The sequence below is a fragment of the Ornithodoros turicata genome, chromosome 1, assembly GCF_037126465.1.
Source record: "Ornithodoros turicata isolate Travis chromosome 1, ASM3712646v1, whole genome shotgun sequence".
NCBI lineage: Eukaryota > Metazoa > Arthropoda > Arachnida > Ixodida > Argasidae > Ornithodoros > Ornithodoros turicata.
Window position 1 is genome coordinate 198,477,936 of NC_088201.1, and position 288,358 is coordinate 198,766,293.

Here is a 288,358-nt window from a genome sequence, read left to right on the forward strand (position 1 = left end):
ATGCGTCAGCCTAATGTGGCGATATGAGGGATTTCGACATATTGGGTTCTTTTGACGTGCACATGCGACACACGGTACTGGAAGCAGTGTCTACCTTCCCCAATTGCTGCCCTCCTCAACAAGAATTGAACCTGCGATCTTACGCTCAGCAAGCCAACACGTTACCGACTGAGCTACCGGCGGGGACGATACCTCTGGCGGGGACGATATCCCGAAGGAATATCGTCGGTTGGGGGGAGGGGGATATCTGTTGAAGGAGTATCGCCCAAACGAAGTTATGAACGCCGTCAAGTGTTTGCTTTCTTCACTTAGCAGTACATGCAAAAAAAAAAAAAAACCGAGCTTGCGTCGAGTTTACTGAAGACCTTTGCACTTTTTAGTATTGCGAGTGAATGTTCGACAGAAGGGATAAGATGAAATTCACGCAGTACGTAGCGGAAATCGATGCAAAGTCAAATTCCTGCTGACTTCTTTGGGACGATTACCATTGCCGCCCACCAGGCTGTTGGTTCCACGACTGGCGTTATGACTCCTAGCTTCTCCATGCGCTAAAGTTCCTCTTTTGTTTTTTGCTATAGGGGCAGTGGTACTCTCCGTGGAGATGAAAGGGCAAAGGGCCTAGCATCAGCAGCTAGCTTTATGTCGTAATCTCCTTGTAGAACTCCCAGTCCCTGAAAGAACGTAGCATATTCTTCGAATGGGGACGCCTTTGAGAGCATTTGTATTGTCCGAAGCACTTTCAGGCTCTCTATGGCTGGCTGACCAAGCAAACTACGTAGGAAGTTCCTTCGAGACGTCAATGTCTTGTTGGGTTTCTTGTCCTTGAAAAACTGTCTGAAGAGAGGTCATACTGTGGCCTTCAGCATTTTTCCGTCTAGACCTCGGAGGCGACGTTTGGGAGTTTCGAGACGGATTCCCGTGAAGTGCTTAGGGAAAACGCTCACTGGTATACCTGTTTCGTCAGCTCCTGTTTCAACTTGAAACGTTAACGGTATTCCTTGAACAAGGACTGAGACTTGCCATTTCGACGTTCCACCATGAGCTACGACTCCTAGAAATGCAGTAGTTCCGTCGGGGGCAAATTGGGTCTGCTTAGCCGAAAGGCAAACTGATGAGAAGTGCCCCTTCTTCTTGCATTTGAAGCATATCTTGTCTTTTGCTTGGCAGTCCTGTCTTGCGTGCCTGTCACGGCCGCACCACCGGCAGAGCTTTTGGGAACCTGACTTTGAAGAAGGGCGGGTCGTGCCTGCGTGAATCTTCCTGGTTGCCAGTCTCCTTGATTCGTACCCCACTGACACTTTGTGCGTCGTTAGTCGATGTACTGTAGCGTCATTGCCTTTGTGAAGTCAGCTTTGTGAAGTGCTGCAGCCGGACAGTTTCTAGCTGGCGAGCCGCTGTGGTAGCCTTTTGTAGAGTGAGTTCGGAGTGAGCTGTAGTTGTTCCGAAACTTTCTTGTCAGGAATGCTTGCAACCAGTCTGTCCCGGATCAGTTCTTCGCGACGCGCCCCATGGTTTCATAAGTCTGCCATTGAATGCAAGACAGTCACGAATTACTCCACAGATTCGAAATCCTGTTGTACTTTGACGCTCAAAGATGATGTTGCGCTACGGAGCGAAGTAGGCATGGAATGCTTCTAGCACCTTGTCGAACTTCTGTGCGTCTTCGGGACTAAGCTTTAGCGTGGCGTACATGTCCTCCGCTTGTTCACCCATAATGTAGGTCAGTGCATCTACTTGGCTTAACCCAGCCTTGTCGTTAAGGCCAGAGGCAGTGCGGAAACGTAGAAAGCGTTTCCTCCAAGTGGTCCACTGATTCGGCGTCTTGAACGTGAAAGCTTCCGGTGGCGTTACATTGAATGTAGCCAAGGATGCCGTAAACGTCGAACGGTGTTGGTCAAGGGTGACCCGGCCCAGTGTAGCAGGCAGTAAAAGTTGAGCATAGATCACTAACAGAGGTGTAACACAGGGTCTAGCATTTCCTAAGCCAGGCAATGTATGGTCCCGGCCGATTTAAAGCTCGGGCTATTGGATAAGCCAGCGCCGTGCTCTTGTCACTCTTGCATGTTTTCTCAGTGACACATTCGTACACGAAGTATGGCGGCGGCTGAGAACACATCGGCAAATGAGCCGTCGTGAGTTCTATCTAGGGACAAACACAACACATACAGTCCCCAAGAGCCTGAGGGACAAAGTCAACAATTCACTAATTAATGTTGCTGAATGGGTCAGTTAGTACACGATTTAACTGGAGCAAACAAGACAGACACAGAGAAGGGCGACCATACTGGCCCCACTAGTAACTCGTCAATGTGACAAAATATTCCCAGGAGGAAGGTGAAAGAAAGAAGAAGAGGTTAAAAACACGAAATGATGACGTCACAACATGAAAGGCGGTGACAGTCGCACCGATAAACCCACGCTTCCTTCACATTTTAGGTGGGTCCTCTGCATTCTTTAAGTCAAAGCAATTGAGTTTTCGTTGATTCGTTGATTCGTTGATTCGTTGATTTTCCCCGAAGTCCCTTTATGAGAAACCCGGCGAATGTCATCCTCGCTGTTTTTGTTTTGAAATAACCTTTTATCTCCGTTCGTTGAAAAACCGACATACACCCATACTCTTTAACATGACCTCAATGACCGACAAAAACTCTTTCGCACGATAACGGTATCTGGTAAACGATTGTGAATTCACATTTGACACAAGGAGTTTTGTGCCTCTTGTATCATCTTTCTTAATGCGTTAGCACTATAGAAGTGTCAAACTGGAAAAGGCTGTATTTGTGTGTTGTCATCATATGAGATGGTGACACCTCAGCGAGTCAGAAGTATAAGTGGACATGTAAAGGGATATAAGAGGGTGAATCTAAATAGAGGTACATGATTTAGAATTGAAGTAGTCGAAGGTAATTAAGAATTGAAGGTAACTAGAGGTAATGAAAGGCAATTAAAGCAAGAAAGGTGAGTTTAAATGCAATGAATATAAGACATATGTAAGTAAGAGGAAGATTAAATTAAATGAAAGATTACCAAAGGTAACTACAGGTTACTAAAATGGTTAACAACAAAAACAATAAACAGGTTAACTAAATTTAATTCAAGGTAATGAAACGTGAGTTAGAAGGGAATTGAGAGTAACAAATCAAGTAAATGTAATTATAGGCAATTGAATAACATTCAAAATTATCTCAGGTAGGCTGCGCTTACCCTCGATAATCAAAGGATAATTACAAGGTAATTGAAAGTAATTCAGACTAATTAAAGGTTCATTAAAATGACCTACATATAGTAATTGAAAGTGTCGAACAGGAAGTCAAGTTGTAGGTGTATAAGCTTGTCAAGTTGTCGGAGTACTGAAGACAACCGAAAATCGGGTTTAGGTGATCACTGAATAACGGAAGTGTATAGCAGAGTAAATTATGGACGGGAAGTTGACAACCAGAAGTTGGGTTAGACCGGAAGAAGACAACGGAAAGTCGGGCTTAGACCGGAAAACGTGCTTAATGGAAAATCGCCGCTGTTTATTTCTCTCTTTCTTTTTCATTCGTTTTTAGACCCCCTTGATTACCGTAGCAGTAGGGTTCATGTTCAACCCGCTGGCACGCATTGGCTTTTTCGGAATTACCTGTTTACTTTGTCCTTAAAGGGACGGTCTCGTACCCCCTGCCCCTTTCATAAAGTGTACCATCCGATTGCCCTTTGTTGGAAATGGAATACTGCTAATTTACCCGACAAAACACGCCACAGTTATTAAATAACCGAATTAAATTGATAAAGATTGCAGGGCACGCCACGATCTGTGTTGGCAACAATAAGAACGGCCACGTCGCCCCGCGGGTCAGTCCGTGATAGGATACAGAAATCGTCTGCTTTTGCGCGTGCTAGTGCATCGGCGTGAGCAGACGACTATCAGAAGTTACTGGGCACCGCGGCAACTCTGGTACATTTTCTTTCAGTTCTCAGGTGAAAAACGCGCATTCTAAGTAGTGGTGGTTCTAAGTGGCAAGGTGGTTCAGAACAACTATGTTCATCCTCAGAAACAAGTTAAAAGTCGCAGAACAACCCATCCCCAATCACGAATCTGAAGTCGCTGGCCATCGGCGCGCAGGGTCGCATTACAGCTCCGATCAAAAACATATTACGCGCGCTTCCATTACACTCTCCTTTGTACACTGGTCATGCTTCGAAATCAAGCGTCGTTGACTACGTACATGGAGAAGGAGAACGTGTTTATTTAAAAACCGCATTAAATACTCGCGGAAAGAAAACACGTGACTTAGCTTCCACGTATCCGATTGTGTTCCACATTATGGGAGACCCCACAGTCAATGCTCGGACTACATTCTTGGCTCGCGGAGGTATATGCCTGAGTGTCCCCATTTCGAGGACAAAGGGGATTACTCAAACAAAGGTGCTTCTGCAAGTTACAATTACCATGACAACGACGACGCACCCGCAGGTCGACGTCATACGTGACGTTGCATGAGAGAGGCGCAACTTTCGTCGTCTGCTCTTACGGCACGTTTCGACAAATTCCTCGAAAACGACTTGGTCATTCCCAATGAAACTTTGACGGTTGTATGTGTACAGTACTCGTGAAACTAGTTTTGGCTAAGTTTCATAATCGCCCCGGCTGCACGAGACCGTCCCTTCAAGCTCTTGCAGCATGTATGTATTCTGTGAGTCCTTAGAGAGATGTTGAGTCTGCTTGCTTGCCAATGTGTTCATTATTGACGCCGTGCCTAGTGTGTCAGTGAGTGGAAAAGGGTATATGACTTGTCCTGGACCGAATATTTTAGACATACTATTTCATGGAGAAAGCCATGCTATTGTGCTGTAAGTGTAACATGTCTGACGGGCAATCAGGAGGGTCCAAGCTCAACCCCCGCGCTGGGAAACATTGTCTTTTCCGCGAATTACTCGTTGACATTTGAGAACACTTTAAAATGAGTCCTCAGGTGGGCAGAAATAAGCCGGCTAAGCAGCCGGTTAAAAAATCAGTGGCGATTTAGCTGTAACTGTGAGAAAAACGCGTCAGCATCTGGTTTTTTCCAGTCTAAGCCCGAGTTTCGGGTGTTCACTGACGGTCTAAACACGGCATTCGGTTGTCCACGTCCGGTCCAACTTGGCTTCCAGTTCTCAACTTCCAGTTAACGTTACTTCTGAGTGACTGCCTAAACCTGCTTCCGGTTGCCCACTCCCAGTATAACTGGCGTTGAAGCTAGTATAACTTGACTTCAAATATCGACTTCCAGTCCAACTCGACTGCTGGTTGTCTTTTTCCAGTCTAAGCTCTCTTATGGTTGTCAACTTCGCATTATACTTGACTTTCAGTACCTACTGCCAGTCCACTCGACTTCTGGTTGTTCGCTTTCGTCTATACTGACTCCGGTATCCACATCTGATCCATATTGACTTCCGGTTGTACACTTCAAGCTTAATCTGACTTTCGGTTGCCCTCTTAACGTCTGTACTTGGCTTCCGATATGCACTACCTTTCCAAGTCAAGTTCCGGTTCTTCACTTCCTGTCTAATCTGATTTCCTGTTGTCCACTTCCAGTCTATACTTGACTTCCGGTACGACACTTTCAATTACTATATGTAAGTCAATTAATTTAAGCTTCAATTAGCTTCAATTACTTTTAATCACCCAGTGATTATCCTTTAATTACCGTAGGTAAGATTATATCATTTTGAATTTTTTAATTCGTCTTCATTTACATTTACTCGCTTTGATTACCCTCAATCTCTAATTGATGCTAATTACTTTGTATTATAGTTATATAGTTATACTTTGTATTTCTTTGAGATCACATATCTACAAACGTCGTCAACGGCATCGGGTACAACGGTTACAACGGCATACAGTAACAGGGAATAGCTGGGGGTAAGCACTGGAATTGAGCGACACCAACACTTAACGTGAAACTCCACGGATTACCACTGGCAATGTGTGTTCCTTGCACAATTAGGTTTATTATACTACCCATGTTCAACACGTCCAAACATCCACCCGAGTGGAATCATGATGGAAGACACGGAACAAAACGCAAAGTTGTGCCACCCTTTTGCCACTGTAGGCTACAGGGCACCTTTGGAAATGTGCGCAGTAGCGTGACGTCATATGCAAACGTTGTTCATTAAGTCATCCGCTCGGAAAAAACGGAAATATTCAATCCGTGAAACTTTTATAAACAGCTCATGGTTGTTACGCTGGAGCGTCGCAACTGCCCTCCATACCTCGATGTACTCGATCTTTCTTGGTGCACAGTCGACATAATTCACCACTTGTCGCGCGCTACGGATGTCGACACCAGAGGTAGCGATCATTTCCCTCTATATACTCAGCACAATGGGCTGCCCCTCTCAGCAGCTACTGGGGTTGTTTAAACGAAACGCTTGAAAACAAACTGACGGCTGAGAAGACTTACGCGAAGAGTTTCCCTCACAAAAAAGAAAAGAAAATGAAGAAGAAGATAAAACCCTCCGAGTGATTTGCTCGAAACGACGGTGAGGAGATTCTCACGTGAGATAGCTATTGATGGTAAAGTCATCCCACAAATGCGTTTCTTCCGTTGCCATCGTCAACTTAGTCCTGCCTTCTGTTTGAACGCTCTGGACCAACCACTGCCGGTATAGGTGTCGGAGGCGATTCCAGTAGACTCGATAAACGTTTTCACATGCTCAACGGCGTGAGTAGTGTGTGCCTGGCACGCTCTACGATGGCAACTGCTGAAGCAAAAAAAGCCGAAGGCACCGAATTGGATGAAGGAGAAACGCTTGAACTCTCGTAGGACGTCGAGAAAACATATTATTAAAAAAAAAAAAAAAAAAAGAAAAGAAGAAAGGTTTCGAAAGACGTGACAACTCAAACGAAACGAAAAGCGTGGGAAGAGGTAACGCTAGTTTCGAAATAAAGGTTACCCCACCACCATAAATCGCAAAAAAAAAAAAAAATGAACAAGAGAGGTAAGTAGGTACTACGGCGCTTGTTGTGTTCATTATTTGAATTCATTTGTTGTTATGTGGAGCTTGTAGCAGTGTTAAAATTGCGTAACTTGTATTGTTTTTAAATCAACACTGAGTCACAATTCCCCACTTTTGATGTGAGTAAGGTGCATATGCAAAAACGAAAGAAGGAAAAATGCTTTCATGAGGATGCGTTCACGCAAAGTAAGTAGAGGAGTGGAAGAGCTGAGTACAACTAATCTGTTTTTGAGGTGGCTGAGCTGTTTAAAAAGGGACACTGGCGACATACTTTTGTTTGTTTGTTTTTGGTGAAAAGGGCCAGGTTGTAGAGATACCGTCTGTCATGTCCGCTGCCCTTGAGATCATAGGGGCAGGGCGGCAGGCGTTATTGGGATTACTGGAGGGATTGATAGGGCAGAGACTCCAGTGAAACTGCTGTAAGTTTCCAAGCGGCGTTGTGTACAGCAGTATTCATGTTTATTTGGAAGATCAGTCAAGATTAATACAAATCACATATAGCGTGGCATCACCGATCACATGTCTGTAGGACTTCTGTGCCACTGCAGAATGGCCACACAGCGAGGTGAGGGTTCCTCCACTGTTGACTCAGCAACTGGCATTCTCCCAGATGGGTCACAGAACCATTTGTGCCATGCTTTCCCACTGATGTCCACCAATCACCAAGAAGCAGGCTTCCGCAGTCAGCCCCACGTCCAAGCCGCAGTCACAGTGCAGGTGCCCCTAGAAACAAAAGGAAGCCGTCTGCGCGGCTATATGGAGAGGTCCTGAAGTTGGAAAAACAAAAACACCAGCTGGAAATGGAAGCAATGACGGAAACAAAGATGTTTTACGAACAGGGAGTGGTGACAATGCTCCAGACGCAGAATGTTTTCTTTTTTTATACTGTATGTGTATACGATCGAATTTTTCAGAGGACGGTTAGAAAAACAGAAGGAAGAGCAAATATTTCTGTAGCTAGTACATGTTAACATGTCAGTAGACATGCTTGCAAAATGTTTAGTATGTATAGTATCACTGTGACACATTGTTTGTTTCTTTATGGGGAAGTCGATGAGCACGTCAGTCACAGGCTTGCATCAAATATTAATCGAATAAGTTTTCCGCAAATCATTTGTCTCTTGTGCATACCTGATCATCATTGCGTAGTGCTCTACTTGTTGTGAATACTTGAGTAAAATGCTGCACGCATAATGAGAGAAGCAACGCAAAGATGCCGCGTTGCTTCTGTTGCATGCGTTGCTTCTCTCTTATTCTTTGATTCCTTCTCTCACCGATCCCACTCCTTATATAAGCAATGTTTTTGTCTGCTGCTTTCGTCTGAAGAAGGTCAAGCTCTGCCCGAAAGCTCGCGTATTGAACAGTTATTCTGTCTTCGTGCTTCTTTCTTTCGTTGTTGTTATTGTGATTATCTTTCATGTGTATAACACGGCAGGGGGCCGCCTACATGAAGGACGAATTGGTTGTTCCCAACCCCAACCAGGCAGTCCCCCAAAACTAATGGAAAAACTGATGATGGTGCGAATGGTTTCGCATCATCGTCTCTACTGGTGACTTGAAAAGCAAGCTGTTTCCCCTCACCAAATGGCTGGAGCTCTTCCAGAGCACACACGAGTCTCCCTCTCAAGAGCGGCTGTTTTTCTGTGCATATCATAAGAGACACATAATTTCTCGTTCTGTGAATAGGCAGCTCAGAAACACTAGAGTTCCACATGCAGTTACATTCAAACCAACTAGAATTTGGGGAATTAATTGAATTTGTATTGACTTGTCAGAAACGCGCAGGATTCATTGCATAGTAACCTTTGGGAAATGTTTTACTTTGCTACAAGTGTTAGTGAACACGAAGTGTGCGTTTCGAACTGATTGTGACACTACACTCGCTTCATGCATTCTGGTCGAAAATTATTTTAATTGCGATGTTTTATTCCTCTGCAGCTTGTCACCTGTGTACGCTGACGAGGGAGAAGTCAAGTTGCAAGACATCAGCATACCCGAACATTATTCTCATGATGACATCTGGTACAAGATGGACAATCTGAACGCAGGAAAAAAGTGTGGAATATGTGCCATCATAAAAGTTGTGAGTTACGTGTTTGGAACATAAACATTTCCTTACATTATGTGTGTACAGAGCCGTGAAAAATGAGAAAGAGAACGATGTGGAGGCTGTCGTAGTGACATAGTGCAGTGATGTCCTCTTCGGAATTTTGTCTAATCTTGTGTGCTAAGTCCTTTGGACTCCTGTGTGCTAAGTCAGTGGTTCCAAAACTGTGAAACATTCAAAAATAAAAAAAAATGCGACGGATATGTTCGCTATTCTGCGTTACCAGGAAGCCCGTGGCTGCAGATGCGGAGGTTTCTCATAAACGCACTTACATGCAGGGTATGCAACGCTTTGGAGGCGTCACAAGAAACTCGCTTTCAAGCCTGATTTGGCACGCAAGAAGGCGAAAATCGATGTCCTGAGGTTCACTCCCTCCCTCAAAATGCCACGGCGTCTGCGTCTATCGCGGCATACACGGACGCCCTGCCTTCACGATGCACCGCGCAGTCGTGGCGCAGAGTGCAGGATCGTGTGACACTGCTGAAGTCCTCAGTTATATTAAAGGACATATCCCGGCTCTCAAGATTCAGTTTGAGAAGTACTTTCCGCAGATCGAGGACAATAAACACGACTGGACCCATTTCACATGATTTCTCTTCCCGACGGCTTTATTACAGCAGACGAAGAGCAGTTCATGGGCCTGAGTTCAGATTCAAGTTTGAGGTGCCAGTTTCCACAACAATCACTTCCCGAATTTTGTGTAGGTTTGGCCACGGAATGCCCGCTATTGACAAGAAAAGTCATTAAAATATTCCTTCCATTCGTGGCAACGTACTTATGCGTGTTTGGCTTCTCCGCTGTGCACACAAAACAAAGTGGAGGTCACACCTCAATATCATGCACGGACTGAGAGTTGCGGTGCCGAAACGCTGTCCTCGTTTCCAGAAACTATGCCCCAAAAAACAGGCTCACTTTCATGAGCAAGTATGCTTTCATGGCCGCGCAATCCTGCAGTTGCGCAAGACTTTTTTGCTCAGTGAACTCGCTCTAAATATAGCCCAAAGAACACGTCGTAGTAACGTTTTCGGCTGACGTTCATGGGCGGAGATGGGAAAACGTCCGGCATCGTGAAGAGGGAGGGAGGTCACCTCTATTTTAATGGGCTGCGGGATGGCCAAGTTTCGGAATTATTGTGCTAACGATTTCCATATGCATACGTTTTCTTGCTATGCTCATTGGCTCTGTACCTATAATGTCATGATATGTGGAGTTGAGAATTCGTGAAGAGACCTGCACGTTATGCATTACCTACCTACCGTGTCATCACCTATTGCACATATGCATATTTTAATGACATGTGGGATAAGTATTTTGCTCCAGCTATTTGTAGTTCTTTAGAAAACACATTTCTTGGTTTCCCGGCCATGCTGTTAAATCGTCGGCCAACCGAAGTCACTGCTCTAGGTTTTAACTGTCTTAGATGGGCATGTGTAGTATAGTCTACCTAGACTCACAGAGAGCTAGAGCCACAAAGAACATAACCGTTTATTCCTCGTCTCACGTTCGTCTCGTCTCACGTGCTCAGTCCACTACTTTCCTGCCTTCAAGATGGACGTATCGCGACGGAGGTTTGCGGTTTCTTTTAGGGTACCGCGGCGACCTGGGAGGGTCCTGTTCTTGCACTGGCTTCTCTGACGTAGCTGTCGTTGTGTCCGTTTGTGGCCAGGGCAAGGGCTGAATCGACTCAGAGGGTGCTGAGGTTGATCTGAGTTTAAGATGGTCAGCATGTACTCGGCGTTGCCTGGCGTTGGTTCGTCTTCATCAGCTTCATCAGCTTCCTTGTGCTCAGTTCACTACAGCATGGGCTTGGCCTCTTGGCTTCTTTGGTTTCCTTCTATGTGCATTGTGCATTAGCAAACAGCCGTTATGCATTGCTAACACCGGAAACAAGTGACACGTGAACATTTCTTTGGCATGACATCGTTTGGAAGTTGCACTTCCTTGTGCTGACCTTGCCTTTTATGAGCTGCCAGCGATTTGTGATTAGCCGAGCGATGTTGTCGGGGAATGCGACGGGGCTACACTCTCGGCTGTTAGGAAGATTTCATCTGAGCATTCAAGTGTTACCATTAGAAGTTACCAATAGTGCAAATTGTGCGAAGCTTTTGACTCGCAGCGATTGATTGCCGTACGTAGTAAGTTCCACACGCGAAGGCAACGAATTTACTCCAGGGATTTCGTCCATGAATATTATCATAGGCAAAGGCGCGACTCCAGAGGCGATCTGGAGTCCCGGTATGTAATCGTCTGAAGCTAGATGTCGTACACACAAATTTTCAAAGTGCTCCCGAGGACCAAGGCAAAAAAAAAAAAAAAAAAAAGAAAGAGCAATATGGAGGTAAGTCGAGGTTTAAGTTCATGCTTATGAAAAATATAGCTCCTACAGCAGAACAGTCGCGTTAAGACTATTGCGATATGAAAATAGGAGGCCTCATAAATCCATTGTGCAGCTGTCTGTTAGTTACTGCGCTCCGTATCAAGGGTGACAACACAATAGTATTAAGAATCTAACTTGAGAATACCACAGGCGGACGCTGAAGGTTGAATGAAGCTGGGTCTGCCTAGCCATCAGGTGCATGAAGAAATTGCGGACACCTCACATGCAGTCCAGCTGCCATAGTACGCTAAATGCGTACAATCTACAATATTTGTCCTTGCACTTGGTGCAATTACTGTCGCGACTAAAGCCACATTATTTACGTTGTAGAGGGTCTACTGCACAAACTATTTTGGGCGTACTACATATGTTCACTAGGAAAAATACCTAAGTGGTACAGTGTTGTCTTCTATCAGAAGTACATAATCTTGCTGCAAAAAATAGTTTAATTACGTTTAAAAATAGTTATTAAGTAATTATGGCTATCCATTTCCTGTCACTAAACTATCTTTCTTTACTGCAGTAGTGAACAACCATGAGGACATCATGCAACACAGGGGTCATCTCATCTTCTCATGACGAATCAGTTGTTTCATAAATGGTTCATGTATTCAAGTTCATAGAGCTTCAAGAAGTAATTCACGAAAAAGCCAATCCTTCGGTGCCAGCGCCAGAGGTTGACATCGACCCCCTGTTACCGGTCAGGGATGTTACATTTTAGGCACTCATTGACTTGTCGTGAATTACTGCTTGACTTAGTCCCTTAAGCTCTTGGAGGCTGTATGTGTATGTTTGTCCGTAGATGGAGCCCGCCACAGCTCATTTGTCTGTCGATTACTGTTCAGGCTTGTGTCGTGTTTGTCTCTTTGTGCTGTCATGCCCATGAGTTGCGAACACGTCTTCCTAAAGTGTACTTAGCCTAATCGCATGTGGTGCGTAGATGAGGCAACGTTACGTTTGTACACGTGCTATAGGCGAGAGAAGCTATGAAAACTCGAAAGGAAGGAGAAGAGAAGAGAATGGGTCACTTCCTTTAGATTGGTGATATCGGGTACTGCGTGACCAGCTTGATGAGCATTATTCATACTGCTCCATCGCGTTCACATGGCATTTTTCTTTTTAGACGAGTTATTGCTCGTACAAATGGCATTCTAAATGCCGTCATACCTCCGACGTATGAGTCTCCGAAGTATGAGTATAAAGGAGTCATTTTTTTTTATAAATATGGTACGCTGCACTGAAAGAAGACTTGGCGCGTAATGTTTGTAAGGGTCCAAAGATATAAGCCTATTTTTGTTTCCTCGTTAATTAATCGTTATCTGAAATTAATGAATGCTTTAAACTGCAGGACTATAGCAAAACTGCCAATGGCGTAGTTTGTAGAGGGGGTATTCGATTCTCTTTTTCCCCGGTCTCAAAAAAGAATAAAAAAATTGAAAACAAGAAAACGCGCTGAGTTTTGCGAACGACGGCAGCACAAAACGTTAGGGTTGTCAATCGGGATATCCGGATCTGAAAATCCCGGGATCCCGGCCAACTTTTGGACGTCCGAAGCCTCGTGATTTCTTCCGGGAAATCCCGGAATTTCGTGAGCGCAAATATTACAAGCAAATCAGACCCGTGTAAGCCATCAGGTATAGACTCACTTCTTCGTAACGAAATGAAATTTTTTTATGACTGGAGGTGGCAGAGGACCGCTGCATACACGTGCGTACAGGTATTTGGTGAACGGCCCTTCAGTTCCGCACCTTCACGAACCTTCAGTTCCGCACGAACCTTCAGTTCTGCACCCAGTATTTGCACAGTAGTTCGCTCCGAAATGGGGTACTCCACCCTCACCGTTCTGTGCTTTCTCACGTCGTGTTTCAATCATTGTACAACGTGATAAGCAAGCTGCGGCTGTGCTCTAAACCATTTAATGTTTCGTTCCTTTCCATTCGTTTCTTTTTTTCATTTTGTTGTTGCTGTTCTTCATTCAAGTGGAATGTTACACCTGTGTGAGGAATTATAAAGTAATATTTCCTGTTTACCCCAAGCAGAACAATGTACTGAAAGTCCAGTGCAGCAGAGGTGGCTAGTATGTGTCTTATCAATGTTCTTCAGTTTCACAAATCTGTTCAAGGCCTTCCACCTACCCGTCCACCCCTATAGCACTCGACTTTCAGTACATTGTGCTGCTTGGGACTTCAATGTAGCGGGACTCGCCTTCTTTTCACGTGAAGCAGTAGAATTGAGATGACTAAAAAGGAGCGGCATTATTATAGAAAAAAAATAAGCATTTCGCCGTCACTATTTTACCAATGTGGTTACACTGCGAATTCTCGAGCGTTTTCCTTCAGGAAAGGTTGAATTAACAAAACACACATGAACTTCGCAGAATGCGCCGATATAGTCACAGTAGAGTCCTGCACGGCCCGCGGCACCTGCGGGTGGCCCGCACGTTGCTGCCGGTGTAGGTTTTTCGTGTAGCGGGTAGCGGCGGGTCGGGGCGAGGAGTCATTGTTGAGTGCGGAGCAGGGCAGTGGTCCGGTGCCGTCGATGCATTTTACCAAAACGCTATTAGAAAGTCACACTGAGTCCCTCAATTCGTTCGGCCGTCTGTGCTGCAGCACTCGAAACATGAAGGAAAACGTTGCTGACAAGGGCGGATCAAACGCTCACACTGTTAGTGTACAACAGCTCCTGTGTGTCCCTTTTTGTCCATGTCTTGTTCCGTAGCACCATGCCTGAAGCCAGAAACCAACACACATTTGCACCTTTTTCCCTACAAGAAACCATGCACACAGACATATATAATCATCACCAGGGAGTACTTTAAGTTTACTCATCAACGTTCATCGGGTAGCGGGCGGGTGCGGTGAGCTTTTGGAAAAAAATATGCGAGCTGCGTGCGAACCGGGTCTCAGTTTGTAACGGGACGTGGGTTGCGTGTGGGCTGCAGATTTGAACCTGCGGGTAGGGTCGGATGCGGGTCAGATAATGCTCACCCGCGGAGGACTATACTTGGAAGCGCCATCTGAACTCGTCACAATCCGAATCCTGTCCCGGAGTCCCGGAATGAACCTCACCATGAGCGACATCGGCTGTGTTGTACTGCTACACCACTCTCGACTGTGTCCTTCCACAATACCCGAATAATTTAGAACTATGAAGGAATCAACCCAGACCAAGTTGTTTAGGAACGACATTCAGCATGTTAGTTTCTTTGCCCTACACATCGACAGCTGAACAGCCCAGCCACAAAACATGTCGCCATTCACAATCGCATTGTAGTTTATCCTAATATTTTCGGCCAGTCATTGCCTTGTGCAAACGTACACACTGGAAGACTCTGGAAGCACACAATTACTAGTATATGATAGCCACAATGAAACGCAAGGAGCCAAGGACAGAGTTTTGACGCCCTGTGGAAACTTGGCAATGCATTGTAGGAATGTGGCCGGTCCCCAAATTTCCACAGCACGGAGATCACACCTGCGCTTAACCAAGAAGTATGTTAAAAAACTCAAAAAGTTTGTCATCAAAGAGCTCGTTACAGAGGGCGTGAAAGAAAAAGGTTTGGAGCTGCCAGCTGATCTTAAGAAATTAATGGTTTTATTTCGCGCTTCCCACACACCTAAAGTATAACCGGTACGGCACGAGGGTGTCGACGTCTGTGGAACAACAGGAGCTCTACCCTTGCAGAGCAGAGGTCACTGAGAACGGCCGAGCCAACGCCACTTAGATAAAGAAAGCCTGCGCATTGCCTCCTCTCCCCTCCCTCGCTATGTGGACATATAAAGCCAGAATTCGTCTGCTATTACGATTCACCGTTCTGCGAATTCAAGAACTCGCAAATGATTGCACATCACCTGTAACCAGCAGACCTAAATATTTAGACAAAAAGCGCGAGTGCAATCAGTTTTGAGAAAGACTGAGACCGTTTGGCGCTTTATTTCCAAGTTTTACCATTTTGTACGCGGGGACTTTCAATGACAACTCGCAGACGACGGTGGTTCTTCTCCATGGCCACAACCGCTGAAACCACGTGCGTGACTGGCTGCGGCCGTTGAAAACACGATCCTGACTGGCTGACCCTTGATTGTTACGTCACGTCAACGAGCGCACAGGCTTTCTGCATCTAGGTGGTGTTGCCCGAGGGAGCGGACGAGGTGAGAGTGACGGCCCACGTTACGGACTCGCTGGGAGGCTTAGAGACTCTGTCTGGCGCCGATAGGGACGTTCGCCTAGAGTTTGGCAGCGCGACACCCGCGGTGCCTCTCTCTCCTGATGGTACTGGGAGGAAAAGTTTCAGAGTGGACTCGACAGACGAAGAATACATTACATTACATGCGCGAATAGACTATATGCGCTGTGCACGGTATTGCACTTGTTTCGGTGCAATATCTGAGAATGTACGGCCCGGGGAACGATAAAAATAAAAGCCTAAATCACGTCACTGTTATTAAATGCACGAACTGCAAAAAAGACACCGGAGCGCACCTGTATTATACCTGTTTTTATTCTCTTTTTTTTTTACATTCAAACTGAAGCTGATGGATGTGTGATTCTGCAAGCTTATAAACTTGAGCTGTTCTGCCTTTGTATCTTCTTCGTGCCCCACGCTCAGGTTCTTTTTTCATAAATTTCGTCCAGCAGCTCGCCTGTGTCTACGCCATTTTGTCATACACGTAGAGCTATGTCTCGGTTGCCTAGTACTATGTGAAAATCATCAGTAATGGGGATTATGCATTTATTTTTTAAATTATTAATTACATATTGTACAGATATAGGTGGAACAAATTCCTAAATAGCGAGTGCTTGGCAAGCATAGAAGTATAAGATGTCGCGAGTGCATGTGATCCCCAAAATCATCATACCCACGCAGGATCCAGTGGGAGTCATTGCAATTGGTACTTGGATTATGAAAGTTGTGTTGTACTTGAGACATGTCTCTCATTAAGTTAGGTCTCATTCACACTGTGTCAAAAGTGTCTCAAAGTTAATAATCTCAGCCGCAGGGGCATCTAACTTCTTCTTCTGATGACTGTTGTGATCTGACTCCCATATTCCTCTCTTCCCAAACAGTCACGGATATCTGAAAAGTGGTAGCTTTGGTTGGAGTAAGCAAAGGGGGAAAAGAAAGAATGTGACGCCCATAAAAAGAGCCAACTACTGGCTGCTGACAAACATTCGTAGCGCTCGTTCCATTCATTTCAGGTTTCGCTCAGTGCTAGTACAGCTACGGTACCTGGGAGGCACATTTTACCCGTATTTCGAGACTGTCTGATAATATTCTGCCTTGCGCCGAAAACGCGCGCTGTTGACGGTTTCCCTTCTTCCGACTTGATGGGGAAACAGTCCTCGGTCACTTATACCTTATTCAAAAACGTAACACAACTTGGTCATTCTGACACAGCACATACCATGTGCGCGATGAGAGAACACGCTACTTTGGAAAACTTAGCACAGTCGCCACAAGTGGCGCTGACTGCCGTAAACAGGAGCGCCCTCTTGCCCTGCTGAACAGCCCTATGAGCGGACGGGGGCGATGATGCGTGAAGGTGGGTGATCTTGGAAGGCGGGCTTAAGACGGTGAATGGAGGCCGACTGGGTTGTACAAAGAACGTCGATAATGAAGGTCTTGGGACCTCGTCGGATCACTTTATAGGGTCCAGAATAGGGAGGCTCTAGAGAGCGGCCAATGCGACACTTTCGCAAAAAAATGTGTGCCGATGAGTGCAGGCTGGGCTGTACGAATGAGGACCGTGAAGCTGAGGCGCGGGTCGGCGTGAACCGGATGGCCGCAAAAGGTCGGCGAACGCATGTGAGAAAAGAAGAAGCATTCTCGGCAGAGACGGCTGGCGTGAAGTCGAGGAGGAGAGCCGTACACCAACTAAGCCGAAGAGCAGGCGAGGTTGGGCTTCACGGCGGAACGTATGCCGAGGAAGACGACGGGCAGCATATCGGCACATCAGGTGCGCTTGTCGTGAGCCATGATGGCCTGCTCCATGTGCCGATGAAAGCGCTCGACCAATTGCTGTAAGCCGAAGTTCGGATACCCGTGCTACCCACAAAGAGAGTTAAAGCCTTGAAGAGGCGACTTTTGAATTTTGGGCCCTTGTCCTTCACAACCTCTTGAGGGACGCCAGAGCGGGAAATCCGTGTTCCGAGGAATGTGCGCGACGGTATCTGCGGTGGCGTCAGCTATGGGCGCCGCTTCAGGTCATCGCGTAAATCAATCTACGCACGTCAGTAGGTAGCGTGCCCACGATGTTCAGGTGTACCCTTGAGAAACGGTCCGTGCGAGATAGAAGAGTGCCAAGGGGCGTGACAGTGTGGCGATGACATTTCGAGAGCTGACACGGTGTACAGGCGCGCACCCAGAGACGGATGTCCTTTCGCGCACCCGGACATATGGAACGCCGAAGAATCATAATGGTGGAGGCACACACACACACAAGGGTGGGCTAAGAAATGAGCGCTGTCGAAGAAAGGGACGAAGGGCACAGGACAGGACTGGTGTGCGGCTCCGGAGGATCGAGTACCGATATTGCGCAGCCAGGAAAGTGACGTCTCTCAGCTTGCGGCTGGTCTTCTGCGAGACAGCAGGGTGCTGCATCTCGGGATCGTTTGTTTTTCTTGAGCAAGACGAGTAAATGTAAGAACTGCAGGCTGCCGGACCGACCGCTTCAACCCGGCTGATTGTGTCGGCAATGATGTTGGTAGTACCCTTAATGTGTCGAATGTCGGTGGAAACCTCGGTAATGTACGCTAAGTGGCGAGTTTCGTGCGGGCAGTACCTCTAACTAGCTGAGGTGAAAGCGTCGACCAGGGTGCTATGGTCAGTCCAGGTCACAAACCTCAGAACCTTCAAGAAGTGCCTGAAATGCCGGACAGCGGAATATGCGACGAGAGGTTCCCTAGCGGGATTCCGTAACGGAAGGCTTCCGGGATAAGAAGGCGAGTGTGGCTACAACGCCGTCCAACACTTGCTGGAGAGCCGCTCCGATGGAGTTGGAGGTGTCCACGAGAAGCGATGTGGGAAGGGTTCGGGTGAGGGAAACTCTTCCTTTTCCACCAGCGAAAAAGAGAGACGAACAAAAATACGACCCTTATCTCCGGCTGCCTTGTCCACCAACCCTGACTGAGCAATTTCTTTTTCTGTTTGTGGACCACCAATCACGTCGATCTTAAGCTGAGTTACAGTGGATATGTGGTCCAGGTATCCAACGAATTCCATTGCACGTTTAAAAGTGAGACGCCACTAATTAACGAAGTGTCGCGTTTTGCCCCACGAGTGTCGCCCTGTTAAAAACATTCCCTCTTAAAAACGGGAGGAGCGAATCTCTTGAAAGTTTGTGGAAGGTTAGACGGATAACCAACGGTAATAACTAAACGCGTAGCTTAATACAGGCCGCATCAGTGCTTGAACTACACTGTACCGAAAAAAGTACTGTGCCAAAATTCGTGTAGTTTCGACCGCTGTGTTATTTACCAAGGCTCAGTTCACTTTTTTTCGTCTCTGCTTGGGGCACACCAAAATCGTCGTCTTTATGTTAAGTAGCAGGGTACATGTGGACGCCGACGTAACCGGAATATCTAATCTCTATCACCGCACGTTTAAAAACAAGGTGGCACTAAGAGGCAAATTGCCGCGTTTTGCCCCGCTGTCCCCTATATTTTATTTGTAAAGGAGGGTTAAAGGGACTACGAAATTTCCCGAAGCCCCATTTTTTTTTTTTCTGGAAACGGTTCTTCCCGCCGATGAACTAATATGCCTAAAATTTTTCAGGGCGAAATCGCTCCACTGTGTGAGAAGCGTGCGCTTCAAGTTTCTCTCCCGTATTCCCTTCTCCCGCACGTATTCTCCTGTAGATCGAGCAACAGTGCCGTGCTGCTGGCCCCCGTTACGTCACCGGTATTCCGCAATGCCAAGCAACGCTGGTGCTGTGGTTCGGAGTTCTTGATCCCGAAACCCCTTAATTTCAGCATAATTTCACGTCCCGAAATCCCGGGATTTCTCAAGGCCAAATTGCGGGATTTCGGGATTATAAATTTTGGCTTTATTGGCAACAAATATTCGATGGTACGAGTGAAAGAGAAGGAACGGTGTCCAACCGACTTTTTGTTCCAAGCAACACTTCCCCGAAAAATATTATTTGCAATCCGAAACGAACCAACCTAGTCGTCCACGACACTTTACAACGACATTAGCTGCTGACTCATCTGAACTACGGAAGCCATAGCGGAAAACAGCCCTCAAGTAGCATGAAACTCCCACGAAATCAGAAGGAGTCTTCCAATCCTACAACAAGAAATATTGCAGAATCTCTCTCTCTCCGCAGGATCTCTCTTTTTTTTTTGTGCTTTTGACCCTCACGAATACGCATATTTGAAACGTCAAATGTCAAATATAATGAGGGGAAAAAAGTCATTACAGAAACAAGTAAATGACACTAGACGTGTTTGAAATTCAAAATTACAGATTAACATGGCTTCTATGGCTGCACGCAGTGTCCTCTGACGCTGTCGCATCGTTCCTTGAGTATATATATATATATATATATATATATTTATAGATAAAAATAAAGCTATTCAATAAGGGTCAGAAGTGGAGACAGTGCTTCTACAGGACAAAGTATAAAATTTTATACCTTTTATACCTTGTCCTGTAGAAGCACTGTCTCCACATCTGATCCTTATTGAATATCTTTATTTATTTTTGGTCGTCAACCGCATTCCTTTATTTCAACTTCTATATATATATATAAACAGCAAAAGATGAAAAACAGCCGCGACGTGGATTATGAGCGAAAGGAAAGGGGACACAGCGACGGATTTGAGGTGTTAATAGAATACAAACAAAGGTTTTTTTTACATAATTAAAACATTATTTAGGAAAATGGGGAAGTGTCGACGTTTCGGAGGGAAGCTCCTCCTTCTTCGGGACAGAAGAGGCAACAAGACTGTCCAAAGCCTTTATGGGTTCAGCTTGCTGACGTAATCTTGTGTATTCGCGCCACCTGGCGTTCGTCGATGAGTCACGTTCTGGAAGGTTCGTTTGTCGTGTCCGGTGTGGTGTCACTGCCCTGACGTTCCGGGATCTTCTGAAGTCAGAGCTGGGGGTCATCGTCTTTCTCCCAAAGGCGTCGTCCGTGGTGAAATCATTATCTGGGAGTCCGGGGTTTAGGTCATCGTATCTGGGGGCCTTAGGTGGCCTCCTCGGGAAGTCGTTGTTTGGGGCGTTGTTGTTCTCGTGGCCCTGTTGCTTCATCAATAGTCCATGTAAGGCCAAGTCATCTATCGGGTTTTTCCGTAGCATTGTCCGTAGTGCGGGGATGTCCTCCAGCCATATCTGAAAGAGAAGAAGAACAGGGCGACACGGATGATAGCTAATTGTTTAAGTTTCTAACTGTTGACAGTACACCGGGATCTTCATTGATTGCGGATTTAAACTTATAAATCAAATATGACTCGCGTTCTTCCCTGCATCTGTCAGAATTGAAATTTGATTCAAGAATAAAAAGGGAGACGTCATTTATTGAGTGTCCGGGCTGTTTAAAATGGCGGGAAACAGGAAGCTTCGGCTTCTTGCTAACGTCTGATCTGTGGTTATTAAACCTGATCCTGAAGGATGTTTTACTTTGTCCCACATACTGACATTCAAATGCTTTACACTGAATGACGTAGATGATGTTAGGGGAATTACAGTCAAAATCTCCGTTGATTTTGATGGAAAAATTCGAATTTGTACTTTTGACAATCTGGGTACTTTGCATTAACTTGCAGATTTGACATCTGCTGCCGCCACAAGGGCGACAGCCGGTCAGAGAAGCGTCCGGTTTGTTAACTTTTGACCTAACCAGGCAATCCTGTAGGTTCCGAGCGCGTCTGTACGTAATGCGTGGCGGTTCGGGAAATATCTGCCCCATTCGCTCCGACTGGAGAAGGATACTGTGGTGGCGGCGGAGTATACCGTTAATATTTGGAGCATTCCCGCCGAAAGTTACAACGAGGTTGACGCCGTCGTTGTCCGATGGTCTAGTGCGTTTTTCGAATAAGGTTCGGCGATCGATATTGCGGGCTTTGTCTAGGGCATTCGCAACTAGGCTTGTAGGAAATTTGCGGTTGACAAACGCGCGTTTCAGTTGATCAAGATTTCTGTCTAGGTTTTCGTTGTTGGAGCAGATACGTCTATACCGTAGCGCCTGGCTGTAAGGTATAGCGAGTTTAGTGTGGCGCGGGTGGCAGCTGTTAAAGAAAGATACTGTTGGGAGTCAGTAGGTTTGCGGTAGAGGTCAGTGGAGATGACCCCGTCGGTTAATGTAACTTGCACGTCGAGGAAGTTAACTGTTACAGTGGAATATGAATGAGTAAATTTGATGGAAAGGTAGACTTGGTTGATGTCGTTAATAAATTCATTCAGGTCATCCTCTGAATGCGGCCACATCATGAAAATGTTATCAAGGAAGCGCTTGTAGAAGGTTGGCTTTTTCTCACGTTTGGAGAAAAAACCTTCTTCTAGGGACCCCATAAAAATGTTGGCATAACTCGGCGCCATCTTAGTGCCCATGGCCGTTCCGTTAACTTGTAAGTAGTGCTTGCCATCGAATTCAAAGTTATTGTTTTTGAGAATTAGATTGAGAAAAGTGGAAAGAACAATGGGGTGAAATGCATGACATGAGTATATTTGGAATGCCTCCTCTGCTGCGAGGATGCCGTTGTCGTGCGGGATGTTTGTGTAGAGGGAGGACACGTCTAGTGCAACTGATATGCTGGAAGGAGAAGGTTCACACTCCATTAGTAATTCGAGAAAATGGTTTGTGTCCTTAATGTAAGAAGGCAGTTGCGGAGGTATATCCTTCAGTAGGTAGTCAACAAAGCTAGATAGTTTCTAGGTAGCAGTCCCATTGCATGACACTATTGGGCGGCCTGGGTTTCCGGGTTTGTGAATTTTTGGAAGCATGTAGAACGTGCCTGGTCTGGTATCCTTAGGAAGCAAGTAATCGTATACGGTGCCGTCTTTGATTTTCTTAGCTTTAAGATCTTTTAGGTGCTTAACAATATCGGCGGTAATTTGCGCAGTAGGATCAGGCTCGAGGGCTTTGTAAAATGCTGTGCAAGCTAGCTGGCGTAGGCCTTCCTCTATATAGTCTTTCTTGTCCATTACTACAATTGCACCGCCTTTATCCGCACGCTTAATTACTAAGTCGCTTCGGTTCTGGAGGTTAGAAAGACTGCGTTGTTCAGCCGGTGTTAAATTCGCCTTTGTCCTACGGCTAGGTGGGTTGTTGTGCGCATTGCTAATGTCGTTGTGAACTGCTCGTATGTACATATCTAGAGCGTTATCGCGGTTGGCTTCCGGAATAAAGTTAGAGGGTTGTTGAAATGGTTGGACGTCTCCTTGAGGTTTCTCGTGAAAATATTATTTGAGGCGCATACGTCGTGCGAAGTTGTCCAAGTCTAAATGGAGCTGGTATTCATTTGGCTTTCCGTAATTGGGACAGAACGAGAGGCCCCGACTAAGTAATGAAATATCCGAATCAGTAGGGGAGTGAGAGGACAAGTTTAAGACACTGGAGGACTGCGCGGGTTCAGCTTCAGTCGAAGAGGAAGGTATCGTGGAAGCGCGTTCTAGATTAGAGACAACTTGGGGGGTAGGCGCGTCATTAGTTGATTGAATACAGTTTGCAGGTTCCGAGATCTGTTCTGTGGTTCCGAAACTTGGCACAATGTCGGGGTTAACGTTGTCCCTGAGTAGCTTTCTACGTTTGGTGCTGAGGAGTGTTTCTGCCCTATCTTTTGCGAACTTATCCAGATCCGACTGGTGGGCTTCGGTTAGGGAGGTTCTATTACGGATGTCTTCAACCTCTCCAGAGACCTGGCGTAGGGAGTCCTCACAATGATCAATTAAAACGTCCACTAAAGCGCAGGAAGCGTTGTTTAAGATTCCCTCCCACTTACCTTGATGTGCTGATTTAAGGTGGAACGTTGGCCTGACTTTTATAGCAAGTCCTCTGGGGATTTTGTTCTGTTCTTTGTAAGATTTTAACGCGGTATGATGGGAGTAATATCGAGCGGATTTGTCGGCTAATTTTTGAAGTTTCAAGAATCCTTGCGTGCTAGGTGAAGGCCGGCGACTCGAATGGGAATGGGTACTCTCACCGGCGGTTAGTCATTCTCGTCGAGATGCCCTTGCCGTCCGTTCTCGTCGTCGTTGTCCCATGATGTCGGCTTCCTCTATGGTGGGCCACGTACGATCCGGGATAGCAGGTGTGTCAGGCCGGCGCTGTGGCAGTCGTCGTAGTAGCCGGGGCACCAGGTCCTGCAGGTTGCGGCTCATCATCCATACCCCGCTGAAGTTCGGGTGAAGGCCGTCAGCTGCAAGCACCCGGGCTGGTCGTCGCTTGTGGAATAGGTGGTCCAGGTAGCACAGGTCGTGCGAGTTCCGGCAGAGCTTCACTAGTAGGCGGTTGAAGACTGTGACTCGCGGGTTACACTGGTACTCCCTCCTCCTGTTAACATAGGGCAAACGTCTGTTATGTGATCTTGGGAGTATCAGTGTGCACACAGCGGTTTCTATTCCGCCTCTGGCCCTGATTCTTTCCAGGAGTCGTTGATAGTCCGAGAAGGCCTGCTGCGGGTCCGGGTACGGCATATCGTTGGTCCCGCAGTGCAAGACCACGAACGCTTGGCGGTAGGTCGTCCACCTCCTCGAGAAAGTCCAGAATCCGCCCTCCACTTCGAGAGACGAACATGGTGGGCATCCGTCGGCATCCGGAGTTGAAGTGCTGAAAAAGATACTTGGTTTGTGAGTCCCCAAGAATAGCCGATCTGGTATAGACGTATCTGTTCCAACAACGAAAACTTAGACAGAAATCTTGATCAACTGAAACGCGCGTTTGTCAACCGCAAATTTCCTACAAGCCTAGTTGAGAATGCCCTAGACAAAGCCCGCAATATCGATCGCCGAACCCTATTCGAAAAACGCACTAGTCCATCGGACAACGACGGCGTCAACCTCGTTGTAACTTTCGGCGGGAATGCTCCAAATATTAACGGTATACTCCTCCGCCACCACAGTATCCTTCTCCAGTCGGAGCGGATGAGGCAGATATTTCCCGAACCGCCACGCGCTACGTACAGACGCGCTCGGAACCTACAGGATTGCCTGGTTAGGTCAAAAGTTAACAAACCGGACGCTCTCTGACCGGCTGTCGCCCTTGTGGCGGCAGCAGATATCAAATCTGCAAGCTAATGCAAAGTACCCAGATTGTCAAAAGTACAAATTCGAATTTTTCCATCAAAATCAACGGAGATTTTGACTGTAATTCCCCTAACGTCATCTACGTCATTCAGTGTAAAGCATGTGAATGTCAGTATGTGGGACAAAGTAAAACATCCTTCAGGATCAGGTTTAATAACCACAGATCAGACGTTAGCAACAAGCCGAAGCATACTCAATAAATGACGTCTCCCTTTTTACTCTTGAATCAAATTTCAATTCTGACAGATGCAGGGAACAACGCGAGTCGCTTCACGTATAGCATATGTTTGTAACTCAAACGTCGCCATGCCAGTACTGGACAGGCCGAAACAGCTGTCCAAACCAAGAACAAAGAACAGAAAAAGAAGAAAAAAGGAAAAGAGGGAGAAATAGGGATGCGTGGCTGGAGCGAAGCCACTGAGTGGAGCTGTAAAAATAACACCGACGCATGTTTCCCGCGTTGTTGTTTTCTTTCGTTTCTTTTCTTTTTTTCAGAACCAAACGAAACGAAATATTCCATCTTTTGTAGATTCTTTGCACAACATTTTATTGTGGTGTACGCCAACCTGTGTGAAGCTCATAGAAGCAGAAAGTATCGCAACAACTCCTGTTTGCTATTTTATCTATCCATTATAGCCCCTAATAGATATACACGTGAGAATCTACCGTTTACCCTATATTACCCTCATCGTGGTTTAAGACAACTGGTCATGTAAAAATGTGTAGTGTATTTTTCACACGAGTAATGTGATTTCTGTTTGCATATCACCAAAACCCTCGAGACTAGGGAGCTACGCAAACAGACGCACGCGGACACTGTCCGGCTGTTTTCGTAGTTCCCTAGCCTCAGGTTTTAGAAATATGAATTATAATCTCCAGCTCGCTTACTCTTTAGCAATTCTTTCATTGTGATTTTTGTGTAACGTTCGTTGTTGGCTCTTTGTTCTAGCAGAGCTTTAATTTATAACCGAATATATCTGACTTTATGCCTTCCTGATGGTTTATGTGGATGACACTTACAAAATTTCACGTTTTGGCGTTACGGTTTGGTGTATGCTTAATTCACGTTGCCAATTTAATGAAGGTAACATATTTAAATTACAAGTCATCAAACTAAATTCTACTCCAAAACACCCTGCGAACCTCTCCAACAAAAGGCCCCCTGAGAAATTCACACAGAAATTTCCAAGGCTCTAAGGCGTGCCAAGGTGTGAGCCCCGATGTTGAATATCGATTCGCCGAGGTAACCGCAGGAGAGCTACGGCCTGGTCTGAGATCTTGCCGTGGAACCTTAAAATAACATGTCGCTACAATGCAGCACTGAGACGGGACGAAGGGCGGTTAAAACAAGGAGACAAACGTATCTGCCGATTCCTCCCTTTGATCACCTTAAAAGAACCACAGCAAGGTCTGCGGTTCTGAGGTAGAACCTCAGAATTTCTTGAGGTTACCTCAAAAGAGCGAAAGCGATGTCTGAGGCCCTGAGGCAGAACCTCAGAATTTGTCGAGGTAACCTTAGAAGAACCACAGCCGGGTCTGAGGTCCTGAGGTAAAGCCTCAGAATTTCTTGAGGTAACCTCAGAACAACCACAGGCAGTTCTGAGGTAACCTCAGACAACCTCAAGATATCCTGAGTTAACCTCAGGATTTCTGGGGTAACGTCAATACGTTTTTTCAATAGGGAAAGGACTTATTATTTGCCTAGGAATATGTTTCACGCGAGAATTTGTGTTCTATGAGGTATTCAGTGTGAGCACGTCGTAAATGTGAGAGTTAGCATTAACAGAAACCATGCCTACGGAAACTAAACTGCAGTGTATTCTGTAGGAGTATTCTGAACATCATATTTATTTATGATAACTTTTGTTTAACACATTTATTGCTCAACCAGGTTTCCAATACTATGTAATACATCCATAGTTAACCTTGATGTTAAGGTACGATAAACTAACGACATCAGCTCGACTGCTTCATTGCCACCTTACACGATGGTGTTACATCAGCTTGAAGTGACCTGTTGAGGTACCTGGAAAGAGGCAAAAGCCCAGTAGTCACGTTACATGACCAATATATTGGACTTGGAAAAAAAAGAAAGAGTAGTAATTGGTACAAGTTCATATAAACTGCTTTTTGGTCTTCTGCAAGAAACCTGCCTTCTTCGTAAATCAACTTATCCAACTCGCAACCTGGACTGAGACGACTCCCTGTACAGGTTGCAAGTTGCACCGAGGATCTGCGCCCATTTGTATATGTGTCAAGGACGAAGGCACCAAGCTCAAACAGCTGAAATGTCACCATTTAGCTAAAATGGTATGTTTACTAGTATACACAAGAGCTGATAACTGAAACATCTACACATACACATTATATAACATGCGTAATTTTTATGCATATGAGAGCACATGATGTATTCTATTTTGCACTGTCACACAGCTCATCTAACAACTCTTTTGGCGCCAAAGTTATCAGCAAGTAGGGGATGGAATAGCTGCACAATCTTCACAGGAAGCCAGTGCAAGCTGAACTGGTTGAACACCGCACTGCATCACTGATATAGTAACGGTTGGTAAGGTTATTTTTGATAATGTAAAATAAAGAACCGAGTTTTATCAGGAACAAAATCTCCTGACGACATGGTGCATCAAAGTAGGTTTCTTTATTTTAGAGGATAACTGCAGAGCACTTGCTGGAGTTGTTCTGCCATATTACCCCCGTGAAAGAATTTAGCTGCCGTACACTTGGGCCGCACTTGACTGAGAGAAGAATAACACAGTATGCAACTCCAGCTCAGGTGAATGAAAATGGATGTAATCCACCTGAGTAATGATTATAATGTAAGGTACAAATGTCAGCACGTCTTAAAAGCGACCTAGTTTATTCAGATGTAAACAAGAAAATGTCCCACTCAATATCGTATATGTGCACATGATAAGGTAAACTGAAATGAAATAAAAAAAAAAACTGTGAATAATATGCAGAGCCCGAATGATAGCCAAAAACAATGCCGCAAACAGGAATCTGCAAGGATGCTGTACAGCATTTGTCTGTTCTGAATAGTAGGCTGCAGTGATCACACTGTCTCACCTCAGGGGCTTCAGGCTCCGCCCAGGAAATTACCCGAAAATACGAAAGCAGATGATTGAGGACAAAAGAACGGATACATATGTTCAATATATTACATCAGTACATTACATAAATTTTCTATTATAGTAAGCCAACGGACAACCGACATTCTTCCCCCCTCTAGGTTGAGCAGAGTTGACCCAACGCTCGCTTTCCGCATGCCACGAAACACCTCTCGTCAAGGTGCTGCATTAATCCACCGAATGCGCCTCGATGTGGCCTTTACAGATCAGTGGCGTTACCGCTTGAGACAAGTTGACTCTCCCACCTGCTGCCACTGTGGTGCTCTTGAGGATCTGGAGCATATTCTTCTTCATTGCCCTCACTACCAACCTTCCCGAACCACACTCTCCGAGTCTCTTCGTCAGCTGGACTCTCGCCCTTTCTCCCTATCGAAATTGCTTGGTCCCTGGCCCAATCCAGCCCAGCAACGCTCTGCGCTCAAAGCTCTTCTGACATTTCTCGACACCATCGGACTTCGATCGTTATTGTGAAGGGGCTCGTTATTTTATTCCCCCATTCCAACCTGCAATGGGGTAGAGTATCGCCTGTGGCGATGAAACTCGCCACTCTCCAAGGTCGAAAACAAAAAAGTTGGTGTTGTTGCTATTGTAGTATGCTTGGTATGATCACGCTATGCGAAGTCTATTTTTATCAACAGTGCATCACCTGAGTTTAGCGACTAGGTTGGGTAACTCTCTGTCTTTTACTCTCTCGCTCTCCCTCTTATGTTCCGTAACCGGCCGTAAGGTTCCAAGTCGTGCAGATGAGAATTAACCCATTTGCGGAATCATGAAATATATGATAGCATTTGGACCAAACGGACTGAAAGATCCTTGTTAGCCGCAATAACGAAAAGTACTCATACTTTTGCGCCGTTTAGGTGGATGTTCTTTCTTTAGTGTAGACAGGTATTGTGATAGCACTCCACCTTGTTCTAAACACTAAGCTCGGTATCCAGTACGTTCAAGAGATTACGCGTCCCCTTCATAATCGCAATCATAGAAATGCATCATTCACATGCATAAGTGCAATCATCAATGCATACATCATAGATGGCACCGCACCGTCTTTCAATTCCGGAGGTCCGATTGCTTCGTGCCATCAAAAGATGTCCGTCTCGTCACTGGGAAGCATATGACAATGCATGCCCAGCGAATATTACTGTGAATCAGGGCAAGCAACCGTCCAACATCGTCTCGGCATTTCGGCAAAAACCACAGTATCCGGCTGCGATAAACTGCGACCATCGCGCGGTAGCAGGCGTCATGGAGATTTTAACTCCTGATCCTCCTGATGAAAGTATATGCGGGATCCCACGGCGCATGGTCATGGCGGGAGCATGACACGTCACTATGACGTATTTCGGACCCGGCCGTGGTTCCGTCAAGTTGCTCGCTGCTCAAGTTGCTCGCTGTGTCTTCCCGCGGCAGCTTGCCACTCCCTTACTCACTCGGTTTAAATTCTCTCCCGAAAAAATTCCTCGCATAACGATTGTAAAATTTTGGTTCTAGACGCAGAAAATTGGAGATCTGAAGATCTCGAGAACTCAGACCTGGAAATATGGTTTTATTCGAAATTGTTCATTAATTCATTTTTTAGCGAGCAGCTTTCTTCTGGTCGTCGTGGGCCATCGGGTCACAGAATAAATGATTGCGGGCACATGCGCACCACTTGCCTTTTGTGTAAGATCCTTTGCCTAGAGATACAAATGCTGCTGCAACAACAACTGTAGCAACAGAGTAACTCCAAACGTCTAAGACTACAGAGTTACAAGAATCGCAATCACTGGGCACCATATAGCCTTCCAGTAACTCCAGTGACGACAGCGTTTCGCTTGTTGGATTGCCGTAGGTGACTGCTCAGGGTGATTCTGATGAGATCGACGGCACTGGGTACAACAGCAGAATTCCAACCAGTACCACATTATTAACTCGGTAGTAAATGAACCTGAGCATGGGGCGACGGCTGAAGACAACACGACTTGCTTGCGAAGAAGCAAAAGGACGATCAGGCTCATGCAGAGTTTTTCCATAGCTTGAACTTCTGACTCTGATTAGAACTTGGGATGGGATGAGTATCATGACCTGTGTTTCAGTGTAACAGTAGTCTTGTAGCAAAGCGGAATTGCGTAATGGCCGTTAATTCCTCTTGGAATAAAGGCAGAAATGGCGTATTTCTTCATCATTCTTCTCTCTCTAACGAAGGCAGCGGCCATGTCCACATAGAACTATCGAACCGCATGCTCAGCAGTGCATGCAACACTGCTGCCATAGTGCTGTTATTCGTGCTACTCACCGTATTTGTGCAGTGATGTCCAATATATACAATTTTTCAAAACTATCAATGTATTTCCTTTGAGCACAGGTTGTTCTCCGTCATGCACTCCTTTGTTCTTTGTTTCTCACATCACGTATCGATCCGCATGTGCATGAATTCCTCTTATCTGTGACATGTAAAAAAAAGAATTACAGTAATGCACCTTGCGCTGTACGCCACCGATAATTTCAACTTGTGTTTCAAAGCTTTGTTCATGGCAATTTTTTTGTGTGGCGTGATCCCTTCTTGACATCAGCAGCAACTTAGAGAACGTATTAGAAGGGGCGCCATATTCGCCCTCTGCTTACGCCGTTTTTATTGTGTGTATGAAAACAGCTGCTAGCTGAATAAACGAGGATCGCCAATTGTTTAGATGAATACATGCGGTACCTACCCAGCAGGTAACGACTACAAGTACCAGGGTCAGACCGTGTCCATTAAATATATATATATATATCGCATTAACGGGGCAGTGCAAATATTTCTCTTCGCTGCATGACAGAAGCCATAAAAACACCAACGGAAAAGAAACGAGATTGATCATTTGCGTCGTTTGTGAGTTTTGTGAGAAAGAAAGCGCAATTCATGCTTCCGAGGGGATATTTTTGCACTTGAGTTCCGCTTGAATGAAACGTTGACGGCGTTTGAGGTAAGAGATGTGCAATGCCCATACTGTCAGTAGCTTGCTAATACGGCGGTAACAACTAACGTATTTGCGGGTAGGTCTTCTAAGAATGAGACGTAGCTGATTCGCCTTATCCCAGTACATCACTTGTGGCAGCACTCGTCCACAACATCTCAGGCTGCCGCTTATTTGCAGAAGAGTCCTGACACGCAAGAACAATCGGGAGCTGAAGCAGACGCCAAGACCATAGAAAGTGTATTTGGTGGCGTCATTGGCTTTGACGTTAAAGTTTACCACGCTTCCGCACCAGCGGATATCCGCGAAAAGCTCAAAACGTGTAAGAAATGTTTTTTACTTCCTGCATCCCAAACTAACGTTTCCCTTTTAGGAACCCCAAAGAATAATTTCAGTTTCTTTCTTTCTGAACAGGTAAAGACTATATTGAGAAGGATTCATCGAGAGCATCAGATTGCTTCGCCTGCTTTGTGTTGGGTCACGGCAAGGAAGATATCACGTTCCCTTTCGGCGGCGAACTGATTGACCTGGAATACATCTACGACCAGTTCAGTAACAAAGTCTGCACGAAGCTTCTTGGGAAACCCAAATTGTTCTTCTTACACGTAAGCTTTTCTATCGTAGCCTCAGGTAATGCGACAAGCATGCCGAGCAAATGTGTATTTATACCATAGAATACAAGGCGGTTATATTTATTAGAACAAGAAAAAAAAAGGAGGAAAGGTAAGCCAAACGCGACGTCGTCTTGCCATTCCGAAGTAAATAAATAAAAGAAAACTAAAATAAAAAGAAAAGAATTAGGAAACAAAAGCTAAGCTAACAAACGATGAAGGGGGAGTGATGTAAATTAAAGAAAATGTTGGCCTTTAAAAAGATGGCTATCAAACGATGAAAGAAGGGTGAGATTGAATAAAGAAAAGATGACTTAAAAAAGCTGAAGTTCTTGCGTTGAGGGTGAGGGTGGGACACTGAAGAATGAGACCTGTGCAGCTCAGGAACATCAAAACTGTTGTCACAGAGCGCTGTGTGGGGTGTCGTACTGGGCCGAGCAGAGTGGCCAGAAAAATGCCTGTGCATCGCAGTTCGAGTAGGCGTCGTCTGAGCGTGACTCGAGGAGTGTCTAATCTCATTGTCGACGGGACATGGAATATCAGCTTAAACCGTGCTAGTGGAGCATTTTTGCGAGTGACTCGTTTTATAGAAAAGCAGAGGTGTCCTGGAGACGAAGTCGTAGTCGTTGTTGAATGGACGCTAACGCGAGCAGTGGTGTGTAGCAACGAAACCCATCGACGGGTCGATGGACCGGAGATGATCGTTCAATCGGACAGCGTTTTCTTGAAGCTGCCGGGTGCCGCTATGGCGGATTCGGCGTATCTGTAATCGACAGGCAGAGGCTGAAAGTGGTAGTGAACAGTTACGGAAGTTGACATCCCCATGTGCCCGACGTGCTAAGGTGTCTATGCGAGCATATCCGTGCAGGCAAGTGTGACTGGGTACCACTGGGAACACAGGTCATGACCCTAGAATAGAAGTCGGTTGTTGATGACTATCATTGTATCCAGGCAGCCGATTGTTCTGGCACAATAATTTGCCCGAATTTCTAGGGCTGCCTTACTGTCCCCGTTCAGATTTCACGCGCTGGGCGATGATCCCACTATGCGGTTCAACGCGGTCAGTTTGGCGGAGAGCTTGGACTCGTTTCATAGGGGAGTTTCTTTGCCTCTTCAAGGTCTTCATGTGCGATATAAAAGGCTGCTGTTTATCCGCCTTGAGGCACTGATCCATCGATGTACACAGGGAGTCGTTGAGAGTAAGCTGAGCTGACGTGTTCCAGGATAAGTTGATGAGCAACAACGGGAGGAACAGAGTTTTTCTTCAGAAGACCAGGAATGTGGGCACATACAGGGGACCTACGAAGAGCCAACATTGTTGGGGCATAGGAACGTTCTGATTGTGGGAGGCACATTTTCAGGCTGTCAACAGCAGATGGGTCAAAGTCGCCATATTCCCATGCATTTCAGCTTATTCCCCGCGTCAAACGTCGGAGGCTGCCCTTTTGTGGAACTCAGTTGCCAGCATGAAGAAATCGGCCCCGCGAAGCAAGAGCAATCTGGGTACATAGTTCGCAAAACGGGCTATTTTCCGAAAATAGCCAATGTTATCCAAGCCAAGCACGTTTGAAGTGATGGCTGTGATGGCTGTATTGAAAGCAAATGTGTTGTGTGCTTCTCTGTCTAGTCTCTGGACTTCACGGAATTACGAATGGCTGTAGTGCTCGGACGTCCCACCGGTTCCACCTTGCCAGCTCGAAAGAGTGATCCTTTTCTCAGTAGCAACGTAGCGAGGTCGCGAAGACACGGTGATGTGCTACTGTTCTCACAAGTCGTTCTGTTCTGCACGATCAGAGACAGACCGTGCATTTAACTTTAGCCCGAAAATTGCTGCAGGAACTGCACAGTGCTCTTCGTGGCAGTGCTGATTACGTGCACGTCCATGCGTTACGTGCCCCGTATCGCGCTGTGGGCCAAAGTGTGCTGAACCCCTTCGTTCACCAGCAACATTTTGTGCCACCAGTCCGCCATGGATGAAATGTAATCCTAAAAATACGATCTGTTTCTTGAGTTCTAGAGAAAAAAAGATTGCGGCAACTAACGTATGACCCCATAAAGCTCTCTCTGCACTCGGTTGCAACAGTTGCAACGAATGCCGGCTAAGTTATACTGTTCTGTTTTGAGACTCTCTTCCCCCTGAACGTGAGACATGTGTGAGTATCAGCCTGCAATGACATGATTACAATAATGACTGGCACAGGCACACTGAGGAAGTCAGAATGGTTCCAATTCATTCCCTGATTATCTTGTACGATCTGGAACTTGTAGAATTTTGTTACATGTAAGAAACTGGCCAGAAGGCGGGCTCTTCAGCAGGTACGGAGCAATTGGAACCAGAATTAGCAACTACACTCTAAACCAGGTAACGCATATGTAACGGTTAAGTACCGCTTGGCCAAGAGGTACATTTTTTTAAAAATGTACCTCTTAAATTTAAGGGGTACACGCGCCCTCACATGCGGTACATGTAACGGATAGCGCGCAGCGATTTAGGCCTACCCGTCGGGGTGGTTCCCCTCCTCTACGATATATTAACAGCCCCAGGAAGCTACGCTGTACGATAAATACCACAAACAAATAGCTTTATTTGAAAATTACATCCATTTCAGGGGTGATGCTTGTCCATCGCGAGCGTACATTGTCATGATCCACAAACGCAGAACACACTGGGCACAACGTTTATCGATGCACGCTGACCACTGCATCTCTCCCTCACCGTCGCAGCTGCTCTGTGGTCACGCTTCTTTATCTCTTCCACACCTCTGGATTGCTGCTCTTCCCCAACTTCCATATCTTCCGCAGAACGTAACACCAACCACAGAAGATGATTGACTCACCCATTTACGACATCGCCAGGACGTAACCTAGGAGAACATACAGTGTAAAAAAATCCAACAACAGAAATAGCTTGCCTGAAAAACGTGCCTACTTGCTTGTGTAATCCAGGTATAAAGTGCAATGTAGGCTTCTCTAATACACGCATCAACGTTCGTGCATGAAGCGCAAAGTTCGTTATCTTCGTCCCTCAGTCGTTGTGTCCAGCCTGCCGGTGATCAGGACCACTGGGAATCAGAGCGAAGATGAACGAAAATGCGTCGTGCGGACGAATAATTACTTCATAGATATAATACGCACCTTAAGTGACTCCAATCTTGAAAGCGTCGAACGAGTTTTTCAAAGACCGAGCAGACTCGTCCTCGCTCCCCGACGTTTCAAAACAAACTGATTTGCCAGCGGTTGCAAGAAACTCATTCTTCCCAAACGTGCGATCCTTCACGGTCACAGGTTCTAGTTATTGCACTTGTTTGATAGAATGATAGTGCTGATCCATTACGGCACTGCTGCATAAGGGAATTTATAAACTGGCATTCGAAATCACGCGAAATATTTTTGCAGCGCATGGAGATCGTGAGAAGGCGTTCGTACTCATGCGCCGGAAACACGCGGTACACATGAGGTACAGCTGCTACAGATCGTGCTTAAAAGGTACCTAGCCGGTACGGATGAGTCTCAGAGCCCTTGTACCGATTGAATTTCGCAGTGGTAGCGAACTGTACCTGTTGGTTGAGGACTGTACCTCATGTGTACCGCTTGGCCCAGGTGCGAGTCCTCTTCCATGCGGTACATATAGGGTGCCGGATTTAGAGTGTACCCCAACCTAGTGAAGTCCCCACCTTCTAGCCTGCAGTTGCCACGACACAGGGGTACACTCCTTGAGACCACTGTCTGAACAGTCTAGGTTTCTTAATAGGTAAACTTTTTCATAACAGCACTTACAATGCAAGGAGTATTTGGCATGTGTATCATAACAACGCATTGTGCTGTTTGTGCATGAGAAATTACACATTGGCCGCACAATTGCCACAAAATTCGGTTCCCAAATAGACAAACATGGTATTTAATAATCGAATAATATAGCTCACCTGACGGTAGATGAAAGGATATGTACAGAGGATAATATATACAGTGGACACAGTGGATACCATATAGGCTCCTAATTTCCAAAGAACATCTGAGCATTATAATTCTGTCACTGACTAGTATGATGCCTCCATTGGTATGTGCTACACGTCACCTGCATCACAAGGTTATCAAAAAGGGTACAGTGAGCAGTACCTGACAAGATATGGGTTTCGACAGAATAGACATGCACCGACCGATACAAAAAAGCTGAGGGCCGACTAATGCAGTGTCGCTCATGGTCAGTTGTTTTGCAACATAACGCCACCAGTCAGAAAACTATCAAGCTCAGAACTGGCAGAAATGTTCTTTTATGTTGCTCTGCTTATGTGTTTTCTGTTCACGATCATGATCGATAAAGCTATGGATTTCATAAGCTAGTTTTCCCTCTGTTTACGCTATCTTTGAGTGAGCACATGCACTACTATAGTTAATGCTTACTACGGGCCTCGGTGGCTCAGTCGGTAGCGTGTTCGCCTTCCCCGGCCGAACCCAGCCGAGGACGCCAGCAACTTGATGGCAGGGTACAAGTTGCTTAGACACGCCGTCTTCCGCGAGGGACGTTAAATACGGGGTGTCGTGTGATGAGCTTTCATCGCACGTTAAAGAACCCCCAGATGGGCAAAAGCAATCCACAGACCGACCGCTGTGCCGTTGCTCATGATCTCAGTTGTCTCGCAACGTAAAACCCCCCATTATTAACCAATTATAATATAAGTTAATGCTTACGCAACACGTGTTAGGTAGATAGGCAACTTCATATGGAACATATGGGTGATACACAATTACTGCATAAGTGCAGTTCGCCTAGGCCGCAATGCAGCGCAGTTGGTGCTACTTGTGACACTGTGGTCAGTGGTTTCTGGTTCATGGTCTGAAGATGATGTGCGAACTCTGGAATTCTTGGCCAACAAAAAGTACCAAGAAATGGGTGCATCGGACTTTGTTACACCTATTTACTACTGCTTTTCGGGAGCAGCACTTACTGGAACTTTTGGACCAGCGTTAGTCCATGGATTGGAGATCACTAAAGAGTGGATAAATATATACTAAGTATTCTGAGTATATGCACAATTTCTGTAGGATCTCCCACATGAAAACACTACCAAAGTCGTGTCCTGCAAGTTTCAAGCATATTGAAAGGGATATCAACACAGAAAGTAACAATTCCTCGCTTCTCAGGCACTCAGGAATTAAGAGGCAAGCCTATGTAACAAGTACAATAGCTGCATTACGTATATAGTTTGTTAGAAAGGAGCAGGAATCAGGCTTTAGGTACGTTTAATGGCAGATGACTAAGACCGACTGTGCGGATGACGACGGGAACAACTGCGGGTGAAGCGCGCACAGGCCACGAGCGTCAAGGGACGAAACATCAGCTTCCTTTTTCTTACATAGTTATTATGTCAGGCATAGAAATGGCTCCGGGCACTGAGAACCTGCACACTCAGCTAAAATAAACAAGTCATTGAAAAGTATTCTCCAGCATTTTTGGGTGTCAAAACTGCACCGCCTTTTTTGTGATCATTATGATGCACTGGTCTATACTCCTTGCACAACGCGGACAAGAGCATTTCACATGAAAAATCTATCATAAATTCCAACGTTTTGGGACCTCTCGCTTGTGCCGTCCTGTGTGACCGACTGTAAATATGCCAGAATATGCACTAGTGTTCAGTATAGAGGGTATCTCGCGTAAAGTGTCAATAAATTTTATTTGAAGAGAGCAATAAAAGAAAAACGACCGCTACTTTTCTGCTCCTTGAGTTGCAAACAGGTGCTACATTAAAAGTATCACCTGTTTGTAACTCAACTAGCGTAAAAGTAACCGGTCGTTTTTTTCTTCTTTTATTTCTCTCTTTCAATAAAATTTATTGACACGTTACATGAGACACCCTGTATGCGTATGCAATATAAAATCATCGTAACCTGCCTGTAACAAAGACCAAAATGCGTTTCTCATTGCCCAGATGCAGGACCATATCGAGGAAAAGAAAACACTTGCATGAAAATCTGCGTTCTAGAAATCACAGACAAGTGCATCAGAAGCAGTATGTGTCCCACGAGAATGGTGGAACCACTGACTGACAGATAAAGAAAAGAGAAGCTGTCGTCCTATTGTTTTGCACGTTCCTGCCACTGTGAGCTGGCGCTGTTGTTCACTAACACATGCAGGCTGTGTTGCAGTCATCACTGGTTCCGAAACAACATTTGTTTTGTTAAAACATGCCGTGCGCAGGATCCTTGCCCTTGTTCTGAAATTGTTCGAGATTGTTGCCCAAGCCTGATGTATTGTCATCAAACCTGAGCGTGACATACTCCTCAGAAGGACCTTCGTCAAAATACGAGGGGCGTTCAAGTCAAACCGGTACTTTTCATTTTTCGCAAAAGTGAAATGAACTTACAGGCGAGAAATTAGTTTTATTTTTCAACATCATCTCCAGCTGCACTAATGAACTTGTCCCAGCGTTTCACGAGGGCTAGGATGCCAGCAGCGTAGAAATCCTTACCGGCGCGTAGCAGCCATGATTGGACCGCATTCTTGACCTCGTCGTCGCAGCTGAAGTGGCGGCCCTCAAGGAACGCCTTCAGTGACTCGAACAGATGGAAATCGCTGGGGGCGAGGTCTGGACTGTAAGGCAGATGTGGCCGCAACTCCGAGCCAAGTTCCTGTAATGTGCGTGTCGTGAGATGCGCGGTATGCGGGCGTGTGTTGTCCTGTAGGAGGAGGACTCCTTTGGTGATGAGGCCCTTTTGCTTCAGCGCCTTATGAACCCGTGAGAACCTGGCAGTAATATGCACTATAGATGGTGGTACCACTGGGCAGAAAATCAACATGAACAACGGCAGCCTTGTCCCAGAAACCCGTGGAAAAACGTTGGATGTTCTCAGGAACTCTGACCCTGGGCTCTGAGCCACCCCGGCCGGGATCGTGCTGAACTGATGTACGGCCGTCTCGGAACCATTTGCATTACTGAAACGCTTTGCTGCGGCTAAGTGTATCGTGGCCATACTGAGCCTGAAGTCTTCTGTGAAGTTCAGATGACTCTACGCCTTCATTCACGAGAAACTTCATGACAATTCGCTGTTCGATGTGCGCGCTCACCTCGTTGTCGTCCATCTTGTCCAGCAGGTTTCTTCTGTTTTGCACAAACTGTGGACCACTACGTGGTGAACGCGGAGGCCTGTCGCGTGTGAAAATGACGAAAAAGAAGTAGCGTGAGCCATTTGTACACTCAGGACACAGAAAGTCCCGGTTTGACTTGAACATCCCTCGTAATAACATCCTCTGGGGTTTCGTGAAAGCGCTTCTTCGATGCACTTACTTGACGGTGTCTTTCTGCAAACATTTTAAATGCTGACATAATAAGTACCTGCACATCAGCCCTTTTCCTTTGCCTCATGTTACATTCCCCACAGCGAATAACATTATGTACAAACATAGACGGGCAGACCGTGCTTTCATTTTCTCTCAGAAAGAGAAGAATGCTGCTTCCACTAGAGTCGACCATAATGTCAATGCAACCGGAGCAAGTGATCCGACTTCTCACAGAGGCAACAAGGTGTCCACCAATTTACTTTAGGATCTCATCACTGAGTCAGTCATCCCCTCAACATTTGAATAATCATGGTCAAGGAAGTACGCAGCTGTGTCAAGGGCACTAGACTGTGAGACATCGTCATCGGGGTCTTCAGTTCGCTTATGTTCATTCTGCCTCTGCGTGCCTTAATGTCCCAGCATGAGAATGCCTTCTAAGCTGGGAGCGACATTCCCTGCTTTTGGCCCTGCTCTTCAACATAGCGGAACTGAAGTGAGGACCTGTTACAAGTGGTGAAGCATATATCAAAAAAACAAGTCACATGGTAGAAGAGAAAAAGGTAAGGGTGAAGAGAACTACAAACGCAATACAAATATAAACAAAAATAAAAATAAAAACAAAGCAAAACGCAATCAATAGGAGGTGGCTGGACAAGGTCAGACAGACATACAGACGAGTCGGAGTTATACGTGGAGGAAACCAATGAACATCACATGAATAGGCACAGCAGCCAGTTGGTACAAAGAGCTTCGGAATGCGTACGGGGAACTAGGCCTTTTTTATCCTTCGCTCTTGAGCCCTAATTCCCCGTACGCATTCTGAAGCTCTTTGTACCAACTGGCTGCTGTGCCTATTCATGTGATGTTCATTGGTTGTGATGTTCATTGGTTCATTGGCAGCCCCTACAGAATGACGGCAAAGTAGCTGTACATGCAAAGAGTACTATCTACTCACATCAGGGTAGGAGCAGCCGATAAAGATGTGCAAAGCAGCCGAACCTGGAGCCAGAAACAAATAGCCACTGCCAGCCCAAAAGACTTCCATTTATAGCTCGATGGCACGTCTCTTACGCCTCAAGCTCAATCCTTATCTCCCTGATAAAGTGAAGAAGGCAAAACAGACGTGATAGGGGACAGGTGTATCAAACAGCAACGAAGCAGTTAAGAATCATTATTGGGAAAATCGTGAACAATGAACGGGAAACGAAAGTAGTGCGATGTACACCAATTATTATACATTAAATGTCCATTAAATATCAAATGCCCACGTTGGCGGTCATTCCTGTTTTCCGTTCGCATTATCTTATAATAATATGTTCCCAGGGAGCACATGGTGGGCTACTAGACGTCTAATTGATGTCTAAAAAAGAGATAAGAAATGTCTATAGAATGTCTAGGCACTAGACCAAATGTCAAGTATCCGTCCTCGAGACGTCAAATAACACGGCTAACGTTACGCCACCTAGCCATCTAGCCCTAGACATCCGATGTCTATGTACCTCGCCGAGATTTACACATTCTTTTGACCTGGATGCCTGGAACAGGGTCCGACACTTAACCGTGTATTAGTCGTGAAGTCTACAGCTAGACCAATTTTATCCCTCCATTCAGGCGACAGGTCTAGGATTATACATTTCCTGTACCTTACTTTAGCCACCCTTAGACGTACTTTAGACCATGAGTAGTCCTGCTACCGTCCTGGCATGTATTCATGGCGAAATGTGATATAATTGATAGCGACATGGGTCTCAGCGTAAACATTTATTCACAGTAAACCACACACGAAGTCTATGGTACAAAACTCAGTCTAAAACGGGATTGACTTTGCTGCCAAGCAGGCGTCTGTGTTTTGACTGACGAGTGTTGAACTGGCAGCGGGGTGTTGATGGCCACCTTCTTACTTGCTTCCAATGAGTGATAGTTGGTGCTGCAGCACTGCCTCCAATGACTCACTGTGGCTAGAAAATAGAACGAAACATGTCAGAAAGCATTATGTAGCCTGCTAGTTATATCTAGTTCGTTTAGTGGCTGTGCACACTCTTTCGCGGGATGCTTGTCTGGCTACATAACAGCAAAAACTGTATCAACACTGATCTGAGAGATACATAAAGAAAATAAGCTGCACGTACAAAAATCACAGGACTGTTACAGCTACACAACACGAATTGCAGCAACAGCTTAAAATCTGTTTGTGCGTGACTACGTGATGTGGACGCTGCCAGGATCTCAGGGAAACGAGGATGTAACAGCTGTCGCTGTGAAAGACACCTGCTGAAAGTACATCAATGTGACAACCGTTTGCTCGTGATGCACGACCTTACCTGGTCGAGCAGGCGACTGCGAAGCACTCCATGCTTGGCGCAGCACTTCCATCACTGCATTACGCTAAAACAATAACCGTGCTGCTCTCATAACTTTGGTGCAAAAATTATGTACAGGATAAAAATAAACACTGTGTATATTATAAAAGACAATACAAAGCAAGAGCTGTATCACCACGTCAAATATTATAAGGTTTATTCACATGATGTCATCCGCAGGAGACCGCCACTGTCGCTAGCAGGCAGATGTGCTGCCATCGGCCACCTTATTGTAGGTCCCATCCAAGCCGTTGCCCATATTGTACTCAGCGTACATCGGGTGTGTGAAACTTGTTGCTCTGTGATTTGTAGAATATCCAAGCAATTTCCATGTTTTCGGTGTTAATAGTGACCTAAAAAGCATAATGCAGTGAACAAACGCAAGGACGTAACATTGAGGAACCTATAGTATGCCGCTGAGGTGACTTCAGTGAATAAACCATTTAGGAACTCGAATCTTGCACAGAATGACATTGTCACGCTGTTCTCCATACAATACCAAGGATGTTTCGAAACGACTAAGCACAGAGATACTAGTTTTGTACCGTATGATGAATATTTTGTCTGCTGCCCATACATGTTGTTCGGTTCTTTAGCAACCTTCTGGCAGTCCTTTCTTCTACATCGCACTTCCCTACTGACTTTCACAGCATCTGAAAAAAAGTTCGATTTCGTTAACCACACAACAACCATGTACGTAAATGGAAAGCTGTTAGAGCCTTCCACCAACTGTATTCGCAATACTTTGTTTACAAAAATTTAAAGAGGCTCCCTCTAGAGTAAGATTGGGGGCACATCGAACATCAGGAACTTTGGAGGACAACAGTCGCACGTCAGAGACAACTGCTTCTCCTTACCTCACAGGGAATTGTTAAGCTTGTGTGCAAATATATGTTTTGTAGGGTAGGTTACCACTGTTTTGATATCCACCGATGCAAGGTAGTACAAGCACCTATCAAAAAAATGCAGTTGCTATGAAACCATGATATGTAAACAAATGTGCAAACAAAGGTACTTGCGCAAAATTTCAGAGTGTGGTCTCACTACCAGTGAAAAATGAAACAACCGAAGTCGGGCTGACATGACAATGAACTGACCAGCATTTATGTTCCAGCGTGTCCGCCCTGCAAACCGTAACTGTCGACTTTCGTTTACTCAAGACTTCAACAGTCATCGAAAACTCGTGAATCTCGATGGTTAATTAGTGATACCGTATTTGTTTTAGCACCAAGACGAACCAAGGCACTTACTGAAACATTGTACTGCCGAACATAGAACGTTAATCACTACTTTGAATGCAAGTGCAGTCAGGTCAACCCACACTTCCAATGTGCTTCAATCGGTGATACGAAGCCGAAATAGATAAAGAAAACGATATTCCGATATTATGCCAGGCATCTCTACTGCATGCGATTTGTACACAGAAACAGGCACACACTTTTAATGAAGAGTGAACTCACCCCTAAACTTGAAAGTCAGAGAACAAAGAAACGCTGTCCCCCACAGTGTACTCTGGGAGCTCTGCTGCGTTCAACAGTTTCGATCACTGGACAGCACGGCGTACGTTCTCGCTATGCTCAAAAATTGCAAGTCAAAACGTGCAGGAGATTCGAACTTAGAAAGATTTTCGTATAACAACCACTGGAGTGCAGCCGCCACGACCCAACTGCTACCCGTTGCGCGTCCGGAAAGTTTGAAGTTTCAACGGTTGAAACTGAACAGGTTCGAACTGGTTGGATGGATGGATGATGGATGGTGATTGGGTAGACGGGCAGACGTCATTGACTTTGCTTTAGCTCGTGCTATTTGAGTACTTATTTTTTTGTAATATTCTTTAATTTCCGTGGCCGTTCATTATAATTGGGTGGCGGATGTTAAATGTTAAATAACACATATGCCAATCCAGCGGAAGTGACACCAACATCATCATCATTATGCCATCGCCATCGTCGTTGCAGCGACGAGTGTAGTATTTTGGTGCTGTGTGGGTTTAAAATCGCTGTTCCTTTTGCAAACAATTTATCAGTGCCTTTGCTACTGAGCTGCAGGTGTGCCTAATATGTACCGTATTGACTGTTCAGCGGTTTCAAAGAGATACCATGGGCAGTTTCAAGATTTTTTGAAGGGTCCTGAAATCTCTGAGTCACGTCAGATTCCATTTTACTGCTGCAGCTGTGTAGCTTGGGGGAAAATGTTATGTGCAGTAAACAAACATCTGCCATCTGCTGCCCACAGTACGTGCGAAGTGCTTCTGTGTTCATAGAGCAATGTTTTATAGTGCTGCGCTGAACGATCCGTCGGAGTCGTCGACTTTTTTATTGACATTTAACTGGTTCCATAATTTAGTTGCTGATTTCTTTAGCTCTCGTGTAGCGTAGTATTCTGCAGGGGAGTTACTGACGTACAACATTTACATTTACCAGCCACAGTAACGCCATCAGGAACGCTAGTTCAAGAAACATTGCCCCGAACAAATGCGGGCTTTCGTTAAAGGGACTCTGACCAGAAGTTCGACAAATGTTTCGTTTGCATTTATTACGAAGGTATAATATGCCTCCAAGCCACACGCGAAATATTTTGGCTGTGCGTGGCGGCAAAGTTTGCCAAACGGCGAGCTGAAAACCGGCTTCGCTTTTCCTCCTCAACCCGCGCAATCGGGGCCGAAATCTAGCCTCTTTGTAGTGGACATCCTCCAATTTCCATGTGCGTGACGAAAGCACGAGGTCCACGTTTCATTGGGCGCCCGGACCGGAAGTTCTGTTGTTAGTGAGTTTGTGAGAGCGCCGGCATCCGTCCAGAAAGCGATCTTCAATATGAACGTCGAAGGAAGAAGTGCGGAGACTTCGAGCCCCGAACTTCTTTCTGACATTTCTGCGATCGAGAAGAAAATTCTGCGTGCTGAACACCTCGGTAGGCTTTCGAAACGTCGCATATGCCGCGAATGCGAGACGATGTTAGAGCTCTACGAACATCGGTCACAGATGGAGCAAACAGAATGAGTCGCCTGTTTTTAGCGATACTGAGTGTTCTTGATTGTCGATTCAGTGAAAAGTAAAACAATGTTGGTTTCGAAAAGAACACAGCATGTGTAGTAATGCACAGGGTGTGGGCAGGTAAACTGCAGTTGCTCTCAGGTTCATGTAGAAATGACACTGCACACACACTGTACTGTAACCGGTTACCTATTTGCCTAAACTGTATTTTATGTACATCTGTGTAGACGATGCAGATACACTGCGTATCGCCAGTTTGCAAGGTGAGTATGGCACAAGCTTGGGAAAAACAAGAGCATGGTCATCCCAGCCTGTGCAGTGAAGAGGGTCTGGCAAGCCTTTCCCACAGAAAATGCCACAGGCTTCAAGTACCCAAGATCCTAACTGGACGTACCTCTTCGCACAGCTCGTCTATCGCGTTTAAAATAATTCAACATCTGCATTTGGGATGATTTATAGCTCTCAGGATGATGCATGGTTCATGAGTTCAATATGTTGTGTTGAAACACAACACTAGTTCTTTTTAATGAGTCTTGCGGAACGATAGATGAGCACTCCTTTCGTGACATTGTGTACCTCTGCTACAGTGAACAATTTCTTGAGCAAGACTGATGAACGAACGAAAAACAGAGTCTGTCTTCCAAATATGTATGTTCCTTGTAACTTCCCCATGCGAAAATTTGAGCTCGGAAGTCAACTGGTACCAGCTCGTTCCCAGTTCGCACCAATTGGTGGTCAACTGGAACCAACTGGTACCAAACTGGTGCCAGCTGGAAAGTAAACTGGTACCAGTTCAAGCTGGGCTGGTGCCAACTGGGCACTTTGTGGCACCAGTTCAAACTGGACTCGCAGCAACTGGGAAGTGAACAGGTACCAGTTCAACCTAGGCTGGCGGCAACTGGAAAGTGAACTGGTACCAGTTTAAGCTGGGCTGCTGGCAAGTGGGCACTGTGTGCAACCAGTCCAAGCTGGGATGGCGGCAACTGGAAAGTGAACTGGTGCCAGTTCAAGCTGGACTGGTAGCAACTGGAAGTGAGGTGGTGCCAGTTCGAACTGGACCAGTTGGGGGAGTTTGGGGGAAGTTTCGGTTTCAGTGCCAGGACAGGTTAATATGAAGATTGCAAGATGAAGTTATAAAAACGATGAGAAAGTAACTTTATTAGTAGAAATAATCATACTTAATTTTTTGGTAAAGTTCGTTAGTGTTAACGAAAGTTATTTTGGAACTCTTATAGTTGTATTTTGTGCGTTCCTGCTCCCGCGATGAATCATGCGTTTACTGTGCAACGGTCGCTTGCTTAGCAGCATGCTTGTACAGCGATTTTTGCCCGTTATGTTCTTAGCGTGATGTGTGACATAGGCGTTGGTTTTATAATCTAAAGGATTTTTCTGCAAGTTACGAGTGCGACAGTACAATGAGCGCCAGCGGCCGGGCGGGTGGGTGTTACAGGATTACAGCTCGACTACAACTGTGGAGACCACTTTATATCGTGAGTACTATATACTTAAGTGCTTTTCCCTTGTGCACCATTTAGAAATATTACTTCCACTACAACCGCTTCTCTTTGTTCTGCGTCACATTCGTGGCACCTGCAAGTGTTTGCCGTTTTACGAGTAACATCCGGTTTATGTTAACGTTACCAGCAACTTTTTTCATTCATGTTTTTGTTTTTGCTTTTTTTTTTCGTTCATTCTCGTGTTTTAGATCCTTCGCACCACGGACGTTGTCGAACTAGCGTAGTGCGCAGAGTAGTACTCATTGCCCCCGAAAGCCGGCGAATCTCTTAGTTGAAAGGTCCAACTACTGCACAACGGAAATGTTGAGAGATTCGCGTACTTTCCGGTGCCACGACTGCTCAAATTGAGTGACTGTCCAGGCACACACCACAGTTACATGTTGCAATTGAATGCATATTCACTTGTGCCTTTTCAACTTTCCAGAAACCTTAGCTGCTGGGGCTCAAAGGAAAATATCGATCCATCGTGTGCTATTAAGAACATCTCAAATACTTTGTTGAATGATTCAAGATGTCCACAAGGCAGTCAAGCAATGGACCAAACAACCATGAAGTATTATCTATTTCATGTAACTCTGTAGCTCATCTACTGCTATAATTTAATTATGTTATAGTTACGCTACATGTACATTAGAATATGTGTAATGTTTGACTACAAATAAAATGCAATTTTGCATTGCAGTTGTTTGGATCGGCTGTTGCTGGGAACAACGATTCTGCAAAGGGGCACCGGTTACATACAAGCTAACCTCTGTCCGAACAGGCCGCTCTAAGTGAAGCCACTTCAACCGGTCCCAGCTCAACAATGAGGTTTGCAACCAGTTCCAGTCGAGACTGCGACCGGTTAGAAACCAGTTGGGCCAACTGGTACAAGTTGAGACTGGGACCGGCCAGAAACCAGTTGGGCCAACTGGTACCAGTTGATCGAACTGGTTTCTGGCCGGTCCCAGTCTCAACTGGTACCAGTTGGCCCAACTGGTTTCTAACCGGTCCCAGTCTCAACTGGGACTGGGTGAACTGTGTTATCGAACAGGGACCAGTTGTCCCAACTGGTACCAGTTGATCTGGGGCCGGTTGAGCTGGTCCCTGTTCGATAACACAGTTCAACTTGTACCAGTTCAAAAAATTTTCACCTGGGTCCATATTTGTTAAGTGACCCATGCTGATGTCCCCCCGCATGTAATACCTGTGAGGGCCTTTGGGATATATTCATAAATAAATAAATATCAAAACCGGAAAAAGGTGTAACGCATATCCTCTCTTTGTGTGAATGATACATAAACATTCTCGGAAGATCCATGACTTGAAAACCCGAGACGAGGTAGGGACGATAACAGACAAACACAAACACTGTGTTTGTGTTTGTCTGTTATCGTCCCTACCTCGTCTCGGGTTTTCAAGTCATGGATCGTCACCACCAGCTCACTTGCTACCTAACTTTCCTTTCGTTATCATTCTCAGAAGATTTGTACATAGTCACACTTTGCCTCATTTTGCCTAAAGCCTAGTTCCACATCTTCAATCCCCAAAGCAGTACAAGGCTAAAGTAATCAGCTACTACATAAAAAGAAGGAGGGGGAGGAAAACAACAGCTGGCACATCTAAAATTCGAAGAAACCCTGGTGCTTTCACGGGGCTACTCACGGCTAAGTCCTGGATCAGATCCCGATGGAAAACAGCTTTTCTGAGCCTCAGTGATAGATTCCCTTGATTGCAGTCACTGTGAGGCACAACTCATTGGCTTGGTGGCAAGTGGGCTTGCGTCTGATAGTACAGTTTGGAATAAAGGGAGCAAGGAACATCTCTCTACGGTCTTCAGAAGGATATCAACATTACCTGTCAAGGTACAGCATCATGTTGCTTTCAGTAAGTACGACACTCCTCATAGCAGTTACCATTTGTGTTGGGAAAGCATGCTGAAGTTAGCTCAGGCAGTGCATCCAGAACTGTGAATCAGGTTCATAGAGAGCACCTGGTGAGAGGGACCGCAACAGTGTCCAGTAAAGACTCTCCAGGAATTTTGTGCAGGTTTGGGGGTCACACCTTTTAATAGTGCTGATGGAAAGCAGGGTGTGTGAAACACTGACCTCTGGTAGATGAATTCTTGGTATTGATAACCAGGTACCCATGTTCTAGTAATCTAGAAAAAGCCTTGGCTCTCTTGGAGGAAATTGCTAATGAATCTGAGTGTCTTTTGTGGAAACAGGTTGTAACTGCCTTTCTATCTACCCTTCTTAGTTTCCCTAGCAAAAGCAAATATGTAATACTGTACACCATATGTGATGCTGGCACACTAATTGCGTTGAGTGTTCTCAGGCTTCTGAAATGGATCTACCTCGTACATACGCTGTGCCATGTCGGCAAGAACATAAATCAGACTGCCTTTACTTTTTAAATTGACCCTTCAGTGCTTCATGTGACTGCAAGAATGGCACCCCCAAAATGATAGGCAATGAGAGTGATTTCTGCAATGTGTTGAGCTTTGTAAAACAACAACTTTATTTGAAAATATATTCCAAAAGGCGGGTGACGATCTCATAATGTAGCGTCCTTTACTGCAAACACCGCTCAACACAACGATTAAAAACAGAGCGTAAACGTTTTGTCGCCTATCCGGGTGGCATCATCAGTACAACAAAGGCCAAAGACGAGCACATCAGCCTATCTAAGAGGGCATCATACACATCCGATAGGGGGCCACGGTTTGTATTACAGGCTGAAGCATCACGCCTGATAAAGCAGGATTCTAAGAGCTTTCTAGGGCCCCATCGCTAGTCTTGTGCAAAGGTTACTGCACCATCAAAATATATGTCCCTTAGGACAGCAATGGTAGATTAATTCGGTCTTGGTTAGTTAAGCTAAGCACTAGTAGCCCTGGCAACGTCCCTTGTGTGCTCTTTTAGTCTTGTCCCGCGTCTTTTGTCTATCTCGCCAATGTAGGTTGCATCACATTCTATGCACTCAACTTGATATGCACAGTCAAAATGCCTGATAGGCACAGTGCCCTCCAAATAGCGTATGAAATACGTTGGATGAAAGGAATGCACACCACCGATTTGACTCCTTTGATGTTGTTTTTTATTGTCCTCTGTTGTAGGGATGATGCCACCTGGATAGGCAATGAAACGTTTACTCTATTCTGTATTGTTGTGTTAAGCCGGTGTTGTCAGTAAAGGATTTTATATTATGAACTTTGTTTGAATGATGATTAGTGGCGAGCTTCATACCCTGGGCCACTACTCTAACAATTGCTTGTGGTAGTGTGGCGAAATGTAATAACAAGCCTTGTAAACAATGTACTTGGAAATATATTTATTTATCTCTCATAGGTTGAAGAACCCAGTGTGGTGTTACATAACGGATGGACATGTAGTCATACAAGACCGATCACCAAAAGGCCTTGCTTTTGACTAGATTAAAATGTGAAGCGATTGTAACATAACAAATGCTGCATGGTGGCGATATGATAGGTTCTCCTCACGAGTTGTCGCAACGGTTACGGTTAGTTGAGAAACTGTATATCCAGTTAGCAGGATCAAATTTTAATTAGGTTACTTTGGCCAACACGCGAGCATACAGCACAGTGTCAAAAGCCCTTACAAAAAAAAAAAAAATACTACATCTACGTGTACCCAGAAATCAAGGCAGTTCAAAATGCTGTGAACGAATTCCACTACGTTAGTTTTGCCCGAATACCCTTTTGCCGAAAGCCATGCTGGAATTTAAAAAAAAGAAATAGACAGACTCAACTACTAATGTACGCTGATATGCTGTAGAATATAAAGTACAATCATACACACGCTCAATATGTGGTGGATATGTGAAACCAATATACACATACTTACATTTCAAACTTTCTTGAAAAAGGCAGTCCATGTTTGTCGGATTTGCCAGACTCTATACAAAGCCAGTAAGCACAGTGTGGAAAGACTGTTTCATCTTTCGAAAGCGGAGGTGCAGCTACCACGACGCTTCCCCATCTCAATGCTTATCGGAGCGGCATAGCTTAGTAAGAAGCCATCAGAAGGATCTCATAAAGATAACTTGGTTGAAAAAGTGGAGGGTTCTGTGGGATACGTAAGAAAGCATACGCGTTACACAACAGCTACGAGAATGATCGACTGCACTTGCATGGTTTTCAGTACGTAGACTTGGAACTGAAAAATAAATCTGCTAACCTTGTTGAAAACACTTTTCCGTCAGGACCACACGAGAGCACACTTGGTTTCTTTAGTTGAAGGTATCATCATGTCCCCATGCTCCTTTGAGATGCAGCAGACAGAATTTCGCTGAGGCGAGTGACTGCCGTTGCGGTTCGTCGCTTCACAGCAGATCAAGAACAGTACACCGCAACGATAGGTGAAACGTTCAGAATATGGCGACCAGCTCCAACACCAACCCAATGACCCGAACAAAGAAACAACAACAACTTTATTTTCGACCTTGGAGAATCCCGAACAAAGAGGATGAACCGGGAGTCACACAAGTTCGCAGTTCGCAAGCTCGGCATACGACATCCATTACAGCTGACCGGATACGCAAGCATATATGGAACGCGTGTACAGATTGAAAAGAAAATCGTAGAAACTGTTGCAGGTGATAAATGCAGGGTATATTTTTCTTTTTGAGGCCCTGTAATAAAAACATATTAACATAGAAATGCCATTTCATGAAGGAAATTGACAGGTATTGCGTGACCACGTGACGCGTTTGAGCCAATTGTGGGTGTTGCGAGTGGCCCCCGTGTTGACGTCATCTTGATGGTGGGCAGGGGTGGATATTCTATATAAACGTATGTTTTCTCGGTTTGACGCTAGGCGTGCTGCACTCGGATGAAGTCGAATGTTTAAAATTCGAGTTTAGAGAAACCGCGGGGTTTTAATGCATCAATTTTCGCATGGAGAGTCCTTGTTGGGTGCTTTATCGACTGCAAGTACGAAAGAGCTCCCACAGTTTCTAGTCAGAGTCCCGTTAAGAAAAAAGATATATATTAAGTAAAATAAAATTTTACTTCACAGCGCTTATATTCGGGTAATGTCTTCTAGTTGTGGATGCTATATATATGTATGCCAGTGACCCCAAAAAACTCGGATCATCATATGTATGGACATTATTTAAATTATCTACGTACCTCAGTCACACTGCACACACTGTCACACAATATATGGGCATACAACTCACATAGCATGAAAGGCTACATGCTATCCATTTTGTCATAATATAATTGGACAAAGTTAACGTGGTCCATTCGTGCATAGTTTCTGAAAGTTGTTACAGAGTCCAGTTTTATTACCTCAGTATGATCATTTGCAAACAGATTGTACTTGCTGCTTCACACATGTGTGATGGAAAGTAACAGAATAAGGAATTTCCTTCATGGATGAGTATCATCCAACAAAAGTTCCTCTGCGGTGAACAAAATAATAACTCTATAGCATAACATTGAAAAAAATTATGTACAGGTTAGATCTCAACGTTACTGCTAATATAGTCACTTTATTTAGCTGAATATTTGATTCAAGTATACAATACTGTATTTTCTGTGCCATGCTATGACCTGTTTACAAAGTGAGGCATTTCACCTGATCAATTTGTGTTTCATGATCACTTGCAAATTGGTGACTGCCGAGGGGCGCTTTGAGAGGAAGATGAAACAGCAAATTGGGGAAATTTTCATTGAAGTAGGAATCATCACCTTGAGCATGAGGAGAACGATGTATATAGGAAGCTCACGAAAAAGGAAACTCACGTTTGTGTGTCTCCTGTATACTTCATTCTCCTCATGCTCAAGGTGATGCTTCCTACTTCAATGTTGTACCAGCTCGCTTGTGTACTTTTTCTCTCTTTGGCAAATTTCCAGATGCATTTCTGGAACAAATCCCGAGCCTTTCAAGACGAGTGCAGACAGTGTTGACGTGGTACGCTACAGCCTTCCAAGTCCTGTGCGTTTTTGTTTCATTGTAGTTTGAAGCTTACCCAGGATCTCGCAGTACATCTGAAAGAAGAAATTCAAGAAATTCATCTTGACCGTCTTGATACCATTGAAGGAAAATGCAAGCTGCATTCATTCGTTGCTCTTTGCGAACGTTACGAAGCTGAAGGAAATCTGTTCCCATTAGTATCAGGGTGCAGTACCAGTGACCCGCCAGTCTCCGTTAACAATTCTCTGAATTTCAGAAAAGAAACGTTCTTTCGTGGTGTTATAGCTGATCTCCCACTGTACTGTTCTGTGCAGATTTTCACGACCCTGTATAGAGGACACACCATTTCAATGCCTGTAAAGTGTATTGCATAAACATGTGTTAACTGTCAGTGGATATTCTTGAAAGCACTCTTTTTCCTTTAACGAAAAGTAGGATAAATCTTACTTACTAGGATAGTCAGACGTACTCGGAAATATTACATCCATGCTTGAATGCCTGACACATAGGTGAACGGCATTCCATTAACCAACGCCTGCAGTGCCGGGATGTCACACCCAACTACTACACCATTCAGTTTGTCCTAGTGGTGTTTCCTTTGAATAACAAATATCGGGAAACTTATTTTTGGATGGCCCTCCTAACTCCAGTTCTCTTTTTGCATGTGGCTACATTTTTTAGATTTCTTGTGGTGACTCTTGTGGACAGATACCAGCACGGAAGACTTAATAATAATTGGGGTTTACATTGCGAGACAACTGAGATCATGAGCGACGCCACAGCAGTCGGTCAGTGGATAGCCCACCTGAGTGTCCTTAAATGTGCAATGAAAGCTCACCACACAACACACCGTATTTAATGTCCCTTGCGGAAGATGGCAATATCTAAGCAAGTCGTATCCTGGCACTAAGATGCTGGTGTTTTTGGCCGGGTTCGAAACGGCGATCTCGGGATCAGAAGGTGAACACACTACAGACTCAGCCACCAAGGCCGGTTCACGACAACTTGAACAACACAGTTATGTTAACTCTGCCATCAAGTAATTCAGTTTCCTGCATATGTTTTGTAACAATTGAACTTCAGTTTTGTAAGCCTGAAGGCTAAGCTTAGAACCACCTCTTATAATTTAGTGACTCTATTTGATGTGTGAATGTGTTCACACCTCTTAAAAAGCTAATAAGGCAAAATCTTTATGATCTCTAATATGTGGTATATACAAGGCCAGCTACAAGACGTCTACAATTAGACGTCAATTACTAAATGTCTACCAGATGTCTAGTAAATCACTAATTTTAGACGTCTAAAAAATGGTAAGACTTTTAGATGTCTAGTCAACGTCTAGTTTGGGAACTATCCCTAAAGTCTAGGGTTAGAACAGGTCTGGACGTCTAGTAGACTACCATGTGTTCCTGGGTTGTTGCAGCACAGTCGCGAACTCGCTGTTGTTCGTGTTGTCTCTGCTGGCAGTGTAGGTCCGGGTAACAACCAAAATGTCCACAAATATCAAGCGTTTGTGCAAGGAAATGCAGTGCAATTAAGCAACAATATCAAACATTAGTGTCACTTACTTGTAGAAAGATACTCCGGAGCCTTTGTCCTCGTACTGTTGGCATCGTTTGACGGTGCATTGGTTGGGTATGTCGCCCCGTCGTTCAGTCGAATGTAAAACCACTGTCCCCTCATATTTTTCCCAAAATAGCCTTGCTTGTCAAGGGGGCCTTGAACGTACTAATTAGAATTACCTTGACGCTCGACACCGGTGGTCTGAGGAACCGAAACTAACAAGACGCGCGTTCGTGTGCGCGGAGGTCACGCCGGCAGCACCGGCCCAACGCATATCGTATGTACGCTCACTAGCAGTGCCAGCAACGCACAAAACTGTTCATAACAGTCAGGTGAGGAATTAAGTACAAGCCAGGCACTGTATCTCATCCGTTTATTAGAAAATACTTTGAGAAACAGTCTTTATGCTGAATTCACTGCGCCGACAGCGGGCAACGTGTTTCTTGTCTGACAACCAAGTTCCACAACAGGGAGGCGGCCGCTGTTTGACGGCAGTAGTAAAGGGGCGGTCAGAAACTACAGGGTGGCGAAACTACAGGACCCCTGCCCTGAGGCCTGCGCGTATTTTTCCCCGCGCGGTGCGTGTGCGGAGGGTTGTCCACGTGCTTATCGGCGGGGAGGGCTGCGTGCGCGCTTATCGTAGCGTATTTTTCAGCCTGGGCAGACTTCTTTCGTCATTCTTCAATCTGTGCCGACTTCAATCATATTTTGTTCCAGCTACAACAGGTGTGCAGTAGGCTGTTTACATGCAAAGGATAGCCATACACAAAAGTACAAGTGAAAATATATTTATTAAAGTCATTAGTGTCAGAAATTATGTTATGGCTCTGCGTGAATGGGAAAAACTTAGCCAAAAATCTGAAGCAGAAGAAACACAATACACATAACAATACTTATTACAGGTACGATACAATAGCATTGAATAGGTATCATACATCATACACAATATTTTTTATTAACTGTAATAACACAAGTTTTTAATGAATCAGAAGGTATAGCACATTTAATCAAAGAAGATGTTCTTAATCATTACGATTACAATCAAAATTACGAGTTTTATTATAAAAAGCCTGAGATGTGACAACCTGATAGATGTAAGTAATTTCAAGCACAATAGCTAAGTTTAATATTCCAACATGACACAAATTTAATTTCTTATGAAGTGAATAGCGCAGACATAAGGCGATAATTCGAATGAACACATAACATTAATATAGAACCAATCATCCAACATGTAGGGAAATAATAGCTACACCATATCAAAACGAGAAACGATCACCACATTTAATCAAAGAAGATATTCTTAATCAATATGATTATAAACAAAATTATAACTTGTGTTATAAAAAGTCTAATATTCCTATACGTGAGAACCATCACTGCAATAGCGGGAAGTTCTGATAGTTCAATGTAATTAACTGTGAACAGCGGAGACCCTGGAAGATTATGGGACACGAACACAAGAGGAAATAAAATCTATAGCACTACAAAGAAGTTAGTCTTAATAAAAAAAACATAGTAATCTATCATTCAGAAAATCAGAAGAAAAAATCAAACTCATCAGAAAAAAGACATGTTAAAAATGAACTTCACCACATAGCACGCTCCTAGCCAACAACCAGATCTAATGCTATCTGCCCTGATTTGTTGAAGACGGGTGCCGATAGATGTATGGAGGACCGCGGAACACGAACGACAAGAACACAAGAAGAAATAAAATCTATACCACTACAAAGAAGATATTCTTAATCAATATGATGACAATCAAATTAGAAGTTGCATTATAAAAAGTCTAATATTCCTATACGTGAGAACTATCATGGCAATAGCGTGAATATCTGTCATAACATTTCGAGCGCAATAGGGAATCTCAATTTCATATTCCAACATTACTCAACTTTTAATTTCTTATTAAGTGAACAGCATAGACGTAAGGAAATAACGAGAAACAACACAATCAACAGCTACAATTAATAGAGAGCCAAACCTGCGTACCATCCAACACATAGAGAAATAATAGCTAATCGATCTATCAAAATGCGAAATATTACAATATAGCACAGACATAACGCTGAACAACAGAGCAACACGAGGCGACACGTAAACAATAACAGAGGAAAGTAATCATCATAATGAACCATCATAAAATCGACCAATATACAATTTTCATTCTAACAAACACTACGAACCTTGATGGAGGTATCCAAGACCAAGACGTAGAAAATATGCACTGTTTTCACTCTTTTCCACAAAGCCGGGAGACTTTATGTCTCTATCTATGTGACCATAGCACCGCGCATGCTTTATCACTCAAAGGGTTAGGGGCTATATTACTTTGTCCAGCAAACGGGGCGCTCTAGAGGTCAGATAAGAGAGTTCAAAGGCGATATATTTTATTGTGCAGCGCAAATAGATGTCGGTATCACTCGCGGGGATCACAATCTTTTCGCATCCTTTCCCTGAGACGGAAATCTTTCGTCAAAGTGGTTGTCAAGTCGACCAAGTTTGTAGAGATGCGATATTGTTATTGAACATGTTGAGAAAGTCCAAATTATTAATTGTTAGCAACGATACTCAATCAAAAACGAGAAACAAATTTAATTACAGCAATTTTTGTAATATCTTGCAACAGAAATTTCTAATGAACCACACAGAAATATCAAATGTGAAATGCGACTCAGAGTTATGAAGCATTCCCAACTCAGAGATTATTTTTACTGATGTCAATCGAGTGAAGAATGGAAACAAGTACAAGACAATAAATATTTCAGGCACTAAGTTCACAACTCATAGAATATCAATCGAGTCAATACTCGAAACAATAATTCTCACGACAGGTAGAGATTATAGCATTCTAAACCAGATAATAATATTTTAATCAATAAAATAAACATAGATATGCTTTTAATTAAGTGTAGACGTGCACTTGAGAACAGAAGAGACAATTGCTCTACATTGAAAAGATGCACAGATTTTGTACTCGATACCATAAGTCACGGGAAGATGTGATAAAAAACTGCTTCGAAAATGAGGAGCCGCGAAACTATTTCATTATCGCTGCATTTCAATACGTCCTAGACATGGTCGTATTCGGAGATATGGTACAAACTACAGAACTGAAGGTGCAAGAATTTATATGCCGAATCTACAATACTTATAAAAATATCTGCATATCAACGTCGGAAGGGCCACTGGCATTGATGGCGGAGTTTTTGAGGTTTGCTAACGAAGAATTGAAATACACTAGACCAGATGTAATTGTAATCATCGCAATGGGCATTGCATTCATCAAGAAAGCAGTCGGATCAAATTATCATATAAATGCCGTCTATATCGCACGATTCATTACAGATTTGTTGAAGTTACACATATCTGAGATGGAAAGTATATAAAATCATAACGTGATATAACGTGATAACGTGATAAACGTGATATAGTGATATATTCCACCCTAGAGTCTCTACACATTTATTTTATTCTACCGGTCAGCGATGTCGAATGAGCAGAAGTTCAATATTTTCGTGCAAGGTCTGATGTATTATCACCTGTTGAAACTCAACAAACATATCAATTGTGGTGGACCACCGGACGGTTTTCATCTAATACTCTCTTGTACGCCATTCAAGAGTCTCCATACAAAGAAAGGAAACATCAATAAAAGATTGTGCAAGTTCGTCGCGACAAAGTACAAGTTGTTGAAGCAATACAAACACGACGACAACATAGCGCCTGCGTTAATGAACACTAGATTCAAGCGCCCAATAATCAGAATAAACTATTTAATGCCTTCTGAATTCATCAATGAAGACAACAAACGAAAACTTCAGAGTTTGAAATAGAACTGTAATTTATGGAAATAAACAAGTGTATAACTGAAACAATAAATGTAATCTTTGTCATCATTATAATTAATTCTACGCATCACAATGAAAACAGCTTATGATTAGATTGAAGATTGCTAAGGAGACGAATATTTCATACTGTGTGGAAAAATTTTAATATGGAATCACAGCTAGCCATCAAATAGGTTTTATCCCCGACTACACTCTGTACAACTTCATCAGCCAAAGAATAGAATTGACGGAGAAGGATCGGTCATTGAAATTTAGAGGCACGATACATCAGCCTATGATTACAAAAACGATCACTAATCTCTTGTGAAAACTTATCATATTTATTGAATTAAATTCCACAGTGCATGTATATTTCTCAATCAGTTGCAATAGCCCAGACGTAGTAAAAGAAAAAGAAAAGGCGTTTTTGACAAGCAACCCGATTGGAGTGCAGAAGAATTAAATAAATATTTTTGTCAACACAGTTGTCCCTTTGTATGACGGGATAGGAAGAATGGGCCGTCCAAGATAGGGCAAAACGGGAAATAAGGCAAGATAACTGATTGCGGTGGGTTAAGTCAAAGCGTTCGTGACACAGTGTCATCGACTTTTACAACTGCATTCGGATTCAGTGCCTGCGAGATAATACGAAGTCTTCGCGAAAAGCGAATCTATTATCAGATGCCGCAATGCAAATGGAGGATTTTACAAGCATGATGTGCAGGCAAAGTCTACATTTCTAATCTCGTAATCTTCCTAATACACGGCACACAAACCTATATGAAATAATTTCCAAGTGGCAATCAGATTTTGGGACAAACGGATCACACAACCGCCATCAGAAATGATTAACCAGTATACAATGAAGACGAGCGTTATGCATAAACACACTGGAAGATATATTATATTAATTATAATAAGCACATCAGCGCAGGTCACACATAAACGTAGATCCAATTCACAAAATATACTCGAGATTTCCCCTAGCCATACTGAAAAACTATCACATTATTTTAGTGCCATGGCATCCGCGCACTACAAATGGAAAGGCCATACTTTAATTTTATAAGTCTTTAGCTCATAACGTTGTCAAACGCAAATTCCACACTAAAGATCATTTTCTTCTTTAAATTTTCAAAGTCAAAACTGTACGCTGTTTCTTGCATTTTTTCAAAAATATAGATTAAAAAGTTGTGCATATACTCACACGTACTATACAAGATATTTGATTGTGGCTTAAATGCTAAAATTTATCGATTCACATTCAGGAGAAGTGGTGACCACCACACATCAGTAAGAGTTTAATTACAATTTGAACAGGTGTTGCGATTTATGATCAGTGTTTCTTCGAGCTTTAAGTAAATTGTCGTTCGAAAAATACTCGTAACTTTTAATATCCACGACATAAAGAATTCGCATTATGTTATAGTGTATACAAAAAAATATCCGTCCATTCGAATAACTTCTCTGACATCGTGAAAGAGTGCTCGTCAAAGTGAGCGACCTAAAGCTTGCGTATTGTGAAATTACACATTCTACAACACTGATCATAAATCGCAATACCTGTTCAAATTGTAATTAAACTCTTACTGATGTGTGGTAGTCACCACTTCTCCTAAATGTGAATCGATAAATTTTAGCATTTAAGCCACAATCAAATATCTTGTATAGTGTGTGCGAGTATATGCACAACTTTTGAATCTATATCTTTGAAAAAATGCAAGAAATAGCGTGCAGTTTTGACTTTGAAAATTTAAAGAGGAAAATGACCTTTAGTGTGGAATTTGCGTTTTACAACGTTATGAGCTAAAGACTTAAAGACTTAAAATTAAAGTATGGCCTTTCCATTTGTAGTGCCCGGATGCTATGGCACTAAAATAATGTGATAGTTTTTCTGTATGGCCACGGGAAATCTCGAGTATATTTTGTGAATTGGATCTACATTTATGTGTGACCTCCGCTAATCTGCTTATTATAATTAATATAACATATCTTCCAGTGTGTTTATGCATAACGCTCATCTTCATTGTATATTGGTTAATCATTTCTGATGGCGGTTGTGTGATCCACTTCTCCCAAAATCTGATTGCCACTTGGAAATTATTTCATATACGTTTGTGTGCCGTGTGTTAGGAAGATTACGTGATTAGAAATGTAGACTTTGCCTGCACATCATGCTTGTAAAATCCTCCATTTGCATTACGGCATCTGATAATAGATTAGCTTTTCGCGAAGACTTCGTATTATCTCGCAGGCACTGAATCCGAATGCAGTTGTAAAAGTCGATGACACTGTGTCGCGAACGCTTTGACTTATACCACCACAATCAGTTATCTTGCCTTATTTCCCCTTTTGCCCTATCTTGGACGGCTCATTCTTCCTATCCAGTCATACAAAGGGACAACTGTGTTGACGAAAATATTTATTTAATTCTTCTGCACTCCAATCGGGTTGCTTGTCAAAAACGCCTTTTCTTCTTCTTTTACTACGTCTGGGCTATTGCAACTGATTGAGAAATATACATGCACTGTGGAATTTAATTCATGAAATATGATAAGTTTTCACAAGAGATTAGTGATCGTTTTTGTAATCATAGGCTGATGTATCATGACTCTAAATTTCAATGACCGATCCTTCTCCGTCAATTCTATTCTTTGGGTGATGAAGTTGTACAGAGTGTAGTCGGCGATAAAACCTATTTGATGGCTAGCTGTGATTCCATATTAGAATTTTTGCACACAGTATGAAATATTCGTCTCCTTAGCAATCTTCAATCTAATCATAAGCTGTTTTCATTGTGATGCGTAGAATTCATTATAATGATGACAAAGATAACATTTATTGTTTCAGTTATACACTTGTTTATTTCCATAAATTACAGTTCTATTTCAAACTCTGAAGTTTTCGTTTGTTGTCTTCATTGATGAATTCCGAAGACATTAAATAGTTTATTCTGATTATTGGGCGCTTGAATCTAGTGTTGATTAACGCAGGCGCTATGTTGTCGCCGTGTTTGTATTGCTTCAACAACTTGCACTTTGTCGCGATGAACTTGCACAATCTCTTATTGATGTTTCCTTTCTTTGTATGAAGACTCTTGAATGGCGTACAAGAGAGTATTAGATGAAAATCGTCCGGTGGTCCACCACAATTGATATGTTTGTTGAGTTTCAACAGGTGATAATACATCAGACCTTGCACGACAATATTGAACTTCTGCTCATTCGACATCGCTGACTGGTAGAATAAAATAAATGTGTAGAGACTCTAGGGTGGAATATATCACGTGATAGGGTTTTATATACTTTCCATCTCAGATATGTGTAACTTCAACAAATCCGTAATGAATCGTGCGATATAGACGGCTTGTATATGATAATTTGATCCGACTGCTTTCTTGATGAATGCAATGCCCATTGCAATGATTACAATTACATCTGGTCTAGTGTATTTCAATTCTTCATTAGCAAACTCCGCCATCAATCCCAGTGGCCCTTCCAACGTTGATGTGCAGATATTTTTATAAGTATTGTAGATTCGGCATATAAATTCTTGCACCTTCAGTTCTGTAGTTTGTACCATATCTCGGAATACGACCATGTCTAGGACGTATTGAAATGCAGCGATAATGAAATAGTTTCGCAGCTCCTCATTTTCGAAGCAGTTTTTTATAACATCTTCCCATGACTTATGGTATCGAGTACAAAATCTGTGCATCTTTTCAATGTAGAGCAATTGTCCCTTCTGTTCTCAAGTGCACGTCTACACTTAATTAAAAACATATCTATGTTTATTTTATTGATTAAAATATTATTATCTGGTTTAGAATGCTATAATCTCCACGTGTCGTGAGAATTATTGTTTCGATTTTGTTTCAAGTATTGACTCGATTGATATTCTATGAGTTGTGAACTTAGTGCCTGAAATATTTATTGTCTTGTACTTGTTTCCATTGTTCACTCGATTGACATCAGTAAAAATAATCTCTGAGCTGGGAATGCTTCATAACTCTGAGTCGCATTTCACATTTGATATTTCTGTGTGGTTCATTAGAAATTTCTGTTGCAAGATATTACAAAAATTGGTGTAATTAAATTTGTTTCTCGTTTATGATTGAGTATCGTTGCTAACAATTAATAATTTGGACTTTCTCTACATGTTCAATAACAATATCGCATCTCTACAAACTTGGTCGACTTGACAACCACTTTGACGAAAGATTTCCGTCTCAGGGAAAGGATGCGAAAAGATTGTGATCCCCGCGAGTGATACCGACATCTATTTGCGCTGCACAATAAAATATATCGCCTTTGAACTCTCTTATCTGACCTCTAGAGCGCCCCGTTTGCTGGACAAAGTAATATAGCCCCTAACCGTTTGAGTGATAAAGCATGCGCGGTGCTATGGTCACATAGATAGAGACATAAAGTCTCCCGGCTTTGTGGAAAAGAGTGAAAACAGTGCATATTTTCTACGTCTTGGTCTTGGATACCTCCATCAAGGTTCGTAGTGTTTGATAAGAATGAAAATTGTATATTGGTCGATTTTATGATGGTTCATTATGATGATTATTTTCCTCTGTTATTGTTTACGCGTCGCCGCGTGTTCCTCTGTTCTTCAGCGTTATGTCTGTGCTATATTGTAATATTTCGCATTTTGATAGATCGATTAGCTATTATTTCTCTATGTGTTGGATGGTGCGCAGGTTTGGCTCTATATTAGTTGTAGCTGTTGATTGTGTTGTTTCTCGTTATTTCCTTACGTCTATGCTGTTCACTTAATAAGAAATTAAAAGTTGAGTAATGTTGGAATATGAAATTGAGATTCCCTATTGCGCTCGAAATGTTATGACACATATTCACGCTATTGCAATGATAGTTCTCACGTATAGGAATATTAGACTTTTTATAATGCAACTTCTAATTTGATTGTCATCATATTGATTAAGAATATCTTCTTTGTAGTGGTATAGATTTTATTTCTTCTTGTGTTCTTGTCGTTCGTGTTCCGCGGTCTTCCATACATCTATCGGCACCCGTCTTCAACAAATCAGGGCAGATATCATTTGATCTGGTTGTTGGCTAGGAGCGTGCTATGTGGTGAAGTTCATTTTTAACATGTCTATTTTCTGATGAGTTTGATTTTTTCTTCTGATTTTCTGAATGATAGATTACTATGTTGTTTTGATTAGGAATATCTTCTTTGTAGTGGTATAGGTTTTATTTCCTCTTGTGTTCGTGTCGTTCGTGTTCCGTAGTCTTCCATACATCTATTGGCACCTGTCTTCAACAAATCAGGACAGATATCATTAGTTCTGTTTGTTGGCTAGGAGCGTGCTATGTGGTGAAGTTCATTTTTAACATGTCTATTATCTGATGAGTTTTATTTTTTCTTCTGATTTTCTGAATGATAGATTACTATGTTGTTTTGATTAAGAATAACTTCTTTGTAGTGGTATAGATTTTATTTCGTCTTGTGTTTGTGTCCCATAGTCTTCCAGGGTCTCTGCTGTTCACAGTTAATTACATACAACTATCAGAACTTCCCGCTATTGCACTGATGGTTCTCACGTATAGGACTATTAGACTTTTTATAACACAACTTATAATTTTGTTTGTAATCATATTGATTAAGAATATCTTCTTTGATTAAATGTGTGATCGTTTCTCGTTCTGGTATGGTGTAGCTATTATTTCCCTACATGTTGGATGATTGGTTCTATATTAATGCTATGTGTTGATTCAAATTTTTTCCTTATGTCTGCGCTATTCACTTCAATAGAAATTGATTAATTAAATTTATGTCATATTGGAATATTAAACTCAGCTATCGTGCTCCAAATTGCTTACATCTATCAGGTTCTCACATGTCAGACTTTTTATAATAAAACTTGTAATTTTGATTGTAATCGTAATGATTAAGACAGTTAATAAAAATATTGTGTATGATGTAAGATACCTATTCAATGCTATTGTATCGTACCTGTAATAAGTATTGTTACGTGTATTGTGTTTCTTCTGCTTCAGATTTTTGGCTAAGTTTTTCCCATTCACGCAAAGCCATAACATAATTTCTGACACTAATGACTTTAATAAATATATTTTCACTTGTACTTTTGTGTATGGCTATCCTTTGCATGTAAACAGCCTACTGCACACCTGTTGTAGCTGAAAAAAAATGATTGAAGTCGGCTTGAAAGATGACGAGATTGAAGATTGAAAAATGACGAAAGAAATCTGCCCAGGCTGAAAAATACGCTACGATAAGCGCGCATGCAGCCCTCCCCCGCCGATAAGCACGTGGACAACCCTCCGCACACGCACCGCGCGGAGAAAAATACGCGCAGGGCTCAGGGCAGGGGTCCTGTAGTTTCTGACCGCCCCTTTACTACTGGCGGCGATTTCAGTGCAGTTAAACCCATCTGCTAACGTCCGATGACGTGAAACGCATAAAGCCCCTCACTTTATTCCGCAAAGGAACTTACGAGTTCCAGGGTACAGGTTCCAGCCGGCTCTACCGACGCGCTGTCGGCTGTTTGAGCGCTTCACGCCCAAATTTGAGAACGGCCAATCATTGCTCATCAACCGAATTTATTCCATGGGAGCCAATCAGTAAGAACTAGCCACCGGATGTTATCCTGACGTTCATTTTATGATGTTTTCTGACCTCTGGTGAAGTCAAACGCATGAAGCGCCTCACTTTATCCCGCAAAGGAACTCGCGAATTTGGTCTCGAAAGCTTCAATAGACGACGCCTATCATTGCCATGGTACAGATTTCTTAAGCAAGCTGTTCAGCGGAGCACAAACGTCTGCCAAGAAGGGTATGTATTTCCCGTAGAGCTGGACCGAAGAAGCATGTTCAGTATCGCGGATACCCTTTTCGAAGATGGTCGAAATCTCTCCTCGGTAACGACATAACCAAGGTACCTAACCTGTTGCTGCATGAACGCACACTTCTCTCTCTCTCTCTTTTTTTTTTTTTTTAGTGTGAAGCCAAATTCACTTAGTCGCAATAAAACGTGCTTGAAGTTTTCCAAGAGTTAATGGTCGTTCCTGCCAGTCATATAATATCGTCCAGGTAACAAGCCACTGAGGGTATCCCAGCGATCACCTGTTCCATGATACGTTGAAACACCGTTGTGGCAGACGCGATTCCAAAGGCATTCGGTTGAACTCATAGAGACCTTTATGAGTGTCGATGGACAAGGTTCTCTTTGCTTCTTCGTCCAGCTCCATGTGGAGGTACGCCTCGGACAAATCTAGTTTGGAAAATTTCTCGCCCCCGTTTAGCGTTGCCGAGAGTTCCCCTGGTCGTGATAGGGGATACTGCGTAATTTCGATCTGAGGATTCACCGTAACACTGGAATCTCCGCAGACTCTTACAGCCCCATTAGGCTTCGGAACGACTACAATAGGAGTGGCCCATTCTGAGACTTTGACAGGTTTCAAAAATCCGTTCTTGACTTGACGTTCCCGATCCCCTTCAACTGCCTCACAAGTCGCAAAAGAAATCAGGCGGGGCTTAAAAATCCTTTTTGAGATGAAGGTGAACTAAGTTATTAGTACATCTTCCCAGCTGACTGCCAAAAAATTCAGAGTGCATTGTTAATGTTTTCTCTAACGTCGAACTCAAAGTGATCTTGTCCACTCCCACTCCTCCAGATATCCTGCCAACGAATAGCTCGTTGAGGTTCACGCCACGCTTACGAATCCACTCTCGCCCAAGAAGGTTCGTATGGTCCATCCTGGTGAAGAGAGCGTGTAGTATCTCTTCTTTTCCACGAATAGCAACCTTAAGATCTGCCGCTCCACGAAGAGGAATTTTGTCCTTGTTAAAGGCACGTGAGCGGTATAGAGATGAACGTGACCGTGGCTCACCCAGTTTCTTGTAAGTGCGGTCGTCCAGCAGTGTTGCCCGAGATCCAGCATCTACCTGCAACACAACCACGCGGCAAGTCAGGAACTTCCCACCTTCTTCGTTGGCGAGAAACACATCAGTCACAAGCTTTGCCTTCCTGACCCTTTGACCCTTCTTCCGTTTCACCTGTGGTCCAGAAGAGCGACACATTTTCGCAATATGGCCGGTCTCACCACAGGCATGACACTCTTCCGTGCGGAATCTACATAATTCTTGGAGGTGATTGGGATTGCCGCATGTGTAGCAAGCCACGCTGCTCCCGTTCGTAGTTGCCACCTTGTGCACGTCCGTCTCTATATGTAGTCGCTTGGATTCAGCCACCGCGGCTAAGCAGCTTTCAGTCAGCCTAAACGCCGATTCTAACGACAAATTGTTTTCCAACACAAGCCGGGCACGAATACGAGTGTCAGTAGGGCAAACAATGAACGCAGTGAGGAATAAGCATGATCGGACATCCTTGTCGTATTCGCAACGAGAAATGACTCCCGATAATCGCTGAACAAGGTCTCCGACTGATTCGCCATCTTGCTGATGCGTGGAGAAACGTTTGTACCATTCAAACTCCTTGAAGCTTTTGGGCGTAAAGTGCTCAGACAACTTGGTCGTAATCTCTGAGAACGGTACCTCTGTGATGTTTCGAGGCTGCAACAAGTTGTAGAGCCGTTTGAAGACGTCCGGAGTGAACGCCGAAATTAGAAGCCCAGACTTGTCTGCGTCGTTAGTAACCCTTGCTACTTGTAGCGATGTCACTACCATGCCATGTTACCTAGTTGTACACCAATCTCCACAACGACAACCGCATTCATGCTGCCATCGCGGCATGTGAAAAATGATCCGAAAATCCTTACGACTCTGCTGTCGTAGAACCACCAATTTGCCTAATACTCACATGTGATCATTTTGAATTCAACAACAGACATTACATTCAAATTAGCGGCACAGGTATGAGCACAAAGATGCACCCAAAATTACGCAAATATTCTACAATACTACGAAACTCAGCATGGCCCGAACGCCCCAAACGGGTTAATCTTGCAGTCAACTTCAATGGCGCGATCCTTAACCTTCAAAACATACTGAAACGTCATCACTCATTCTTAACACGGTGGGAGCGCCTTGGAAAAATATTCACAGAACCGCCTCCCGTAGCATATCGTCGTGCAAGAAATCTACAAGACCACTTAGTCAGAGCAAAAGTCAATAAGCCACCACCTATAAACGAATGCTGCCACCCATGCAACGGTCGAAGATGACAAATTTGTACTCTAATGCAGATTGCAGACACGGTACAAACCACGAACAGCAACTTCCAAGTAAAAATTAAAAGTGCTTCCTTCTGCAACTCATCCCTCGTAGTATATATGTATTGGATTACAGTTCATGTAAAGCAAAATATGTTGGCCAAACTACAACGTCATTCCAAATTTGTTTTAATAATTACACATCCGACATTAGAAACCAACCAAATATTCCTGTGTCGCGTCATTTCAATCAAGCCAGCCACTCATTCAACAATAGCGTGTGCATATGCCTCTACGCAAGCCATATGGCCTTTTTGCACTGATTTCCGATCCTCGAATGTGAAATCCGTCCGTCCGTCCTGTTTTCCCTGAGACAACAGCGGACATCAGCGTGAATCATTCCTAATCCAAAATTCCAGTCCACAATAAACAAAGACCCCAGCATATGGTGTACAGTTCGCAGCCCTACCTCATAGACCGAATCTCCTGATTCTCTTCTATTCTTTCTGCCGTCTCTGTTTATCGTTTCACGTTTATCGGACGACGAGAGAGACCCCTCCTGGAAGGGGAGGTACCCAAAATCCACCATTAAAAATAAACTGCTTAAAAATAAAACATTTTAGAGTAAACCGCTTAAAAAATACACGCTTAAAAATAAATCGGGAAGAATAAACCGGTTAAAATATCCGCTTAAATATCATCGGTTAAGATTCCACCAATAAAAATAAACTGTTTCAAAATCCCCCATAATCTAGCACAGCGGCAGATTGATACGGGACTGTATCTCTACGCAGGGGATAGGTATGATATCTACCTCGTCTCGGCCCAGGATACCATTATTGTGTTTAGCTGGTTTAGTGTGCCGTCGGTTTGCGTGTGTCCGTTGGTTTGCGTCGCTTGTTTTTGTTCCTCCATCTGCGCTAGTTTCTTCATAGCTTCGCTTGGAGGAGGAAAAGAGTGATGTGGAAGTGTTGTATTGAAACCTGAAGTGATCAACGGTATAAGCGGAGCTCTTATTCGTGCTACTCAGTGAAATCTGCGTGCTTCGCTAGGTCACTTGCTTCGATCACCGAAATATAAATGTCGCTAGTCATGTCTTCGGGTGTATCCCATTGGAAACCATTAAAAATAATCTTTCAAAAATAAACGCGTAAGTACCCACTGTAAAAATATATCTCCCAGGATATACGCTTAAAAATAAACGCACAAAAATAATCGGCGAAATATCCCCGTTTAAATATAAACGCTAAGGAATCCACGGTTAAGAATATATCGTTAAAAATAAATGGTTTCAGAATCTCCCCAAATCCACCCTACAGTTGCTAGAGTCATGTGGCATGGCCCAAATCAAGGTGAACAGCAAGCAAGGGGCTTAACCTAACCTCACAGGACCAAACTAGCCTAAACTATCCCAAACTAACCGAAACCAAACTAAACTAACCTAACATAACATGATATAACCCGGCGTAAATTGCAATCGGACCTCCTCCGTTCTAGATGGTGAGGAGATTTTGAAACAGTTTATTTTTAATTGTGGATTATTAAACAGTGATTTCTAAGCGGGGGTAGTAAGCGGTTTATTTTAGGAGATTTATTTTAACCGTGTATTTTTTAAGCGGATTATTCTTGAATATTTTGTTCTCAAACATTTATTCTTAATGGTGGATTTCGGGGACCCCCCATGTCTTCTTGCAAAGTACGGGAACAAAATCGTTTTGTTTACTGTTTGTTTTAACGGTTCCGAAGCGACAACCACATATAGCTTACTATGTGAGTGCTTGTGCTTCTATGTCATTAACGATTTCCACTGTCGGAAGTCTGCCGCTGTCCTTTGCAATAACTGCCTCATTTCAACAATAAACGCTTTATCCGTTGCGCTGTGACTGTGCATATGGCTTGACTGACAAGTTCGTATATTCTTTTGCACTAAATGTCGCTGCTTCATTGCATTGTCCGGCACATGTCTATATAAATCGACAACGCAGCGGCCTGTTATTTAATTTCATGATACGAAGTCGCTCTATGCACGTACGTTGAGGTCTGCGTGTGTGTATGCCATACCTAAGCTCAGTGATTTCCCAGACACCCCAACATTCCACAAACCTATGTGAGATTGCGCTATATTTTGTCGAAAAACATGTAAATACACCTCCTTGCAGAGCCCCGCCCTGCCTCCCAAGGACGAAATTTTCGGTAAACTGCCTGTGTTTTCGTATCATGTACAGTTTATGTGTTGTGGTGTGACTGTGTACCTTTCTTTTGTGAGATCACTGAATATATATTAACTTGAAAACAAGGAACAATGTGATAAAAGCTTTATAGGAGCACTTCACAGTATTTTCCTCATTTTTACTTTTATTACTTGTGTATCGTCAATGGCCCACTTTTATGTACTGGCTCCTGGAAGTTACGTGTACTAAGACAGGGGTAGGCCACAGAAGTGATAGCGTTACATTGCATGTGCACGCTTTTCACGCCGAGGCTGGGAGATGACATGGGTTTACCACCGGCTGTGCTGTCTCAGGTTTTCCCTCGGTTTTCCGAAGACCTTCCTGACAGATGTTGGCACAGTTCCCCCGAAGTCGGCCCAGGACACATACTAACCCCCATGTCCCCCCACTCCTTCCTGCAGTCATCTCTCCATCTGTCCACATCTGTACGCTACTCATAGCCACAGTTGCTTCGCAGCGCTAACACGGAATAAAAAAAAAACTGCTTAAGCACACAATCTTGTTGCATGACTAGCCCACTGGTTGTGGAATGCGTATGGGTGGCTCTATCTAGTCTTTTCGGGTGCTTCTGATCACAAGACGTCATTCTCGCTCCTCCACTGACACCAAAAGCTTGTTAAATAAGACGTATCAATTCACACGGACTGTTTATTTTGCAACAGGGGTCACCGTTGGATATTACTATCGCAAGGTTGATGAAGTTATTCCCACGCACGGGGGGAGAAACAGATTTGGGTAGTTTCATTTTAAATCGAACAACGTGTGAAAGTCGTATTTTTTAATTCGTCTAGAAAAAATATATGTTACATGACAGCTCAAACGACGCAAATCGCGCCACGTGCGAAGCTCGTGCGTTGAGTAGTTTCCGCGTGGGAGAGAAGGAAAGTCCGAGGCTGCTTGAGCGCGCTTTCTTCTGGACCGACTTTGACGGGATCTAGCACCGCTGATTTTTTGCGTATCAGTGCGAAGTTTTTTGTGATTATAGGCTGCACTATCGACAGCCACCCACAGAATTCTGAGGGCCACAGATTTTCTGTAAAAAAATACCAAACTTGGCGTAAACGTTCAAAAAGGCCAAATTTTGTTACCAATTTGCTTCATGACGGAACGTCTGAGGACATCGGGCTTAGTGCCATTCGATAGGACGTTGAAAGAACTTTCGTGCTGTATAAAGTTCATTTTTCTCAGTCCAATGCTTTCTGTGTTATTAGCTTGAGAATCGCACATGGTAGGCGAAAATTGCCAATGTTGCATCTCAGTTTTCTCAAAAATGCCATCTTCGATTTCCTTGATTATTTTTGAAAAGGTGGCGTCATGTCTCTACTTTAGACCCCAAGTGAGACAATCTTTTATTTTTACCTGAGAGATGCGCAGCGATTTTTTTGGTCAGGCATGGTCCACGAGACTGCAGCCTTGCGTGCGCCTTCCACGAGCACGCGGCCTTCAACCTCTTCTTTGCTACAGGTCTCCCGCTGACGGAGTAATCAATGACCGCACTGCGTGAGCTTGTTGTAGTATCCCCAGAGCATTACTTTGCGTTTACCCAATGGTCTCCCAGTTCTGTCAGGCGCATTCAAACCGTGGGAGAGTACAAGAGTTGCCTGTGCGCCCTTGACGAGAAGCCCCAGTCCGTGAACATACCGACAAAGTAGTGACAAGAAACGAAGCGCTTCGTAAAGATCTTTGTCCAGTGGTAACATCGTAGCTTTTGTTTCAAGTTGCCGCCAGTCCCCCAGGCAGTGTGAAAGTCACATCCTTGTCATTGGTAAAAGACCGTTGTTGAAGTTTCGAAAAACGTAAAATGTGCCCATTGCAAGACCCCTGCAGATGATGGCTGGCACCATTGGATTAGTATCATCCGAAAGCTTTACAGGACCTTTCACATCATATAACGTGACTGGGTTCAAGCGCATTTTTTGTCCGCCTATTATCGCAAAACCACGAGTGGTACGCGAAAATTTTGCATGTTCGATCTTGATTATTTCTAAAACGCCAGAACATTTTTCACGATTTATTCCACAGGGGCAGAATTATGCCTGTACTTTGCGCTGCTGGTAAGGTAGGTACCTTTTCTCTTTTTGATTGAGACGCTGGACTAACTTTCCGTGGAGCGATTTTTCCACACAAAGGCGCCCCTCGTATGTTTACGAGAGCGCTTTGCTACGTTGTCTTTGCTTTGTAATTTATTGCCCAGATGTTGCATTCTGTACCTATTTTGCACTTATGGTACGTACGTTTATTTTTTTCCTTTAGAGACGCAGGGCAATACTTTCGTGGGCGCCTTGAACTTACGCAATTTCATGGGAGTCGCACGCACGACGTGTGCGTATGCACGTGCGCATATTCACTATTCTCCCGCACATGTGCTTGAGGCAATGCACATACGAACGCTATGAGGCTGTCGTGCGAGTTAATATTAGGAAGGCAGAACTACGGACACAGGGGACAGAAAGTTACAACACGCGAGAATACAAATTTGTGGCCGCCTAGTTGCAGCCGTCTCTTAGCTTGGGCGCAATAAGTGATAGTTCCGAAGCTGCGTATGCTACCTTTAATTAGTTTTATGCCCCATAGCGTTATTTCGGAACCACGACGAGTACTATATACAAAGCCCGTAAGACCGCTGTGATGACAGTATGTTGCTGCTCTCAAGTATAACATGTTAACCCTCCACGAGCTGTGTCAGTGCCACCGTGGGAATCAAAATTTCCGACAGAACAACGCACAACTAAAATCCCTCGTTCCCGTTAGCCGTACGTACCTTAAACCCTCGGTGTGGTCGTCAGTAATCCTTTTGGAATCCATGCGCTTGAACCCAGTCACTATATATCATGTGAAAGGTCATATCTAAACCTATCGGATGATGCTAATCCAATGGTTGCATCCATTAACTGCAGCGGTCTCGCAATGGGCACATTTTACGTTTTTCGAAACTTCCACAACGTTGTTTTACCAATGAAAATGGTATGACTTTCACACTGCCTGGGGGACTGGTGGCAACCTGAAACAAAAGCTACGATGTTACCACTGGATAAAGATCTTTACGAAGCGCTTCGTTTCTCCTCACTACTTTGTCGGTGTGTTCGAGGACTGGGGCTTCTCGTCAAGGGCGCACAGGCAACTCATGTACTCTCCCACGGTTTGAATGAGCCTGACGGAACTGGGAGATCATTGGGTAAACGTAAAGTGATGCTCTGGGGACACTACAACAAGCTCACGCAGTGCGGTCATTGATTACTCCGTCAGCGGGAGACCTGTAGCAAAGAAGAGGTTGAAGGCCGCGTGCTCGTGGATGGCGCACGCAAGGCTGCAGTCTCGTGGACCATGCCTGACCAAAAAAATCGCTGCGCGTCTCTCGGGTAAAAATAACAGATTGTCTCACTTGGCGTCTAAAGTAGAGGCATGACGCCACCTTTTCAAAAATAATCAAGGAAATCGACGATGGCATTTTTGAGAAAATTGAGATGCAACATTGGCAATTTTCGGCTACCATGTGCGATTCTCAAGCTAATAACACAGAAAGCACTGGACTGAGAAAAATGAACTTTATACAGCACGAAATTTATTCCAGCGTCCTATCGAATGGCACTAAGCTCGATGTCCTCAGACGTTCCGTCATGAAGCAAATTGGTAACAAAGTTTGGCCTTTTTGAACGTTTACGCAAAGTTTGGCATTTTTTAGCAGAAAATCTGTGACCCTCAGAGTTCTGTGGGTGGCTGTCGACAGTGTCTATGGTGCAGCCTATAATCAGAAAAAAACTCCACTTCCTAGACATAAAATCAGCGGTGCTAGATCCCGTCAAAGTCGGTCCAGAAGAAAGCGCGCTCAAGCAGCCTCGGACTTTCCTTCTCTCCCACGCGGAAACTACTCAACGCACGAGCGTCGCACGTGGCGCGATTTGCGTCGTTTGAGCTGTCATCTAACATATATTTTTTCTAGCCGAATTAAAAAATACGACTTTCACACGTTGTTCGATTTAAAATGAAACTACCCAGTAAAGAATCAGGGATAGTCCCAGGATTTTCGTCTCGGGGCGGTGGCACTCATATTTGAAGCTTTTCTGACTTTTTTGGCTTTTCTGGCAGACAAGGTGTTGCAAGATTTTTGGGGGTGCTGGGAAAATCCCTGCTAAAGACACTCCTCGGAGTCTGACCCGGACGTACGCGTGGAACGCAAACGCAATACGAAACGAAAACAAACGAACAATGTTGCCAACGCCTTTCGGAACACCGTCGTATATTGCAACCAGTGGCAAACGGAATGACAGATGCTATCATGGGCGGATTTGGGGGAGGGAGAGGTCCTAATGTCCAGACTCCTCTCCTTCAATTTCTGTCGTTACATAGACGGCAGGACCCCCCGCCCTTCAGAAAAATATTGGATCCGCCTCTGGATGTTATGATAGTTCCAAGAAAGCTTCCTCTTGTGCTTATACACATGCACACGCAAAAGAACTATTGCGCAATCATGTTGTGTAACATGCTATCGCATCCGGAAACAACTGATACGGATAATGTTCGTCACCGCTCCACAGTCTGCTAGGTGAAGTTTGTCTTCTGAGAAACAGCTCATGTATGACATCATGACATTACATAAACTATATATGGTACTGCTTGTGACACGGTTGTCTGAAATCAGCACCCCGTGGTTTATCCCATCTCAAATCTCGAGATGTTACAACATCATTTACTTCGAGTAAGAAACACGTGCAGCACATGGTCCACCTTTAAATACAATATTGGAACAACATATTTGAGGGCAATTAAGGAAATATGTGCTCCAGAACTACTGACAGGCGATTTCAAACAACCGTGTCGCGAGCAGTACACATGAACTCATAACTGCAGATGTGAGGATGATTTTCATTTTCTTCTCGCTTCAGTGCAGTCTGTGATTGCATACATTGTCAAAAATATCAACCGAATGCATTGAGTTCTTTACAACTTATTTCTGAAAGCTAGTAGTCCCAGTCTCATATCACTCCACACTTAGGAGTTTGGAATTACAAATTCACAGATATTTAGGTAATTTTTTAGAAGCAAAAACTTTGTTCACTTTGCACAAATAAAGTGCGGGTCTTAACTGTGTGGGCATATCTCATCTTCATTCCGATATAATTCCACCTACATAACACATGTGAGGGTGTACGTTATGTGCCAGAAATCTTCCCATTCAAGACGTGGAAAATAGATGCACTGCGACCTATCTGTGTTGCGGCTAATACGCGTGCATGGTGAGAAAGGCAAAGTAAAGGTAAAAAGCTTTGGATCATATACATTTGGTAAGGTTAGCTAACTTTAGTTAGGTTAGGTCAGGCTGGGTTAGACAGAGTTGGGGTTCTGGCACCTCCAGGTACGCAATCGGTGGTGCCGGCCCGGAACTCTGCCGAGTTCCCTCCCGAGCAAACATGGCGACTGCTAGTTTTGAGCGTCTTCCCGTCCATGGACACCGCGGTGCGGCTGGGGTCGTGGTAATGATACTGGAATGTTACCGTAGTGAACCTTTTTTTTTAAGAACACACCAGGCTAGACTGCGGAAGTCGCGGTTCAGATTGGGAATTGTCTGGGAAGTTTTCAAGGTTGTGAATGCTTTGTTGTTACTATCGTCTCTGATCGTCGTCGTCGTCGTCGTCTTTGTGATGTATGCGTAGTCATTATTGTTTACACCGCATTTCCCGGCCGCCTGGAACTTCTTCACATGGCCTCATACATGTAATAGTACACGGAATCAATTACGACTTTCCTTCATTCCCTTCCAGCAGCAACGAGGTAGGGTATCGCCCCTGACGATTAAACTCTCCCATAACCATCAACATCAAATAAAGAGGTTGAAAGCGCAATGGAAAGAACTTGCTTTTGAACCGGTATAGCGTTGATGACGGGATACGTGAAATGCTTATTCCACTTTTTTAATTCTTTTCAACACATTTTCGAGTGGTCTTTTGTTCTCAATAGATGTTTCATGGTGCCTTCAATATGTTGTACGTTGAGGTACGTTGTTGTACGAAGAAAAAGTCCTCGGGGAGCAAACACAAATAAAGAAGCCGCAGTTCCATATGCCCTATTAATTGCCGAAAAGAATGATCGAAATTAAAATATCGTATTAGGGCCCCAAGTAGATCATGTAAGTGAAAATGTATGTGAAGTCAGACAGGTCAGTGAATCAGTGCTTGAAGTGCTGTTAATACTATGATAAATTATTCGACGATGGCTTTGTGCGCATTGATCACAATGTGAAAGAAAAACCTGTAGTTTGCAGCTGCAGTTGGAGTATTTAAATGTGCATAAAGTACTATTCCAATATTTCATATTTCTCGTCAGTTCTTCCGATTTTGATTTTTATTCTTCTCTTTTCATTTTGCAATTCCGCCGCAATAACTGGTTATTAATGTGGAAAATGATTAAACCAGGAGACAAAGATACAGAGACGATCACAAATACATTCTCGGGAATGTGTCTGTGACCATCTCTGTATTCCTTATTCTCTCGGTGTTTAATCAGTTTATCAGTTTCATCTATGATGCGAACCTGACCTAACCTAACCTATCGTTACCTGTGCTGCACTCCCAAGACGAGCGACTTTATCAGGCAAGAGTTGAGAATGTTGGTGTTCTCGCACTCGCTCCAGTATTCCCAAACTACCGAACCACCCAAACCCAGCGAGAGCATGAAATTATAATTTCGCTCATATCTCTCCTGCCAATATGGCAGACGACAAAACGAAACCGGTGCGAAACCGTATACGCGCATACAGGCACGTGGAAATGTAATACAGCTAGTAATTGTGGTAATTGTGACAGTTTTGACGGCACTATATCAAGCACAAAAAATAAGTCTATATTGCATGCGCCGGGCTATTTCAAGCATACAATTGTTTGTAAATAAATTCATTCCGGAATCCTCTGGGGGACCCAATGTCACAGCAAATAATCACAGAACTGGCCGATGTTTGGTGAGTGTAAAGCCGGTGATTTAAGTTAGAAAATTACCATGGGCTAAACCTATAAAAGAAATAAGTAGTTCTGTGGCTGTAGTGAAGACGCGGGTCGTGCTGGGGTTGCAAGGGCCAGCGCGGCCAGCGCAAAAGACTATTCAAAGCAGTCATTGCAGCTTGTGCGCTTGGTAAATTTACTGCCCAAATAAAATTCTTCTAACATGCTTCCTACTTCCAAATTCCTAACCAGCTCCGCCGCTGCAGCCAACTCGTATGTTGGACGACTGTATTGTGAAGTTGTGGATCTTCAAACCACTCCAACCAAGTTATTGACGTGGTATGATTTTCCACGTCTTTTAACTCCTGCAGATGCATCCAGTTGGAAACGATATGCTTCAATTGTATCTACTTTTCGCCGTTTCTTTTTTTTTCTTTTTCTGCCGTAGAACTTCTTGTGTGTTAGTGAGAGGGTATATGGGAGGGCAGCTAGTTCCAAGGAGAGAGTTGGACAGGCTGCAGCCTCAGTTTTTGGCCAGCTCATTGCAGTGTATAACATACTGTACGAAACGCAGCGCACAAGTTTCAAGAGAGAAAACCATTGCAAATGCTGAGTGACAGCGTGCGAACAAGAACACCTTGATGAACAAGAACGAACACCTTGATGATAATATGATACAGTCCATAGAGCATCCGTCACACATGGCAAGCAACAGTTATATGATTCTTCAGAATTGCAAAGAAAATCTGCTCTACGAGACCTTCGTAACAATAATATTGTTTAGTTGCTTTCACGATTTCTTTGTTTGGTTTACCAAATCTTTCATTACATGTGCCAGTGATTTTAGTCATATCCAATTTGTGCGTTTCTTAGTCTGAGACGGCAAAACATAGCTCTGTTTATCCTTCAGATTTCTGTGTATCTAGATATATGAGCAGGAGACATGAGCTCAACAAACCTGAGTCAGTGTGTGCACAACATTGGTCATCGAGAGTAATGTTGTGATGACAAAGCAAGGTACAGTTTGTAAATTCGAGCTACAGGTCATCAATAAAGCAGTAAGTCAGACATTTTGACGTGTTAGTAGATTCCGACGAAAAGGACTAGTGTGGTAGGCTGAAACACATTTCTCATTGGTGGGCATTTCCCAGATATCCCACTGACTAAAGGAATCCCGGCAGTGTCTGTCCAAAAATAAGCACTGGGAATCCGCAACAAAGATGGAGCACATCAAAAAATTAAGAGGTTTCGTGGAGGGCCTGTACTCCGTCTGGTATACAGATAGGTACACATGTAGAGAACGACTATGTAGCGGAAAAGTAAAAGACGAAAACGATAGGGAATTAGAAGCGAAGGAAATGTTCCGTACTGTGTACCTATTTGTGTACCTGATGAAGTGCAGATCCTGTACAAAGGAGTGCAAACTATATTAACCATACTTTTTAGAAACCAAATTACTCCACAGTAATCAGATCATGCCTATTCATAAACCTAAAAATGTGAATATTAATAACCCCTTTGCAGCATTTTTGAAAAGCTGAGAGGCATTGAACATTGATATTGTAATTATTTAAGTCCTTTTTGTGTCAATCGTATAAAAGACAACGATTTTTACAGTTTGCATCACTTTAGGAAATATACCCATACGTAATGGCGAATTACTGATTATTGATCACAACCATATGGAATTGGTGGGACCAATGCTTTCCAAGCTATTAAGATTCACTAGTGAGATGGGTACCTTTGCAAAACTGCTAGGGGGAAGGAAAATGTAGTCTAGATTAAACGTAGGGTCATCCGCAAAAATTCGTCCCAAGAATGGAAACTATGATAATTTAAAAAAGCGTGTAATGCAATCTAGCTAACTTATTTCGGAATAAAACATACATTTAAGTTTGACAGGGTCTGATGAGCTTGCACAGCTTAACTCTGGCGGACAGGAAACTGTTCTGAAAGCTTCTGTTCAATCAATATGAAATCATAACACTTGCAATCATAGGCTTGCAATAACTTGTTCAGTTGTTGCACTAATGCACTGGTAACCCGACTGTGAGCACAACTTCGTCAAAGCATTTTTGATCAAGGCCTCTTCAGTAACTTATGGTGACATGCTTTGAATGCTTTGTCTGAGAAGTTCTCTGACATGTTTTCTATTTGGTTTCCCATACCCCCAGCATAACCCAATCATCAAGGTGATATGCCGAAACCTTAGCTTCACATCAAGAGGGAACTCTTTCTTGACCACAAACACTACAGCAGAAACACACATGAAACATTGCAAATCTAACTAACAGGCTGGACTTAACACGCTACAGCTCCTACTCTTCCTTTTGTGTAGTAACGGATAGCGCCAGCTTTCATCTAACCCACAATCAATATCTTTGGCCAGAGGGCTATTTGTCCCGTGTATTTTGTGACAGAATTCCTTCACTGGGGGCTACTGCAAGTGCTACTACTTTATCTGTACATTCGGCATGACTAACATGTTTTCTGTATATTATCAGAACGCTAGAGGTCTCCGCACAATGCAAAGAGTATTCTCAACTAGCCTGTGGCTTCCAGTTGCGATAATATATGAATTACCGAAACTTGGTTGCATTCTCATTTCCTTAGTTCCGATTATTTTGTAACGAATATCAGGTCTTCCGACATGACAGAGATTATGGCTCATTGGGTCTACAAATTTGTGGTAATGTCCTTATCGCTGTTCATGCATCTGTTCCTGCCTTTCGACGGTACGACCTCGAAAGTAATCACTAGAGCCCAGATTCCTAAGCGATTGCCTTTTTTTTTTTTGCGGTTGTAATAGTGCCTTATCAATACAGGAGCGCGAACTGGGTACTGAGAAACCTCCTGTATGGATCTGATACTGCCTATAAATGCCTATTCCAGCATTAGTGCCTACTGTGGCAAAGATGCCTAAAACTCCGATTACACATCGAAAAATGCCTTTAACAGCTCTAAGGCGGTGGCGAAACTTCATTGGCCAGGTGAAATTGACATTGGTCACGTCGCACATCCTTTTGAAGCCATCGATCGCTTGAAAGGCGCGAGTATCTCAAAGGTGCTGAAATGTAAAGCTGATAATTGAGAATCTGTTACTCCGTACAGTTGCTCGTTCTTTCTCTACCTTCTAGCATTGTGTAGTTTTGCACGTCGTAATTGTAAAATATGGGCATGTTTTGTAACGGTGTTGTCGGGTGTGGGGTAAATGAGGGGTGTGAGGAACGAAGAGAGGCACAGCACAGGCTCGGTACGATCCCTACAGTTTTGCAACGTGAGGAAGCTGAACTCCTTGCGGGCAGTCAGGGCCAGAGTGGAGTTTCTAGTCCACCATAGCCATAGGTACACGAGCGAAAGTGACAGCATGTCTAGTGTAAGCAGACATGATCCCCCACATTTGCCTGCTAGTGCGAGTCTAGTGGTAATGCTGAAAACGAAATGTAGAAGGTGAAGCTTCATAGATTCTAGGACTAAGAAATTTGCGCGTTAGACTAAAACCTTCGATTCTCCAAGCCCACTTCGCATAGCGCCAGTACGCTGCCCGTGACAAGCCCTTCTGAGAAGTGTCGTTAAACGGGTGGCAATGACTAGAAGCCTTGTGACCACAGTAGGATGGATAAGCTTTACGTTTCGTGCAGCAAAAATGTTAGAGAAATAGTCACAACTTTCACGAAACAAGGAAGTCACTGTGCTTATCATAGTGTTCTTGCAGATGCGACTTATTTATTCACTTTGTTTTTGCACTTTCAGAGCTACAGATGAAAAAAATAAATAAGTTTATGGTATCTAGAATGCCATTTTTGGTGCCTAAATGTTTTTTTTTGCGCCATTTATAGGTGCCAAAAAACAAGTTTTTTTCGTGCTTAAAAATCCGGCTATAGTAATCACAAGTCTGTTTGAGTCGAAATACCAAGGCTCAACTGGCGAACTAAGGCTCAAGGTCTCTTATCTCCTTGAGTCTCTCGATTAGCATAGCCTTGTCCTGTCAAATATATTTAAGAACTGCTCCTCCAACATACTGGATTTGATAATTAGCAACTTTCATCTGAAAGACATAATAACCACTTCAAGGACGGAAGAAGGAAGTCACTGAAAAGCTAGCCAGTTGTAGTGGTTGGTTTGTCCCTTCAGATGACGCACCTTTCGAAGTCGCTGGGGACGTATGTTAGCTTAGCTTAATTGATAATAGCCCTGGACCGGTAATCCAGAAGCTGTGGGCTTGAGTCCTACAGCTAGCTACCATTTTCAGTGACTTCCTTCTTTCATCATGAATTTCTTAGGCACTTGAGGCTTTGTATGTATTTGTTCTTTTCGATCTGTTCCAGCCTCAGAAAATCAATTCCCATCATAACTACTTCATCCGCATTAGTTGAGCCTGACAAATATCATCCACCCTTGATCACTATTCTTCCCCTTACCGCTAATCGACGATATCCAGAGGTCAGAAACGGCTATGAGTACAGTAGGGGCGACTACTTACAGCTGTGCAGATTTTATGCCAACGCTGACTGGTTTCCAGTAACAAATGCTGATGAGATTAATATTGCCACAGCTAATCTTACCAGCTTAGTTCTTGATGGCATCGACAGATTTATTTCAAAATGTAGTCAAATTTCAAAGTCAAATTGAGAAGATACCCTTTCTGGTTTTCTCGGAAACTAAGATGCCTCATGCGCAGAAAGCTTCAGTTTCACCACAGATATGTCACTATGGGCAGTTCCTACTGGCACAATAAATTTTCAGTTGGTCGTCGTCAAACAAAAAGCTTATATAGACGGGATGATTTCTGTAGAGGGTTCGCTTAATAGAAATCCTAAAATGTTCCGGAGATATGTTTAAATCAAAATATCGCTTGATACCTGTTGTATGTGTGTTAGAAGGCAACACCCCTGTGACTCACTCCATTGAAGTTGCCAATGCATTTGCTAAGCAGTTTGCTTAAATGTGGTTTGAACAAAGCAAAACTCCCCTTGCAATTGTGCAAAGTGTGCACCCAGCATTCCTACAACTTCTTTTACACTGTCACACATTTACACAACTGAGTCAGATGTTTATTTTGCTATGAAAGACCTGAAAGGTAACAGAAGTTGTGGCTTCAGCAAGATACCCAACTTCATTGTGAAAGGTCGTGCTTCAGTGTTTCCTCCCATACTAGCAACTATATTTGATAGGTCTCTTAGACAATGTGTGTTCTCATCGTTATGGAAAAAATCTATTATTCCGGTACATGAATCTGGGTCGCACCAATTCTTCGGCACACTATCGGCTGATATCGCTATTTTCGTTTCTCGAAGTTCTTCGAAAACATTCATCCACCTTTCGTCGTTTTTAAATCTTTGCTGTCAGCTACCCAGCATGGCTTTACTTCTGGTAGAGCAGCAGAAACAAACTTGGTCATTTTCCTTAATTATATGGGACAAAGAGTAGCATCGGGCTTACAAGTTGATACTATTTCTTTTGATTTTTTGGCGGGCTTCAATTCGGTTTGTCACCCATTGTTATTATGTACATTATCACACTATGGCATTAGTAATCCACTTTGCTCATAGTTTGCCTCTTCTTTCTCTGACAGATTGAATGTTGTTCGTGTCAACGGTTATTCATGCTCTTATAATGTATCCGCAGGTGTACCACAGGGGCCTTACCTAGCTCCCCTACCTTTTAACATCTTTGTGAATTATCTTCCAACTTTTGTGAAAAATTAAAATGTTCTTCAATAAGGAGATGACCTGAAGCTGTTGAGAGAAATTAGATGCTAATTAAAGATTGTATATTGCTCCGGGATGATATTACTTCTCTTATTGAGGGGTGCTATAATGACTTACTCATGCTTAATGATGGTATGACACTCAGGATTTCATTCACAAGGACAACAACAACAACTTTATTTTGGCTTTGGAGAGTGGGGAGGTTCGTCGCCACAGGCGATAGTCTACCCCCTTGCTGGTGGGAATGTCACCTGGAAAATTAATTGGATTACCCACAAGTACTATCTTTCGACTTTAACATTTGTGCATGTCGGTGTTACTTGTGATCTCAGCGTTTATCTTGAACACGTTTTATCTTTTGTTCACCGTGCCAACAAAGTAACATCTGCAGCATGAGAAACTTTGGTCTTATTGCTCGCATTTCTAAATTATTCTCGAGTCCTTCTTGCTTCTTACGTCTGTACATCACTTTGGTTGTGCCACATCTAGAATTTGCTTGTACCGCATGTAATTCTTTAGACTTGACAAGACAACAAGTGATCGAAAAAGTGCAGTAGCTTTTCATCAGATTGTTCTATGATAGACAAAATGGCGTTTCTATTTATTACCACTGCCATCACCTGCTACGAAAATTAGGTTCGCCAACATTATTATCTCGTTGAGCTATTCATGACCTTTTGTTCCTGCACAGAGTACATAGTTCATTCCCTCCTTGATTGTACCTATCGGCTATCGTCTCTTCCTTTTAATGTGCCGTCAAAGGTGTTATGTCATTCCCCAATTTTTTACACCGCTACACACAGTGACTATAGTCCATTAACCTGCCTAATGACTAATTTCAATCACTTTTATCATGAGCACGGTGTCAGCATTTTTATGCCCTGTAGCTTATTTTATATAGTGCTGTAAAACCTATTGTTTAGCCGTTTGTTATATGATGTTTCTAATGTTCATTATTTTGTTTTAGATCATTGTGCACCATTAGATAGACCCTTATAGGTTGTTAATGGGCACTTTATAAAAATAAACTTGAAACTTAGAATGAGACACAAGAACTGGTTCACCAATTAAACTCGCAACAGGCATGGCGCGTGCTAGGTTCATGTCTTTTGGAAGTGAAGGTCCAATAACTTAGTAAGCATATAATACCTTCTCTTCATCTGGAAAATGAGCAGCATACAAGCTGTGTATGTGTGTCCTCTTTTCTGCATTCCTTCCAGTTTCTGATAAACACCAAGGAGGGGATCCCGACACAGGGATGAAGAGACGACACAACAAATTCTCAAACACAGCAAAAAACTTCAATGCAACTGTGCCCTATATATCCAGAAACCTCCGTTTTTTGCTGTGTTTGAGAATTTGTTGTGTCGTCTCTTCCATCCCTGCCTCTGGTTCTCCTCCCTGATCATGCAGCACCTTGTCAGCGCTTTGTCTCTTCTATCGATCATCCGACAAACACCCAGTGTGAAACCCTGTTGTTCGTGCTGTCTTTCCCAGCCATGATCAGTTCAGGAGTTCTGGCTGACAACTTCATGAAATTTGGTGTGAAGAAGTATGAGTTTACATACATGATGATATTATAATTTGGTGTGATGTGAGAACACAAGATGGACAGTCATCATTTTGGCTAATGTGCACATGGTGCGCATGAATCCAAGGAAAGTATAACTAATGGTTGTAGTATACATAGATATATTTTTAGATAATGTTAATTATAAGTGCAGGTAAGCTGGTGGATAAATTCCATACTCAGAGAAGCCTGAGACTGGGCACTAGTAAGAGCGATACACACAAACTGGGAGCTCAAGAGCCCCGTGTGAGTGTCTACTGTTCTTCCTAGTGCCCAAGCTCAGGCTTCTTCAAGTTTAGATATTATGTACACTTTTGATGACTAGCAAATAGTTGCACATGTTACAGAAACAATAAGACGGAAACAACGGTCTAGTGGGAGAAGGGATGCCCCAACCGTGTGCTTGTCTAGTGTCTGTCATGGTGACCACTGGGGTGATTGGCAAAATGTAGGACAGTGTTGGAGGCAGGTCTTCTGCCTCAAAACCAGCCTCGTGTATGTTTCTTGTCTCTTGTCTTTCTTCTCTTTGCATTGACAAATCTCACAAAACCGTGGTTCAGGTTTCAGAGGAAAGCAGTTGGAAACGCAGAATACTTGGAGATCTTCCTGGATAATAGAGAGTGACCCAACTTCAAATGGCATACATTGCCAACTTACACCAGCTTTTAGCCCACAAGCCCTCTCATATATTGAAACCGGAACTTTACACTAAAATGTGCCTTTCCCCCTTAAAACATAACTCGTTAAAGTATGACGTCTACTATAAAATGAGGCTACTATAAAGCAACCTGGAAGCACCATCAGTTTACACGGGACAATTTTTTCCTCCCATGCCATCTGGGACATTGTCTTTGGTGCCATTCTTTTCGGGAGCCTTTTTCCTGGAGCAAGTTTTTCTCTAACCCAGGACTTCCACGTCTCTCTTGAGAAGGTTAGTTTGTGAGCTTGTTTGAGTAAAGCATTAAGACCCCGAAAAGGCAGGACATAAGGCCCGTGCCGAATGAGGAGTGAGAGAGGGCACGTAAAATGTTAATAGGGAGTTTTAGTACTTCGGCACATTGCTAAGCTTGGATTTGATAGCTTCTGTTATCATATCATTTTCATTCAAAAATTCCTTAACAACCATTTATGAGGACGGGTGGATTTACGGAGGGGGGAATGTCCTGACCCCACCCTCAATTTCTGTTGTTACATAGAGTTTCAATTGACCTTGGTTGTGCAATAGCATGCTGTGCAAGGCAGGACCCCCCCCCCCCCGAAAAATCCTGGGTCCGCCTCTGTACGAGGACACTAAGCATCAATGAATAGCAAAGCGACGGTGAAGTCAGTCATTTCTGTAGAGCATTCGTTTGCATGTGTAGAGCACCTATTCAATATTGGGGGTAGTGCTTCAAAATGAAAGAAAGAAAACTGGGAAGGCTATCTGATAGTAACAAATGTAAATGCAGCCGGTGACACACATGAAAGGAAGAACTGTGGGCGCATCCCTTCTATAGAGTTGAAGAAGGAAGACCTCTTGTTCGTATGTGTTCAGCAAGAATAAACGTTTTTGTCCTCGCAAATTCCTGTCTGTGAGTTACTGATGACACCTTAACAAAGCTGGTATATTAGAGTGTATGTTCCTTCTTCATTTCATGTGGATGTGTCACTTGATGTGTTTCCATTTGTTATTGTAACATACCAACTACCCTGCTTCAACACTTCAAGCTATTTAATTTCAAAAATTAATTCCAAAAAGCAAGTAATTTCAAAAAGCAGTTCTCCTTGTGAACTAATAAGGACTTCTGATGCCATTCGCAAATTCAAACACCTCAGGGAAAAGAGGTGGTGACGCCAGGAATCGAACCTGGTTCTTCTGATCTGTTCAATTCTTGGTCTCGGCACCTCTTTTCCCTGAGTTGTTTGAATTTCAGAATGGCATAAGAAAGCTTTATTAGTTCACAAGATGAACCGCTTTTTGAAATTACTATCCAATAGCTTGAAGTGCTGAAGCAGGGCAGTTCGTATGTCATAGTAACAAACATAAATGCAGCAGGTGTCACATTCAGATTTGATTTGATTTGATTTGGATTTTAGTGGTGCACTAGTTACTAAGGCCATAATGTGCCAAATACTACTGGAAGTTTTACCTAGGCAAAATTAGTTTCAATGAAAACATGGCTAGGAAGCAAGCAAGCTGGTGAAGATGATGCATGATGTAAATCCCCGAGACTCTATAGGGAACACGAAGGGACAGACACAACACGAACAACACGACTTCGTGTTGTGTTTCGTGCTTCATGTTGTCTTCCCTAGTCTAGGTGTTTTCCATTATGCAAAATTAGTATGTTCACAAAAATTAAGATAAATGCTGGATTAGTAATTAAAATCACAGAAAGGAATTAAATTTCTGGGCGTGTGAGGCTTACGTGTCTGTGTCGTCTCTAATTATGGTCTGCTGCGGCCAATTCTCGTGTGAGAGGTTTGGTTTTACGGACACTACAGGATTCGATTCAAGTGGGACTGTTGTTTCTGAACACTGTTACATGTTCTTCCTTTCTTTATCTCTTCCTTTATTAGCAATACAAAACAAAAGAAAACATGCAAGAAATGGGATTGTAGGGTAAACATGCAACACAGTCCTAGACACAAAAATAATATAAATAATAATAATAATAATAAAATAGTATCACTGTCTTGTGAGGATACTGCAGAGCAGCAACAAACACACTTTGAAACTACAAACATAAATCTGATGCCAAAAATTAACAACACACAAAAAGTAACAACAAGCACACTTACAAACAGGAAACAGAATTTGACAATGTCATAAATTATTTATTGTCGTTATCAGTAGAAAAGAACACATAAACTTCCTGTTTAAATTTACGAATGGACGAAGTCTGATGTGCAACCAAATGCAAAATGTTCCAGACCTTGACACCAAAAAATGCAACAGTAAACTGCCCAAAATTGCTTCTGGAAATTGGAAGCTTCAGAAACAGATGGAAATTGGAAGCTTCAGAGTAAGGTTATCACTGTGCAGTGAGTATGGTGATGAATAAAGTTGTAAGGAGATCATTGATGAATGGCAGATCCTGCTTATGAATTTATAAACAAGGCTGGCAAGTTTTACCTTTAGTAGGTCAAATACACTACTTACATACAAAAAGGAAAGGTGAGACTAACAGAAGCGTGAGGATGTAACGATAGCACAATCCTAAGTGCACTTTTTTGCGTAATATATCATCTGTTCAAATGGGATGCGTATGTGAGTCAGTAAATGCATAATTTATGTGGCTCTGGATCAATGCCTAATATATCAGAAGAAGGACTCTGGTAGGTAAAATAAATTCGACTTTTGCAAGTGCAAGAAGTCCGGGAACAATCATGGTCTAAACATCCAGAATATGTGGCTTCCATCAAGGTGCTCAAGCTGTAAAACACCCAGAAACTTTGCAGACGAGAATCTATTTATCTCATCGTCCCCAAGATGCAGTTTATAGTGAGTATTTGCGATTGCTTCCTGTTAAGGATGAAATATGATGTAGCTAGATATACTAGGCATTTTCAATATTTCTGTTTGGAGATAACCATGTGAATACCTCAGAAGAACTGCGTTAGCTTTGGAAAACAATGAGCGTGTATCATTAGCCTCGACTAGGATGTCTGTGCCATCCGCATATAATATACATGTAACTCGTAAATAGTCCAGTACGTCGTTTACATATACTAGGCAGAGAAAATGGGACGAACACTGACCCCTGTGGAATGCCACTGTTTATTGGCAACATGCGTGACTATGCTTCACAGATCTGTACATACTGATATCTGCTGTTAAGTTAGCTCTGGGGGACGCCACATACACCATACCTGGGGAGCTTCCTTCTGTAGTATGCTGTGATCAAACAGATGAAATGCTTTTTTAAGTCAATGAATATTCCCATAGTCAGCAGCTTCTGATCAATGTTTTGTGTTATGTCTTCTGTTGCATTCACAAAGGCCAATTCTATTGACTTTACGTCACAGAAAAAAAAAAAAAACTGAAAAGCTGTCAATAACTTGTGACAATCAAAGAAATGCTACAAGCGCTTTAAGATTAGCATTTCCACAATCTTGCTTAGGACCAGAAGAATAGCTATAGGTCTGTAGTTTTGAGCTCCTTGTTTAGCACCTTTATGTATATAGGTATGACTCTTGCTATTTTTAACTCTTAGGGCTACACCCTAGCCTCAAACATTGTGTTGACAAGGTGGCCATGGGTTGTGAGAGGAGGCTAAAGGAACCGCCTGACAAATTCAGTTGAGATACGATCGTAGTGGACCGAACGTGTTTTTTGAGTCCGTTAACTAGCTGCTCAATTTCGTGGGGATCGGTAGGAGCAAGAAAAAAGTGTTAGGTATGTTCCAGTTTGATCATAAGGATTCGGCTCCGAAAGGCAACTATAGTGGTTCAAACCTGTTATTTCTAACCAGTGCGGTCCATGAACGAGCTCAATAACATGAACTTGCCTCCGTTGGAATGATCCACATTTACTGCACTACATTGGTTCGTTATATTTATTTTTTTTTTATGGTGGACTGAGGCAGGGGATTGCAATGCTCATGACAGGTTTTTGGGATAGCTTATGGTGGGCACTCTAGTGCGGAGAATGGGCAATGTGCACAAGTAAATCAGGCGTTCTCCTCCTACCACGTATGGTATCATTACTTCCTTCCTGAGAAGTTGAGAACAGGCACTGTACCATTATCTGACACCTTGCATATATTTTAACAGTAAGTGAAAAACGTGCACCCTGCTTTCATAGCAAATAGCAAGCATAACTTCAGTCCTTTAAACTTGCGCTAGCATTACTATAACATGTAACTTTCATCTTGCAAAGTAATTGCTCCTGAGCGTATTAAATGATGATGCCCTGCTCATGAAACATCGAGTGGCAACCACTGCCACTACCTGCTCAAAATCAGCAAAGCCATCACCTGTGAATGAAGAGAATGTAGAAGGCGGCGTAGACTACATATGTCAGTCTGACTAAGTAATCGCTTACAATGACATTGGCAAGTACCACTTTGTTTGAAACCTGATTATGTATATGCCCTTTTGTAACACTATGAATGTTTCTGAGTAGCCACAAAGATTGTGCTCTTCAGATTGCAGTTGTCGGTCTCACTGGAGCATATGTTACCGGCAAAGTATTCGGTTGAATACCAAGATCTTTTTCGCAAAGTATGAAGTCTGCTTCCTGGCAAACGTCTTTCGCACTCTGCCTAGGCATTCTGTACATTTTGAAAGCCGCTTCGGGCAAAGTATGAAAAATGTTTCTTCTCGACGGTGAACACTTGTTGACGAATGAAATCTCTAAATGAAATCTCTGATTTTTGTTATTTTTGGTGTGTATTGTTTGCAAAAACATGCGACCAGAGTAGACTGTTCATTCGTCGTGACTTGGTCAGTTTTGAGTATCCTTTTGCATCAACACAGGGTCAGAGTGGGTACAAGTACACTGTTCATCTGTCGTTACTGACTTAGGTAGTTTTGTTTATATTTTGCATGATGAAAACAAAACATTTTCACACTTTGCCTGCCACAGCGTACACGTTCTGTACATATTCTATAGAATGCCTAGACACTGCATGAAATGAATTTCATTTCACACTTTGCTGGATGATTTCGAATAGTTTATAAAATGGCTGGGGTGGGGCATTCTATAGAATGCCAGATTTAACACTTTGAAGGTAATATACGTATTATCATGAAGAAGTGTCTGCTTCGTGCAACAATTAATCAGTTCAACACATTGATTCTATTACCTTGCATCCCACATAGGTGCACTTTAAATTTCTTGAGTATTTTGTAGTAAACGTGTCTCTCCCTTCACTGCTCCTGCCTGCTATTTCTACTGCTATGCTATTAAACTTTATACATGTTTTGCCTGTGTGTATGGTTAAACCTTTGCATTTTTCCATGTTCATTTTTTATATTTTTGCTGTCCTTCTACTGTGCACATGCATGTGGCAGTGTAATTCTCAATTTCTCGCTTCTTCAGCAAATTTTACTACATGCCATACTGTTGAGCACAAAACAAGTGAGATGTTTCATAGAACAAATCGATCGTGTCACCTGATGTAATGCAGACATAGTGCAGAAACACTTGCGATTAAAACTGCACCAGAGTGCTCAGTCCCTTGCATTGCATCTGCTTTTTCCCAACAACAAATGGACCACCTACGTTTAATGTTTTAACATAGCAACTTGTTGCAAGCGCTCACGTTTTGGCACTCGACTACCATGCGTTTTGAAAGCTTGTGTAAAGTGTAAAATGCCTTAGGCTTGGGAGTGCTCAAAAAGAAAACAAACAGATGTTGGGGACCACCTGCACTCTGAGCAGGGAATGGCTTATTATCATTAATTCCATGCCATTGTGTTTGCGTGTCAGAATGTCTACAGTTTGTGTAACTAAGCAGACCAAACTGTTAGCGAAGTAAGAATCTATCGCCAGGCATCGCTGCTTCTCTAAATACAGGTATCATATGACAACGGAAGCTCACCAGCCGACGCCCGAGAGAGAGAGAGAGAACCACGAGACACGAACGAAAGCGGACGCGTGGCCGCACGGAGAGTTTAATTTCATCCTATATCTAGTATGTAACCTACCAAATAAAACTCAGTTATCCCGTTACGAATTCACTGTGACTACGGTGCTCACAACTGACACCACACTGCATCAAACTCTGCACAAATCCGATCATGCGACTAAACAAGTGAACGGCATGTGTCTCTTGCTTCTTGAAAATAATGATTCAAAATAAAGATCGCGGCGAGGTAATCCAATTCTCTCCTCAACCGTCACCAGCGCAGGGAGCATAACATGAAACTCCACGTAACATCGGCATTTTCCGAGGCGCTGTTACACACTTCGGGTTTACGCAGCAGCACAGGTACACAATATCACACGCTATCCGAATCCGATCGGGCACAGCGATGCCTTCCTTGCTCCTTCCTTCAATGATGATTTATGCAGCTAAAGTGGCACCTCTGATCAGTCTCCACAAAACTCACAAGACATTTGGGACTATTTTCTGCCGCGGGTGTGGCGCTGTCACAAGGATCATCCGGGTTCGGCCAAGCCACGACGAAAGGAAGTTGAGAACTATTTTTCAGAGCGGACAACGACACTGCTATACCACTTGACTGCAGCGACCAATCAAATCGGGTGGATTCTGAACAGTTCATTTTTAACGATATATTGTTAACCGTAGATTTTTGAGAATGTATTGTTAAAAGTGGATAGTTACGCGGTTTATTTTTAATGGTGGATTCTTAAGCGTATATTCTGGGCGTTTTATTTTTAACGGTGGATACTTACACGATTATTCTTGAGCGTTTATATTTAACGGTTTCAAATAGGTTACACCCCTGAAAGACCGCCGACGCCCCTGCAAGTGTTCCATGGACGACCAGAAACGATGCTCCTGGAACATCACCAAAGCCACTATACATCTACTGTTCACGTCTATCCTCCCCCTTCCCCTTGTATATAAACACTTTTCACCTATTTTCAAGTTTAGTCTTGCTGAGGGCATCGCTGATTGCCGTCACGTCGACCCATAACTGTACTGTACATCTATTTCTAGTACCTCCCAGATAATTTTAAGGTAATAAAAGTAGTAATTCTTTTTCATCTATATAGCGCTTCCAAAGTCTCTTCGCTGCTTGCACTTGTATAGTCTATATCTTTTTCGGCGCCTATCTGCACTAAGTTTAAAATGCAAAGACACACACACACCAGATAAAAGTTCAGAAGGCCACGAAGTAAATACAGTTATAAAGGAATGAAGGGGAAACAACCAAGGTAGGGGAAGCAAAAAGGGCTGGTGTATTACAATTTAATCTATTAGAAATGTATCTAGAGGTCAGGTCAACGTTGCGGCGGAAGCCCGGCTTCGATCGTGCAGTTATGAAACATTTGCATACATTGCATGGTGGGTCCTGCATGGTAAAGGAACCACCGGCGCGTGTCCTGCGAGACAGAGATACACTCTGTACCTACACGCGATTTCTCACCCGACGCCAATAACATTACCTCCAGTCTTTCGAGTCGAACTGCCCCTCGTCTGCGTTCGGAGCGGCAGTCTCCCGTCTAAAAAGCTGCGTACCATCGTCCACTGCACACTTCTCATATGCACCACCTATGTGGACCCTTTGTACCCCAACAGTCCACACGGACATCCCTGGCCTAGGAAAGAAGAGTAACGTGCCTCCTATCATCGCGCGCCAACTTGCGCTGGAACATTTAGACACTGCACACCACCAACGTAGGGAAGTGTACACTGACGGATCTGTGGTACCAGGCAGTTCAACGGCCGCACTCTACGTGCCAAGTTGTAAGATCCAGCAAGGACTTAAGCTTCCTCATTAAACATCCTCCACAGAGGCAGAGCTCTACGCCATCTACGCAGCATTGTCATACGTATCGCGTTCATCAGCGGACAATTTGACGATTCTCACTGACAGCAGGTCAGCATTACAGATGATAGTCTCATACTCTGATAATAAGATTAACAACATCTGCACAAGGATCGTCAAAGCGCTAGAACGAATTACTCGCCTCAGGCCACAGTGTCTGGTTCCAGTGGGTGCCAGGCCATATTGGCATGTACGGGAACACATATGCTGATGACGCTGCCCACCACGCTCATGAGGAAGGTGAGCTAATTGCGTCAGTACCGATGTCGTCGTCCGCCAGCAGAATTCGGGTGAGGCGGCTCTGCGCCCGCAATACACTATACTTCGTAGAAAATGCTGTGCCTGAAAACACGTTCCTGCACTACATCGACCCGAAGATGGAATACACGACCACTCTGCGGCTCACCCGAAGGGAAGAAACTCTCGTACACCGTTTACGGTTAAACGTAGCCCGAACACCGTCACTGCTATACAAGATGGGCCAACTGAACTCCTCAGCATGCGCAACGTGCAGGGTGGAAGCAGACACAGCGCATCTACTACTGCACTGCAGACGTTACCACACTGCACGCGACACCCTCAAAGGACGCCTGACTGCTCTAGGACACACACAGATAGAGCTTCCTGTATGACTTGGCCTTGTGCGACACTCCAGTCAGTGGTGCGTCACTCGAGCTTTCCTCGACTTTCTCCACACGACAGACCTCATGAACAAATTATGAGTTGACCTTTCATGCCATCTACACATCACGCCGTCCTCATCATCTCATATTCGTTTTTACTTCATCTCTGTGATATATTTTGATTGAGGAATGGCAAGCCGACCTTCGGTCAGGCTGACCTTTCCGAAATAAACGTGTATCCCCCCCCCTCCCTGCATGGTAAGCAAATGAAACAGGTTTCGAGCCATGTCACCTCACTGCTCTATTAAGACGAAGAAGTTATGCGTGCATATCGATACACCGAGAAAATAACAACAACAGCAACTTTAGCTCGAGAGAGCTCTACTATTCTGTACTACTCTCGAGGAGGTCGAGAAAACAACGGCTACAAACTAACATGCTCCTTACAATACCACAAGGTATTTCAGCCCGTACACATTCAGCGTAAGGGATTAAATAACACAACCTCAGTGGATTTAGTTTTGCTCGCATCGCGTTGACTGTATGGTAAAATAAGCCGTTGCCGAAATGGGAGGTGATGGAAAAATCAGATCTATTGGAATGCAATTCATCCAAAGCAAAATATGACAACCGATAAATTTATTGCCTCTGCTGTTGGTTGAGTCCTGTGTACCATGTCAATCGCCATACTAGAGGCTCATTTGTACATTCGGCCCAACTAGGTGCCCTTTTATTTATTTATAGACACGCGACTTACCACTACACCCAAATGTTTCTGAGTGTGCGATTGTAGACAACGCTGTTCATATCCATATAAAAATGAAAGAGAAGAATTATGACAGCGCTAATGTCTCATTGGTTGGATTTCATTTACTAAGTATTACCTTACTTTCCAGACGTTACGTGGCTGGAAACAGGGAGGCGAACATCACTTTGCTGACGGTCCGAGCAAGACTACAAGTGTGCCTTCACGTGCTGATTTCTTTACATTCGAGAGTACCTCGGCAGGTATTTCTTATCTTCTAAAGTGCTGATGGAAAGTGAATAGAAGGGCGAGCGAAAGGAGTAGAGAAAACTTCCTTAAAATAAGCACTTTACACAGCGAGCATTTCCGTTTCCGCACATTCTAGCTACCCTGTAGCCGTACTACGTGTTTCGAGCCTCCTGTGGAAAACTTTAACGCTCACGCTAGTTTCACCTTCAAATACTGAGAGACATATCCATAGGTCTTATCTTATTCTAAAATATGCAACCACACATCTTATGACATAATCAAGACCTTAAAAGGCTATCTTAGAAGCACCTCACTTGCACAGTTTTCCTTCACCCCCTCCCATCGTTGTTTCTATGTCACATTGACACAGCCGGTCTCTCACATATCCCTCCAGCTCCATACTGCCGAATAATGTCACTAATAACTTTCAGCACTTTTTGTCTTTGTGTAATATCCGTCTTTCAAGTTTTGTTGCATGGCCGCATTTTGTCATATCCTAATATCCTCTCTTTTTCTTTTACTTGCACTTCTGACGTTCCAAGAAACTATCTAGAAAACACCTTGCAAAGTCGTCCAAATCCCATAATTCCGAAGGAGGGCGTCCTAGTTACTTCCTACAGTAATGTGCGCGATCAAATTTTTTTACTTTTCTTGATTCGTGAATAGTGATGATCAACAGCTGGTGATTGTGAACGCCCCAGTATATCAACGCGTCACAAAAACGTTGCTGTGCAATTATAACAATATGTGTATTATTCCTTGCAGGTTATCTTTCGTCTTCGGGTTCAGTTCGTGGTTCTTTATTCGTCCAGGCGCTCTGTCAAGTCATCAAAAGAGACTATCTTACCAAGAATTTCCAAGAAATGATGACACTGGTCAAGTATTATGTAGCACGGGAAAAGAAACCGGATGAGACACTGTACAGACACTCCACGCTCACGAAGAATATTCGGTTTGCAGCTGAAGTAAGTTAAGTCTCACTCATTCTTCGCATTTCGTGTGACTTTCGAGTGCACTTCGTTATTGCTCCTACAGACCCTTTAGCAAAAAATTGAGGAAACAGGGAAGAGTATCTTTGCGTCTTTATAAAACGGCTCCAGTTCTCATGCCTTGCTACAAGGGCACCAGGAATCCTTCGTGAAGATATGTGTCAAGTGTATTTCGCGATTCTGTTTCTCTTGTGCAGGAAATCGATGAGAGACGCAGCTCATAACAAGTACACACTGATTTAATGAACGGAGGCAGCAAGCAAACACCAGGGGGCAGGGGAGACGATGCCTAAGGGCTGACTAAATACAGCATGGACGTAACATAGTAAAACAGTTTCCACCAGAATGCGAGTTGAATCGCGTGATAACGATGTACTGGCATCGGTATAGCGGGGCGCACAGTCGACGCAACTAAGCACATGGTTTCATATTTCAGAGGTTATCGACACATTAGTTATGTAATTGAAGTGCTCACGCAAACCCTTATTTATGCACTGTTGAGTTTGCCGAATGTATGGCGCATCTCAAAATAAAATGACGCAGCAGGCGTAATGCAAAACGGAATGAACATCCGCGTGTTGCGAACCCTACAGACAGGTCTTTGGTGCACACTAAACTTTTACACCATTTTGTGTGTAAGGCGGGTGTCGCATATCTCACTCCCCTTTACGTGTAAAAGTTTTCAGCTGTAATGAAATACATTTACCTCTCAGCGTGTATTTCACAACACCTTCAAACCTCTACACTTAAAGGAGCTCAGAAAGCACTTCGATCACTACCACTTTTTTAAACCAGGCGGTTATCCTGCCTATTAAAATGCACCACGCGCAATAATTCAATCAACAGACGCACAAATATCGCAAAATTCGATTTTAAAAATCGCGACCGTGCGCAACGGTGGCAATGACCGGAACGAGCAGACTAGCCGGTTACGTCATTTTGACGTAAGAAAGGTGCAGCCGCTGGTTGGGTTAGAGAAACGTCGTCTGCTATTTTTTCTCTGAACCACGCCGTAAGAAGCAGCGTCTGCAGAAGTGTTTCTTTTCGCTTTTTCTTTGATTTATCAGGTACAGTAAACGAACAAGGGTGCTGTTGTTCTGTTGTGTAGCGACAATTAGTACAAAACTGCGCAACACTTCAGCGTACGCTTCAAGAGGAACGCCGCATCGCCATAATCACTAGCTCGCCCGCCTCGATTAGCAACGTTGTTATAGTTACTCAGTCATTCATCTGGTGGTATATTCGTAGAGGCACGTTGTCTGGCACGATCCACAGCAATCCTGCAACTTACGAATTGTTATCTGTTCACGGCAATCAGTCGCGATGCCGCAGGCGTGCGGTGTTCGCGGGTGCGTAAACAGTGTATGTAATCGCTCGAAATATCGTCGGCACACGGTACCGCGGAAAGAACCTGCACGAAGTACATGGCTACGACTGATACAACGTGATGACGTCCCATCGAACGCTGCAATCGTCGTCTGTTTTCTACACTTTCGACCGGACGACTACGAACTCAACGTGTCACTTGTTGAAGGCTCCGGAGTTGGAAAATTCAAACATAGACTGAGACCCGAAGTGACGCCGTCGTTGAACCGCCGCGCAAGAGAACGTGGTACGTATGTCGCCTGTGACGTGCCTGCAACGGTACATACTAGAAATATATGTGTCGTGCACCTGCTTAGCACATTTTATAAATTTCAATCACTTTCCTCAAATACAGGCAGAACAATGTGTACCAGAAGGTGACAGCCTAAACGGTGACAGTGCATGTGCCAGCTTAGTCAGTCACGTAAGGATTCTCACTTTTTTTGCCGTGCAATGTAACAATAACCACTATATTTTTATGATGATGACTGGGGAGTTTTAGCACCAGGGTGCAATACAGAGGCAATGTAAACATATATATGCTCTGTATGTAAATGCTGCTGTCTTGTAATGTTGCCCCACAGGCTTCTTCCTTTGGAAATGAAGAGAGCGGTTATTCATCTCACACCCAACCTGCTTCCCCTGTGCTTACATCTCAGTCTCCCAGTGTAAGTATCTCAGCAAACATAGGTCCAACTTAATTGATTATGACTAGTACATCATTCAACCACTACACAGCATACATGCAGCTATGTGATTTGTAAAATATGTGTCAAATATAAAATGAGTATCACAGAGAGACACATATATTATCATAATCATACTTGTATGTCATTGTGTCTATACCTTTCTTTCATGAAGCCCGACATGACACCTACAACCGTCCTACAGTGCATGAACTGTGGGTGCAGGCAGCCCAACAGCGTACCTTTGACTGAAGAAAAAGGGACCCAGTACAGTTTGCCAAGAGAGTCGAAGTGGACCCAAACAACAGTTGTCCAAACTAGGAGAGTCGGTATGTAAAAACATGGGACTATGATGGCAACATGTAGCTGATACATTTCTCATCTTATAGGCACACAAGCAAATCATAATGCCAAATCTCTGCAAACATCGTCAACTCAAACAAGTGAAGACTTCTGTGAACCTGGGCCACAGCACTCAGGCATTCAATGGGAACCAAAACGGTGCTCTACACCAGTTATGAATGATGTGACAGAGACCACTATCGGTGACACTGACAATCCAGCAGACACCACCTATGTACCACAACACGACAGCCTTCTTGGGTAAGTGCTTGACTTCTTCAAAGTGCCACATTTTTCTATGTTACATTCAAAGTTCTTGCAGTGATAGCCCTCAAGCCAGCAGTGTCAGTCCCCAGGAGGAGAGAAAATATATAATATTCGAAAGCAAGCTGAAAGAACTGTTTCGTTCCTGCACCACATGCTTGAACCCATGTACTACAAGCTTCAGCTGTGTTGGTTCCCTCCTCCGAGTTGAGTCCTGCTGCGTAGATGGTCATACGTTTGTTTGGGAGAGCCAGCCATACATATCAAATAAGCCTGCTGGAAACGTCCTGCTGTCTGCAGCAATTCTGTTTAGCGGAGCAAGTCCCACTCCAACACTGCGGATGCTCAAACTGATAAATGTCAAGGTATAATTTGCATTCGGTCCCCAGAAATTATTCGCATGTAAAATGAGCAGAAGAGCTTACAATGTGTCCGCATTGCTTTTAGATCTTCTGTGATCACACGTTTTTCAACTACCAGCGAGGATACCTTCTACCAGCAATAACTGAGGTACGTTTTCTGGTAATGACATAACTTGGGAAAAAAATGTAGCCAGTTATGTATCTTGCTACCACAACTAGTAACTCGACTGCAAGTTAACCATTCTGATTTTTATATTTTTTTCATATTTATTACTAGTTATTACTGAACTTTGCTTTTGTTGAAGGTATGGACACAGCACCAAGCGGCACTCCTGGTTGAGTTGCAGGGCAAGGAAACCGACTTGGCTGCTGATGGAAGATGCGATTCTCCGGGCCACAACGCAAAGTACCTATCGTACAGTTTCTATGATGGGAAGCTGAACAAGGTTGTCCATACAGTACAGGTTCAGGTATATAGTACCTTCGTATACTTCATACATTTTGTGTGAAATATTAACAATAACCAGATGTCCACAATAAAACTTATTCACTTTATCTATCAACAGTCAAATGAAGTGGCATCAAGCTACCACATGGAGCTGGAAGCACTGCAGCGTGGCCTTGAAGAACTGCATGATTTCAACGTCGGTGTACGGTCTTTGACAACAGATCGGCATCCCAGTGTACGGAAATACATGCGTACATCACACCCAGAGGTTAACCACCAGTTTGATGTCTGGCACGTTTCCAAAGGTATGTACTGTAGCAGGCAGGTATACTGAAATTAGTTACAAATATCAACCTGCTATGAGATCCTTACTTTTCCTTTTCACATTCTTCTGTATAGGCATTCGAAAGAAGCTGATGAGTGCCAGCAAAGGAAAAGGTTGCGAAGCACTTGAGCTATGGTCAAAGCCTGTGGTGAATCATCTGTACTACTGTGTCACCCACAGCGAAGGAGATGCAGAGCGTGTGTTATCGATGTGGAAGAGCCTTAACAATCATGTGTGCAACATTCATGAGGGCCATGAAGGCCCATATCCACGCTGTCTGCACCCTGTCCTGGACGAGAACGACCGACCATGGCTCATTCCTGGTAAATGAACTTGCAACAGAGCTATTCAACATGCAATAGTTTTTCTCATTTGTATTAAATGTAATTATATATTATATTCCTCTGAAGGGTCACAGCCTCAGAAGAAGCTAGCAGAGATAACCCTGGCAAAATATCTGTTGAAGGATATTCCAAAGCTTTCTCCTGATGTTCAGACATCAAACTTGGAAGCATTCCACAGCCTTCTCATCCGGTTTGCTTCCAAGTCTGTTGGGTATGGCCCCAAAACTATGAAATGCAGGTTTGTAGGTCTCATCAGTAAGCTGCATTCTGCTAGAAATTATTTGTGTGCATGCCAATGTATCACAAATTTATGAAGTACACTTACATATAATGCACCAGGATAATTACTTTCTCCATTGAACATGTAGGACGCAGCTAGCCATCCTGCATTTCAATGAAAACTCCAACAGGGCCCATGCTTTCACAGAAGATGGAGAACTGCGCTACCTAATGAAGCGATCGAAGGTGTACTCTGGAGAGTATGTTGCGCTGCCCATCAAGGAGGAGCCTACCTTCAGTAAGTGAACCACGAACAAGACACAAGTACTGAGCCGGTGCCATGTCAGCCTATCCATATTAAATTCAAAAACATGAGCACATTTTGTTGCTGTTTTCAGATTATGCTCGCAAGCTTCTGGACAAGGTGGTAGAGCTCTGCCATAAATGGCCTACATTTGATGACGCATGGGCTGCAAACCCTCCCGATGAACTGCCTAGTCTAACGAAGAACGAGCCCCCTGTAGACAAGAGGGCACTTGTAGAGGCCAGGCAACACCGTCTAGAGATGTGTCGCTGCTGCCTGTGCAAGGAAGATTCGCAAAGTACGTGAACCATCCAGATGCTGTATTGTCAAAAGTGCATAGCACATAACATACTATCCATGAAGACTTCTTCACACAGACACAGAAGACGACACACGTAGGTTCTTTTGTTTCTTCTGTGTCCGTGTCTCTCTGTCTTCTTCATGAATCTATACCAGCTAGCCTGCACCCTTTTCCTTGTTTCTTTTATAACATACTACAGTGCTAAATGTCAACTATCGACATGTCGACAACGACAAGACTTGGCACTGGAGAAAACTAACAAACAGCAATTTTGTTTCACTGCTCCTTTGTATAAAATGAGTTGACAATGTAACATAGATCCACAAAAGTATGTATTGAAAATAGTTACGGTACATCAATTTTATCTCTACAGTGTAGGTCTAAATCCAGTGTAGTACGTTGAAGGGGACTTTTCCCGAATTGCCCACACAACACATGATGGCAGCACATGACGGTTCCCTTCGCCAAGGTGCCCCCAGAGCCAGGATGCACACTGCCGGTAGGCAACATAGCGGTACCTCCTGTAACAAACGGAACAACATCATTATGACGAGAACTGTATTTTTGTCCTACAAGGTCTGCTGCTTCATGGCCGTGGGCCAGCATGTCATTTATTGAACTTGACACTGGAAATGACACATTTTGTTTGACAACTTCAATTTGAGCTTTCAGAAAGCAGCTTGCAGGTGAGTGACTACGAAAGAGTGAAACTGAACCGCAAGACCGATAGAATCATCTGTGTGGAAGGCTAGCTTATCATACTACGCACTGGGGACAAGGCATTTACTTCATGGCAGTTTCCATCTGTAGCTTTCAGAGAAACAGTGACTACCTATATTACTCTGACACTCATGCAATCACCTCTGGAAGAGAACATTACGGATGGTCTGGAGGAATGCATGTGGAGACATCTGAAGACTCTAAACAAATTTTATGAAATGGTAATGCAGCTGCGTTTGTGTTTCACTGGTACGTTGGAGTCTTACAATTTCCCTTTGACTTTTGTTGCGCATGAGAGCATCGTCATGGATGGCCTGGAAGAATGCATGTGGAGACATCTGAAGACTCTAAACAAATTTTATGAAATGGTAATGCAGCTGCGTTTGTGTTTCACTGGTACGTTGGAGCCTTACAATTTCCCTTTGACTTTTGTTGCGCATGAGAGCATCGTCATGGATGGCCTGGAAGAACGCATGTGGAGACATCTGAAGACTCTAAACAAATTTTATGAAATGGTAATGCAGCTGCGTTTGTGTTTCACTGGTACGTTGGAGTCTTACAATTTCCACTTTCAAATGTATTGTTGAAAGCCCTACAGTATTTATTCCCCCATGAGTTTCAGACATGGTTTCCATACACCCACCATATGTTGTCTCCCTTGATACTAGTTCAAAAGACTATCTGGTATATGCATCTGGATAACTAACGACACTGGTGTCTGCTGATCTGAACATTGGCCTGCAGTTTTATATGATCTGGAAGATGTTGGTAATATAAGAAATAACTATGTACTTATATATTTCAGATTACTGAGAACACTTTTTCACTGATACTTGGTACAGAGGTACATGCTACTGTTCCTTTGTGTTGGGCAATGATCTTCTAAGGAACTGCGACAGACAAATCGAGGGAGAAGCTTTTCACAGTAACAACAACTTGGAGAGTGTGTGTGACGGGAATATATTTCTGTATCCCTGGGCCTGATTGTGATGATACACATCAAAGGTCTGTTGCTACAAACAACAGGCTGCTCCTGAGGCATTTCTGTGCATAAAAGACAGAATTTTCTCTGAAGTGTAAACATGCTCTTGCTATCCAAGACCTCGTGTACCAGTGAACACGCCTACTTGTGAATGCTGAATTTTGCTTTGAGGGCATGTTTCTCGCTCAACAGGCATATCAGAACATCATATGAACTGCCAGTCCTTGATAAACTACAACCTGTTCTAAAGAATTCATAAAAGCAAGGCATGAATGCAAAAAACTTGTTCTTGTCTCTTGGTAGTGAGTAATGTGCATAGTTGTTTGTTATTGTGTCTAAACAGAGTGACTTGTAGCAATATCTGACTTCTCCATTACAAAGTGCACATGAACGTATCTATGAATGATAATAAAATAATTCGAGGCTTTATATCGTGAAACAACTGTGATCCTATCTGTGAATGACTTATTGCTTGCAGAATAATAATTACCACTGTGAGTACAACTAATAAAAAGTTCATTACGACGTTTCTGGCGTGATTCTGGGTAACAGTGGCCCCGCACGCATACTCAGTTTTTCTTTTTTCTTTTTTTTTTTGTGTGTGTTCTATCATATGTTCCCAATTATATCTTTATGATGAACCATCAAAAATGACACTAACTTTGCAGCGAAACTGAACGCTGTCATTGTACCGATTCGCGCATTTCACAATGCTGCACCATTTACTCAATATTAGTCAAGGTTGTGAACTTACTCGTGAAGCGGCGTGTTCATGAACACACCCTGATTTTCAAGTGATTGGAGGGCTAGCCGTATAACGACGTCGGTCAAGCACGACGCTTGGAACTCCGACGCCGTCGTGCCACAGCCCTCCGGCTTCTTTTCGACAGCTGCTGGCACGTTGCGGCAGCAGACGTCCTCGCGCCGTGTTTGCATTGATCGGCACACTCCACATGTGCACCTGTTGCAGAGATCGACACAGTTAAGCAATGTCATAAAGTACCGCAACTATGGTCAACTTACCAATCATCCGAGCTGTCCCGTCGCTTTCTCTTGGCTGCCACATGGTTACCGACGACGCCAGCTAAGTTTGCGCCTGGCGTCATGTAAGGCGTATCGCCATACGGCGTACAGTTCATTATTTTGCACCTCTGCAGAGTTCGAATTTCCCATTCAGATAGTGGCATCAAGTGCCGATATTCCGCAGGCACTTCGAAATCCTCCATCGTTCACGACAGGGAGAAAGCAAGGAAAACGAAAAGAAAGAAAACCGGGTAGAACTGACCCAGATAGAAGCGCGGAAGAGCGGTCGCCGCTTTCGACTTTTATTACGTCACGAATGACGTTTTTTTCCTTCTCATCCTCGTTTGACCCGGAGGAGCGAGTCGAGTGGGAACGCGCGCGGCGATGTTCAAGTGTCTTTTTTTCTACGAAAAACATCGCGCACAGAGAAAATTTTCGTGTTAGTCATCAAGTTAAGTTACCTACTTCCACAACGCGTTCGGACCGGAAAATTTTTGAGATGGCTTTCAGAGCTCCTTTAAAGGGGTGTGAGTTACGGCACACCCACATAACCTCAGGAAAGGTGTAACACCTAGTGTAGCGTGTGTGCGGTTTCTTAGCCTGACTCTTAAAATCCATACACCTTCTAGGGTGTAATTGGATAATTGGATGATACCCTAACTGATTCAACTTAGCTTTTCTTGTGAATCGACACCCTTAAGCAACCACGTAACGTGTGCACCATTGTTTACACAGTGAGTGAGTGTATCATACGTATCAGCCAAAGTATATGCGTAACATGAGCATGTAATGTATTGGGTTCTTCCCACATAGGAATTCCGAAGTGGTGGCCATGTTGGACCAATATACGTTCTGACATATTTAGAGATGAATTTGAAACATGACATAATTGGGAAGACGAACCAAAGCTCGCAAAGAACGGCACTTCCTTTCTAAGAGAAAACAAATACTATATACATTGCTTGTCTTACGAGACATCTCGAAATTCAATAGCCCTACTCGAATTCCAGTCAAAATGAAGAGCGGAGTGTCTAAGTTTAACTTTAGTATATACACCAAAAACACTGAAGTGAGGAATCGCTTGGTGTATCAAGTCGCCATCAGGATGACATGAGAGAACTGATGTTCTGAGGCTGGAACAACATAGAAGGGACAATCACATACAAGGCCTCAAGTTGCGTGTTAGCTTAACTCAAGTGGTAGAGCCCTGGTCCGATAATCCAGAAGATGTGGGTTCGAGTCCTACAGCTGGCTAATCTTTTCAGTGACTTTCATCTTTCATCACGATGACGTTTGTGTTTATTGTTTGTTTTGGTATGAGGAAAAATTAAGACTCAGTGTACACGTAATTCTTTTCCACGAAAACAATGAGGTAAAACACCCTTAAACCATCCCACCCTGATTACACCCTTCGTACACCATTAACACACTAATGTAGATGTGCACCCTATTCACGCCCATTGATGAGAGGACCAACCTCGAAGGGGTAGAATATGAGTGTGAACTGGGTGTATATCGCAAAATACACCCCTCTTACACTAGTATAGGTATAAAAATACTATGGACTAGAAGGTGTGTGTAGGCAATCCAATGGAGCAAAACATCGAAGCAAATTTCCCTAAGTGATTCCGCCATGGTAGAAAGGAATTATCAACCCACATCTAATCACATTCGCGGTTCAGGAACCGGATTTGAAGTGCGCTTTTTAGCTGATTGGCCTCCAGGAAACATCAGACATTGTTAGGAAATGGAAGGGACGACCTACTGATAGCAATATTTTTTTAGCTGTCTTTAATGTTGATTTTGCTTATATTTGATGCCATTTATGTTGATTTGTGTTGAGAAGGGACTGAGGATCACTTCTCCCGTACCTTCAACAGTGGCCTAGGTACATACAGAAGGTGGTATCTAGAACTCTCATTTCCTTGCCTGCGGGGTTCATGTGTGAAACCTAGTTCAGGGAAGAAGCGATAGCAAAATTTAAGGCTTGCATAGCTGTGTTTGAATTGCCTGCCACACCGATAATGTCATCTACATACATTAGTACTTTCCCAAACTTCCATGGCCCTGTCCCGAACATATAAACAAATTTCACACAAAAGAGGGGCTACGGAGCCCATATTATTGGTTGCAAGTTTGATCGGCAAGACATGTTACCGTGGTATTTAAGTACGATATTGTGAGTTCCAAAATGGAAGAATCACGAAGCCCTGCGTTATATTGGAAGAAAACAGGGTCGTTTTCTATAGCGTCCCTTTCAAGCATAACAGAGGTCTGGATTTCTCGAGTCAGAAACACATATATTTGTTGACGTGAAACGTCATTCTATTCGGTAAGTTGGGATGCTAATGAAAGATGCGTGAAAGAGACAAATAACGTGGTTGTTGGGAAAAAGGTCGAGGAGGACCTTTCAATGTTTCTCTTCGTTCTTCCGTACTTTGTGTCTACTGGAACTGTGCACGTTTTCTGTATTTTAAGGCCTCTGATCAGTTCACCTGCTATGTGTTCCAAATCGACACGGGTGGCTTACTTGAATGCAGATGGTCTCAACTGTAGGTTACATCTACTGTAGTCGGTTAGGGATTTTACTACATCATCTTTTTGTGCCGAAACCCGGGAACACATCTACAGCGTCTACCGTCACTGTGTCTGGAACGACAAACCGACGTACTATCTACCGACTGAAGGTGGAGCGTGCTACCATACGGACCCAGCTAACAAAAATCCTGAAGTCATAATGAACTTCAAACTCCGAACGCGGCGATAGATCCCATTGTGCCTGATGACGACTATGAGTACAACACGGTAATTGAGTATGAGGACAGAGTCACGGAAGTCATGGCAAACATGAACGCGAAGTTATCTCAGTGACAACTGACTGATCAAAGAACCGCAAAGTTCCGGTTCAGTGCTATTACAACGGCACACTGGAGTAAAAGCGCCGAAATTTCAGCTTCCCCAATTCAGCGGAAATTTATGGGAATGGAAGAGCTTTCCGGAGGAATTTAATGTGTGGGTACATAAAAACGGAGATCTGGCCACGATATAAATGTTTCAGCATAGGCGTAGCAGGCCAGGTTTACCGGGGGGAGGGGGGGCGCTGGCACACGAGAGGGGACGGGAGGAGTCCAGCGGTGCCCGAGCCGGAAACCAAGTACGACCATGTGCAACGTGTAATATTTATTATTTGGTTGCCAAATTCTCGGCTGGTACATGATGGCAGGTGCGTACCGGCACATTGGATGGTACGGGCAAAGCCGTGAAAAAATAGCATTCTTCTAGCCAACAAATTGCAACGTGTTTTCCTTAGTAGTTGTTCGTTTGACGAACTCGTTTGCTACAGCGTTCAGCTAGATATCACGAGCTAACCCTTTGTGGCAATGGAGCATGGTAATGTGGTTTAACCGGGCTTGTCCAATTGTGGAACGCAAGTAAGTTTTCATAGTCATGGTCATAGTAAGTTTTCATAGTCATAAGTCAGTTTTCGTAGGCACGAAAAGGACTTTTCTGATGTGCAGGACGTCACAGGTATGGTCAATACAATTCGAAGAAGTTGAACAACTTCTGGAAGTATCGTACACGCTTCACAACTTCTGGAAGTATCGTCCACACACAGTCCACACTTTCCTTTCCTGAGAGCAGCTCTTTTACATCCTGAAACGAAGCAAGGCTTACGGAATGTTGCTTTGCAATATCCAGCAGCGTATCTCGATGAAGCCGAAGGCGACGTGCATCAAGATCTCCTTTATAGAATTCGCACAGATAACCGCTGTCAGTTTTTCCCATCAAGAACTCTTCGACTTTGGTCACGTGGTCCCACATTCCGGCAGGAAACCGAGTGCACAGAGACGCATGAACCGTGTCAATTACCATGTAGAACCTCTGCCGATAATAGGAAGGGAGTTGCCTCAGGACAGAAGCCGCCGATATTTCGAACAGAGACTGTTCTTCTTCTGGGCACCGTCCTCATCATTGGCATGGCATTTAAAGGGTTAGGTGTGACGTGTTTAAAGGTTCGTGCGGATTGTGGGTCAACAGCCCGGAGGGAAGAAAAGGTCCGTACGGGCTTCTACGGCTGGAGTGAATGGCTGCTTTGTTAGAGTGTGGAGGGGATTATGTGAACGTAGTGATCTAGGCTGCTGTTGACCCACAATTCGCATGAACCTTTAAACACGTCACACCTAACCCTTTCAATACCATGCCAATGATGAGGACGGTGCCCAGAAGAAGAACAGTCTCTGTTCGAAATATCGGCGGCTTCTGTCCTGAGGCAACTCCCTTCCTACATCTCTACCGGTTCGCTGGATTTCTACCCATCTACCTCTGCCGATAATAGGCTTCCGTGGATTTAAACTCGTGTGCTTGAGATCCTTCGTCGTAACGACGTGGGGCTTGTAGCTGCCTTATCGGTAGGCTGGGGCTCCCAGTTTTGAGCTCCTCAGCCGTGACTTTCACCATGCTCCAAAAGCATGGGAATTTGTCGCGGAGTTCAGCAACACATTCTTTAGCGGTCTTCACTATTTGCTGTGTATGCCCAAACTGCAAGCTCTTCTTCTGGAGAGCAGAATTTGCGCTCTCCAATCTCTCAAATACAGGGATCATCAGCCCGAGCATGAAATATTAATCGAATTTTCCGAGCGCTTTTGCATAGCCACTGGCTTTTGCTCCTGTGTGATTCTTTTCATCCGATGACAGAGCGAGAGGTGAATTGCACCGACTCAGAGTAGTTACTTGACACTGACCGCAGTGAGGATGCCTTCAGCGTCCACCGGGCTTTACAGAATTGTCTGAGGTCCGGTGTTCCGTCCTTCTGGAACTGTTCGAAGCAGCTGAAGCGCCTTGGAGATGTTTTCACAAAATTTACCAAGTCGGCGAACAAGGTGACAAAGTCGTGACACACATCAATTTGCTTACACAAGTCTTGCAACACTAGGTTGATAGTGTGCGCAAGGCAGTGTACATACATCGCTCTTAGTTCAATATCCTGAACTAGGGCTTGAAGTCCACCGCTTTTGCCGGACACATTTGCAGCCCCGTCGTAGCATTGTCATCGACAGTTCTCAATTTGAACATTCATACGACACAACACGTGTTTCAGCATTGAGAAGAGCTTGCGTGCTCTCGTATCAGCCGTCACGTAAAATCCAATAAGGACTTCTTCCATTTCAAGACCATTTTTGACGTACGTGAATCAAAAGGATATCTGCTCCTGCGTGCTAATATCAGAGGTCTCGTCAGCAATCACCGCGCAAAACAACGCGTCCTGCACTTCTCTGATTACGGAACGGAGCATGCTGTGGGTAATGAGTTCAAGCATCTCATTTTGCAAGTCCGGCGAATTCCACTTACACCTACTTTTGTTGAGTCACGCCCCGAGACCTGGCACATCGGCTTCCCGCAACGTAAGAGGCTGCCTCAAGTTACCTTCGTCCTCATTGTGACCGCGAAGTGACACTACGAAGTGGGCCTTGACATGCCAGAAAGCGAACAGACGACAGTACTGTTCGCTTGGAGCGAACTGTACAGCGAACAAAGCTTGACGACTTTGATTCATTTGGCTGAGCTTCGGTTCAGAGAGCACAGTCGCTACGTTGGCTCCTGTGCTTGCACTTCTGAGCGTCGTGGATGCTTCACGATAAAGCGTTTACTTCTCATGACTTCTAAATCGTTGAAGAGCTTCTTTCCAGTTCTGGAGACCTCGTTCAACGAATTCAGCGTAGGAGTCTTTGTCTCGCGATGTGCATGCAACTGGAATTTTTTTGTCACTGACAGTGACGCAAATGGCACAGTACACCTTACCAATTTCAGAGTTTAACTGCAGGTTAAGTGCAACTGCGTGCCCTGTAGCATGGTGTTCGGTCATGTCCGTTGCACTTAGCTGCAACTTTAGTAAGCAAAAACTGTCCATCATAAGAAAAGTGTCCACATTATCAAATACAAAAAAAAAAAAGAACTGAAGAGAGCAAAACCAATGACATTTTACAGTCTATGATCGTTTGAACTCTTATTTAATTTGCTGGACACATCCATCAGGTGGGCCCTGTTTGTTTTTCGTTTGTTTATTTTGCATGGTTTTTCGTCTTTGTCTCTTCGTCATCTTGAGGTTGGTTTTTCTACTGTTTTCTATTCACGAGTTCTGCAGTAGCTGACCGGAACACCTCCATATCTTTTAAAATCTCAATCAATCAAACAACGTTTTACAACACTGTGACAGCATATTTATTGCGGGCAAGTACATTCCTCTAAAGTGAATAATTTTACTGTCATGTTTCCTTATATGTAGATTTTATAACTACGGTAATACGCCTATGTTTTGTCGTTGTAAGTTTTTTTTTTCATGCAATGACCGTTTTTCAGCTTAAGTAACAAAAGCGAGAATCGCTGACATGATACATTACACATATACATTTAATGAGGCTTTGCAAGGACAATGCACTGTTATAAAGCTAAAACACAAACTATGCCAGCTTTCTCTGTTATGCAAAAAAAGAAAATTATTTGTTGTGGCGATGATTGAAAATAAGTCTGCATCGTATTAAACTTTTCTTTGAAGGAGCAAACATTTCCCAACAGCGAGTTTGAGGAACACACAATATGAACTCTGTGTTCCTCAAACTGAAGGAAATGTTAGTTCTTTCCATAGTACACCATCTCGCTTGCGCCATTTTAATTTGCTTATCGAAGCATTTCATGTTGCATTCTGTTAACTCTTTACTGCAGCTTTTTTCTACTCTAAAAGTACTCTTTACAGCAGTACTTTTCTTTGAAACATTCATTCCTTTTTTCCGCTTTTGTAGCTCTCATTTCCACAGCTTTTTTAGAGCTGTAGGACCTGCATCATCGCAGTCTGGTTTTTGCGCTAATTTCTCTGTGAGGTATGCAGGTTCCAAACTTGTCTGTTGTTGCTCAGTTGTTTGTTCTTCAGGCTAGGATGCTGCAGCAATGGTTTCCATCTGGCTGTTCGTGTACAATTGGAAACTTGAAGATACACAAGAATGTGTGAAGCATGCAGTGAGACGACACATTACTGAGGAAGATGCCTCGATGTTTCCTGTGCAGTTGCTTGCAACTCTTTTGTTTGTTTTGTCCTTCTTTCGAAGTTTATCAGGACTACTTCTAACATAGTACGCTTATAGTGCATCACATGCACATACACAAGGGATAAACATCATGCATAACAAATTACATACAATACGTACAAGCTACTGTTATTGTGTTTTCTTGTTGCGCATGAATCTCCTGACTATGCATCCCAACCCACTAGTTGCCTTGCTATGCTTAGTAGTAATAGGCGTATGACTACACGCAGGTTTGCCAGCACTGGCCCTCATTTCCAGCTTAGTAAATGCTTATCCATATTTATTAATCCATTATTATTATTATTATTATCCATTAATGCTTATCATTTATTGACTTCACAATTGTTGCTCTTTTATTCTTTACCGCCTAATGATGCTTGTACGAACTATTACATGTTTTAAGCACATGATTGGTTCACATGAGTCCAGAACAAAATGTGATATACTAGCTGCAACACATATTCCAGCGAAGAAGACTTACAACACCCCATTTCCATATCCCCTCATCATCCTGAAGCAGATCAGTCAGATGCAGAGTTCCACACATCATATCAGCACACAGATTCAGATTACAACTGTGGTTATGCTCACCAATCATGACATCACTGTTTCTGAAGTAGTCGTTTTGTAGCAGTGCGAAACCGTGCAGTGTGGCTGTAGTTTTCATAGGTGTAGTTTTATAGGTGAAGCTGGATATTGAAGTATGACATGTCATGAGTTGTACCAAATGGTATGAAACATCGAAAAGGACACTAAACAGCATGTACATCATACGCGCTCGCAAGAATGCCACGAAAACGCCACTGATCGCACGGAATCATCTACCAGCATGTTGTGGTAGCTGGATAAAATAGGCGTAAGTAGCTATGACATACACAACAAGCAAGCAGAAACAAGAACTGAACTACTACAAACTGCGTTTCCTATATTCCGTCGTCATGTTTTCTTATCTTAACTCGCACTTGCTTCCCGACGAAAACCACAGTAGCTGTCTCGACGCGGTTGTAATCGGCAGCGTTTCTTTTCTGTCCTCTTTGGTCCCCGATACGGCTACACTGTCTTCACAGGGGTTTATGAAGTGCATCGTCATGGCATCTGGCCAAACGAAGTGTTTTTTGCTGCACGGCAGCTCACTTATTGCTTTCGACGACACTACAGTAGCTGAAGTGGAGTCCGCCATCTTACTTTTCAGTGGACCCGACCGTGGTTGAGGAGCTCAGTCGAAGCTCAACCGTGGTCGTGCAGTGAACCACGTTCGGCGCTGCAGTGTAACACCCTCAAACACGGTTGAGCTCGACCGCGGTCGACTCAAACGTGGTTGAGAGCGCTAGTGTAACTAGGGTATTACTCTGCGATGTTGTCAGAGGCCGTGTTGTGGTCACTTCCGTCTGACATCGTCGTAGACTTCCATTGCCAAACTAGCCAGTCTCGTGTCAGAAGCGTCACGACCACAATCGAAGACGGAATTGTCACGGATGTTAAGCCAACCTCAGCGTCTGTATCCCATTCGATAATAGCAGTTTTCTACCAACAGCGCGTACTGAAATTCCGTAAAGGGGCAGCCTATCACTATGGCCCTTAAACGACCGTCATCCTGCGGATTTCTTTAGAGGGAAGCACGGCAATCATCGAGTTGGCATGGCTAACCCTCTTCCTGTTTTGTAGGTTTTGTGTTTCGTGCCACTGTTATCGGCTTACCAATGCAACAGTCCTCTAGGCACACTCATTCAAAGCCATTGAGGGGCAAAATTGAGGGGCACTGTATTTTCTGTATCTGAGGATTTCTGCGATAGAACAAGAGATATCCGGAAAAAAAATATGGGAGTCTGCAAAGGATGAACGGAAGCAAGGCAGCTCTGTACGTTAGGTATATAACAAGATGGTTGTTAACGGAGTGACATTTGAGTGGGACAGTTTAAATGCATGTAGGCGACCAGTTACAACTCATACTTCATTTTGTTCTGGTGTCACACAAAGCTGTAATGCGGATACAGGCAAAACGACCTCGACTAAGGTGGTGGGCCTCGGTTTGCCACTGGCAACAATCGAACGAATAACGGACCACCCTCAATAGAGTTTCCTCAGAATGTCACTGGAAAGACATGTGATTTGTCGATTTTGTGTCTGAATGCCAGAAGCGTAAAAAATAAAGTTCATGATTTCTGCAAGCTTTTATCTACGCTTAATCCTGATATAATTATGGGATGTGTCTCCTGGCTTGATGGTTACGTGAGAGATTCCGAAGTGTTCCCTCCTAACTGTACGGCATTTCGAAAGCATAGAAACAGTCATGGCGGTGGTATATTTATTTGTGTACGCAGTTCTGTGCACGCTGAGGAAATTCAGAGTAATTTTGACAACTGTGAGTCTGTACGGTGTCGTCTCTTGTCGAAAGGGTAATCCATTCCACTGTGTTCTTTTTAGCGTCCGCAGGCGAGGAATGTTTGAGAAATTTGTGTGACCAAGTATCTTTTATCTCCGATCATATTGTGTTAACGTTCGGTGATTTTAACTTGCCAGATTTCAAGTGGTGTACTATCGGATATGAGAGATTACCGAGTTTTTGATGAGATGCTATATATGCATTCTTTGCACCAATTTGTTCATCTTCGGACACGCGGCTCCAACGTTTTATATTTACTACTGTGTAACTGTGAGGAAATTATTAGTGATGTTTCTGTCTTCCCGGGCCTCTCGGATCACGAATGTGTGACTGCTAGTGTTAAGACTCACTCTAAGGTAGTACCAAATCAGCATCAGAGAAAATTTTTCTTGTATAGCAGGGCTGATTTTAAGGCTATTTCTAGGAACCTGGAAGCTAATTACCCTGATTTAGAAACATTAAGCAAATCCCAATGTGTTGACTTTCTGTGGAAGCATTTTTGAGATATGCTGACCAGCCTTGTTCAAAAATATGTACCGACACGGAAAATTAAGCACAAACGCAAATGCGATAAACCCTATTCTACGAGGAATATGAAGACGTTGACAGGCGGAAATCGGCAGCCTTCTCCGCGTTCAAAAAGAACGGCAGTGCTTCGAACTATGAGAAGATAAAAGCGTTATCTAAATGTATTCGTAACGCGATTCGTATAGAGAAGACGACATATTTTGAAAGAGTTACGTCAAATTTGGGGGCAAGTCAAAGCTATTGCGGAAGTACATAATACAGGTCTTACAGGTCTTATCGATAGCGATCGATTTTTAATTTTTATAAACGATCTTGTCGGAGTTGTTTGTTCTTCCATCACGTTATTTGCAGATGACTGTGTAATTTATCGGTCCATAGACAGGGTTTATGATGCTAATATTTTTCAACGGGATTTAAGTAAAGTAGAATTATAGTACAAAGACTGGGGTATGAAACTGAATGCGGGCAAATCTAAGGCTATGTCGTTTTCTAGTAGCATCAAAGTTTTAAACTGTACATTGTGTAATTCTATTCTCGAAACGGTTGACGAATATAAATATCTAGGTGTCAAAATTCACAGAAGTCTTAAATGGGAAAAAACACATTGACATGATCATTTAAAAAGCTAGCAGCACACTTGGCTTTTTAGAAGAAATTTTAAAGGGGCTCCCAGGGACATTAAGGAGATAGTCTATAAATCGTATGTTCGACCTATTTTGGAATACTCTAGCACGGTTTGGGATCCGCACGAGAAACTCAAGTCAAACAGCAAGGTTTGTGACAAATTCATATTCATCTTACTTTCGATCTGTGCATTTAAAATCCATGCTGGGATGGGTCTATGGAGTCTCGGAGAACGCAAGCTCGGTTGAAATTTCTCCGTGGTGTTTATTTCGATCTTTCTGGTATTCCTTCTGGTAACTACTTGTTTCCTCCTAGTTTTATTTCTAAACACCTAGATCACGAACACAAGATTGAGATTTACGGTTTTAGATCAACAATTTTTCAGAACAATTTTTTTGTTAAAACTATCCCCGAGAGAAACAGCCTCCCTCGTGACTTAATTCATTCGGCCTCCAATGACATCTTCTTGAAAAGAGTGCAAGAATTTATGTTGCGTTAAATGCTGTTGTAATCTTATACCTTGAAAAGATGTTCATTTGTATGTACTGCTATGTTCTCCTCTCCCCTACGTAGTGCCACTCATGTGGAATTGTAGGGTACATGAAATAAATAAATAAAAAAAGTTCCTCCAAGTCCAAGTGGAGAACCGCGAGAATAGTCGACTCACCGACCGGAGTGCTACAAGACACGGCAAGCACCGTGGAAAACAGAGAAAGGTGAGCAGCTTGGATCGTCTTCCTATTCCAACCGTCTATTGCATTTGTGGCAGCATTTCTCACTCGACTGCAAACTGGGTAGGGCACATAATTTCTCCGTCAATAACCGTCTCGGGGCAATAATTTCACGCGTAATTTCACGCGTATTAGCCGCTGCTTATGCGTGATTTTTTTCCCACGGGCGCTCCGCGGCTTATCCACCGGTGCGGCTTATCTGATTACTATTTTTATCCTGTTATTTTCCCCATACGCCAGTTTTAACGAAAGGGGCTGACAGTGTTTCTGGAACAGTACTGACCTGCCGGTGCACGAGCAGTGTGTAACAGGGGCGGGTCAACATTCGAGTAGATTGATCTTCCTGGTGCATTCCCCCAAGCAGCTTTAACGAAAGTGGTGACAGTGATTCACGTCTTATGGAAGACCACTGACCCATCAATCCATGAAAAACACCCAAGAAGGGCACAATCCGCAACTGCTAGAACTCTATAGACCTGACCTCCTTTGTTGCACAATATGCTGACCCCGGTGTATGGACCACAGGGTTTATGGCCTCCTCTATGGTCTCCTTTGTCACGCAAATCAGTCGTCGCGTATTGCCAGCGGCTTATCTGCGAGTGCGGTCAGAAAATTTTCAAAATGTTCCTAAGAACCCGTCCTGCGGCTTATCTGCGGTGCGGCTTATACGCGTGAAATTACGGTATTAGATGACAGAAAAAAGAAGGTAGTCGGTGGTAAGCCATGTTGTCGTTGTGCACAAAAAGGCCACAACGCCAGGGGCCCAAGAGGAAAATTACAGTGTTCCCGTTGTAGAGGTTGGCACGCATCGGCAGTCCGTGACCCATCGTGGAGGCCCGAGAGCAAGCGCATGGTCAGCACGGAAACAAGCAAGGCCACAAGCGTGTTGGTCCCGGACGGACTAAACAGGAACAGTTCTCAGGTACCCCTACTTGCTTTTAGGTGCTGGGTAACAGCCAACAGCAAGCGCATCTACGTTTGTGAAATAATCGACGAAGGTAGCCAAGAGACTTTCACAACGAAACACTTGACCGAACAGTGAAGTCTTCAAGAGAGCGACAACGTAGTCCTCACTCTCAACACTTTTGGATGCATGTCGAGTTTGAATCCCAAGCGATGTGACGTAGTGAAATGCCACATACAAAGCCAGTTTACACCGTCAGAATAGCCCTTTGAAGCAGATGTTGTTCCTAATATATGCAGGAATGTACTCTGGGCGCCCACTGACATTGACATCGCGCAGAGTATCAAAACTGGACGGCGCCGTTGACTTATTGTTCCCCAACGTTCAGGACATGCAAGGAATTAATCAGCTTCAGGAGGCAGATCAGCTGTAGAAATAGTAACGGAAAAAAAATTTGCGTTGCAGTCATAACGAATGCCTTATCGCAGTTAAAACAAAATGGGATAGACATTTCAAAGTCCCACCTCAACCTCTGGTACTGAATGTGCAAACCTTGAATGCTGTGACCTGCGTACTCAGAGCCGAGTGCACCTCTAACGACGACATGGTCAACTCACTGCGGAAGTTGTGGAAATTGGATGACATCGGCGTTGTGAATAATTCGTCAGGGAAGAACGAAAATGACGGAATCAAAAAAAGAAAAAAATAGAAAAGAAATTCAAACATGGTCAAGAAAGCGAACTGAGCTACTCGGTTGCCCTGCCTCTGGAAGGTTTTAGGAGAGAGCTTATCTAATAACCGATAAATGGCGAAATGTTGTTTGAAGAGCTTACTTACCGTACATAATGAGACGAAAATGCATGCATTACATATGATTTGTACTTGTATCCTACTGGACTGTCCATTGTCCGAAAAGCGAGTTTCCACATTACTGTGACGAAAATGCATTGAAAAAGTTTGATCCTCAGAAAAATCGTCCATAATTTCAGTTCTCCATATTAACGAGGCACGACTGTAGTTGATATAAGTAAAACATTTTCGAAAATTCCCGGCTTCTTCGGCTATGGTGAATATGGGTCAGAAACAGAGGGAAGATGTCGAAAGGAAAATAAGGAAGGCCGAGGGAAGGCCGGTGTCCCGGAAACTGGAAGAACTCGCATCATTGAGGCATGCGCAGGAGCTGCAGGAGTACACGAGTGCTGCGGGACCCAGCGGGTTAACACGGCCCTGAACTCAGCCTTCCGAGTCGCGTGTAGCCTCAATAATTGTACGCGAGCTCTCCAGCCCATCAATGGCCATCCTGATGGTGCTTGCTCTCACAGTATTATTATATTGTCTCTAGTGTAGCTAGTTTAGCGTTAACATTTCTGGACACTGTAAGAAAGGAGGGCGAGGTAGGGAGATAACCTTCAGGAGAGGTCCTTCTCTCTGTCTCGTTCCCATTGCAAGTAGTTCATCATGCAATGTCGAATTGACGTCATTGAATATAGGAAACCAGATCGGGAGGACGGTGTCGCCTCCAATTAAAGTGAGCAAGATGTACAGCTTGGCACAAAAGTTTACGGAACACTGGGGTGTCGCTTTTGTCCCTTGGGGTGATACCCTAGCAGCAATCAAGAGTGGACACACATACTGAGAGATTGATAGCACAGCCGGTCATCCGTTCCTTATTTGACCTCTTCCCGATATCTAGCACGGCACCTCTCCGTGCCGTGTTCCGTAAACTTTTGTCCCAAGCCGTACGGACGACCGTGAAGAACTCTCATAAGGGTCAGCTGTCACACCAGCTACGTAAAGCTACGTAGCTATTTTAAAGCGACACAAGTAAACACTAGCTGAATAAACTTTTATTGTCTTGGAAAGCATGGCAAGGTGCACACAGCAACGTAAAATAGCCCGTTCTTGCAATTTTCAAATGTAACACGACGTATTCTAAAGCTCTGAAGAATGCACGTGTTCGTAGTGTGTATTCAACGCTGGGAAATCTTCCCACGGATTTTCAGCGGAACGCGTTGCACAGTTAAGACCAACGCTGAGCTAAAGTCACTGTGGTTATCATAGGGATCAGTTGTTCCATGTGAGGTGTGGAAATAGCCACGTCCCTCAACTGGTGCAGCGACTGACAGCGCAATCTATATGGGCAAGATGGTGTTTCAGTAGCTTTTTAACAACATGTTAGAGATGGTGTAATAACGTAGAGCTACTTTTTACATTTAACATGGCGGTCAACCAGCCAGTAAAGGCTAGCTGGTACGTATCCTACACAGATAGGACAGATGTGAAAATATAAAATGTAAAGCTTAAGATAATAGGTTCTTCACTGCTCTGTTTCTTTGTTTTGTATACGCACTTCCAGTGGTATTCCATTCGGTACCCCTCCACAATAACGATCACGAGAAAATGCAGTTGAGACAAGATGCCCCTGCCAGTATGGTACCCTGCCCTGTCACTGGGGCGCAATGCCACACTTGATGACCTCCGAGCAGTTTGTGTGCAGCAGTGTTTTTATAAACTGCTTTTTAAATACGGCTCTATTTTAATATGTGCGTGATGTAGCCAAAATATCGTAGTAAAATCAAGCGTTGGACTCATCAGCCTGACGAAAGTACTTTCCTCACAGCAAAATACTCGTAAATATTGTGACGACTCTCCACCCGACCTCCCCTAATAGGTGCAGACTGCTGACACGTCGTCGTCGTCAAAGTACATCCCTCTCTCTCCAATATTCCATGTCCGCATGTACTGCGCCATAGCAGACGGCCCGGCCGTTCTCATGATAACGTGAAGCTTCGAAAGTATTCTTGACAATTTCTACATATAACATGTCTTTGCAAGCACGGCAAATTGGTTTGGACGGCTCCCGTGTGCGTTTGCCGCGCGGCGGCGATGCGTCTTGAGTGAGGCAGCTTTGCGGGGCAATGCCTGATGACTGCAGGAGTGGTGAAGCGTTTCTTACGTTTTTTTATTTTTTCCCGGCAAAAACACAAATATGATGCTTCAAATAATCTCTGTGAAACAAATGTTCAAGGGGCATACTATCAAACACAATCGGTCTTTTTTTTTATCAAAACCACTTCCGTGTGCGATTGGTGACTGAACATCTGGTAAAAAGGAATATTTCCTTAAGTCATGATTTTTTTCTGCGCGCCAAGTCTGTGCGCCTCAAAATATTTTAACACGTTCTGTGCCTCCTACACAAATTAATTAAGTAAATACGAAAAAAAATCGAAAGTCCTGAAAAATATACAGAAAGTTTATAGTTTTCTCGGGGCATAAATACTTCATAAAACGTGGGGATCAGCCTTCACAGCGTATTGGAACGAAAGTATTATGCTTTGCCTTCACTCAGAAGAGATTTTGTTGAAATTTGCGTAAAAGCGCATGGGAACAATGAGCCACAGGTTTTTTCAAAGACATCTGGGAAGGTTGGGCGCAATGACTAGTGCGTTCGGCATGGAATCACCTATACATATGTCGATCTGAGCCACCCGCAGCAACGTCTGCGAGCAGCACACCGCAATCAAAATGCGTGCCACCTCGCGCGAGAGGTGGGCCCTACAGCAAACTTTCGACCAAGGTAGATGGGTAGAAATCCAGCGAACCGGTAGAGATGTAGGAAGGGAGTTGCCTCAGGACAGAAGCCACCGATATTTCGAACACAGACTGTTCTTCTTCTGGGCTCAGAAGAAGAACAGTCTCTGTTCGAAGTTCTGTCCTGACTGTCTGCTTCTGTCGTGAGGCAACTCCCTCCCTTTCGACCAAGGTGTACGACCAAGAGGATAGAAGGACAATGGCTTAGGATTAGCCTCGTTTTGTGCTGAGGGCTATCTGGTGCAATGCCCTTCACAAATGTCGCGGTACAGACACCGTCAAGTAAGAATCGCATTTTTATTTCAGGAGATCGACGTGGACGACGAATCCACATCCTCGCACCCAAGTACTGTTGTGAACAGACAACTGATAGATGTGAGTATGATCTATATGACGTACATTTACACACGTGTATTTTGCTCGTGAAATAGAAGACGACGTAATTAGCGCCCATTACAAGAAAATATATAAATAGCGATTCTAGGAACACCAAGAAGAGCGCGGAAGTAAAACTCACAGGCAGAGCTGAGAATTTTAAGTTACAGGCGGAAAATTGCAGTAGACTGGAAGATTCCATGATAGGCAAGCCTGAGCGATGGGCAAGACACGTAAACAAACACAAACACGATTTACCACAATTGTTTACGACGCAACGAGTTCCGCAATGTTACATTGTCTCTGGGAGATTAGTATCCTTGCAACATCACCATTTACTGACGTTAATCCTCAGACTACCGCTGATGATGTTCCGTATTCATCAATTGCTCGTATCCATCATTTCAATCGTATTCATCATTCCGCTCCACTTGTGCGTCTTGCGTGAGGGACTTGCATTTTACAGAAATACACATATATCTTGTGAGGGGGAAACCAGCCGGTCTTCTCAAGGTAGCTCGTAATCGTCATCATCAGGCTGAACTCTTTGATTTGCTTGGTGTGCGGATTCTTTGGCTGTGCTGTACGATGCCGAATAAATATGGTTTCTTCCCGTCAGAATCCTTTGTTAACAGTTTGGTAGAAGTTCGCTACGCATTTCGAGTCCTGAGTTTCTACTAGCTGCTCCTTCGTCCATATCTCCGTCTCCCGTTCTCGCATTTCTTCATGACGCACCTCCGTTCTCGCAGGCTCGTACTCAGGATGCCGGAGCCAGCGTGATCCTCAGGTTTTCTTGGGGACTGGAAACCAATATATTGAAGAGTGGCTCGCGTCCTATGACCGCGTGAGCTCACGCAACCGATGGGACGATCCTGCTAAACTGAATCACATCGTACTCTACCTCACCGACCTCGCGAGCATTTGGTTAGAAAATCATGAATCGAAGTTCGAGACCTGGGCTATCTTTTACAGTAGTGTTCGCGAATTGTTTGGCACCGCGGCGGCTAGGAAGATGGACGCTGCTCCGGGCCTCTCGGTAGGTTACCAACAGCACGATGAATGTTACACAGCATACGTATATCGAGGACGCCCTGGCTGTTTGTACTCGGGCGGATCTTGCCATGCATAAGCTCGAGATCATCAACCATATAACCAAAAGCATCGCTGAAAAGGCCTTCCAGTACATTGTTCTGAAGGAATCTTCCACCGCCGCCTGTGTGATCGAGGCGTGCAGATCGCTTCAAGAGGAACGGAGCTCGCGCGGCCTGCGTAGCGCGTCATTTCGCGCTGCCCAACCTTCCGTGTCTGGTACCTCGAGCCTTCCGGATGTGGGAGCACTCCGGATGCTTCTTCGTCAACTGATTCGCGAGGAGTTGTCTTACGTAGTGCAGCGAGCAACTCACCTTGAAGCCTGTCCACCACCTGCGCAACCTGAGTCTTACTGCCTGCAGCCTTTCATACGAGACGACGTGGCGGATGCTCTGAGGCCGGACGCGGTACGACACTTCGTCCGTCCTATGCTCATGAACTGCGCTCGTCATCCGGCTGGACTCCGTCGCAGCCGGTCTCACCGCAGCATATAGAGCCTATACTTATCTCTTTACTTCCATACCGTCACTACCACCTGTCTGTTACCGGCCGCAATGGCGGCGCCCTGAAACACGCATACACGCATACACGTACACATAAGCGGTCATACTGCCCGATTTTGTCAGAGACGCAGGCGGGGCATCAAAACCCGAGGTACATTCTTTGCTTACGACTCTCGTGCACGTGCAACAGCGGATGACATGCTGTTGGAGCACAATGACTACGTCGGCTCCAGAGCGAACTTTTCCCGCGACCCGCCATGTTATCCGCCCCCTCAGCGACACCGTCAAGTCTCACCCCTGCACGTTCCGCACTTCGTCAGGGGACGCCATCAGCGCCGGAAAACCGCTAGTTGCGGTCCGGGGATGAGGGCGGACTCCACTGTTCCAAGAGTCACAAACTCCTCCGTGTTCTCCCCACAATGTCGTGGATGTTGTTCTCGGTGGGATATCTGTACAGGCTCAGATAGACACGGGTCCTGCTTCATCCGTGATCACGTTGGACATGGCTCGGCGCCTGCGCAAAGTGATGGCCCCCGTTTTCTGGACAGTTAATGACATGTGCTACTGGAGATCCAATTTTGCTCATCGCTCGTTGTACAACTCACGTACAGCTCGAAGGCGATTGCTACCCCGTCGATTTTTTGGTCTTTGCTTCCTGCCGTGGTGACATGATTATTGGCTGGGACTTTTTGAGTGCGATCTCAGCCGTCATAATTTGCGCGCAGCAAAACATTTCATTGACACATTTCTCAAGGTATGATGTTGACGACTTGCCCCCTCCGGGTCATCAAGTTTCTCTTCGTGAAGACGTTGTCCTACCCAGGCGGACAACTTGCATCATTCACGTACTGTTGATCCCGTCGTCATGGCTCGCTGAAGTCATCATCACGCACGAAAGTCCTTGTCTTGCCAATGAATTTGGGGTTGCGCCTTATAGCCTTTGTCGTGTGGAGGACGGCTGTATACCTCTCTCGCTGACAAAGGAAACCGCCTTGCTATGCGCTGGCTTCGTTTTGGTGGCTTGTGAAGCGGTGACGCTGTCCGCGTTGCTCTTGCTAGTGTGGAGGTAGATACACGCATCTTCGAGAACGAGCCCATCTCAGCAGCTGATATCGCCACACTTGAAGCATGACCGTTGTTTCCTTGCCTCAGGAGCATGGAATGAAGCTACTGAACATTCTCTTCCGTTACGCTTCCTTTTTTTTATTTGGGCGACTCTCCTCTTGAATCAGCCACGCACGTGAAGCACCGCACAGACACTGGAACGAGCCCACCTACTGAGACAATGACCGTTCCGTGTTCTGACAACTGAACGGGATGTTATTGACAAAGAGGTACAGAACATTCGGTCTCGAAAGATTATCCGACCCTTCAACAGTCCCTGGGCGTCTCCTGTTGTTTTGGTCCGAAGAAAGATGTCAGTGTAAGCTTTGACTACCGAAGACAAGATAACAAGGCGGGGCGTGTACCCTATGCCCGCATCGATGACACCATGAACTGCTTTCACGAGACAATCTACTACTCTTCACTCGACCTGCGGTCCGGGTATTGGCAAATCCGCATGTCTGAAGACGATATTAAGGAAACCGCGTTTGCCAAGCCGGACGGCGTCTATGAGTTTCTTGTGATGCCCTTCGGCTTTTGCAACGCTCCCGCCTAGTTTGAACGAATCATAGACACTGTTTTGCGTGGACTACGCTGGCACATATGCCTGTGTTACTGTGACAATATTACCATATGTGCTTCTACCCTCCAAGACCGCATCTCACGCATTTCTTCAGTGCACGACTACGTTGCAACCGCCGGTCTCCAGATGAATCGAAAAGAAAAAAAAATGTTATTTTGCTTCCGGAACATAAAAGTCCTTGGCCAACAAGTTTCACGGCAAGGCATATCTGCAGACCCAGACGAAGACCGCGCGGTTTTGGACTTCCTAGTTCCAAAGAACATCAAAGAACTGCGATGGTTCTTGGGGCTTTGTTCTTGCTTTCGCCGTTTCATTCGAAAGTTCTGCGACCTTGATGCACCACTTACCAAGTTTCTACGCGGTGACACTCCCTTTGTCTGGACTCCTCAGTGTGAAACGGCTTTCGACAGCATGAAGATTGCTTTGCCTTCGGCGGCCGTCCTTTCGCACTTCGATCCCCAGTTGGTTGCCGAGATTCATACTAACGCTAGTTGATATAGTATCAGTACAGTTCTCGCAGAGCGTTGTCCCTCGGCGACTCATACCTCTATGGCAGACCCTTCACAATAATCACGGATAACCATGCGTTCTGCTGGCTCTGGATCCTGAAAGACCCCTGTGGCCGTCTAGGTGGTTGGGCTCTCCGCTTGCAAAAATACGACTTCGTCGTCAAATACAAATGTGGGAGGAAACATACTAATACTGATGCACTTTCTCGGTGCCCTCTACCTCCAGATCCTACTCCCTCGTGCAGCGCCTCCCTACTTACGATACGTCCCCTGAGTTCCGTCGACCCGGCTTCGCTCCGCTTAGCTCAAATCCGGGATCCGTATTACTCGACGTTTGTACGTCAGCTGTATGGCACAGAGCCTTTCACTAACAAGAAATTCCAACACAAAGTCCAGCAGTGCGCCTTATTCGATGGCCTCCTGTAGAAGCGTAATTATTCCTCTACGGGTCAACGTTTCCTCCTCACTGTGCCTGATCCCTACCGGTTCCACGTTGTTCATGCCCTGCACGACGATCCAACGTCAGGACATCTTGGATTCTTCAAGACACGTGAACGGGTTCGGCATAAATATTTGTGGCCGCGGTTATACTGATCGGTCTTGAAGTACGTCACCGCGTGCCGACCCTCTCAGCAACGGATCCCTTCCCCTCCCCCACATACGGGTCTGCTCCACCCCTTGCTGCTCCGGAAGCTCCCTTTCAGCGAGTCGGCATTGATCTATTCGGCCCTCTACCGCAGCCGTTGGGTCATCGTGGCCATAGACCATTTAACTCGTTACGTCGAGATGGCCCCGCTTCCCACTCTGAGGGAATAGCTGATTTCTCCACCAACAATATTTCACTCTGTCATGGCGTCCCTCGTTACCTGGTGAACGACCGCGGCCGCCCATTTCTCGTGAAGCTACCCAAGACATCATCTCTGCCTGTTCAGTGATACACGCGCCATCCTCGGGCTACCTTCCGCAGACAAACAGCCTCAATGAGCGCTTCCACCACACGCTGGCCGATTTGCTGTCGTTCTACGTCTCGGCTGACCACACCAACGGGGACTGCCTATTGCCATTCGTGGCGTTTGCCTACAACGCCGCTGTACAATCGACTACGAACTTAACTCCTTTTCATCTGGTGTTTGCCCGTGACCTGTTCTCTATGATCGGCATCATCTTCCCCTACGTCCCCGACACGGGGGTCAACCTCACATTGGCTGAAGCGGTATCGCGCGCCGAAGAGTATCGGCGCGCGATAGGAAACGCAAGAGGTAATAATTGGCTTCCTTTCTAACTTTTTCCTGCAAAGCCACAAGAGTGCAAAGAGAGTCACAAGAGCGCCAGTGCTTCGTCTGTGTTTTGTTTGTCTTTGTCCGCTGCACTGGGGTTTAATCGCTTTTAGAATGTAGCACCAAACAGCCCGGTTTTTATCGCTTTTTAAGTCTAAAGGCCATAGCATTTGAAAAAAAAAAAAAGAATAAAACATCAAGCGAATGACTATCGGTGTGCAAAGTTTGAAGCACCACGGGTGTGATCTCGCATTTTTGCGATTCGATCGAAATGTGTAGCGATTGCTAAATTCACACTGTAGTTGACCATGCCCTGCGGATACCATTGATGTTACACACTCGTATTTATGCCCGTGGTCTCACTATGCTCCTTTGGCCTGGTGCTTAAAAATCAGTCACCAAGGGGCGACACCACCCCATCTAAATGTTGCCCAGCAGCAGCACAGCTATCTCTAAAGAGGTTCCCTGCAAAATTCGTACTCCCAAAATAGCCATTCGGACTTGTGTTTCACCACAAGCCTATTATCGATTCACAAAGGTGAAGGTGAAATGTTTTCAGGAGGGATGAATCGTTTCCGTTCTTTCGAGATCCATGCAATACGAAGTACCTGAGTACTATACTGTGAGTCAGTATCAGGTGATGCACCACGAATAATTTTAGAAAATTTACGTCATCGTCAACGTTAACGTTAGTTTCTTCTCTCTTGTTTTGATTTTCTTCTTTTTGCAAGAAGCAAAAAAGGAAGAGAAAATGTTGTGTTGATATGGCGTATTTAGAGCTTCAACTCATGATAACAAATTTACTCGCCGTGCTTTTTCTGGTGATTCTTTCTTGTTTTTGACATTGTTATTCTAACGCTCTGTATGCGTGGCGCACTCTAGCCTCACACGAATCTGGTACGGGGATTCGAACCGGCGTTACCTCCCATTCTCGACGTCGACCTGTTTTTTTAGAAGCTGTCGGACGATGCATTAGTTTGTAGAAGGTTTGCAAAGTAAGATCAGTATTTGTAGAATACAGGGCTTATGATCAGTCACAATTAGGGTTGGCAATCGGGATATCCGAAGTCCCGGATCCCGGCGACTTTTTGCGTCTCGAAGTCCCGCGATTCCTATAGGAAAATCCCGGGATATCGTGAGAGGAAATATGACAGGAAAATAAAATACTTCTAGGCCATCAGTCACAGACTGGCTCCTGTGTAGGGAAACAACACTTTTTATGACTGGAGGTGGCAGAGGACCGCTGCCTATATGTGCGTACGGATATTTGCTGAGTGTCGTTTCTTCTTGCACAGAAGCTGAACGAGCCTTCAGTTTGGTAGCCTGTATTTACACAAAAGTTCGTTCCGAACAGCGGGACACCACCCTCGACGCTCTATAATTTCTCATGTCGTGTGTTAATCACTGTAGAATGTGATAAGCACGCAGTGACGGTGTTGTAAACTGCTTGGTGTTTTGTTTCTTTCCATTCGTCTTTTTTTGTTGCTGTTCGTCATTAAAGTGAAATGTTCCACCGTATGAAGAAGTTATAAAGTAATATTTCCTGTTACTTGAAGTGTAGCGGGACTCGCCTTCTTTCCACGTGCAACAGTGAAATGTGCATGAATAGAAAAAGAGTGGCATTTTCACAGCGGGAAAAAAAATAACATCTAAGAATTTCGCCTTCACTATTTTGCAGATGTGGCTACACTGCGAATCTTTGAATGCTTTCCTTCAGGAAAATGCTTAATTGACAAAGAGCGCCTGAGCTGCGCACAGCGCGCCGATACAGTCACTTGAGGTTGACAGACTTGAAGTAGACGATGAAAGATGAAAGGCACTGAAAAGGTTGGCTAGCTGTAGGACTCGAACCCACATCTTCTGGATTGCCGGTCCAGGGATCTACCAATTGAGCTAAGCTAACACGCCTTCTCAGCGACTTCCAGGGTGCGTCATCTGAAGGGACAAACCAGCCACTCTGTCCCAGTCGCTGAGAAGGCGTGTTAGCTTAGCTCAATTGGTAGAGCCCTGGACCGGCAATCCAGAAGATGCGGGTTCGAGTCCAACAGCTAGCTAACCTTTTCAGTGACTTTCATCGTTAATTTCTTAGGCAAATTTGAGGCGTTGTATGTATTTGTCCCTTCTATGTTGTTCCAGCCTCAGAACATCAGTTCTCTCATTGGAAGTAGAGTCCTGCACGGCTCGCGGGACCTGCAGGCACCCGCTGGTGACCCGCACGTTGTTACGGGTAGCCAGTCTAGGTTTTCAGTGTCGTGCGGGCGTGTTAACGGTGGAGTGGGCAGCGGGTCAGGTGGGGTGAACACGTTTTACCTAAACACTATGAGAAAGCACACCGAGCTGCGCAATTTCTTATGCATATGTACTGCAGTCGCTCGAAATATGATGTAAAACGTCTCTGACAAGCGCGGTGCAAACGCTCACACCGTTAGGGTGCAACAGCTCTCGTGTGGCCCTTTTTGTCCATGTCGCGTTTCGTATCATCATGCCTGAAGTCACAGCAGCATTTGCCCATCCCCCCCCCCCCCCACGTGCCCTGAAGTCGTGCAAGAAACCATGCACGCAGACATATCTAATCATCAGGCGCAGACCAGGGAGTACGCTCAGTTTACTCTTCAACGTACATCGCGTTGCGGGTAGCGGGTCGGGTGATCTTTTTTACAAAAAAGAAGGCGGGGGGGGGGGGCTATGGGGGGACTGGTCTCAATTGGTAACGGGACGCGGGTTGCGTGTCGGGTGGGGATCTAACCGTGCGGGTACAGGTCGGATGCGGGTGCAATAATTCTGACCCGCCCCGGACTGTACTTGAAAGCACCGTCTGAACTCGTCACAATACAGAAATCCCGTCGCGGGATCCTGTATTGACCACAAAGAACCCCGAAATCCCGGGAGTGCAAAAATGGCCCGGGATGACAACCCTCATTCCAATGTAACCTTCATATATTTTTCATATATTATTTCATATATTATTTAATTTTCATATATTTTTGAAGTCACCATGGTCACTTTGACTATAATTCATCCAACGTCATTTATGTCATTCAGTGCAACGCGTGTCAAGCACAATACGTAGGTCAAACCAAAACATATTTTCGGATCAGGTTCAACAACCCCCGGTCGGACGTTAATAAAAAGCTAAATCTTCCTGTTTCTCGTCATTTCAAACAGCCTGGTCATTCAATAAATCACGTCGCCCTTGTTATTCTTCATTCTACCTTTAGCTCCGATAGAGGCAGGGATCAACGCGAGTCTTACCTCATTCGCAAATTTCAATCAATCATTAACGAAGATCCCAGTGTACTTTCAACAGTAATGAATCTGATCGTCTAAATCAGATATACTTTCCTTTTTTCTTTTATTTTTCCTCTTTGTTTTTCTTGTCAGCTACGGCCTCAGTACAGCTCACTCTGAGCTGGCTCCCCAAGACAAATGACATCACCACCCGGACTTGACCTTGCGGAATGTTCCAGAATATGACTCACGGACAACTGCCACGTGGCATACTTGCACCGATTGTGACGTCACTTACCCGACCTATTTAAGCAATGTGCAACCCCTGTACAGTTCTGGACAAAAGTTTACGGAAGGCGCAACCGGCGTATTTTCTCTGGGCAGAGACACCCTAGCGGCGAGCCGAAGCAGGCGAGTTCACTCGTTCAGAGGGATGGTGCTTGTGGCGACCCACCGTGGTAGTAGTGGTAACTTCGCTTTTGAAATGGTTTTGTTTTCGCTCTACTGCACCAAGCGCGAGTTGCTATCGCGGGAAGGGAGTCTCTCCGCTATCGTAGTGATAACGGGGCACCAAGATGAAGGCAGACGACAACAAGCTGCAGTAATCTTGATTTCTTTTCTTCACCTCTTTTTATACGACAAAATATAAGAAAAGAGCGCGTGTCCTTGAGCTCAAACAAAAAGGAAAAGAGGGGTGCGATGCTCTTTTAATATTTTGTCGGCCCCCCTTTCGCAGCAGTGGCGGAGGCCGTGCGCACAGGCATGGATTCATATAGCCGACGGATAAGGTCCACGTCTCCACGTAGTACGGGCCACTCTGCTTCTATAAATTCCCAGAGTGCATCTTGCTCCTCGTAGGCGTCCGTGTCTTCGTTATTCTATCCTTCAGGATTCCCAAGACGTTTTCGCTAACGTTTAACTCCGTGCTCTGCGCAGGCCATGTCCGCTGTTTAACGCCGAGGTCGTCGAGAGGGCGTTGGACAGTCTTGCCTCGATGGACGGAGCTGCCGTCGTGCTGGAAATGGTAGCACCCATCCGGGAACGGCCAGTCCAGAGCATAGGGGAGCAGTGCCCTCTCGACAACCTCTGCCTAATGCAGCTGACATGGCCTGCGCAGAGCCCGGACTTAAACATTATCGAAAACGTCTGGGACATCCTGAAGAATAGAATGAGCAATAGACGGACGCTTATAAGGAGCAAAGGTGCATTCTGGGAATTTATAGAAGCAGACTGGTCCTTAGTACGGGAAGACGTGAACCTTCTCCCTCGGCTATACGAATCTGTGCGCATGGCGTCTGTTATTGCTGCGAAAGGAGGGCCCACAAAGTATTAAAAGGGTATCGTATGCCCATTTCTCTTTTTGTTTGTTCTCAAGGGTACACGCTCTTTACTTCTGCTTTTGCTGAATAAAAATTAGATAAAAAGAGCTAGGCCACTGCAGCCCGTTGTCGTCTTATTTCGTCTTAGCACCTTGTTATCTCTACGATAGCGGAGAGACTCCCTTCCCGCGATTACAGTGTTCTAGAAGGGTAACATAGTGGGAAGAGGGCCGGCCCACTACCCAACGGCAGCTGAGCCAAAAAAAAAAAAAGCGGGCGGCCGCGTGTGGCGCTGCTGTGGACAACCCGAGCAGCAGTGGGAAATACCGTGGGCGCCTGATCGGTGTGATACTTCTCTGCTTCCGTTCGGTTGCCTACGTTTTTCAACCGCCTTCCTTCAACATGTGCACTTGTGAAAGAAACGACTGGTGAGCTCTGAGGGAGAAGAAAAAGAAGACGGACACGCATTGCGTCGCATTGGGCTGCAAGACTGGGTACCCCGGCAAACGCTTGGAGGATGGCAGGAAACTTTCCCTTTTCCCCGCACCAAAGGACGCCGAACGGAGACGATTATGGGCATAGGCGTCTGAAGGTGGGGAAAGGGGGGTCAGCCGCCCCCCTGACCAAACACTGGGGGGGGGGGGGGCGACGCCTTCCCACCACTGAATTGCCGCAAGTGCCGCGTGCCTGTTACGGTACTGAGCGGCAATCCGGAAATGAGCCGCGAGCTTACATAATTCAGAGCTGTGGTTTACGCATTACATACAGCTTAAAAAGCGATAAAACCTGTGCTGTTTGGTGGTACATATTAAAAGCGATAAAACGCCAGTGCGGGGTGACACGAGAAGCACTGAAACACAGCGCTTCGTGTGTGTACCATCGTTTGGTGTCCTTTGCACTGGGTTTTATCGCCTACGACTTCTCTGGGTTGCGTTTTTAGAAGTGCAGAAGAGAAGCAGAATCTTTGTTATATTGTGCCTCTGCTGCAGTGGTGCTGCTTTTTCACAATTTTTATCGGAGTTACCACTACCGACTGGTATAGAGAGTACTGAGACATATATAGAGATGGGGCTGCAAAAGTCGTCTGAGCAAGTTCCTGAAACCAAATACACGTGTGTGATTTGGATCGTGCATACCTGAGGGACCAGGTACGACAAACAGAATAAGACTAATCGAGGTCCGTATAGGAGCATGTTGCTTTCTTGAAAAACATCTGCCCTTTTTGTGGAAACGTCTCTTGTGATAAATGTTGATGCCGTTCCATTCATCATATCACTACCATGTGTATTTCAAAAGCTAAGCTACCACTACCACGATGGGTCGCCACAAGCGCGCTCTTCCATCACTCTGAACGAGTGAACCCCCCCCCCCCCCCGCTTCCGCTCGCCGCTGGGGTGCCTCTGCCTAGAGAAAATACGCCGCTCGCGCGTCCCGTAAACTTTTGTCCAGCACTGTACTTCTTTTGTCCTGACGAAGACAGTGCCACTGTCGAAACGTCGACCGTTCTTTTAAGCGTTTCATGGCATATTATAATCTATGTGTTAAATTACTCATTAAATAAATTGTTTATAAGCCAAAAGTCGCCATGCCAGTACTGGACAGCTGTTTCGGCCTTCTTGGGCCTCATCAGCAGTACGCAGGCAGGCAACGTTTGAGCGAATGGCGTCAGCAGGTCACGAAACACATGATTCCTCCTGTCAGTGTGAGCAAAGTCACCACTAAAAGCCCAATGCAAAGCCAGTGAAGTATACTAGGAAAAAAAAAACAGCCGGAGCTCTTTGGCTGCACGTATAGCACATGTTTGTAAGTATATGTTTGTACAAACATATGCTATACGTGCAGCCCAAGAGCAAAAATACTCCAAAAGCCGGGAGACAACATAACTCGACAAAAAAGTAGAGAACTACAGGTAGTTTGTCCGACTTAACATAACAAAATAACAAAGTTTACTCAGACGTTTGGTCCGTCATGCGACGGACGTCATCAGTGCCAAACTGAAAGTCATGAAGTGATGTCATTTGTCTTGGGGAGCCAGCTCAGGGTGACCTGTACTGAGCCCATAGCTGAAAAGAAAAAAAAAACGAGGAAAAAGAAACTAATAAAAAAACGAAAGTATATCCCATCTAGGCGACCGGATTCCTTACTGTTGAAAGTACACCGGGATCATCGTTAATGATTGATTGGAATTTGTAAATGAGGTAAGACTCCGGTTGTTTCCTGCTTCCATCGGAGCTAAAGGTAGATTGAACAATAAAAAGGGCGACGTCATTTTTATTCAACTTCGTAGCCGTCTGATATTGACCTCTTTGACCTATATATATATATTTGTAAATCGAACGTCACCACGCCAGTACCGGACAGCTGTTTCGGCCTTGTTGGACCTCCTGGAGGAGGCCCAACAAGGCCGAAAGTTAATTATTGAAAGTTAATTAAGACATTGCGTTAGGAGTCTGTTAATGCCCCTCTAGGGAGTGCCCTTCAGCATATGCTATATTGCAATTGATTTCATCTCGGAAAAAGTGATTGATATATTTTTAAAAAATCTGTTCACACTTAGCGTGGACACCCTGTATATATTTATACGCTACAAAATAAAGGTTCGAACGACCAGGATGTTGTATATAGATAAGAAAAGAAAAAAAAAACACCAGAGACTGAAGTAGGGAGAGGGGCAATGTTAGTTATTAAAGGGACTATAAAATTTCCCGAACCCCCATACTTTTTTTCGCTGCAAACTGTTCTTCCCGCCGAGAAACTAATATGCCACAGATTTTTCCGGACGAAATCGCTCCACTCTGAGAGGAGCGCGCTCTCGAAATGTCTCTTCCGCGTTCCTCCTCTCCCGCGCACTTTCTCCCGTCGATGGTGTAACTGTACGGACCGCAATTCTGTTCCCTGTTACGTCACCGGTGTTGCGCAATGGCAAGTAATGCTGCGAGCCCGCTGTAGCTGGCGCCGTCCAGTCGCACATAGAAGGTCACAAGGTCTCTGGTCGCGTTTGAGGGTTGAAGTTGAAGCATTACGTTTCCTTTGTTGGAGGCGTTCGGATAGCACGCTATAATGAACAGCTTTTTGCGTGTGAATCCTTTGCTACAGTTGAGATGGCAAGTATGACATGTGTGCTGTACTTTTTCATCGGATGTATTCGTCCTCTGCTCTGCGACCGTTCACAACAAGGAACTCAAGTACCTCCGTGGCTTTGAGAGTTTTGCTGACGAGTTACGTGGGCCTCTAGCGATTCACCGCAACGTCTATTGGTTGTATCGCCGTCACCAATGGAACGTGTCTGGTGGTTACTTGGCGTTGCAGTTATATTTACGTCAGTTGCAGTTATGTTTACGTGTTGGCAATCTGACAACAAAGGAAGTGCGTTGTGAAGTCCGACTGTGGTATTTGGAAGATGCCCCCATTGGTTGCTCGATTTGTTTGCACAAATTATCGTAAAAGTCTGGGTGGTCTAATGTTCTGCTTTACTTTGTTTGAACTCGTGTTCTTCGTCATCATTACTGTTATTATTCAAAGCAGCTTCGCGCCTTCAGGCGATTTTGATTTACTCTGCATTTATTGTTCTACAGATGGCTGTATTTCCTTCCGTCGAAGGACTTCTTGTTTGCCTAAGATTATGTTTCATGCGAGAATTTATTTATGAGCACGACACGTATTCTGTATTCAATGTTGAGCACGTCGTAAATCTGAACATTTAGCATTGCCAACCACCATGCCTACAAAACGCAGCTGTAGCGTATGGTGTAAGAGTATTCTGCACATCGTCACTGCACATCTGATAAGTGTTCCTCGTTTAACAAATTTATTGTTCAACAAGGTTTCCAATACTGTGTAATACATCCCTAAGACTGGGGGACACAATCTCACGACACCAGTTCGCCTACTTCATGCCCTCTTATTGTGTTACGTAAGCTTGAAGTCACCGGTTGAGGTAACTGGAAATAAGCAAAAAAAAAAAACCATTACTGATGTAGCATGCCCAATATTTTGCAATTAGAAAAACGACAAGTAATTGGTACTATTTCAAGTAAACTGCTTGTTGGTCTTCCTGCGGAAATCTGCTTTGTTTGTGAATGAACTGTTCCATTTGCCACAGGGACAGAGTCCTCGCTATGCAGGCTCCTCCGAGGGTGTGGGCACACTTGTATGTGCGTCAAGGACGAGGGCATCAGGCTCAAACAGCTGAAATGTCGACATTTACCTCAAATAGTACAATAACTAAGACCTAACATCTACATGTACACATTATATGCTATACATGCATAATTTTTATTTTTAATAGAACACAGGATATGTTCTATTTTACATTGTCACACCTCATCCAACAACTGTATTGGCACCAGTGTTACCAGCAAATAAGGGCTGAAGTAGCTGCACGGCCTTGCAGGATGCCCAGAGCAAGTTGAACTGGTTGAACACAGCAGTACACCGGTATGATAATGGTTGGTAGGGTTATTTTTTTGGTAATGTGAAACAAAGCGCAGAGTTGTAGTAGGAACAATATCTCATGAGGACATAGTGCATCAAAGATAGGTTCCTTTAATTTAGAGGTGACCTGCACAGCACTTGCTGGAGTTCTCCTGGCATGTTACCCTGGTGAAAGACTTCAGCTGCCATACACATGGGCTGCCCTGATTTGAGACAAGAAAATAACACAGTATAAAACTCCAGTTCCGGTGAATGCAAATGATGTAATCTAACTGAGCAATGATTATAAGATAAGAAGTGTAAACAAGAAAATGTCCTCCTCAGTATCGTATTTGTGCACATGATAAAGCAAACTGTAAATCAAATGACAAAAAAGGTAAAAATGAACTTGTGAACAATATACAGAGCCCGAATGGTAGGCAAGACACTGCATTAAAGAGGAATCTGGAAAGAGGGTGCACAGCATTTGTCTGCGCTGAATTGTGGGTTACAATGATCATGCTGTCTCACCTAAGGGGTTTCACGCTCCGCTGAGGAAGTCACCTGTGAATATGAAAGCAGCTGAGTGAAGAGAAAAGAACCGGATACGTATGTTCAACATATTACATACATCTTCTGTTGAAGTATGGTTTCTAAGATCATGGTAAACGAAGTGTACTTTTATCAACAGTGCACCACCTGAGTTTAGGGACTAGATTCGGTACCTTCTATTTTCTTTTTTTACTCTCTTGGTGCCGTAAGTGGCGTCAAGGTTCAGAGTCACGCAGATGAGAATTAACCCATTCACGCAATCCTGAAATATATGATAGCATTTGAACCACACGGACTGAGAGACCTTTGTTAGCCCCAATAACGAAAAATGCTCGCACCTTTGCGCCGTTTAGGTGGATGTTCCTTGTCCGGTGTGGACAGGTTGCTACACCTTGATTCAGACGACACTGAGCTCGTTATCCAGTACGCTGAAGCGATTCAGCGCACCCTTCGAAAATTCGATCATGCAAATGTCCGCTAAAAACACGAGCAGTCGATGGCACCACATCGTCTTTCCACTCCGGCGGTCCGATTGCTTCGTGGCATTAAAAGCTGTCCGCCTCGTCACTGGGAAGCATGAGACATTGGATACCAGGCGAGTATTGAGTTAAATTAGGACAACCAACTATCCAACATCGTATCGGCATGTCGACGAAAACCACAGGATGCGACTGCGATAAACTGCGACCATCGCGCGGAAGCTCCCGTCATGGAGATTTCCACTCCCGATGAACGCATACGCGGGATCCTACGGCGCATGCTCCTGGCGCGATCCTTCGGCTCGGCCACACGTCACGATGACGTGTTGCCGAGCCGGCTGTGGTCCCGTCAAGTTGCCAGCTCTGTCTCCGCTCGGCAGCTCGCCACGGCGCGGCGCCAGCTGTCCTCCCTTCGCCGCTCCGCTTAAATTCGCTCCCGAGAATACTCCTCGCGTGATGAAGGTAAAATTTTGGTTCTAGACGCGGGAAAAGGCTTACCTTCTGATGAAATCGTGAAAAAAGATGTCATAGTCCCTTTAAATTGGCATTTAATCTAAAAGTTTGGGGAAGTCGACGTTTCGGCGGAGGCTCCGCCTTCCTCGGGACTAAGACGAAAATCTATGTGCAAGGTCTTTTAAAAGGTTACAAAAGTGACACAGTCTGTACAATTCCACTGCGAGGCAGTCGTCAGTGAGTCATGTTCTGGAAGGTTCTGGAACGTTCTGAAAGGTTGCTGGGTCATTGGCCGGAGAGATTACGTGTCCAAGCCTTGGAGTTCCAGAAAGGTCTGGGGTCGCGCTCGTTGAAAGCCTCTTGTCGTGGGTGTTGTTGTAAGTCGACATGCCAGTACTGGACAGCTGTTTCGGCCTTCTTGGGCCTCATTAGCAGAACCCGGGCAGGCAACGTTTGAGCGGATGGCGTCAGAAGGTCACGTAACACGTGATTCCTCCCGTCAGGGTAAGCTAACTAACCACTGAAAGCCCAGTGCAAGACCAATGGAGTATACATGGGAAAAAGGGCTCCGGCTATTTTTCCATAGTATACTTCGCTGGAGCACAACAGCACAATAGCAATTCAACACGGACAACACGAGGAAAATGTTACAAAAAACAACTACCATTAGCTTAAATATCGAAATAATTCTAAATGTGTAATAGAACAACCAGAATTCTAACGCAAATAATAAAAAGTGACAAAGAAGTCAAACTCTCGTGCGAACCGAGTATCCGGACAGGACCCGGTCTCTTTGTCATCCGTTTCTAAGTTTCTTCTTATTACTTCGTTGCTATCGATAGCTGTGGCGAGAGTGGAAAGACGAAGGGAGGAACAAATTCATCCATAGTGAGAACGGAACCTAGCAAAAAAAAAAAAAAAGAAAATCGACATTACTGTCTATAGTCTACTACCGTTCATTATCGACACTATCGATAGATTTATGCTACCGAGTAACAATGGATAGTTTTATGCAGTATCGACATATCGATAGCCATTTTACCGATAGTAGTACCATAGTAGTTACCATAGTTTCGCCACTCTACCATGAGTGCATCACGTTCAGGTGAGAGTAGCCATCGCAACACTTATGTTCGGAGACATAAAATGCGCTAACTCACTGCGGGTTTTAGCGCTCCTCCTGTTCTTGCCCGTCCCAAAAATTGCCCCCGCACTCCCGTGCGAAGAAGTATCACCATGTGATATCACGAAAGAAGGAAGTCTTGAACTGACTCAGTGCAAAATGTATACTAATTGTAGGACTGATCTGAAAATTGACATTTTGCTTGAGCGTGTTTAAACTAACACTTAATGTGACATAAAATAAATCACCGTAGTTGAGCTGGGCTGCCGTACGTAATGTTGCAGTAGGCTGCACGTTATTGCGTTATTTACGAATCGAACGGCATTTTAACCATACAAAGCTCTAAAGCTTTTATTAGCACCATCTTTCTTCATTCAGCAACATGGGAACAGTAACGGGGATGGCGATGTTGTCAACAAAGAAAGGAACAACAAGAAATGTATATGCGTCTATAACACATCACGGTGTTCACAGTATATACTTTCTTCTTTCCTCAGGGGGCCCAGAAAGCCCCTTGATTCATCGTAATCAATTTCGGGGACATTGAGGTCTGATGGTGACCATACGGCAAGCTTGCCGAACCGTCGCTTAGTGATATTCAGCTACGTCTCTATCTGATAAAAATATTTATGAGACCAGGGTAGTTGCAGGCTCGAAATCTGGGTACTTCAGCTGGGAAGCTTCATTTTCCTGGTCTAGTTCATCTTGCACGTGAGGACTGTTTCTGAAGCTTTTCGGATACCTGTATATCGTTCACAACGCGACTGTACTTGAAATGTGCGACCGACAAATACTGTGCACAGATGTTGAAGGGATCCCAATCCTTTCTTTTTGTGCCATAGTTTCGTTTCGCTTTGCTCTGCAGTAGCCTCTTCAAGGTGCTCAGATCCCTGTCCAGGTATGCTTATACCACACAAACTCATTTGCTTTTGCAATGTCTATCGTTCTGTCCAGATGTAGCTTCTAGGACCCTGCGCCGTAGCCTTTGTCTCCCGCGATGCTTCGGAAATTGGGGTCTTTGCAGTAGATTTGCCGAACTTGAGTGCCCTCCTACATAGACGCCGTCTTCCCTTCTCTTTGCGTCGAATGGGCTTCTTGATCGCAAATTCTGGCTCCTTCCCACCGTTCTATTCTGAAAAACGAAGTGCCACTTGCAGCCGCGCATGTTATACCCTGGGGCTATTAATTCGCATTGATGTTCATATCCTATCCTTTAGCAAAGTTTATTCGGTTCCCTCCAACTGCTCATGTACGTTTCTGCAGCTTTAGTTGATGCATTCAGGAGAAGCATGTCTGATCTGTCGGTAAACGTGTCAACAGCCCTCTCTATTTCGACTATTAATTTTGTGCGGAGCAACAGTCTCCCCTTTCCTGCTCGTTGCGGTAGTTCGAAAATGTCCTCCCGTTTCACGTGACAGCACTCGCTAGGAAAGCAATCATGCATGGCAAAGACATCGTATGGGCCATGTTCTATTTGATTGCAGAGAGAGCTCGTAGCGTTAGGGAAAAAACGGAAAAGAAAAGAAAGCACTACTGCGACTGGTAGCTCCACGACATCCGATTTTATCACGCCTTTCGAATGCCTTATTATTATTATTACCTATATCGGCTATTTTGAGCGTACAGTCTTGGTTGAGTGCCTAAGTTGGATGTCATGGCTCGTACAGGACCGCTACTTCATTCGAAGCTGCCATGTGGACAGCGTGGCCCACAAACAAAAAAGAAAAAAATCGTCCCGGACCTCATGAACAGACGTGCCATGGTACTGGGCATCGTCTGGGCTATGTATTCGTGCAGTTTATCTTGCATTGGTTAGTCATGGAAAGTTGTTGCCATACCTGCAACAGCCGATGATTCTCTAAGAGACGAATGGGACCGGTTGGTACATAGAAGCAGCGAAAACGACGAAAGCAACACAGAGACAGACAGAGAACGTCGCACGTTCAACTTCATGGTGATCACCTTTAATCGTATGATTATAAGTTGAAAGTTGGATGGTCCCTGTCTGGGTCTGTATATTACTTTGGTCGTTTTCGCTGTTGACTCTAGGAACCTGCTCCAGCTTGGATATGGAGGATGATGAATCACGGTCTCACGTGATGAGCCATCCCACGTTCACAGTGCATCTTTCATTCCATGTTTGCAGCCATTAAACGTTCATTGTCTATGCTCTGCCCTGCTCAGTCTTCAAAAGATGGTGCCGTGACCAGGATACAATTCATACGCAAGGACCGATACAGCAAGAAGACATCAGCACAGCATGGACAAGTCTCACTCAAGTCTCATTCAAGAAGCGAAGGGTTCTTCGTCTTCAGGTAACCACTTTAGTGAAAAACCTTGAAGGATTCCTTACCGAGACAAATCAAAATGTGCATCCCACTGAGGAAAGAATGAAACGACTTAACCAGCTTAACGTTACGCTTCTTGAAATTCACAGACAAATCGAGCCGCAATTGACGGAATATGAGTTTGAGGCTGAATAGACATGTCAGCTTGAATATCAAAATCGACTGGCAACTATTACGTTCAAGACTAAAAAAACTCGTCGCAATGATGCAAAGTTCACCGGCTACAACACCACAGTCTACACCTTCAACTAATAACGAGTCGTCCACGCACCCATAACCTCCTTCGAGCTTAGCGCGTCCGTCAAATAGCAATCGTGGATCAATTTGACTTCCAAAGCTTGAATTATTGCAATTTGATGGCCGGAGACAGCAATGGCAGTTCTTTTGGAGCCACTTTCAGTTCACGATTCATGATAACGACAACCTATCGGCAACTGACAAAATGAATGATCTCATGAGTGCACTGAAGGGTGAAGCCGCATCGGCAGTCATGGGTCTACAGCTATCGGCCGGTACTTATGACACGGCAATCGCCATTCTACGTGATCGCTACGGCAATGACAATCTACTGATTCAAAAATACCTTCAGGGACTTGCTGACCTCGAGCCATTCTACGTGATCGCTACGGCAATGACAATCTATTGATTCAAAAATACCTTGAGGGACTTGCTGACCTCGAGCCCATACTCGTATCTCGTCTACGTAAATTATACGATTAAGCGCAAGCGCACATACGAGGATTGGATTGCTTAGGCACAACCATGGATTCTTATTGCTCCATGTTATACCCACTTTTGTTACGGGCAATGCCACCTGATATATTACAGTTTAACCGTATATTGGGTGCACAAGAGCGAATACCTGCGTCGAACGCAGCAAATGATGCAACATACCATAGGAAGGCGCTCGAGTCGTTGATACAGTTTCTTGCAAGAGAAGTGAAATACCGTGAAGAGCTCGCTCTACGAATGACGGAACATGTCCACCTACCGGACCAGACAAAGAAAAGCCAATGTTCGAAGCTACACAACGTTCCGCCAATAGCAATCCTGAAAAGCACCTCATAGTCATGGGAACGCCAGCCATGTCTCGTCTGCGGCGTCACAGGAGATATAACTTCCGATTGTGCGGTCTCAAAAGTCCTCGACCAAGAACAGAAATTTCTGACCGAACATTGTTTGTGCTTCCGCTGCACGGAGCCAAATCATTCCACCTAACAATGCCGTAGCCATCCAAAGTGTAAGGCTTGCTCTCGCCGGCACGCCACCACCATTTGCGACCCTAGTAACAAGCCCTCGTCGACGGTACGTAACCCCGAGACTTCACAACCAACGTAACTGTCAAAGCACTTGCAATCAACGGTGGCCCTCTTCCTTATGTCTTGCTGCAAACCTCAACAACATGGGCACAGAGGCAAAAGGCACATCTACACACTCGACTCATTTTTGATGGCGGAAGTCAACGCACATTCATTGCCAGAACGTTGTCTGAAACCGTCGGCTGCGGGCAGATACGTACAGAATAAATGTCAATTGGTGCCTTCGGTAACTGTCCTCGACGTCCACAAACCTTCGACGCTGTCGAACTAAACATAAGTTCCAATTATCCGGCAGACAGCTATGGCGCTATCGTCGCACTCGTAGTCTACAGGATGTGTACACAAACGCTGGCTGTGCCCCCAACGGAAATCGTGGAGCACATGCAAGAAAATGGACTCCTACTTGGTGACACTTCTACAGCGGTTGATCCCCCAACGAATCGAAATCCCTATCGGATAGGACCACTACGGGGATTTCGCAGCGGGGAAAGCCCAAAACATATGCCAAGGACTCTGAGCTTTGGAGACGATTCTTGGGTGAACTTTTCAAGGCCCTTGCTCACCTACGAATGGCATAATGGTGGTGAACTGCAACACTCTTACTGTTTTGCACGTAAAGGACAGGGTGCAAAACGAGGTCAACCACTTGATGAACAACATCTGGAGCCTGGACAGTATTGGCATTCGTGCTGACGAAAGCGATGAACAGGACTCCAACAGCACATGGTACGTACGAGTTCCAACAAACCATAGCCTTCAGGGACAATCGTTACTGCGTGGCCCTCCCATGGAAGTCACAGGTACCGCTCGGTACCAGCGAACGCATCGCTAAACAGCGATTCGCGTAGGTAACAAATAATCTAATGAAACCGCAAGACCTGAAGCAGAAGTATGATTGCGTCATCATATTTCAAGACCATAAAGGTTGGAGACGTCGTACCAATTCAAGAAACAAACCGAACTCAATTGCAATGGCGAATTGGGATAGTACGATAGTACAGGAAGTCTTCTCCGGTTCCGGTGGAAGAATCTCATCACATCTCCTCATGACCTCTGGTCGCACTATACTGAGACGACCAGTACAACATGTGTACAGGATGGAGTCATCAGAACCCTAAGATGACCTCGCATCATCAGAACCACAAGATGACCCCGCACTTTCGCGGGTGGCCTCTTGATGTTACCTCTCATAACAACGATGAAGGATGACGAACCAGTTTCTCAGGTGATGAGAAAGTAGTAATAACAATAATAATAATAATAACAATAATAATGGAATGGAATGGAATGGAATTTTTATTCAAAACACACACATCAAGGAAAGTCATGAAGGCCCGCCTAAGCCCGAGGGCTTGTGTCGCAGGGCCTGACGTCAGGGTCAGCAGCGAAATCGCACACTATTCACACATGGAAAATAAAGTATTGTTCACCTATAGTACAGGTTCCGGAGGTATCCTTTCAACTCAGTTTTAGTCTTAATGTCAAAAATACCAGGGGAGAGATTGTTAAAGATCACAGGAATATAATAGTTTCTACAAAAGGAGCCATAACGAGTGAACGGAAAGGGAACACTGAACAGGCCACGACAGTGCCTAAGATCCCGCCTAGCTGTAAACGGCGTTCTGTGGGCGTCACTCCAAAAGTGCCTCGATACGACCGTGTAATCAAACAAATTCTGGAAGCGAGGAAGGTGAAAGCAATTGAATATGATCAGACAACTGAACTGTATCAGATAACATTTCACGGCCGTATGCAAGGCTCTTTAGGCAGCTTCTCAGGATAGAGTTCACCTGATGCTTCCAGCTCTCACTGCAGCGGCCAAACACGGTGATCCCGTACCGTAACACGCTGTAGCCGAAACTTTCGAGTATCGTTTTCCGAATTCTGAAGGGTGTATAGCTCCGTATATTATATAAAACGCAAGATATTTTTCTCAGTTTTGCACATACGTATGACAAGTGTTCGTCCCATGACATGGTGCTATGAAAAGTGACTCCAACGTATTTGACAATATCACTGTATGCTATATGTTGACACGAGCAATTGCTGCACAGCGAAGAGTGTACTACAAATGGAATGGGAAAAGGTATACGCTTGTGCGAGCTGCGGAATACGATCAACTGAGTTTTCGAAGCATTAATTTTTATTTGATTAAGGTTAAACCAATCCCAAACTGTAGATGCGTCCTTTTGCAGGTTGTTAATAGAATCCTCATAATTAACGTGTACTGACGCTAGCACCGTGTCATCGGCGTTCTGAAACACATGGGATTGCGAAACTGCACGACACAAGTCATTGACATATAGATTGAACAGTAAGGGGGCTAAAACCGACCCCTGTGGCACACCAGATGTGATATCTACAGCCTGACTACGTTCACCACAAACGGATACAAGCTGCGTTCTGGCAAATACAAAATTATTAAGCCATTCGTAAATGAGGCCTCGAAATCCGTAAGCATATAGTTTTCTCAACAAAATTGGGTGGCAGACTGTGTCGAACGCATGAGTTAGGTCGAGCAATAAGCAAGAAACAAACTTGTTCCTGTCGAATGAATTGTAAATTAGATCGGTGAATTCCTCGAGGAGATCTTGCGTACCCCTGCCCTCAGTAAAACCAAACTGGTTATCGCAAATGATATTAATTTTCTGAGCAAAATCAACCATAACTGAGTAGACGTACTTCTCAATAATTACGGCCAACACAGGTAACAAAGAAATAGGACGATAGTTCTCCACTATATCTCGACGCCCTTTTTTGTGTATTGGCCTCACAATAGCCCTTTTTAATCCAACTGGAATGACACCAGACGAAAAGCACCCACTGAAAATCATCAGCATACAGTCACTTAAAGTGCTGTAGTTTCGCTGAAGATCAGAGATTCTGATACCGTCCCACCCACACGATCCAGATGAAATGCTGAATACTATTGCGCGCAACTGGGGTTCCAGCATCGTAGGAAAGGCACAAGACTTTGAAATGGTGGGGAACCCAAGATCAGGCAAATACGCAGGTTGTCTGGTCTCGAAAGCTTTAGCAAAACATGCGCTAAATTTATCTGCGATACCGGCCGAATTGCCGAAATTGTCTTTGATAGCTTTATCTAGATTGTGTTCATTTGGTTGACCTCTAAGTTCGTTAATCAGGTTCCACGTTGCACGGGAATTCTTTCTACTTGCATTCAATTTATCGTAGTAGTAATTTCTCTTCGATAAGCGTATCGCGGCGGTGACCTTGTTCCGAAACGCCCGAAATTCCGGTTTGAGAGCGGCGTTATCAGGGTGTCGGCGGCACCTTCTCCACAGTATTTCTTTTTGTTTAATCATGCATATGATTTCATCATTAATCCATGGGTCAAGGCGCCTCCGCTTGATTGGCCTTATCATTTTAGCGAGCCTGGTAACTCTCAGAGAAGTATTCTATAAACAATTTAAAAGCCTGCACATGATCTGCGCAGTCCAAAATAGCTGACCAGTCATATTGGGCTAAGTGTTGATCAAATAATTCGATATTGATGTATTCTACAGATACAGTGATTGGTGCACGGGCTCTCGGTGAATTGTTAGCCATGAAAAGAAAAGTAGGGTAGTGATCAGAGATCTTATAAGTTATAACCCCCGCACACAGGGGCGTATCACGGGATCTTACGTTAATATGATCAATACAGGATGAAACCAGTCTGCCAGTCATATATTCTTCCCTAGTGGGGGTGAGTATCAGGGCCTCAAGCCCGGAGTCGGCCAAAACATTAAGGTATTCAGATACGTTTGATTTACTGGCCTGTAACATATCAATGTTAACATCACCTAACATGAACAAGTCATTGGAACTAAGTACATTGCGGAACAGAGTCCGCAGCTCAGTGAGAAACAACGGAACACTCAAGTTGGGTGGTCTATATATTGCCAAAACAGATTACACTTTAGAGCAGTTGGAGATGTTAAGCAATATACATTCCATTTCAGCTACAGAGATCGGAACACGTTCCATATGCCATAATGAACTGACCAATACTGCAATACATCCACCTTTCCGTCCACTTCTGGTAAAAAAGAAACTATTGTAATTTGGTACACACAGAGTGTATTCCTCATCACTGGTAATGTTAATTTCAGTCAACACAATAACATCTAATCTCGACAAGTTATTTCCTAGGCGACACTTCAGCTCACTGCAATGTTTTTTGGCACTACGTATGTTCATATGCAAAAAAGCAGTGACATTGTTCGAGCCCGCGTGGTTCAAATCCGTGATAACCGTCGAGAAGTCCGAGTAGATTGAACACGAGTCTGGCATGATTTACTGAATTTTGTTCACATCATCTACATTGAGAAGGCAGAGTACGGGGCCTTCTTCATTTTTCTTGACATCTTGAATATTTTTCAATTTTTTTGTCCACACAAATCTATATCCGTGGTCCCTAGCCCTGGTCTTAGCTCTCCAAAGCAGTTGTTTATTAAAGCGTGTCAAATTATCGTTGAAGTACACATCCTTCGGGATCAATCCATTATCTGAGGCCGCACGCCGCTTTGTGGGCTTTCATCCATTTCTCTTTAACAGTAACTGAGCGAAATTGTATCAAAACTTGTGGGCTTCGGTCAGGTTTAGTTGGAAGCCGGTGCGCAACCAACACATCACCGTCACAGAGCTCGATGTTGAGTTTTCCTGCTACGTCCTGTAATAGCCCGGAAAGATCCTCTCTAGGTGTGAAAGGCAGGCCGTGTATCTCAAGGTTCGTTCGTCTGCTATACTGTTCACTAGTATTTAACATGGTTTGTAGTTCTTTAATCTCTGTGGCTTGCCGGGAAACCTTCGATTCCAATTCATTCGTCCTCGACTGCATTTCGTTGATGCCCTGCTCTCTTTCCTGTGCAAATCTTCTAAGACTGAATCATATTTATCCGACAGAAAAGAGACAGCATCTTTGATTTCATCTACTGTTTGTTTTACCGGCAGCAGTGACTCAACAGTGGCTTTTATTCTTGTGAGTTCTTCGACTTTGGATGGAAGCACAAGTAAGCAAGTGATGCTCTCTTTCAGTGCGGCGAGCTCGTTGAGAACTCTAGTAAGGGAGGATGCCTCTATTGTTTGTTCCGATGATTTAGAACGCGAATCACCAGCGCGGCATGTTTTGCATGGAATAATAATAATAATAATTATTATTATTATTATTATTATTATTATTATTATGGTATTATTATTACTATTATTATTATTATTATTATTATTATTATTATTATTGTCCGTGGCTTTACGTCGCAGACAACTGTTTCAACATACATCTGCCAGCAGGTGTTTTCTGTGATGAACCAGAATACGTCGAAGTTACGCTCCTAACTCACGAACGAACACATCAACGCAGTTCCTTGGTTTGCAACAGCTTTGCAATTACTTTCGCACGATGTTGACGTAATAGTTAAAACCAAGAGGTACAGCTTGGGACAAAAGTTTACGGAACACGGCATTGGCGTATTTCTTCATTGGAGCGACCCCCTGCTAGCTATGAGGAAGATATCGAATAAGAAACTGGTGACCGGCTATTTTATTCATCTCCCAGTATGAGCGCCCGGTACAGTTCGCTGACAGGGTCTCGCTCGAATGGAGAAATGCAACACCCCGGTGTTCCGTAAGCTTTTGTCCCAAGCTGTACCAAGTTTCGTTACGCTGCTGGAAAAATTAGACCCGATCGCATTCAGCAACCGCATCAATTTCAATGAGTTTCAATGAGAATTTATGCATCCAATTCATTTAATGTGAATATTGCAGGTATTTCTCATTGAAGTAATGAGAAGTGTTGCGGGAAAGCAGACTTTATGTTTGAGCGCTCCAACAGATGTTGTGGTGAAGGAGTCTTCCAGGGATCCGGGAGCTAATATGTTCAATGAGAACCGATGACTTTCAATGAGAACTGAGACACCCAATTCATTTAATGTGAATAACGCAGGTATTTCTCATTGAAGCAATGAGAAGTGTTGAGGGAAAGATAGCTTCATGTTTTAGCACTCTAACCGGTGTTGTAGTGAACAAGATTCATAGGGAATCAAGAACCAAATCAAGTAATTAGTTCACTGGGTGCCAATGAGAAACAATGATTTCCAATTGGAGCAGTCTGAACCGACGTGTTGCGCAATGAAGATCCCCTTCACAGAAGAAGAACGAATTGGGCAATTGGTTTATCATCAAACCATCATGATCACTGTGTCAATTGAATTAATGTTAGCAAACATGTTGTGCGGATAGGACTGCTCCATGCATAGATGAAAGGATGAAGATCATGAAAGACACATTCGAGGGATATAGCAAGTTGGTGAGCACTGAATACAGAAGTCGATCATTCTAATTCAAAATATCTTCTATTCGAAATGTGTTTGAATTCCTAGACACTTCAATTGGCACAGACTACGCAACTGACCAGTTTTAAATTGCTTACATTTAAATTCATATATTTTTTGCACTGCACGAGAGTGAAAGGGAATATTGTTTTCCCCAGGAGCATGCATATAGAAATACGCAGGAGTGCCTCAAGTGAAGTATGCTCTCTACCAATGCATAGTTTTGCACATTGTGTTTGCAAGTGGTGAACATACTTGTGTAAACAATATGTAGCAAAACATATACAAACAAGTATACTCCAAACAAGAAAATCTCAAAAACACGGTACATGACATCGTGTAAGAAAGATTGATGGTTTAGCTTACGTTATCTCAGAAAAAAGAAACTGCTAGAAAAGATATCAATGGTTATTTCAAGATTGTCGCACTACTAATACAATTAAAAACTTGAATAATACATGCAATGAAAGAAATTTTACATAGAAAGGAAAAACAGTTTTTCACAACGGTATTCATCACTTATATTCAATCTTGTTTGGCACCTTGGTCACCACAAACTGCTCATTTAGTGCCATGCGCATACGTCTACATGCTAACACTACAGGTGATGGTATTCTTACTCACTGCGAAACGTAGCATATTGTTACGTGTGTTCCGAACACCGTTGTATTCCAAAAGTGTCAGTGAACTTACCGTTTCCTGACCCTCTTGGCGAAATCTAATGCGAATAATCTAGGCATATGACCCGCCGTCCAGACAAACTATCTTGTTGTTTGTCCTCTGACATTTAATATGATCTGTAGTGGCATTGTACACGACCCCTTTGGCGATCATTCGCTCGTAAGCGGTGGATGATGAAGGCAATATTGCCGTTGCATTTTTTAATATGTTAACGGTCTCGACCTACACCTTTCCCAAGTGCAGGTGCAGACGAAAAACTTTCAAATTATGTTGCAGCAAATGGTTCTGAAACAGTTGCGCAGCATAATCAAAGCGGCCACTGAAATAGGGCAGCGATATGTCCAAAACTGAAAACACTTTTTGCAATGTGAGCCAAACAATGAAAACTGAAGGACACTGACGACTTGCAATAGAGAAGCTCTATTTCGCAGGCAAACATAAGAATGAGCATAGAGAGAGAAAAAAAAGACTGCCGAGGCAGTTTCTATGCTGGGTCAGTGCAGGTTGAATTTTCATTCTGAAACGATCCGACTTCCATTCGAAAACCAGAATAGTTCCATGCTGCATTGGAGCTGGAAATGGGCGTTAAGCGAGTACGCCAGATAGTGTTAGATTTCTGGGGTGAAGATAATAATAATAAAAAAAAAAAACTTCCACGGCAGTTTCCGTGCTGAGTGAGTGCAGGTTGAATTTCCATTCTGAAACCATCCAACTTCCATTCGAAAACCACAAGAGTTCAATGCGGGATTCGAGCTGGAAATGGGATGTTCCAGCGAGTACGCCAGATAGTGTTAGATTCCTGGATGTGAAGATAAGCTTGGGTTATATAAAGCGGAAAAAAAGAAAGAAAATAAGTGTCGAAAGTAATTGTACAACGTGTACATATTAAATTATGTTCAAATACAATAAAACATATTGATGAAATAATAAAATAAGCAAAATAAGAATAATAATTCTAATAATAAATAAGTAAATAAGATAATAAAATAAATAAAGACCGAAACGTGTGCAAAGTTATACACACAACTCCGTGTTCCTGAGTAGGTTGCAAAAGACGGATTGTGCACTGCGACAGCTTTACCCTGCGACACTTCAGCTTTCTCAGTCTGTCAAAACGAAACTACAGCCATAATGCTCTCGTCGTCGTATGCGACCGAGCGCCATCGGCATCAATTCAGATTGTGGCTGCGTTCCAATACCTCGCGCCCGCGAAGCCGCATGACTAGGCAGCTGAGTAGACCCCTTTGCTTGTCACTATTGGAACAGGCTTGCCTATCCGAGGCGCCTGTGGCGCCATCTCGTTGCTCACGCAAGAAATGCGTACCGCGCTAGCGCAGCAGGTGCTAGCGTTTCCCGCTCTCAGCCATCCCGGCTGTCAGATGGTCAGGCGCATAATTAGACTGCATCGATGCGCACTAGGCGGTAGCCGACTGAATAGCGGACTTGGCGAGATTTGGAACGAGACTTAACATGGCGACACTTCCGGTTAGACCGCTAGGCAGTCGACAAACCGGGGTATTGCAACGCAGCCTATGTTTTGAACTTGGAAACGTCTGTTGCCGTGTAGGATCTAAGATGCAGTCTGGTAAATTAGATGATGCTTCCTGCCCTTCAGCTCCACCGACCGCATAAAAATCTGAACGTCTTTGCATTTGTGTAGTGAGGTGCTCCGTCACGCATTTAGTTACTGAACCCGTGCACGAGCTCTGTTACCACAAAGGTAAGCGGCGTGTTTCGGACGCTTGATCATCAACTGCCAAATGCAAACCAAGAGGTGTACGAGTGACCCCATATTTATCCATAGTTCTCTGAACTGCCTTCATAATGTGCCATCATCCCGCTTGCACTAGACGGGCTTACTTTGTCGGACAATTAAATGAGAAGGTGCCACTGAAGCATGTATCAGATTTTGCCTGCTTCAAATTGTGTCACACATTATCTCCTATAGTGTTGTCACTGTTGCTGTATGTACACTGGATATTTGTAGTATATCTGTTTTCATACCTGTTAGTGTGGATCAACTTTGGATCAGAAATTAATGAAGCAGAGGGGCGTTTTTCGTTGTTTTAGCTTCCTTTTTCATCCACCTTTCTTTATTTTAAACGAGTTCGCATAGATAGTGTCTTAATTTGCAGCCAAACTGTTTCACATTATTACAGTACAATATTTTGATTAAAAACTAGTAAAGCAAAATAGATGCCATTTTTCTGTTGAGTTATTCGCGACTCCAGCGAACTATAGGTGGCGTACGCCGAACCTGGACTCGAGGGTTGCCACTTCCATCGCTAGGTGGCTACGGCTTCGCTGGAGTCGCGGATCGCGACTCCAGCAAACTATAGGTGGCGCACGCTGAACCTGGACCCGAGGGTTGCCACTTCCACCACTAGGTGGCTACGACTTCGCTGGAGTCGCGAATATGGCCAGGTGAATATTCGCTCGAAGAAAATCATGCAACTATATGATTACGAATTACCTAAAGTTCATTAGCTTTTTAATTAGGGGACTTCGCGCAAAGGCGAAATAACAGAACGGGATCTATTCGGCGTCGAAAGTAATTTTATGTTGAAAAAAATACATAAACGTGCACGTGCGTTGAAACATCTGTCGCGGAATTTCGCTATGCAAATGAGGCGGAACATGAACTAAGCACGCTTCTGGCGCAGAAAGAGCGACATGCAACCGAAGTGGGAGGGCCACGTAATTTGGAGCGATGAAACTGATTGATGTAGGAGGTAATGGTCAGATAGACCGCTCTTCCACCCGGATAAGGCGAACCTCGCATCGTTTCTTCGTTTGCAAACTGCGTATTTCTCGTTTCGGCTCATTTGCATAGCGAAATTTAGCGATTAACATTTCAACACAGGTGCGCTTTTAACACTTATTTCCACATGGAATGTCTTTCAACGAGGAATATATTCCTTTACGTCTTCTCGCTTTTATGCGAAATCCCATAATTAAAGAGTTAATTATTCATTATTAGTTAATTATTGATCTTGTAGTTACATACCTTCTTCTGGAGAATGTGCACCTGTCCATATTACTCAACTGCAAAAGCGGAGTCTATTTTGCTCTGCTAGTTTCTAAATACAGTTTAGGTGACGAATAAAAGTAAACACCCTGCAGAATGCTTCTTTGGCTTCACACAGCCATGTGCCTGTGACAGTCCGTACATGTCGATTCTCCGTACATGTCCGTACATTGTCCGTACATGTCGCTGTCGATTCTCTTGGGGTGTTAGTGGTGATAGGGTCCATGGCTGGAGGCATAGTGTTCTCCTTCATGGTAGCACCAACTACATCCACAGTACCCGTGAAACCAAACATTGTTTTGCATGGGGGGGGGGGGGGGGGGCAGAGATACGGAGTCGACACAGCAGCATGGTCCAATAAATCTGCTTTTAACAATGCTTCCTGACTTCCATGACTTTCATGACTTCAATGTCACATCACTGAAAAGATCATTTGCATCGTCTGCAGAGACGAGGAAGGTGTTCATGTCCAGCATTCCTTTACCACAATCTGCCTCACAGTGTGCGGCAGCTGATTTATCATCACGTGAATTGACCAAGCTGATTTTTGCTGATTTAACTTGTGCTACTTGTGCCACATCGATATTAAATGTATAAGAGATGTTGTCAATTGATGACAAAACCTGACAGGGCTGGGATAATGCTTCCTACTTTGCTCCGTTCAAGATACCTTCAAATTTGTTTCTCTTACTTCTGTACAGTGACTGCCGGCAACATCTTCTCTAGTGTTCAGTTTACACTGCATGTACTGTGGCGCTTGATGAGCTGCTCCCCGGAAAAGAAGCAGGAGTGAAGGAGGTTGCGCCGTCAGCTACTGCTAAATGTTAATTACATCTTTTAGATTTTCTATTTCTCACTATCTGATGCACGACAGTATTACCAGCCTAACATTGCGCATTTGTGAAGGCACAGTGCGACTGAGAATATTACACCAGTAGAGGATGATACGATGATAGGAAATGGTATGACGAAGTTACCCGTTATGCGACGATCCGAAATGGTCGATGTCCAGACAGGTCGGGTTCGTAGCAGCTCCGGGCGGGTTCGACTTAGACGTGGTCAAGCGAAGAGTCACGAAGTTCGGTAAAGACAACAATTTATTTACATGTCGATCCAAGACAGGATTCAGTTCCGAAGTTCAGAATTAGAATATCCAAAAACCCCAGCAACCTTCTTAAAAAGGGTTTCAAACCTGGGTGCCAATGGTCATACCGTTCCCCGCCCACACTATCACGTGATCACAATAAATCAATCATAGTTAGATAAAGCGGTCAAACTCACTTTCCCAGACTTATAAACCAATTAAAAGTCATAATTAATGCTGGACGACTGGACCAATGGCCGTTCTCGTCCCTCTTTCCACGTTACACATCTGGACATCCAGATTTCAAATAATGATTCTGAGAAAAGTGTGTGGGTGGCAAGATCATCCACTTTCTAACAGTACACAGGAGAGCTCCACGCTTGTAGCTAAGTCAGTGGCACACGCATTGTTTTGTCAAGTAAGGGTCCCGGACCCCCTGCTACGTTATTTATGGGTGCCACCGCCACCCTCACAAAGACGTGAAAACGCGGACCAGATGTCCCGTTCTGGCTGTGGTCAAAGCTTAGTTCATTTGGAGACGCTTCCGTTGTTTCCCTTGTACACTTCTCTTCTTTTACATATAGGGCAGTGGTTCCCTGTCTTTTCCCTCGAAGCGGGCATGTGTGTGTTTGGATTCCTGTACACTGCCAGCTGACCGCTCCTGCCCTCCCGACTTACTCGAGATACCAAGAAACACCATCACACCCTGCACAAACATACAAGTGGCTTCGGGAAATTCAGCCGAACACGTGTCGCACAGCTTATTCGTTGAACTGCATTTGCCATTCCCAGGAAACAACACAATTAACGAAAAATAATACATCACAACGTGACAACACCCAAGCTGAAATATGTGCTGTGATGGAATACAATATGTAGTTCATTGATCCAGTAAATTATCCAAATCACATTGAGTCTAATTCATTTTTGCGGGAATTCATTTATACTCATTGGAAAGCTCTACACATCTAATGTGACTATACCACAACAAACCTACTGGCGAATCGAAATGGAGAATCATTCCAATGAGAAATATCCTGCTGGGGCTCATTGGTTCAATGAGACAATGGGGACATTCAATGAGTTTGAAGCCACCACTTCTCATTACATCTCATTAACACTTGCTGTGATTTCTCATTACATCTCATTAACACGTTCTGTGAGTTCTCATTACATCTCATTAACACTTACTGTGATTTCTCATTAAGGCTCATTGAATATGGCACCATTTTCAATGTAATATTTGTCCCAAATCATCTATTGGGGATGAGAATTTTCGCAGTCAGTGAATGAGATTTGTGTACATGATATCCAATTGGTTCAATGAGATTTTCATAGGATTTTGAATGAGACAGTTTCCAGCAGAGTAGCACACAGCAAGTAAAAATGACTGCTTACCGTTTAGCTGTGATTCAGCAACGCAGATAGAGGCTACCGCAAACCTGTGCTATGTGGCCTGCGTAGTTTCTTTACGGCTCAATGCGGCAGCGGACACGAATGACATCGGCACACCTGATATAGAACAAGCTTTGTACATGTGTGCGTGTGTGAGGGGGGAGTTAACAACAAGGGCAGAACAACTTTGCTATCACGACCTCTTGCGCGAGCTTATGAAGCAGCCGTGGAGCATGCGATCTTTCCATATAAGATAATGATCGCTATGTGAAAGTTCAAGATCGAGGCCCTGATCTGGTACCTAAAGCACATACTGAGGTCGCACATGTGTGACACATGTACGATATTGGTGCCTATTATCATTCGAAGCAAGCACGCGTGAGATGAAAACTTTTTTGTTGGCCCTGATGAAAACTGAAGGTGACCTAGAGTGTAGAAATAAGTAAGTGTGTGTATTTTCTAAAGCGGGACACCAACCGCACCAAGAAAGTTGAGTAGCTCAGGATATCAAGTGGCCGAGACTAAGGGAATGGGACGCATCCCTTCCTAAGCCCGCATCTCTGCCGAATCACATGCTTTGCTGCTGTTGCTTATGTTGCGTGCCTACCGTGCCCCACTCCTCATACTTCATGATCCGAAAACAGTCATGCTGAGGTAACATTAATTCTTGGAAAATGGCATACATAGGTATTAGATGCACCAGGAGCATCATTATAGCAACCTGAGGGAATACGCAACAGCTGCAAATGAACGCAAATATGACCTTATAAATACCGCACCTTTATTTATTTATTTTTTCTTGCTCAAGTGCCTCATCAGGTGTTGGTGTTTCTCATTCAACAGTAACACTCCCCGCCATCCGAAATAATGACAGTTCCATCTCAAATCGAAGAAGCTGTGAATCTCCCGAATTCAGGCGAAAACGCATACGTTGAAGCTTTGACGAATATGCATATATGCACTTTGTTATTCATTTTCGTTTATTCATCAAAACTGCTCCTTTAGTAGCACATTCGCACAAAAGCATCCTATAGTAAAGCGCAGTTGAACGGCATGCGCGGCAGATCCACGTCGTTTCAGCCTGCTTTTTGCTAAAGGTATAAGGCAACATTTTCGCAAAAGGAACGTTATATATTCGACGTCCGTCCTTCTGTGACTTTGCATTACAGTTATCAACGCTGTTTTCACGTGTGACAATCTACCGTTAATTGGTATGCGTTATACTCACGTAAAATATTTTACATGCTGAATTGACTACGTACAATTACTGCCGGACAAATGTTCGCATTTTGCGTTCTACATTGTTCAGCAATATTCAACGTTAATTCTGCATTCTACCAACAATTTGTGTTGACTGGGCCGTAGCATTGGCAGCGTAATATTAACAATTTCGTTTTCTTTAATATTCTGAAGAAAATAAAGTGCAAGCTATACGGTATATGAGCGTGCAAGTAAGAATACGCATGAGTTTCTTTACCATCACTATTAACGCTTTTTAGCTTCGCGCTCTCGAATTTCTGCTGCAAGGTTTCACCATCTGAAAATGTAAAGTTCGCGCGTGAGTCGATTATCCCCTGACCATTACTGGCTCCAAACGCTGCATTGTTATTTTGATAGATAATTGAGTTTTTCAAGAATTACTCACGTAAATGATTATCCAGCGGTTTACAACTTCGAAGGTCGCGAACACATACGCTTTTGGCGTAATGAAACCAGCAGGCTAGGGCGTCACATATCTAGTGTCGCAGTTAAATATATTTATTCCTGGGAGCATACAAAATAAAGATTATGAACGTCAGTACTCCTGAGAACTCATACCCGTAACTCACCAGACATATGTACAACAACCGAAACACGCGCACTTGGAGAGGTGTTTGCGAAGCTCCATTAGAGGGAATTTCGCGCACATAATTACTTGAGGCTCATAGCTATGCATTATATAATCATCATTGTCGAATCTAGACATCATTGTAAGTCGAATATCCTTTCCAAAACCGACCTATTCAGACAGCTTCTAATGCAATGCTTGCTTAAATACAGTTTAGTTACGTGCAGCCAACAAATAACTACTTTGCGTTTGATCAATGAACGAAAATATCGCGAAATTCTCGGCATACTTTCGAGCTTCGAACTACTAGCACAAGAGGCACATAAACAATATCAACAAACATGGCTGCCTTTGACACCGCTGCATTAAAATGTGTCCTTCGTAGGCTCGTGAAATACCGAGAGAGCTTGCGGAAAAATTAAATGACGTAGTCTTAAGGGTACAATATCCAGAACTGCAATGAAAAATAAGTTTTATGCGCCACTATTTTCATGAGAACGCTGTCATCAAGCCCATTCCACCTGATGATGGGCTTTCCCCATAGTCATTGCGTCACGAGAGAACATAAAAAGGTTGTGTGTGAAATCCATCCCTCTCAACAGATGACTCAGTCTGTCATTCAATCTCTTCCTAGAGCTGACGACATTATGGATGACATTGGTAGCTGGTCAGTCTTTGTTGTTCTTGATCTGAAGTTTGCCGATTTGCAGATTCGTAGGCTTTTGTAACCAGCCCAAAATGTTAATTGTCACTTGTTCTGGCACATTTCAATAAACAAGAATGCCTTTCGGGCTTAAGAATGCACCGCACAGAACCATTCACAATCAACCATTTCAGAGGGCTATTAATGAAATTTTCTTACAACCTCGACATCCAAAGTACAGTGTGCGATATATCTATGAAATCATACTTTTTGACACAAGGTTTTCTGAATTCATTGAACTTTTGGACGAAGTTCACGGTCTACCACATGCCGGTGGCTTGAAGGTTTCCTTAGAAACGTGCCCATTCGGTATGGAATCGATCAAGTTCCTAGGGTTTGTTTTGTCTGATGCGAGGAAACAACGACTAAGCCCACTCGACAAAGGAACTTGGGACTTCTCTACATGCTGCAAACTTTTATCGACGATTCATCCCACATTTCTCGAAGATTGCTGTCCCCCACAAGGCCTAGGTCGAACTGGAATCTTCACATGGAGCCCCGAATGTGAATCTTCATTCCAGACCGTCCGTGCAGGACCACTGTTTGGACGCTTCCAGCAACCGGCCCTTGCTACTATGGCAAGTGATGCTTCCGCTGTAGCTATCGGGACAGTCCTGCCTCAAACTCAGAACAACAGAGATGTGGGTATTGAGTATGCTGTCGTGCATTAACGGCGGGGGAGAATAAACAACAGAGTAATGTATGGAAGGCCATTAGCGTTCACTGGTGTCCAATATACAGATCCCAAAAGATAGGCAAGACACTGCTGTAAAGAGGAATTTGAAAGGAAGCTGCATACCATTTGACTACTCTGAATAGTGTGTCGCAGTAATCATGCTGTCCCACCTCAGAGGTGCTAGGCTCAGCTGAGGAAGTTACCTGCAACCATAAAAGCAGATGAGTGAAGAGAAAGGAGAGCATACACATATTCAATGTTACATAAATATTCTGTTCAAGTATGGTTTAAAGATTATGCTAAGCGAATCTATCTGTATCAGCAGAGCTGTACCACCTGAGTTAAGTGACTAGGTTAGGTAACTCCTATTTTGTCTCTTTGTTCTGTCGCTCTCTGTCTTGTGTGCGGTAAGCGGTCGTAAGGTTCCAGGTTGCACAGATGAGGATTAACCCATTTATGCAATCATGAAATCTGTTATGGCATTTGGACCACACGAACTGCTTGTTAGCCCCAATAACGAAAAGTACACACACTTTTGCGCCGTTTAGGTGGATGTTCTTTCCCCGGAGAGTACAAGTATTGTGGACGCTTTGTTTCAAACGACACTGAGGTTCAGTACGTTGAAGAGATTCAGCGTCCCTTTCGTAATCGCAATCATGGAAATATTCGCTAATTAGGGCAACCAGCCACCCAACATCGTATCGGTATGTCGGCCATCAGGATGCCACTGCATGCGACTGTGACACGCTGCGACCATCGTGCGGAAGCTGGCGTCATGAATATTTCCACTCCCGATGAGCGCGTATGCGGTATCCTACGGCGCATGCTCCTGGCGGGACCACGACACGTCACTCGACCGTTGTTGCGTGAAGTTGCCCGCTGTGTTTACGCGTGGCAGCTCGCCACGGCGCGGCGCCAGCTGTACTCCCTTTGCCGCCCCGTTTAAATTGCTCGCGCATGACGAAGGTAAAATTTTGGTTCTAGAGTCTGAAAAATGTTTTGGTTCTGATGAAAACATAGTCACATAGTTTCATAGTCACATTAAAGGGTCTCTGACCAGAACCTAGTCAATGTCTTTGTTTGTATGGATAGCGAACCTACATGGTGCCTCCAAGTTACAACTGAAACGTTTCCTCTCTGCGGAGCCGCGAACTATTCCAAACAAGGAGCCGAAAAGCGGTTTCGATTTCTGCCCTCAACTCGTGCGATCAGCGCAAAACTCTAGCTATTATGCAGTGGTTTTCCCATGAGTATGACGTCAAACGCTCGCGACGTTTATTGGTGGAAAGTCCAGACCGGAAGTTCGGGTGGTTTCCGCAACTTCCGTATTGCTGGGCGCTTTTTCAATATGGACGTGGAAGCACAGCGGAGTCGACAAGTCAGCTTTTCAGCTGCCTTTCAGCAGCTGAGAGGGACCTGCTACGTGCAGCAGAGTTTGGAGGCCTTGCTTTTCAAATGTTGAGCCGCGAATCGACTTCACCATGAAGAAGAAGTTCCAACGACAGACTGTTAGATGAGCTTTCAGCATCCATCATGATGAAGCCAATGAACAGTTTGAGTAAATTTCGTGTTTGACGACGCCGTGTAAAGGGGCCGGAGTGGTTCATGCATACTAATGCCGAAAGAAGTCGAGTGCTTATGTTTCAAGGAGCTGCTCTTAGAGTAGCATATTTAGAACTTCGAGGGCAGCACGAACCTAGCGCTCATATTCACAAGTAAGAAGCGTGCCTCATGCACAATCATGCTGGTTGGTTTCAATACAAAATAGTTATTCTGAACTTTTCGTTATTGTTCGTCAATTAATTAGAAGCTGAATTAATAGTCGGCGTACTACTAGCTTTAGCTTTTTTCAAAGCTTGCGTGTCTCATACAGGAAATAGATACACTACATACCAACGGTTCGTGAGATGGGTGTTGCACAAACTTGAAAAAAAAACAAGAGAATCGTTATACCAGTCTGCGCGGTGAACAGGATGCGCAAAGTACTTCCCATACTAACTACTACATGCTTTAAATACCCAAGATACTAGGTGGAAGTACCCCCCACAGGGGGTGCCCTTGCAATTTCAGCTGCAGACACATGTCGGTAATGATGTAACTATAATAATGACCCCCTCCCCCAACTTTTTTCAACTCCCCCTTCATGCTTGGGATTCTGGATAAACCATTGTGCTGATCCCTGGCACAAAGCACCATCTCATAAGCCTGCTCCGCCTGGTAAGAATTACATTGGGCTCTCAATTCCACCAGACACAAATCCAATCCTGTTCTGACGCATCCTTTTGTCCGCCCATTCAGTCAGTATGTCGTAAGTGTTGTTCGAACTCTTACTGTCTGATAGCACCCAAATAGTATTGTTTAAGCACCTCAGGTATTTTAATGATAGTTATGTGGAAGTAAATCAGACTGTTGTGCAGGTTACCCTTTGTGTGACATCCGGTTCCTACTCTCAGTCCTCCAGAAGTGCTCACTACATAAGTTAGCAATCGAAAACCTCAATCTTCCTTTTGTGTGCAATGTGCGCACCCAGTTTGAGTAGGATGTAGACCTCGAGGACCCATGCTTTGTATCTTGGGCTGCTCAAATAGGCATGTTGTAGTCAAAGATGACGTAGAATGAAATGTGGTTCATATAGTTTATTGTGGCACTCAGATAATATCTTCATAATATGTCTGCAGAGACTGTTCCAAAATAGCATATGTGATGCAGCGTCATACATTATTAGGCTTCTGGGAAAAATCATGATTCACCTGATGCAGATGGCAGCCTTTGTAACGGTGTCTGACACATTTTTTTGCAGCCACTGTTTCAAAATATGCATTAAAAATGCTCCAACTATGAAAGTATCACGACGTTCTTCATTTCATTTGTTTACTTTAAAGACCCTTGTGAAGTGATTTAAATAAAGGAGGAGGTTTGTATAAAAAAAAAACAAATACCAAAATGGTGAACACAAAAATACACAAAATTCGTTCACTCACCACAAAGAAATTCATTTGATATGAAAATGATCATAGCACTTGAAATTAAATAACAATATATTTTGTTCTGGTGCTATGTGGACAGGAAGGTCATTCCAGTTTGACGCCATCAGCTGGTGCGGAGAGTAGAGGAATTTTTTTGTTTGTGCAGGTGGAGCAAGTACTTTGTGCCGGTCATCAAGTCTTGGAAGTAACTTGTGAGGGGATTGACAGTAAGTGGGATGGGGAGGAGGGTGACCATAATACAACTTACAAAAGAATGCCAGGCCTGATACCTTATCTGGTAATCAAAGGAGTAAGAAAGGGTTGGGCTTTAATGGCTAAGACGCTGGAAAAAGGATGATAATCACAAGCAACAAACCGTGCAGTTCTGTACAAATTCTACTTTGTTGGTTAAGAGATGTTGGGATGGGTTCCAAATTGCAGAGGCATATCCCAGTTCTTTTGAATATGGCAGTTGATGTTCTGAGACTGAAACACATAGAAAGGACAAATACATACAAAGCATCAAGTGTGTAAGAAATGAATGATGAAAGAAGGCAGTCAATGGAAAGGTTAGCCAGTAGTAGGACTTGAACCCAAATATTCTGAATTTCTGATCCAGGGCTCTTACCAACTGAGCTAAGCTAACAAGCCTCTCCAGTTACTTCCAAGGGTGCGGATGTACCCTAGGAATCGGTTTATAGGCAGAAGAACATTACTCACTGTTATTATACAGGCATAGCTCTCTGTCCAGTATGATCACCGCAGAGCACATTTGCAGGAACTCACAGGCACAAAACTTTCATAATAAATATGTAATAGCCTCAAACAGCTATTATATATAATAACTAGGACATGGAACTCCAATAGCAGATGGTCTGGCAGTACAACACAGGCAATCTTGCCATCACTATATATTTCTCAAAATGCTGAAAATAAATCGATAGAATTACTGCAATAAACTGCTCAGTTTTTCACCTCAGATATATTTTTAACACTCTGTCTTTCATGTTTCAAATTATTTCATCGAACATTCAAAATATTTCAATAAATTCATCGAACTTGCAGAAGCTTGTGTGTGTAAGTAGAGTCACACATCTCATGTACAACAGGCAGGTCTAAGTTGTATTGAGATATGTCAAGTCCTTACGCATGCTCACCACCTGTAGATTCCTTTAAAGGGAACAAAAAACTTTTTGTTAGTAACAACTTCACGCTATATAACACATTTATAAAAGAAATTGGTCCCGTACCTGGCGGACAACTGTCATGACCATTGCAGATGTCTTCCTCTCCTGTTCGTTCCACTTCCATGAAGTCATCACCCTAACGTTGTTAAAAAAAGCCATATAAATTTATGAGGATCTCATTTCATAGAAAATTAAATGAGGCTAACAGGCACGAAAGGCATCAGCCTGATGAGGTACCTAGCACCAATACAGTGTGCGATAACTGAGATATTACCACTACGAGCATACAGCAGATCACAACCACAAACATAAAATACACAATTGCACCGAGCTGTGCACATTTTCACACACATGCACACACACAAAAAAAACATAACAGAGTGTCCTGTCCCTATTAAGACTTAAACAAGTTTGTGTAACTCTGTTTTGAAACTGGACACAGGAAGGCCATTTCCAATCAGCTGAAAAAAATTGTACGGAAAAGGAACGGTTTCTGCTGATTTCCGTAGTTGGTCCGTAGTGATGTCTACAGTGATGGATTTCATACCGTAATGGCAAGTGTTTGAGATGGAGCTAAAAGGTCCTAAATTTGCAAGGCAATTTTGTATAAATGTCTGATTTGCAAGTGAACACTTCGTCTACTGTATTTTGCATGTCTTGAAGGAGCTGAGTGGCTGGATTGATGGATGGATGGATTGTAGTTGCACCCCTGGTGGGCCTCTTTGCAACGAGGGTCCAGCACATTGCACCTGTAGACATGGTTGTTGTACACCAGGTTTTCTTTCTTTTCTTTTTGTGTACACTGCAATTTTATCGTAGCTCCCCTCTGTGGTGTTTCCCCATATTAGACAACAAGAGTACAGCTTGGGGTAAACTGAGGGTTTCAACTGCGTTGGTTTAGAATCCAGAGCCCTTCTTTACTATGTTCAGTATGCTGTATATTATAGGGAAAACAAATAGGAGAAAACATGTACCTGATCCCTGCCTTGTATTTCCAACATTTGGTTCCACATCTTGTCCAAGGAAGTCATGAACTACATTGGTGCACACTGCTGTGACAATTAAAATGTTACACCAAGATGCGGAATACACATCTTCATTTTACGTACTGTAGATGTTGCTTACTGCAATGGCATGGCTGCATTCTGAACAACACTCGGAATTGTACAGTATATATCTTTTGATTTAGTGCGTAAACTTCAGTTTTCTTTCATCCTTATTTTTCTTTGTTGCATAAATGGCCTCCTAACATCTGCATGCCACAACGTAATTCTCACAAGGAGAACAATCACTATCACTAATCTGTATAAATTATACAGAAGACACTATCCTCGTCACGTCCAGATGCAACAGTCTTGGAAGATAGATTCGAGGAAAGCACTGCGGACTGCTGTAAGCAGGCGGAGGTTCTTTGTACTCAAACTGAGGGGTCCGTCTCATAGTCTGCATTCTACATTATAAAACAGGTCTAGTCTGCATTATAAAACAGGTCGCAGATTTCGAAGTATATACATACTTTTTATTTCCAGACATTGTGACAACAGTATATCGGTGTAAAAATGTTGGTTCTTCCTGAAAGTTGCTGTTGTAGTGCTCGATCACGTGACGGCATTCTGCGCGCTGATTGCATGGGCGATTGACGTCATCCCAGTGGGATGACCGGATGAGTTTTCTATATATGCGTACGTTTTCTTGGTTTGACGCAGGGCGTGCCAGCGTCGGCGTGAACTGCGATGTTCAAAATTCGAGTTTACGAAAACTACGAGGTGTTGAAACATGCATTTTCGTATGTGAAGTTGCTTTTGTGTATTCTATCGGTAGCTACTGCGGAAAAGTCTCTCCAGCTTCTGGTCAGAGACCCTTTAAGAGAATTTTAACTGTAAAAACCTCCGGAGGCCTAGAGTTCAAGAAGGAAGCTTTCCAGGTTTGAAGGGGGTAGCAAAGCCGCCTGCACTGGGCTCTTCATTGAGAGAACTCGATTTATTATATCACTGAAGTGATCATGGAACAAGTTAGCTACATCATCAGGATCGGTCATGAGTTTGTCATTATCCATAACAGATAAACTAGTACACAACTTCTCTACTATTCTTCTACTTTTGATAAGTAAGTCGTAGTAGTGGCTCACAAGTCTTCGGGTAGCCCTACAAATATCCTAGTAGTCTCTGATAATAATATTTGGGGCTACTGGTCTGGACAGCTTTCACTGTCCAGACTACACAGCAGGACTTGAATCTCGCCAGTCTCAACACTTCTTACACCTGCATGACGCGCAATCGCACCACTCTGTTGCGTACCGTGCTTCCAGCAATGGCTTAATTAAGTGCAATAACAGCACACTTGTAACACCACTACGGAAAGTATGCCAAACTCAACTGGATCAGTGGCCAAATAAACTCACTGAAGTTTCATTGCCTATAAAGTCATCATGCAACGTTTGCTCCAAGAGCTCCTTTTGATCTTCTATTTGCCTACGTTCTCAAGCTTCCCAGGCAAAAACATCAACTGGAGAACGAAACAAGGTTACATGACTGTACCCTTCGCATGGTTTAAAATAGGGTAGGTGCAGCCCACAACATCGAAAGCGCTCATGCAACAAGCAAGCGACGCTATGACACAACACATCATAACCACAATTTTGAGGTTTGTCAAGTGGTCTCGGCATGCCGTCAAGAACAAGTTCTTCAGGAAGCAGAGAAGTTAGAACTCAAATTTTGAGGTTTGTCAACTGGTCTGGTTACGGGGCCAAGAAGAAGTTCTTCGTGAAGCAGAGAAGTAGAACCCAGCTTCAAGAGCCTGTATCAGGTCACAAAACAAAAGACTCCTCTGACCTTTGTCGAACAGAAGATAGCAGGAACGAGTCAGCCTTCACAGGGTGGTCAACGAATAGTTCACATCTCACAATTGAAGCCTTTCGTGTTCCCATTCGTGGCACCATACTTGGTCGACGGTGCTAACACAATGAGTACCCCGGTATCAACAGGAACACCTTGTACCAGCGCAGCCAATGATGCAGTATCTCGATACCCCTCTGCAACAATAGCCGGAACTAGTGAAGTGCAACAGGAAGTATCAACCAACGACTCTACTTTAGCCGTGACTGCATTACAATGTCTTCAACGAGAACGCCGGCCTGCTCGAGGTCTAATGGACTATGTCGTTATGGACGACAATTAAGTGCTGTATCCTTTCGCCACAGGGACGTTTCCCACAGCAAGGGTGGGATGTGAGGTATGTGGGATACCTGGTATCTTACAGCGCCCCCACGCTCACTAGCTAGGTGACCGATAGTCCGGATAGTCCAGACAGACCGATAGTGACCGGTCTCTAAATTTAAATGCGCGAAAAAATCGCGGGTTATGTCGGCCTAGGGGTCAGGGGACCATGTCTGACTTTCTCATTGCCCGTCCTTCGGCATGACCTATCACTACTGACACGTACGCAACCTAATGCTCTAGTCAAGTTACACTATGTTAAATACCTTTGGGTGCGACTCAGTATCCTACAATTGAACCTCTGTATACAATAAGGGGATAAGTCGAATTATCCCCATTTTAGTATCCCTTTTTTTTTGCATTGACATCTACATACCAGTATATACCTGCGAAAGAAAATTTAGAATCGTATTGCAATCTATTGACTCGCTATAGGAGGGTAAGAAACGGGAAATGGATGTGTGATAATGGGGTGAACAGTCAGATCAGGCCCCTTTTCTACACATGCATACAAATTGTCTAGCTTAAGTTTTGCTACGATGCAGAAATCAACTTCGACTTCCGCTCGAAAAACACCTTCTTCCTACCTCACGTGACCGTGTCAGCAGTGGTATTGAGCGCTGTAATCGGAAAAACTTGTGCACTATGCTAATAAGTCATATTTTACTGGCCATAGAGGACATTGTTTTGAGGATTGTGGTCGTTGAGCATCATGATAATCACGATCTAGGCTGCTCCACTGCATCAAGGTAACTTCGGCTATCCTGCCGTCACCGTGACTCGACTCGTCACTCGACTCGTGAAAACTGTTTTTTTCCTCCACTTAAACCCTATGCATGTTGTGTTATATATAAAAAGGTAATATGTGATGGTCCTGTGTTTTGTTCAATTTCTGCTAAAATACACACACAGAAACGATGCTAACGGGACATGTACGTAGGGTAGACACATGCGTATATGCATAATGTAAAAACCCCGAGACTAGGGAACACGAAGGGACAGACACAACACGAAGTCTCAAGTGTTCCCTAGTCTCGGGGTTTTTACATTATGCATCATCTTCACCAGCTCGCTTGCTTCCTAGCCATTTTTTCATTGGCATGCGTATATGTTACACATTTCGCATTTGCGTTATTCGGTGAAACTTATCTGCAATTACCTTACCAAATCTTCACTTGCAATTTTCTCGGTTTGCGATTTTTCGACTTATCCCCTTATTGCATACAGAGGCTCAATTGCATTTAAAATTCAAACTGCCATACGTTTAGGAGGAATAAAAGGAGGGACAATGTAACTGGTACGTGATCATTATAAGAAGGAAAAACAGGGAGATACGGGACACTAAAAGAAACACAAAGAATTACTCCCTCAAGTACTTCATTCTATTTGTCTACGTGTCCCGTGTCTCTCGGTTTTTTGTTTTATTAGGATATACTTTTTTTTTAGAGAAGAATGGCTTATGCGGCGCAGCCTCCAGAAGCGAGCAGCGCGTCAGCTTTAGTGAATGCACAAGACGATACGTTGACCTGAAATGCACGTTGGCATTAACCTTACAGTCCTGGGTAGCTCAGTCAGTAACGTGCTGGCTTGCTGAGTTGAAGAACGCACGTTGGATCACGGCCGAGGGTGGTAGCACTGTGGGGGAGGTAAACATTGCTTCCAGCACTGTGTGTCGGAGATGTCCAGAGAGGTGGTGTTGTGTTTGCATGCAGGAACTATATCTGCTGAGGAGACGGAATTGCTTAATTCCAGTACGAGACTATAAGAAAAATACAACATGGAGGCTCACGCAGCAAACGCCTCCTGAATACTGACAGGGGTCGCTTAAATAGATCCGCTTGCGAACAGATATCAAGATGTCAGCAGCCAAGCAAAATCGACACGTGTTGGGAGGGGGGGGGGCGTTTTTGATCGCGATAACAGGCAGCTATCAACCACACCCAAGCAGAAGAATGTGCTGAAAGTCGAGTGCGATACGGCTGGACGATATGTGTCTTATCAGTGTTCTTTAGTTTCACAATTCTGTTCAAGGCCTTCCACCTACCCGTCCACCCCTATTGCCCTCGACTTTCAGTACATTGTGCTGCTTGTGCAGGTGGTCCAAATTATCCGCAGTCCTACACTGCGGCATGTGCAACATGCCGCCACACTTGGCAGGCAACCCTTACGTGTAACATCACGACACCATTATGGCATTTTCCTTGGCTATGCTCGGGGTATGTGGAAGCCGGGAAAGATAACAAGTGCTTCATCGAGCCATATCGAGCGAGTATTGATAAAAATGTTAATGATTCAGAGGGATATATGATCGAAACAGTAGCTGTATCTTAAGGAGACTTGCTCGCTTATTTTCATATAGTGTGCCCTTTCTTCGTCCCCGAGCATATTAGCGGGTATCCCCAACGAACGCCATTATTGGGCAAGATATCCGCAGACGAGAGTGAGGAGAGGTGCATGCAGGTATGCTAAATTGCAGAAAAACAAGACTACATGTAAAATCGACCGATTTTATCTTCACTTTGCAAATATTCGTTGAACTGTGATTTTAATAAATTTTAACATGTGTACCTTCAATGTAACCAGTTATTTTGAAGAGTATTTAATATTGTACTTTTTTGAAGTCTGAGTAATAGGGCCTGAAGTAGGGCCTTTTTTGAATAGGGCCTGAATAGGGCCTTTTTTGAAGTCTGAGTCAATCATTTTTCAATTTTTTGTCTGGTACTCACAGGTTAAATTACATACCCTGTTTTAGTTTAGAAGTACTCAAACTTTGCCATACCAGCACTGGACAGCTGTTTGGCCCCTCATTCGGCTATCGTTAGCACTGCGCAGGTAGGTTCGAGTCAGTGACGTCGGAAGGTCACGTGGAACGTGACCTCCTCCTGTGAGGGTGGGATCCTCATTACTGAAATCTCTCTGCAATGCCACTGAAGTATGGAGAAAAACGAAGCCGAAGCCCTTTGGCTGCACTAGTCTTTATAAGCAGTCAAAGTCGTCACTCCAGCACTCCGAGGGCTTCGACTTCGTTTATGTTGAAGAGCACCGGGTTCTTTTTTTCGTCATTTTTTTTTCACCATAGTATTTTGAGTATCTCGTACCAGCCCTTAGAATAGGTGCTAGAACTATGTGTAAATAACCCTTTAGGCTTAACAGAAGTTACTACACGCGAATTTGGTACAATAGTAACTTCTCTTGAGTACTGTGTAAAATGTGCAGTGTTTCGTAAAAATTGGTGTGGTGCAATGAAAGAGAAGCTTCAAAGTAGGTCAATGCGGCAGCAAAATGCATTTCAGTGACAAAACAAAGTTAGTAAACCGTAACCTAACTGTCTATATGTGTTGACCAAGCGTGAGGAGATTGATAGCAGTGATGGGCATGGTAAAAAAGCAACAATGTCCACACACGCCTGTACTTTCACTAATACTGTTTGCCTGAAACATCGGGACAACGATATACTGTGTCAGAGCTACAAGAGCTACTGACGGGGGAGCCTGTATAAGAAGAAGCAGCGGACACCTTCAACTTGAACTATCACAAGCATGCGGATGTAAATCAGTGCTTGCCACGTCCTGGCGTCTTGTTTACGCAGCTGGAAAACGACGCAGATGTTCCAGCAGTCGTGAACCGAAACCGATGTATTCTTCAACAACCCCAAGTTTCTTCAGCGTGAGATGGTACGACTGATACTGGGGCCCGAAACTAAGCTGAAGATGATTTTCGCTCTCATTATTATTATTTTTTCTTATGTTGGCGCAGCTCAACCGTCACGTGACGGCACATGAGAATCGTTTCCGTAGGCAGGGATTTCAAATAAACTTGACGAGTCGCCATAGCGCGGGAGCGTGTGACGAATCATTGGGAAGCTATATATTTACCGCGCGATATGGAATAACGAAAAGTTGAATATCAAGCACTGGAGGAGATCCTTATTGAACGGGACAGGGAAAACGCCTTGGTTGTTCCAATACATTCAGGTTCGAGAACTGCAGCATCGAGCTTTTCTGAAGCTCAGACGTGAGCATGACTCCTCTGACTACCTGGTTGAAAACCTCCTGAATCTTCTTAATTATCTCTTTGTTAAACGCTCCCTCGCCATGACTCAATCGTTGAGACATAAACATGATAAAACAGTTTTCGGCATTGCCACGTTCAACTTTTGCGAGTGTGCTTCGCCTGCATTACACCTATAGACGCAATGCATTAGATGCAATGCAAACTTATAATTTTATCTTGGCGGAAACCGTGGACACTTTCCACTGGTTGCACACTGGATCTTCTGAGACCTATCGACAAAAAGTTATACCGAAAAAGAAGTATCGGTATATCTGTAAAGGCTTTTGTTCCCATGGCGTTTGAAATCTTACACATTGTACTCAATAGGACGGTAGTAGAATTCGCGCTCCATCGAGATTTTGCAGTCTTATACATCAAAAGCTATCCGCTTTAGGTAATTTTCCACTGCTGTTTCACAATTAGGAGTACCATGTTTAGAACCTAAAGTGAATATCTTGGTTATGTAGCGAGCCAATTTTGTTCCCAAGGGCATGTAAGTGTGACAAAAATGTGAGACAGCGGACTTAAGAGGGCTTAACCTAACGACACTTCCGTATGTATAGCAAAGCCGACTGTGCGTTTGATCATGTGTAAATGGGAGGAGGAATGGAACTCGAAGGGGAGGGGAATTAGCAGAGTTCAACGCACATTCCCTTGTGATCACCAAAACCCCAACAAGGGTTTGATATAAACATATGCAGACTAAAGGTGTGCTTTTACGACCGAAGAAACTGAAGAACATTTCTGGTGCTGCAGACACTGACAGCGCTGCGGATACTGCCTTCCCCTGACGTTCGTGTTTTGAGAAATCGAACACTCTCTTCGTCTTAGTGTCAATTAAAAAAAAAAACTCTTTGTGACATTGTACTTATGACGTAAAAATAAATTCTGATGGCTATTGTGTACCGTTATTGCCATGTGATCTGTCCGCCGATAATTACCTTTTAATGTTTACCTTATCTCCCTATTGAAAAATCCTACAGGAATTCTCACAAAAAAACGTCTCACAAAATCCTAAGAGAAATTCTATGGGATTATTGCCCAAATTCTAACAGAATAGAATTTCTCACGGGATCTCTATGAGATCGCATCAAGTTTCTCTTAACGGTTTCTCATAGACATAGTCGACATATGTCTATGTCTATGTCATAGACATAGACATAGTCGACCCCCGTTTATCCGGACTTCATTTATCCGGATCCCGCGGTATCCGGACAAAAGGCACGGGGACGGATTTTCCTCCATGTATTTTGTTCTCGTTTATCCGGACTTCAGCTTCCGGACTCGGACAAGAATTCCAAGGAACGAAAGTCGAAAATTCTTGTAATCCAGCTTCAGTTATCCGGACTACGGTGAGTAAGAGGAGACGCTGACCCCGCTTCGTCACCCTTTTCGCTGTGTTGGGGTTATTCCTGTCACACGTCAGGGGCCTACATTCCTCCGTAGGGGAGACGACTGTGCACGATGACCCCCTTTTCTATTTGTGCGTGTTGGGTCACGTTGACCAGTCCAGTCATTTGGAAATATCTCGAGCAACTGTCCGGTTCTAGAGGGGAAAACTCCAACCCGAGGGCCTGCTGCTTACGGCCCGTTGGCGGATGAAGACATTCCCCTACCTGAGCTGCGATCCCTGATGCAGAGGCTCACTGCGACTGCCGTACATGATGCTGCGGTTTCTGACTACGTTGACGTTGATAAGGATGATGACGCGTGTGCAGCTATGACTGATGACGGTGTGATTGCTGCTGTTGCCTCCGATGATGTGGAGCAAGACGGTGCCGATGACGCCAGTGAGAAACACGGCTCCGACATTGACACTTTGCGTCCGCACTGACATTCTTCGTGCAGCGCAACAGCGTGGCTCAACTCTATGCAATTAGCAAATGATTGCAGGAATCGAGTGCCTACACTACTATGTAACAGCTGTCATTGACGAGATTTCTGTGTTTTAATTAAACCTTGCTCTGTAGGACGTTTCTATTCGGTCGTTTCATTTGTCCGGATGCCCCGGTATCCGGACGATTTCGCCAGGAACGGCACCGTCCGCATAAACGGGGGTCGACTGTAGCTTGTTTCTCACAAGACGCAGTCCAGATGTTCTTATAAGATTGGAGGAGACAGTAAAGAAATGATGTTCTACACCAAGTGACAGTCTGTGTAAAGTGTTCACTTGTTATTTAAATCGTTAAAAAAATCGTATGTGCAGAACAAACGAACTCAGCCTTGTAGCCTCAGGTGGATGTGAGGGCCTGTCATTAAGATTTCGTTTATATGCCTTTCGTTTATATATATGTTTCTTATATGAAAGAAAAGAAAGTAAGAACGTCATAATGTCAATTGTGACATTACGATGCTACATATGCTCTTGTTTGGAAAAGCAGGCAAAGCATGTGTGTGCGGCAATTGGATGAAGGAGCACACATTTTAGAATACAGCCATATGGTGCAATAAAAATCATAATCTGGGAAAGATAAACCCAACTGTGATACACACGCTCAGTTCAGTCGGATTTATACTCGCAGGTAATGGTGACTACCGTGCAGAATAAGCTGCTTTAGTTATGATAAGGCATATCGCTGTGAAGAGATCATTATTGTGAGTCATATAGAATTCCAATATGAGAATAACGAACGCTACTTTAATTTCCATGCTCTGTTTATGGACCTAACACATTCTGCTTTATGCACCTAGCGTAGTCTGCACCTTCTGTTTCAAAAGTAAGACCGTAGACGCATCTACATGGTGTTTATGCGGTCTTACGTTTGGTACAGAATGTTCAGCATGCAGAAGGTTCCGAAAGCAGAATGTCTTAGGTCCGTAAAACGAGAAAAAATCATCTACAAATAAATATGCATAGTAGTCATTCATTTTGTGTCACCATACAAACGCGATTGTCTAAGAGCATACAGCATAATTTGACTTGCAGAGCAAGAAAGTTGCAAAAACATGCAATACAAATACACAATCGAGCAAGACCTTAACAAATACAGCATGAATTCATGAAAACCATGCACAGCACATAAATTGCAAGACAAGAAATGTCATTCTGTAGAATTCGTCAATGTTTGTCGTACTTTCCTCATCTCCCACCCCTACCAAATAATGAAGAGGCGTGGAGGATACTACAACTAGTAAACAAATATTATAATTGATGGTTTGCTGTGGGAGATATAATTTTCTCTAGCGGGAGATCAACAATATTCTAAATACACAATCTTGGAAGCTTCAGTACAGTACTGGAGATATCAGCGTACCCTTACCGTTAGTTTATACACGTCAATCATAAAATTTTGGACGTTAGACCGAACACCTCACGCAAACAGTAACATGAAACTGACTACAATTGATACGATGCATGGACGGATTCGGCGGCCAGCCGAAACAATTGGAGGAACTGGTCTACTGAAATAAATTTTCGCACTTCAAAACACGAGGTATGGGTATATTTTCTTCCCGTCGTAATAAGTTCACTCTCGGTTTTCGCACAAAAGTAGATAAAGCTGTAAGCCTCTACAAGACGCTTCTACTCAATTATACACAAATGCAATGCCCCCTAGAAATGCGTACTCCTGAGGAGCGGTCACCACGTTGAATGAGATAACTGAGCTTACCTCCACGCATTTTTACTTCTGCCCGGTTCCAGCCACGTTGCCGTCCTCAGCATACAAAAACGCCAGTTTAAGGGGGAATCACTTCTTCAGAAGTCTATGGGCAATTTTCGTTCGCACAAGACACGTGAGCACTCTAAACTATCATCTTAAGATTGGTACTGGCGTGTTCTCTTAGCTTTTCTATAGTCAATGACGTATTTTTAGTGGACAAGGCTGAGCCGTTGATTTTTAATAAATTAAAGTTTGGCGCGTCTCGAACATGTGCTGCCATCTCGATAGAGTGTCGCACACTGAAATGTTTGCGAATTTGGGATCAATACAAATCAACGGATAGTCCTGGAATTCTGCAAAATGTGTCATTGACGAGGGTAAAGCAAGGAGAACACTCCAGTGCTTCTGGTTTTACGACATTTTACGCCGTTTCTGAGCGGTTTGCGAACAAACCTTCTCTATTGTCTTGCGCAGAAGTAATTCCACCTTAATGTTCTTGTTGAGGCCTTCCTATGTCGTTGTCTCAGATTCCGTGATAAACTTGCGTGAAGTATCGCTTCCATGCCGTCTTCGATGCAGTTTACGTGGACGTATATTGAGTATTCACGGCAGACTCCTGCACCGTTCACTACATATGTTTCAATGGCGGCGCCGAACGGTCAAACCACGAACACCACGAACGCCACGGTCTACTAGATCATGAACATAGCAGGCAAGCTACCTGGTGTTGAATTGATGTTGTCATTGCCTTGAGTTTGAGGGGAAAACACAGGACGAACACAGGACGAGATGAACAGATAGACTCACGAACCAGCAATGAAGCTTTAATACACGAAGGGCAAGGGAGACAGCGTCAAAAGAAAGTGTACACTCCGGCGTCTCAGCGTAGGTGAATATGAGGCGCGTAATACGTACCTCTTAATGGTCTTAACTGCACAAGGGAACGTGTGTGCTTGCAAAGAATGGAAAAGTATTCCAAAGCCGTACAGATTGCAAAAAATACGATAAAAAGCGAAAAATATTGGTAACAGTAACAGTACAAATATAAAAATATAAACATACAAGTAAAACTCACAAGTGAATAAAGTACGGAATAAAATGTGTTTGAGTCTCTCCCATAAAATTAGTCAAGATTAAGGAAATTATCTGGGGCTAACGGGGCTAAGGCGAGTGACCAAGCCTTCTGGGAGGACAATGCTAGGTTGGCTCACACATCCTTTTGTAGTTGCTATTAGAGAGGATTCTAGTAGTGTGCGGGACAGTTTGTCATTGCAGGAGATTAAACAGTTGGTTCCGGGAAGATCTGATGAACAACCGGAAGTTTATGTGTGATAGGGCACAATATCATCAAGGAGATCCTCAGAATTTCGAATACTGATACAGTCGGGCAGGAAAATGCGTCTAAAAGAGTTGTCAATATAATCGGAGATAATTTTCTGCCAAGTGCCGTTCTCATTTACAATGACTCGAAGCGGTTGTGAAGGTTTGTGGTCCATATCTACAAATTTTACGGAAAAGGTATCAGCTGAGGCACTGGAAATCTTTGTAATTGTTGAGGGTTTGAAGTGCAGGGATCGAAAAAGATATAGGGCTTTCCCTTTAGCAAGTTTGAGGTTGCCCTCAAAAGGCTTTAGGACCAAAGAGATAGCAGCAAGAGCTTTCTCATTAAAGCTTCACTGAGGTAAGATAAAGAACTTGGAAGATTTATCAGTCTCGAGAAGGACGGCGGAGTTTTTTTGCTAAATCCCGCTTGATGTTCAGTTGCCAGGCGGTAGGTTTTAGGAGAGGCAACGAGGGAACGTTGATGGCCGAGTGTGCCTTTTGCAAACACTGTTGTGTCAAGGAGACTCGGGTGTCACTGTTAGACGGGGCTGAAGAGACAATCTTATGGATGGAGGACGCTAAAGCAACACGTGTGGGGCGAACACTAAGAGCAAATTTCGGCCCTACATTGGCCGGAGTGGCCGTTGCCTGAACGACAGACTTCGGGAACACGCTAATAATGTCAAAAACAAATCAAGTACTTCTGAACTTTTTGAACATCTGGAGGGCTGTTCCGGTTGTTCGGCAGACCTTCCCGGAACCAACTGTTTAATCTCCTGCAATGACAAACTGTCCCGCACCCTACTAGAATCCTCTCTAATAGCAACTACAAAAGGATGTGTGAGCCAACCTAGCATTATCCTCCCAGAGCGGTTGGTCACTCGCCTTAGCCCCGTTAGCCCCGGATAATTTCCCTAATCTTGACTAACTTCATGGAAGAGACTCAAACATATTTTATTCCGTACTTTATTCACTTCTGAGTTTTACTGGTATGTTTGTATTTTTATATATTTTACTGTTACTGTTAGCAATATTTTTTTACTTTTTATCGTCCTTTTTGCGATTTGTACGGCTTTGGAATACATGGATCATGGCTGCTACGCGCCGGTAAGGATTTCTACGCTGCTGGCGTCCAAGCACTCGTGAAACGCTGGGACAAGTGCATTAGTGCAGCTGGAGACTACGTTGAAAAATTAACTAATTTCTTTACTTTTGCAAAAAATCAAAAGTCCCGATTGAACTTGAACACCCCTCGTATAATACATGCTTATTTTTATGTTTCACACTTTTCCTAATTTTTCCTCGAAGCACCACGGGGAAGCTTTGTTGCCACCAGTATGAAATTTGGAGGGTTGAGTGTGAGTACGTATATTTCGCCTACCGACGTTATATACCTCTATTTAGGAGTAGCGAACGCAAGACAGTTTTTCCTTTTTCTTGTCTTCATGCGTACACCTGTCTCGGCGACAGCATGCTTAAAGCTCAGCTACGCCGATTTTCGAGTGTTACAGAATGGAATGGTACTCACACGATGTGTTCATAAGGGAACACTGATTATGTATGCAAAATAGTTATCCCAAACTCCTCGCGGTTTTCCGAAAAAGTGAATTTTTAGTTTCACTGACATCCCGTCTTGTGGCCCGCAAACCCTGTGTCGACGACACATTCGTGGTCTGCCCGCGCTCCGGCTTGGCATAACTTTTGGCTTGGTTTCTTCCGCCAAGCCGGCCAGTTTCTTCTGCCGAGCCGTCTGCTGCGCAGATTCACATTGGGGAAGTGATAAATAGTTCGCTATTAGGGAGACAGTATATTTCTGGACTTCACTAAACCCACGAGGAACGTGAGTTTTGCTTCCTTCGACTGCAAAGCATTTGCTAGGCCAGTACAGACTTCCTGGTGTGTGCTCTGTGTTGCGTGCCGAGAATGCGTGAGCGTTTTGCTCCCGTCTGCAAGAACACTTCAGCATGCAGTTCCAATGTTAGAAACCACAATTTTCCGAAAGGCGAAAGATAAATCTATTGACTGCAAGAATCGGTTACAACTCCGACTGGGTGCCACCTTCGAAAGCAGCGATTTGATCTGTTCATCTGGCTCATACGAATGTTACGGAAGCAATGCGCAACTTGTTTCACAAGAAGCCGAAGATGTCTCGTCCGGGATGCTGTGCCAACCTTATCTGCAGCAGGAGATAGCAGGGGCAGGACTAGGCAGCAGATAAAGGTAAGACGCGTAAGGTTAGACAAGTCAGTCATGCGGTGCAAATTGCATCATGTAGAAGAGAAAAAATACGCTATCTGTCAGTTACTGCTTCATCCTTTAGAGATTACGCCCCAGCGGGTGTATTCTCAGTACAGATTTGGAATTGCCTTATTTGTTAAATGATTTCGCAGGCATTCTGGCACCACCGAAACTATCCACGTCTCAACTATCACCGTTTGGGTTTCAATCTGAAGGTTGTCACCAGTGCCAACCAGACGCTCCTTCAAAGTTCATCTGTTTTTGTTGACGGAACAGTGACACCTGGTACTGAGACATTTTATTTTCTGATTAATCAAGTGCATTCCATCACTTGTGCTCGACTTCTTGTGTTTGTATACCCTTCTGTTGCTCGCTAGCTTAGAGCAACCATGAGTGAGGTGCCAGCGCTTTCAGAGTACATTTAAGCAGTATCATCGTATCATATGCACGGCAGCACATCTTATGTATTTTGAGTAAGGTATAAATTCAATGTTGGCTCAGCTGTTGTATTTTGGTCACAAATAAGGTGTTCTTCCAGAGCGCTCAAGGGAAGTTCAAGCAGTTTCATGTGTGCAACAGCGCATACTTTTTCTCGGTTTTGACTAAGGTAAATCGAAATCTTCCAGTTGATGTCTTTCGGTCATAAATTATGTTTTTCGATACATTCAAACAGCATCATGTGTGCAACAGTACATACTTTTTCTCAGGTGAAGTAAGGTAAATCTGTCCGCCGTGGTGCTCTGGCAGTGCAGCAGAAGCTTGTGTTGCATTCAAGTGGTATCATGTATACAAAAACTTGTTTTATGCCTTTCTGTATCTGCTGTACTAATATTGTGAGTACAGAGACATTCCTGCAGAACATATCGGAGCATCTTGTGTGCTATTGTTTGTATCATCTGCAACAGTATATTGATAATGTTAATTATTCAATGACTTCAGCTAACATTTACATTCTTATTTCCAGGTAAACCTGTCATGCAGATGCCCTACCCCTTGGTATGCATAGTTCAAGATTGTACCGAAACAATCCACCTGGAGCGTTATTCTTCAATTGGCAGTGGCATTACTATCACAACACACCACATACTGCATGTGTATGGTGCGTGTACAATGCATCAAACCTATTCTCAGGTACAGGCCAGCTGGTACGCAATTACAACATGAAACAACTGACACAGAGACCGTAAAGTCATGCCTTTTCCTCCGCGCCTCGGGTTTCATGTTATTATCCTCACATGCAGCTCAATTCGCCTGTGTTGTGCAGCATGAGCAAAAGCATATATTATTTGTGGTCACATGACACGGAACATAAATACAGTGAAACCTTCCTATGTTGGACACCCCCGGTGCAGCCGAAGCGTTTCCTACTTATAGAGGTGTCCGAGTTACAGAATATGACGGCAACAAAGAATGGAAGAGATCACAGCTGTGAGAAATGTCCCCCTTCTTCAATTTAAGGACCTTAGTGGTACCTGGTGGTGGTGTCTGGTAGTGGTACCTCTACCCACTCTTCACTGATAATTATTACTGATTTTAGTATATTCAATTCCGTTCAGATTCTACTCAATGGCATTACCTCTGGAGCTTTTCGAGCAGCAAGGAATTGTCTCTGAAGCGTCAGCCCACTTCTCATAACTTTGGTGCAGTGCTCGTTCAAAGGCTCTAGACAAACAAAAGACAAGTGCTCACATAAAGAATTACAATGTGGACTGACAGCACTTGTTTTTGGACTCTAAAAACTAAAGCAACAAAATGCTGAGACCAGTATAGCGGAAAAACGGGGCAAAAGTCAAGGCCACTGGCTCATTTTGGGTCTTTTTGGTGCAAAGATGGGCCGATATTGAGGTGTCCGACATAGAGAATTTCGTCCCCATGTGGTTTCAATGGGAGCCTGCCCGTGCAATGAAATCATGGGGAGTTGTCCGAGGTAGGGAGGTGTCCGACTTTGGAGGTTTTACTGTACTATAAAGCATTCTACATCATGTAATCTAACAGTTGTTCACGTTTGGATATTTTAACCATGGAATTTACCCTGCATGCACCATACCATGTCCAAATACGAACAACTGCTAGAGAGCAGCATGTACTGTTTCCGTATAGCACTTATGGCTTGCGTCCTGTGATCGGAAACAGTGGTGTCTTTTTTCTGCTACAACCAGTAAACTACAGTAAAGATTTAGAAATACTGTGTCATACCATAAAGCATTATGGGAAATGGCAGTTTGAAAAACTGGAGACGACTGTCATTAGAATGGGGGACATGTTCTACGGTGAAATTTTTTACAGTGTGTGCTGTACCACGTAATGCACTGCAGGCCTACCGCAGTATGGTAACGCTCTGAATACTCATTTGCTCAAAAAAGGAATGTGTGCGTTTTTCGTACTAACTTCCCCTTATGCAAGGTTGTAGAAAAATGTTTTCAGCTAATGGGGAGGGAGAGGACATCATTCTGGAGTCTCGTTGACCTACAATGTGTCGTGTGTGAAGGTCATTTTGAAGAGTGTAGGTGGTACAAGACAGTGTTTTCACATTCTTGGCAGTGTTGACTAATAACCATAATAAAGTAGAGGGTACATTTGTTGCTTCATATATTTGTGTCATGGCAAAGTATGTAGAGATACATCTGTCTCAACATGCAGGTGACAAAACTGCTTTTTATGCCTAAAGTATGACAAATAGTTGTCTGTTCAGCACCACTAATCATGTGCCGGCCTCCATGACATGTCTGTGACATTCCAAAGTGATTAACATGTCCCATAGATGTGTTCAATGCTGAAGATGACTGTGTACCTTCTATGGATTCTTGATTCAAGAAAAGTACTGTGTGATTTGCTAACAGCGCCTGGCTGTACCTTCACAATTCTACATAAAAATACGTAAAGTTTGCCGAAGGAAACATCATGAAGGTCCATAGCGAAAAACCCTGAGACGAGGGATAGGAAAGGACATACACAATGTCTCAACATAGCATGTTTATGTCCCTTCTTGTATCTCCTCTTCAGGTCTCGCCATCATGGACACTATCACCAGCTCGCTTGCTGTTGAACCGTTCTTTCAATGATAAGGGTCACTTTCATAGACTGGATGGCAGCCAACATGCTGTCAATAAAAAGAATAATGGAAGGAGCTCAATATGATCCTTAGGCTGTGCGTGGTCATTGCTTTCTGACAAATGGTCACTTAGAATTTCAGGACAGTGCCTGCAGTGGTACTATTCTTGTGTTCTCACCCTTGACGCCCATTGTGTGTCGTCGGTCACCTGTAACCTGCTAATATGCACATAGCTAAAACAAAGTATATTTGTATTTCTTTGAATACAGTTGGTACACAACATTGTTTTTTACATGTTCTTTGGAAAATATAAATACGAAATTATCTACTCTGCAAGTCTCCTATCAGCTCTACAGAGCAGCTTCGAATTTCACTAGAAGCCACGTGTGAAACCTAGACCAAACTAGTGGTGAAGGTCCATATAGGTCATAGATAGATACTATTATTATTATTAGATCATAGGCCAGGCTTAGGTCCTGGTTGGTAGCAACGCATTTGAATCTTATTAAAAATTGGGGCAGGAGGTGACCAACATAACTAAATACACCAACTGACTCTCACAAATTTTGCGGTGTTAAACTTTTGATACGCTGCAGTGGTCTTTTCTCCTTTGTTCCTTTTAACCTAGAAATATTAGGTCTTCGGCATCACCAGCCTTAGTTGCTGAGCATGCAGTTATTTACGTTGAGCACTGCAGTTTCATATTTGTTTCTCTGGACGAGCAAGCCCGCTTCCCCATTTTGATAAGGTCTTTCAGCTTTGACAGGGCATTTGTGGACAAGGAAAACATTTGGACTATTGTGTATTTTGCTATGAAGTGCACCGCACAAGGCAGAGGACACCATCAACCATTTCCACCAAGGTTACTAAATTTGTGATAAAGTGTACATACCTTTTGTCACGGACTAATTTGGAGGCAAAGTTACTTGAGTGGCAGTTGTGCAATTTTAAGCACATGTTTAAAAAAAATCAGGATATGGGAAGTGCTGACTGGTTGAACATGTGGAGTACCCAATATAATAATTGGGGGTTTACGTCGCGAGACGTGTGGAATACACAGCACAGTGTAATGTTCCTTATTCTGGCAATGTTAGCATGGTTCAAGAAGTGGGAAATGTACCCTTAATAACATCTGTTGGGCCCAGCAAACAGGGTACACATACCCTGATCTGAAGACACTATGCCTAACTCAAAAGCAATATGAGATCGACCCGTACGTGTTTATTTGCGAAACTATTGTTCTCGACCTACATGCCGCGATGCGCTCTACGAGATAAACAACACACTACAAAACTACATCCAACACTTTTTGTGCGGGACAACTCTAATGAGCACTTTCATATAACCGACGAATGGTTCAACGAATGCAGTTCGAGTGGTCACGATGCATTCCTACGCCGTTCATTGCAGTCGCGCTATGATGCTGCACAATATATGTATCTCGTGTAACAAGCCTGGCAATCGCACGATGTGCATGGGCAGAAATACGGCCTTCTTTCTTTGAAGACCAGTCCTCTGCAGGTATATGCTCAAACGGTCACCAAGTCTCACGTTGTTGCTCAATCGCTCGCATTCCTGCACTTGTAGTAAAAGCAGCAAACGGGTTGACGTGAATGGCAGTTGAACGGTTGGACTGCGAAGTTCTCGAGCACATAATCACAATTTCACGCCGAAAATGATATTGAGGTAAGTTCGCGGTTGTTGTTTCCATCGTTCAATAGTTCTCGGGATTACATCGGACGAAACGCTCATCGTAGCCGGCGGCCATAACTGGATTTCCTCGCAAACGGGAGAAGACGCCAGGGAACTCAGAGAAAGCCTCAGCTTTCATCCAATCAGACGCACGATTCTCTATCTACGTAGATGGAGCAGGTTTATCCCATCTACGTCACAAAAATGGCTGCGGCCATGGCTTGTTTTGGTTTCTTTGATGAATTAATTTTCGTAATAGGAAGACAAAATTGAGAAACGAAGGTGTGTTTTGGGGGCAGTTGGATGTGCTCGTTCTGAATATCACAACAGTTTCAACACATCGGGAAATCGGCGTAGCTGACCTTTAAGTTGCGCATGGTCGAGCCGTTCCGCCTGCGCTGTCCGGCAGCGTCATTCAGAAACAAAATGCAAATGTCATCAAGTAAAACATATGCCTCCATGTTCAACTCACTTAAGTGCATCGAATACAATTGGGACCTGGCGTGTATAATCGTGTTGTGTCAATGTTTTCTTGACTTCAAGCCGAGCCGATCATGGCGACGTGTCTGTGCAGAACTTGACAATACATTGCCAGAAGCGCGCTTTCTGATCCTTCTTTTAAGCAAATGCTCGCAGATATGCATCGTTCTGTGCAACTGCCTGGTTATTTTAGCGGCATGCTTTGCGCGTGAAATAGTGCACCCTGGCCTATTTTTGCAAACACTCCATGTGGTGTTGTACTCGCCTTCGATAAAGCGGGGTCAGTAGCCTAACATAACGTTTCCCCATTATTTCCACCACCATGGCGGTATCCGATAACCCTTGTTTTTTTGTTTTTTTATGGTGTACACCAGGGGTGCCGAACTGATTCGTGTCCGCGTGCCGCATTGAGCCATGGAGGAACTACGCGAGCCGCATACGACTGCTTTGGGCTAGCCTGCTTCTGATACAGACGCTCGGATTCATTCGGGAGTTCACCAAGCCTACTGGTCCGTTTCTGGTAGCTTTGAAGGCACTACAGGTTTTCCCGCTCATTTTCATCCATTGGTCACTCAATTTAATCCAAGCGCTACCCAATGTAATCCAAATGTGTACGACTGTGTATTAAGTCATGTCATGACTGCGACTTTCATGATTTGGCCAATCTATCATGAATTTATGCATGACTACTGATTCAACAACCCCTGGATTTTGCACTGTGTTTTATGACTGCCTTTTGTCATTATGACACTTCTTGACTATTTTCATGACATGTACCATGAATTGACTTTATGGGACTGCCTCTGCTTCAAACAGTGCCATACAGTGATTTGTGACTACCGTGGGTCATTATAACATTCCATGACTATTTTCGTGATATATGCCATGAATCGATTTTATGGGATTACTACTGCTTCAAATAGTGTCACAGAGTGCTCTATGACTGCCGACGGTCATTATGAAGTTCCAGACTATTTCATGATATGTATGTGCCATGAATAAATTTTATGGGACTGCCGCTACTTCAAACAGTGTCATACAGTGCTTTGTGACTACCGAGGGTCATTATGACATTTCATGACTATTTTCATGATATGTGACAGATTTTATGGCACTACCGCTGCTCTAAACAGTGTCTTACAGTGGTCTGTGACCACCAGAGGTCGGCCTTTCTGCCCGAAAGAGCTCACGATCACGATCATCTGATAAGCCGAGCGTGAGGTTGAAGCCGACCCACGCTCACGCTCAGGCTGATGTGGCGCGTGATCGCTGTGCACCATGAGCGCGATACTGGATCCCGCTTATCCTCGCGCCACTGTTTGTCGCAATCAGACCGTCTAACGAATGAGTTGATTGCGCATGCAGCGATCACCATGAGGGTGGTTGCATGAGTGCCATCACGATATCAGGCAAAGGCAGTTCGTGTGATATCTAGCCATTATCGCACTCACGCGATCACCATGTAGTTGCGCTGTTGGCACATGGCACCTTGCACACAGCAAAGGCAGGGACGGCGTGAATTTCATCTTGTGATTGTGCTTTCGGGCCAAAAATAGGCAAATCAAAGATCGCAATGTCAATAAAAAGCTGTTCGAGCCTGGGTGTGGGTCCTTTGGGCACTGGTTGTGCAGGCAACAGGTGCTGCGCCACTGCTGCAGCGAAGAATCATGTCTGATCGCGTTGACGAGCTCCACACCATGGGTCACTTCGCTCTCCCCGATTGGCAGCAGGACCACTTCAAATATATCGGCATTTCTAGTGACGGCGAGAAAAGATTTATGCTGTGTCTTCACTGTGACACGCGAAATATTGGAAAGAGAAGAGCAGTGGGAAATGTCGACCATGGTACAGAGCACGCTGTGGATATTTCCACAGCGCTCGGCATCCACAGTGCCCTTGATAAGGCGTTCCTGGTGCCTGAAGTTCGGCATACGTCTGAACTTTACGAGCATCTTGCGGAGCACTATGACGAGCAAGATGTCTGTACTTTTGGAAACACGACACCAGTCGATATCATAAGCTGGGCCGACGAGCGGAGGTCTGCTTTGGCATACCGACCACTGCCGGTTGCGTCGAACGCCTTTTTTCGGTGGTCGGTGCAATACAAAGGGCGCGATAGTCCTCACTTCTCCCGACTACAGTTGAAAAAGTCATCCTCGTGGCGGAAAGCGTGAAGGGGCCAAAAAGGGCAGGAAGCCGGACAAATTCCACGACGCAGTCATTAAAAGCTCACTACCCTACACATATTTCTCAATGTCAGTGTGAGGATGTTTCTTCCTTCATGTATTTCCGCGCGCTGAATAAATAATTGGTGTTAGAAGCACAATGTAGGCTACCGATTATGACATATCTCCCAACTGACGTGGCCATTGGCCCTCTCGCCACCAGTATGTCTACATGCCGAAGCAAACTGTGGCAAGCAGAAAACGACACACACCACCACATGCCGACGTTGCAAAATTCTAGCATCTTGACATAATACATTCGGTCACCCGGCAACAGATTCACAACGACACACTGACCGGCGAAGACGAGATACGAAAACGTCGGAGCATGATAGCAACTGTTGAGAAAGCATCCAAAGAGGAGCGTTATGCAAATATCGTCTCTTATATTTGAATTTTATGGACAGGGGCATGTTGAGCGTAGACAGCAGTGAAGCAAGAGCATCAACCATAATATAAAACTAATCAGAATGGGACGGAACACACGTCGTTGCGAACGCGCCCAGAAAGTGCGCTTCCCTATTGAGCTTTTGCAGAACAACCCAAGCAGCACAACGTACTGAAAGTCGAGTGCAATGGGGGTGGCCGGTATGTGTCTTATCAATGTTCTTTAGTTTCACGAGTCGGTTCAAGGTCTTCCATCTATCCGTCCACCCCTGTTGGACTCGACTTTCAGTACATTCCCAAGCAGCACAATGTACTGAAAGTCGAGTGCAATAGGGCTGGACGGTATGTGTCTTATCAATGTTCTTTAATTACACGAGGCTGTTCAAGGCCTTCCACCTACCCGTCCATCCCTATTGCACTCGATTTTCAGTACATTGTGCTGCTTGGGTTGTGTTGCTTGGGAACATGATCGCAGCGATCACGCATCGATCACGCTCAGGGAAAACAACCTGATAGCAATCAAATTGTAATTCCCATGAGTGCCTGCAGAGGCCCGGCATCGTTATCGCAATGCAGGAATCACGAAATACAGATTACTGCCGTGAGCGCGATCGCGATCACCACAAGTTTTCCTGATGTTATTTCAACGCGCCGTGATCATCGCAAGGGCGCACTTCAATGACGATTGCAATCACAGCCACACTCACCCCTTTGGTGATCGTGATGGCGGTTATTGTGGGTTATCCCGATCATGCGTGATTTCGCCGAGGTCTGGTGACTACCGAAGATCATTATAACATTCCATGACTATTTTCATGATATATGCCATGAATTGATTTTATGGGACTACTGCTGCTTCAAATAGTGTCATACAGTGTTCTGTGACTAGCGGCGGTCATTGTGACGTTCCATGGCGATTTTCATGATATGTGCCATGAATCGATTTTGCGGGACTACCAGTGCTTCAAACAGTGTCATACAGTGATTTGTGACTGCCCAGGATCATTATAACATTCCATGACTATTTTCATGATATATGCCACGAATCGATTTGATGGGACTACAGCTGCTTCAAATAGTGTCATACAGTGTACTGTTCTGTGACTGGCGGTGTTCATTGTGACGTTCCATGACTATTTTCATGATATATGCCATGAATCGATTTTATGGGACTACTGCTGCTTCAAATAGTGTCATATAGTTTTTATGGCTATACCGATGGTGACTGTGACATATCATGACTATTTTCATGATATGTGCCATGAATCCATTTTATGGGACTACCGCTGCTTCAAACAGTGTCTTACAGTGGTTTGTGACCACCGAAGGTCGTTATAACATTTCATGACTACTTCCATGACATGTGCCATGAATCAATTTTATGGGACTACCACTGCTTCAAACAGTGGCTTACAGTGGTTTGTGACTACCGACGGCGGGTACAACATTCCATTACTATTTTCATGATATGTGCCATTAAGATTATGCCATTACGGCTTGTGCTCGGTATTAGCGAATGGAACGACTTGCCAGGAGATGTTGTCGCACTGTCAGATCTTGGTAGCTTTCAGATAGCACTTCAGAAAATATTCTTTTGATTGTAACACTGAACTTGCCCTATTGAAAAATACTTCAGAAAATCTTACAAAAGAAACCTCTCAGACTGCTGAAGGAATTTCTATGAGGTTATGAGACTAAATCTTACAAAATTTCTCTCAGAGTTTCGTACGGGGATCCTGTAGGATTCCAGGGAGGATTTCTTACAGGCAGTGGCAATGCAGCTTTCTTACAGGGCTTCTTACAGGGTGGCCTGTGAGGCTTTCTCACAGGACTTCTTACAGGCCCCGAGACCCGCAAGAAAGCCTGTGAGAAAGTGTAATGGGCCACCCTGCAAGAAACATCCTTTGAAAGCTGCACTACCACGTATGATAATTGAAGGATCCCATACTTACTTACTGAGAAGTATTGAGAGTAAGTCGCATGTCGTCACTGTAAGGAATGTTGCAGAACATCTATGTCCCAGCCAATAGGTTCAGAAAGGCATGACCCAACGCATTGTACACGTACTTGAAATGTCCAATGCGACGACCAAGAAATTTCTTCATGTGATTATGACAAGTTTATGTTTCGCACATTGGGAACGCGTAGGCTTTCTTGCGTAAAAGCATCATCCAACTTTCTCGCGACGAGAATGGGTTACGACCACGAACTCGGATCCAATGCGTTATGTTGAATTCCAATGGCAGAGTCGGAGCAAGTGGCAGACTCTGCAATGGAGCGGCTTGATCTGGCCTAGAGCAAGTCATCCGAATCTGCGACTGGAACACTCTCGCCCAACTTGGAGTTTAGCCCTGGCCAATCTCCATTGGTGGATGACGGCCAGAGACGGAGGAAGAAGAAGAAGGTACTCATGTTCCATTATAACGCCATGTTTTGCAACATCAAGGTCCTTCTAATCTCCTAACGTTGCCATTGTAATGTCTGACTCATCGCTCCGTTCATGAAACAAGATCGCCAACGTACAACGCGAAAGACTAGTCACGGCGAAGACGCGTTGCGAAGCGGCCATGTTGGCAAAGCACAGGCAGGAAATAGGAAACACAAGCGACAAGTGACACGTCACATAGAGTTCCGGTTGAATCTGCCTTCTGAATCTGAACTGAATCTGCGGTTGAAAACTTGCTCCGGAGGCGCTCCGAATCTGCCATTGGAATTCAACATTAATTCCCGCTGGCTGCCGCTTCTTCCGAGTTTAACCTAGAAGAAACAGCATTTTAAAACGCACGGTTAAAACAACATGTGTGTGCGTGAGAGATAGGCATAGAGATATGTAACATACCGTTTGCCCAAAGCACAGTTGCTATAACCATCTCACTGCATTCTACCTTCCGATCCACAGAATACGTGCGAACAGGGGTAAAGACGCATAAAGAATGAGAATGCATAGTACGGACGATTATATACCACACACACACACGTGCTATATACCTCAAAAGCGACGAAAATCCTGAATTCCAGGCGATATTTGCTTGAGATGCGTAGCTGCGTCCATGCGCTTCATCGTTTCAAAGCAGACTAACTAACTTGCTGGCAGTTGGAATAAACGCTGTTTCTGAATCACGCTGTTTTCTCATAGAAATCACAAGGCCAGACCCTGAATTATCCCACAGGATATTTTCACATTGGTGTGCCTGTGAGGATATGTATACGAATCTGCATCCTCTGTAGGAAATTCTGAGAGACGAAGACGCTTCTGTAAGAAATTCTGAAGGAAGACTATGTTTCTATGAGATTTTCTGAAGTATTTTTCAATAGGGTGTCTAAAAATTTTTTTTGTGTTCCTTCTTCTCCCTCTTATGTAACGCTTTTACTTACAGGGTCTTCAAGGAAATGAAATAAAATAATGTCGGTTCATGCCACATATAATGGAAGTGGCCATTTAATGTCATAATGGCAGTCTGTAGTCTCTAAAACACTCGTGACACTGTATGAAGCAACTGTAGTTGGATGAAGCCGAGTCATGACCCAAATCAGGAAAATAGTCATGGAATGTATTAAAGACCATTGGTAGTCAGAAAGCACCATGATGCTGCTTAAAGCAGCGGTGGTCCCATAAAATTGATTCATGGTACATATCATCAAAATAGTCATGAAATGTAGTAATGACAGCGAGAAGTCATAAACCACTGTATGACACTGTTTGAGACTGTGGTAGTCCCATAAAATCGATTCATGACACATATCATGAAAATAGTAATTAAATGGCATAATAACCAACGGTGGTCATAAAACACTCCATGGCACTGTTTGAAACTCTGATAGTCCTATAAAATTGATTCATGGAACATGTCATGAAAATAGTTATAGAATGTCATAATGACCGTCAGTAGTCATAAAACACTGTATGACACTGTTTGAAGCAGCGGTACTCCAAAAATCGATTCATCAAACATATCATGACAATAGTCATGAAATATCACAATGACCATCGGTAGTCATAAAACACTGTGACGCTGTTTGAAGCACGGGTAGTCCCATAAAATCGATTCATGTCACAAAATGAAAATAGCTATTAAATGTCATAATGACAGAAAGCAGTCATAAAACAACGCCTGACACTGTTTTAAGCAGCAATGTAGTCCCATAAAATTGATTCATGGCACATACCATGAAAATAGTCACGAAATGTCGTAATGATTGTTGGTACTCATAAAACATTGTATGATACTGTTTGGAGCAGCAGCAGTCCCGTAAGATTGATTCATGCACATATCATGAAAATAGTCATGTAATGTCATAATGACCGTCGGTGCTCATAAAGCACTGTATGACACTGTTTGAAGCAGCGGTAGTCCCATAAAATCGATTCATGGCGCATATCATGAAAATAGTTATGAAATGTCATATTGACCGTCGGTAGCCACTGTATGACCTTGTCTGAAGCAGCGGTAGTCCCATAAAATGGATTCATGACACATAACATGAAAATAGTCACGGAATGTCATAATGATCGTCGGTAGTTATAAAACACTGTATGACACTATTTGGATTAGCGGTAGTCCCATCAAATTGGCTCAATGCACATATCATGAAAATAGTCATGGAATGTCTTAATGACCATCGGTAGTCATAAGACACCGCATGACACTGTTTGCAGCAGCGCTACTCCCATAAAATTGATTCGTAGCGCATATCATGAAATAGTCATGGAATGTCATAATGACTGTCGGTGGTCATAAAACACTGTATGACACTGCTTGAAGCAGCAATAGTCCCAAAAAACTGATTCATGGTGCATATCATGTAGATCATCAAGTGTCATAATCACAAAAAGCAGTCATAAAACACCGCATGACACTGCAAAATCCAGGGGTTGTTGAACCAGTCATTATACATTGGTGAAATCATGAGTCTCAGCCATGACATGACTGAATACATTTACACGTGTTACTTGCATTAAATTGGGTAGCGCTTGGATTAAATTGAGTGACCAATGGATTAAAATGAACGGGAAAACCTGTAGTATTACAAACCGACCATGCAGGGTTTGCTCAGCAATTCGGTAGAAATGTACTAGTAATCCTAATAGAATAAAAATCTGACGCAGAGACAGGTTTAGAGTCATCATCCAAGATGTCCTGGAACAAGCAACACAGAGGCCGACAGGAAATGTCGAACTGTCAACTTTTTCTCATATGGTTAGAGGTTGAAATCACCTTTCATAAGTTTCTGCGCAACGCAGAATGAAGAACTCGTTCGATTGTGAATCATTTTTGAGCGTTGGAATCGATTTGATCAGGCAAACGGAAAGATTCCCTGACATCGCATTTGTGAGATTCCCTCAGGATAACTGTGTACAAATAAACGGTTCTAACATGAACCGGCGCAACATGGCGCAACTGGACAGCTGTCCAGTTGTCGATATGTATCGCAAAGATATCGTCATGTTGTACACTGTTCACAAACAACTTAGTCGTGTCGCGATACTTGTTTGATTCCTTCATAGCTCTAAATTATTTGGGTATTGTGGAAGGAGAGAGTCAAGAGCGGTGTTGCAGTGCAACGCAACCGATGTCCCACTTGCGAAAAGCATTCGCACGGCTGCGTTCAGTGTGGTTTGTCCAGAGCAACTCCGCGCAGACGGCGTCTCTTGTTTGTGAGCAGTAAAGTGGTCTACACACTTTGAACGAACGAAGAGATCACTGCTTTCCGTGCGCGTTTGTGCTGCTCTCGGGTAGTATATCGAAGCCTCAGGCACGCTTTTTTGCAACCGGGGGGAGGGGGTGGAGAAAAAAAAACTGAGAGGAGTAGATAATCATGACTAAGAGAATCTTAGACCCCCTTCCACCTTTACAGCTTCGCAATTGAGAGTTTTGCTATAGTCTCTGCACATAAAAGGGTCACCACTTATATTTCAATTAACGAATTCATTAACTAACGAGAAGAGAAAAACAGACTGAATATCTCAGGATCTTTACTAACATTACGCACTCAGTCTAGTTGAACTGCACTTGACCATTTGTCGCAACTGCACGACTATGAGTCGTCGTACCTACCGAATGACATCATGCTACGTTCACACTAAGTCATCGAAAGCCGTGAACGCGGGGAACTCGCCCACCTCTTTAATGGCTTTCGCGATCCTCTCGTTTACACTGTGCTCCGAAAGGCGGGAATGCCGGCACCACTGGCATTACCTTCCTCCACTTCAACAACCTGTCCGTTTCATTCTCCGAACCGTACTCAAGCTCCATACATGTAATACGCGTACTGTCGTTGTGATAAAGCAAGCTAGCAATTGCAAAACGCTTATTTATTGCGTTTTATACCGCAGCCTGAAAAGCGATGCCCGCTGCGAGTATCACACTGCATGCATCTACATACGTCTCAACACAGTCGACACAGTTAAGGGTGGTTCCTTAAGTTTCCGGCCCGACCAACTTTTAATAGTCATAGAGACGAAACAAGTGTATCACTTTTCGACATAGTCACCCTTATGTTCAATACCCTTTTGACACCTTTCAACTAGCATTCTTATACCCTTGAAAAAATAGTCCGAAGTCTCGTCCGCAAAATGCTGGAAAACTGCCTCTTGCACCTCACTATCGTTTTGAACTCTCCGTCCTCTGAGATCCCTCTTGAAGTTTGAGAACAGGAAGTAGTCACTCGGTGCCAAGTCTGGACTGTAGGGTGTGTGGTGGATTTCTTCGAAGCCGCACTCCTTCAGTGCAGCCTTGGCAACAGAAGCCGTGTGGACAGGGGCATTGTCCTGGAGCAACCGGACACCTCGACTCAACCTGCCGCGCCTCTTTTCCTTGATGGCGTCTCGCAGTCGGTGCAGGAGTGAACATAATAAGTCGCACTTACTGTGGTGTTCCTCTCTTTGAAGTCGATGAGGAGGATCCCGTGACAATCCCAAAATATTGTTGCCATGATCTTCTTTGTGCATTCTGTGACCTTGGCTTTTCTTGGGGGTGCTTCTCCTGGTTTGCGCCATACCACCGACTCCTTTTTCGAAAGGGGATCATAGTAGAGCACCATAGTCTCATCCCCTGTGACAACTGACTTCAATATTTCTTCTTCGTTCTCTTGACAGAGCTCCAAAACCTCGTTTCCACAGACGACGCGCTGTTGCTTTTGAACTGACGAGAGAAGTCGTGGCACCCATCTCGCACTGACCTTTTTCATGTGAAGGCCCTCGCCGATGATGCGGAAAACGGTTGTTTTGGAAAGCCCCAGCCTTTCTGAGATTTTCTTCACCTTCAGACGCCTGTCGCACAGCACTTCCTCCTCGACAAGAGACAAATTTTCTTGTGTCACCACTTCCACTGGACGACCATCGCGTGGATCATCTTCAATGGACTCTCGCCCCAGTCGAAACTACTTAGCCCAGTCTTTTACTGTTGTGTACGACGGAGAGGCTTTCCTGTACATGTTGTCCAGTCGCGCTTTAATTTCTTTAGGCGAAAGTCCGCCTCTTGTCAAGTATTTTATCACAGCGCGGTACTCGATTTTTTTTCCATTTTAACTGAAGAGTGCACCCTGGCTGTTTGAAATGCCACTCTCCAACCGACAAAAGCATGGAGAGGGTTGAGGGCTGTGCTCCGGCCCTCCAACAGATGGCGCCACGCGTCCTTAATCGCATTTTCAAATTCGCGCGCATTTTCTACTCGGGCCGGAAACTTATGGAACCACCCTTACTTCCTCGTCTCCTCTCAGCAGCTGCTATGATGTGCGAAAGTCGGCGTACTTCAACCACTCTGCCTCTCACCTGAATAATGGAAAGGATAGCCACAGGCAGACGCAAAAATACTCCAAAAGCAGGGAGATGACATAACTGGACAAAAAAGTAGAGAACTCTGACTTAACATAACAAAATAAGTTTTACTTGCGCGCGACGGGAACCGCACCCGCCAGACACGCGTCGTCATCCCCTATGTCAAACACGTTTCTGAATCTATCCACTGGGCGTTGCTTCCGTTGGATATCAGGACTACGTTCAAACAGTATGTTAAACTTCGAAGTGTCATATCGAAACCGAAGGACCCCGTCACCCCGGAAGACCAATCTGGAGCAGTCTACAAAGTACACTGTCAAGACTGTGACACGTGCTACATTGGCGAGACAGGCAGAAAACGGAACTCTCGTTTCAAAGAACATAAACGGGACATAGAGAGCGTGACCCACGCCACACCGTTCAAGACGGAGCTTACAGAGCATTGTTGGGACACGGGACATTGTTTCGACTTCGATAACGCGGTGACCTTGATTCGCGAACAAAGATGGGGACCCAGGAAGCTTCTAGAGTCTAAGCACATACGTGGTGACCCCTCGGTTTGTAATATAAACCGTGGCCCCCTTCCCGAACAATACTCCCATCACCTTAAAGGGAGGATCCGCAACGGTTGTGCCCAAAATTAAGTGAAGGTTGGTTTCAGCAGAGACCACCCCCAGATGCTGACAACAGCCTCCGTTTCAAATAAACGTGCGCGTATAATTTATAAACAGCAAAAGTGATAAAGCGAAACCGAAACTATGAGAGCGGGCGGTGGCATCGGAATCGAGGAGCGCCTCGCCGTGACGTCAGTCGCGAGATTCGTCTGCCCTGATTCCCATGTGTTGTATCGCATTGAAGACGCAAGGAAGCAAGTTACGCTCAACGTGCAATCATGGAAACTGACTCCGCATCAGAATAGAACTCCACGGGACTTCAGCCCGATTCAGACGTGTATTCTGATGAGGAGAATGACTTGACCGTCACCATAAACCACAACGACTCGCCGTTTTCGACGGACCCTGTACCATTGCGCGCGTCGCTTGAAACCGAGGCCTCGGACCCGTACACTGAAGACTGTCGAACTCAAAGTAACGAATGGTGAGTTTCTAATAGCTTGTCGCACATTCTTATATCTGTGCAACGGGTGCAGGCGTAACATGAAACATGTTGCAGGTGCACGTGCGGTCGGTGCCGCCCGCAGGTGCCCGTAGGTGCCACTCCGACTTCCCGCATGAGCCGTCGTTTCGTGTCGAACATTCCTGGCTCAAAATGATGAGAACATATCGTGCTCGAGCTGGTCTTCCTCCACTTGATTTTGCGCAGCGCCATTTCCCACTCCAAACGACGTTGTGGGTCCGTCGGAAACTTGAAATATGCTACGTCCCTTTTTCTATCCGACCTGTTGCCACAACTGATTATACAGCATGTCTTACCGCCCATCCTGGTGGGTGTAAGATCAGTGTGCGACGTAACGAATACAATTGCTACGGAAAATTTCCTTCGTCAAAACTGCCAAAACACACAGGAAAGCAAGGCGGACGGCGCAGGATATCTCGCGACTTACATCACACTCAGTGTTGCTTGCAGAAAAGCGCTCGCGGCTCGCACTACCCCGTCACCGAGCGCGTCATAGAAGAAAATCATTTTTATCAAGTTTGACTCAGTTTTCGAGGGAGATATTTTACAGGCATGGTCGTTGATGGCTAAAGGTGACGAATATTCGAAAATCTCGGAAGGGACATTATGCGGATTCTCCCTTTAAGTAGCGACCGGTTGGCGACCTCATTCAGTTTAGCACTGATGATTTCCGTCGCATGACGGACGAAACGTCTGAGTAAAACTTGTTATTTTGTTAAGTCGGAGTTCTCTACTTTTTTGTACAGGCAGACAAGCACATTCGAAAAACGGGGGGAAGAAAAACAACTGATTTGTATGTTCAATGACACAGCAACATGCAGGCAGAGGCGACACTGTTTCAATGTAGTCTAAGCCTGTGCGTTTGTACAGGGTCGGCCACACTTAAATGTATTGCGGGAGCGCATGACCTGCAAGTATGCCAGCGCCGCGCAACGGATGCTCCTGGGTTTGAGACCACGCGCCTGACGAACGTTCGCCACCTCTCGGTTGGGTCCGTCATTGCTCTTGTAACACTGGCAGGCGGGGTGGCCCACCTGTTGTTGCTATTCTATCGCTGTTTTGATTAGTGCGTGGCTCGACGTAATCTCTGTCTTATCGCAATTGAGAAGTAAAAGTAAAAGATTACGCCGCGCCACGCACTGATCAAAACATCGCCAGCAGAGATTGAATAGCAACAGCACGTGGATCTCCCCTCGCTGGGTCTCCCCGCCCGGCAACGAAACTGTTACGAAAGCAATGACGGACCCAACCGGGAGGTGGCGAACATTCGCTAGGCTCGAGGTCTCGAACCCAGGAGAATCCGTTACGCGGCGCTGGCGTACTTGCAGGCCATGGGCTCCCGCGATACTTTTAAGTGTGGCCGACCCTGTACGACCGACGAGGATGTGCACTTTTGTGCGGGTGGCGAACGCCACACAGCACGTTATCACGTATCTTCAACGACAAAGCATTGCGAAAGCGCATCAAGCATAACGCGTATAGCCTTAGACACACATTGTTCCTCACACAACACAAGTGTCCTTCTATTCATTGTGCAAAGAAGCGGAGAAAACGCATGCAATACAACGAAATAAGAGATCCATTTACCTGCATCAGCAGCTTGTCCGTTACGGTATCGAAAGCTTGAGTCCCGTAATGTCTCCTTCACGTCATCTGCACGGTGATCGCCTCCCACTGTGATTTCGCTTCGTCAACGACTTGTATTTCACAAACAGAGTGGCACTCGTGCTATCCTCAAGCAAACGTCCCGCGAAAATGATGAACGAAAAGCTACAAAACTAGCAAGATCACGTGCAAGCACCCTCGCGAGTTTCAAATCCATTGACGGGACCGAAAATGTGGAGCGGCAAATTCTGAGCCTCGAATATGAGTTGGGAGGCGCATTATGCGTGTATGTGTATGTTTTAACTTTTCCGTTTTACTTTTTAATTGTCAAAGTGGTGCACAATCATTGTTTGTAGATGGCACATTAGCAGAGCAAACTTTTCACCTATGCGTTTTATTGCATGCCAGCAGCCGTTTCACGCAGACTCACGTTTTGAGGGTACTGTTGGCAGCTCCACGGGTGCACTCTCCTCCCGTTCTCGCACGCAACAGCTTCCGCTCTAAGGAATGCGAGAAGGAACGGGGGAGTCATTGTCGGAGAAACGACGAATGGGGGTAAAGCGCGCATTTGACGCCTCGCGGCTCCCTTTTTTTTAGAGTACCTTCTCACAGGATTGTCCCATGTTCATTCAATTATTCAATCAAATCAATCATCTTTTCTTATTCCATTCCTTCAGACAATGCACACAATTATCATAGAACTGAAGGAACCAGGGGGCAATCCTGTTTAAAGGATCCTTCGTGATTTTTGTTAAATTAGTGAGTAAAGCACTAGTTTGGAGCTAAGTAAGGCTAATAAGACAATAAACAAACAAACAATATCAGGTCAAATAAATGGAATTCAAGAGATAACAACAAACAACCAGATAAATAAAACTGCATTATGAATTAACACATGCCTCACTCGATTTATAAACAAAGAAAAATGACGAATGTAGATTTATTATACCTCGAGACAATTGCTTCCACTCACAGGCTCCTCAAAACAAAAATCACAGCCTCCCATAGTTTGTTTTCACCAAAGGTAATATCAACCTGCTACCTGCACAAATCCTCGGGCTTTGGTTCGAACTGAGGTGACTAAAATTAATTTTTGGCAAGATGAGATTAAGGTTTAAGATGCCATATGTGAGGTTTACTACACTACTAGAAATTATATCATGAACTCTAAGGATATGAATGCCATGATATGAGACATGAGAGTAAAATGGCAAATCAAACAAGATCCTAACAGTACGGTTCTGTATTATGTGAGCAGCACGAAGATGTGTTTTGTAAGTTTAGCCACAGACAAGAGCACAGTTAGATATGTGGGAATGTACAAAGGCATTATATAAATTGAGTAAGATAGACAATGGGAAAAACTTTCGGGTTCTCACAAGAACACATATACCATATGAGATCCTGCGGACAATATGTTTAATGTGCAATGTAAAACGAACAGGTCTGTCAAATATGACTCCTAAAAATTTGATTTCATGACGAAATTGAGATGAACTTCCCAGAATGGATACTAAAGGCGGCGTTACAACATTATGCTGATGAGAATTAAAAAAAAAAAGTAATTGACACTGTTTTATTTGCGTTTAACTGTAATTTATTAGTATGACACCAATGAACGAGATTACCAATGTCTCTGTTTAATTTTAACGATAGATCATCGATATCCTTACCTGTTAGTATCAAAGTAGTGTCATTTGCATATAAAGGTACTTCAGAAAATTCGATGTGCTCAGGGAGGTCGTTAATATACAGCAGGGGTGCCGAAACTCATTCGTGTACGCGGCCCGCATTGAGCCACGGAGGAACTACGCGGGCCGCATACCACGGGTTTCAATTCATCATTCAATTCAATTCATACCGGGTTTGGGGTAGCCTGTTTCTGATATAGATGACGCAACACAGGCTTACAATGACGTGAGACGTATATATTTGCGTTGCTGAATCACATGGTCAACAATCCTTTTTATTTTATGTGTGCTGATGGCACTTCTTGCTTTTAACTATTGCGTCAACATCGTGTGAAGTGTGACTGCTCAGTTGCAGTCTGAAGAACTGCGTTGAGGTGTTCGTTTGTGAGTTGCGAGTGCAACTTTGACTTATTCAGATTCATCACAGCGGAAAACACCTGCTCGCAGACCTATGTTGACACACCTGTCTTGCTACGTTTCGAGCCATGAAATATTATTATTAGACGTCTGTTTTACCGAACACGGACAGGCTTCTCCGCGACAACATACGTATCTTCGGGTACTTTCGTCCAACGTAAGAATAAAACAAAGCCGCACCAACTTCAGCGAATTTGTTCGATATCGGTACGTCGCACTGCAGGTCAATCAGTTCCATTTGTAAGTGGTCATGGGGAACGTTGTCCACAGCTGCAGAAAACGGCGACCAAAAAACTACCATTTCAGTATCCTGAAATCGAAGAATCTTTCGCTCGTGAGATCACCAAGCCTGCGATTCAACCGGTTCCTTTCTGGTGGCATTGAATCCACCAAATTTACAAATGGGCTATGTAGGAATGGGCAAAGGAAATTTTGGTAGGAATGTACTAGGAATATCAATCGAGTAAAAATAAGCCACGCAGGGGCAGGTTTAGAGAGTCGTCAGCGAGTACGACGAAAGTAACACACAGACCGAGAGGGGAACGTCGTACTTTCAACCTATAATCATACGATTAAAGGTGGATTATGATTGAAAGTTCGGCGTTCCCTGTCTGTCTGTTACTTTCGTCGTCTTCGCTGTTGCCATGTACCAACCGGCCACGTTCGTCCCTTATTTAGAGAGTCATCGGCTGTTACAGGTAAATGGCAACAGCTTTCCATGACTAACCAATGCAAGAGAAACTGCACGAGTACAGAGCCCAGACAACGCCCAGTAGAACGCCATGACCATTCATGAAGCTTGAGATGATTTTTTTTTTTGCTTGGGGGGCCTCGCGAGCCGCCCCTTCGGCACCCCTGATATACAGCAAAGAGAGAAGCAGACCTAGTATATAGATACCTGTTGTACGCCAATGTTAGAAACTCGATATGAGATATATAGCGTATCAAGTTTTAGAACAGGCGCTTTTTCATAACGGTAAAACGCGTGTAAATTTTACCACAAAACTCACGTGACTTTGAAACCGCCTCAATAGCGTGACATACAGCGGGTTGCATCGCGCCCGATGTTTCTCCATTTGACAAAACTCGTCAACCCGTGAAAAACTGTTTTTCTCTTAACTCCTCGGCTTTCGCGATTGTCCTGATTACTGAGTTCAGCTTCTTCTTTCTTTCTTTGTTTTCACATTGGGGGCACATTGGTTGTTGGGACAGCCGTGATTATTGCAAAATGAAACAAAAATACTTATTTGTCTCTCTTCCCAATATCCCATTGGTACTTGATAAACTAGAAACAATATGCGAGGCGTGTTCAAAAGACAAACGAACTTCTCAAACTGTGCGTCCTCAGGAATTCAGAGTACGCTCGCAATGCTTTGCATGGCAACCGGTGTTCCTATTCAACGGGCTGCTGTTCGTTTGAATTTCCTGTGACCGTTTGTTGTCGAGCTACAGTCAGTAGACTACGCGCACCCCGAAGCCCTTCCTTGTGTTTTTGACTGATTAGGAATGAGACAGCTTGAAAACAGGGCGTGTGCGTGAAATTCTGTTTCAAACTTGGCACGAACTTCACGCAGATGTTTCAGATGATTCGCCACGCCTACCGAGAGGACTGCATGAGCGGAACGCAGTGCCAGGAAGGCAGGACGTCGGTCACTGAAGATCCGAGGCCTGGACGACCATCCACCTCAACGGGTGACGAAACTGTGCAAATAATTAATGCCGTGATTCGCGGAAATCGCCGGTTAACGGAATGAGAGGTCGCTGATGTAGTGGGCATCAGCGTGTCGTCAAGTTTTGTCAGAAAAAAAAAAATCATATCAGATGGGTCAGTGCAAAATTCGTCCCACGGTTGTTAACCGGCGACCAAAAGGAGGCTCGTGTTGAAATCAGGCAGGAGCTGCTTGCCAGAGGGAACGGGAGACGAGACGTGTGTCCGTTGCTATGATGCCGAAAATAAGGTGCAGTCATCGGCTTTACAAAAACGTTAAATAGGCTCAATAAATCCACATATGATAACAACCAAGTAGTACTTAGTCTGGTCCTATAAGCGGGGGGGGGATGCAACTACGGCACCCGTGCCCTGAACCCTGCGCGTTTTTCCCCGCGCGGCGCGTGTGTGGAGGGTTGTCCGCGCGCTTATGGGCAGGGAGAGGGCTGCGTGCGTTTACCCTCTCTTCGTTTACCCTCTCACATTTTTCAGCCTGGGCCAACTTCTTTCGACATTTTTGCGCCTTGGCCGACTTGGTTCGCGTATTTTTTCCCACGGCCGGCGGGTGGCGCTCGGGTGGAGGCCCTTACTGGTGGGCGGCGCGTGGCCGGAGGGCTGCGTGCGCGTTTACCCTCTCACATTTTTCAACCTGGGCCGACTTCTTTCTTCATTTTTCAGCCTGAGCCGACTTGAATTGCTAATTTTTCTAGCTACAACAGGTGTGCAGTAGGCTGTTTACATGAAAAGGACAGCCATACACAAAAGTACAAGTGAAAATATATTTATTAAAGTCATTAGTGTCAGAAATTATGTTATGGCGCTGCGTGAATGGGAAAAACTTAGCCACAAATGTGAAGCAGAAGAAACAAAATACACGTAACAAAGAATATACTTATTACAGGTATGATGCAATAGCATTGAATAGGTATCACAGATCAAACACAATATTTTAATAATCGGGTGTTTACGTCGCGAGACAGCTGAGATCATGAGCGACGCCACAGCGGTCGGTCTGTGGATTGCTTTTGCCCACCTGAGGGTTCTTTAACGTGCGATGAAAGTTCATCACACGGCACCCCGTATTTAACGTCCCTCGCGGAAGACGGCGTGTCTAAGCAACTTGTACCCTGCCACCAAGTTGCTGGCGTCCTCGGCCGGGTTCGAACCCGCGATCTCCGGATCAGAAAGCGAACACGCTACCGACTGAGCCACCGAGGCCGGTAAACACAATATTTTTATTAACTGTAATCATACACACAAGTTTTCAATGAATCAGAAGTGATAACACATTTAATCAAAGAAGATATTCTTAACCATTACGATTACAATCAAAATTACAAGTTTTATTATAAAAAGTCTGAGATGTGAGATCCTGATAGATTAAGTAATTTCGAGCACAATATGGAAGCTAACTTTAATATTCCAATATGACACAAATTTAATTAAACAATTTCTATTGAAGTGAATAGCGCAGACATAAGGCAATAATTCGAATCAACACGATCAACACACAGCATTAATATAGAACCAATCATCCAACATGTAGGGAAATAATAGCTACACCATATCAAAAACGAGAAACGATCACCACATTTAATCAATATGATTATAAACAAAATTATAAGCTGTGTTATAAAAAGTCTAATATTCCTATACGTGAGAACCATCAGTGCAATAGCGGGAAGTTCTGATAGTTGTATGTAATTAACTGTGAACAGCAGAGACCCTGGAAGACTATGAGACACGAACACAAGAGGAAATAAAATCTATACCACTACAAAGAAGATATTCCTAATCAAAACAACATAGTAATCTATCATTCAGAAAATCAGAAGAAAAATCAAACTCATCAGAAAATAGACATGTTAAAAATGAACTTCACTACATAGCAAGCTCCTAGCCAACAACCAGATCTGATGATATCTGCCCTGATTTGTTGAAGACGAGTGCCAATCGACCTCTACCCGAGAAACGTCATCATGACGTTGGTAGACAGACTGAAACCGAAACAAATTGGAAGGGGAGGGCTGGGTTCCACAAAGGGCACTTGTTCGCTGCCTCCAACTGAAAGCAAAGTAGGACCGAAGGTCACGTCCCTTTCAGGGATCACGGCAATCCCCTCAAGACCGTGGCTTTCGAGCGCCACCTTGTTCGCCCCTAGCTTGGAGTGTAGTTCAACTCTACCAATTTGGTGACGCTGCCGAACACTATGACGTCATTTGTTTACAAACAGGGAGAGGTCTATAGATGTATGGAAGACCACGGAACATGAACGACAAGAACGACACGAACACAAGAGGAAATAAAATCTATATCACTACAAAGAAGATACTCCCAATCAAAACAACATAGTAATCTATCATTCAGAAAATCAGAAGAAAAATCAAACTCATCAGATAATAGACATGTTAAAAATGAACTTCACCACATAGCACGCTCCTAGCCAACAACCAGATCTATTGATATCTGCCCTGATTTCTTCAGGACGGGTGCCGATAAATGTATGGAAGACCGCGGAACACGAACGTCCAGAACCAAGAACACAAGAGGAAATAAAATCTATACCACTATAAAGAAGATATCCTTAATCAATATGATGACAATCAAATTATATTATAAAAAGTCTAATATTCCTATACGTGAGAACCATCATTGCAATAGCGTGAAAATCTGTCATAACATTTCGAGCGCAATAGGGAATCTCAATTTCATATTCCAACATTACTCAATTTCTAATTTCTTATTAAGTGAAGAGCATAGACGTAAGGAAATAACGAGAAACAACACAATCAACAGCTACAATTAATAGAGAGCCAAACCTGCGCACCATCCAACACATAGAGAAATATTTTTTTTTATTGCGTGTTAGCGCCGCGAAGCAACTGTGGCTATGAGCGGCGTACAGATGTGGACAGACGGAGAGAGGACAGCAGGAGGGAGTGTGGGACAGGGGGATTAGTATGCGTCCTGGGCCGACTTCAGGGGGAACTGTGCTGCCATTCGCCTGTAAAGTCTTCGGAAAACTCAGGGAAAACCTCAGACAGCACAGCCGGTGGTAGGATTCGAACCCACCAACTCCCAGTCTACAGCACGACCTTGGTTACCACCAACGAGCGGACGCCTTAGCCCACTCGGCCATGCCGCTGGTAGAGAAATAATAGCTAATCAATCTATCAGAAGGCGAAATATTACAATATAGCACAGACATAAAGCTGAAGAGCAGAGGAACACGCGGCGACACGTAACAACAACAGAGGAAAATATCCCCCCACACACACACACTGGATGGTGATGGGGTGGGCGATTCACCGCCGCTGAGGCGGTGCACTGCCCTTTTTCGCGTTGGGGGAGCATGAAAGGATGATGATGGGGCTTTCAAAGAGCCGTCGCCAGACCGGTGGAGCACAAGTACTCCGCCAGAAGACGAAGGCCCTGCGTCTGGTGGGCAGCGTTCGATCACGGACCGAGGATCTTCGCTAGGTTGAACGGCCGCTTGTCAATGCGTTGCATAGAGAGTTCCATTAGGGCATGCTCGTGGTGGTATTGCCCACAAGCCAGGATGACGTGGCTGAGGTCGCCGTGCACTCCACAAGTGGGGGATAATGAATGTATAATGAAAGTTGGTTGGGAGGCAGGGTGCCTGAAGAATATAAATGAATGAAAGGAAAGGGGGGGAAATAAGTGAAGAGGCCCCCGTGCCACACGAAGGTATATCAGGGGCCAAATCACTAAAAATTAAAATAATAGATAGGATAGTAACGGGAATGAGAATAGGAGGGAAAGTGAGTGTACTAGCGAGACCACATGGATCAAGCACAATAGGACCGGCGGGGAAAGAAGACCCCATCAAGCCCGACGTCCATTGATCTGCAAAGATAACCACTGTGTTGATTCAGATCTGACAAAAACTCATAAGCGGGACAAGTCCCGCTGAGGCGGCCAGGCTCCTCCAGTGGTTTTTGTTTGTTTTGCATGTGAATTAGGGAAGACGAGGTGGAGCCGAGACGAAGCCGTTTCCGGAAAAAGCAACACGCTCGCGTGCGTTACCGCGTTAACGCGTCGGGCGCAGAATCGCGTTCGGTTTCGGGTACGGCATTGGGGAGACGCGGCCCGGCGTGTTGCCGAAACGTCTTCGAGGACGCGGGTGACCCTTTCATCGAGTTTTAAGTAGATTTCGTTCGGAAAATATTCGTAACTTTTAATATCCACGACGTAAAGAATTCGCATTATGTTATAGTGTATACAGAAAATATCAATCCATTCGATTAACTTCTTTGACATCGTGAAAGAGTGCTCGTCAAAGTGAGCGAGCTAAAGCTTGCGTATTGTGAAATTACACATTCTACAACACTGTTCATAAATCGCAACACGTGTTCAAATTTTAATTAAACTCTTACTGATGTGTGGTAGTCACCACTTCTCCTCAATGTGAATCGATAAATTTTAGCATTTAATCCACAATCAAATATCTTGTATAGTATGTGTGAGTAGTTGCACAACTTTTTAATCTACATATATCTGTAGAAAAAATGCAAGAAATAGCGTGTAGTTTTAACTTTGAAAATTTAAAGAAGAAGATGATCTTTTGTGTGGAATTTGCATTTTACAACGTTATGAGCTAAAGACTTATAAAATTAAAGTATGACCTTTCCATTTGTAGTGCCCAGATGCTATGAGACTAAAATAATGTGATATTTTTTCTGTATGGCTACGGGAAATCTCGAGTATATTTTGTGAATTGGATCTACGTTTATGTGTGACCTGCGCTGATCTGGTTATTATAATTAATATAACATATCTTCCATTGTGTTTATGCATAACGCTCATCTTCATTGTATATTGGTTAAGCACTTTTGATGGTGGTTGTGTGATCCGCTTCTCCCAAAATCTGATTGCCACTTGGAAATTATTTCATATACGTTTGTGTGCCGTGTGTTACGAAGACTACGTGATTAGAAATGTTGACTTGGCCTGCACGGCATGCTCGTAAAATCTTTCGTTTGCATTGTGGCATCTGATAATAGATTCGCTTTTCGCGAAGGCTTCGTATTATCTCCCAGGCACTTAACCCGAATGCGATTGTAAAAGTCGATGACACTGTGTCGCGAACGCTTTTTGATTATCCCGCCGCAATCAGTTATCTTGCCTTATTTCCCGTTTTGCCCTGTCTTGGACGGCTCATTTTTCCTATCCAGTCATACAAACGGACAATTTTGTTGACAAAAATATTTATTTTTGTTCCGCACTCCAATAGGGTTGCTTGTCAAAGACCCCTTTTCTTCTTTTACTACGTCTGGGCTAGTGCAACTGATTGAGAAATATACATGCACAGTGGAATTTAATTCATGAAATATGGTAAGTTTTCACATTAGATTAGTGATCCTTTTTTGTAATCATAGACTGATGTATCATGTCTCTAAATTTCAATGACCGATCCTTCTGTGGCAATTCTATCCTTCGTGTGTTGAACTTGTACAGAGTGTAGTCGAGTAAAACCTATTTGGTGGTCAGGTCTCATTCCATATGAGAATTCTTACACAAATTGTGGAATATTCGTTTCCTTAGCGATCACTGTTCTCAGTCTAGCCATGCTAAATGCAAGGTGTTTTTCATTGTGATGCGTAGAATTCATTATAATGATGACAAAGATTACATTTATTGTTTCAGTTATACACTTGTTTATTTCGATAAATTACAGTTCTATTTCAAACTCTGAAGTTTTCGTTTGTTGTCTTCATTGATGAATTCCGAAGACATTAAATAGTTTATTCTGATTATTGGGCGCTTCAATCCAGCGTTGATTAAAGCAGGCGCTATGTTGTCGCCGTGTTCGTATTACTTCAACAACTTGCACTTTGTCGCGATGAACTTGCACAGTCTCTTATTGATGTTTCCTTTCTTTGTATGAAGACACTTGAATGGCGTACAAGAGAGTATTAGATGAAAATCGTCCGGTGGTTCACCACAATTGATATGCTTATTGAGTTTCAACAGATGATAATACATCAGACCTTGCACGACAATATTGAACTTCTGCTCATTCGACATCACTGACTGGTAGAATAAAACAATTGCGTTGCCGTGGTAGTGGAACATATCATGTGATAAGATTTTATGTACTTCCTATCTCAGATATGTGTAATTTCAACAAATCTGTAATGAATCGTGCGATATAGACCGCTTGTATATGATAATTTGATCCGACTGATTTCTTGATGAATGCAATGCCCATTGCAATGATTACAATTACATCTGGGTTAGTGTATTTCAATTCTTCGTTGGCAAACCTCAAAAACTCCGCCATCAATCCCAGTGGCCCTTCCGACGTTGATGTGCAGACATTTTTATAAGTATTGTAGATTCGGCATATAAATTATTGCACCTTCAGTTCTGTAATTTGTACCATATCTCCGAATACGACCATGTCTAGGACGTATTGAAATGCAGCGATAATGAAATCGTTTCGCGGCTCCTCCTTTTCGATGCAGTGTTTTATCACATCTTCCCATGACTTATGATATCGAGTACAAAATCTGTCCAACTTTTCACTGTAGAGCAATTGTCACTTCTGTTTTCAAGTGCACGCCTACACTTAATTAAAAGCATATCTATGTTTATTTTATTGATTAAAATTTTATTATCTGGTTTAGAATGCTATAATATCCACCTGTCGTGAGAATTATTGTTTAGATTTTGTTTCAAGTATGGACTCGACTGATATTCTATGAGTTGTGAACTTACTGCCTGAAATAATTAATGTCTTGTATTTGTTTCAATTGTTCACTCGATTGACATAAGTAAAAATAATCTCTGAGTTGGGAATGCCTCATAACTCTGATTTGCATTTCACATTTGATATTTCTATGTGGTTCATTAGAAATTTCTGTTGCAAGATATTACAAAAATTGATGTAATTAAATTTGTTTCTCGTTTTTTGATTGAGTATCGTTGCTACCAATTAATAATTTGGACTTTTTCAATAACAATATCGCATCTCTACAAACTTAGTGGACTTGACAACCACTTTGACGAAAGATTTCCGTCTCAAGGAAAGGATGCGAAAAGATAGTGATCCCCGCGAGTGATATCGACATCTATTTGCGCTGCACAATAAAATATATCGCCTTTGAACTCTCTTATCTGACCTCTAGAGCGCCCCGTTTGCTGGACGAAGTAATATAGCCCCTAACCCTTTGAGTGATAAAGCATGCGCGGTCAAGCATAGATAGAGACATAAAGTCTCCCGGCTTTGAGGAAAAGAGTGAAAACAATGCATATTTTCTACGTCTTGGATACCTCCATCAAGGTTCGTAGTGTTTGTTAGAATGAAAATTGTATATTGGTCGATTTTATGATGGTTCAATGATATATTATTTTCCTCTGTTGTTGTTTACGTGTCGCCGCGTGTTCCTCTGTTCTTCTGCGTTATGTCTGTGCTATATTGTAATATTTCGCCTTTTGATAGATTGATTAGCTATTATTTGGATGGTGCGCAGGTTTGGCTCTCTATTAATTGTAGCTGTTGATTGTGTTACTTCTCGTTATTTCCTTATGTCTATGCTGTTCACTTAATAAGAAATTAAAAGTTGAGTAATGTTGGAATATGAAATTGAGATAACCTATGACAGATATTCACGCTATTGCAATGATGGTTGTCACGTATAGGAATATTAGATGTTTGATAATACAACTTGTAATTTGATTGTCATCATATTGATTAAGAATATCTTCTTTGTAGTGGTATATATTTTATTTCCTCTTGTGTTGTTGTCGTTCGTGTTCCGCGGTCTTCCATACATTTATCCGCACCCTTCTTGAACAAATCAGGGCAGATATCATTAGATCTGGTTGTTGGCTAGGAGCGTGCTATGTGGTGAAGTTCATTTTTAACATGTCTATTTTCTGATGTGTTTGATTTTTTCTTCTGAATTTCTGAATGATAATTACTATGTTGTTTTGATTAGGAATATCTTCTGTGTAGTGGTATAGATTTTATTTCCTCTTGTGTTCGTGTCGTTCTTGTCGTTCGTGTTCTTTGGTCTTTCATACATCTATTGGCACCCGTCTTCAACAAATCAGCGCGGATATCATCAGATCTGGTTGTTGGCTAGGAGCGTGCTATGTGGTGAAGTTCATTTTTAAGATGACTATTTTCTGATGTGTTTGATTTTTTCTTCTGATTTTCTGAATGATAATTACTATGTTGTTTTGATTAGGAATATCTTCTGTGTAGTGGTATATATTTTATTTCCTCTTGTGTTCGTGTCCTTCTTGTCGTTCGTGCTCCGTGGTCTTCCATACATCTATTGGCACCCGTCTTGAACAAATCAGGGCAGATATCATCAGATCTGGTTGTTGGCTAGGAGCGTGCTATGTGGTGAAGTTCATTTTTAACATGTGTATTTTCTGATGAGTTTGATTTTTCTTCTGATTTTCAGAATGGTAGATTACTATGTTGTTTTGATTAGGAATATCTTCTTTGTAGTGGTATAGATTTTATTTCCTCTTGTGTTCGTGTCCCATAGTCTTCCAGGGTCTCTGCTGTTCACAGTTAATTACATACAACTATCAGAACGTCCCGCTATTGCACTGATGGTTCTCACGTATAGGGATGTTAGACTTTTTATAACAGAGCTTATAATTTTGTTTAGAATCATATTGATTAAGAATATCTTCTTTGATTAAATGTGGTGATCGTTTCTCGTTTTTGATATGGTGTAGCTATTCTTTGCCTACATGTTGGATGATTGGTTTTATATTAATGTTATGTGTTGATCGTGTTTATTCGAATTATTGCCTTATGTCTGCGCTATTCACTTCAATAGAAATTGATTAATTAAATCTGTGTCATAATGGAATATTATCCTTAGCTTCCATATTGTGCTCGAAATTACTTACATCTATCAGGTTCTCACATCTCAGACTTTTTATAATAAAACTTGTAATTTTGATTGTAATCGTATTGATTAAGAATATCTTCTTTGATTAAATGTGTTATCACTTCTGATTCATTGAAAACTTGTGTGTATGATTACAGTTAATAAAAAAATATTGTGTTTGATCTGTGATACCTATTCAATGCTATTGCATCATACCTGTAATAAGTATATTCTTTGTTACGTGTATTGTGTTTCTTCTGCTTCAGATTTGTGGCTAAGTTTTTCCCATTCACGCAGAGCCATAACATAATTTCTGACACTAATGACTTTAATAAATATGTTTTCACTTGTTGGAGTTGGACGGACTAAAAATAATGCGTGCTTTTGTACATTTCTACTTTTGTGTATGGCTATCCTTTGCATGTAAACAGCCTACTGCACACCTGCTGTAGCTGGAAAAATTAGAGATTCAAGTCGGCTCAGGCTGAAAAATGACGAAAGAAGTCGGCCCAGGTTGAAAAATGTGACAGGGTAAACGCGCACGCAGCCCTCCGGCCACGCGCCGCCCGCCGGTAAGAGCCTCCATCCGAGCACCGCCCGCCGGTCGTGGGAAAAAATACGCGAACCAAGTCGGTCAAGGCGTAAAAATGTCGAAAGAAGTTGGCCCAGGCTGAAAAATGTGAGTGGGTAAACGCGCACGCAGCCCTCCCCCCGCCGATAAGCGCGCGGACAACCCTCCACACACGCGCCGCGCGGGGAAAAATACGCGCAGGGCTCAGGGCACGGGTGCCGTAGTTTCGCCCCCCCCCGCTTATAGGACCAGACTAAGTACTACTGAACCACTATCAGTTACATGTCTATTGGTTTTGTTATCAACGTTTTTATAATCCTACATATCTCTTACCGGGTCGCATCAGCAGATCAGAGCTCTTCTCAAGAACTCAATCTCTTTTCCCCGGTGAGCAATAGAACGTTGGCTTATACACACTTCCTCCCCCGTCCTGGCTATCCCACACATGCCATTAACATTGACACGTGTTAATGCACTCGCGGAAGAACCCAGATGAGAAGTCTGCCGAAAACGATAATGCACACCAGCACACGTTGCAGTGGATAGCCAGGTGAACACTGACAGCATTTTGCTCTGATGCTCATGTTCTCTGAGTCTTGTAGTGAGACACCTGCCAGTGTGCCCGATATATTTCCTTCGGCAGGACAGAGGGATACAGTAAACCACATTCTACTTAGAAGGGTGAACTGTAATTTGAGTTTCACTTCTCAGGTAGACCAAGAAGACACCCTTTAACACACGCAATGAGAGCCAAGCAGACTCGCAAGACGACATGAGCGGGAGGGGGGATTTATTGGCAGAAAAAAGAAAGACAAATGGGAAATGTCAAGACGAGATGGTCGGGCACACGGCAGACCTGGACCGGTCACTATGAGAACTGAAAGACAACTGCATCTGATGATAGCAAGATATTTTAAATAAAAGTGTGTAGACTATTTGCACATTGTGCATGTTGTACATATTTTGCATTGCGCAATTATGTCCATATTTTGCAGGTTTTAAGCAGAACACGGCAAAACCTTAACATATGTCATCCTGTCGCACATTTTTAGTTTTTTAGATATGAACAGTTTGCATCTCAATGGTTTTAGATATAAAAAATTGAGTACACCTTCATTGGATAACTGGAAGGGAGTTGCCTCAGGGCAGAAGCCGCCGATATTTCGAACAGAGACTGTTCTTCTTCTGGGCACCGTCCTCATCATTAGCATGGTATTTAAGGGGTTAGGTGTGACGTGTTTAAAGGTTCATGCGAATTGTGGGTCAACAGCCCGGAGGGAAGAAAGGGTCCCTACGGGCTTCTACGACCGGAGTGAATGGCCGCTTTGCTAGAGTGTGGAGGGGATTATGTGGACGTAGTGATCTAGGCTCCAGACCGGTTACAGAAAAATGGGAGGTTCACGGACACGTGGACGAAACGGGACAACAGGCAAGAATTTGCAAGCATAGCGAAAGATAAGGAGGTCAGTGGTTACGTGGGGAAAATTACAGAACGAGCAAAGGTTTTTTTTCTTTTTTTTAAATATTAGTAATACAAAGTTGTGGCATGCAATAAAGAAAGCAGAAAGCAGTGGCCATGCAGAACATAACAGATGATAATGGAGATAGAAGGGAAAAGCATATTTTATTTGTGAAGTGTTTCTAGGGTGCCTTGTGATTTGTTGATACCGGACGGGTGAAGAGCGTTGAACTTGTATATGAGATAAGACTCACTATCACGTCTGTCAATGGTGGACCTAAATCCGGTTTCTAGAATATATAGTTTAATGTTGTCAAAATTGTGACCAGGAACGTTAAAGTGTTCGGCGACTGCTTTGGGGAGTTTGTTGGACGTGTCGGTTCTGTGTCCGGTAAGGCGGTTGTTCATCTGTTGGCCGGTTCCACCGATGTATTGCATAGAGCAGTCACCGCATTCAATGCAGTATATGACATTGGAGCTTGTGTATGTGAATGCGTGGTTAACGGGGTGGGTGTAATTGCTCGCAGTGCTTTTTATGGAGTTAGCGTGTTGAACGTGCTTGCATGTTTTGCAGCGCGGGAGGTTGCAGGGTCGTGTTCCCGTGTACAGGGTGCTCGTTTTGCTGATTTTGGCATTGACCAAGGAGTCTGCTAGGTTTTTTTTGCGCGTCGGTATGTCACCTGTATGGGATGGGTGAATATATTGCTAAGTCGGTCACTGCTTTGGAGGAGGGGCTCGTGCTTCTGTAGAATGGCTTTGATGTTTGGAAGTGCGTTGGAATATCTTGTGATTTGAATATTTGGCACGCGTCAGGATTTTTTCGGTTTTCCAGAACCTCGTTTCGATCGAGTGTGAGTGCCTTGCGACGGAATTCGGTTAGGAGAGAGTCTGGATAGTCCCTTTGGGCAAGTGTACAGCAGAGTTCGTCAAGCTTCTCAGCGTAATCTGTGTCGTTTGAACAAATTCTGCGTAGTCTTACACTCTGCCCATTAGGAATTCCAACGTTACAGTGACGCTGGTGGTCACGCTTGAAGTCAAGGTATTGTTGTTTGTCATTTGGCTTTTTGTACAGGGTTGTGGTGAGGTTGCCATTGTCTAGTGATATTGTGGTGTCGAGGAAGTTAATTAAGTGAGTTGACTGTTGTGATGTGAACTTTATGTTGCTATGCGCGGTGTTCACTAGATCTACGAACTTTTGAAATTCATATTCCTCGTGTTCCCATCTTATCAGTATATCATCGATGTATCAAAGGTACACAGTGGGTTTTAATGAGACGGCGCTGAGAACTTTGTTTTCTAAGAACCCCATGAAAATATTTGCGTATGTGGGTGCAACAGGTGTGCCCATACTTGTACCGTGTACTTGTAGGTAGTATTCGCCATTGAACCCGAAGTAGTTCAGTTTAAGGAGCAAGTCCATTAGAGCGAGTATGGTTTCCGTGTCTTTTCTGATGTTTGTTGTAGAAAGAGTATTGCAGGGGGCTGTGATTTCGTCGTTGTGTGGGATGTTAGTATACAGTGATGTCACATCCAGCGTGGCTAGTATTGTGTCCCTACCAAATGTACGACTGTTGTTTATATCTCTGATTATTCTGACGAGGTGGGGTGTGTCTTGTACATACGATGGCAGTGTTGTCGGAATATGGTTTAAATAGTGGTCCAGGAATTTCGAGAGTCTTTCTGTTGGTGTGTTGTTATTAGGTACAATTGGCCTGCCGGGGATGTCAGCCGTATATAGCTCGTTGGCGTGTACCTTGTGGATTTTGGGCAGTAAATAGAAACGACCTGCACCGGTGTTTGATCGGGTGAGATATCTGAGGTCTTCTAATGTGATAAGCTTTCGTTCGTGGAGGTCCTGTATGGTATGGGTTATTAGCGCCGTGTACTCCTTTGTTGGGTCATGGTCCAGTTTGAGGTAGTGTTGCGTATTGTTGAGTTGCCTATGAGCTTCACAAATATATTTATCTGTGGGCCAGATGATGATACTCCCACCCTTATCTGCGGCCTTGATAATGATATCATCTCTGTTAGCTAGCGCTTTGATGATGTTACGCTGTGTTTTAGTGAGGTTGTGACCACGCAAGCTTTGGTAAATACCGCGAAGGATGTCGTTGCTTACTTGTTTAATGTACAGGTCTAATGCGGGTTCTCGGCCGTGATTTGGTGTCCAGGTTGATGGTAGCCGGAGGTCGTTGTTGTTTTCTTGTGTTGTATCAGCGAATAATCCTTTAAGGCGTAGCCATCTCGCGAAGTCTGATATGTCTTTGTGAATTTCGTATTCGATGTAGGGCAGAATGTTAACCCCCTACAGAGGACTTGTAGTTCGTCGCTGGTTAGAGAGCGTGATATATCTATTACGGTGCTGGCGTCAGCGTTTTCTCGGGGTGGCTCAGCGATATTGCGGAGAGTTGTGGTTGTGGTGCTGGAAATGATTTGTTCGGCTGCTGCGTGTGTTGTGTTAGTGGGTCCGGTATCCGTGTCGTTGTTGGAATTAGGTTTTCCGAGTTTTGGGTGTTCCTTGTTAGCTAGCTCGCGGTTGAGTTGTTGAATGTGTAGTTCGAGAGTGTTTGCCTCCGCGTCGGTGAGACTGATATTGTTTATATGAGCCTGGATCGTAGCGAGTTGCGCGTGGCGCTGTTTCTTTAATATTTCTAGAAGCGTACGGGCTGTGTTGCTAAGGGCTGATGCCCACTCTAGCTCTAGTTCAGGTGTCAGTTTCCTAATGCAGGAACTGTTTTAGGGGTGAGGCCTTTAGGTACTGTGTTGTGAGCCAGGTGGTGGGTGTAGATCCGTAGATGATGTAGGTATCGGCTATGTTTCTCTATGAGTTTTCGCGTTCATAGAAAGTGCGTTGACTGCATGGTAGGCTGGTGATTAGATAGTCAACGGTGTTTTCCGCGTGATGTGCGCGTGCGTCGTGTCTGTGGGGTCGGTGGCTGTGGAGACTCGCTGTGTTCCTCGATGTCATCTGTCTGTGTTTGCGTGCTTGTGGTCTTCCGTGTCACAGTTTGCGTGAACTTTGTGTGTGTGCGGGTTGTGTTTGGAGTGTTGTCGTTTGCCGCGTGTGTATGCGTGGGTTCTGGAATTTTCCCCACGTAACCAATGACCTCCTTATCTTTCGCTATGCTTGCAAATTCTTGCCTGTTGTCCCGTTTCGTCCACGTGTCCGTGAACCTCCCATTTTTCTGTACCCCGTCTGGAGCCTAGATCCTGGGTCACTACGAGGATCGGTCGCTGCGAGGAGGGAGCCTAAATCACTACGTCCACATAATCCCCTCCACACTCTAACAAAGCGGCCATTCACTCCGGCCGTAGAAGCCCGTACGGACCCTTTCTTCTCTAGGGGCTGTTGACCCACAATTCGCATGAACCTTTAAACACGTCACACCTAACCCTTTAAATACCATGCCAATGATGAGGACGGTGCCCAGAAGAAGAACAGTCTCTGTTCGAAATATCGGCGGCTTCTGTCCTGAGGCAACTCCCTTCCTACATCTCTACCGGTTCGCTGGATTTCTACCCATCTTCATTGGATAACTGTTGTTTGAACACCAGGCACTAACAACCACATCGAGGTCAACGTTGCAAAAACTAACAATGCTTGGTTTACCTGTAAAACAAACTTTACACTCTTCCGCTACATTTGAAGTGCTGAAATACCTCGGGTTAGTTGTGTCCGTGATCTTGGAGGCTGCTCCGAAGCCATACTGACGTCCCATGATCATGTCGCCGCAGTATGTCGTTCTGCTCTTCGGACACTGGGCTACTTAACTGACACGTGTCAAGTTTTTGGAACTCCCTCGGTTTTTGTTAAACTCTAGAAGACGCTCGTTTTACCACAACTAGAATATGCATCTGTTGCATGGAACGCTTTATGCCTTAGTGTGAAAAATCGCCTCGAAGCTGTTCAGAAACGTGCGCTTCACTTTGTTCCCAACTTTAACTCCGGGGTATCCCTGTCTTTGATTCGTTCGACTACCCGACTCTCTGAAACCACTTTCGACTCCTCCCCCTAACATCGCGGTGTCAAATTGCTGATTCCACGTTCATTTACATGTGTGCATTGTCAGCTCCCCATTCTTGCTAGGCCGCATAAATTTCCGCTAGTCTTGTGGTCCCCTCGCAATACCCCGTCATTTTATGTACAGAAAACTATACCATATGATCCACTCACACGCTGCCAAATTTCGGAAAATACATGTTCGTCCTTATATCCTATTTTTTCCTCATACGCCGAATTTAAAAGTGATATGCATATTATTTACCTTAACTTTTGGTGCCTTCATCTGCTTCTTTGCTCTAGCTGCCTTCACTATTACTATTTAGTAACCTTTGCTTCTCACCATTCCACTGTCTCATGTTTTGTTTCAAATATTGCGCCTCTTCCCCAATTGCCGTTTCCCTCTATTATGTTCCTCATATGTACATCCTTTGTATGCATGCTCATTCTTTCCCACCTTCATCCGTTTGAATATTGCATTTTTGCATTTGCATTTCACATATAACGTCGTTTTTTTCTATCTTTGTCAGGTGCGGCCACCAAGTCCGTGTATTGAAGATAACCGAAACAACCCTATTGCGGATGGGAACCTGGAGTGTGTGGCAGATACAGAGATAAAATGGAGGCCGAAAGGAATAAGCAAATTGGTGAAACTTGGTGAAGTCGGAGGAAATTACAGAATAGTCAGTAGAATGTTCATGTTGAAAGATTACACCTTCGAGCTAGAGGTTACTGCCGGGGACCAGGCTGGAAAGCCGCATCTGGAGTGTGCGCTACGCCTGTGCCCCGGTCGCAATGACGATAACCTGGAATGGCCATTCAGTACGCCGTACACGATAACCCTCTGCCACCCTCATGACGAAGACTATAGCATCCCGGTAACTGCTATATTCGGCACCCATATCCGCGCTTCCTATGTGAGACCACGGGGTGGCAGTAATCCTGGTGTTGCGTTCTTCCTCATACCGCTTGAAGGATTTCAAGGGCACCACTATATAATCGACGATGCCATTTGCTTGTCATTGAAGTTGCACGCTTCAGTTCAATAATACACTATAAGACGATGCATGAAAAAGTGAAATATGATATGCTGAGTACGACACTTTTATTGTAACCTCTTGCAGTGTTGCAGAACGCACGTGTGGTCTGCGCTACACCAGTGTTGTAGACATATAGAAACAAATAAACAGAACACATTTGGGTAATCCACAATGACGGTACATGGACAACCGATGTAAAGGCAGGCAGTAGGGTTCGGAATCCCGAGTCGTTTTACATTCCCGTGATTTCGGAATTTCGAAATGTGGATCCCGGAATTCCGGGACGGGATCGGGATTTTTTTTTTCGAAACTATACCCAGGATGCCGTATATGACCGTATCCACTTGCACAACCATGCTATCACAAATTTTGATAGAGTTCGCGTCTTCTATCATCCCCACGGAACATTCGAAAGGAAAAAAGCGCAAAAAAAAAAAAAACTGCTCAATGGGGCAACCCTGCGTATTACATTGAGTATTCGCACCGTGCCGCGACAAACGAAAGCATATGTCTGTCTTCCTTCCCTTTATCAATTTTCTTGAAAGTACCGGCCTGATGGACTCCCTCTAAGACCCCGTCAGCGCCGTCAGCATCATCCTCATCACCACCCTCTCGTTTCCCCCAATAGCAATGGGGTAGCATTCTGCTCAATGAGCGGAAGTCATCCTCATATCATCGTCATCATGTATCTCCCTCTCTCTCTCTCGCACCGTGCCTGCATGTCAAGTGAAATGCCGCAATGAAATCCGTCTCTTCTTGTCGTCTGCTACGCGATACCGCTGCGTTCAGGATATTTCCCGCAGTTAGTAGTGCACGAGAAGATCCATACTTATGATGTACAGCAATTCTAGTTACGCAAAAATGAATGACGTATTTCGCATCATTCGCTGGAGTATCCCTGTTGAAAAAAAGCCAAATAGGTTGTATGCGATCCTATTTATCCTATACAAATTGATGTAGGATCCTTTATGTCCTATTTTGTATCATGTGGGAAAGTTGTGGGATCCTACATGTCCTATATTCATTCACATATAGGTGAGTCATAGGATCCTAGATGTCTCATATTAGGCTATGTAGGAGAGTTGTGGTGTCCTACTTGTCCCATATTCGGCAATATAGGAGGGTTGTAGGACACTACATTGCCTATATCCGGCTACGTAGCAGACTTGTAGGATCCTACAAGGCATCAAAAAGGAGCTATGGGAGATCTTACGTGACCTGTTTGGTTTCATGTGGGGAGGACGTGGGGAATTATTTTGAGATATGGAAGTGAACAGAGCAACAAACATTATTTGATTCCATATATATCCTTCAAAACTGGGGCCCAGAACGAACTAGTCATATTCAATTATGTTTGCCAACGCGCACACATACGGCAGGTTGTCAAGTGCGAATTCTATTAGAACCACTGCAAATGAATATATTTTTTAGGTTGAAAACAACTGAATGTACTGGTTGCATTCATTTACGGAACATGCATAGAGTATGTCCATTACTAGTCAACGAACCATCAAGCATACAGTGATGCGTGCATTCCTTTGAGTGCTATTTAAGCACAAACTTCGACAGCAGTGCGTAACAGGTCGAGGCGGCGGTTGAACCCCATCGAGCGACATTGCGGTGTCGATGGGGTTCTCGGTCTAATTTCTAGGACTAAACCGGTTCTATCAGGACGCGGTTTGTTGTGAGGGATTCCCGAATCCTTCGCCTTCACGTGCACGCTCACGGCTCGCAGGAATCCTAAGAGTAGTCGAGATAGTTGAAAATTACAGGCCTCCGTCTGCACTTCCGATACATTCGGAGCTCCGTCACATCCGCCCCGCTGGTCATGTCGACGCCAGAATTTCCGTCCTAGTAGGACTTGAGTCGCTCTACGATCGGTCAAATGGAACCATGTGTCGGTCTTTAACGGTTCGGGGGTTGTGGGCACAGACGCGTTCGTAACTCTGTTTTTCTAAGCTTTGATGCCCTTTTCCGGACGGAAGCCCGCGATGGACAGTTTTCATCTTTCTGGAGTGTACTCGCCTGACCTCGGTGAACGTGGCAAAATTTACTACAGCTGTCAAAGTCTTCTGGTTCTCCAGCTACCGGTTTCCGTGTTTACACTCCTCCCAATACATGGGAATGCCGGCTGTTTTTTTTTCCCTAAAACCGTTTCCATCGCACCTACAGAGTCGTGTTTGACATACTTTTGAAGCTCTTGACGTGCTCTTTCCAACGGCTTTAATCCCGTAAGCGCGCGACTCTCCGTTCCCCAGATATGGGCTTTGGAGTTGGAGGGTCATGGCACTGGCGCCAGCAAGTCTGGCTGACGCCGCTCGGAGACGCTTCCGTGGGTGCAGTTCCTTTAGTGCCGTAATCTCGCTTACATAACGTCCAATTTACTGGAAATTTTGGATGCGTGTTCTTCGTTCTTTGCTCTACAACTTTTCAATTCGCACCTTCCGTCTATTTACTACAGGTTATGGCGTTATTCCCGAAATTCCCTAGGCTGACTCTCCTCGGCAACCATCGGCCCTGTTTTTAGGTTTGAACCCTGTGGGAGATCTGAATCACCTATTAACGGATTCGTGCACTCCGAACAACGAACGGGTAGAAACTTGCAGGATCTTTTTATCTCTCTCCATTCTCGAGTGAGGACAACATGGCAAAAGCCTCTCATTATACATGGGGCTGGGGGCATTTTTTTCGATGTCAGTTGTTTGTTGGCGTAGAAATGTGATTGAAGACTTATTTTGACGGGAAAAACGTCCTCTTTCCAATGGCACTGGTCACCCGTACGCGCGACTTTCTGCTTTCTGGATGTAGCGCGAGGAGAGCATGGTGGAGAGCCGTTACAGCCAGGTGGCGCCATTGGAGCTTGGAATTCCTCCAGCTCATTTGGAAGGGAAATCTTAGAAGCGTTCGGACGCATGTCCAGAGAGCTCTCGTTCGGGAAGCGTCTTTCGTCGTAGTTTTGGTGGTTTTGGTGCCCCACAGTGCTGTGACTGTATTTCATGCCTTACTAGTGGTATCTGGACCTGTTTCTGTGTGTGTACCTTGGAAGACCGAAAGCTGTTGGATTTCGTGAATTGAAGGTTAGTTGTGTGCATGTAATGCCATGTTTCGTGCACCTTTTGCTTTGTATTCTTCCTAGCGTGCGGGTTCCTATAACTTTATCCGCTCAGTGCGATTATTACCCTATTGTTACCTATTTCCTTATCCTCCATCTGTAATCTTGTGCTCTTACCCTGTTGGTTAACCTCTATGATCACTTAACATCAGGTTGATATCATGTGTGATGCTTCAACGGCCCTGCTACAGGGTACCGGTGCTCTAAAGATACAGATCTTCCTTTTTTGGTTATTAATTCATAATAACTCAGCTTGGGTCATGCATATTTTCCCCGAGTGTGGAAGAAATATGTACAGAATGTAAGTAATTGCGGATATTATAACTCAACGTGCATTGTTTTCACCCTGTTCAGGTAATGCCTTACTGACACCATTGCTGTAGCCCCAGTTGTCATAGTTAATTGATCTTACTGCTAACAAACAAAACCATTTTCTTTGGACCTCAAGTAACAGCATATGTGGGAAGTCTGGTTAACCTGTGCACAAGTTCGGCATATTTTATGTGACACATAATGTATTATCCCTTGTTAAATCTAGCTTCCTAACTCACTTTATTGTTTCAGATGCCTACAAGAAATATATCTTAGAGCTATCATCTAGCATGATCTGTAAAGGTGTCGAAGACGCTGTACATCAGGCAAGAGTGTGATTGTTCAACAGACATGTCAGAGGGATGATGAGCGATATCAATAAAAAAATAAAAAATAGAAGCTGCATGATTTGTTATTTCCTAATATACACAGCACAATAGGGTGCACATTGTAGAGGACGGTGGTCTTCCTCTACATGAGCCCCGACCGGCGATGATGGTATGCCACGGAGAGGCGATAACGGTGGCCTGTCTCCATGGCCGCGCCGGTGGAACTGAAGCCGGTGCTCCACGCGCGTGGCCATCGTTGTCGTCGTTGTCGTCGTCCGCTACAGGGGTCCCCCGGCCGTCAGATGCGTTGCGAACGCATCGCAAGAACAGGGAACAGCGGGAACAGGGGCACGGCACACGTTGGCGGCGTTTCAGAGGGGATGAAGACGGGAACAGCATCCGTGTGTAGGTAGTCATCCCTGTGGTAGGTGTGGACGGGAACAGCGATCCGTCGCAGAGAGGGTGAGGCGCTCGGTGTCGTGGTCCTGGGGTGCCGCGACCGGCACGGGAGCCGGAGCTCGATAGTCCCAGGTGGAGTGAGTGAGGTGCCGAGACGGGCTTCAGTGTGCCGAGGCGTCGGCTGCCGCGACTGTCGCAACCGGCAGGTGAGCGCAAGGCTCGAGTGTCGCGGCCGGCAGTGAGAAGCGTGAGAAGACTTGAGCGAAGAGAGAAGCATAGGTGAGAGAGAGCGAAGAGTGCGGTAGGAGTGAAGGTGGGCCGTGTGTGCCGGAGGTAGTGCTGCTCGATGGCGTGGTCAGAAATTTGGGATGGTGAAGGGCCGAATTGCTCCGGACGTGATGTTCTTTGTCCGGGTCACCAAATGTAGAGGACGGTGGTCTTCCTCTACATGAGCCCCGACCGGCGATGATGGTGGCCTGTCTCCATGGCCGCGCCGGTGGAACTGAAGCCGGTGCTCCACGCGCGTGGCCATCGTTGTCGTCGTTGTCGTCGTCCGCTACACACATATTATACAGGATCACCACGAGAGACTTGGACCTATTTGCATGTAGGACCCAATGTAGGTCCCACAATCAAATAGGATCGTGTTTATATGTAGGATCGCATTTGCATGTAGGTCCCACAACCAAATAGGATCCTGTTTATATGTAGGATCGCATTTGCATGTAGGACCCACAATTAAACAGGATCCTATTTGTATGTAGGTTCCTTCATCATGTAGGACCTGGTGTCATAATACCATATGGAGTCAAGTAGGAATTTCCAATAGGGATTCTGGGGAATGCCACTTGTGTGAATACATGGAATAATGCGGTTTGCTCGTATTGCCTTTTGTTCATCCACAGTGACTGTTGTGTTCTGGTCTGAAGCAGCAGAGTCTATAATTCTCTGAAAAGGCTGTCTCCATTTTCTGTTTTACTTTAGAGAGTATTTATTGTTCTTGTTGTATTTACTGTTTCAAATATACTTATTCGTGAGGACTAAGAGAACAAAAGAGATATCCTGCAATATTTCTTGTTGTAGGATTGGAAAACTCCTTCTGATTTCATGGGGGTTTTATGCTACTTGAGGGCTGTTTTCCTCTACAAATTGCGTAGTTTACATGTGTCAGCAGCTAATGTCGTTGTAAAGTGTCGTGGGCGACTATGTTGGTCCGTTTCGGATCGTAAACGATATTTTTTTTGAGGAAGCGACGCTTGAAACAAAACGTCGATTGGAACCATTATTTCCCTTTCACTCGTACCACGGAATATTTGTTGTCAAAATGGTCGAAATTTATCATCTCGAAATCCCGGGATTTGGACTTGCCAAATGCTCAAATTCTGCTCAAGTCCCGGGAGGGATTTGAGCCTAGCCTCCTATTTGGACTAGCCTCAAAACCCTAGTAGGTAATTGTTTACAACCAGCCTTGTAAAATGATCACGATTTTTATGACAGTATCGAGAAAGTTTTATTCACTTGATTGACTTTGATTTATATGATCTAAATCAACTTTTGAGCAGGCATTTCGTTTGGACTACGAACACCACTCCTGTGAAAATCTGGGGAGTAAACCCTGATGACACACTCTAAAAACAGTACTTCACCGCATAGCACGCCGTATGCCGACCATTTCCACGAATGATAGCGTGATCGCTTTTGATTCGAAAGTAGACCAGGGCGTGGCAATTTGGATATATGATTGCCACAAAGAGGCATACGCATCAATCTCTCTTCGGATCGCAAGCGATAACCCAATCATTCGTGGCGATGGTTGGGACACAGCGTGCTATACGGTGAAGTTCTGTTTTTAGAGTGCATAGCATAGGTGGGCATTTTCCTGCGGCCTCACTCATCCTCACCTCACGAAGCACAGACTTTATTGGCCTCACTCGCCCTCACCAAAGTTTCCTCACCAGTAACTAAACCTCAGTCGCCCTCACCCTCACATTCCATTTTAAATTTTGCCCTCACAAACCGCACCTCGGGGCATCGGGATCCCGAGAGGCCTCACCATCCTCATCCTCGCATGCCTTCACCTCATGAGGGTCCTCATCCTCACGTGTCCTCACCTCATGAGGGCCCTCGTGTCCTCACGGCGTTTCACGTACTTTCGCCTAATGAGGACCAACATGGCCTCACGAGTCCTCATCCTCACGTGCCCTCATCTCATGAGGGCCCTCATGGCCTCACGTACCTTCTTCTCATGAGGACCCTCATGGCCTCACGACCCCTCATCCTCACGAGCCCTCGCCTCGTGAATACCCTCATGGCCTGACGTGTCTTCAAGTCACTAGGAGGCACATGAGCCTCAAAAGAACTGTACGTCATGTTCACATGACACGTCGGCGTTGAACTACTGTGTTGGTAGTTGGTACTAATGATACTGCGCGGCATTAAACTGTTTATAGGGTTTCGTGTTGTGCTTGGATAAATTTGGTAACAGTTGTTACTGTCACAGTGAGGTTTAAGGTTAGTGTTTGGCATCAGCAAAGAGGAGACCGAACCCATCACCTCATCCGTGAGGCCCCTCACGAAAGGTCTCATGGCCTCATTCGTGAGGTCCCTCACGAAAGGCTTCATGGCCTCATCCGTGAGGTCCCTGATGAAAGGCCTCACGGCCTCGTCCGTGAGGTTCCTCACGAGAGGCCTCAAAGCCACATCCGTGAGGTTCCTCACAAAGGGCCTCACGGCCTCATCCCTGAGGTTCCTCACGGAATACGTTGCACCCTCACGTATTGATGGCCTCACGACGACTGGCCTCATGAGGGCCTTCACGGTGGGCCTCATGAGGAACAATGCCTCACGACTGTCCTCGTGAGGAACATTCAGCGTGGTCTGGCCTCACTCACCCTCACCTCATCGTCGTGAGGTGAGGGTGAGGCGTCTTCATGAGGGTCCTCATGAGTGAGGACGCCCAGTTATGGTGCATAGACTGCACAGAAGTCGCTTATGTAGTTGACGCAGAGCAGTAGAGATGGAAAGAGACACGCTTAGAGTCCCACAGCGAATATCAATCACCGTTGCTAAACCGGAACAAATGAGCTGCTACACAGCACTTGGAACATTAGAGGCTAATGTCCCTACAAAATGTCAAGAGGTATACATGCGGTAACTCGAACGCCTGGCCAGGCATTTCTAGCCAATATCGTGCAATACAGGTAGAAGGGCACTACGTAATTAGATATTGCAATGTATTGGACACTTCATTTTTTACTACGGAGTTGTCACCGGTTATAGGTTATGAAGGGGAGGGTATCCCTTTAAAGGAGCACTGAGGTGACCCCAATTTCTTTTTTCGATGCAGCGCGTTCAGCAAGGAATAACATGTGATCATGTTCTTAATGGAGACACCTCACAGTGTTATCATAATTTTGATGTCTGACTGCCTGAAAAGGAGACGCTATGCTTCATTAAGTACCCCGTGCGCGCAGTACTTCAGGGGCCATGGTTTCGGGCTCTTGGCGAGGAATTGCCGTGGGACACCGCGCTAGCAGACATGCTAAACTCGAAAAGAAGCCAAATGTGCCAACGATTAGGGACGCATCCTAGTAGTTAGAGGTAGCTCCCATTGCGGCTGTTAAAAAATAATTTTCTGGGGAAAATGCGGCTCCATCAACCATGCTATGCTGTAGGCTCCTCAAATACCAAAGTGGTCCGGGGCTTTATTACCTCCACAGCCCTAACACGCCCTTAAGGGTCTTCCGCGCCAGAACAATCTCCCACATACCACGAAAGACTTGACGCCTTTTGCTAAGAGCTAGGAAATAAGGATGATAAAGGTGTCTATCATGCCAACTGTTCGATCCATGCGAAGGTCATGGCGACACAAGAGAAAGTTCGAGAATTATCTTCATCAGCTCATCCACCTTTTCTCATTTCTTTTATGACGTGAATTTTTTTCTAATTTCGGTTTGGTCGCCAGGTCAACAATTTACGGTGAAACGAAATTATGCAGTATTTCATGACGATTCCTGACGCGATAAATCTGTGATTAAGAAACCATTAGCAATCAACTGGCTAAATCCAGATAGCTTACACGTGTAAGGCTCTAGCTAACAGGTCACTGCAGCGGCTGACGCACTCTGGCGGGTGCGTGCGAGAGATACGGAAATATAGGGGTACGTGCACCTTGCCGGCAGTCTATCTCGCGAACGCGTAAAACTAGTATGCCGATCGAGGTATCTTTTGAAAGCGCTTGAGAAGTTCTACACGGACCTTAAGCGATGTCCGATTCAACGACAAAAATTTAGTAAATTTGCAAATTTGAAAATCAAATTTTCGCCAGAGTGACGGCGTATAGAAAACTAAAATATGATCAGAGCCGGGAGAAACGGCAATCTGAAGAAAGTGCGGTTCGAGAGGACCAAACAAAAAAGCCCAAATTTCCCAGAGTCCAGCACCGAGCCATCGAGAGAGCTGAGAGAGAGACGGAGATTAGCGGTAGAGGCAAATTCGGCAGCCGGAGCTCATAGCGAGTCCGTACTCTCAAATAATATATCACAAAACTAATGGAATGAATAAATAAATAAACGCTTGCATTTCTTTCACTCAGATCCCGCAAAGTAGTAAAGGAATCGCAGATTGTGAAGTTTTCACGTAAAACACTACGGCTCCGACCAGACTGTACCCACCCCATTTTTTTTTTTACACATTCCGTTTCTGGCAAGTCGAAGCAAACACGTGATGGTTAATGCTCGTTGTGTGTATATAATGAGTAACTGAAAAAATAAGATAAAAATTTAGAAGTACACATGTTCAATGTACATGGTATTGCCCCTCTAACTTGTCCCGTGTAGGTAACAGGAGTTTCAGAGCTGTGAAAATGTCCAGATATATTGATCATCTTGCACTGCAGTCTGAACCGACTACACCACCTCTCCAACTACACTGGAAAAGGTGAACAGTTACACATTTTAGGAGATAATGGTTATAGCATATGTTGTGCCTCAAAGGTTGCACAGTTCTCCCTGCTACTTACGAATGATAGGGCTACCGCTTTTGAATCGGCGGGCGAGGGGGAGTATGCCTTTTTGTTGCAATTTGGATGTATGATAATTGCTTTTATCACCGTTTTAGACCCTTATGAGACACTATGTTGACCTAGGTGGTAACTATTTTCACACCCTTTTTTCCTGGAGTGTAGCCCAAGGCAAATCACTGTTCAAGTTTTATGAAAAAAGCTCAGCGTAGAAGTGTGATATTTTCATTTATTTTGCATCGAGCAGCTAATTGTCGGTACCTGTCGCTGCTGCTTAATAAAACGTGTTCCCAATCTGTCTGTATCATGCTTACGACATTCTAACTCGATGATATAGCGGAAAGCACGTTATTGCCCCATACGTTCATTTATTAATATATTTTATCTCGGTTGTCTCGCGACGCACTCCCCCAATTATAATTATTAATAATATATTTCTCTATCCGTTCTTCCTGCATTTGTATGTTGAAATTTCTGATATGTCGCTTAAAGATTGCATTGATCACCGCTGGAGATGTTTGTGGTCCTGTATAATATCACAAACTTTTTCAGTCTGTTACTAAGTTGTTCATTTTCATTATGTATTTTGTACGGCAAAAGCTGGATAATAAAATGAAGCCCGTGAAGCCGCAATTGATATCTGTTCCGAGTTTCAATGAATTATCGTACATGAAACTTTCTTCGGTAGCCATCCGTGAGCGATAAGATGAAATTGATAGCGTAGTTGCGAGAATGAGAGTGTCGCTCTTACGTAAGAGCGACACTCTCATTCTACACCTCCCTGATCGTACAGTACTGTACGATCAGGGAGGTGTAGCTTACAAACTCCTTGCATAAGATAATATTGTCGATGTATGGGGGTCTTAACTCTCCAGTTGAGATTTCCTGATAAAGGGCACTGCTGTGGCAAAACACAGGGTGTTTCACCTAAGGTGTGTGGAAACCTACGTTCCCACAACCTCGGGGCGTCAGGCCGTCCGTTCCGTCCGCGAAGGAACAAGGAGCACGACCAGAAATTCAAACGAACATACAATGTTTATTCACCTTTCAAGATATGGTATCGAGCCCGCGCAGCGGAACCCAACAACAAAACAAACCTTCAGGAGCGTTGCGCTCCTTTCTAAACCACCGTCCCGGTTACGCCCCCCTCTGACATACGGTATGTCGCTCTGATGCTCCCTCTGCCGTAGGGAAGTCGCAGTGGTGCCACATTCCCCCCTCCCCTCCTACAGAGTCATTAGGTCGTCGCTGAGGTCGAGGATGGCTTCATCCGCGTTTGAGGGAACTGGTCGAGGAATGGGCGGTGGCCTAGGGGGTAGTGACCCTGCCAAAAGTTCAGGGCGAAGCCGGCGTAATGTGGAGAGTAATGTGGAGAGCGGCGTAATGTAGTGCGAGACCCCTTAACGGGGCGGGGACCTAGGACGGGTCTTCTCCACGAAGAGGCAGTGGCTGACGGCTCCAACGTGAGCGTGAGGTCCACGATACAGGCAAGCCGTTGGCCACCACTGTCCAGGTGGCCACCGAATGAGATTGGGACGGGGAGAGCGACCAGCCTGGTCCCTACGTCCAGAGACCCGAGGTAGACCTCCGCGTGAGCGGGATCGGGAGAACGGGCGGCCCGAGCGACTGTGGGGTCCAGATGCCTCCCAAGTTTGACGGGAAGGAGAGCACGCCTGGTGCCCATGCATCTGCGAAGAGAAGAAAAGGGAAACGGTAAGAAGGCGGCCTCAAACCCTGGGTGCTTGAGAAGGCGCCGCCCTAAAACAGACATAGCGGAAAACTGCGGAACAGAAATCACACTAATAAAGCACTAAATCACAAGCACTGTGCTTAGCGATGGAGCTACTGGCAGCTACGTGCGCCGCCTGCGGGGACGCAAATCGTAGCGGCTTGACACAGGTCCAGGAACGGGACCCGGGTCTTGGAGGGAGGCAGGTTGCAAATCGTGCTCCTCTCCATCCGGGTCTCGGAGGTGGTAAGACTTCAGGTCCGAGATGTGAACTGGCCCAGTCTCTTCGGAGGTGTCGCAGCGACGAAGCCTGTAAGTGAGACCGGAGGAGCACGCACTTACCTCGAAGGGCTCATCCCACCTATCTGCGAGTGAAGCTGCAAAGCCTCGTGAACATCACTTAGCGGGTGAGTTCGTCGAAGGACGAGGTAACCGACGCTGTAGGTTAGATTTCGACGTCCACGGTTGTACCGGCGAGCCTGGTCCAACTTTGCGACGTCCAGATTCTCCCGAGCCGTCCGAGCTGCAACGTCCAGTCGACTCCGGTGGTCCTCAGCGAACCTTGAGTAAGGAGGCCGGGTAGCACCATCCTGGAGGCCCAGAGCATTCTCCACTGCAAAAGGGGCCTCTCGTCCCAACTTCAGGAACGTCGGGGTGAAGCCTGTAGACCTGTTGATCGTCGTCCGTGTAGCGAACGCCAGCAAGCCAGGCGAAGATCCCAGTCACGGTGGTGCTGACTAGTAAAAGCAACCAACACCATTTTCAGGTTCCGTTTAACACGTTCGGTAATGTTAGCCTGAGGTAATGATACGGGGACGTCTTCTTGTGCCTAAGACAGCGCAAGAATCTGAGAACACCTTACTTGTAAAGTAGGTTGCGTTGTCGGTGATCCGCTGTGCGGGAAACCTGAACCGGCAAAAGGTGTCGAGTAGTCTTTCCCACGCTCCCTGGGAACTCAGTGTCCTGATAGGAAACAGCTCAACACATTTCGTGAAATGATCAGTAACCACGAACAAATGCTGGTTGCCTCTAGGACTACGGGGAAATGGTCCCATCACTTCACGAGCAACTATCTGCCAGGGTCTATTTCTCTGAACAGGCTGTACGCGCACAGGGGGTAAGCCACCACGAGGTATTGCTCTCTGGCATACGGGACAAGTACGAATATACTTTGTTACATCCTGCCTCATTTCTGGCCACGTTGCAACACGACACAACTTTTCATAAGTTTTCTTGCCGCTATTGTGACCTGCCAGGCCGAGTCATGAAAGTAATGTTGAAGAACTTACGCAACTTCCGTGGCACCACGACTCTGAACGGGGATGAGCCGTCGTCTTCATGCGCCTGGGGTATGTATCTGAACAGGATGCCATTCTCGCCCAGCAGATAGGAGTCGTGCCGTTCGTCAGTCGTTCCGGTGCCCGCAGCTATGCACTGCTACACCCGCTGACAAAGGCCGTCCGCTCTCTGAGCGTCTAGGAGCTGTTCTCTGCTCACGACCGTGCCCCAAAACGAAGATACATCTCGTGCCACTTGTGCTGCTGCCAGAAGTTGAGAAGGCGCCTCGGTGCCTTCCTCTCCCCCCTCCGGTAGAGGCGCGCGGGACAGCGCGTCTGCTACCACGTTCGTCGAGCCCCGCCACGTTGAAGGAGTAGCCTTGTAGCGTCAGGGCCCACCTGGCAAGTCGTCCAGACGGGTAATAGAGCGGCTGAAGTCAATAAAGTGCCTGGTGGCCAGTCTGGACAGTGAAGGTACTGCCGCGCAGGTAGAAGTCGAACTTCCTGAAAGCGAAGATGATCGCCAAGCACTCCTTTTCCGTGACGGAGTAGTTCCGTTCTGCCGGATTTAGCGTGCGACTTGCAAAAGCCACTGGACAAAGAGTAGCGTCATGCTCCTGCAAGAGAACTGCGCCAACACCATAATCGCTTGCATTTGTTCGCACAACAAATGGTTTGTTAAGGTCTGGCAGATAAAGCCTAGCCGTATCAGCGATTTCTAGTGATAGAGCTCGAAATGATCGTTCCTGCTCTTCTCTCCAATTCCAGTGTGTGCCCTTGCACAACAACTAGTTAAGCGGCTGCGCTATCTCGGCACAATTAGGAATGAATTGTCTGTAAAAACCAACCATACCTAGGAAGCGCTGCAAGGCTTTGACGTTACCGGGAACCGGAAACTCATTCGCGGAGCGCATTCAAGCAGTGGCACTGTGTCCCGCGTGTTCCAAAATCGAATTTTTCAAAGGGGCTTTCAACTTCTGTCTTCACATAAAAGTAATTGCTACAGTTTGAAGCCGTTCTGAGCGTTTATGTTCATAACAGTTTATAACAGTAATCGCTGAATATAGATTGTGGAGCAACCAGATGTGCTCGCATTTTTTGCGGGGAGTCACACATGCATTGCAACTGCTGGGAGCTCGTGAAGAATAGAATACTCTAGAATACTTTTGCGTCTTTATAAGAGGTATATTTGTTCACGGTGATCATATTTAAGCATATTTACAGTACACAAAATAAAAACAACCTGACAGCGAAGAAGACAAGGTAAGAAGGTAACGTAAGTTATGCAGAGCATTCTGGGTGGATGAGAGTGCTCGTGTCATGAACAGCTTTAGGTTGTTGTAGGAGCCACTTTTCTTAATGTTACTTTCGATGGCAGGTTCTTGTCAGATTTTCTTGATAGGCTCTTCTCACGTTCCATGCTAACTCGCTGCAAACCTGGCAGTTACTCCTGGATCTACCTGGCAAGGAAACACCGTAAGCGTTCCCCATGCAGTTTACGGCCTGTCTTTCTGCCCATTTCTTCACATATTTGGGAGTGATTGCGCTGTGCATATTCCTCCACCGACTTCCCTCTTTACTTCAGCGATGTGACGTTAATGGCTTAAGATGATATATACTCAATGATTTCTTCGACCACGGCAGGCAGATGCACAAACGGCTCATCCCGTGAGCTTCCTTCAACTGTGGGCGACATTGTTAACTGCTTGCTGTGATTCAGCCACTTTTGCTGTGAAGTACTTGAAGCAGCCTCTGCACAACTAGTCAATTTCTGTTACGCCTTCGGTGTGATACGCTGGAACCACATTGTTTACGGCATCTACGCCGATCTCCAATGCAAAGCGAAAGTCCTTTATCCGAAACACCTTTTCCTGTGTATGAGGCGGTGGTCAGCACAATACACACGGTCATCGCTGTACAATGAAGAGGCCATTGCGGTAGGTGTGATGCCAGGATGACACAGTACGGTAATGCAGATGTATTCACATACTCTGTATAAGGGCACTCCGGGCACTTCTATAGTCGAGAATGATGAAACTTCGCGCAAGGTCTCTTCCGAGAGTTAATCGGACTATAGGACCTTCCCATGGTCGCAGCATGTCGAACCGAAGAGCATATTGGACAGCGGCGCCAGTCGCGCTGTTTCGACAAGGTTCAGAAAAGGCACCATGAATTAGCCTTGAATGTGTTTGTGCGCAAGACACTACACAACGACACTTTCCTCTCAGCGATTTCCGCCGTCCAGGGTAATAGAGCCGCAGAAAAGGAAATGTTTTAAAGAATGCTGGAAGTCACTGCGGCTCTCCTGCCATAATGTGCATAGTAAATATGCTTGTTTATAATTATCCTGAACAGATAAAGCTCTTACAAAGATGTAAATGCATTCTGTTCTTCACGGGCTCCCAGCACTTGCAATGCATGTGTGACATCCCGCAAAAAAGTGCTAGCACATATGATTGCTCTACAATCTACATTCAGCGATTACTGTTATAAACTGTTATGAACATAAACGCTCAGAGCGGCTTCAAACTGTAGCAATTACTTTCATGTGAAGACAGAAGTTGAAAGCCCCTTTGGAAAATTCGATTTTGGAACACGCGGGACACTGTGCCACTGCTTGAATGCGCTCCGCGTATAGGGGTGGCAAAAAATTCACAGTGCGCCTACCGATGAAGTCTGAATTTTCATTTTTCTACTGTGCATAGTCTAAGGGACTACCTACCAGGGTGTCGAACCGAAACGTTTTTCGTTCCGGTTTTCGTTCCGGTTACATCATAAACGATCCGGTACCGCTTCTGCTCCGGAGCAAAAAAATAACGGTTCATACCGGTTTTAACCGGTTCCACTTCTGCTGGGCATATTCATCCCCAGAAAAAAAAATCAATGTTACAAAATGTAAACCCGTTTATTCCGCATACATGGTATTTAATATTAATAGACAGCTGTGAAATTGGTAGCTCCTGGTTCCTGTAGGTTACTGTCTGTTCAAATAGGCTTTTTCCTTTCTTGAAACACATGCTACAAACGGACTTGTTTGTCGTGATGTCGTACGTAAAGTACTTTCTTGCTGGGTTGGAGCGATCACGTCCCATCCGAATGTCTGTTGCTACTGTCTAGCCAGCAAGCACCACCGCACGAGTACGACGCAAATCGAGGAACACCTTCACTCACAAACGCGCTCGACGGCTCCGTTTTATTTTCTTCGTGTCCTGTCCACAAAAGAGTTGCCACTTCGCATGAGCTTGCCCTCGCGTATACGTACATGTATTCAACTTAGCTGCTCTCAAACAAGGGACGCGTTGCGCGACATTACCGATAGAGAAGCCGTAATACAGTCCCCTTGGGTCGCTGTTTAGTTGAGGAGAGTTTGGGGGGTAAAATTAAAACCAACAGTACGGCACATTGCTAGAGAGTGACGTGTACCTCAATGTCTGTGTGCGTGCGCGAACGATAAACCATTACAAAGGGATACTAAGGGTCATAGTATACCGACATCCGTAACCCTCGTACAGTATCCATGACATGCTTAAAACTTCAGACTGGGCCTGTTGGTAAGGCATGGCAGATTAAAAGCGCTAAAAACACGAGGACGACGGACACACAGTTAGCGCAGAACTGTGCGCTAACTGTGTGTCCGTCGTCCTCGTGTTTTTAGCGCTTTTAATCTGCCAATCCATGACATGACTTCAGCGCACACGACGTCTGTTTCATTCGCCTATCCGTAGTCCAACCCGTCGAAGTTTTTTCTTGGACCGAAAACCGTTAAATATATTTTTCGGTTTCCCTCCTGAGCGAAAAAAACGTATACGGTTTCGATTCCGTTCCGGTTCGCACCAAAATAGCGGTTCTTTTCGGTTTTCGGTTCCGGTTTTCGGTTCGCTCCGACACCCTGCCACCTACAACATATAAAATTTTCGAGGGAAGTTTTTGGTGTTTTTTTTTTTAGATAAACGGTTCCAAAATTGGCCATTTTTCGGTGGTATGGTGCTACTTAAAGAGGTATCGCTTACGTTCCTAACAGAGTAGACTAGCAAATTATATATAATTCGATAGCCCCCATGAATGACAAATTAAACGGCATCAAACTCAATCTTATCCGTTTTTACATCGCCCGCAAAGTTGCAGTGAATATGGTGCTTTTCGGCGCTTTGAGTCAACTTTGATATTTTTTGCTGACAAACAAAAAACTGACACAGCACTGGCAACCCAGGAGCCTATTGTGCCCCAGGTGGTCTAAACCCAGATCAGAAAACTACTACAATGCGACAAGAAATAGCCTTGTAGGAAACGCTCAAACTTGCGCGGGACGACATAGTCTTCCGAGAGGCAGTTTTTACCTCCTCTCCTACTTCCCGAACCGTGCAGCGCAGAGAATTCCGAAAGCGTTTATTTTTCCTAACTCACCGACGGCTTCGACATATATTTTTTCCCCTTCATTCGAGACATCAAGTGTACCGAATTGTTATATTTTTTCCCCCTTCATTCGAGACATCAAGTGTACCGAATTGTTCGATTTGAGATGGAACTAGCCAGTAATGGGCAAATTCTAGCATGCAACAACCAAATATCGCGCAAACAGGCATGCGCAAGTCACGTGCGGCTTTGCTCTTTTGCACGTCACGCGAGAGCTCGCTGCGGCCTTCAGTCGGGGCCAACAATGGCGTAGCAGAAAATCGATCATAAATCGCGGGATACGATTTCTTCTGAAATATTTTGCACGGTGGCTGTGAGGAGTACTAGGAAACATAAGACGGTGTTTCCCACATCCATGTTTTCAACCGGACTGTCACTTTTGGCCACCATGTGAGGTCTTCGTGTGTTCTCTGTAGGAAAGAAGGAGGAGCACAAAACAGTCTTATAGTGGGGGTAATGGCTTTTATTCTCTCTCCAGAGATCTCAGAAGTTGGATGGCCAGTGGAGGCAGAACGCTCTGGCGTATTCCAATCTGATACTCAATAACAGTCCAGGTATTCCTATCTTTCGGGCTGTACTTCACGTCGAGCATCCAGTAAAGTTCCAACGATGTTGCAACGCGTCAGACATCTCCGTGTCAAAGTGTTCAAATTTTACGCGGATGTCGTTGGTCTCGTGAAGCTTTCCATCATACACCAGTGACGGGTACATATCCTGTAAATAAAAAACTGAATTAAATAGGCACATGTATTCAGAAGCTCAGAGCCGAGGAACACAAAAATAGTCAAGCAAGGTGGTGGCTTTTAGTGAGTATGGCACACAAGATTATACACGAAACAGCTTGTTTAATTGTCCACTTGTCAAAGTACCAGGAAACTGAGAAAGTATCAGGAGATAAAGGAACTGTGAATGTAGGCTTGAATTATCTGGAATTATCAAGAATGAGGATGAAATACGAGAGAAAGTCTGTGGCATCAACAGAGAGGAAAAATGTGCTTGATGAACAAATGAAAATGTGTGAAAAATATCGTTACAAGAGACATAACTAACAATTGTTTGCATAACAGGGGTACTTAGAGTTTTTGAGGTAGTCTGGCTGCTCCTTCAGCAGCAACGGCAGAACGCAGGACACCAAGCGCAAAGCAGTCTAGATCGGCAAAGGGGCAAGAAATTAACGTATTAGTTTTGAGACATTAGATGTTTTTTTTTTTTTTTGCAACAGATGAAATACTGAAATTCTGCAGAATGTCTGATTGCTTTAGGCAATATGTGAAATGTCATTGTCAAGGAACCTCATTGCATACTTTGCCTATGCACTCTACAAGGCGTTCCAGCTGACTGTAGGCATATTTTTTAAATACAAACCCTACTTTATCCCGTGAAAACTGACATACGCATATTTCAGCCTATTTCAGCCTGTTTCAACGGAAGGACTTACCACCACCTTGTAGGCTGTCCCATGGGTAGCCCCGTGTCAGTCACGTTAGCTAATATTGTCATGGAGCATATTGAAGAAACCGCCATGGAACGATTGTGCCACCCGGTCAAGTTCTATCACCGCTACGTCGACGGCACGTTCGTGATTCTCAACGGTGACCACGTCGATGACTTCCACTCGGTTCTAAACAGCATTGCGCCATCGATGAATTTCACTTACGAGATGGAACAAAAGGGCAAGCTTCCTTTCTTGGATGTGTGTGCGCGCCGATGTAGCTCGGGCGGCATACAAACATGTGTCTACCGAAAGCCTTGTGATACCGGCAGTTTCCTTGGTTTTGACTCACACCACCCCACGGAGCACAAACGGAGTGTGGTACGAACGTTATTTCACCGATCTGAACAGTTATCATCGTGCACTGAGTTACAAGCTTCAGAGGACGCGACGATCGCCGGTTATCTGGACAAACGTGGCTACTCACGCAGGTTTATCGAGGACCCTCGCAAGCGCATGCAAACATCTGGACCGCGCGACGGGAACCGCACCCGCTAGACACGCGTTGTCATCCCTTATGTCAAAGTCGTTTCTGAATCTATCCGCCGGGCTCTGTTTCCGTTGGATATCAGGACTACACTCTAAATCCGGCACCCGATATGTACCGCATGAATGAGGACCCGCACCTGGGCCAAGCGGTACACATGAGGTACATTCCTCAACCAGCAGGTACAATTCGCGACCACTGCGAAATTCAAACGGTACAAGGGCTCCGAGACCCATCCGTACAGGCTAGGTACCTTTTAAGCGCGATCTATAGCAGCTGTACCTCATGTGTACCGCGTGTTTCCGGCGCATGAGTACGAACGCCTTCTCACGATATCCATGCGCTGCAAAAATATTTCGTGCGATTCCGAATACCAGTCAGTAAATTCCCTTATGCAGCAGTGCCGTAATGAATGAGCACCATCATTCTGTCAAAGAAGTGCAATAACTAAAACCCGTGACCGTGAGGGATCGCACGTTTGGGAAGAATGCGTTTCTTGGAACCGCTGCAAATCAGTTTGTTTGGAGACGTCGGGGAGCGAGGACGAGTCTGCTCCGTCTTCGAAGAAATTCGTTCGACGCTTTCAAGATTGGAGTCATTTAAGGTGCGTATTATATCTCTGAAGTAATTATTCGTCTGCACGACGCATTTTCGTTCATTTTCGCTCTGATCACCAGTGGTCCTGATCACCGGCAGGTTGGACACAACGACTGAGGGACGGAGACAACGAACTTTGTGCTTCATGCACGAACGTTGATGCGTGAATTAGAGGAGCCTAGATTGCACTTTACACCTGGATTACACAAGCAAGTAGGCATGTTTTTCAGGCAAGCTATTTCGGTTGTTGTTTAATTTTTTTTACATTGTATTTTCTCCTAGGTTACGTCCAGGCGATGTCGTAAATGAGTGAGCCAATCGTCTACTGTGGTTGGTGTTACGTTCTGCGGAAGAAACGTAAGTTGGGGAAGAACAGGAATCCAAAGGTGTGGAAGAGATAAAGAAGCGTCACCACAGAGCAGCTCCAATGGTGAAGGAGAGATGCAGTGGTCATCGTTCATCCATATACGTTGTGCCCCGTGTGTTCGGCGTTTGTGCATCATGACAATGCACGCTCGCGATGGACAAACATCACCCCTGAAATGGATATATGGATATAATTTTCGAATAAAGGTATTTGTGTGTTATATTTATTGTGCAGCGTAGCTTCCTGGGGCTGTTAATATATCGTGGAGGAGGGGAACCACCCCGACGGGTAGGCCTAAATCGCTGCGCGCTATCCGTTACATGTACCTCTTAATTCCTCTTAAAATGATGTAACTCACTGAATGTAACTCACGATGAGGTACTTTTTTTTTAAATGTACCTCCTGGCCAAGCAGTACTTAACCGTTACATATGCGTTACTTGATTTAGAGTGTACGTTCAAACCGCATGTTCAACTTCGAATGTCATATCGAAACCGAAGGACCCCGTCCCCCCGGAAGACCAGTCTGGCGTAGTCTACAAAGTACAATGCCAAGACTGTGACACGTGCTACAATGGCGAGACAGGCAGAAAACGGAATACTCGTTTCAAAGAACATAAACAGGACGTAAAGAGCGCGACCCACGCCACTCGGTTTAAGACGGAGCTTACAGAGCATTGTTGGGACACGGGACATTGTTTCGACTTCGACAACGCGGTGACATTGTCTCCCGAGCAAAAGATGGGGACCCAGGAAGCTTGTAGAGTCGTGGCACATACGTGGTGACCCCTCGGTTTGTTCTAAAAACTGTGGCCCCCTTCCCGAACAACACTCCCATCTCCTTAAATAGGCACTGGTTGTAAGATATCTCATTCAGTTTGGCACTGATGTCAGTCGCATGACGGACGATACGTCTGAGTAAAACTTGTTATTTTGTTATGTTCAGTGGGAGTTCTCTACTTTTTTTGTCCAGTTATGTCGTCTCCCGGCTTTTGGAGTATTTTTGCATATTTCAGCCATGTACACAAAAGTAGCAAAAAATTTGACAACAACAACAACTTGACTTCAGGATGATCGGTGGGGAGTTTCGCCGGGGGCGATACTCTACCCCATTGCTGGAGGTGAAGGGGGGGGGTTGAAGTAATACGTCCCATTACAATGAGGATCGAAGTCCTGTTGCGTCCAAAAAGGCGAAGAGAGCATTGAGGGCAGAGCGTTCGTGAGCTGGTTCCTTCAAGGGCCAAACAATTTTGTGAAGGAGAGGGGACGTGAGTCTAGCTCGTTGAGGGAGGCGGAGAGTACGGAGTGGGAAGGGTTGTAGTGTGGGCAATGAAGAAGAATATGCTCGAGATCTTCAACAGCACCGCAGTGGCTGCAGTGGGGAGAGTTAACTGGTCTCAAGCGGTAGCGCCACTGTGCTGTTAAGGCCACGTCGAGGCGCATTCGATGAACTAATGCGTCGTCTTGACGAGAGATATGTGCTGGCATGCGGAAAGCGAGCGCTTGGTCAACACTTATCAGCATGGCGGGGGGTAGTATGTCGGCGGTCCGTTGGCGGGTAGCCAGAGGAGTCACAAGGCTTCGAAGTATGGACCGCCAATCGCCTCTCAGCAGTGCAATACGCGTCCATGTCCGAGACGAGATAGCTGCTTCGGCGACACTGTCCGCTATTTCATTGCCTTCGACACCGCAATGGGCGGGAACGAATTGGAGAGCGAGTTTATGTCCTACTTCGTAGACAAGTTTGTAAGCGGTTAATGCATCCAGAACCAATGGTGCGGAGGAATCTCGTATGCCAGAACTTTCAATTGCTTGCAACGCAGATGCTGAGTCAGTAAAGACCATCCGATGCCGGGGGGGGGGGGGATGAAACGATATTGCAAAAAGAAAAGTATGGCGTAGAGTTCCGTAGCTGTGGATGAAGTACAGTGCCAAAGGCGACGTTCTTGAACTACGGACTTGAACTACGGACTTGCCATCTAGAGATGCGCCACCTCGAAATGTATCCACCTCTACCGTCATGTAAGCGGCGGTAGAGGTGGATAACTTGGCGTCTACGAGCGCATAAAAATGGGCTCGAAGGACTTGAGGGGGAATATGCCCTCTGCGGACCTGGAGGTCAGGAAGACGTGCGAAGGTGCGTGGCACAGGCAGAGACCAGGGGGCCTTCGGCGGTGTGACAGTCCTAGGTGTGAAGCCGGTGAGAGCCCTCCGTGTCCTCTGCGCCACGCGATGGGAATCACTTTCCGGACGGTATCGAATTTTCCTGAGGAGTAGGTGGCGGGGAACGTGCGCACGCAAACGTAGGAAGTGTCGAGCCGTTTCCCGCTCACGGACGACCTCAACCGGGAGTTCTCCAGATTCCGCTGAATGGCACGCCTAAAATCGATAGTTCCATGCAAGGTAGCTTTCCCCGTGTATACCGATGACGTTGCCCTTTGGACTGTAGGCAAGTCACGACCAGCCATTCAGCGCCGTTTACAACAGCGTTCACCTCTACGTTGAGCGACTTGGAATGGACCTTTCGCCCGAAAAGTGCGTCGAGCTCCGTTTCACCCACAAGGCTATGAGTAATTTCCCTCTTTGGATTGGTGCACGGCAGCTCGAGCCTCAGCTCTCGCATCGCTTCCTTGGTGTGGTCCTGCGCTGGGCTCGCCACATTAAGCACCTTGAAACCAACGTGCAGGGATGGCTTCCTGCCATTCAACATCTTTCTGGCTTCGGCTGGGACTGTGATCAACGCTTCCTCTAAGCCGTTCACGCGGCTTTGGTGAGGGCGACTGTGCTTTACAGCCTTCCAGTCTTGCATAGGGTTTCAACAACATCGTTAAATAGCCTTCGAACCCTGTACGCCCGAAGCCTTCGTCGCTGCCTTGGCGTTCCAAAAAGTAGAGTGTCGGAGCAGCCTTTAATGAATTAACGTAATTAACCGTATACATTAACAAAACTTTGTGCCTGGTGTAAAATACAAAGGTAAAGAGTGGAGTCGGGCAATCTGTACTCTATCGCATTGCAACTGCCAAGGACCTTCCGTAACATGATAAAAGTAAGCGAAATAATGGACATGTGACCGACGTTAGCATGATTTTGATTGTGTTAGGGAAGGTCACGGGAAGTCTGAATGTTATGGAAAACATATCATATGGCTCTGCCCCAGAACTTTGTATTTGACACGAGGCATTAATTTTTGTTGGTCAGTATAGTTGAGCACGGTAACTGATTAAGGATTTAAATAATTAGACTGTCGCGGAGTGTGTACAAAAGCAATTTTAGTAGGTGATGGCCACAATAGCAGTACATGACATTTTTCACAGGAAAGAGTAAGGTTTGCATTTTTTAAAAATTATCCATACAGTTAGTTAGCATTCGTAGGCAGTATAAAGTGTGCTTCTTCTGCGAAGAGCGAAGCTTTGGGCTTGTAGGTATAGCATAACGACGCAGGAAGGGCAGACGAGAAGACACGGACCGACAGACACAAACGGGACGAGCGCTAACTTCCAACAGGTTTATTTTGGAAAACACATTTGGGTTGTACAGGGTGTTTTTTTTTAGGCGATACAGATTTTTCATAAAAAAACTATAAGGGCTATAGTCATGCTGTTCACTTCTATCAACTCTGGGCCGGCGGACGTTCTTGGCCATATGTTGCTCGACCGTGAAATGACTAATTACCTAAAAGTTGTTAATTAACTTTTTAATTATAAAAGCTACGAAGTTGTCCCGATGAGAACATCTGTTCCTTTCGGTGAGCTGATATCGTAGCTGTTTTCAAACTCCGTTTTGTAGATCGTCCGCAAAAAATTCCTCAAGGAACACCTTTTTTTTTTCTTTACTTTGTTCATTGCGCATCTTCAGAGACGCGTCTTTCCTTCACCCCCAATGTGAGATGGTGAAGGAGCGTCATGCGTCGAAGATGCCGCCACAGTGACGCCTCATGCGTCGAAGGTAAACTTTAACTTAAGAAACCAAAACAAAAACACATCTATTGGGTGACGCTATCTGAACTGCCCTTATCTTGTGTTGCATTTTCTGTTAATCTTTTTCCAGGAAGCAAGAGGCGACAGTGTGCTCTTTCCCCCTCTCACATTGGGGGTGAAGGAAAGACTGGTCTTCGAAGATGCACAATGAACATAATAAAGAAAAAAGAAAAAAAATATTGTTCCTTACGAATTTTTTGCGGACGATCTAACGAACGGATTTTTGTTCTGAAAACGGCTATGATATCAGGTCACCGAAAGAAACAGATGTTCTCATTGCGGCAACTTCGTAGCTTTTATAATTAAAACGTTAATTAACGCTTTTTAGGTAATTAGTCATTTAACGGTCGAGCAACCTATGGCCAAGAACGTCCGCCGGCCCAGAGATGGTAGAGGTGAAAACAGCATGTCTATATCCCTTATAGTTGATGAAAAATCTGTATCGCCTAAAAAAAGACACCCTGTATATCTTGTACAAGGTTAGGGTGATCTCAGAAAAGCAAGTTCTTTATCAGATAACGACACTGATGGGGTGCTGATGCAGGATGCACCGAGCGCTGCAATCTTTTCGGCCTCTATGATTTCCCTAGTGGTCTCATTAGCACACTTCGCTATCCCCTCACACTCACATAGAACAGGTTTACATCCGCACGATTTACAAGGCAGTGCGAGCCACCCTCCTTCCCATTCTTAACTCTCTCTCCAAGCCTATTTTTGGAGAGCCTGTTTTTGCAGGAGAAGCTCAACTTATTAGACATTGATTATCCATTCCTCGTAAGGGGTTCCGAGGAACTATTGGAGTACCTGGGTGATAAAACCAAGAGGAGCCTCTGTGCCTTCTCCGTGGACATCAAAGACCTGTATTACTTCCTTCATCACGAATCGCTGCGCAGCACCGTTGAAGAATCCATTGAAAGGTTCGGTCATGTTAAATTTCAAAATTCAGCTGGCATTTGGGCGACTGCCTTTTTGCATGTCCTGGGCATCTACCTCAAGTCTACCTACATTCTTCGGAGAGAACAGCCGTACCTTCAGAAGAAAGACATATGCATTGGCTCATGCATGGCCCGTCTTAAGTGATTTGTATATAGCTAGGCTTGACAGGTCCCTGTTCGTGCACCTCGACGACGGCATGAGGGTAGACAGAGTGTTTCGCTTTGTAGATGATAATTTGATATTTCACGATGAGCCCCAGCTGTCAATGGAAGGCCAGGCTTCTTTGGTCTTAGACTTTGTGCAACACAATCATGCACCCCTTGTAATCACCCACGAGATGCCCGTCGAAGGGCCCATTAGGTTTTTGCACATAAATTTAACGTTCTTGATGTGTCACGCGTGCTGGGAGTACCATTCTAGTGATAATAAACCTCTCCTCCCCTTCAGTTCTGCCCACTCGAAGCTTATTAAGAGACCCGTTATCCATAACTGTTTCAACAACGAGCTAAAAAAATCCCGTGAACATCGGCTATTGGCCGGTTTGAACAAGCAAGCACGTAGACTTATCGGCTCAGGCTACCCCTCACATCTGTTATGTGCAGTGGCATAAGCCTTCCTTCGAAAATATTGCGCCCCTGCTCAGGCGCAGATGCAAACCCCCCTGAAGAGGACACGTAACATCGCAGCGATACCCTACCAGCACAGGGTGTCGCATAACCTAAAGAAAATGGGGGCAGAGCAGGTGTGAATGTTGTGGTCACAGCTCCAGACAAGCTGCTTGGGCTCTGTAGAGCAACTGCTCCAGATAGGAAAACTGCCAAATCGTGCTCCAAAAAACATAACAACCCATACGTACAGTGTGTAAAGAACGTGGTGTATTCCATTCCCCTCTCGTGCGGAAAACAATATGCGGGTCAATCTGGCCGCTGTCTTAATGAAAGGCTTGGAGGGCACAGCAACAATGTTAAGAATGGGAAGGAGGGTGGCTCGCATTGCATTGTAAGTCGTGCGGATGTAAACCTGTTCTATTTGAGTGTGACGTGTTAGCGAAGTATGCTAACGAGACCAGTAGGGAAATCATAGAGACCGAAAAGATTGCAGCGCTCGGTACATCATGCGTCAGCACCCCATCAGTGTCGTTATCTGATAAACAATTAGCTTTTCTGAGATCATCCTAACCCTGTACAGGATATAACCCAAATGTGTTTTCCAAAATAAACCTGTTGAAAGTTAGCGACCGTCCCGTTTGTGTTTGTCAGTCCGCGTCTTCTCGTCTGCGCTTCCCTGCCTCGTTGTGCTTCTTCTGCACCGATATTTCATATATTGCCTACCAGGCATTCTTGCAGCCGCTTCACACTTTGCCAGTGATGCATGCAGTCAGTCTCATGTACTTGCACACTTACAATTTCTCTGAATCGCCACTGAGAGCTGAAACGCTGTCATAAACGCGTCGTCTGCTCTTCTGGTTGAAAACAATGGCACCATAGCTGAAACCATCGCTGAAAACAGCCATAGCCATTACTACGTTAACGCTGCTATACACCATTTTTCCGTTCCTGGATTGCTTCCATCAATGAGTGAGGCGACGCTGCTCGGCACCAGAAATGTATGAAAGGACCCAGGAACGATAACGAATAGCTTTAGTGCTGGATGACTGCACTATGACTGCACTGCACTCAACAAGCGCAAGGATCTTCTTCTTCCTCTTCTTCAAAACAGTTGTGCACAACGTATTGGTCTTGCATGGAATGACACGAACACGGTTTGCTCCAGGGTCATGTTGCATACAACAAACAGACACTTACACTTTGTACAGGGAGGAGCAGCGGGAATAGGCCTCGAAGTCTAAGATGGATACTCGAAAAGTGAATGCACGAAGTATGCTGGAACGAAAGACACAGTAAACCGCAGCGCTCCTCACGTGAATTTGTTTTCAGCCAGTACCAGACGACATTCGAGAGGGCGCCACATCTCAGAAAAATGGTTCATTGTAATCAGTGCGCCATGTGCCTTTTGCTAATCGAGACAAGGTCATGTGATGTCGGCAGCCTCGACGAGGACGAGAAAGAAAGCTAGAGTGGATTTCTGGAAGTTCCTGCGCGGATAGGCAAGATGACACTCACAATGACAATTTGTTATGAAATGCTCTCACTCCGAGATCCACGAGGTGAAGGTCACTTCCAGACGAATGGGACATCAGAGACCCAGTTCACGGCATGCTGATCTGTACTTGGACGAACTCTAGGGCCGTGGTTAGTGACGACCAGGATGAGCACAACAGACCCGAATTATATACTCGACCAAACTGGAAACCTCCATTCGCACTTTACGTTCCAAACAGCTGTATGGTCCACGAACACACATTTTTCTCCTCTACCCTGCTTTTCTTCCCTTTTCTTCTCTTTTGCCGTTCTCCTCCTCCTCCACTGATGTCCAAGGATATGGGAAACGCTATGCAGCCTCTTTGCAGTTTTATTTCATTTCCGTTGGCTGTGCAAGTAAATGAAGCGTTTTGCGCCACCACAACGTGGTCTGAAATTTGTAAGCCCAAGGTGACAGGAAATAAAGAAAACAGGTTGCGGTTTCGTTTCGCAATTTCCGCGTAATGTCGGTAGGCTATAACATGTCGACACCAACGTGTTTCAACCGCGTCGTGTCCAACCTAGGTTTTTGTGTTACGAGCGATTTCGTTTATTATATGTGCAAGCATTGCAGAAGTCACACAAAAGGACTGTTGACTAACCCTTCGCCCGACAACAACACAGCACGGAACAGCAACAAATCAACGAAGAAGTTCAGGAGACAGCTGGACAGCCTGTGCGCATTCAAAAGCCGCGCCACTAATTGTTCCGTCTGGCTGAGCGCGATATGCGTGTTTACATTATTGGACTTGGCATGGGTGAGCATGGGTGGGTAGTGACTAGGTGAGCACGAGCGGTCATATGTTTGCACAAGATTTCGCTTGACCCGTTGCGCGCCAAGAGAAAACAAAAATAACACAGAAAGAAGACATTACATCAGCGGTACTGCATTTCCAAGCAAGCGCCAAAATGCTGTGAAGCGGTGACTGCGCGAACCATTTCGCTCGCTGAACCATCCCTCGACTGTAGACGACGAAGTGCCGGCTATGAAGCTGTTATCTTTGTTAACTCTTGATGCACTTGTGAATAAGTAAAATACTAAATAAGCTTTGTAATGATCATGGGTAGCTTACATAAGGTGGGTGACCTGCTAATCACTGAGGAAAGGGCTGACAGATTATGAGTAGACTCTGGAGTTTTAGTGTCTAGCCCTACTCTCCCCCAAATGTGCTCCTCAAATCTAGGTTTACCTGTTTCGGGTTAGCTTTGGAAGTTGCTCCGTTTTTCGAAAGTGACCTTGACGTTAATGCTTCCGTCAGAGAAACAGGTTACGGTAGAAAAATATAAAAAATACACTGGAGTTTGCCGTCACTATGCAGGATGCAGGGTGTCATTGAAATATAATAAAAAAACTACACCACCTAGAGTCATGCGGTCAATGGCATTTGTTCTTACTGGGTTTTTGCCGCCTCGTGCCGTATTCGTTCAGTCTTTTTAACACTGCTTCAGGATTAGCCAGATGTTCATCTAATGAGGCGCCCGTGACGAAAATGTCATGAAGAAAACACGACATCTCCGGCAAGTCCTTCAATATGTTGTCCATAATGCGCTGAAAAATTCCCGGTGCCGACGCTATGCCGAACGGAAGACGGTTCATTTGATAGAGACCCTTGTGCGTACTGAGCGCTAAATATTTCTTGGAATCCTCGCACACTTCCACCTGCTGATACGCCCTACGGCGATCGATTTTTGAAAACTTCTGTCCTCCAACCATCGCTACGAGCAGTTCGTCTACCCTGGGCAGGGGGTAACGGTCGATGTCGAGCTGCGGATTAATCGTTGTCTTATAATCACCGCACAGTCTAATTGTTCTATCTTTCTTGGCACTAACGGGGTAGCGAACTCACTAGTGGTTCTCGCGGCGATGATTCCCAATTCTTCCAGCTTCCTCAACTCATTTTCAACCGCTGGCAGCAACGCAACGGGTACACTACGAGCCTTCACAAACCGCGGGCGACTACCTTCTTTCAAGAACAGGCGTGCTTTCTCACCTCTAATGGTTCCGAGCTCGTCGTTAAAAATGGCCTTGTACTTCTCCAGGAGAGTACCGAGGTCCTGCTGACGGTCCGTGCACTCGATAGTTCCACAGTTGCGGAGTTCTTTGATGCCACAAATCGATGGCCAATCTAGTAGGAGCTGCTGCAACCACTCTCTTCCCAGAAGAGGCGGTCCACGCTGGTTGTCCCCGTAGAGGGGAACTGTCGCTTCTTGCTTGTTGTACTGTACTTGGACATCCACGACGCCTTTCGGGATCACCGGCTGTCCCGTGTATGTCCTAAGCTTGAGAACTGTAGATCTGAGAGCCTCCGCAGGAATCAGGTCTTGAAAATCTTTGCATGAAACAACAGACAGCGCTGCGCCGGTATCCAACTCCATTCGTAGGGGTATCCCATTATTTTGCACTTCAACAAACAACGGCGTGCGTCCGCCGACCTTGACTTTTTGCAGTGGCACCGATAACGTTTGCATTGACCTTCTTGTGCGCTTCCCTGTGCCTCTGCCGTGGGTACTCGTTCTCAACCTACAAGCTCGTGAGATATGGCCTTTCTTCTTCCAATGGAAACAGACTGCCGATAAGAACGGGCACGCTTGCGATGCGTGTTTGGTGGATGCGCACCTTGAACACCGTTTTCCCGGTTGATTAGATTCTTTCATCTTAAGCAGTCCTTCCGTACTATCTTCTTTGGCATGCGTAACTGTGGCATTACGGGCCGCGTTTTCTAATGCTTGCGCCTTATCAATTGCCTTCTGAAATGTTAGATTCTTGTCTTCCGTAAATAAGACCCTTTGAATTTCCACACGCTATAGCCCACAAACAATCCTGTCCCTCAGGGACTCGTCCAAAAATGCGCCGAAATTACAAGTTTCGGCAAGCTTCCGTAACGCTGCAGCAAAATCCTTAATGCTTTCGCCGTCTAGCTGAGTACGTCGGTGGAATTTCGCTCGTTCACCAATGATAGAAGGCTTCGGGGCGTAGTGCTCCTGCAGTAACTGCAGTATCTCTTTAAACGTATTTTTCGAAGGAGCGTCCGGGCTTGTGAGGGACTTCAAAAGTGCTTATGTTTTTGGCCCGATAATGCTAACGACGGCGTCGACCTTGTGGTTATCCTCAATGCGGTTGACATTCAAATAGGACTGAAGTCTTTTTCATACGCTGTCCAGTCACTAGTAGACTCATCAAAAGACTCCAGGAAACCTACTTGAGCAATGCGTGTTGCCATACCTCTCGAAGTTGTTACTGTACTGCCCTGAGAATTCTTTCCGGAGATGGTGGGTCGTACGTCCAGCTCGTCGCCAATATGTTGTGTCTAATCCACGAGACGGTGCGTAGCACCAGAACATGCTTTTATACTGCTCCTACCGAGCGCTCGACCCGGCAGCAGCATGAGTGAAGCGCAGCCAACAAAAGACGCGCACACAGCAAAGCTGGCAGCTTATCTACCTTCTGCGCGGGGGGGGGGGGGGGGGGGGGCGTGGCACTTAACATACCTGTGCTAACTTTGACTGTTATCACACAACAGGGCATTTGACATGCAGTTCCTTCAGGCCTTAACTTGACCTTTACTTGACTTTTTGATGGTAGCTTCCCTGTGGGATAGGTTGCCTCATTTTGTATACTGCATTCTGTACTTTTTTGTAGAAATAAACGCCTTGAACTCCCACATTGTTTTTTGTCCCTTGTTCGCTTCTGTATAGCCTTATCATGACGTGTGAAGTGGCATTGTTCAGTTGAAAGTGCAGGGTGAGTATTATAGCTTCATCTGTGGCATGGAGCTGCTGTCGAACTGCATGTGAGCGTATACGGGGTTTCTCTGTTTAGCCGCAACGGAGCGCTTCACAAAGAGAGCCATCAAAGAAAAACGAGCGCTGCTTCTGTGCTTCTTGAGTGAGAAACAGGTGCCACTAATTATGTAGAACCTGTTTCTTACTCAAGTAGCAGAAAAGCAGCGGTAATTTTTCTTTCATCGCTCTCTTTGTGAAGCGCTCTGTTGGGCTAAACAAAGACACCCTGTATATATAGCCGCAGGGAAGCGCTGCAGCATTCCATTACACCTTTTTGAAAAGTGTAAAACATGCAAAACATCCATTACAAACAGTGTCAGTACGGCATTAAAGGAACTATGAAATTTCCCGAACCCCCATACTTTTTTTCGCTGGAAACTGTTCTTCCCGCCGAGAAACTAATATGCTACAAATTTTTCTGGACGAAATCGCTCCACTCTGTGACGAGCGCGCTCTCGAAATGTCTGTTCCGCGTTCCTCCTCTCCCGCGCACGTTCTCCCGTCGATGGTGTAACTGTACGGACCGCCCTTCTGTTCCCCGTTACGTCACCGGTGTTGCGCAATGACAAGCAATGCTGCGAGCCCGCTGTGCCTGGCGCCGTCCAGTCGCACATAGAAGGTCACAAGGTTTCTGGTCGCGTCTGAGGGTTGAAGTTGGAGCATTATGTTTTCTTGGTTGGAGGCGTTCGGATAGCACGCTATAACGAACAGCTTTTTGCGTGTGAATCCTGAGCTGGCAAGTATGACATGTGAGCTGTACTTTTTCATCGAATGTATTCGTCCTCTGCTCTGCGGCCGTTCACAGCAAGGAACTCAAGTACCTCCGTGGCTGTGAGAGTTTTGCTGACGAGTTACGTGGGCCTCTAGCGATTCACCGCAACGTGTATTGGTTGTATCGCCGTCACCAATGGAAAGTGTCTGGTGCTTGCTTGGCGTTGCAGTTATATTTACGTCAGTTGCAGTTACGTTTACGTGTTGGCAATCTGACAACAAAGGAAGTGCGCTGTGAAGTGCGACTGTGATATTTGGAAGATGCCCCCTTTGTTGCTCGATTTGTTTGCACAAATTATCGTAAAAGACTGGGTGGTCTAATGTTTTGTTTTACTTTGTTTCGACTCGTGTTCTTCGTCATCATTACTGTTATTATTCAAAGCAGCTTCGCGCCTTCAGGCAATTTTGATTTCCTCTGCATTTATTCTTCTACAGATGGCTGTATTTCCTTCCGTCGAAGGACTTCTTGTTTGCCTTAGATTATGTTCCATGCAAGAATTTATTTATGAGCACGTCACGTATTCTGTATTCAATGTTGAGCACGTCGTAAATCTGAACATTTAGCATTGCCAACCACCATGCCTACAAAACTCAGCTGTAGCGTATTGTGTAAGAGTATTCTGCACATCGTCACTGCACATCTGATAAGTGTTTGTCGTTTAACAAATTTATTGATCAACCAGGTTTCCAATACTGTGTAATACATCCCTAACCCTAAGACTAGGGGACACAATCGCACGACACCAGTTCGCCTGCTTCATGCCCTTTTATATTACTGTTACGTAAGCTTGAAGTCACCAGTTGAGGTAACTGGAAAGAAGCAAAAAAAAACCCTATTACTGACGTAGCACGCCCAATATTTTGCAATTAGAAAAACGACAAGTAATTGGTACTATTTCAAGTAAACTGCTTGTTGGTCTTTTGGCGGAAATATGCCCTCATTGTGAAAGAACTGTTCCATTTGCCACTGGGACAGAGTCCTCGCTATGCAGGCTCCTCCGAGGGTGTGGGCACACTTGTACGTGCGTCAAGGACGGGGGCATCAGGCTCAAACAGCTGAAATGTCGACATTTAGCTCAAATAGTACAATAACTAAGACCTAACATCTACATATACACATTATATGCTATACATGCATAATATTCATTTTTAATGGAACACAGGATATGTTCTATTTTACACTGTCACACAGCTCATCTAACAACTGCATTGGCACCAGTGTTACCAGCAAATAAGGGCCGAAGTAGTTACACGGCCTTGCAGGATGCCCAGAGCAAGTTGAACTGGTTGAACACAGCAGTACACCGGTATGATAATGGTTGGTAGGGTTATTTTTTTGTAATGTGAAACAAAATGCAGAGTTGTAGCAGGAACAAAATCTCATGAGGACATAGTGCATCAAAGGTAGGTTCCTTTAATTTAGAGGTGACCTGCAGAGCACTTGCTGGAGTTGTCCTGGCATGTTACCCTGGTGAAAGCTTCAGCTGTCATACACATGGGCTGCCCTGATTTGAGAGAAGAAAATAACACAGTATACAACTCTAGTTTCGGTGAATGCAAATGATTTAATCTAACTGAGCAATGATTATAAGTTAAGAAGTGTATACAAGAAAATGTCCCCCTCAATATCATATTTGTGCACATGATAAAGCAAACTGTAAATCAAATGACAAAAAAGGTAAAAAAAGAAAACTTGTGAACAATATACAGAGCCCGAATGGTAGGCAAGACAATGCATTAAAGAGGAATCTGGAAAGAGGGTGCACAGCATTTGTCTGCTGTGAATAGTGGGTTACAATGGTCATACTGTCTCACCTAAGGGGTTTCAGGCTCCGCTGAGCCCGTGAACATGAAAGCAGCTGAGTGAAGAGAAAAGAACGGATACGTATGTTCAACATATTACATAAATATTCTGTTGAAGTATGGTTTCTAAGATCATGGTAAACGAGGTGTACTTTTATCTACAGTGTACCACCTGAATTTAGGGACTAGATTAGGTAACTTCTGTTTTCTTTTTTTACTCTCTCTGTGCCGTAAGCGGCGGCAAGGTTCAGAGTCACGCAGATGAGAATTATCCCATTCACGCAATCCTGAAATCTATGATAGCATTTGAACCACACGGACTGCCAGACCTTTGTTAGCCCCAATAACGAAAAATACTCACACCTTTGCGCCGTTTAGGTGGATGTTCTTTACCCAGTGCGGACAGGTTGCTACACCTTCATTCAGACGAGACTGAGCTCGTTATCCAGTACGTTGAAGAGATTCAGCGTACCCTTCGTAAATTCGATCATGCAAATGTCCGCTAAAAACACGAGCAGTCGATGGCACCACATCGTCTTTCCACTACGGCGGTCCGATTGCTTCGTGGCATCAAAAGCTGTCCGTCTCGTCACTGGGAAACATGAGACATTGGATACCAGGCGAATATTGACGTAAATTAGGGCAACCAACTATCCAACATCGTCTCGGCATGTCGACGAAAACGACAGGATACGACTGAGATAGACTGCGACCATCGCGCGGAAGCTGCCGTCATGGAGATTTCCACTCCCGATGAACGCATACGCGGGATCCAACGGCGCATGCTTCTGGCGGGATCCTTCGGCTCGGCAACATGTCACGATGACGTGTTGCCGAGCCGGCCGTGGTCCCGTCAAGTTGCCCGCTGTGTCTCCGCTCGACAGCTCGCCACGGCGCGGCGCCAGCTATCCTCCCTTCGCCGCTCCGTTTAAATTCGCTGCCGAGAATACTCCTCGCGTGATGAAGGTAAAAGTTTGGTTCTAGACTCGGAAAAAGGTTTTCTTTCTGATGAAAACGAGAAAAAATCATTTCATAGTCCCTTTAAAAAGGGTATTTTATGTTACGGCTTTGTAAAGGTGTTTTTTGCACAATACACATTTTTAAAAGGGTGCTACAGTTTATACGGTGTAAAAAATAGTGTCACCCATAGCACAAAAAGGTGTAAGCGATTTATACCCAAAACGGTGTTTTTGAATTTGCTCTGTACAATGTCACTTTTGACGTTACGACTAGGGTGTCACAGTTTATACGGTGTAAAAATGGGTGCCACCCATACGACAAAAAAGAGTAAGCGGTTTATCCCTCATGAAAACTGTAATTGAATTTCTGTTGAAACTCTATTGAGTTTGCTCAACACACGATGTAGAATTTGTGTTCAAAGTAATTTGAATTTCTGTTGCTAAACCTATTGAATTCCTGTTGAGAGGTGTTGAAAAGTGGCCACCGCGTTCTTACAGAATTTCTGTTGAGTTCCAGTTGTGAGAATTTCTGCTGATTTTCTGTTGAAGTCATGTTGAAAAGCAACATGTGCTGTGATTATTCAGAATGTGTTGAGTTTCTAAAGATTTTGTATTGTGTGTTCGTACTTGAAAACAATACGGAACAGATCGCATAAAAGAGGCACTATGAGCCCTACCTCTCACCAATGTCGTAGACGGGTAGAAATCCGCTAGGGAAGTAAGAAGGGAGTTGCCTCAGGACGAGAGCCGCCAATATTTCGAACAGAGACTGTTCTTCTTCTGGGCACTGTCTTCATCATTGGCGTGGTATATGATGAGGACAGTGCCCAGAAGCAGAACAGTCTCTGCTCGAAATATCGGTGGCTCCCGTCCTGAGGCAACTCCCTTCTTACCAATCTCTAGTTTCATAGCCAAGTACAGAACTCGAGATAAGGTGGAAATGCGGAGTCTGGTACGATCACTTTATTTCCCTTGCAAGTATAGTGAGGCCAGACTGTTTTTTATATATGCGGTACCTGCCGCTGGGTACCTGCTGCACGTATAGGCTGCAAAAGAATAGAAAGACAAGTAGTTATTATAGCATATATAGGACTTTATGAACTCAAGGGACTCACTGCAAAAAATACTGTGCCTCAACCTGTATGAAAATATTTCCTCAGACATGGGTCGCTCCACGCGAGATGGTCCACGGTGGTAGCCTGCCCATCTTCAATACTTAAAAAAAAAGTAACACAGAGCTGTAGCAAGTCACGTCACAGGAATGGTTCTGAAAGGCGCAACATGAAAAATATTGTGAGTGATTTGGGGGAGGACCCAAAAGTTTGTAGTGAGGAAGCATATCTTGTGTTTTCTTCATTGATGTACACCTGCTTTGTCTCATTAACTATACAATGGATTTGGTATATAATTGGAAGATTGAATACTTACCCTAAGTGACTTATCTACAGTTCCTCCCTCAATCTTTAATGACATGTCAAAACTACAATTCCTCCACTGTTACATTTTATTTTTTTTTCATGCATTTTTCACGCATTTTGTGGCCAAAATGAACGTGGTACTTTTCCCGTTAGAAGCGCTTCAAAAGAAAGGACAGGTGCGAGCTTCTCCTGCTGTCTCCTTGGATGCCACCAATCTTTGCTTCCGGGGGATCTCTCCGGGGGGATCCAGGGGATTTGTTTCCTCCAAAGACGGCTGTTTTCACTGTGTTTTTCTTCTAAACGGTAGCGCTGTGTGAACTCATTTTCCTTGTATTATATTACCTGAAACACAGAGTTTCACTGGAGAGCAAGTTGCTTTTTTCTTCATTTTGGTGCCCCTTTAAAAACATGGTGCATAAAGTAATTGATGGAAAGGATTTTACGTCCCACTGCACTTAATGTAAGTTCCCTAAAAGTTTGTTTCAGTATAGGCTCCAACAAGTGGGGCACCCAAGCAGTTCCCCCAGCAGAGAGTACCTCCATAGGTAGCTTTCCTGCTTCATGTCAATATGGGTCTCCCCCACCTCCACTCAGGCAGGAGGGGCACGCACTTAATTGGTCACGCACTGTAAAATGTGTACAAACGGTGCTGCAATGTTGTTGTAGTGTTGTGTACACGTTGCTCGATTGTTACAAATGAATGTTGGAAATGAAGTTAAAGTCGTGTACATTAGCGACGTTTGGGCAACTTTCCAATATGCATTTATGAAGTGTTGCCATACCATTCGGTGTTACCTGGGGTGTGTTCAAGAAATATCGATGTAACTCTTTACAGTGTTGTAGGAACGTTACATAACTGTTGCCTAAATGTTGTTTTCTGTCAAAGAAATATGGCTGTAACACTGTCGTAGTGTAGTGAAAACATTACCCAAATGAAAAAAAAAATGGCTAGGAAGGAAGCGAGCTGGTGAAGGCGATGCATAATGTAAAACCCCGAGACTAGGGAACACGAAGGGACAGACACAACACACTTCGCGTTGTGTCTGCCGCCCAAATGCCCAAATACTAACGCAATATTGTGCGTGTTGCACAATATTGGTGTAACGGAGTCACGATATTGTGGAAACATGATAGAAGTGTTGCCTCAATACTGTTAAGTGAAGCAGAGGAGAGAGAGGTGTAGCGACGATATTGACTAGAGGCATATCATGCACATTCTCGTTCTCTCATTAAACCATTGTCATCATGACGCTGCGCTGCTCATAACATTTGGGTGGGGGTGCTGGCTGGTCCCTACGGAACTGCTGCTGCAGGCATCGACACCCCAGCCCCGACCTGTCGACAAACCGATGACACAGATGATTACCCGACTTGACCATAAGCCCCTTAGCCCTAGCCCCGATTCGTACCGACGCCCGCGACAGCAGCACCTCGTGATGGCTGAGGTCCCACCCTTGGAACATCAACTTTCCATAAAGCAGCACAGCGTCCCCCAGCCCCATCGTACGCCGAACATCATTGCTTGCCTTGTGCCTTATCACCCGCGTCGCTATTGCTCACCACGTCGGACTAAATCGTCCACCTCGCCCCTATCCTTCAACTCGTCAGCATCCACGTCATCAACGTCACCTTCCACGACGGTGGCAGTGGAGCGACGACAATGACTAGAGACATATCACGTGCATTCTCATTATCTCATTAAACCAATGTCATCATGACACTGCGGTGCTCGTAACAATATTTTATTTGTGTCGGGGAAACATGGTTCCAGTGCTTAACACAATGTTGCAGAAATGTATTCCAAGAACGTTGCTCCAACAGATTTTCAAGAGGGCATGAGCCACGGTTCTGCAATCATTGAGTGAAACATTACCACAACATTCTGGCAACAAATTGTGGTGCTAGGGATTGCGCAAGTTATAGCGAATTTGTGGGAAGTATTTTTAGGTATTGAAGATCATACATTAGTTTTAGAATTATAATAAATCAGCCAAGCTGTGTTTTCTTTTTACATCGATAGGGTACATCACAATGCTGCCAATAAAATTGACAGCTACGTTCATTACACTGCTGATGTTCAAAACTGATTGTGGTCAAACCCCTCGTAGTGTAATGTGGCTCATCTACATTCATATCCATAACCAATCCAAAAATCATGCGCTATATGAATCTGCTGAGCAAATACACTGATCACATACACGAATCAAAAATAATGCAGGGCTTTATCTTCATTGCCTAGGGTAAGGAGCCATGCACCAAGATGTATGTTTGATTTCCCCGCTGTCATTTTATGTATGCCTTGTAAGCTTTACTTTTAGTACGATGGCAAACCTACATATGTGATGTCACAGGGTCGTTCCAGCTCAAACGTCCCGGTAATGGCGCTCGACCATCTCCGATCTCCATGTAAAAAAATGTATGTTATCGTCGTGCACATGAACATAATCCGTGCGAAGTATTTCGCCCGGGATCCGCATAGAACCGCCGCCAGGGGGCTTCGAACTCCCGCGCCCGGCCTAAAACCATGGTGCGTGTAAGCGGGCGCTGAGCAAAAACGGTTTTACCTCTCCAAAAAAATTGAGAAGGGACGCTGTTTCGAAAGGGCCACACTAGTTCTGTTCACGATCTCAGTCGCGTCGAGCCGCTAATTCGCAAGCCGAACTATCCCAAAGAACGTGCAAAATTCGCCATGTTGAGCGATTTTTCCTGAAAACACCGCACATAGAAATATCAACGTTATATTTTTCCTTGTTGGGGCCCATCAATATGATTCACTGAAAAAGTTTGACGGCCGGACTCTGGGCCGTTTGGCTACAAAAAGGCGCGCAATTCGGAAATTTGACGGAAAACCGAAAAAATTCACAAGAAATAGCGCTAAAAGTGAACGTGGGGCAGCGCTAAAATTTGCACAGAAATGTAGTATAGTGTCCCGGTTATCAGTACAACAAATATCTTCAGGATGTTTTTTGTTTAAAGCGCTCGGCGAATTTTTCAATTTACGCTGTTGCAACAAGCCTGAAGTGCAGGGCGAGGCCAATATCACGGAAGGATTGTACTGTTAACTTTTTATTCGTTTGCTTACTTGTCGCTTATACGATCAGTGATGGATCAGACGCTGTGAGGGCCCAGCATGGCTAGAAGACCAGTGCTGAATTGCATATGAAGGTCGCCATATCGCGTACACGCACAACATTTCTTACTTGGATGCTCATCAGACGGGTCATTCCAGCTCAGACCCTGTCGTGTAGCTCGACCATCACTGATCTGAGAGACAAAAAGTATGTGGCTCCTATAAATTGACATATGTAATACACGATATAGTTTTGCCCAACGCCAATTAGGGCGGTGTCGGGAATGCCTCAAAGTTACGCATGAGCGCAAAAACTAATGTGCGCTTTAGCGCCTCTGGAGCGAATGCGAATTCAACTGAGAGAGGAACTAAAATTGGACGCTCTTGAGGAAGCCTAGCGCTCTTCGTGGACGCGTCCACTCGTCCTACGAGTGATTGATTAGAACACTATGGGTTTGTGAAATAACCGTAAAATACGCGATATTTGACTTTTCTTTTTTCCGGACAACAACGAAATTACAACAATTAAAATATCTTCAGGAAGTTAGACTGTATCTATATATTATGTGAAAAAAAATTCAAGTTGGACTGCCGAATGGCTGATCTTTAAAAAAACAAAAAAAAAAACGTCGTTGAGATTTTCAGCTAATCTGGCCAACTTTGAGGCGCGAAAACGCGCAATGTGGAGGCGTTACAGCATAGAAGTTAGCGCCCATGGATCCATGAGCCCAGTAAATAGCCCAGCCTAGAAAATTTTGTTGTTGTAACTGTGTTGTTGGTCCGAAAAAAAAGTCAAATATCGCGTATTTTGCGGCTCTTTCACAAACCCATAGCTTTTTAATCCTTCACTCTTAGGACAAGTGGACGCGTCCGCGAAGAGCGCTAGGCTTCCTTATGAGCGTCCAATTTTAGTTTCTCTCTCAGTTGAAGTCGCATTCGCTCCGGAGGCGTTAAAGTGCACCTTAGTTTTCGGCCTCATGCGTAACTTTGAAGCATTCTCGACAATGCCCGAATTGACGTTGGGCAAAACTATATCGTTTACTGCGTATGTCCATATATAGGAGCAACATATTTTTTTTCTCGCAGATCGGTGGTGGCCGAGCCACGCGACAGGGAGGTTTGAGCTTAAATGACCCATCTGATGAGCATCGAAGTAAGAAATGTTGTGCTTGTACGCGATATGGCGACCTTCATATGCAATTCAGCACTGGTCTTCTGGCTATGCTGGGCCCTGACGGCGTCGGATCCATCACTGATCGTATAAGCGACAAACAAGCAAAATAATAAAAAGTTAACAGTATAATCCTTCCGTGGTATTGGCCTCGCCCTGCACTTCAGTCTTGTTGCTACAGGGTCAATTGAAAAATTCATCGCGCGATTTAAACAAAAACACCCTGAAGATATTTTTTGTAGTGATTAAAGGAACACTTTACTACATTTCTGTGCAAACTTCAGCGCTGTCCCACGTTCACTTATAGCGCTATTTCTTGTCAAAGTTTTCAATTTTCCGTCAAATTTCCAAAATTGGCGCCTTTTTGTAGCCAAACGGTCTAGAGTCCGGCCGTCAAACTTTTTCTGTGAGTCATATTTGTGGGTCCCAACAAGGAAAAAATATAACATTGAGATTTCTATGTACGGTGTTTTCAGCAAAAATTGATCAACACGGCGGATTTTGCACGTTCTTTGGGATAGCTCGGCTCGCGAATTAGCGACTAGGCGCGACTGAGATTGTGAACAGAACTAGTGTGACCCTTTCGAAACAGCGTCCCGTTCCATTTTTTTTTAATAGATCAAACCGTTTTTGCTCGACGCCCGCCTAGACGCACCATGGTTTTAGTCCCAGCGCGGGAGTTTGAAGCCCCCTGGCCACGGTTCTATGGGGACCCTGGGCGAAATACTTCGCACGGATTATGTTCACGTAGACGACGACAACATATACAGGGTGTCCACGCTAAGTGTGAACAGATTTTTTTAAAAATATATCTATCACTTTTTCCAAGATGAAATCAATTGCAATATAGCATATGCTGAAGGGCACTCCCTAGGAGGGTATTAGTAGACTCTTAAGGCAATGTCTTAATTAACTTTCAATAATTAACTGTTTAAGTATAAAAGCTACCAAGTTGCTCCAATGAGAACATCTGATCTCTTCGGTCACCAGATACCAAAGCCGTTTTCAGAACAAAAATCCGTTCGATAGATCGTCCGCAAAAAATTCGTGAAGGAACGCCATTTTTTATTTATTTTATTAATTGCGCATCTCTAGAGACGCGTCTTTCCTTCGCCCCCAATACGAGAGGATGAAAGAGCACACTATCGCCTCTTGCGTCCTGGAAAAAGATTAAAAGAAAACAGAAAATGCAGCCCAAGATAAGGGCAGTTGCGATAGAGTCACCCGATAGATTTGTGTTTGTTTTGTTTCCACAAGTTAAAGCTAATCTTCGACGCATGAGGCGGCAGTGTGCTCTTTCACTCTCTCACACTGGGGGTAAAGGAAAGCCGCTGCTTCGAAGATGCGCAATGAACAAAATAAAGAAAAAATGGCGTTCCTTCACGAATTTTTTGCGGACGATCTATCGAACGGATTTTTGTTCTGAAAACGGCTTTGGTATCTGGTGACCGAAGAGATCCGATGTTCTCATTGGAGCAACTTCGTAGCTTCTATACTTGAAAAGTTAATTATTGAAAGTTAATTAAGACATTGCCTTAGGAGTCTGCTAATGCCCTCATAGGGAGTGCCCTTCAGCATATGCTATATTGCAATTGATTTCATCTCGAAAAAAGTGATAAGTATATTTTTAAAAAATCAGTTCACACTTAGCGTGGACACCCTGTATTTTTTTCATGGAAATCGGAGATGGTCGAGCGGCATCATCGGGACGTTTGAGCTGGAATGACCCCACAATCTTAACAACTGTATACATAACATACACATAGGTAAAACCAATTGGTAAATACACCACATTTACTACGGAAGACATCTGGAGAACACTACTTCACTGTTTTGGCAAATTTCAAAAAGCAAAGGTCAGATATGCTACAAGCTACACCACGGTGACGGCCCTCTCATTGGTATATGAAGCCACAATATGGCCACACACAGCCTCTCGCAGCCACTTACTCTCTTCACAGACTCTCCTACAGTGCTCTCAGAAACACTTGCATCCACACATACAAACTGGTGATGCTGCCTGCCGTGCCAATATGTGCATCAGTACCAGGGATGGGCAGTATTTAAATACAATGTATTTAAATTATAAATACATGTATTTAAATTATAAATACATGTATTTAAAACCCGTATTTAAATACAGGCAAGAAAAATGTATTTATATTTAAATACAAGTTTAGGCATATTTATATTTAAATACAAGTTTAGGCATATTTATATTTAAAATACACTTAATACACATATCTCATCCTACCGTATTTGTGAGCTTCTCTCGGGTTCCACACTGTTAGCCTTCAGCGATGAAGGGTATCTTGGTTAGAGGCTACAAGTCACTAATCCCCACGTGTTCGGGATTTTCCGCCTTTCTAGAAAACAGCACGATGCGCGAATGAGGGCACGGTTGCCCCCGTTTGTTCAGTCTTGGAAGCCAGGAGTGAATTAAGAACACCAATTTGGGAAAAATGTGATTCATAACCCTCTTGCCATACTTGACAAAACCTGATGTCTAAAGGGAACCCTTATAATGCAACCGTTAGTCGCAATTCTACTAGGTCATTCATTGGGAACTCCCGGCAATGGCTGCAGCGCGCCAGGCAATTTTTGACGGGGAGTTTTTCACTGTCGTTGCTGAAGATGGAAAGTCGATGACCATAAGTAGAGGAGGCTAGCAGGCTGGTGTATATGATTGAACAGAAAGATCTCCTAGAGTCAGAGGAACGGCGTGGAGGTGGGGGTGGGGGAGGACTAGACAGGCCAGACAGGGGAGAACTGACAACGACGACTCAAAAACAGCAATTGAACACTTCATTCAACATAGAGAAAGTGGAAGAAGCAATAACGAGTTCATTTGCTGGTTTTGAGTCGTCGTCGTCGGTTCTTCTCCCCTGTCTGTCCTGTCTTGTTCCCCCCACTCCCACCCCCAAGCTGGTCGTAGGACTCAAGGATGTGTAAAGGTGAAAGATGGAAGTCACTGAAAAGGTTAGCCAGCTGTTGGACTCCAGCCCACATCTTCTGGATTACCGGCCCACTGCTCTACCAACTGAGCATCAGAACATCAGTTCTCTCACGTTCAATGAGATGTTTCCGCTCAATGGAAAGTCGGCCCACGCAAGATGCTGAGAGCATTACACTGCACCACGGAAAAATAAATAAATATGTGGGCACTCTGTGCAGCTGATGTGTATCCACAGGTGGCTCTATTTACACAATAATTTAAAAGAATAATGTGCCTGGACTGCTCAAAGTATTTATGGAAGTGGTTACAGTATTTAAATACATGAAAGCATGCAGTATTTTGTATTTATATTTAAATACCCGAAAAGTGTATGCCCATCCCTGATCAGTACCAACAGCATAATATGAATCAGCACTTGAAATAAAGTTTCCACACATTTTTTTTAAAATCACTTATGGTTAAGCAGAGTGACATGATCTTGCTGCTTGCTACCAGTTCGCTCCTTTAAGTATGTTGCACCTGGGTCACGCATCTGTACGCCGCTCGTGGTCACAGTCCTCTCATGGGGAGAATGCTGAACCACCACCACCCACCACGAGTGTAAAAGCCACTCGGTAACAGTTCCATTTGATTTTAGAATGAAGCAGACAGATGTCCAAGTAAAAATAATCCATACGCAGTCCAGGCAGCACACTCCCCTTATCAGGCATCACTCCGTGTACATGAACAAGGAGTATTAGTGATTGCTTAGTCACAGCCCGGTCATTCCACACAAAATAAACCAAATTGGTTGCTTGACCATCTCCAATATGTGAGAAAACAAAAGAAAGCATGCAAAGGCCCACGTCAAAAGAACGGTTCTGTATGTTACAGCGTGAAAAATAATATCCTAGAGTTTTGGGAGGACCCAAAAGTTTGCAGTAAGAAAATAGTTTAGCTCACATTTTCCTGATTTATGTCCATGCACATATATTATTCACAGGGCACCCTTACTGTTTGAAGCTTGCACAGGCAACTGTATAACTGAGAATATATCTTGCGGGCTCCTGCGCACATACAGAACTTGTTTTCAATATATGATCCTAGCCTATATCATTTGCCCAATCGAATCGTCTTCGAAACATTGTTCAGCAGGATACTTTGTCTGACAGCAGAAGGAAATACAAATACGTTGAAGGGCAGTCAAGACCGTATTTGAAGAACACAAAGACAAAACACACTGAAGACGATCATACATTTATTATGGTACAAGCTTTCACACTGAGGCTATCCAAAAGTTTGCACCATAATAAATCTATGATCACGTTCAGTGTTTTTGTCTGTGTGTGTAGCAGAAGGAAATCTAATTATCAGTAGTATGGGATGGACTCTCATAGTGCACAACGCTCAACTGTCCTGAACTAGATTTAATTAGCAACTCGAGCTAATTGGGACCCCCACATTAATCAGCACCCTCCAGAGAGCCACCACACTAATTGGGGAGCGTCTAACTCGTGTCCAGAGAAGAAGAATATGTGCTAAGAGAGAACTGAATCCTAGCGCCCTCTGCAGGCCTTGCTCATTGGTCGTGACGTCAGCCTATTGTCTCAGGGCTACACTGTTTTTTTTCACTAATGCTCATCTGGACAAGGTCCACCTGAAACAATAGAGCTGCAGCATGACGTCATCACCCAATAATGCATCTGTACGGTTCAAGGGCGCGTACGCTGTAGACAGGGGAACTGTTATTTAATGAATCACCCTCTCAAGATTCTTTCATTTTTACAACTAGAATGATTGCATAAATATAGAAAACCCACTGCAGAAGAGCACCATGCATGAAAGCTGATCGTAGGAATTCGAAAGTCTTACTAAATGAGACTTGCAAAAGAACAACATATCCTAACACATAACTCAATCAATGGCTAATAAGAGGACACAGAGTACGGGTAACGATGACCGCAGAACGATGTGTCTTCTCCATCTGACAGTCAGGCACGGAACTGAATCGTAATGTTTTTTTCTCCTCTATAAAGTCACGCATCTGTCCCTCTTGCGGTTACTTTCTGAACTAATTTAATCGCAAAATTATTAAGAATTGCTCCGGCATTATTCCTATTTAAATCAAGGGTGCAGCAGAAGCACTAGCATCATCGTCAAGACAAGAATGATCAACGTGAACTTTCGTGTCCATAAAAGAAAAAAAAATACAGAGCGTGTGGGCTGCCGCTTCCGGTTCAGACACGTGTACACCTAGAGATAAGGTTTGTGTGATGGGGGAGACGCCCCTGTCTCCGAGATGTTACTTAAGTGACGGTGGAAGGCAGCGTGAGCTAGTTTTTGCCTGGACTGGGTCTTGCGGCGACACGACCGACGCTACTCTGCACTTGAACATGTAAGACAATAAACCTTGTTTCTCTTGTTCTTCGGGGTTGCGGCGGGTCGAATATGGAACCACCCCGGGTTTGTGCGCCACGGTTCCCACAAAATTGGCGCCGAACGCGGGGCCCGAACCCACGACCCCGAGATTAAGAGTCTCGTGCTCTACCGACTGAGCTAGCCGGGCCAGTCTCTTCGCTTGTACTGCAACGTTGAAGACTGTAAGTAACGGGTGTAAGTTGTGCACTCACCCGGTAAGGCCCGTCCCATCGGTCCGCGAGAGAAGCTGCGAAGCCCTTTGCCGCGTCGCTAAGTGGATGCGTCCGCCTCAGGACTAAGTCTCCTACGCGGTATGTTACCTGGCGTCGACCCTTGTTGTACTGGGATGCTTGCTCCAGTCGTGCGACCTCAAGATTCTCACGTGCACAACGGACTGCAGTTGAGAGACGGTTGCGAATGTCTTCCGCATATCGTGCATACGGGCGACGGGGTTGTTCCCTCAGTGTTCGTAGCGTGTTTTCAAGGGGAAATGCTATTTCCCGTCCAAAATTCAAATAGGCAGGGGTGAACCCAGTGGACCTATTTTCCGTCGTACGAGTGGTGAAGCCAATCTCTGTTAGACGCGCGTCCCAATCCTTATGCCTGCTGGTAAGTATTACCATCATTTTGATATTCCTATTGACCCGCTCAGTTATGTTTGCCTGAGGATGATAGGGGGACGTCTTCTTATGTCGAATACTCAATGCCGGGCATGTGTCGACGAACACCTTACTTGTAAAGTACGAGGCGTTATCCGTGATCAGCTGGTCCGGGAATCCAAACCGCGAAAAGACATCCAGCAGTCGATCCCAGATCCGAGCTGACACCAATTTCTGCAGGGGATAGAGCTCAGCCCACTTCGTGAAGTGATCTGTGATGACTAACCGCGCTGTACGTAATGGTGACGTACCAGGTGACGTCATTATGACGGAATTTGTAGTTTGCCCCGCAACGGATGGATGGCGCTGACGGTCTCTATCATGGCCGCCCTTGAAGACGTGGTGGCCAATGCAAGCTTCGCTACCATCTATATTTACCTTGGAAGCATCTTTCCTTCGCCCCCAATACGAGATAATGAAAGAGCACACTATCGCCTCTTGCGTCCCGGAAAAAGATTAAAGGAAACAGAAAATGCAGCCCAAGTTAAGGGCAGTAGCGATAGCGTAACACGATAGGTTTGTGTTTATTTTGTTTCCACAAGTTCAAGCTAATCTTCGACGCATAAGGCGGCACTGTGCTCTTTCACTCTCTCGCACTGGGGGAAAGGTGAAAAAAATGGCGTTCCTTCACAAATTTTTCGCGGACGATCTATCGAACGAATTTTTGTTCTGAAAATGGCTTTGGTATCTGGTGACCGAAGAGATCAGATGTTCTCATTGGAGCAACTTCGTAGCTTTTATAATTAAAAAGTTAATTATTGAAAGTTAATTAAGACATTGCCTTAGGAGTCTGCTAATGCCCTCCTAGGGAGTGCCCTTCAGCATATGCTATGTTGCAACTGGTTTCATCTCGGAAAAACTGATAGATATATTTTTAAAAAATATGGTCACATTTAGCTGGGACACCCTGTACATCCAAGAGAAAATGGTGCAGCGCTTTTGCGCAGCAGTTATGGTACAGAAGGGAATGCACTTCTTTTTACTTTTATTTCCTTGCACCCATATATTTTGCAAGAATACTATAGAATGGAACGGGTAAATGTGAACATTATTCGCTACACACTGTAGCTCTCATCATTTTTAAACCAAACCGCTTAGCATGTGTTTATAGGCCCTCACTAAATAGGTGAGCCGATAATAACTCAAAATAATATAAAATAAAATAATCATTCCACCATCGCTGACTGCTAGTGTTGGTAGCCAACAGAGCAGTGCGCTTCCATCAACGCGCCTTTGGCTGACCTTACACACCCGAAGCCTTTTCTGAATACATTCTGCTGGGGTTGGAATAAAATATTTATCGCCGCGGCAGCTACGGATGCGCGCGCCCGCGCTCCTAGTGCCTTCTGCGCCGTCCGCCAGCCTACCCGCGGGTGGTTTTGGTTGCGGCTCTCTGCTCCTTTCACTGCGCGCGCGCTCCTAGCGGCAACGGATTGCTTCTTTGTTTCGGTTTCGCTCTCGTTTCTTTGCCCGCGTTTATCTGTATAAAGGCAGCGCGCACTGCACTTGCGTCATTAATACGTGAAGATGTTCAGCTACCACTGGTTACAAAAGTGTAACTGCAGCTACGCTTCTCGGGAAGAAGTGGAGAAGGAATGTTTCAACAGCGAAAGGTCCCGCAACGAGCTCGTCATCACTGCTTTTTGCTACGTGATAGACATAGTAGGCTTTGGCAATATAGGTGAGATCTTTCCTGCCCGCTGCAGGAGATGGTGCGTCGGACCTACGCCCGTTACAAGAACCTCAGTAGAACGGTTCCTAACGGAGCCCTGGATACGCAGGGCATCATGAGCGACTCAGCCTGGGACTCATGAGCGAATTTGTGAGCTTGGCCAACGCAGAATTCAACTACATCGCTGCAGACATCGTGGACCTTCTCGCTCGCGCCATCGCTCTTATGAAGTGCGCCCTGCGGAAGCAGCGACATTTGCAAGCAGTCTACATCGTGAACTTTGTCACCGATTTATTGAAATACCGTTTGGTTATCGAAATACAACGCATTAAACAGTGCGAATAACATTGACGAGACTTTGTGTTTTCTTTCACTGAAAGATCTTTATTGAATTCATACAAAGGAGTTGATCGATAGATGCCGGCACCGTCCCTGACTTGTCTGATCTCACGAACAGAACATTAAGAGATGATCAGACGTGCCAGAAAAGGGGAATCTTCATCGCAGCGTCGTCAATGCACGAATCATGGTACCAGCACGATGACGGAATGGTCATTCTTTTCGTACACCCATTCCGCTACCACACTGCCACGACGACACACGCTTCTCCTGTCTGAGGCAGAAAGAGAGAGAGAAGCATATCTCGACTAGAACTTTTATTCTCGATTATATGCGCTTGCATGAAGGACTTGCTCTCTGTTCCACGGTCACTCGATGGCTGACGACGACGACGCTCTCTGGCTCTTTTCCGGGTTTTCCTAGGCTACACAGAGAGAGAGTACTATAGTAATCCTATACGCGACAAATCACTAGGAAAGCTTACCGTATTCGCAGGTTCTGTAAGGGAAGGAGTGTACGGCATCCACAAGATAGAGCTTGTCGTCATAGGAGACCAAACCCTTCTTGAATCTCGAAATGGTGTACATCGTTTGCTTTATACTCTGGATGGTGCACTGCTTCTGAGAGACTGTCTTTTCATTGAACAGAAAATCTTGGTACACTTCGTGCAATAAGTGTTTCCTCACCACGTCTTTCTTAACTCCTTCCGCTCTCGCGATCTGCTTGTGGGTCCCACCCAAGAGAATGCCGTACATTTTGGCTCGGATGGCTATGACTGGCTACGATGGCTACGACTTCTTGAATAACACCACCTCCTGCCTCGTCTTCGAAGTATCCCATCTGATTAGCGTGCTCGTCGTTGAAAAGCGGGTGGTTCACTGGATAGGAGGACAGATCTAAGGCGTCCTCAATTTTCATCAGCTGCTCTTCCAGGCTTTCACACGTGAGGGAAAAAAATATGCTGTCCGTATCGCTATAGATCAATTCCACTGGACATGTCAAGCAAGAAAGAGCGACTCGTAGATGAAGCTGTACATTCGGACTTTGGATATTTCTAGAACGGCAAAGCCCACGTAAAGAGGGTGCGGGCATTTGATCCGACGCTGTTTCATTTCGTACAGCTCCGGTGAACCTTAATAATAAGACTGAAAAAATTGTGGCCTCGCTCCTTAGCGCCATTGCAGCAATCCTTGGGGTCATGAAGAAATCTTAGTTGGACAAAATTATTATGTTAGTTTAACGCAAGGACTTTGTTCACTTAATGTTCCCCATTGCTCCAAGGGTGCTGTGATCGTGCTGGGAAATGACCCTGGTAGCACACTATGTTGCCGAAACGTTGCCCCAATGTTTTCTTCAGACGTTGCATAAACGTCGCTAATGTCCTCTTTAGGCCACGTTCTAGCAACGTTGCTAGAAAATGTTGGTACAACATTGCTGCAACATGACCAACTGCAACATTCCACGTAAGGGCAACGTTATGACAACATTTAGGTAATATTGGCAAGAAGTTGGCGGAGGTATTTGTGAGCTATTTATTTATTTATTTATTCTTCTTCTCCTTTCTTTCTGCGTTTTTTTTTTTTTTTTTTTTGCGTAGGACCACAGATGCATACTGACGTCAAGCACTTGCACGTACGCCACTGGCAGCTGACTTGAGCTCCGCAAATCTCCGCTTCACTTACTGGGGTGGGGTTAGGGGCGACCGCTTGGGTATCCCGTTTTGATATAGAGGTACTGTCGTCGACCAGTAGCCTCTATTTGCGAACAGGATGGAGCATATACTAAATGCGAAGTGTTGAAGGGCATGCTCATTAAGTGTAGCAGTGCGTACAACGCTTGCAACGGTGACTAGGATGCATCCTTGAAGTTAGCCCGTGCATCTGCAAGAGTCAAGTGCACTCAACAACATTTTTGACATCCCTCCCTGTCATGTACTGTGTTTTTAATTCAAGCCTTCGTCTCTAATGTAATTACCTACTGTTTGGAGCTGTAAAACCGGTAGGTTTCCTCTGTGGGTAAGAGGGTTACGCAGTGTTATGTTGCTGGAAAGTCAATAAACAACATTCAGGATACGTAGAGCCGCAATATTCCTCCAGCGTTGCTCTGCAATGTTGCATGAACATTGGTGAATGTCAAGTAACGTTGGTCCACTTCTGACAATGCTGCAGGAACGTTCGGCCGCAACGTTGCTCAAATGTTGACCTTCCATGTTGCTTGAACATTGCTGAATCTCAAGTAACGTTGGTCCAATTTTGATAATGTTGCAGAAACGTTGATAAACGTTGCCCCACATTGGACAACATTCGCAACATTGCTGCAACGTCGAGGCCACAATATGTGCTACTAGGGGAGACCGAATTTTTTTCAGTGTTATTATTAAGGTTGACCGGAGCTGTACAAGATGCACTTGTCACTCAGAATGAGAAACTGTGACTGTCGACGGAGCTAGCCTTTCGAAGCGCGCTTTCTTTGTTGTACGCTATAGCATACCCGCAAATTCCCTTGTATCGTCTAACCGAACGTACTGTTCGACATGTAATTGTACAGAAGTCGCTCGAATGTCGTGGACGCGGGGATTCCTCAACGTGACGTTTCTCTGCACGAAGGTTCGCAAAAAGTTGTCTTGGCGGATCGATAGGATGCTGTGAATACGTGTTTTTTTCATGCCCAACCTCACGTAAAGAGCGAGCAACGCATAATGAACGGCGTAGCGTTCTTTGTCGCAGCACGTCAGCAAGAGTTTCTTTGTGGGAGGGACGTTCAGCGCCAACGTCTGTTTAAAGTGTTGCTGGTAGGGGGAGAGATCGTTCTCGTCCACGCACCTGTGTTCGGGTGCCAGGGAAAAATCCCTGGTGAGCGTGTGCAGTTCTTTGGGATACAACAAGTCAACCACACACACGTGACCTAGTTCCGAATCGTGAGGAATGTTGAGAAAATCGATCCCGCTCCACCTCGAAGGATCGACCCACTCAAAACCACCTGTCGGGAGATAGAAAGTCATCGCGTACGGGTACAAACTATTCACGTTGAGGTACTGGAAAAAAGTATTTTCTTGCTGGGGATCGTAATCATCGCACCCCTCGTGATTAGCTCGACAGTATCTGTGGAAGCTGTTACAAATGCCTCCCCTGATTCCCTTCTCAATCGTTTCGTACATCTCGCGATCGCTCATGAGCTCGAGTTTGACTTTGGTGAGCTTCAGAGCGCTGCCCCACGCGTAGCTGGCGAGGGACACGGTACGTAGGATATCTAACCTATCCCTCTCTAGCTCAATCTTCCTGAAATACAGCACGACGTCGCAGAACTGACAGGCGTCGAGTGTGACGTAGAGACGCGTGTAACCGCCGAGGTTCTTACATTCGAACAATTCGAAAATGTCGAGGGCGTATTGATAGTCCTCGTCTGTGATCTCTTGGTAGTTCAGGTCACTTTTGAAAGCTTCATTTGGCGGTATTGCGGGCAAATTTTAGGCTTCGAAACTGTCGACGAAGGTGTACGGATAAATGCCCTTCCTGAGGAGGCGGCGGAAACGTTCACCAAACATTTGACGGGTACAATGAAATGCGCTCTTGCCGCCGCTGGCGAGCAGCGTTTCTACCAGATTAGACAACGAGAGGTTGAAAAACTGCGTGGTATCGCGGAAATGGAGATCGCCGATGTCTTTTTATTATTAACCCTATTATCTTTTCCGTACTCGAAGCTAAGATCCACGGCTCACCCAGATTTAGAACGTGCATGTGGCGGTGAAGGGAGCTCAAGTCGTATTGCAGGTTGTGCACTCGCACGATGAGTTCTTTGGTGTTACAACACGTAAGGTTACACGTATCACACAGCGTTGCGACAAAATTCGAAGAACCGGCTCTACGAAGAAGGTGTGGTTGTGATGCGACACCTTTCGCGTATGTTGGTTAAATTCGATTCCACAAAATTCGCAGTGCGTCGCGCTCTCGTGTCGAAAGTGGTCTTCCATACTCATGACCAACGGTCAGGGACAGCGGTTCAACCTATCGATTTGATCGCTAAATCGCTTGAGCGCGAGCAAGCATTTCTCTGTCGCGTTGGGTCCCAAATTCCAATTTTTCCGTCGCAACTTCTCACAACAACGATGCAGTACGAGCTCATCCTCTGCACACTCACGACGTCATTCACGAGCGCATCCTTTTCCAGTATGCTTTCCTTGTCCAACACCGCGAAATAGGGGTAGGGATGCTTGCACTGTATCCTGTTGAAGGAGACACTCTCCCCCGCTTTTGGCATTTCGAGAATTCCTTCGTTTACGTCTCGACACAGACGTTCGTGCTGCTCCAACGCCCCTCTAGTCCCATAACGGTTCCTGCGTTTCTCGCAATAAAAGTAGCCACTTCGTCCCATGAAAGTGCTAAATTTTCTGATTCCACAGAAATGCTTTCTAACCTCCAGCAAGTGGACTTTATCTTTATAGAGCGTGCAGGGAACCCGTCCTGTGGTTATCGAACTCGTCTGCTCGTCGAACACGTAGATGTACACGGAGATTGTGTTTTTTCTCTCCCACACGGTAATGTCTTCGTAAGTGACTGGGAAGCAGGGCGGCCAGTACGTTACGCGCGTCTCCGGAGTCGAAGGATTAATGTATTTGCGATATCTAACATAATCGTTTGGGTTGTTCGTCAATGGATGCAAGAGTGCCTGCACGCTATACTTGAAACACTCGTTTTCGTGACTCGGCAGAAGTTTGACGTTTGTGAGAGTTGTTCGTTGTCTTTTTAGCAGCTCGGGAAGCTCGATCGTTCACCCAATCCGGTTCGGTTTCAAACGCGTTAGTTTTAAGTCGACACAGTGGACGTCGTTGGAGGTGAAACCAGGCCCTTCTCTCGCATAGTTTTCTACGCGTTGCGAGGACTCTGCGATGGCAGCATTTATCGCGCCTTCAATTTTTTGGCGGTTATGAACCACTCCAAACCACCAAACCATCACATTTGAAAGTCGTGGGATTGGCTTCGAGTACGCGCGTGATTACTGGAGCTATGCTCGGTAGATAATGTCGCAAATCGTCGGCGTTGTCGTCGTGCGGGGAGCAGAGAAACGTGTACCTAGTAGCCGTTCCGTCGAATGCCACACCTGTGACAAAGAAAGGAAGAAATCGTCTCTCCGTGATGGAGGGATGATTCTCTATGACTAGTTTTCGTAATTCAACGATTCTACGACCCTGGACAGGCCCATCTTCGTTTCGAAATTCTGGGCTTGCATCTGGTGATTCATCTCTGACCTGTGAGGACCGATTATACTGCATGCCACCAGATGGCAAAACTGTGCGGCAGACGGAGTATGGGGGCGTGTCCGCGCCAGGAGATAAAAAAGCGCGGCGATGGGAGATACGGAGGAGTTGTGACTCAAGGAGTATCGGCGGCTGCCGGCTGTTTTCTGTTCAAAAGCGGTATGTAATAAATCCTTGCTTGTTGTTTGAACCTTTTCGTTTGCTGTGTCTTCCTCGGCCACGGAACGGATGGACTGACGCCCCGAGGCTGTGCAAACACGGTTTTTCCACAAACCCTACCAGACAGAGGAATGAAATCTGCATACGAATGATCCCCTTCCCCCATGAGCAATTCGTCTGCATTGTCGTGCCCATCTAGGGGTTCGTCGTCGTCTGTTTCACTTATTACAAAAAGCGGACTACTGACTCTGTCGTCGTCGCCATCTGAAAGGACGACTGAGCTAGCTGTCACCAAGATTATCTGTTCTAGATTCGTGCTCTCTTTCGGCCGCGAGCATGGTTTCGATGGGGTCGTACTGACATACGAGACAGCGTGGCACTGCGACCAAAGAAAATCAGTACGAGATTCCCTCTCATGAAACAATGCTCACTTTTCCCTTCAGTTGAGGAACGCCTGAGGTTGATGATGAGAGAGGATGGGACGAGTCCCTGTGTGTGTGTTCAGTGTCATGCCGTGACAGCGGCTATTGGTTCCTGAAAAACAATGCCATACATAGAATACACTCTCACAGCAGAGACGGCCAACTTACATTTTGGTCCACGAAACGACTGGCGTCGTGGATGGATGCCGCTCACGGGCTTTTGAACAGTCGTCGTAGAACCAGAGCACATTTTATACTACTAGCACTACACCGCTCTCCTCGTCCTCGCATTGCGACGGTGTCGTCTGTACTTTGTACCCCCCTGTACCCTCCCGCCTTCCGTCTTTCGCGCCTTTTTTCTTCGCGATGTCGCATATGAGAATGATACCATCGACATTGAATAAAACATTACGCTAATGTCTAGCTAACACTCGGGGCCGACTTCTGTATGACGACGAGAAGACCCAGTGTGGGATTCGAACCCAGGAACCTCCCGCACTGGCCGTGCTACGCTAACCACTAGACTAATTCGTGCTTTCTTTTTCCTTCACGTTTATCATGGTTCATGGTGCTATGTATAAGAATGACATGAGCGAATGAATAACAATATTTACATTATGTACAACTCATTGAAAACTGCTGCACATGAACATAACACGGCGATGAAATGAAAGTAATGCGCGTTACAAAAGCACACTCACCAACAACACAAACATCGCGAAACGTTACAAACACAAACCCCCACATGAACAAGGAAAGGTAAGCTTAGTATATTAAGGACTAGAAAAGGTAAGAGCATGAAGACATGAGCAGGACTGACTGGTAAAATATATATATATATATATATATTAGTAGTCTACGGGGTCCGTTCGAAAGAGATTGATGACGTTCAGCCACGTGTGCGCAGTTTCGTCACAGGATGTGAACACTAAAAAGTGCGCTAGCGAAAACACCATGCGACGGAATATGGGCCAGGAGCCGACCGGCAGCTCATTTGCGTCATATATTCGTCGAGCTACCCACAGTGCGTATAACCCCAACAGGAGTGGGATGTTCAGAGGCAAATCGCATCCAGGCCTGACAGGAAGGATAGTACGGGAATTTAAGTAGATGTCCCTTTTGAATGCGCGCTGGAAAACGTCCCAAAAGAAGATGGCGTCTCGACAATAGAGAAAAGCGTGCTCAATGTTTTCCTCTTCCGGACAAAGACGGCAGTTGAAATTATTCCATGGCACCCAAAACCGGTACGCACGAAGCGGTAGCTTTCCAGTGTGTAACCGATAGAAGAAAGTCTTCACCTTTGGACGCACTGGCATGCGCCGCACACGCAAGAGAACATCACCACCAGGCTGGGGTGCAAACATCGTACGGTACATTGGAGGCGTAAAAAGCGAATCCAGAAGAGCGTGACAGAGGCGTTTCCGAGTCGTTTCAAAGATGAACTCTCTAGAGAACCTTGCCAGGAGGAATCTGAACGATGCTGCTACCTCTTTGTAGAAGCCCCAAACAACCAAAGGCGTGTCATACACTGTCGACAGTAACCGTTCCGGTTGCTTATCACGAAGGATGGCAGCAGTGCAGTGCTGGTGGAAAGGGTGTAGCTGGTCGCGTACAAAGCGCACGCGCCAAACCAACTGACGAACGAAAAGGCAGGACAATCCCAACCCCCCGAGTTTGACGGGCCGGAACCGATTTCCACGTCTCATTGGTTCATACGACGAACCCCATATAAAGGTGCAAACGACCCGCTGGACGCGATTAATGTGTGTTCTTGCGCACGGGAGTACTTGCAGGTAATAACTTATGCGAGAAGCAAAAAACGTATTTGCCACATATGCACGACCGAAAATGGAAAAATCCAAAGTTTTCCAGGTTGCCACCAGGTAACGCAGGCGACTCAAGAAAGAAGTCCAAAAAGACCTTGAGCGTCTTGAACAGTTGAGGTCAATTCCCAAGTATTTGGGAGCTTGCGTAGACCATGACAAGTTTGCCATAAAGCTCGGCGTGGAATCCCACCGCCCTAGCCAGGATCCACTGCATTTAGGCCAGCTAATGCGAGCGCCACTAGCATCACAAAACCTTCGCACATGACATATCGCACGATGGATGCTGCCAACTGTTCCCCAGAACAACGTTACATCATCTGCATAAGCAAGAACTTTAACTTCGAATGCGTGCCTTCGAAAACCGTGAACATACGGGTCTGCCAGAACCGATCGGCAGGGGGAGAGGAGGGGGGAGAGCGGGCATCCCTGTCGCGCTGAAGACCTCACAGGCATAGGGTTCGAAAGGCTTCCATTGACTTGGAACTGTGTGGTGACACCCCGATAGCACAATCGCACCCACTTGAGCAGTACACATCCCACGTTCACGCGACGAAGTAGCCAAAAAAGGAAGTCGTGACTCACTCGGTCAAATACATTTTCGAGGTCTAGCTGAACAAATGCTGCTGATAGCCCAAAGAAGTTGCAACAATCGATCACCGATCGCGCCACATGCGCGTTTGTGAATATTGTTCGCGCCTTCATTCCGTAAGTCTGATGTTCACCAACAACATAGGGCATTAGCTCCTGAAAGCGGGCAGTGAGTACCTTCGCAAGTATTTTGTAATCCACGTTTGCCAATGTTATGGGGCGGTAGTTGCTTAGTAGCACATGAGATTCTGCATCAAGTTTCTTGGGAATAAGAACCGTACGCGTACGTGTAAATGACTGTGGTAACATGCCACAAGAGAAGGCAGCATTAAATACGGTAGACAATATTGGCACCACCGAGTCTTTACAACATTTGTAAAACTCGGGCGTCAACCCATCAGGACCGGGGGCCTTCCGTGCGTGTAGAGTGGAAATGGCTGCGACTACTTCATCAACTGCGATGGGGCCGCTCACCGTATCCACTACATCCTGTGGGGCTTGCGGCAATAAGGCAAGCAGTGAGCGCGCTAGTGGTACGTTCTGCAACGGCACCTGCTGACCAAATATCCCGGAAAAATAATGGAAGAACGTAGCTAAGATATCTGCTGATGAGGACACAGTTTCGCTGCCAACTCGGACAGAGGAAATGTGATTCTCCACTGCATAGCGGGTCTCTGCAGAAACATAGTACTTGGTAGGACGCTCACTGTCAACCAACGTACGAGCGCGGGCTCGCACGGCAGCACCGCTATACCTCGCATGCATCAAATCACTGATATCTCGCTTCACCTGACTTATATTGTCAGAATAGGCACCTGGATCATGTGCTTCCAGCTGTAAGAGTTGATAAAGGTCCGCCTCCAAAGCACGCAAGGGCTGTCGAGCTTCATGGGCAATAGTTACTCCGACACCAATAGCCTCCCACTTCAGCTCGCACTTGAATTCTTCCCATGCAACTACGGCATCAGTCCGCTTGCGTGCTAACGTCAGCATATCCTTTATTTTGCCAACCAGACTTTTCCTGGACAAAAGAGAGTTATTCAGCTTCCACAGAATGTACGAAGTCAGACGAGGGGCCCTGCTAGGTTCCGGAAACTTGATTGAAACACAGAGGTGGTCCGAAAAGTGAACGGGTAGAATGCGAACTATAGCTGGAGGGCGAAAAAGGTAATTCGTATATATGCGGTCTAGGGATGAGTGCGACCCTCCTTGCTCCCTGGTAAAAGGAAGTTGTGGAGCATCTACATAACGACTGACATCAAGACAACCTGCCGCTTCAGTTACCGCAGACAATGTAAGTGCGCTCGCTGCATATCGAGATGAACCATCATGCACAACTGGAGCACAGTTAAAATCACTTAGTACAACTAGATACCCTGGAGTATCCAACAGAGTGCGCAGTCCTTCAAAGAAAGACGTCCTCTCAGGTTCTGCGGTAGGAGCGTACACATTGATAAAGCGAACGCACTGGTCCATTAAAGTGGCATCTACCGCCAGCGTTGATTTGTCCACTTTTCTTGTCACGGGGCTCGTGTCTCAACACGTCAAAACGTGTTCAAACACGTCCAGACATGTCCAAACACGTCTTAACAAGTCCAAACATGTTCAAGGACGTCATAGAGAGTGAGAGGAAAAGCTTTACTATAAATGTCGAAGCGGACGTTTCATCGTCATTATCGTGCTATCATGCTCAGCTTGGTAGATCCTCGCAGGTAATACCCATGACGTCACCGTCGAAATGCTTCAAAAGTTTCGTTTACAGTTTACAACACTTTTGCTGTGCGTGAAGTCGGTTTTTTCCCGCCTCATATTTTGGGAGATTGGCAGCGCCTGCTTCTTCTGCACCAACTGGGGTGGATTGTGGTCCAAAGGTACGCTTCCTCGTTATTTTTAATACGTTCTGTAACCGCTCACATTTTTTCAGAGCAAATGCATTGGACGGACCGATTGATACGCCCGTTTCTCGGCTGTCGGACGGTACCGTTCGACGTACATTGCGAAGGAATGCGACTATTGAAGGAAGATGGAGAAGATGGACCATCAGTGTCACTCTGTGACTGAAGAAGATTGTACGTGTGTTTAAGATAAAAACGCGTGTGGCTCACGCTTCGTTCGCGCAGATTACGAATGGCTACTGACGGGAGATCTACCCCTGGTCCTAACCTTCAAGCCTCCTCCGAAGACCTTCTTTTTGCTGATCGGCGATCAACTGATCAGCTGTCGTTGCGGTGGAGTCTGGTCGAAAAACCCCAGTCAATGGATAGACTCGAGCTTTCGTCCGTATTTGGGCGTCTTGCCGGCTACGAAACCAAAGCTGGAGCCTAATTCATGTATAATCTCTCACGATAAATAAATAAAAAATGTTGTGTATATACTCTCATTCCGCCTCAGTCATGACGCCCGAGCATAGCTGGGCGAACTCACTCATGAGCGCCCTCATGAGTGCCCCTCACCTTCACCTCACGTCTTTGAGGTGAGGGTGAGTGAGGGCAAGCCCGCGATCAGGCCATCCGTGAGTGCACTCATGAGGTTCTTACCCTCATGAGGTCTCCTATGAGTGCACTCATGAGGTCTTACCCTCACGAAGTCTCCTCTGAGTGCACTCATGAGGTTTTTCCCCTCATGAGACCTCCTGTGAGTGCACTCATGAGGTGTGAGGGGCGCCAGGTCTGTGTGAGTGAAGTCACTGGTGAGGCCTGAGGGGTGTGAGGTCAGTATGAATGCATTCAGAATTGAGGTCAAATGACGCTGACGAGACGTGGGCAACTTATGAAGGCACTAGTGATATGGTTCCAGCGACCCAACTACACGCAGAGTGAACTTTAAAGGGCTGGTGTGCCCATTTTAGAAATTTCGTCTACGTCACGCTCGAAACACAGCCAAGCGTCCTGAGCTGACGGATTAGTTGTTGATATGGTTCCAGTGCCCCCTCTACCGGCAGGGTGCAGTTTAAAGGGCAGGTGTGCTGTTCTTAGCAATTTCGTCTACGTCGCGCTGGGAACACAGCCACGTGTCCTGAGCTGACTGATTACTTGATGATATGGTTGCAGTGACCCAACTACCGGCAGGGTGCACTGTAAAGGGCTGGTGTGCTCGTTTTTACCAATTTCGTCTATGTCGCGCTGGGAACACAGCAAAGCGTCCTGATCTGACTGATTACTTGGTGATATGGTTCCAGTGATCCAACTACCGGCAGGGTGCACTTTAAAGGGCTGGTGTGCCCGTTTTTAGTAATTTCGTCTACGTAATTCTGGGAATACAGCCACGCGTCCTGAGCTGACTGATTAATTGGTGATATGGTTCCAGCGACCCAACAACAGCACTTTAAAGGGCTGGTGTGCACGTTTTTGTTAATTTCGTCTTTATCGCGCTGGGCACACACCAAAGCGTCTTGATCTGACTACTTGGTGATATGGTTCCAGTGACCCTACTACCGGCACGTCACTAAAATTGCTAAAAACGGGCACACCAGCCCTTTAAAGTGCACCCTGCCGGTAGTTGGGCCGCTGGAACCATATCACGAAGGAATCAGTCAGCTTAGGAGGCTTTGCTGTGTTCCCAGCGAGACGTAGACGAAATTGCTAAAAACGGGCACACCAGCCCTTTAAAGTGCACCCTGCCGGTAGTTGGGTCGCTGGAACCATATCACGAAGTAATCAGTCAGCTCAGGAGTCTTTGCTGTGTTCCCAGCGCGACGTAGACGAAATCGTTAAAAACGGGCACACCAGCCCTTTAAAGTGCACCCTGCCGGTATTTGGGTCGCTGGAACCATATCACCAAGTAATTAGTCAGCTTAGGAGGCTTTGCTGTGTTCCCAGCGCGACGTAGACGAAATTGTTAGAAACGGGCACACCAGCCCTTTAAAGTGCACCCTGCCGGTATTTGGGTCGCTGGAACCATATCACGAAGTAATCAGTTAGCTCAGGAGGCTTTGCTGTGTTCCCATCGCGACGTAGACGAAATTGCTAAAAACGGGCACACCAGCCCTTTAAAGTGCATCCTGCCGGTAGTTGGGTCACTGGAACCATATCACCAAGTAATCAGTCAGCTCAGGACGCTTTGCTGTGTTCCCAGCGAGGCTTAGACGAAATTGCTAAAAACGGGCACACCAGCCCTTTAAAATGCACCCTGCCGGTAGTTGTGTCACTGGAACCATATCACCAAGTAATGAGTCAGCTCAGGAGCCTTTGCTGTGTTCCCATCGCGACGTAGACGAAATTGCTAAAAACGGGCACACCAGCCCTTTAAAGTGCACCCTGCCGGCAGTTGGGTCACTGGAACCATATCACCAAGTAATCAGTCAGCTCAGGACGCTTTGCTGTTTTCCCAGCGAGGCGTAGACGAAATTGCTAAAAACGGGCACACCAGCCCTTTAAGGTGCACCCTTCCGGTAGTTGTAGGAAGGGAGTTGCCTCAGGACAGAAGCCGCCGATATTTCGAACAGAGACTGTTCTTCTTCTGGGCACCGTCCTCATCATTGGCATGGTATTTAAAGGCTTAGGTGTGACGTGTTTAAAGGTTCATGCGAATTGTGGGTCAATAGGCCGGAGGGAAGAAAGGGTCCGTACGGGCTTCTACGGCCGGAGTGAATGGCTGCATTGTTAGAGTGTGGAGGGGATTATGTGAACGTAGTGATCTAGGCTACAGACTGGTTACAGAAAAATGGAAGGTTCACGAACACGTGGACGAAACGGGACAACAGGCAAGAATTGGCAAGCATAGTGAAAGATAAGGAGGTTAGTGGTTACGTGGGGAAAATTCCAGAACGAGCAAAGGATTTTTTTTTTAAATATATATTTGTAATACAAAGTTGTGGCATGCATCTCTACCGGTTCGCTGGATTTCTACCCATCTACTTCCGGTAGTTGGGTCGCCGGAACCAAATCACGAAGTAATCAGTCAGCTCAGGAGTCTTTGCTGTGTTCCCAGCGCGACGTAGACGAAATTGCTAAAAACCAGCACAGCAGCCCTTTAAAGTGCACCCTGCCGGTAGTTGTGTCACTGGAACCATATCACCAAGTAATCAGTCAGCTCAGGACGCTTTGCTGTGTTCCCAGCGCGACATAGGCTAAATTGCTAAAAACGGGCACACCAGCCCTTCAAAGTGCACCCTGCCGGTATTTGGGTCGCTGGAACCATATCACCAAGTAATCAGTCAGCTCAGGAGGCTTTGCTGTGTTCCCAGCGCCACGTAAACGAAATTGCTAAAAACGGGCACACCAGCCCTTCAAAGTGCACCCTGCCGGTAGTTGGGTCACTGCAACCATATCACCAAGTAATCAGTCAGCTCAGAACGCTTTGCTGTGTTCCCAGCGTGACGTAGAGAAAATTTTAAATACGTGCACACCAGCCCTTTAAAGTGCACCCTGCCTGTAGTTGGGTCACTGGAACCATATCACCAAGTAATCAGTCACCTCAGGACGCTTTGCTGTGTTCCCAGCGAGGCGTAGACGAAATTGCGAAAAACTGGCACACCAGCCCTTTAAAGTGCACCCTGCCGGTAGTTGTGTCACTGGAACCATATCACCAAGTAATTAGTCAGCTCAGGAGGCTTTGCTGTGTTCCCAGCGAGGCGTAGACGAAATTGCTAAAAACGGGCACACCAGGCCTTTAAAGTGCACCCTTCCGGTGGTTGGGTGCTGGAACCAAATCACGAAGTAATCAGTCAGCTCAGGAGTCTTTGCTGTGTTCCCAGCGCGACGTAGACGAAATTGCTAAAAACCGGCACAGCAGCCCTTTAAAGTGCACCCTGCCGGTAGTTGTGTCACTGGAACCATATCACCAAGTAATCAGTCAGCTCAGGAGACTTTGTTGTGTTCCCAGCGCCACGTAAACGAAATGCTAAAAACGGGCACACCAGCCCTTCAAAGTGCACCCTGCCGGTAGTTGGGTCACTGCAACCATATCAACAAGTAATCAGTCAGCTCAGGAGGCTTTGCTGTTTTCCCATCGCGACGTAGACGAAATTGCTAAAAACGGGCACACCAGCCCTTTAAAGTGCACCCTGCCGGTAGTTGGGTCACTGGAACCATATCATCAAGTATTCAGTCAGCTCAGGACGCTTTGCTGTTTTCCCAGCGAGGCGTAGACGAAATTGCTAAAAACGGGCACACCAGCCCTTTAAAGTGCACCCTTCCGGTAGTTGTAGGAAGGGAGTTGCCTCAGGACAGAAGCCGCCGATATTTCGAACAGAGACTGTTCTTCTTCTGGGCACCGTCCTCATCATTGGCATGGTATTTAAAGGGTTAGGTGTGACGTGTTTAAAGGTTCATGCGAATTGTGGGTCAACAGCCCGGAGGGAAGAAAGGGTCCGTACGGGCTTCTAGGGCCGGAGTGAATGGCTGCTTTGTTAGAGTGTGGAGGGGATTATGTGAACGTAGTGATCTAGGCTACAGACTGGTTACAGAAAAATGGAAGGTTCACGAACACGTGGACGAAACGGGACAACAGGCAAGAATTGGCAAGCATAGCGAAAGATAAGGAGGTTAGTGGTTACGTGGGGAAAATTCCAGAACGAGCAAAGGATTTTTTTTAAATATATATTTGTAATACAAAGTTGTGGCATGCATCTCTACCGGTTCGCTGGATTTCTACCCATCTACTTCCGGTAGTTGGGTCGCTGGAACCAAATCACGAAGTAATCAGTCAGCTCAGGAGTCTTTGCTGTGTTCCCAGCGCGACGTAGACGAAATTGCTAAAAACGGGCACACCAGGCCTTTAAAGTGCACCCTTCCGGTAGTTGGGTCGCTGGAACCAAATCACGAAGTAATCAGTCAGCTCAGGAGTCTTTGCTGAGTTCCCAGCGCGACGTAGACGAAATTGCTAAAACCCGGCACAGCAGCCCTTTAAAGTGCACCCTGCCGGTAGTTGTGTCACTGGAACCATATCACCAAGTAATCAGTCAGCTCAGGACGCTTTGCTGTGTTCCCAGCGCGACATAGGCTAAATTGCTAAAAACGGGCACACCAGCCCTTCAAAGTGTCCCCTGCCGGTAGTTGGGTCGCTGCAACCATATCAAGAAGTAATCAGTCAGCTCAGGAGACTTTGTTGTGTTCCCAGCGCCACGTAAACGAAATTGCTAAAAACGGGCACACCAGCCCTTTAAAGTGCCCCCTGCCGGTAGTTGGATCGCTGCAACCATATCAAGAAGTAATCAGTCAGCTCAGGAGTCTTTGCTGTGTTCCCAGCGCGACGTAGACGAAATTGCTAAAAACCGGCACAGCAGCCCTTTAAAGTGCACCCTGTCGGTAGTTGTGTCACTGGAACCATATCACCAAGTAATCAGTCAGCTCAGGACGCTTTGCTGTGTTCCCAGCGCGACATAGGCTAAATTGCTAAAAACGGGCACACCAGCCCTTCAAAGTGCCCCCTGCCGGTAGTTGGGTCGCTGCAACCATATCAAGAAGTAATCAGTCAGCTCAGGAGACTTTGTTGTGTTCCCAGCGCCACGTAAACGAAATTGCTAAAAACGGGCACACCAGCCCTTCAAAGTGCACCCTGCCGGTAGTTGGGTCACTGCATCCATATCAACAAGTAATCAGTCAGCTCAGGACGCTTTGCTGTGTTCCCAGGGCGACATAGACGACATTGCTAGATACGTGCACACCAGCCCTTTAAAGTGCACACAGCCGGTAGTTGGGTCGCTGGAACCATATCACCAAGTAATCAGTCAGCTCAGAACGCTTTGCTGTGTTCCCAGGGCGACGTAGAGAAAATTCTAAATACGTACACACCAGCCCTTTAAAGTGCACCCTGCCTGTAGTTGGGTCGCTGGAACCATATCGCCAAGTAATCAGTCAGCTAGGACAATTTGCTGTGTTCCCAGCGCGACGTAGACGAAATTGCTAAATACGTGCACAGCAGGCCTTTAAAGTGCACACAGCCGGTAGTTGTGTCGCTGGAACCATATCATCAATGCCTTCATAATTTGCGCACGTCTGGTATGCGTCATTTGACCTCATTTCTGAATGCCCTCATACTGACCTCACACCCCTCAGGCCTCACCAGTGACTTCACTCAGACAGACCTGGCGCCCCTCAGACCTCATGAGTGCACTCACAGGAGGTCTCATGAGGGGCACAACCTCATGAGTGCACTCACTGGAGACCTTATGAGGGTAAGACCCTCATGGGTGAGGGCTTGAGTTTGTGAGTGCCGTGGGGGTGGGGGCGAGTGAGGGCATGTCCCTGTGAGGGCCATGAGGGTGAGGGCGAGTGAGGGCATGTGCCCATGAGGGCCGTGAGGGTGAGGCCGAGTGAGGGCATGTGCTCGTGAGGGCGGTGAGGGTGAGGGCGAGTGAGGTCATGTGCCTGTGAGGGCCGTGAGGGTGAGGGCGAGTGAGGGCATGTGCTCGTGAGGGCCGTGAGGGTGAGGGCGAGTGAGGTTTCACCAAAATGCCCACCTATGCGCCCGAGTGGAATAGACGCATCGTTCTGCGGTCCTCGTTACCAGTACTCTGTGTTGATTTGTTGAGTGCCTAGTCCTCTTATTAGCCATTGATGAAGTTACGTGTTAGGATATCTTGTTCTTTCGCAAGTCTCATTTAGTAAAACTTTGGAATTCCTACGATCTGTTTTCATGCATGGTGCTCTCTGCAGTAGGTTTTCTATTTTTATGCAATCATTATAGTTGAAAAATTAAAGAATCTTGGGATGGTGATTCATTAAGTAACAGGTCCCCTGTCAACAGCGTACGCGCCCTTGAACCGTACAGATGCTTGGGTGATGACGTCATGCTCCGGCTCTATTGTTTCAGGTGGACCTTCTCCAGTTGAACATTAGTGAAAAAAAAAAAGAACAGTGTAGCCCTAAGACAATAGGCTGACGTCACGGCCAATGAGCGAGCACTGCAGAGGGCGCTAGGATTCAGTTCTCTCTTAGGCTCTCGCATGTACCACTGTGTTACTTCTCACTTGTGGTCGCCGCAGGTGGCGCTATGAGTGTGCAGAGGGCGCTACGAGCGTGCGCACATGCGTAGCATCCGTAGAGTGGCGCCTGCGTCAGTCGGCCGCTGGCTCTCGTCGGGAGACGATGCGCGGTCGGTCGCTCCGTCGTCCCCGCTCAGCGTCACTTTATCCCTGGCTGTCGTTGGGATGGGACGCTCCGTCGCCGCGGGGGAAAAGGTGGGTGATTTGCCGATGTTTGCGCGTTGTTTACCGCGCTCGTGTTAAGACTTTCCTCGCATGTTTGCGGTAGCGGATATTCCCCGTAGGCGCATGTTTAAACTTCTTTAGCAGTGACCAAGCCTTTTGTTCGTGTTGTCGCACGTTTAACGTTTTCCGGTTCCGCCTTGTGTTAGCCGCGTGGTGTCGTGCGGTGTTGCTGTGGTTAGGCCTAACCGATCGCCCCTAAGCCAACAACAAATACTTTTTTAAAATGGCTCACATGAAAGGTCAAAGCCCTTAAAACACAATGGAATGCAAGTTCCATGACGCTATGAGCAGTAGCCGACATCCCACAATATATATATTGTTTTCAGCTTTCTAGCTTGCTTCTAATACTCAAATGGGAGCCACGCATTCAAGGAGCAACAAAATGGTCTTGGAATAACTCTTTGTACACTAATCAAATTTTGTCCTTGAAAGATGTTTGGATAGTCGAGCTTCAAGTTTAATTGCTTCAGAATGACCCAAAAGTGCAGTTTATGCAATGATTGAAGCACCGTCGTATCATTTAGCAATGCTAACTTTACCTGAGATACAGTTACTTTGAAGCCAGAAGATGTGAAGCTGAGCTATGCAACATTGTCTCCTTTTTCAAAAATGATAATTTCTGCACTTGACAAACATGGCTGTAATTGTCTGCAATTTATAGAAAAGCACTTCTTGATCGTAATGAAACATATGCTGAGCAGCTGAGGAAAAAAAGTTATACAAACTGCTTCGTATGAAAAACGAAATCCGGCACAATCGACAACAGAACTATAATCACCTACTAAAATACACTTTGTTTTATCTGTCTATATGCTTACACTTTATGTGGTGTATCCCTTCAGTGTTCAGTGTTTTTCATTTTAAATTTGGACTGTCAACTTTCAAGCGTTGATTTTATTACTATTATATTGCATGTACGAGGAGACTTCAAAGGGAACGAACAAGTACTATAGGAAAAACTGGAAAGCACATGAGAGAAGATCCAGAAGATATGGGTTCGAGTTCTACAGCTGGCTAACCTTTTCAGTGACTTTCATCTTTCATTGGGAAGCACAGTTTTTACATACGTACATGTCAACCATCACGGTGCAGGGAAAAACAAAAATAACTAAGAGCAAGTACGCAGCATCTGTTTGTTCCAGGATCTTTTTTGTCCACTATGCTACTTAGTAGCGCAAATACTGGATACGAACAGCCGTCCTCAAAGAAAATAAATCAATTTCGTCATGCATCCACAGATGAGTTTGAGCCGACGGCTTCCCACCCCATCAAATGAATGCGATGACAACAAATTACATTTTTCTGAAGCGCTCAAAAACTACTTGCTTGCTTGCTATGTAATGTCAGAGGTCTACCGGTAAAAAAAAGAGCCTCGTCCTGTCTACTTCTTCGTGTGATATCGTTCCCTCAAGCTCAAGGTATGCCTTCGTCGAACAAAAAGGAATTGGTGCTCTCAAGACGGCCACCATCCTCGAAAGAGGAAGGTTTTCAAATCGCGTAACTTTCAGCGTACGGTTAAGTATACACGTGCATTCCGCACAATGACACTGCCTGCAAAAAAGCGCGGCAAATGACCAAAATGTTTTTTTTTCCTAATATTCTTCACTGGCTTTACACCGGGCTTTCAGTGGTGACTTAGCTCACCCTGACTGGAGGAATCACGTGTTACGTGACCTTCTATCGCCATGCATCCGCTCAAACGTTGCCTGCTTGCGTACTGCTGATGAGGCCCAAGAAGGCCGAAACAGCTGTCCAGTACCGGCATGGCGACGTTTGACTTACAAACATATGCTATATGTGCAGCCACAGAGCTCCGGCTATTTTTTTCCCAATATACTTCACTGGCTTTGAAACTGGGCTTTCAGTGGTGACTTAGCTCACCCTGACGGGAGGGATCACGTGTTACGTGACCTTCTCACCCCATCCGCTCAAACGTTGCCTGCCTGCGTACTGCTGATGAGGCCCAAGAAGGCCGAAACATTTTCCAGTACTGGCTTGGCGAGGTTTGACTTACAAACATATGCTATACGTCCAGCCAAAGAGCTCCGGCTATTTTTTTCCTAATGTATTTCACTGGCTTTGCACTGGGCTTTCAATGGTGACTTAGCTCACCCTGACGGGAGAAGTCACGTGTTACGCGACCTTCTGACGCCATCCGCTCAAACGTTGCCTGCCTGCGTACTGCTGATCAGGTCCAAGAAGGCCGAAAGAGCTGTCCAGTACTGGCATGGCGACGTTTAACTTACAAACATATGCTATACGTGCCGCCAGAGCTCCGACTATTTTTTTCCTAATATACTTCACTGGCTTTCCACTGGGCTTTCAGTGGTGACTTAGCTCACCCTGACGGGAGAAGTCACGTGTTACGCGACTTTCTGACGCCATCCGCTCAAACGTTGCCTGCCTGCGTACTGCTGATGAGGCCCAAGAAGGCCGAAACAGATGTCCAGTACTGGCATGGCAGCGTTTGACTTACGAACACATGCTATACGTGCAGCCAAGGAGCTCTGGCTATTTTTTCCTAATATACTTCACTGGCTTTGCACTGGGCTTTCAGTGAGTGAGTTATCTCACCCTGACAGGAGGAATCACATGTAATGTGACCTTCTGACGGTATCCGCTCAAACGTTGCCTGCCTGCGTACTGCTGATGAGGCGCAAGAAGGACAAAACAGCTGTCCAGTACTGGCATGGAGACGTTCGACTTACAAACATATGCTATACCCGCAGCCAAAGAGTACCGGCTATTTTTTTCTAATATAATTCACTGGCTTTACACTGGGCTTTCAGTGGTGACTTAGCTCACCCTGACTGGAGGAATCACGTGTTACGTGACCTTCTGACGGTATCCGCTCAAACGTTGCCTTCCTGCGTACTGCTGATGAGGCGCAAGAAGGCCAAAACAGCTGTCCAGTACTGGCATGGCGACGTTCGACTTACAAACATATGCTACACGTGCAGCCAAAGAGTACCGGCTATTTTTTCCTAATATAATTCACTGGCTTTACACTGCGTTTTCAGTGGTGAGTTAGCTCACCCTGACTGGAGGGATCACGTGTCACGTGACCTTCTGACGGTATCCGCTCAAACGTTGCCTTCCTGCGTACTGCTGATGAGGCGCAAGAAGGCCAAAACAGCTGTCCAGTACTGGCATGGCGACGTTCGACTTACAAACATATGCTATACGTGCAGCCAAAGAGTACCGGCTATTTTTTCCTAATATAATCCACTGGCTTTACACTGCGTTTTCAGTGGTGAGTTAGCTCACCCTGACTGGAGGGATCACGTGTCACGTGACCTACTGGCGCCATCTGCTCAAACGTTGCCTGCCTGCGTACTGCTGATGAGGCCCAAGAAGGCCGAAACGGCTGTCTAGCACTGGCATGGCAGCGTTTGACTTACGAACACATGCTATACGTGCAGCCAAGGAGCTCTGGCTATTTTTTCCTCATATACTTCACTGGCTTTGCACTGGGCTTTCAGTGAGTGAGTTATCTCACCCTAATAGGAGGAATCACATGTAATGTGACCTTCTGACGCTATCCGCTCAAGCGTTGCCTGTCTGCGTACTGCTGATGAGGCGCAAGAAGGCTGAAACAGCTGCCCAGTACTGGCATGGCGACGTTTGACTTACAAACATATGCTATACGTCCAGCCAAAGAGCTCCGGCTATTTTTGGGAGATAGAAGGATCGCCCGAATCATACCGAGTGATGTTAAAGGCTTTTTCAGAACCCCGAACAGTCGAGTAGCAGACGACAGAGGAGTTAGCAAACAGCATTTCTCTAGATGAATCAGAAAGCGTTCTCCTTATTGGCGGCGTGCGCCACCGATGGGGGCGCCACTGCCCTCTGCTACTGAGGATGAGGCGTGTTGCGGGAGGTTCAAACATACGGCAGTTCTGAGCAATGTTGATCATGGTTCGCTACTGCACTGTCCCGCAGTGCAAGAATACCGCAAGAAAATATGTAATAACATTTCACGACTACCCTAGAGATGTAAAACTTCGAAAAAGTTGGTATATTCCTTTAAGAAACGGCAAGCACCAGCCACCGCACGCCATGATGTGCTCCGATCATTTCAAAGAGAGCGATTTCGAGTATTGTAACATTGTACTCACAGAATAGAGGCGGCGCAAGCTGAGAAAGTCGGCAGTACCAACAGTAAATCTTCCTCTCCGGTCGCACGAGAGGTCAGTAAAAAAGAGGACAACAAGACGTCACAAGCTTCTATTAAGTGGCTCCTGTGTAGCTTGTTTCCATGTGTTTAGTGGTGGAAGAAGAAAAAGTGGTGTTGGAATTAGAGGAGACAGGAAGCAGTAGTCCGTTTGTCTCGGTTACCAGATTCCAACTGGCCCGTTGAGGTTTATTTACTCGAGCCACGGGCAGGTGCTGGATGTCAGGGAATTTTGTCGAAGGCGGCGATAGAGTCGTCGGACCATGGTAGCGTGGCGGCGTCGCGTTTTCGGGAAGAGAGTAGAGCTTCCAACGGGGCCAGTGTGGCAGCACAAGGTCGTATAAAGCGCCGATAGAAGTTGGCGAAACCAAGGAAACGTCTCAACTGTTTGACGGACGTGGGACGGGGGAAATCCTTGATTGCGGCGACTTTAGAGGGCAGAGGAAGGATGCCGTGCTGGTTAACGCGGTGACCCAGGAAGTCAAGCTCCGGGACGCCGAATTCACTTTTCGCGGCGTTGATTACAATGCCGTAATCTTGTAGGCGAGCGAAGAGGGTTCGTAAGTGCTCGGCGTGCTCTTCTGGGGTGGCGCTGGCAACCAGAATATCGTCCATGTAGGCATAGACGAACGGGAGGCCAAAGGTCACAGAGTTAATAAACCGTTGAAATGTCTGGACTGCATTACGCAAGCCGAACGGCATACGCAGGAACTCGTAGAGGCCAAAGGGTGTAATGATGGCGGTCTTCGGAATATCGTCTTCCGCCATGGGTATTTGGTGGTAGGCGCGCACCAGGTCGATTTTAGAGAAAACGGTGGCGCCTTCGATGTTAGCGGTGAAGTCTAAGATGTTAGGGATGGGGTATCGGTCGGGCACCGTAGCGCGGTTTAAGGCACGGTAATCACCGCAAGGGCGCCAGTCTCCCGTCTTCTTGGGCACCATATGGAGTGGGGATGCCCAGCTGCTGCTTGACGGTCGGATAATGCCAAGCTCGAGCATATGCTCGAATTCAGCCTTAGCGATGGAGAACTTTTCGGGAGCCAAGCGACGCGGGCGAAAGTGAACGGGCGGGCCTTGAGTGACAACGTGGTGTACGACGTCGTGCTTGACCGGGCGAGTCCAGTCGGGGGGCTTGGATAGCTCAGGGAAGTCTTCCAGAATATGGGAGTAGGGCGACGCCGGCGCACAGTAAGAAAGGCTGTGGCAGGGTGGAATGCGATGCCGGATGCCGTGAACCTGAAGATGGGTGGTGGCGTCGATAAGGCGTTTCCGAGCGACGTCAACGAGGAGTTCGAAGTGCGTGAGAAAGTCAGCACCAATTATGGCCTGGGAGACATCGGCTACGTGAAAAATCCATCGGAAGTCTCGTCGTAGGCCCAGGTTCAAAGTGAGGGACTGCTGGCCAACTACCGGGATGGCGGTGGAGTTGGCGGCGCGTAGGGTGAAACACGGTTGTCGGCTGCGATGGGCTTTGCTAGCGGGCATAACGCTGACATCGGCACCGGTATCTATGAGAAAGCGTCTGCCTGACACACGGTCTACAACGTAGAAAAGGCGACTTTCGAGTTGACCCGGTGCACTTGTCGCCATTAGTGACTGGGCGGGGCGTTTCCCGACCACGAGCAGGGTTGGAAACAGTGCCGGGCCTCAGCGCCAAACCGCTGGTGGTACCAGCACATGCCGTTGGACCGAGGGCTTGGGCTGCGCCGGCCGCGAGGGGTGAGCGATCGTCGGCGGAAGCGCCGGGGGCTTGGCGAACGGCTCCGCGCTGCCAATGTCGCGACAAGGTGGGTTAGGTTGTTCACCTGCTGCATCAAGCTTTCAATGGCGGCCATGTGCTGAGAGGTGTCTTGCGTTGGTGCGGGGGTAGACACTTGCGAAACGGCTGAAGGTGTGGGCTCTGGGAAAGGAGGCTGTGGTGTCTCCACATGCATTACGGAGGGTGATGGAATAGCAACCTCCATTACAGCATCGGCGAGGGTGGCGAGTTCGTCCGTTGAAAGGTTTGTCGTAGTGGCTAGGACCATCTGCACATTTCTCGGAAGTCTTTGCAGAAAGAGTTCTCTGAGGAAGCTGTCACTTGTGGAAGCAGCTCCGTCACCGAGCAATTGCTTCATGCGCCGTAACAGCTGCGTGGGGCGTCTGTCCCCGAGCTCCTCCGCAGACAGAAGCTGCTGAAGACGTGCGCGGTCGAAGCAGGTCGTTCGCTTGAGAAGTGCGGACTTCAGCTTGTCGTACGGGCAATCCGCGGGTGGTGAAGCGATGACATCATAGACCTCGTCGGCGGCGGATGGAGAGAGCGCTGCGATGACGTAATAGAATTTCGTGATCTGAGCTGTGATGCCGGACAGATGAAATTGGGCCTCGGCCTGAATAAACCAGGTGGCTGGGTTCCGGTCCCAAAACGGTGGAAGTTTAACGCTAACGGCGGTCACGGAAGTGGGCTGTTGTACCATGCTGGGGGTACCGGGAGTCGTGGTGACGTGGCCGTCCCCTGTAGACATGGTGAATAGCGTGGAACGTCAAACGTTCGGGTCACCAATTGTTGGAATTAGAGGAGACAGGAAGCAGTAGTCCGTTTGTCTCGGTTACCAGATTCCAACTGGCCCGAGGAGGTTTATTTACTCGAGCCACGGGCAGGTGCTGGATGTCAGGGACTGGCGATGCGGCTGCTACAGTGGCATCCTGGCAGCTCCCGTGGCTGAGTGGTGATCAAGGTAGATCGGTAGACCTGCCCTGTGGTTTGCGTGCTGGCAATGTCACGTCCAGACTGGGAGGAGCCCAGGGGCAGATTTAAGGGGAGGGGCGACCGCGCCCCATACGGCTGTGTTCCCTATGAAAAAACCCTATCTCGCGGATGATGCTGTGCCGCAAAGCTCGAAATTTCCTAAAGACCGTCCCCCCCCGCCCCCTTTACAGACCCTTAACTCCGCCCCTGGAGGAACCCGGGAACGAACCCGGGAACGAACGGGGACACCGGCTGTGCTGTCTCGAGTTTTCCCTCGACGTCGGCATAGCTCCCTTAGAAGTCGGCCCAGAAAGCATGCGCATACCCCCTCTTTACAATCCAGATGGAGCAACCAGATTTGTGCTGCGCAGAAAAATGTGTCCAGCTTTGATTTATCCATTTGTTGTGACAGTTTCCAAGTTATTTCACCCGGCAGATGTTGCCCAGCACATGGAAGATGTTTCTGCAGGAGAAAATGCAGGAAAATGCAATAAGTACTGTTTGTTAAACATGTCCTCCGACGTTACTGAGGAGCACACTACCTGTGGGCCATACATTAATGCATTGTCTGAACTCATGGAGTTTGATGTTTTCCGCGTGTGTATTTTCAGTGTCTGCAACTTTTTCCGATTCCCTCAGCACTGTGGACAATGATCAGTCTGAATGTATGTATTTCCACTAAATTCCTTCCATTAGCAGTGGTCCGATGATTAAATCACAAACTTGCAATAATTTATTATCAGTACTGAAGACCACAGTGCCCCAGACAGCACCACCTCGACTAGATGTAGAGTCACGCCTCCCAACACCATGTAGGTGACTTTGCATTTTTATGTTTACCTTTCACACCAGAAGAGATATTCGTAAATTTGAGTGCAGTGTCATTCAAAAGCAGTAGCGAGAATAAATTATGTTGGTTATGGGAACAGCAACTTGCTGCGTAGCAAAACTTATGCCACATTTTACTTTGCATATGCCCAGTTGCAGGTCATTTGGTCCAGTTTGCAGACATACTCGAAGAAATTGGCTCCTTTAGCAGAGAAGTTGGGGTTCAAGTGTCTCCAGTGGACATAAATGAGTCAGTGCCACAGCTCTCTGTAAGGAATGTGAAAAATCAGAAGGAGATGTGTGCGCTTACAAGAATCAGCAGCTTCGAGCTTTTCTACAGCATAGTGTCATTGTACGCTGACATGCGTCTTAATGTCACACGTAGGTCACTAAGTGTGCCAAATGATGATGCAGTTATGTTAACATTCCTAAAGTTGTACCATAGCCTTGCTTACTCCTTGCTTTCTGTACTATTTAAAATACACAGAACAACTCAACTGCCTCAAGGATTTACCTCCAAAGCATTCGGATACTGTCTGCAGTGCTCGAAAAAGCAATAATATGTTCGGAAAAGGAGGACGTACATCGAAACCTTCCGAAATATTTTGAACACTTTAAACAAACTAGGGTAGTACTTGACTGTACTGAGGTGGAGCCGCAACGACCCAAAGACTTATCATCAAGGCTGCTGACATACAGCTTATACAAAAAGACATACACCCTTAGGTTGCTTATTGCAGAGACTCCGGGTGGTCTTATCAGTTTTAGAAGTAAGCCATATGGCGGGAGGTCTTCTCATGTATATATCACAAAAAACAGCGGAGTGCTTTCCCTCTGTACGCCTTATGTATATGCTGCAATGGTGGACCGCGGCTTCTTGATTGATCAAGTGTGTGCTGAAGCTGGGCTTATGCTTGTCAGACCACCATTTCACAAGCTGCAGAAACAATACAATGAGAGGGGCGCCTTGAAAAATCTTGAAATTGCCCGAGCTCGCGTTCACGTAGAACGAGGAATTCAGCGCCTCAAAATGTTCAAGATTATGAAGTCACCGGCAAATATAGAAACTTGCTGCCTTATTTTGAGGACAATACAAAAATCCTGGCTGGCATTGTCAACCTGAGTAAGTCCATCTTTGGGGATGATAAGTTCCTATACCCAGGGAGCACACGGTGGGCTAGTAGACGTCTAAATGACGTCTAAAAAAGAGATAAGAAATGTCTATAGAATGTCTACGCACTAGACCAAATGTCAAGTATCCGTCCACTAGACGTCAAATAACACGTCTAACGTTACGCCACCTAGCCATCTAGCCCTAGACATCCGATGTCTATGTACCTCGCCGAAATTTAGACATTCTTTTGACCTGATGTCTGGAACAGGGTCAGACACTTAACCATGTGTTAGACATGAAGTCTACACCTAGACCAATTTTATCCCTCCATTCAGGCGACAGGTCCATGGTTATACATTTCCTGTACCTTACTTTAGCCACCCTTAGACGTACTTTAGACCATGACTAGTCCCGCTACCGTCCTGGCATGCATTCATGCAGAAATGTGATATAATTGATAGCAACATAGATCTCAGCATGGACATTTAATCACAGTAAACCACACACGAAGTCTACGGTACAAAACTCAGTCTAAAACTGGATTAACTTTGCTGCCAAGCAGGCGTCTTGTGGTTTGACTGAGGAGTGTTGAACTGGCAGCAGAGTGTTGATGGCCACCTCATTCCTTTCTTTCAATGAGTGATTGTTGGTGCTGCAGCACCGCCTCCAATGACTCACTGTGGCTAGAAAATAGAACAAAACATGTCAGAAAGCATTATGTAGCCTGCTAGTTATAACTAGTCTGTTTAGTGGCTGTGCACACTCTTTCACGGGATGCTTGTCTGGCCACATAAGAGCAAAAACCGTATCAACACTGATCTGAGAGACACATAAAGAAAAGAAGCTGCACGTACAAAAATCACATTACTGTTACAGCTACACAACACGAATTGCAGCAACAGCTGAAAAGCTGTTTGTGCGTGACTACCTGATGTGGACGCTGCCAGGATCTCAGGGAAACGAGGATGTAACAGCTGTCGCTGTGAAAGACACTTCGTGAAAGTACATCAATGTGACAGGCGTTTTCTCGTGATGCACGAACTTACCTGGTCGAGCAGGCGACTACGAAGCACTCCATGATTGGCGCAGCACTTTCATCACTGCATTACTCTAAAACAACATCTGTGCTGCTCTCATAACTTTGGTGCAAAAATTCTGTACAGGATAAAAATAAACACTGTGTATATTACAAAGAGAATACAAAGCAAGAGCTGTATCACCACGTCAAATATTATAAGGTTTATTGACATGACGTCATCCGCAGGAGACTGCGACTGTCGCTAGCAGGCAGATTTGCTGCCATCGGCCACCATATTGTAGATCTCAGCCAAGCTGTTACCCATATTATACTCACCGTATATCTGGTGTTTCAAACTTGTTGCTCTGTGATTTGTAGAATATCCAAGCAATTTCCATGTTTTCGGTGTTAATAGTCACCTAAAAAGCGTAATGCAGCGAACAACTGCAAGGACGTAACATTGAGGCACCTATAGTATGGCGCTGAGGTGACTTCAGTGAATAAACCCTTTAGGAACTCCAATCTTGCACTACTGCCAGATAGCTGTTTGGGTGAAGCAAGACGGAATGACATAGTCACGCTGTTCTCCATGCAATACCAAGGATGTTTCAAAACGACTAAGCACAGAAATACTAGTTTCTTACCGTTTGATGAATATTGTGTCTGCTGCCCATACATGTTGTGCGGTTCTTTAGCAAGCGTCTGGCAGTCCCTTCTGCTACATCGCACTTCCATACTGACTTTCACAGGATCTGAAAAAAAGTTCGATTTCTTTAACCACACGACAACCATGTAAATGGAAAGCAGTTAGAGCCTTCCACCAACTGTATTTGCAATACTTTGTTGACAAAAAAAATTCAAGAGGCTCCCTCTGGAGTAAGATTAGGGGGCACATCGAACACCAGGAACATTGGAGGACAACACAGTCACACATCAGAGACAACTGCTTCCCCTTACCTCACAGGGAACTGTTAAGCTTACGTGCAGATAGATGTTTCGTGGGGTAGGTTACCACTATTTTCATATCCACCGATGCAAGATAGTCCAAGTTCCTATAAAAAGAAAAATGCAGTTGCTATGTAACCATAATATGAAAACAAAAGTACTTGCGCAAAATTTTCAGTGTGTGGTTTCATTACCAACGAAAAATGCAACAACCGAAGTCGGGCTGACACGACAATGAACTAACCAGCATTTATGTTCCAGCGTGTCCGCCCTGCAAACCGTAACTGCCGACTTTCGTTTACTCAAGACTTCAACAGTCATCGAAAACTCGTGAATGTTGATGGTTAATTAGTGATACCGTATTTGCTTTAGCGCCAAGACGAACCAAGGCAGTTACTGAAACGTTGTACTGCCGAACATACAACGTTAATCACTACTTTGAATGCAAGTGCAGTCAGGTCAACCCACACTTCCAATGTGCTTCAATCGGTGATACGAAGCCGAAATAGATAAAGGAAACGATATTCCGATATTATGCCACGCATCTCTACTACATGCGATTTGGTGCACAGAAACAGGCACATACTTTTAATGAAGAATGAACTCACCCCTTAAACTTGAAAGCCAGAGAACAAAGAAACGCTGTCCACCGCAGTGTACTCTGGGAGCTCTGCTGCGCTCAACAGTTTTCATCACTGGACAGCACGGCGTACGTTCTCGCTATGCTCAAAAATTGCAAGACAAAACGTGCGCGAGATTAGAACTTAGAAACATTTTCGTATAACAACCAGTGGAGTGCAGCCGCCAAGACCCAACTGCTACCCGTTGCGCGTTCGGAAAGTTAGAAGTTTCAACGATTGAAACTGAACAGGTTCGAACTGGTTGGATGGATGGATGATGGTGATTGGGTAGACGGGCAGACGTCATTGACATTGCTTTAGCTCGTGCATATTGAGTACTCATTTTTTGTAATATTCTTTAATTTCCGAGGCCGTTCATTATAATTGGGTTGCGGAGGTTAAATGTTAAATAACACATGTGCCAATCCAGAGGAAGTGACACCAACATCATCATCATTATGCCATCGTCATCGGCGTTGCAGCGACGAGTGACGAGTGTAGTATTTTGGTGCTGTGTGTGTTGAAAATCGCTGTTCTTTTTGCAAACATTTTATCAGTGCCTTTGCTACTGAGCTGCAGGTGTGCCTAATATGTACCGTATTGCCTGTTCAGCGGTTTCAAAGAGATACCATGGGCAGTTTCAATATTTTTGAAGGGTCCTGAAATCCCTTACTCACGTCAGATTCCATTTTACTGCTGCAGCTGTGTAGCTTGTGGGAAAATGTTACGTGCAGTAAACAAACATCCGCCATCTGCTGCCCACTGTACGTGCAAAGTGCTTCTGTGTTTATGGAGCAATAGTTTATAGTGCTGCGCTGAACGATTCGTCGGAGTCGTCGACTTTTTTATTGACATTTAAGTGATTCGATAATTTAGTTGCTGATTTCTTTAAGTTGGTGCAGCGTAGTATTCTGCAGGAGAGTTACTGACACTACAAGATTTACATTTACCAGCAACGGTAACGCCATCAGGAACGCTAGTTCAAGAAACATTGCACAGAACAAATGCGGGCTTTTGTTAAGAACAAAGATATATATTCAGTAAAATAAAGTATTACTTCACAGCACTTTGATTCTGGTAATGTCTTCTAGTTGTGGATGCTATATGCCAGTGAGCCAAAAAAAAACTTGGATCATCATATGTATGGACATTATTTAAATTATCTACGTACCTCAGTCAGACTGCCTTCATCTGACTGATATTTTGTTACAATATATGGGCATACAACTCACATAGCATGAAAGACTACATACTATCCATTTGGTCATGATATAATTGGACAAAGTTAATGTGGTCCATTCGTGCATAGTTTCTGAAAGTTGTTACAGAGTCCAGTCTTATTACCTCAGTATGATCATTTGCAAACAGATTGTACTTGCTGCTTCACACAAGTGTGATGGAAAGTAGCAGAATAAGGAATTTCCTTCATGTATGAGGATCACCCAACAAAAGTTCCTGTGCTGTGAACAAAATAATAAATCTATAGCAGAACATTGAAAAAAATTATGTAGAGATTAGAGCTCAACATTACTGCCTAATATAGTCACTTTATTTAGCTGAACATTTTTGGTACTGTGATATCAAGTATTCAATACTCTATTGTCTGTGCCATGCTATGTCCTGTTTACAAAGTGAGGCATTCACTTTGCATTTCACCTGATCAATCTGTGTTTCATGATCACTTGCGAATTGGTGACTGTAGGGGGGCGCTTTGAGAGGAAGATGGAACAGCAAATTGGGCAAATTTTCATTGAAGTAGGAATCATCACCTTGAGCACGAGGAGA

The 288,358-nt window shown here is 44.9% G+C and overlaps 3 protein-coding genes, 2 long non-coding RNA genes and 1 pseudogene across 7 annotated transcripts; 3 read left to right on the forward strand and 3 right to left on the reverse strand.

Annotated features, from left to right (window-relative positions):
- Nucleotides 1–8,913: 8,913 nt before the first annotated feature.
- Nucleotides 8,914–210,333, forward strand: LOC135378933 (caspase-7-like). Of its 3 annotated transcripts, XM_064612118.1 has the most exons (8): nt 8,914–9,067; nt 30,980–31,121; nt 31,214–31,404; nt 92,445–92,556; nt 93,308–93,507; nt 117,363–117,431; nt 194,079–194,196; nt 209,652–209,778. In XM_064612118.1, exons 1-8 carry the CDS (start codon nt 9,014–9,016, stop codon nt 209,675–209,677), a joined length of 912 nt encoding a protein of 303 aa, XP_064468188.1. In that variant the 5' UTR covers nt 8,914–9,013; the 3' UTR covers nt 209,678–209,778. The 3 variants fall into 3 exon arrangements, with proteins under 3 accessions (XP_064468188.1, XP_064468186.1, XP_064468187.1); XM_064612116.1 differs by lacking the exon at nt 194,079–194,196 and having other exon boundaries at nt 209,652–210,333; XM_064612117.1 differs by lacking the exons at nt 117,363–117,431; nt 194,079–194,196 and having other exon boundaries at nt 209,652–210,333.
- LOC135375060 (uncharacterized) lies at nt 34,253–34,561 on the reverse strand. Its single transcript, XR_010417157.1, has 3 exons — nt 34,546–34,561; nt 34,340–34,472; nt 34,253–34,274 (listed from the first exon to the last, which is right to left on the reverse strand). It is a non-coding gene; the product is annotated as an uncharacterized LOC135375060 (long non-coding RNA).
- LOC135378932 (uncharacterized) lies at nt 95,158–100,712 on the forward strand. The gene is made up of 16 exons (XM_064612115.1): nt 95,158–95,320; nt 95,481–95,564; nt 95,758–95,911; nt 95,972–96,185; nt 96,238–96,553; nt 96,636–96,698; nt 96,856–97,020; nt 97,117–97,303; nt 97,398–97,646; nt 97,734–97,905; nt 98,036–98,184; nt 98,285–98,585; nt 98,865–98,990; nt 99,068–99,177; nt 99,302–99,754; nt 100,017–100,712. The coding sequence occupies exons 3-12, from the start codon at nt 95,764–95,766 to the stop codon at nt 98,494–98,496; spliced, it is 1,875 nt and encodes a 624-aa protein (XP_064468185.1). The 5' UTR covers nt 95,158–95,320; nt 95,481–95,564; nt 95,758–95,763; the 3' UTR covers nt 98,497–98,585; nt 98,865–98,990; nt 99,068–99,177; nt 99,302–99,754; nt 100,017–100,712.
- LOC135379158 (uncharacterized) lies at nt 142,238–144,637 on the reverse strand (annotated as a pseudogene).
- Nucleotides 210,334–274,956: 64,623 nt separating the features above from the next.
- LOC135375071 (uncharacterized) lies at nt 274,957–276,377 on the forward strand. Its single transcript, XR_010417158.1, has 2 exons — nt 274,957–275,116; nt 276,071–276,377. It is a non-coding gene; the product is annotated as an uncharacterized LOC135375071 (long non-coding RNA).
- A 4,532-nt stretch (nt 276,378–280,909) lies between these two features.
- On the reverse strand, nt 280,910–281,824 carry LOC135393250 (uncharacterized). The gene has a single exon (XM_064623735.1). The coding sequence runs from the start codon at nt 281,822–281,824 to the stop codon at nt 280,910–280,912; it is 915 nt and encodes a 304-aa protein (XP_064479805.1).
- Between the last annotated feature and the right edge of the window lie 6,534 nt (nt 281,825–288,358).

Bases quoted from the DNA above. Each gene is read 5' to 3' on its own strand.
- LOC135378933 (XM_064612116.1), top strand. From the start codon at position 9,014: ATGGACAATCTGAACGCAGGAAAAAAGTGTGGAATATGTGCCATCATA. The intron at 93,508-117,362 runs GTAAGTTAAGTC...TTTTTATTTCAG, and splicing joins ATATTCGGTTTGCAGCTGAA to GAGATCGACGTGGACGACGA. The intron at 117,432-209,651 runs GTGAGTATGATC...TATCTTTGTCAG, and splicing joins TGAACAGACAACTGATAGAT to GTGCGGCCACCAAGTCCGTG.
- LOC135393250 (XM_064623735.1), bottom strand. From the start codon at position 281,824: ATGTCTACAGGGGACGGCCACGTCACCACGACTCCCGGTACCCCCAGC.
- LOC135378932 (XM_064612115.1), top strand. From the start codon at position 95,764: ATGACACCTACAACCGTCCTACAGTGCATGAACTGTGGGTGCAGGCAG. The intron at 96,699-96,855 runs GTACGTTTTCTG...CTTTTGTTGAAG, and splicing joins TTCTACCAGCAATAACTGAG to GTATGGACACAGCACCAAGC. The intron at 98,185-98,284 runs GTAAGTGAACCA...TGCTGTTTTCAG, and splicing joins CAAGGAGGAGCCTACCTTCA to ATTATGCTCGCAAGCTTCTG.